This window comes from Lampetra fluviatilis, chromosome 46, assembly GCF_964198595.1.
Source record: "Lampetra fluviatilis chromosome 46, kcLamFluv1.1, whole genome shotgun sequence".
NCBI lineage: Eukaryota > Metazoa > Chordata > Hyperoartia > Petromyzontiformes > Petromyzontidae > Lampetra > Lampetra fluviatilis.
The window spans coordinates 9,202,023-9,490,380 of record NC_136320.1 but is presented as its reverse complement, the minus strand read 5'-3'; the positions used below and the strand labels follow the sequence as shown (position 1 = coordinate 9,490,380).

The 288,358-nt window shown below is 48.8% G+C and overlaps 5 protein-coding genes across 18 annotated transcripts in view; 3 read left to right on the top strand and 2 right to left on the bottom strand.

The window, feature by feature from the left end:
* Positions 1-40,786, bottom strand: part of LOC144947759 (uncharacterized) — a 44,586-nt gene extending 3,800 nt beyond the window's left edge. The window contains exons 1-19 of one of the 3 annotated variants that reach the window (XM_078877109.1): positions 40,560-40,786; positions 30,729-30,817; positions 28,333-30,117; positions 26,594-27,120; positions 22,405-22,504; positions 18,789-19,019; positions 17,409-17,599; positions 14,018-14,243; positions 13,196-13,342; positions 12,145-12,300; positions 11,198-11,422; positions 10,347-10,429; positions 9,445-9,549; positions 8,593-8,743; positions 8,235-8,315; positions 7,171-7,333; positions 6,426-6,531; positions 5,229-5,435; positions 1-4,427 (exon numbers count right to left, since the gene is read on the bottom strand). The exon at positions 1-4,427 is cut by the window's left edge and continues 3,800 nt beyond it. In XM_078877109.1, coding sequence (XP_078733235.1) covers positions 4,260-4,427; positions 5,229-5,435; positions 6,426-6,531; positions 7,171-7,333; positions 8,235-8,315; positions 8,593-8,743; positions 9,445-9,549; positions 10,347-10,429; positions 11,198-11,422; positions 12,145-12,300; positions 13,196-13,342; positions 14,018-14,243; positions 17,409-17,599; positions 18,789-19,019; positions 22,405-22,504; positions 26,594-27,120; positions 28,333-30,117; positions 30,729-30,798 — 4,722 coding nt within the window. In that variant the 5' untranslated portion in view covers positions 30,799-30,817; positions 40,560-40,786 and the 3' untranslated portion in view covers positions 1-4,259. The remainder of the gene's footprint in view (positions 4,428-5,228; positions 5,436-6,425; positions 6,532-7,170; positions 7,334-8,234; positions 8,316-8,592; positions 8,744-9,444; positions 9,550-10,346; positions 10,430-11,197; positions 11,423-12,144; positions 12,301-13,195; positions 13,343-14,017; positions 14,244-17,408; positions 17,600-18,788; positions 19,020-22,404; positions 22,505-26,593; positions 27,121-28,332; positions 30,118-30,728; positions 30,818-40,559) is intronic. The other 2 variants (XM_078877110.1, XM_078877111.1) reach the window with 2 other exon arrangements.
* Positions 40,787-55,463: 14,677 nt separating this feature from the next.
* On the top strand, positions 55,464-85,076 carry KHK (ketohexokinase). 5 transcript variants are annotated; one of them, XM_078877104.1, is made up of 9 exons: positions 55,464-56,060; positions 59,594-59,710; positions 66,868-67,005; positions 70,947-71,081; positions 78,444-78,516; positions 78,995-79,144; positions 79,662-79,750; positions 81,610-81,767; positions 83,436-85,076. In XM_078877104.1, exons 1-9 carry the CDS (start codon positions 55,966-55,968, stop codon positions 83,528-83,530), a joined length of 1,050 nt encoding a protein of 349 aa, XP_078733230.1. In that variant the 5' UTR covers positions 55,464-55,965; the 3' UTR covers positions 83,531-85,076. The 5 variants fall into 5 exon arrangements, with proteins under 5 accessions (XP_078733230.1, XP_078733232.1, XP_078733231.1 ...); XM_078877107.1 differs by having other exon boundaries at positions 55,975-56,060; positions 58,262-59,710; XM_078877106.1 differs by lacking the exon at positions 66,868-67,005 and having other exon boundaries at positions 55,469-56,060.
* A 1,042-nt stretch (positions 85,077-86,118) lies between these two features.
* Positions 86,119-115,833, bottom strand: ZYG11B (zyg-11 family member B, cell cycle regulator). Its single transcript, XM_078877103.1, has 17 exons — positions 115,484-115,833; positions 106,104-106,269; positions 104,218-104,453; positions 103,327-103,602; positions 100,432-100,698; positions 99,597-99,737; positions 96,346-96,522; positions 95,788-95,852; positions 95,518-95,617; positions 92,926-92,976; positions 91,721-91,882; positions 90,905-90,952; positions 89,973-90,040; positions 89,528-89,657; positions 88,797-88,849; positions 87,902-87,999; positions 86,119-87,614 (listed from the first exon to the last, which is right to left on the bottom strand). The coding sequence occupies exons 1-17, from the start codon at positions 115,484-115,486 to the stop codon at positions 87,454-87,456; spliced, it is 2,202 nt and encodes a 733-aa protein (XP_078733229.1). The 5' UTR covers positions 115,487-115,833; the 3' UTR covers positions 86,119-87,453.
* A 48,782-nt stretch (positions 115,834-164,615) lies between these two features.
* MED28 (mediator complex subunit 28) lies at positions 164,616-168,069 on the top strand. Its single transcript, XM_078876817.1, has 4 exons — positions 164,616-164,866; positions 165,682-165,748; positions 166,433-166,545; positions 167,166-168,069. Exons 1-4 carry the CDS (start codon positions 164,651-164,653, stop codon positions 167,370-167,372), a joined length of 603 nt encoding a protein of 200 aa, XP_078732943.1. The 5' UTR covers positions 164,616-164,650; the 3' UTR covers positions 167,373-168,069.
* A 3,954-nt stretch (positions 168,070-172,023) lies between these two features.
* On the top strand, positions 172,024-282,197 carry STK11 (serine/threonine kinase 11). 8 transcript variants are annotated; one of them, XM_078877098.1, is made up of 12 exons: positions 172,024-172,439; positions 195,203-195,286; positions 200,887-200,976; positions 202,525-202,657; positions 203,862-203,998; positions 210,858-210,985; positions 221,479-221,536; positions 244,116-244,315; positions 254,174-254,251; positions 261,984-262,011; positions 262,115-262,502; positions 265,117-274,490. In XM_078877098.1, the coding sequence occupies exons 1-11, from the start codon at positions 172,177-172,179 to the stop codon at positions 262,455-262,457; spliced, it is 1,542 nt and encodes a 513-aa protein (XP_078733224.1). In that variant the 5' UTR covers positions 172,024-172,176; the 3' UTR covers positions 262,458-262,502; positions 265,117-274,490. The 8 variants fall into 8 exon arrangements, with proteins under 8 accessions (XP_078733224.1, XP_078733223.1, XP_078733226.1 ...); XM_078877097.1 differs by lacking the exons at positions 261,984-262,011; positions 265,117-274,490 and adding an exon at positions 281,274-281,393 and having other exon boundaries at positions 262,084-262,502; XM_078877100.1 differs by lacking the exon at positions 254,174-254,251.
* The last annotated feature ends 6,161 nt before the right edge of the window (positions 282,198-288,358 follow it).

Here is a 288,358-nt window from a genome sequence, read left to right as displayed (position 1 = left end):
CATTTCACGCATTCCCTGCCCAAAGAGGGTGCAGGAAGATGAGATCGTGCAAAAACCACATCGTCAACACAGTATTGATTTGTATACATTATTCGTCGGCACTTGCAAATCCTTCACATCGTCGTCGGTAATGGAAGACTGCGCAGTGATAAAATGGTTTTCGGTCGTCGTCACATCACGCCCTGCGCCTCACAGTCCCTGCGTCACAACTCTGCGGCCCTGCGCCGCTTTGCCCTGGGTTTGAATCCTGGACTCCCACCAACCAACGATAACAAAAAAACCAACATCTCAATCAAGCCACAAGTAACTGGGCATGCCACCATCGGGCTTTTGGTGTTTACACTCAGGTAACCAGATCCTCTTAAGGGCTTCTTCATGAAGTTGGACACGTGAACTGCTCTGCATACAAAGCCAAAACAAAAGCGACGGAGCGACTGTGTAAAAGCTCGACCCTGAAAGAACACCGAATGAAAAGTGATGTCGTTTGAGGGGTAATATGGAATTGATCGTTTGGATGCCCGTGCCTAGGCGCCAACAGAGCAACTGGGTTTTCATTTCTCCAGAATGCAAAAGCCGAAATTGACATTTGGGGTTGCCGCTGGAGTGGAGGGTTATAAAACAGTGGATTGTTTATTTGGTTCGTGTCCCTTTAAAAAAAAAAGCAATCGCGCAAGTCTGAGCTGAAGTAAAGCCCAATACACGTGCACATAATTCGTCTTCCCGGATGCAGGCGCTGATGACAATGCAGAGACCACGGCCTCATTGAAGGCGTAACCCAAAAATACTGAAGCTGTTGTTTGGTGGTGGCCACCGAGGAAGGAGGCGGATCTAGAAACTCCCCTGGAGAGGCAGCGGTCCCAACATGTTAAGCTGTTTAATAAATAGAGTTCTACGTAAACTACAAATATCCAATGTGTTTCCTGTGGTAAATGTTAATAAAATACCAATTTCTCTGGGTGTCAACGAGGGGGGGGGAGCGATTTCCCACATTGCCTCCTTCCTTGGAGCCACCACGAACCCAGGGCTCTCTGGGCTTTGTATGTACGGAGAGAGCTTCTTTCGCACCGTACGTGGTCAACCGGCAAATCCGCGGTGGACTTGTGAGCGTCGTTACCGAGGAACGATAATCGAAAGCCACAGCGACACGACTACCTGGCGCACAGCGGCAGCGTTCTCGGGCGCCGTCACAGCCAAGGCAGTCTCGCTTCCCATCGGGAGGTGCGAGGAGCCCATGAGGCCCGGTTGACACGACGACGCACGGTGCATGCCGGGAGCTGCTGCGTTACTCGATGGGACACCAGCGCAGAGGTGAACGTGAAACACCTCATGGCGGCTCACTGTCGCGTCGATGGGTGCCACGATTTGAGGTAAATAAGCAATTCTTTTTTTTTAACAGCTTTCAACAGATAGTTTTGATAACGAAATTAAATAAAAACCCAGGTATATTTTGTTTTGCGTGTTCATTTACGGGTACAGACTACCAACAATATCTGTATGGTCGACATTATACACATTTATTTACATCTGTGCCACTGGTTATAGTAATGGGCAGCCCTAATTCTAACACCAATCCATCCGAGCACATGGCAGTGCCCTCCTTCATAAAGAGCTACGGCAAATACAGAGCCACCTCCCACTTCACAAGATGGAGCCCCGACGTTCTTTATGTTGAACCTCTTTCTCGCCGTACGTAGGCAACCGTGCAAATCGGAGGTGCGGGGGAAGGACAAGAAACTGAACACAAAAAGCTGTTCTGAAGAAATGAGTTTTCAATCAAGATTTAAAAGTGCATAGCTCCACGGTGTCATCAACCTGCACGAGACACTAGCACCGGATATTGCGAGCATATCAAAAGCTTCATCCGAAGAACCACATGCGGTGGGAGGGGACTTTCATCTCGCGACGTGGGAGGTGGGGTTGGTGGTTGCCGCAGCGATGGGAGTTTGCGCGAGGCATCCACGAAGGTCAGATGAGGTGCCGGAAGGACGTCCGTTGGGGTTTGAGCGCTCTTCTCTTTGCGCTCGGGTTTTCTCCAGGCACTCTGGTTTCTTCCCACGAATTTGGCCAAACATTACGACGCCCGTTAGAACTAGCGACTCAGCGAGACTTTCCTGAGTAAACATACGAAACGAGAGATCAATGACAGTAGCAAGGCATCGGGGGGGGGCGGGTGGTGGAGGGGCTGCACGCCAACATTGCTCGTCAAGACTTCGCGCGGCTGCCACAGCGCCGGTGACAACCTGCAACCTGTTGCCGAGCGACGCTGCCAACTGGAAAGCACCTGCCAATGGGGCAGCCGCCTCAATGCTGCGACTCACGATGAAAAGCGGGTCACGTGCGAGCGAATCACGTTCTGGCTAAAAATTCACATCAACGCTTTTTAAAGCAAGCCCCAGTGTTTTTAACGTGCACTTTTTAGTTTTTTTACAATTCATACAACAGGATTTAGTGTTTTGACGCTCAGGTCGACAGTGCTTAGGCCTCTCCCTCCGGACCCTCCGCTTGCTCGTCAACCTGGATGACAACGGCGCCACGCTCATCGCACGCGATCGCGAGTCGCGTTCGATGATGCGAGTCTAGCAATGGCTGCCGCATTGAGAGGGTCGTGGTTCTGTTGAATAAAGTCTGCGAATGAGAACGAGCAGCAGCAGCATTCCGACTGGTGGCTTTTCAGGCGTGGTCCACACACTAACATTGTGAACAAGAAAGCCCCGCTGATTATAACACAAAATTAGTTGGTGTCAGCGTAATGCATTTTATGTGGTATGCAGAATGCTCACTTTCACTGGATTCCTGCGCAAATTGAGGCCGGGACACCGCTCAAAGTATCGACGAGGAAGGCAGGGAGCCCGTGTCCGCGAACAGCCCGAGTGGCCAGCACGCTCGCCACCGAGCCACTTTGCGTGGACACAATGGTTTTATTCCCACGGCAATCTCCCGGTAACTTTAGCATCAAATTATCATGATTCTTATTAAAGTGCTCTGAGTAAAGAGGGCGTTAAATACTGCGGAATAAACCCCAAACTTTTGAGTAACCTGCCAATTATAAATATTTTTTAAAAGCTGGTAGTGCGCAACTAGTCAAGACAGCTGTTGGCTTCACTGGGCTCACAGCCGATACAATTTCAGACGTATTGTTTCCAGGTCTCCTTTGCAAGATAAATATCAATTTAGCTTGTCAGCCAGCCTCGTTGGGCTCTTGCCCAGATAAATAAAGGAGAGCGACTGGGCTTCAATGACAGCACAAGGCACTGCCGAGGGGCGGCTGCGTGGCTAAGGGGATTCGTAATGGCCATATCGGTCGATGAGCCTGCACCGATTAAACACGGGTGCAAATCTAGGTGGCCGGTCCTGATGAAACTAAACGTTTGAGTGTAGTGAGCTGATCGTCTTAACCCAGGTCGCTAATACGCGTACGCAAATATATCTCGTAATAAACTAGACTCTTCTCAATTCCGAGGGCTGAAATAAAATATGGTGAGCGACGTGTGGACCACTCTTTACAAGAGTATCCAGGCGAGACGCCCCACGTTGGGAAACGGCGACGCTTCGAGTGACGAGGTGGAGCTCTGCGGACCATTTGTGAAGACATTTTTTCCATATCAGAACGCGATTCCAATAGCGCCGACTGGGTATCATCAGTGCCGAGACCTTTTAAATGGTTTTGCTGTTAATGCATTTCATCAGTGAGAGGAGGCTGAACCGCGGGAGAAAGGATGTGCTATGGGTGCGTTGCATGTGTCAGTTGAAGCCTGGTATGTTTTGTACGACCGTCTCGGTGCGTCTGCTGTCGACTGGCGCTGGCGGGAGTGGTGCGGTGCCCATGCCAAGCGGGCGGGGCTGCCGTTGTCCCAAGTTCTGGTGAGCGGCGCTCTCCTCGCGTCCCGAGCGTCCGCGTGTCCACGTGCGTGCGCACGTTCCGAAGTCCCCACCGTAAAATTACACTCATGCGTACAAAGTGAAAATGCACAGTTCACTCTCGGACAGTTCTTCCCGGCACAATCGGCAACTGGACGTCGAGACGTTTTTTTTTGGTAGAAATCAAAGCGGCTTGAAAAGTAACGAAACAGAGAAAGACACGGGCCGCTAACGAGCATGGCTCGTTCTAAAATATATGACATCCGTTCAATTCGCAAGGACCCTCGCAGCATCAAAATGGACGGAGGCGCCGTGGCAGCAACTCGGTTTTCGCGGAGCGCCGCTTCGTCGCCGTCGCCACAGCAACAGCAGCCGCGTGCCGGCGACGGTCCGCTGCGTCGCTAGGAGACGTTCTCCATGATGGAGAAGACGAGCTCCATGCGCACGGCGCCATCGCCCGGGCCGCCCCCTCCTCCACCGCCGTGCATTATGGGTATGAGTGCGCAGTCCAGCTCGTTCATGTACTGCACAGGGAGCGGCTGCCCATTTCCTCCGGCCTGGTAACCGACCTGGTCACAGAACGCGCACGCAGAGGGCAACGATCCCCAAGTTAGCTTGAGATAGGGTTAGCGGCGTCTGCCGTCAGCGGTGGCTGCCTTATGGAGAGGCATTCAAGAGCGTGGGGAATTTCTCAATGCTGGTTCGGGGCTGTCAACAGAAATGAGCACTCCCAGCCACTCCTTCGAGCAGGAAGCTCACCGATTCTCTTGACTAGCCTTGTCCGACGTGTGTCCTCAAAGTCCCGGGCTAATTCAGGGCTGGGATGCCCCGGAAAATCTGTTTTCTTCAACCCCGTTATTTCCACGAGACCAATGTTATCCCATTAACGACATGCGTTTGTTATTTATATTGCTTTTCTATAATATAAAGCATCAAATGCATTTAAAATTCTGATAATAATTATAACGATTAATAATGCGAGCTTATTAGCTGTGAAGTACAGGACTCAACCAGCCCTGCCACGTGATGTTGCCGCGCAGCGTGAAGATGCATCACACAACAAGTTAGCACCGCTTTGCTCGCCGTTCAAACTTTCGAGCTTTGGGAGCGCCTCCGATGAGCACTGTTGGCTACATACGGTGCGAAAGAAGTTGACCATACACAGGTACAGCGCGGTTTTATATCTATGACCAAATTTGTTTTTTAATTAAATGCATCTCTTTAAAATCCCCGTGACACGAGGGCCGCAGTGGCGAATCCACCCGCTGTTCTCTGCCGAAACCGCCCGCGATTCCGCCGTCAGCAACTGTCACCGCGAGTGCAGGGCGGGGGGGGGGGGGGCGACGGGAGGAGTAGCTCCCGTGCAGCACCTGCTCAGAGTGCAGGGTGAGGCGTAGCCCCAGCTGCGTGAGTCCATCCTCGCGCAGCTCCTTGAGGCGAGGCGCCAGCGCCACGCAAAACGCGCGCGCCACCGCCTCCGCCACGCGGCTGTGGTCCGCGGGGTCGAAGGTCGACGTGCCGCCCTCCCGACTCCCACCCTCACCGACGCCTTCCTCCTCCTTCTGAAGGAAGAACACCTGCGCTCGCAGACCGCAATGAACGCACACGCACACACTTCAATAAACACACACTCACGTAAACTCCCCATCAAGACTGAACACGTAGATTTATGAAGACAATATAACTGTTCAGAATAGATTTTTTTTCGGTTAGGCCACGTAATGATCTGGGCAGATTTGCGTGCAATGACCCTCCACCACTCGACTCAACCAAACCAATTTAACTGTCACATTTACAAGCATTCTAATGCACTGGATTTTATTCGAAATTCCTGGACGATTTTGTACCAGTGTTCGAAATCTGAGTGAGCGTAAACGATAATGATTGGCGTGTCTGGTGGTGGAGGGTTTTTCAACACAAATCTGGTCAGATCATTACGTGGCCTTACTGAAATAAATGAATTAGAAACCCCTATTAAGATAACTATGGACACAACTGCGATGAAAAAGGGTCTGATACAGACAAAATTTAAATTGCACACGCACATCTAGATATTCACACATGCTTGTCAAGGCCGTCACAGTACTTAAATGGGTCTCATGTTTATATTTCTGTTGACATAGTTTACTTATCAACACCGGGTGCGGCTTGTAGGCTGGGCCAGCCACGCAGAGGGACGAGACAGGCTCAGACATCACGTGCATGGCTGGCAACCACTTCACCACTGCTCCCCACATGTACACGTACACGTGTGCACACAGAGACATAAATCCCCCGTGCAGCCAGAACAGACTTGGGCAAGTGCTGTTAGTGCCAGCATCACGCCCGACTGCCTTTGCCTTCCTTTGTGGCGATGTTTAAACACTGCACCAGGTACTTATTTGAAGCCGAGTCGACCGAGAGAAGGCCCAGGACAGGGTCAGATAATCATTACGGGTGTTGGCCATGATTAGGAATCGAACTCGGGTCGCCGGGTTTGGAGTGCAGTGCGCTAAACACTAAGCCACCGCTCCCCAACTGTGCACGCACACACACACACACGTGCACATCACTTGGTGTATACGGACCTCCGTCCACCTGATGATCTTCCCGCTGCCTTTGAACTCTGACCCCTGGAAGATCTTCACGCTGGGAACTCCCTCCATGGAGCGCCCATCGATGGGGCTCGTTACCCTGGAAACCACAGGGAAGAGGGTGGCGGAACGGAAGTCGTTGGAGGCGGCGTTCAGCCACAGCACGTTTCTTACATTTTGCGTCAAATCCGAGTTTTATAAACGTTTTACAGCATTCCCTGTGACGGAGACTCCCTCCCACGAGGAGCGGGTTCCAGGGCACGCCCGCGTCGCTCCGCTGCAAGAGTGAACGTGAGATGATGGGCCAGCCCTGCCTCCTGGGCCTCTCTCTGCGAGCAATGCTTCGTTGCCTCTCTTGCATCTCGCGCCGATACCGCTGTGGTCGGTGCTCCTCGTTACTGAACCTGTCTGACTGTGTCGGGCCCTCTCGTAGCGCTCATCTCACAGTGCCGTTCGTCACTGCTCGCCGACGCTGTCGCACATGTGTGCGCGCGCATGCGGCAGTATGCATGCAAGTGTGTGTGCATCAGAGTGCATACGCACGTGCGTCAGTATGCGTGCGTGCGTGCTTACGGGCGTGTCAGTATGCGTACACGTGTCGTTACGCGTGTATGTGTGTGTCAGTACGCGAGTACGTGTGTACATACGTGTTAGTACGCGTGTGTCCATACATGCATGCGTACGCGTGTCGGTACATGCAAATCTGCACGTGTGCGTGCGTGTGTGCGTGCGTGCCCACCCGCGGTTGAAGGCGGCGTCGTCGGCGACCCAGCGTGCGTGCACGTGCTCGCGAGGGGGCTCCCCGTCGGCACGGCCGCACACCAGCGTGTGGTCGCGCATCTCACGCAGCGCCGAGCGCAGCGCCTCCATCCCCTCCGCCGTGATCTGCACCATGAGCCCGTCTGCACAACAAAGACAAAGATCCCCCGTGTATAGCCTTTAACAGGCTGTTGGGGAAAGTGCTGTTACTGAGCACCTATGAAAGCCAGCACGGCACACGAGGGGGTGGGTGGACAGGACCACGCCCGGCCGTCTTTGTCTCCCCAGTGGCGATGTCTACACACCGCACCAGGTACTCAATGAGGCTGAGTCGACCTAGGGGATGCCCAGGATAGGTTCAGATCATCATTACTGGTGATGGCGGCGAGCGGGAATCGAACCCGGGTCGCCAGGCTCTTAGCGCAGCACGCTGAACGCTACATCACTGCTCCATACATGTACGCACACACACAGACACCTGCCTGAATTCTACCGCTAATCCTAACCCATTAGCCAACCAACCAGCTGCTAGCACTGGCCCTAACCAGCTAGCCGACCGGACACTAGCACTGACTCAACCCCTAACTCGAAGCAAACAGCTGCTAGGACTGCCTCTATCCCTAACCCTAAACAAATAGCCAATCTGGTGTTAGCACCACCACTACCCCTAACTCTAACTCGCCAACTAGAGAATAGCACTCCAACCCTACCCTAACCCCACTCTTCCGTTGCCTTTGTACACGGGGACGCTCACTTTGTCAATTTACCACTGATGCAGCACACCATCGCCAGCGGGCACATGGCCGGGGGGGCGGGGGCTGGGGGGGCTTTAATGGGGGTGCCCTGCAGGAGGGGAAGGCACTTCAATGGGGGGCCCCCCTATGGATGGACACGGCATGTAAACTTAACTTAAATTTTTTTCGACCGTTTTGTAAGTTTCATCATCATCGCTGTTATCAGCCATGTGACACGCGCTTGGACACTGCATCTCCTGAGAGCAAATCCTCGCGTTGTCATTTCACATAAGCCGGCTTGGGCAAGTACCCTCCACGATGCTCGACTTGGCCAGGAACCCCGAGGAAGACTTCAGGGCACCGTTAAACACCACGAAGCTGGCTCCCGTCACTGTGGGCACAACGCAAAGCCAACAGACGGCCATCTTAAATAGACGATTTACACACACAGGCAGACAGAGAAACGAGCACTGGGGAGAGAGATACAATAAGCGTCGGGGTCGGGATCAAACTCGCAACCTCCTGTATACCAGGCGAGGTAGTTAACATCTCCTCGCCACCGTGGCGTTATACTCCCTCCTTGCCCCCCCCATACCCCTACTGAGCATGGGGGGGGGGGGGGATGCTCGGAGTGTAAAGCACGACGAGTCGGAGGTGCCGCCAAGCACCTTTTCGCGGCGTCGCGTGGATGTTGATGGCCTGCGTCTGGTAGTTGCCGTCGTCGTTCTGGACGCACACCAAGTGCGAGTCGGCGGCGGAGTTGAAGACGGCACCGAACGCCAGCACGTGCTCGTTGGCGCCGTTCAGCACTTTCACCATCTGCGGCGCACGGCGGCGGTAGATGGGTTCGATGTGGGGACCGGGGCCAGAGGGCGGGCGTGGAAAGATGGTAACGAGAATTTTCAAATGTAATCCGAAATCCTAAAATGCTTATTTCTTTGGTTCTTTCAGTAAAGTCACATCGATAGAAAAATAATAATAAAACAATGCTACTTCCAGAAGCGTAGAGAGTGTAATGTTTCCTTGAGCTAGGTATGGGCCCTCCCAACATAATTTACTTCTGCCATGTGTTTAAATGGCATTTAAAGTGCCATATGTGGTCGTTTATTAGCCATATTATATCAAATATCCCTGCATTTGTTCTAACCAACCCCTGTAAACCCTCCATTCCCATGTAACGATCTTGCTACCACATCTTAGCTCTGTGGGATCTTTTCCCAAAACAAATCGACTGACTTCCCACTCTCAAAAAGGTTCCCGCTTTGAAAGGGATCTCAGGTGATGCATCACCAACACAAGTGCCAACGTTGCATCGATTCTTCAACAAACGTTTGACTCTTAAGCTCAGGATTACCAGCTTCAGAGGCAAATCGTCTCAGGCTCTCATTGTCGTGTCACGAACTAAGAGTCCCCCCGTCGTCACAAGTCCCCCGTTCACATGGTCTGCAGAGATCCCCCTTCCCCCCCAACCTGCGTCTCGCGTCTCTCGCATTGGGCCGCGATGATGTGAGCTCCCCCACCTGGTTGTAGCGGTTGCTGGGGATGTCGATCCAGGTGTGGCCCATCTCCATGCTCACGACGAGGCCCGGCACGGTGGGCAGGCTGTACTGATAGTTTCTGAAGTCCTACCACACGAAAACCACAAGGCAAGGCTCCGCGTGCAGAAACGTACGTCTGCATTTCGCTTCACGGCGCCAGCGGCGTTGCAGCCAGCGGCGCCACAGCGCGCCTAAGAGTAAACGCTTCAAATGTTTCATTATTATTATGAACAGAACTCTGGATGCCAGTATCGCATTGCGATACTTAAATATTTTTTTTCTAATTTTTTTTATTCTACCAGGTAAGCAGTAAACTGCTCGCCACCGCTTTACCACATCCAACAGAAAACATCAGACCCTAGTTTTGCTTTATAGTAAGTGGAGATGATCACTGTTTGGGAGAGCCCATCAAGGGCAGCACAGCACATCACAGTGGCATAAGCTCCACAGGTTGCACCTCATGCTTCTCCATTGCAGATGTCCACACACCACAGCGGGTACTCAGTGCTACCGAGTTGACTACGGAGAGGGCCAGGATAGTACACTTGCTGCTGATGTTGCACATGACCATTGCATTTCTACATAGACACTTCATTTATTTTTCATTGAGTTACTTGCTTAACTTTAACTTTGCACTCTGATCTGTTTTATTTGTTTGTTCTAACTTTTTGACATCTGTGAAAAAGAGCTTCCATAGCTCATCGGATTTTTCCAGTATAAACCAAGATTCTGATTCTGAAGTCGCTGGAATATAATGTTCATCATAGTAACAAATACAATGATCCCACATATAGCCTTGAACAGACTGGTTGGGGCAAGTGATGTGAGCGAGCATGTGTCATAATAAGACGCGCTCACATGTGCGCAGGGACCGGGCGACTCACCGCCAGTAGGTTCATGATGGTGTGCCCGGTTTCTCCGAACAGCGGCTTCCGGAACCGCACGCTGAACAAGGGGCAGGGGTAGACTGCGGTGGCGTGGGCGACAGAGGGGAGTGTGGAATGGAGGAGAGCGCACATTGTTTATATACTACTTCTCCCGTTACAGCTGCAGTATATTCAACTCCGCATTATCCCTCAATAGATAATACATTGGTACCATTTGCAGGAGGTCCACAGTGGTTGTCCCCTGCCATGGGAATGAGGAATTGCAGCAGTGCTCAGGGATGCTAAGATGGAGGAGGGCTGCTCAACAGGGAGACACCGTGACTACTTTGTTAAACTCAACAACTACAGAACCCCACCCTCAACACCAACCCTGGCCGTGTGTGCGTGCATCCATGATCTTGCCCTTGTGCAAATGTGTGTGTGGACCTGGCCTGGCACAAGTACCGTGGTGACGTAACCGCTACTTAGTGGTGAATGGCGGCTGTGTTTGAGTATGTAGGCATTTGTGTGTGGGTAAGAAAATTAATGGGAGTGAGTGTGTGTGTGCATGTTTGAACAGGTGTGTTTGCATGTTTGAACAGGTGTGTGTGGGCATGTGCGAGCATGTGTGGCGTCAAGGTGCACCGTGCCTGGCACATGCGCTATTGTGATGTTACCGCCACTTAGTGGCGAATGGCAGTTATTGTTGGATGAGTGAGAGCGTCAGCCTAAATATGTGCAAGAATGTGTGTGTGTGCACGTGCGAGTGCGTCAGTGTAAGCGCATGTGTGGGTGCGTGCGAGAGTGTTCACGTGTACGCATGTGTGATAGCGCGAGCGTGAGCACGCCCCCCCAACTCCCTCCCTCACATCTGAACTCTGCCCCGAGCCGTAGCATCAGACGGATGGGGAAGACCTTGGCCCAGGGAGCCTCCCACTTCTGGATGAGCAGCGCGAAGAGCAGCGGCTGCGGGGGCAGCTCGCACGCGGGCAGCGCCTGCATGGCCGGCGACACGAACAAGAAGCCTCCATGCTCGCGGCTGCCCAGGAAGCCGCGGCCCAGGAATGAGTGGCCCAGGTGTCCCACCGGCTTGCCTGCTCGGTGACGCGCACGGAAACGCACGTGCGTACAAGGTCAAGCATCCCCCGTGTCGCATTAACAGACTGTTGGGGCAAGTGCGGTTAGCGAACACCTATGAAGGCTGGCACAGCACATGAGGGGGTGGAGTGGCCATGTCGACTTTGTCTCCCCTTAGTGGTGACGTTTACACATCACACCAAATATTAAACTGAGGCCGAGTCGACCTAGGGGAGGACTAGGACCAGTTCATTGTGCTAACTACTGCGAGATGGTAATAAAGCAAGCGGGTTAGTGACCTCTTCTGCATCGACATTTTGAGTGTCATCCCTTCATATGCATGGGCTTCCTCTGGTTTACTCCAAATTAACAAAACACTGTTAAAAAGTATTGTGACACTTATCAACTCGTTCCATGTTCTTTGAACCATCTACGATGACCTGCTCCCCGATCCACGTGAACACTCCCTACTCGTGTACTTGCGCCATCTCACACTGACGACACAGGTTGTGTGAATACGTGCCTCTGTTTTTGTTTGCGTCTTAAGCTCCGCTTGCGCATTTGGCGAGTGGCTGTGCGTATTAATGCTGAATAAAAGAATGTATTTGACAAAAATACATTATCCGAATATTGCAATGCACAACCCTCACTGCAAAAGTCGGTGGTGAATTTGCGTGATCGTTAGGAGTTATTTAAATGGCCACACAAGAGTGGGTTTTGTGCACGCGCACGCACGCACCCTTGTAGGCGTCCGTGTAGACATGCAGCAGCGAGTGGAAGACATCCTTGGGGACGGTCTTCTCGTCGGGCAGACACTGCAGCAGCACCACCACCTCGGCCTGCCCCACCGCGTGCATGCCCCGCGTCGCAAACACCCAGCACCGCCGGTTCACATCTGCAAGTGCGCACAAAGACAAAGATCCCCCGTGTAGCCTTAACAGACTGCTGGGGCAAGTACTGTGAGTGAATTTTTTCGATTTAAAGCTTTCGTGACTGCAGGGATTCATCTTCTTGGTTCTTTCGGTAAAGTCACGTAGAAGGGAAATAATAAAATAATAAAAATAACATATAATAAAATCAAATTCTCACGACGTTTCGGCCACAACACAAGCAGCCTCAGGTGAAGACAAAGCTGTCTAATAGACAGTGCTCTGTGAGTGAGTAGCACCTCTGAGGGCTGGCACGGCGCACGAGGGGGTGGGTGGCCAACACCACACCCGGCCGCATTTGTCTAGATTATGACTGAAACTATTCCTGCCTCAAACACCCATCTCTTAACACCAGAGTAGATGTCTCTACTCCGACAAAGAGATTGACATTGTAAATTCAATCAAGAGCCAAGTATCTTCATGATCTTGTCCTGAAGATACCTGTCGCCATTTCAAGTGAAAAGCCAGATCGTCTTGTGAGAATTGTTCTTCATCTCACCTGATGAGCAAGCCAAAACAATAATTGGCTTGTCCTTAAACACTTCTACACACGACAATTGAATGTGTGTCACCATGTCGCATGGTGGAAGGTCTTAAGGACACACATTTGGCCAGGTCAATGCGTGACCTAACCCAGAAATCAATTATGAATCAATCAAGGGGTAGAAGTCTTGAATATGAAGCGAGAGACGTCACAGGACAGACGCAGGTGATATGAATTCTACGGTTGGAGCAGTGCAGAAGCACCGACAAACCAGGTGTTGTGGGTGGAGTAGTGCGGGCCGCAACCGCAAGCGGCCACAAGGAGTGTCAGCTGCGATGAGTGGGTGGCGGGGGTTGGGTGGCTGTGACGTCACTCACAGTTGATGATCCTCAGGGAGACCAGCAGGTTAGCGTTGAGCACAAACACGACGGGAGCGACGTCCGCCCCTCCTCCTCCTCGGGTCTCCGCCTCTTCCAGCACGGCGACGAGGAGGCCCGGCGATGGCCTCTCCTCCACCGAGTAGTCTACGGGACCCGCACGGCACGCACGTCAAACACACAGACACGGCTACGGCTCGCTCACCAACTGCTGCTAACAGCTCAACGAAACACAGCGTGAGACTATTCTAGACATCTAACAATTGGCCCTTCTTGCATTGCGATTGGACTTTCGTGATTTTATTCAAGAATAAATTCCTTTTTGAACAATGAGGTGAATCGAGCAGATCTATTGGCCGCAGAGGTCACTTGAACCCATTACATACAATGTACGTACATCGAAAAAATTTGATTTCCACATGTACAATTTTTATGTATTTACCATAATACATTTTTTCTATTTTAAATCAATGAATCGATGCACCATTACATGTGCAGCATCCATTACAGACACAACTGCCACAATTATTACAACTACCACCACTTCCACTTCTACAGCCCATACAACGTATAACGACGCAATACCCGATGCACAAATACAACGGAGATTACATAGCGATACAGTCCGCTGCTCCTGACGCGTTTGTCTGGCTTCACCACCGACATGTGAAATTGTAGTTGTTGCTCTCCAGTTATTGCCATACAAAAGAAGAAGACTTACATGTGCAGCATCTATTACAGCCACCAATGCCACCGTTACCACCACTGCCATCACGCTCAGCAGCTCTCAGTGCCAAGGGCTGGGCCAAGGAGACGACGCACCTCCTTTGACGCCGGATGAGATGAGGATGGGGGGCAGTCCCTCGTCGTCGTCCGGGATGAGGTTCAGACCCTTTCCCACGGGGCTGCCGGTGGGTGCCGGGAGGACACGGTGACCTCCTCCGGGAGCTGCCGGAGGGCCCAACGAGGCCGCAAGAGCCGCGGGGACCATGGGGACCACGGCGGTCACGGGGACCGCAGGGGCCACCGTTGGCGGGAGCGGCTCCGGCTGGGAGAAACACCCACATGTGGTGACGATGAGTGAGGACGCGTGCATGCGTGTCAAAAACACAACTCACGGTGACATCCTGCTGCTGCTGCTCAATGAGCATTGAGGCTTGGGCGCATTGGTGGCGAGATGTTAACTACCTTGCCTGGTATGCAGGAGGTCGTGGGTCCGACCCCGACCCTGACGCCGATGTAAAGACAGTGCGGAGCAATAGCGGGACAGTATGGTTCTCCGGTTACTTGTTGAGTTGTCAGTTGACTTCATTCATAATAGATATACTCAAGACAAGACGGTGTCTCCAAGAGCTACATTACACCTGGATAATTGGGAGTTTGCATGTCTGACCCTGCGGTTGTGTGGATTTTTCTCCGGGGCCTCCGGTTTTTCCCTTCACATTTAGAACCATACATTTAAATTATCTGGCTGCTATAAATGTACACATTATAAGCCACTTCGTTGAGCTATCATTTGTGGCCAGGTCGCTTAAGAAAATGAGCTATGTAGCTCAGCGGACCTTCACTGTTAAAATAAAAATAATTGTTTAGTTCACAGTTTAGTTTCCTGTTTACAGCCCTGAGCCAGTAGTCGAAATTACATTTTCCTATGACACTCATAAAAGTCGATCCATTGGGCAACCACTTTTGACTTCCCTATAAAGTGGTCCTGATTTTATTGACACCCAACCAAGATTTTAACTTTCAAGCCTCCGACTGCGAGCCGCTCAATCTACCAGTGAGGCACCTGGACAGATTTGTTTAAACAAAAGACTAATTTCTTGAATCTAAGGATGGCGCCGTGCCGTCTAAGTCAGGAGCATACTATAAATGAAAGAGTACAGGATTCCCTGGCTATACACATTGCTGTATTATGGCGTTGCTTTACCTATACGGTGCCGATTACTTCAGGAACATATTTCATTATACAATTATTTTACTAGGAACATACACAGTGAAAACGGACTATTTTGCAATGTAATACCATACAGCACACAAAACTTAACTATAAACTAAACTGTTTTATTTACCAGATAAGGCCCACTGAACTATATAGTTATTTTTCAGAAGCAACCTGGCCACAAATATAGCTCAACGAAGTGGATTGTCGTGTGGAAATTTATAGCAGCCAAATATTCTAACCGCACGTTTATAAATGTGGAGGTAAAAATCTGAGGACCTGGAGAAAAATCCACGTGCAAACTCCAAATATACAGTAGGCATCAAGGTCGGGATCGTACCCCCGACCTCCTGTATACCAGGTGAGGTAGTTAACTGCTCACCACCGTTTTACCACATCCAACGGAAAACGTCAGACCCTGTTATTGCTGTCCAATAAGTGGAGATGATAACCGTTTTGGAGAGCTCATCAAGGGCAGCGCAACACATCACAGCGGCATGCAGCTTATTTTTCCCCTTTGCAGAAAAATCCACGCGACCACAGGGAGAATATGCAAACCCCAATTATACAGGCGTCAGGGTCAGAATCAAACCCACGACCTCCTGCATACGTGACGAGGGAGTTAACATCTCGCCACCGTGGCGCCCCTCTCGCCACTGCGGCATGTACCACCAAAAACCCCTCCGCCACGTGGAGAGGTTCCTCTGCGTGGCGGAGGGAAGCTGACTCGACAATGCAGATAAAGTACGAGGAGCTGTACCCGCAGAAGAAGAGAAATGCTGTCCAGCTGTCTTTGGAATGATTTTTTGTTTAATGTTCTGCAACCAAGCCGAAAAATCCAGAGGAGAGCCCGGAAGAAGACAGCCAGCTTCTTCTGGTGAGCAATCCCATGGCTGCAACTTCATCGTCAGATGAAGAGGCAGGTGATCATGCCCTTCATCTGCATAACCCCATCACTGCTCACCCCAAGAGACCTCAATCGGCAAGCTCTTCAAACATCTCTCGTGATATGTATATCTAATTGTACCTATTTATTATTAGTTGAAATGTATGTTACCTTATAATAATACGTATTTTTGTACACTTCATGGCATTTCGTCACGCATTTTTTTTTCTTCCAAAAATGTCGGCTTGGAACGCAACCCCCGATTTTAACATGATGTATGTGGGAAATTAGAGTTAGCTTCAAGTAATTTAGAGTTAAGTAGCATTTCCCAAGAACACATCCTATATGCATAGTGGGGGATTCTTGCATAACAGCGCACAGTGCGCTGAAAGTGGTACACAAGCACAACTATTTAAAAAATATCGTCAAATAAATAATTTACATGCTATGAAGGGCCATTACTCAAAATGTCACCTATTATAATGTTTTTTTCTCAAGGCCATCATTACCGAAGATCTTGAGCTTTTTGTTGTTAATGAAGAACAGCTCAGTTCTGGAAATTAGAAAATTACTCAATAAGCCACATTTTGTTTCCCTCCTGCTTCCTACTGGAAACCACACAGCATGGTGTGTGAAGGTATGTACATTCATTGTATTTCATAACTTATTAACAATCAGGAAATAAACAGATGTTCTACTGTAGGTTGATTATAAAAAGGCATAAATTGCAAATGTTGGTTATTCTGAAGCAGCGTTTGGCTAACGGTGGAGTCGGTTACTCAAATTAATTGTGACGAGTGAATTTGGTTTTGCGCATAATTTGGAATTTTCCTGTTTAAAGGTTTATTTGGCCTAAAATACGGGGTGAACAAGGCAGACCATACTCTTTGGTTCTTTTGATAAAGTCACATAGGTATAAAATAAAATAAATCACGACGTTTCGGGCGCAACACAAGCATTCGTCATCAGGTGGGAAAGCATGGTCTGCTGCTGAGGCAGACTGTTTTAAAAGGTTTGAAATGGGTGTAGCCCAAGGGTTATAGAGAAGTGGCCGGGGCGAGTGATGTTAATGTGAGAAATTAGCATGTAACTGTAAGATAGAAGAGTGGCCTCCTAAACGAGGGCACAGAAGTGGCTATGTTAATGTGAGGGATTAGCATGATGTTAATGTGAGAAATTAGAGGGCACGGAAGTTGCTATGTTAATGCGAGAGATTAGCAAGTAACTGATAAGTTCAAGGTTAATTTAACATGAATTGCAATTCAATACACAAAGTGATCATGAGCAGAGTCGGAAAGAATCAACAACAGCATTACGTAAACTTAAACTAAGCGGCAACTAAGCGTCATTACAAGTTTACGATAAAAGGAATTAATTGCAGGCACCTCACTGAGCGATACGGGCAATCCAGGGTCCTGGGCTGCTGCAGCAGCAGCAGCAGGTGGAGGGGTGGGTGGCGGTGAGGACCCCGGCACGGGCGTCCCCGGTGTGCCCGACAGGATCGCGGCGTCTGCCACCTCTCCGTTGGGCAGGATTCCATCGGCAAACCACACGCGTCTCGGCTCCCGCTGGGACCCTGCGTCAAGCACAGCCACACACTACTGAGATGGCTACGCGTGCTCCGTGAACGATAATAATTGGCGTGTTAAACGTTTGTACATGCGACAATGCGTTTGGCAATGTCGGGTGGTGGAGGGCCTTTAGTAGGAAATTTGGCCAGATCATTAAGTGACTGAACCCAAAAACAAAAATAAAACAAACTCAGCATTATCAACCACAACCACACCAGACAGTATTAACAATCGAACACGCACTACTTCCACCACTAAACGCTATCAATCACCATCATCTTATTTTGTAAGGCCTATGACGAGTAACTATTAAGAGATTCGGATCAAACTCACCCCATCACTCACCTAGCCAACCACTGCCTTCACACGTATAGCTGGGGCAGAGTGAGGTTATATGCTCCATGGTTTAGAATTTGTAAACAGTCACATACAGGAAGGTGTCTCATTTTCAGGTGTCCACATCTCCCGTAGTTAGTGCGAATCCGATGAAGCTACATACTATTAACATTCCTTTCCTTTGTTAATGCTACTCCCTGCACCCACCCTTGGTGCTGCTGATCCTGCATAATGCATGGGCATAATATGACTTTGAAACCCCCCGCCCACCTCCTACGCATTTCCCATGAATATGCTAAATTCCTCTTCATATGCACATTCTTTTTGTTAAGGCGCTCTTCCACCTCCAACCCAGCTTATATATAAGCTCCTAGCTTGGTAGTGTCTCATTCTTCACCTAAAGACGGCTGCTTGCGTTGTAGCCGAAACGTCGTGAGAATTATTTTATTATGTTTTATTTTTATTATTTTATTACTTCCCTTCTACGTGACTTTACCGAAAGAACCAAGAAGATGAAGCAATGACCGTTGTTTCCATGGAAGACTGAAGCTAGGCAGTGGTGCTGGTCATGGTGTGCTCACTTATCAGGTGATTACCACTCCCAACCGCCACCACCAACACCACCACACTACCCACGATTACCACATGACACACATTCACGAATCTGGTGAAACAATAACCATTTTGCCTTGGAAGACCGAAACCGGGCAGTAGTGGTGGTGTGCTTGCTAATCAGGTGATTACCACTCCCAACCACCACCACGACCGTACACGACGCTCATTCACCACTGCAAGGTGAAACGGTGCAAACGGTGCAAACGGTGCGGCGTGTGCGGCGTGCATGGTGCGTGCGCCCACCGTCCTGTCCCGGGTGCTTGAGCGCCGACACGGGCACCATGACGGTGGGTGGCGGCGAGGCCAGGGTGCCGGCGGCGCGGGCCTGCTGCAGGGGCGGCAGCGTGGAGCAGTACTCGGCCGGGTTGTTGGGGTTGGGGCTCCCGCTGGGCGGCGCCGACATCGATGTCGGTGACGGCGGCGCCGGCGGCGGAGATGGCGCCAGGGCAACCATTCTGTCCACCGCCTCGGCTGCTACAGACGAAGAGGAGACACGGAGGCGATCGCGCAAACCACATCAACGTTTGATGGAAGAATGCGAGTGAACAAGCGGGCAGGCGGGCGGGAGGGAGGGCGGACGGTGCTAGCGCTGGGCCACGCCGCCTCCCCGACCGCCCTCATTGCCTGGACACCGGATTTGAGAGGAGTACGTGCGGCTTTCTTTATTTAACTGCCATGGATCAATATCGTGTTGATAACCGAGTAAAGTAACAACCATTTAGCTCTTTGTGTTGCATCGTGCTTTAAGCTGTGCTGACAGAAAACTTGTCACAAACAGGATTTGCCTCGTCTCGACAGCTCAATGTTGTCGATTGGCAATACGTGTACGCTATGCAGGAAAGTCTTACCTCGTCCCAAAATTATTTTCTAGGAAGGTGCCGCTTGGAATGCAACTTGAATCTTTGTTTTATGACATTAAGCACACATTGGCCTCGACCTTGGCAATTAAGTCACAAAGTCTTTCCACTCTACAGCACACGCCTCAGAGGTTTGGCAATCACACCGAATGTATTCAACAAACATCTTTAATGGGAATTGAGCAGTCGATTCATGCAACCAGTGCTTGATGTTGATCATTCAATGCCATGACATATCAAGGCAATGTAATAATCTAGCATCAAATATAATTTACAGCCCTTTAAATTTAATTTAAAAAAAACAAAATGCCACGAGAATATTCCATGTTGGTTAGGGTGGACTGCTGTAGGGCTACCAAATGAACGGTGCAAAGTGCACTTAAAAAGTTCCTTATCTTGGCTCAAAGCTGCACAGCAAAGTGCATAAAAAGCACAACATATATTTCAGAATGAAGCAAGATCTCGCTGCTGTGAAAACGTCCTTGGAATTAGATTTTTTTTTAATAAGACGAGGGCATAGCACTGATGATGATAATCAGGCCGCTCTCGCGTGCACTCATCGGCGAGCGTCGCGTTTTGGTGCAATGAGCTCGCAAGTCTAGGCGCGGGTGCGCGTACGTCTGCACGTGTGTGCCTGCCACAGTGCACGCACACACACGCACACTTAAGAAGCACTGCTCTTTTGCTGGTACGGGCTGTTCTCTTCAAATGAATTCCACCAACGGGGCCAGACTACATCATCTCATGCTAACCGGCACAGTCAGGTAATGGAGGGCAAGGAAACAAGCTTGAAGGTGATTCGTTTGCGATTTTTTTTTTTACATAACCATGCGCATGCATCTGGGCAGACAAGGTAGCCTCTTTGTCCATTCCAGATCCGCGTACAGTGGAACGACACGGACATTATCAATCCTTCAAGGGTGGATCTTTGAGAAAAGGACTCGAGCCCACTGCTTTGCGCTGCGGGGGTACGAGCGCAGGTGGCGTTCGCATGTCCCCTGGTGGCCTCCAGCCCGTGGTAGAAGTTCACAATCCAGTCTCTCCAAATGTACGACCACTGTTAACATCCCACAAAGCAGTGCCCGTTGTTCTCATTTCCCAAGGGTTAAGGGGCTGCGATGACCACCCGACTGGAATATTAAGTTGTAAACTTTCGGAGTGCTCTAACACAGCACCTGGATGCTATCCTGACGTTTTTACTTCCTCCACATTTTGAACACCTACGAACCCTCGGAATTATTTTTTTACCCTTGCACTTATCCAGATGTCGATTACAGCAACAAAAAGGACAACAAGGGACTGTTTTTAGTTTTCGGCATTCATTCTTTGTGCAATCCCCAGTGACCGAGCGAGCGGTGACCGTCAAGCACGCTGGGTTTGAGAGGGCACGATGTTATCTCAAGTGGGAGGTTGGCGTGCGGTTGCACTGCAGCACTTCAGCAGTGCTGGCTCCGTGCCACCGCAAAGACCAACGAGCCCCCCCCCCCGAAGCCACCTCGACTGAGAAAACATTCCTGACATTCTCTTCCTGCGACATGCACGTTGAACTTCTGTGGCACCCGCACGTAGCCAACCGTGCTAATCGGAGGTGCGAGATCAATATTTCTCACCTGATACAGCCAGACCAGGGCGGTCCTCGCACACCACCCAAACATTTCAACAACACTGCTACAAGACGTTTTATGTGTACATGCGCACAATTGTGTAAATGGCTCACACACATGCAGAGGCACTCATAAAGTTAATATACGTGCACGGCAGGGGTGGCATGCCAGTAACGCGGCACTGTGGCAGTAAGCGGTTGGTGGAATGCACAAATGTTGTGAAACTCTCTTCCTGTGGGCGTAGAGGAGGAGCCATACCCTGGCTTGCCAGAAGGTGGTTCAGAAGAATGCAGACTCATATCATCAGCCCCTTGTGCACTGGATACAGTGTTGCTCCCTTGCAACCGGGGGCTTTGCCCGGGTGCTCCGGTTTCCTCCCACGTGTATAAACACTCATTCGTTGGCTGAAAATATCTTCATACACAGAGGGCTGCAGAGCTTGAGCAATTGTTGGCGCCGGTTCACCGCCTGCCTGCCTGCCTTCCAGCTAGACCTGCGGTTCTCCAGCTAGGTCAGCTTTCACTTCCCAACGTGCCACTGTGCGGTGCCCATGCCGAGTGGTGGTGGCTGCGCACACACCGAGAATCCGGCACTGTGGAGGCGAGGGTTGGTGGATCGCACAAATGTTGTCAAATTCCCTTCCCGTGGGCGTCGAGGAGGTTCCGTAACTTCGGCTCGCCAGAAGAAGGCAATACGCGGACTCTTGCTTGTTCCGTTTAAATGGTAAAGAGTGTTTTCCCCGAGCACACGTGGGTTTTCTCTGGGTGCTTCCATAGGTCAACACTCATTTCACATTATATAAAGAGGACCACAGAGCTTGGGAAATTGCAGCCACCAGCTAACCGACTGGCTGCCTTCCCGCGCTGCCTGGAATTCCCCATGCCCCCCGCGTTGTTCTCTCTCGGAGAGCGAGCAAATCCTGTACGGCTAGTGTTTTTAATTGCAGTGACTTTTGTAAACATTCTTCACGGTCTTGCCCCTGCCTGCCTCTCCTCTCTCGTCTCGCTTTACTCTCCAGCTCAGCACCTCCGGATCCTTGTCACAAAGCCTTCGTTTGACGGGAGGTCGCTCCTTCTCGGCTTGTGTTCCCGATGTCTGGGATTCTCTTCTACGTGAACCGCTAAGCGCAGTTGAGACCTTGTGCGAGCCAAATACTTGAGGCACGTCTGTTTGCATGCGCACGTGGCTAAAATTGATTTTATTTTTAAAAATGTTTTATTTCATTTGTCGTCTCCATCAGCCTGGTTTTTTTTTACCCAACTATGAATAGTTTGTTTCCTGCGAAGCGCCTGGAGATGGCAATTGCGTTTCGCCCCTGCGTTCACGTAAATTGCGCCGCAATCGCATTGGTGTACGCGTGCGTGTGGTCCGTGTGGCATGCGTCCGTCATTCCCTCACCTTTGTCGATGTGAGTGTGGCAGCGAATGCACACGCGAGCCTCCTTGTTCTCCATGTACCTCAGCCGGCTCTTCTGCGAGCAGCAGGGGGCACAGAACACCTGCGCGCGGGGCATGTGGAACGGACACCAAACACAACCGAGGCCTGTTAAGGGATTTATGTATTGAGGGACACCGACCAGCATTTTTTTTAAAATAGCAACGTCCATGTTCACATCCAACAGCACGATTCGTGATTCATGTTTGGGTAAAGACCACGTGATGATCTCACCAATTCTTACAACCAAATTTAGCAATTAAGAAACTAATTTTGGCTGTGAGAATTTCCCATCACCTCACCATTGAGTGAGCTAAAATGATAATAAATGGCGCATTGTTAAACCCTTGCATACAGGACTCTGTTTAACACACACATTTAAAACCTACGCATATATATTTTGGGTCTTAACATACACTGAAGTTGTATCCATTTGTCTTCTATTATATCGCAATATTTTACACCACTCCTTTAATTCAACATGTGCATTATCGTGTTTTGATAACTAGAGCTGCGTTTTTTTACTTGCTTTCTACTTTCAGTTCCCCTTAAGGCATCATTTTAGTGACTTCATTATTTAAATCAATAACATAAAATTAATCAGTTTGCGGAATTCTCCAGCCTCCTGGACAACATTTTCTAAGTAAACCGTATTGTTTTTGTCCTGTTATTAACTGGGTGTCCTCGTTGGCTATGCTAAGTGCAACCTGCATGGCATGAGCCCGTGACAACTTCATGTGTTGAATTTGCTGAAGACGGAGACCTACGTAACAATATTGTGGTGCATGTTCACCATGAGTACGTGTGGCTAATGCAGACTTGATTCCTTGCAAAAGGTATTTTGTGTTTCAACATCTCAACACTTGCTGTATTGGAAGAAAGGGTAATACCTATTATTATTTCTCATACTTTGATTCTGGCAAATAAGGTCCCATGATATAGCTGCTTACCCTGAGCGATAAATGCGCTAATACGTGCACTGTCTTTGTACTGTCCGCCTCTTGGCACTCTTTGTCTGACACTGGTGAGACAAGGCCATGAAGGATATTTCTCGGGTTCGATAATCAGCTTCAAAGACAATGCATATATTATCTATATATATAAAAGGGAAATTTGTGAATGTGTGTCTGTCTGAAATGTTTAGCATACTTCTCGAAATGCAACAAACTTGAAATTTGGCATGTGGCTAGCTTCCATACTGTACACAATGTGAATTTGGCGGGGGGGGGGGCGCACTAATGGATATATTTTGCACGACAAGTGAGCGGTGACGTCACATCTGTGATGTCATCCGCATGCGGCAGCGTCACGCAGTGTGCCTGCTGACATCACGCATCCCCCCCCCACCCTCCGCGTAGGCCGTGTATTAATCCAAGACAAGAATCCAAGTCCCGGGCGAGGCCGGGTAGTAAAGCTAGTTATAATATATAATATACTGTATAATATATGCATAATTATCAGAGAATGTGTGTTCATGACAAGTGTGTGTGGTTAATGCAGACTTGATTCCTTGAAGAAGGGATCTGTTTGGTGTTTGAACATCTTAACGCCTCCTGTTGTATTGCCAAAAAGGGTAAAACCGATTATTATTTCTCAAAATTGGGGTGGGGGGGGGTCGGTGAGAATCAAGTCTGTGACCTTTCTAATATCTCCATGCAAAAGGCCACAAATCATTTTGACATGTGGTTCACGTAGCTTAAGGCAGAGAGCCGAGGACTTCAAGTCGTTAACTCATTGCTCGCGGCTGTGTTACCAAGCCACTGTCCAAGTTTAAAATAAACTTCACACATCTGAAACAAACCTCAGCATCAATGGATAACCCGATCACATAAGCACAATGCTAACAATGGTAGACATGTGGAACTTACACAGTTTATAATTAAATGGGGCACCCAGTAGCAGATATATTTAAAAAATGCCCCCTTTATCCTCAAATCTCATCGGGCTGCAAACTCCAAAAAAACTCTCCTCTTCTGTTACTAATTCCTCAGCCAAATGTACCACCCACCCGATCACCCCTGCACCTTTTACCCCGATTAATTAGAAACAGAAGCAGTTAGCCATGCTGTCACCAACTCAAAACCTTGATAAAGAAGAATAATATAAGAGACTAATCAAAACCATTTATGATGGAACAGTTGCACAAGATAACCTGGAGAAAACAACACTATACAAATAATAAGGGGACGTCAGACACCGAGAGACACTGAGAGACACTCTCTCTCACCAAGGCTACTCATAGCAATGCTAGAAGACAATCTCTGGGATTCATGGTTGGAAACATAACAGCGCAAATGTGCGTGAAGTGTAAACCATTTAATATTTGCCAACGACGGTCGTCTTATCAACCAATAGAAAATGATCGACAGGAAACGATTGAGGATCTAGAAAAAGAAGGTGCACACATGGACGACAGATACACGAGCCGGAAACCTAAGTTGCGGACAGCAAGTTCACTGAACAAACAACAACAATAATAGCTATTACTGAAGCAATGCTACTGGACATCCCAAGAATACACAAACCTAGCAAAAAGCCTTTTGTGAATCCTGAGTACATAAACCTCGGGTAATTACACTATGTAACACGATTTTAGTTCCTAGATAGTGAGTGTTATTTTCTAATTGCTTATGCCTCAAAAGTAAAGAAAATGGATATTCCCCACAAACTTTGCTTTTGTGACTGGGACTTTATGTGATGGAATGACACATATGCACACGCTTTCTCATTGAAAATAGGTACATTTCAAAATATCACTATCCTGGTCACAAAAGCAAAGTTTGTGGGGAATAATAGCCACTTTCTGTACTTTTGAGGCATAAGCAATTAGAAAATAACACTAACTACCCAGGAACAATTTTTTTTGTTACATATTGTTATTGAATGCAGACTGGGATCCAAATGTTGAAATAAAGAGAGGAGTGCGAGCAGGATAGAGCGATTTCAGGAAATTACATTCGGTGCCGAGTAGCTAGCGACGCATCGACGGGTAAGCAACAGAACGTTTTCCAACATCGCTTATTGCCCGCTACGACCGAGATCAGAAACGTGATGACCGGCAAAGAAAGTGCAGGAGGAACTGCCAAGTACACAAAAGAAAAATGGAGGGGAGATGTACATGCTGGAAGTTACACCAACGCAAAGTACAGGCATCACATCGACTGTTAATCCTTTCCGATTCCGAGACATCTGCAACTTATAGGGTGGGTCCCGTTCACCGTTGAATCTTGGACAGCACAAGCGGACAGCGTAAATTTAATTTAGAAAGGTGTAGCGCCACTGTTTTTAAAGATATTGTACTCACCGCAGAGAACCGTCGCAACATGACTGCACTCTACGATATCTAGCGCCAAAATGTGCCACACGCCCTCCCCCATGGCCCCTTACTTTTGATTCTGTTACGATGACGTGTGTCTTGTGGAGGTACGTCAGCCCGAGAGGACGACAAAACATTACCTGCAAATGACCAAATTGGGATCCCCGCACAGAAACGATGGCCCCCAACTGCGAAACAAAAAGCTCGGCAGGACCCTCCTGAAAAAGGGTCACGAGAATCACGATGCTTTCCTCGCTAAACGAGCAGAATAATAATAATAATGTCTCTCGTCTCCCGCAAGCAACGAATCTCAGAGGTCAGACACCTCTTTGCTTTGTGAGGGTACAAAATATCTGCTTCAAACACCTGTCACTAAACACTAAATCCTATGTTTTGAATGAATGGGTCTATGTAATACAGCAGTAAAAGAACTGATTACTCAGGGTACGAGGGCAGCATGCTATGTGTCAGCGGAAAATGTTTTTGCATATTTGCAACTCGCCCTTTCTTCTCTGTGGGATATGTCTTGCAAGCTTTTGTGAAGCCCTGTGATGAACGTGGACGGTTGTAAATGGAACAAGTCTCTAAGGGCAGCAGCAAGACTACACCACAGGTTGGTTTATTTTGGATCGTCGTCATGAGAGTGAGCTTGCAATGCCCACCCGTTACGGACAGGTCGACGGACCTAATGCACAAACGCTTTCATCTTCAGCTGGAAAGCATTGAAAAGATAACACCCAACCGTTCTCTCTTCTGTCCCGCCTTCCGTTAAAACGACGCAAACCAAAAATTCACAAACGGCAGCGCAGAAAGGCAAGAACGCGTCCGTCCCCTCACCTTGCCACACGCGCGGCAGTGGTGTCGTCGGCGCGTGAAGGTGAACCGTGTCGTGCACCGCATGCAGTTGGGCGCCTCGGCGTCGGGCACCCACATGGGAGCGCTCATCCCGGGGCCCTCCCTTCCCTGGGTGCCCCCTGCCGGGCGCTCCCCTCCCGCCCGGGCCCTGCTGGCGCCACCGGGGCCGTGCGACCACGCCCGCTCCTCTTCCTCCTCCTCTTCCTGCGTCGTCTCCTCGTCCTCATCGTCCTCCCCCTCCTCGGCCGGCGCCATTGCCGTCACGTGGTTCTCCGTGGCGGAGGAGGGCGACGCGTGGGCCTCGGGTGGCTCGCGCCCGTCGGCCTCCTCGCGGCTGCCCAGGAGGTTGCTCGCCGGCCGCGGCAGCTGCAGGCGGAGCGGCTGCTTGGGGCGAGCACCGCCCGGCGGGGGCCGTGCAGCCCCCGGCGTATCGGTGCCGTTGTGCGCTGGCGCCGCGTGACGAGGCAGCAGAGGCGCCATGGCAGGGGAGCCGGAGTCAGCTCCGCCGCCTTCAAAATACACGACCACCCCGAGGACGTGGATAAGAGTACAGAAGCAGCACTTGCTCTCGACATCTGAATAACGGTCGAGCTGCGAGTTTTATTACTTTTCAGTCTTTGTATTATGTGGATTTCATCACCCGACATCAGAGTCATCGCGCAACGTAAAGAAACGTCCTTTCAGAACCGCCACCGTCAGCAGAACCTCGCGTCACTTCAGGGAGTGGCCCTGCATGATGACACCACAGAACTACACTCGAGTGAATTCAATAGACGTCTCTACCCAGCACTGGGCATGGCTCAGTTCAGTGATAAACTCAATTAGCTGGTAAGCCAAATACATAGAACACTGTTTAGTGCAGCCTGTGGTGGCTGGGCTACTGGAGCGACTCCAATCGATGTTTCTGTGGTGTGGTCCCTTTAGGCTGTTCTCCGTCAGCTATGAACGCCAAAAGAACATTCCTCAAATGTGGTGACCAGATCAAACGGCACAGATGGCAAGACGAAACTGGTTAATCTGAAATTACAGGCCTTTATTTAACACTAGTTCATGAAGCCTGTCTTCGCTAGGCAAAAGTTTTCAATATATAATAATTCACCTGTGGCTTTTTTGTTAGCTAAGATTTGAATTTTTAGTTAAGATCAGACACTAACTACTCCAAAAATTTGTATTTTTCCACAAACGACTTCATTCTACTTTTTATATTTTAAGACGTACCCATCGGACACCGCTCAATTTAAAGATTCCATCATTTTTTTATGAGAAATAACAAAAATGTATTAACTTAATACTCTATGAGAGGAAGCTCCTATCTCTACAGTTGTTAAATAATTCGGATTTGAACATCATAAAATGCGTATTTTTTCGTTCAAAACCGCTTGAATCTAAAATATCTCACAAACAATAAAGGAACAATGGGAAGTACCGTAGAGGTTTTTGAGACACACAGATTAAGGTATTTTTTTATAACGATTCCTTTACATCGTGGTGTGGTGCTGTGGTTAGAAGCAACAATCGGGGGTTGACTAAATCCACCATCCCTCTTTGGTAATACAACTTTGTGGTGAGCTCACGGTGGTTGTTCTACGGAGACAACTGGTCCCTGACATGGGAATGTAGTACGTGTACGTTGGTTCGTGGTTACGGTGGTGAAGACTTGTTTGCCTTTGAATGAAAAAACAAAGCGGCGACAGAGAGAGAGAGAAAGGAGGAGGACTGACCGCGCAGCGGGGAAACGCTGTCGCCGCTCGTGTCTGACTTGCTGTCCTCCACCTCCTTCTCCTCGGTCACGCGGTCCTCCTTGAGGGAGGGGGCCGGGGAAGCCGGGGGGGAGTCGGCGCTGGCCTCGAGCGAGCTCAGGAAGGCCTCCAGCTCGGCATCGCTCTCCGACACGTCCGCAGCTCCATTAGTTCGCGGGGCAGTGCCCTCCTCCTCCTCCTTCACCGTGACGCTTGCTCCCGGCTCCTCCTCTCGCTCCTCCAACTCCTCCAGAAACTCCTCCCGCGCCTTCTTCGGCTCCTCGGTGCCGAGGGTGGGCATGGCGACTTCCTCTTCGTTGACGAGCGAGGGCAGCGCCTCCCGCTCGGCGCCGCGATAGAGCTGCGGTCGAACGACATCGGCGCCGTCTCCGGGGATGGGCGGCCAGTGCCGCAGGGAGTCCCCGGCGGGCGGCTCGCTTGGGGGTTCGCTCGCCTCCGAGTCCACCCCCCGACGGCAATCGTCCAGCGCCGTTGGCTGATCGATGGCAACACCGCCACCGCTATTCTCGCCCTCGCCGCAACTCCTATCAGCGTCGTCAAACTCACCGCCCTCTGCGAACATCTCCACTCCGGTTGCAGCAAGAGCCTCTACGGAGAGGGGAGGCTCCGGAGAGTCGTCCCGGGACGCGTCGGCTCGCACGCTTTCCGCCTCGAACATCGCGCTCGCGTCGTTTTCCGACGACATTTCAGCCGCCGAGCCCGAGTTCCGCCACGTCTCGTCCGAGAGGTCCCGGTCAGGTGACCGTGGTTCATCCGCCACGCACACCACAGCGAGCCGCTCGCCTCCCACGCTCGTCGAGCAGCTTCCGTCCCCGTTCGTTTCCCCGCCCTCCGCCCGGCCTCCTCTGAACGGCGTTCGGTCCACGTCGCTCGCAAGAGACGTATCCGCCGCGATGGCGTCGCGCGGCCGCTGCTCATCGTTGCGTGGCCGCTGCTCGTTGTCGTGCGTCCCCGAAAGCAGGTCGCAGAGCGGCGGCCCGCGCTGCGGGGCCAGCGTCTCGGCACCAGGGCCCGCCGACAGGAGGTCGAACGTCACCAGCGGTGGCCGACACGCATTGCGCGCCGCACTTTCATCTTCTCCGCCGCCGGCAGCCAAACAATCTTGCAGCCGCGCCGCCTCAAAATGTCGCGTGAACTGCGGCTGTTGCGACGAGCGCGGGGGCGACGGCGTCACGGTCTCGTCCGACGAGGTCACGGCCGGGGAGACGAGGCCCACGTCGAGAGCGTCGGCAAGGTCCGAGCGACGCGTTGTCGCAAATGGATCGATCGGCGCGGTACCGCGAGCATCGTCGGTGGGTAGGGAGGCCCACGGAGATGCCACCCGCGATGGCGGCGACGTTGAAGGCAGATTTTCCGGTGGCGACGCCGGCGAACCGGGGGCGGCGGCGGGCGGGTGCACGGGGAAAGACGGCGAAGGAAGAGGCGATTCCACCGAAGACGCCGACGACGAAAACGATTGGGAAGGCGGCGACCCCGGTTTCTCCGCAATGAAGTTCGAGGGCAAGCTCAGGAAGGGGCGATCGCGCTCACCGCCCTGCCCATCCACCAACGGCGCCAACGGAGGCGAGATCAGCGCGGGCAGGGAGGAGCGCTTCTCCGAGAGCGCGTCCGTGCCAACGGGCGGCGGGCGTGGTGGCGGTGGCAGCGGCTCTGGGGCAGCGAGTCCGGCACGCCGGGTGCCGTCCTGGCTCGAGAACATCTCGGAGCCGCGGGCGGCGGGCACGAGCCCAAAATAATCCACGTCATCTGCGACAAGCAAACGCAACAGCGGTTAATTTCATACCCGCCCTGCGCCCAGATTTTCCGTGTGGTAACTGCCGCTATGTATACACGGCATTGGAGGATGCTCGTGTTGTGCGTTTGTCGGTTTCGTTTCTGGTTGTATTGTTGGTGGTTTGTGTTCCTGGTTGATTTATGTTGGTGGTTGTACTGTGTTGGTGGTTTTATTGCCTATTGGTCTGGTTGTGTTTCAGGTTTGTTTGTGTTGCTGGTTGGTTTGTCAGTCCTTGTACTGTGTTGATGGTTGTGTTTCCAGTTATTTATATAGTGATATTGCTGGTTGTGGTTGTGTTGGTGGTTGGTTTGTGTTGCTGTTTGGTTTGTGTTGGTGGTTGGTTTGTGTTGCTGTTTGCTTTGTGTTGCTGTTTGGTTTGTGTTGGTGGTTGGGGTTGTGTTGGTGGTTGGTTTGTGTTGGTGGTTGGTTTGTGTTGCTGGTGGGGGTTGTGTTGCTGGTTGGTTTGTGTGGTTCGTTTCTGTTGCTGGTTAGTTTGTGTTGCTGGTTTGTTTGTGTTGCTTGTTAGTTTGTGTTGCTCATGGCGGTTGTGTTGGTGGCTGTGTGCCACGTGCGCTCCGCTCACCCTCTGTCTGCTCAAAGTCGTCGAGGACTTTGTCCAGAGCACACGCAGCCGCCTGGAAAAAACTCTCCATCCTCACGAGTGGCGACCGCCTGCCACAACCACCAGTCACAGCCAGACAACGCAACACCACACAACAACCGCTCCGTTAGCAAGGCCCACACGTGCCAATGTAAACACGCGTTGGCGTGCTCTCAGCACCACCGCACTACCCACAACCGCACAAGTTGGTATTACCGTGGAACATAACAACACAGGGTGTTGCACTGCCATTGGAAAAAGTTGTGAATGGACGTCCTTCTTCCCTGGACACGACGCCGATTAGCATGCTCAGCATAAAAAGAGACAAACAGAAGTACTGACAAAAGACAGTTCGGAGTGCGCCTCCCTATCCATCTCCCTGTCAGACAGGCAGTGAGGGAAGACTGTCAGCTTGTAATGTGTTGGTCCGCATCTATAGATTGCTTGAAACTTGTCAATTCTAGTGTCTTCATCGACCCGTCCATGTAATAGGGAAGTAAGCAGAGAAGTGGTAATAAGTGATGACAATGATATGCTTCCGGCCGCATACAATGCCGGTGACATCAGGTATCAATCTGCATCAGGACGGTGAACCCGTTTAGCTTGATTCTGCGTAAAACGCGTGGTATGTTGCATTGTCAATGGACAAAGGTGGCTGCGCATGGCCTGCACACGACTGCTCGTACCAACTGTTTTACATGCCGACATTAAAGTGTGCTTACTAACAGCACTTATCCCATCAGTCGGTGAGGCCACACCGGGAAGGAGTTTGCCCGAGTGTAAAGGTCTAAAAAAGCCGCGTGTTGCACGTACAGTGCCAGAGAGCCGTTACAGACGTAAGTTTTAACAACATCGCAGTTCCGTCCGGTATCAGCAATAATAAAAAATCAGAAAGTAAAAGAAACGCCCCGACATGAACACAGCGGTGCAGGAGGGAAAGGAGGGGAGGGCCGCGAGTGGGGGGGGGGCAACGGAAGGCTGGGAGACTGTCACCGCCGCGTGAAGCTGCACTTGGCTTGGGCCTTCACTCGGTGCGATAAACATCAAAGTGGCAGAAGCTGCGCGACTCGGCCGGGAAGCCTGGAAGTGGCCGACGGCCCTTGCCACTGACCCAACTTGTTTCCTTCAAGACAATTTTGCCCTGAAGAGACCGGTTTTCCAGTACCGGTTCTATTGCTGTATACCCGAGACATACGAGTAATTTCACCGTGACAGCGGCAGAAAGATTTAGACAAACAACAATGTGCACAAGAGTAAATTCCACGCTGTGGATATGCAAGCTAATATGTGGCACGGCAAGCGGCCACGGCATGGCCCGCGTGTTGCGATGTGTCACCCGCTTCTCGTCGTTGCAAGCGAGCGTGCAACGACGAGTAGCGGGTGACACACTCGTTTGAGCAGGAAGTCACACTGTGACTTTCGACTTGACAATCGTGGGTGCTCGCAGCACAAGTCTCCCATATTGCTTGTGAAAGTTTGCCAAAAGTTATCAGCTGTGGTGAGAGGTGTATTTTGTTGTGAGTGGAAGCTTTTATGATTTCTGCAAACTATAGCGGGTAAATCAATATTAGTTTCGGAGCTAATCTCAAACGTGAAGTTGACCCGTAACTTTATTTTTTTTTTATGTATCGCTGCCTCAAAGTGACTGAAGTTTTTTTGCAATTAAAAAACAGACAATCTGATTGGGTACTCAACTGCTTTAAAAAAGCACACGAATGGAATCAACAAGTATCCGAATGTTTTTAGCTTAATGATCTCCCAATATTTACCGGCCGCTCGACTGAGTTGAGGAATGCATTACAGTCAATACACAGAATCACAGTGTAGAGGCACAGATGCAGAGAAGAGGAGGGGATCGTGAGCACTTGGAAATATTAAAAGGCTAGAACGACACTCAGATGTTGACTTTCAAACCAAATGTAACAAATTGAGAGGGTGTGATTTGAGAAAACTGAAAATTAACTGTTCCCGTATAAACTAAACCTATAAACGAAACTATTTTTATTTTACCATGTAAGGCCCACCGAGCTATGTAGCTCTTTTTCAGAAGCGACCTGGCCACAAATGATAGCTCAACAAAGTGGCTTATCACGTGGAAATGTATTGCAACCAAATACTGTACTCTAAACGCATGTTTCTAAATGTAGAGGGAAAAATCAAAGGACCCGTAGAAATATCCACGTGATCACGGGGAGGGTTTTCTTCAGGTTGCTCTGGATATACCCTGAATATGCTCTGCTCTGTGCCTAGACGCTGGCCAAACAATTTGGATGCCACTGGTAAAAACTAAATGCAAAATAAACATAAACATCCCCCAGTAAAGAAATAATAATGGTTTATTTTCAAATAAATCACACCAATCGTTAACCCTGATCCAAACTGTTCCGTCATTACCATGTTCAAGTGTGACTGCCACCGTGAAAGCTTTGAAAACTTCCATCTCAGCAACCAACTCAATATCCACAAGGATACGTGTTGAAAGGAGGATAATGAAAGCAAATATCACAAACCATAAACCATCAGCTGACTCAGGGAAAAAAACTAACGCTTTACCAAACTCATACTGCCGCGTTAAAGTAAAAAAGTCGAAAATTTACGGATGGCTAGAGCACTAACGACAACAACGTGACCCCGTTTTTTTTCAAGCCCTTGAATGTTTCAAACAAATTACTTAAGCAAAGTCTTTTCAAGCTGGCCACATGCCAACTGAAGAAACGGACAAGCAAAACACAACAAGGCAGTTCCATTAAGTGAGAACACAGTTTAACTTTCATGAGTTCAATCTTGATTTGAAGCTTTCGTGACTGCAGGAATCCACTCTTTGGTTCTGTCGGTAAAGTCACGTAGGTAGAAAAAAAAATCACGCCGTTTCGGGCACAACACAAGCGTCCGTCATCAGGTGGGAAAGCATGGTCTGCTGCTGCTGAGGCAGACTGTTTTCAAAGGTTTGAAATGGGTGTAGCCCAAGGGTTATAAAGAAGTGGCCGGGGCTAGTGATGTTAATGTGTGGAAATTAGCATGTAACTGGAAGATTGGAGAGCCGCCTCCTCGACGAGGTCACAGAATTCTAGATTTGAAGCTTTCGTGACTGCAAGGATTCATATTCTTAGGTTTTTTCGGTAAAGTCACGTAGGTAAAACATTAAGTGGCTATGTTAATGTGAGAGATTAGCATGTTAGTGTAAAATCTAAGAGTGGTGCAATCCAAAAGCATGAGTGCAACCCAAAGGGTGCAATCCAAAGGACATGTGAGCATGAAAGTGCAATCCAAAGGCATGAGAGTGCAATGCAAAGGACATGTGAGCATGAGAGATCTAAGAGAGAGGCATAGAGAGAGACACGGAGAGTCGGAAATAACAGCTGACATAGGCAGGTAGGATGGAAACATCACCATCAGTTAAGACTTTACCTGGTTAATAATGTCCTTCCAATGATTGCTCAGTTGGTACCCCATCCTCTCGTTTGAAGTTGTGTCTGTTTTTATATATCTGGATGCCTTCATGAACAAATCTCTGAAGGTTTTCAGAGTACCTCCGTCTTAGAAAAAGCTATTTCGTGTGAGCCCACAGCGTTAAAACAATGATCGGCAACGGCAGAAGTATTGGTCCTACCGTGTTTCAAATCCGCCTTGTGTTCATGAATGCGGTCCGAGACATGTTGTTTCGTTTCCCCAATGTAACTGCTGCCACAACCACAACTCAGTTTGTAGATACCAGGGTATTGCATGTCAGGAATCACATCCTTTACAGATGGGATTAAATAACGGATTTTGTGTACTGTGTTGAAACGAACCTGGATCTTGTGTTTGTTTAAGAGTTTGGAAATATTTTTGGTAAGCCCTGCTATGTACGGTAAAGTGATAGTTTTGGTTGGATCCTCAGAAGGCTGTCTCCGCATGGCTGGGGAGACAGCTTTGCGGATTGTATGGTCCAAGTATCCCTTCATCCTGAGGGCTTGGTGTATGTACTCCAAGTCACTGGCTAAGTGGTGCTGGTCGGAGATGCAACGGGCCCTATGGTGTAGTGTTTTGATGAGGGAATTCTTCTGGGCTGGATGGTGGTGGGAGTCAGGCTTTTTAGATAGGCATCCGTGTGGGTGGCTTTCCTGTAGACCGAATGTCCGCCGTACAATCCGCAAAGCTGTCTACCCAGCCATGCGGAGACAACCTTCTGAGGATCTGAAACACAGTAGGACCAATTTCTCTGCCGTTGCTGGTCATTGTTTTAACACTGTGGGCTCACACGAAATAGATTTTTCCAAGACGGAGGTACTCTGCAAACCTACCGGCTACCTTCAGAGATTTGTTCATGAAGCCATCCAGATATATAAACACAGACACAACTTCAACCGAGATGATGAGTACAAACTGAGTAATCATTGGAAGGACGTTATTAACCAGGTAAAGTCTTAACTGACAGTGATGTTTCCATCCTACCTGCCTATGTCAGCTGTTATTTCTGACTCTCTGTGTCTCTCTCTCTATGCCTCTCTCTTAGATCTCTCATGCTCACGTGTCCTTTGCATTGCACTCTCATGCCTTTGGATTGCACTCTCATGCTCACATGTCCTTTGGATTTCACTCTCATACTCACATGCCCTTTGGATTGCACCCTTTGGGTTGCAATCATGCCTTTGGATTGCACCACTCTTCGATTTTACGTTAACATGCTAATCTCTCACATTAACATGCTAATCTCTCACATCAACATAGCCACTTCCGTGCCCTCGTCGAGGAGGCCGCTCTCCTATCTTACTTTTACATGCTAATTTCTCACATTGACATCACTAGCCCCAGCCACTTCTTCATGACCCTTGGGCTACACCCATTTCAAACCTTTTAAAACAGTCTGCCTCAGCAGCAGACCATGCTTTCCCACCTGATGACGGACGCTTGTGTTGCGCCTGAAACGTCGTGATTTATTTTATTTTATACCTCCGTGACTTACCGAAATAAACTTTCATGAGCTTAATGTTGAACCATGCTATCTCCAACAACTGCAAACGTCACCAGTTCACAAGTCACAAAACATTAACATTTGAATTTGCAGTAACTCAGTCATACCCGCGTGTCTTAATATTATTTTAATGTGACCTTGTAATGCACTGCCGCCGCTATTAAGAAACCACTGGAGCTATGCATTTTTAAATCTAGATTGAAAACTCATTTCTTTAGAACTGCTTTTTGTGCTTAGATTGTTGTCCTTTCCCCCGCACCTCAAAATAGCACGGTTGGCTACGTACGGTGCGAAACACGTTCAACATACATATACAACATTCACTCCTCACTTTGGAAAGAGAGGACAACTCAGAGGCGCGAGGAGGAACCACAGACGGGTGGGAAAGCAGCCACGCGGGGAGCCGACACCAAATTGCCTCAAAAGCTTTGTGGTCCTCTCTATACTTGAAGGTGTCATTGGCCAATGAATAACTGTTTACATGCAGGAGGTAACTAGAGTACTCAGAGAAAACCCACATGTGCGAGAGAGCAACACTCTATCCCGTACAACTCTAAAAGGTTGGGTGCAGATATGCTGGGCATGGCACCCCGATGCCCACGGGAAGGGTGTTGCACACTGCGTGATCCACTAACCCTCGCCTCTACAGTGCTAAATGATAGGCATGTGCCGCTACCACCACCGCCCTGCTAAACATTACCAATCTTAGAACATGAGATGTTTATTGTATATTCAAATATGAGTAATAACTGTCTTCTCTCCAAGAAAATCCATACAGGAAGTCCCTTGTTCTCCCATGCTGTGCCTTACAATGTGATATGGCTTCTAAACTTGTCTGTGCATTTCTGACTCCCACTGTTTTAATCCAGGCTACAGATGTCAGCCATCTCTGTTGTTTGCGTGGGAAAATTACACAATTCCATTTACCCTGGCACCTTGCATTTTTCCTTCCTCATCCATTGTGTTGTTGCCCTGTCTCTGTATTTTGAGAATACATGAATGTACAGCCTTTGTCAAGCCACACATGGATTTGGGGCATCCCCATGCCAAACAGGTCGTAAGGGTTATTTGACCATACTTCACGACGTGGGGGGTTGGTGAAGACGCGGAGCAAAAACGTGGGAACAAAGTACAATAAAACAATCCATTTTGCTGCACTGCTTCCCACCACAGAGGCCTACAAAGCACTATGGCGACCTGTTTGTGCATGGTGGTGGTCACTCATCAAAGCACCATCTAGACTCAAATCTACTTAGCTTCCGAGATCCAATGAGAGCGGGCTTAGGTGCTGGAATAAAATATAAAGAAAGTGTGGCTGCACCAGGCCGTGATGTTCGCACACCGGGAAACTAGGAAATGCATGCGCACGTGAGCCTGGGTGGACTGGTTGCGCATAATTGCCCCCAAGGCATAAGCTCTATAACCGACACGTTTACCTGCACAGCCTGTTTGCAGCAGCAGCTCGCCACTCACACACTGAAACCATGTGCAGCACCACTGCACTGTGGTGCAGCACCACTGCACTGTGGTGCAGCATGCACGAAACGCTCACCTTTAATGTGCACTCGCCGTGTTTCTACTGTGGAGCCAAGTCTGCCCGTTCACGAGCAGTCCAGCCGCACCAAGTGATGTTCGTTATACCAACGTATCGTTGTTAGCCAAACATCCCATTGCAGGACCATCCTTAAAAATTGTCTCTGGACTCAGTCTGGCTTGGCCAGGTAAATAAGTAATTATTGTTATACACCAGCCTGGTCATATTGGTGAGTCTGGACCGAGTAGACCATGACTTGGGGTTGAATTTGGGACATTACAATCAGGAGCCCAGTGGCTAAAAGACACGGAATTTAAAGCACAGACAAGTGAGAGGAAACATCACTTCAGGTGTTTTATACAAATGACCAAAGCACTCTAAGGAAGTAACTATTTTTACAGCACATACATTGAAGCCAAGTACTTCATCAGGCATTAACTCTACTTATACACTTTAGGTTAATGGTTCACAACCTTTGAATGCGGAACTTTGACAGCCGCAGTAAAAATCTAAAGCACCCACCATAAGTCGAGGAGCTCTTTCGCTATACCACTGGCTGCAGGCAGCCCAGTGTTGGGATTACGAATTAGCATTCCGAAGAACTTTACACAGCCATGTGTGTCCTACAGCCGACTGCACACACCTCAAATGCTCATGCAGCCACCCAGAGGTATACTCACCCACCCTTAACAATTCCGACTACGGACAGTCAAGCACGATGCTACTTGGCTCATCATACGAGCTCACAAAGCGAACCGCGTCACACCCACATATCATCCTTCAACGCGTGTGCTTCAGCTCGACAATGTTTCATTATCCCCTTCAAAAAAGTTTGTGACCTTTCTCCTGCTTTCCTATCTGATCTCACTTCCACCAACGTTTTTCATTGTCTCACCACTCCTCCTGCCTTTCATTGCCACTAATGTCCGTATTAAGGGGATATTACGCCTCCTCTTATGCTGTTCCTCGGGTCTATCTGTTATCTTATTCATGTTTCTTACTTAAAATGTCCGTAAGTCTAAAAGCAGTACACGTGCACTTGTGTTGACAGTTCTGTTCCGGCATACATTATTCTGGTAATTTGTAACAAAAAATACCCATGTGAGAAATGTACTCTGGAGAAAACAAAGGCCCTTTGCAATAATTTACAAATGTGGACCATCACGTGCCAGTGTCAAAGAAAACATTTAATATTACTCCAACGAGATGACAGTGGCAGTCCCTACGTGGCAATACCGTCGTTACACAGCTTGCCTCGCAAATGAGATAATGGATCTCAATGGACTGCCATACGCACTAATTACATAATTATCTGGCAATGCGTGAATGGTTTAGTTTAGCACTAAGCTGTTCAGATTAATCAAAGCAAAAAATGTACTACAGCTAGTGTTGCAAAATGTGCTAAAAATATTCCCTGCGCTTTAAAAAGAAAATCCACCAATTAACGAAATCATGTTAACAAACAAATCATAACAACAAAATCAGCACGCTGCAGCAGGGAACGAATTGGACATTAACGGCAGCGCTGAGGGAAAGCGAATGAATTGTGCTGCTTTGTCTAAAGTTTACGCGCTATAAACCACAAGAATGTAGTGGGAACACGGACAAGGGCTGGGTGTCGCATGTTTTGTAAATGAGGATGCCATACGGCACGGAGTCAGACACCACCAGCCACGTGAGCGGATTAAGCGAGGTAACTGGGCGTACTAAGTACGATCATTTCGGACCCAGTCTGTGACACATTTATTTAGTTTTTTGCACATGCAGCATCCACGTCTGTCCGAGCACTGGGAAGTTATTAAACTGGACATTGGTTTAGAGAAGCATGCAATCACTGACCCACACACTTCAGAGTATACAGAAGGTCTGGCTTGTACACAGTGCTGTGCTTGTATTGACAAGAGGCCTATCACGTGTACAACTAAACTGCACTACGTGATTTCTCCTCCGTCTCTTACAGGGACATTCCCCAAAGTGACAACGGGAGGCTCTATTTGTTGCGGGTTACCTGAAAGGACACTTAGCCTCATATAACAGATGTCTTCTGAATCGTAAACATTGTATTTTCATCTTCTGAATCGTAAACATTGTATTTTCAAGGTGCTGACAGAATACACATATAGCTTATATTCGCTAAGTGTTGTGTTAATCAATACTGTGGAGTTGTAAATATATACCATGCTAAGTACAGCGTTAACCAATGCAATGGTGTATATCTTATCGGCAGAAATCTTGGACACCGGCCGTGCCTTACAATGGGATCAGAAGATTAGTGCAGCTCAGAATAAGCAGGTCTCTACTATCATAGACAATGACGACCCAACGCAACACGCCAGAGTTCACCACGGTGAGAGCGCTCGCAACTCAATGCACTTATGGTATGGCTGGGATAATGGAAGCGATGCAAACACTGGCATGTGTAGCAAAGCCTGTCTAATTTAGACACTAAATTGTACAAAAACAACCATACACAGATGGAGGTAAAAGGTCAAAGGTCACTTTGATGTTGATGAGGCATTGTACACACCATACACATTTACTTCGTCGTGCGATTCTACAAAGCGGCATGAGCCGCTTTAAATCTTCACGGGCAACACAACACGGAAGATGAGAGAATGAGAGTAAGACCACATTGAGCACTGCAACAGGAATACTGTATTAGCGTTAACATCAGTGTTCGGCATGTTAAGAACCTCAGTGTTATCCATGTTGGCACGAGTGATTTGTTAACCTTAGTATTATCATTGCTATCAGCAGTGTTATCCGCGTTAATCAGATATCAGTGTTAAGTGTAACCCCACCGTGTTGGTAAGTTACCCCTGTTAAACTCACCGTTACCCCTGATAAGCGGTAACCTCACTGCTACCCATGGTAAGTGGTAACCTCACTATAATCCCTGGTAAGTGGTAACCCCAAAGTGGTAACTTCGTCGTTTCTAAGGTTAGTGGTGGCCTCTTATCCATGGTAAATGATAACCCGTTATAACTGGTACGTGTTAAACTCACTGTTCCCACTGGTCAGTTACCCTTGGTAACAATTAACCTCACCGTCACCACTGGTCGGTGATAACCTCACCGCTACCACTGATGAGTACGAACGTCACTGTTACCCCTGTTAAGCGTTGACCTCACCGTCACCACCGGTAGGTGGTAACCTCACCGTTACCACTGGTAGGTGGTAACCTCACCAATTTCCGTGTAAACTCCACTCGGGCCTTGCTCAGGAACGCAGCCCCCCCGCCTCGCCTGCGAGCTCTGCCGTTGATCGGGCGCCAAAGCCCGCAGGCAACGCGGGGTGCGTGCGGCGACAAGCAGCGAGCGCTCACCTGCGCTCATCCTAGGCGCGCCGTCCCCGCAGGTGTCACGGGTGCGGGAGAGGCCCCGCGACTCGCGAACGAGAAATCACCCCGAGTGCGGTGTCGGGATAGGGGGGTAACGGGGGGGGAGCAAGAGAGAGCCGCCTTCTCAAAAGCCTCCACTCGGGGCCGCCTCTCGAAGGCCTCCACTCGGGGCCGCCTCTACGGCAACGCAGGTAGCCCCTCCTCCTCACACGGGCTCCATAGGAGGCTCCCCATTGGCTGGCCGGCGGCACAGCCCCGCCCCCTCTAGCCCACGTGACGGAAGAACGACGCGTCCCATTTGTCGAGGTTTGGGCGGCATCCAATCGCGCAGAAGGTGATTCCTCGTCGATTCCTCGTCGATTCCGGTCGCGCGAACGAGGAATCGATTCTCGAGGGTTCTCTGTGAATATGATCCTTGGACCTTTAAATCAAATTCTAAGGTACCGCAGAGAGGTGACTTCGGTTTTTATAAATATTGTTGATGGGATAAGTACGGTGCGAAAGAAGTTCAGTATACATACACAAGCGAACCTAGGATGAGCGCAGGTAATTCAATACAGCGCTTCCGAAGAGAAACGCACGAGGTAACGTGCTGAGTAGGAGGAATCCATGCGTGTGCATGATTATTTTCCCAGGTCGTTCTTTTGGTGTAGCGAGACACAGCAAAAGCACACATACGCGATCTAACACCCCAAAAAACCTGTATTGTGGATGATATTGGTCCACGTGTCAGACAGCGCGACATCAGCGGCTTAGTCACGGCATCAAGAGCTCAGGGGGTGCGGCAAGCGACGTCGATGCGCTCACGGTCTCCAACATTTAGCGGTGCAGGGGCGAACAAAAAACACAACTCTGATCATGGATATGCACTGTCCTTGAAATTGATTGATCCACACCCGAGACAGCTTTCCTTAGAGCATAGTCTCACATGGTGTTGGACCAGATGACGCCAAAAGGCGTTCCAACTGCAGGTGTAGAGGAGTAGAGAAGAGTGGTGGCATCGTGTGCGCTGTCCGGTGCGGTGACATCACGGGACGTGGGGTCGCACGCGCTGGGCAGTGCACGTGACGTCACCCCTCCTAGGGTATTTAAGGGAGACCCCATGACGTAAGCGGGGTCACTGGAGGAACGGGGATAGTAGAAGGGGTAAAGAGGGAACCAGGGATAGTGATATGTGTTAATAAACCCTGGCGGAAGCCCCAAACTCACCTCCGTCTCCGAGTACCTCCGTCTACTACTCAACAACTGGCGTCAAAAGTTTACACCGTCGCCAACATGTATAAAGCGGGCGCACGGCGTAAGAACCCACCGGCACATGACTTGGAGGGTGCCGAAGGCGGAGAGGAGGCTCCAGCAGTGACCCCGGAGCCCGGGACCCCGGTGACGGTCCCCATGGAGTTGAGCGGACCGGAGCGGGAGGAGTCGGCTGCAGGGAGTGCCAGCTCACCGCCGCCGCCAGAGACGGAGAGCGTCCCCGCAGCTCTGCTGCAGCAGCTCCTGCAGGCGGTGGGGCAGCTGACCGTCAGGTTGGCCGAGGTGGAGGCACGGACGCAGCCAACCGGCTCGCACTCGGGACGGGAGCAACTGTCAACTGCCAACGTTGAAAGCGCCGCCGTTTTCCCAGCGACCGCTCCACCGGAAATGGCCGCCATGTTGGCTGCGACGCAATCCGCGGCGGCCATGTTGGCTCGGGAGCCGTATGCGGCCGCTGCTACGGCTGCGACGCGGCGGCCGGCGGACATTGTTGCTGCGACACCGCAAGTCGGCGCCATGGCTGCCATGGCGACCGCGACGCCGCGTCTCTCCACCGACGCGGCCGGGGTTTCTCGGCACGCCGCTCCTGCGGGACCAGCCGCCGGCGACGACGCGGCTCTACATCAAGCTGCGCCCGCCGGGGGGGCCCCGGGTAAGTATGCGCGTGCCGTCCTCGCCGGGCCGCCGGGGTGGGCAGCGGCGGCTGCCGCTGCCCCGTACATCGCCGTGCCGCCGGAATGGGCCGCGGGTGCTGCCGCGGCTCAACCTGTCGCCACGCTCACGGGGCCGGCCACCGGCGATGCCGCGGCTCTGCACCTCGCCGTGCCTGCGTCCCTTGTCATGGATGACGCCGCGGCTCCGTGTTATACCGCCGCGTCTTCGGTGTGGCCCATGGAGGCTGCAACGCCGTGGTGCCTCGCCGCGTCGCGAGAGGTTGCCGCGGCTGCGGCCGCTGTCCCGCACCTCGCTGCGCCGGCGGGGTGGGCCGCGGGGGCCGCCGTGGCTCCATGTTATACCGCCGCGTCTTCGGCGTGGCCCGGGGAGGCCGCAACGCCGTGGTGCCTCGCCGCGTCGCGAGAGGTTGCCGCGGCTACGGCCGCTGTCCCGCACCTCGCTGCGCCGGCGGGGTGGGCCGCGGGGGCCGCTGCAGGCCCGAATTATACCGCCGCGTCTTCGGCGTGGCCCGTTGAGGCTGCAACGCCGTGGTCCCTCGCCGCATCGCGGGACGACGCCGTGGCTTTGTACGCCGCCGCTGACAGGTGGGTCGCGAAAGCGCAGGCGCCTTCACACCTCGCTGCATTTACGGCGTGGCCCATGGGGGCCGCAACTCAGCCACAATTCGCTGCGCCTACGGCGTGGCCCATGGGGGCCGCAGCACCACCGCACCTTTCCGCGTCTTCGGCGTGGCCCGCGGGAGCCGCAATGCTGCCACCGCCGCACCACGTCGCGTCCGCCGGGTGGCCCGCAGGTGCCGCTTGGCTTCCACACCTCGCGGCGCCGTGCGGCCAATGGCAGCGCCGGTTACCCGACGTTGCGCCGTTTGTCGCGCAAGGGGGCGACTGGTCGGCCTTCCAGGACCGGTTCGACGCGGCATACATGTCGGTCGGCTGGTCCATGGAGGAGGCCTTGCCGGCGCTTCCGACCTGCTTGAACGAAAGGGCTCTGCAGGCCTTCAAGTCCATCCATCCGGCCAATCGGGCTACACTCCCGGCCGCCTATATCCAAATGGCCAACGTTTTTGAGCAGCCGTCCACCGCGCAGCTAAAGTTTTCATTGCGGCGGCGGGAGGAGGGGGAACTGCCGCTGGCCTTCCGCTGCTCGCTCCTGGCCCTGGCGCAGGCTGCATACCCTGACTTGTACGGCAGGGCACTTGATTCTATGGCCTTGGGGAAGCTGCTTGACCTGGCAAGGGAGCTAGGAATTGCTCTGTCGATCAACAATGATCGGTAGATCACATCCTTGGCGGTCGCCGAAAACATTCAGGCGCACCTCTCCCTCCGCCAACGGCCTCAGATGGCGGCGTGTGCGGGGGTCCCGGCGCCGGACGGGGGGGCCACCTCTCAGGGGGTGGACACCCTCGCGGCCCTGGCGATGCCCGATCGTCGAGGAAGGGGGGCGGGTGGTCGCCGTCCGGAGCAGCGGGGGCGGCCGAGACCTTCCCGTTCACAGGAGGCGGACACGGTGGCCTGCTTCCGCTGTGGTCAGCGGGGCCACATTGAGCGGGGCTGACAGAATGCCCCGGGGGCCTTTGGAAAAGGGACTCCACCTTCTCCCAGACCCTCCTTGGCATCGGGTCCGGGCCCCCAGGCGAGTCGCGACGCATCATCTCCGCGGCCGCTCCCTTCACCTCATGCATCTAGCGGGGCTAGGGCCCATCGTCATGGGGTTGTCCTCGAAGGGTCGGGTGCACCATCGTCATCACCCCCTCAATGGCCCAGACAGACCCGCCACTGGGATGCGCTTGCGCATAGGATGGTGGCGGCAGCTGCCGGCTCCTCAGCGGTGGCAGGATATGTGCAAGGGGTGCACGTTCGCCTCCTGGTGGATACGGGGGCGTCAGCCACCATTATTTCTGGGGCCATTTTTGGGCTGCTACCCCGCAGCGTGGGTCCGTTAAGGCCGGTTCGCGGGGCTTGTGTCGCCGCGAACGGCGGCAGTTTGGGCATCTTGGGCCACGTTGTAGCGTCGGTTCGGGTTGACGAGATTGAGTTGGCCGGGCCGATTTTGGTCTCCAGGACCTTGGCAGTGCCATGCCTCTTGGGGACCGACTTTTTGTCTAGGATGCCCATCCGAATTCTCGTTGACCAGGGCTGTGTGGAAATGCCGTCAGGGAGGCGGCTGCAATTCCTACAATCGCCTACCGTCCTGTCTCCCTTGGTCGCCGGTGTACGGCCCTTGAATAAAGTGCCGGTGACCGTACCACCGGCGTCACAAATCCTGATACCCCTTAGGTTGCGCAAACCGCTCGAAATGGGCTCCACGGAGACGGGTATCCTCCTGTCCCCGTCAAGCTACTTTTCAAGGACGAAGGGGTTGGTGGGCGCCTTGACAGCCGTGTCGGGGGGCCAGGACCTTTTTTTGCAGGTCCTCAATTCGGGACCCTTGCCGGTCGTAGTCCCGGCCGGCGCCGTCCTGGCACACGCGACTCCGGCTCCTCCACCCGAGAGCGCTGCCCCGGATGGAGGGGTCGTGGCGGGCGTGATGCGCACGGGGGACCCCGACGCATCATGGATCGCCACGTTGTGCGACGAGAATGCCTCGTTGTCCTCCGGGGAACGTTGGCAACTCCGCGACCTCATCGAGCGGTTCACCGATGTGTTCAGCCAAAGTAAGTTTGATCTGGGTCGCACTACTCTTTTGGACCACCACATAGACACGGGCGACGCGGCCCCTATTCGACTTAATTCCCACCGCTTTAGCCCAGCGGAAAAAGATCATGTCCGCTCGGCTGTCGAGGAAATGTTGGCGGCGGACATCATCTCCTCATCTACTAGCCCTTGGGGTGCCCCCATTGTGCTAGTCAAGAAACGGGACGGGAGTCTCCGGTTCTGCGTCGATTTTCGTAGATTGAACAAGATCTCGGTGGCTGATGCATATCCATTGCCTCGCATGGATGATTCCCTGGACGCCCTCTCGGGCGCGCAGTTCTTTTCGACTTTAGATTTGCTCTCCGGCTTCTGGCAATTGCCACTGGATGAGGCCTCTAGACCCAAAACAGCGTTCCGCACGCCCCAGGGTTTGTTCGAGTTCAATCGGCTTCCTATGGGTCTCCATTCGGCCCCGGCCACCTTCCAGCGTCTCATGGAGATGGTCTTGGCGGGGCTGCAGTGGGAGTCTTGTCTAATCTACTTGGATGACGTTATTGTTTTGGCCGTACGTTTGGTGAGCACTTGCAACGCCTTGAGGCGGTGTTCGTCAAAGTGCGTGCTGCTGACTTAAAATTCAAACCCCAGAAATGCCACTTGCTACAACCATCGGTGAGGTATTTGGGACACATTGTTAGCACGTCAGGTGTCGCCACGGACCCGGATAAAACGGCTTGTGTCCGGACGTGGCCGACTCCCACATCTGTCGCGGAGGTGCGTAGCTTTGTTGGCTTCGCATCGTACTATCGCCGGTTTGTCCGCGATTTTGCGACAATTGCGAAGCCACTGCACGCCCTTTCCGCCAAAGGCCAAAGGTTTCACTGGGGCGCGGAGGAGGAGGCGGCTTTTGCGGCGCTTCGCACGGCCTTGGCGGATGCGCCGCCCTTGGGGTACCCGGATTTTACGAAACCCTTCCTGCTCGATACCGATGCCAGCGACACGGGAATTGGGGCTGTCCTGGCCCAGGTGGTCGACGGGGTTGAGAGGGTGGTAGCCTATGGCAGTCGCGTTCTGTCCTCGACGGAACAGCGATATTGTGTGACCCGGAGGGAGCTTTTGGCCATAGTTTATTTTGTTCAGTTGTATAGACCATATTTGTACGGTAGGCTGTTTACGGTCCGAACCGACCACGCGGCCCTAGAATATTCGCTGAAGATTAGTCAGCCCTCGGGTCAGCTGTCTCGCTGGCTCGAAGTGCTCCAGGGTTACCCCTTTGATGTAATCCACAGGAAGGGGACACAGCATGGAAATGCGGACGGTTTATCCCGATTGCCGGCAGGCGGCGGGTGTGCTTGCGCCCTGGGCTCTAGCCGTTGCAAGGCCCCAGGGGACGCCGCGGCCCAGTTGGTCGCGTCGGCCGAGACGGACACCCCTCCAGGTGCGGCGTCGCCCGCGGATTTCGGCCTTGGACTTCCCCGGGAGGTATGGTCCGGCTTGCAGATGGAGGATTCCTCTCTGCTGAAGCTACGGCGCCGTGTCGGACATAAGGCCCGGAGCTCAGCTTCGTCGGCTGCCCCGGCGATCGCCGTGCATGACGGACTACTCATGCGTTGGGATGCCCAATTGGAACGCTATTGTGTGGTTGTGCCCACTAGCCTGCGTGGTAAATTAACCCGAGCCATTCACGAGAAGCTTATGCACCTTGGCTACCACAAGACCTTATTAACCCTTAAGTGGGACTATTACTGGCCGGGTGTTGAGGGTGACGTGGCACTGATTTTGAAGGGTTGCCACGACTGTGCGCGGAGGAAGGCCCCAGTTGTCCGGGACTGGGCCCCGCTGCAGTCCATCCGGGTTTCTCGCGTTAATGAGCTCGTGGCGCTCGACATTTTGGGGCCATTCCCTGCATCCCAACGGGGCCACAAATACCTCTTGGTGGGCGTTGAGTACCTCACACGTTGGCTCATGGCATGGCCTTTGGTCGATCAGTTGGCCTCTTCTATCACCGAGGCCTTCGTCCAGGGGTACGTGTTTGACAAGGGCGCGCCGGAACAATTGTAGACTGACCAGGGGCGGAATTTCTCGTCTAGGTTGCTCAAGGAGGTGTGTGACCTCCTTGGCACCAAGAAAATCCACACCTCGCCCTACCACCCCCAGTCAGACGGGATGGTAGAGCGCTTGAACCGCACCCTTACGTCCATGCTGTGCCACCAGGTGAACACGTCCCAGTCAGACTGGGACCTGTTCGTCCCGGGGGTCTTGGCGGCGTATCGGTTGGCCCCTCATGCCTCCACGGGATTTTCGCCTTTTTATTTGATGTACGGTAGGGAACCGGAGCCCCCTGTGCACGTCCAGATGGACGTTGGCTCCTCCAAGAAGGGGTCGGCGGTGCCGACCCCTTTGAAGGTCGCGCTTGACCGGCTGCGCGAGGCGCGACAGGCCGTTGACGAGAATTCCGCAAGCCGGCAGGCGGCTAATGAGCGGCTGCCCAAACACCAGGCAGCTGGCCTCCCGTGGGTAGCGGGTCAAAAAGCGTGGCTGCATTGTCCCCAGGTCCCCGTTGGCACATCGGCCAAATTGCATCGCCCTTGGCAGGGACCCGTGGAGGTTGTGGAGGTCCGCCGGCCGCAATGCGTCCGGATTCGGTTCGGTCGCCGGCAGTGGATAGTGCACCCGTCCCGGCTGGGTCTCGTTGACGGAGGTGACGTCCGACCTGTGTGTGTGCCCCCAGGCCCCTCCCGAGTGAGGCCGACAGAGACCCCCCGGTCACCGGAGGCCACGGCGGTGGGCCTGTTGCCCGCTGACGGGCCACCTGCACGGGTGGCGGACACCGTACGGGGGAGCGGGCCAGCAGCGCATACCCGCTCGAGGGGGATGCGGCTCCGGTGACGGCCCTGATGGCCGTTCAGCGGGCCCAGCCCCTGGCGCCCGTTCGGCGCTATCCGGCGGATGAGGCCTTCGGGCTCTTTGTTTTGTTTTTTTGTTGTTGTGGTTGTTGTTGCTGTTGTAGGGGTGTTAGAGAGAGAGCCGTTATGCATGGCAGCTTATGGGAAACAAACACAGTGGACGGGGCTACGTGAGTGCACGGGGGGGGTGCTCTCAACGACGTCCGCACCAGGCAGCCCGGGGCCCCACCCCTCAGCGGGGGTTGAGTATAAAGGGGGATGTGTCAGAGGGCTCGGGGCAGAATGTTAAAGCTAAACCAGTGAAGACCGAAGATCGTCTAGCTAGAGCCCTGGACTCCCCTGGGACGCCGCCCTTGTCAGGGCCGCGCAGGACCGAGCCAGCGGCGTGGTTCCGAGAACCAGAGCTAGTGCTCTGGGACTCCGGGTACCGTAGCGCGACTTACCAGTGTCGGGCCAGACAGCCTCCCCTAGCCCGTTAGTGGAGGACTAGGAGGTAGGTCAGAGATAGCTAGCAGTGTATTCCCAGCTAGCCGGGTGAGGGGGCCGACCCCCTCCAGTATTGTATGTCCGCGGTTGTGACAACTGTTGCGGAATAAATACGTGTGCCTCAACCCCGGGTGTCCAAGAGTCCTCAACGGTATTACATCTGGTGTCAGAAGTAAAAATCTATGAACATGGACACGCGCCGGTCAGCTCGGGTCAGGATACCGGGGGCGGAGGACACCGCTGCAGTCGGAGAGCCCGGGACGGGTGAAGAGAGCACGGAGCAGTCGGGGCCAGATACGGCTACGCCGCAGCAACAGGAGGGTGGAGAGGTGTCGGCAGAGGGGCTGAGGCAGGCGCACGCCAAGCTGATGGAGCTGCTGCACGCCGCTGCCAGCATGCTGGACCACATCACTCAGCTGGGGGCTGCTGGACCGCCACGGGGCAACGAAAGCCGACGACCACAGCGCCTTCCCGCCATTTCGGCGGAACACCAATTTGAAAATCCCGCCATCACCGCAGCTGCAGTTGAGGGCGTGGCCGGCCTGAGCATCGCGTCCAACGGCGGGCATACAGTACCTGCCGCGTCATCGCCAACGGACGGGACGTCACCACGGGTGCGACCGGCGATGCCATTGGTCGTGCGCGCCGAAGCAGAGCCGGGTGAGGGGGACGAGGAAGGGCGACCTTCTGCGGCAGCCGCTGCGCTACATCAGCGACTGCCTCCACTCAAAGAATTTGTGGGCGAGGAAGGCGACTGGGGCGGCTTCCAGCGGCGCTTCCTCGCTCACCAGGAGATGGCGAAGTGGACGGACGCCGAGGCTCTCTGCGCGCTGCCAGCACTCCTCGACAGCGACGCCCTCGCCACTTTAACATCGGCACCGAAGGAGAGGCGCTCTACGCTGCAGACGGCGATGCAGGTGCTGGCTGCAGTTTACGGTCCGCCGTCAGACTGTCGCCAACTCTTCTACGATCGCCAGCGGGGGGCAAAAGAGTCGCCTCTGGCGTACCGCACAAGCCTCCTGGCACTGGCAAAGGCGGCCTTTCCACGGATGGACAACGAAGGTGTCGACGCCATGGTTACAGAGAAGATACTCCTGCTGGCGGACGACTTGGAGATCGTCATCGTCGCACAGGATGACGCGGAGATGTGCTCCCTCCAAGCAGCACGACTCCTCCACGCAAACCTGCTCGCGCAACGACGCAAGGCCAGCAAGGCGGCGAGCGGGCGTACCGTGGCCGCAGCCACCCTCCCGGCGGAGGAGATCTGCGCCATCGACCATCATCCGTCGTCGTCACCAGCGCTCCCGCGCTGCTACAACTGCGGCATCCGGGGCCATGTCGCCTCGGGGTGCCGCTCTCCTCGGCAGCGCGGGACGACACCTCGACGGGACGCCGGCCCTCTTCCCAAGCTCCATCATCATAACCCGGCGAGTCGCGGCACCTCACATGTTTGGCCCACGCACACACCCGCCACACACTCATACACCGCACCGATTGGGGGGCCAATATCGCGCACCATCGCACCAACACGCACCGCTCTGGGTACTCAGATTGAACCCAGCCAGTGGTCCGTGTTGGCCCATCGTGTTGTAGCCGCGTCGTCGGGGTCGTCGGCCGTTGTGGGGCACATCGACGGGGTCGAGGTGCGCATCCTGGTCGATACGGGAGCATCAGCGACCATTATTTCGGAGTTAATTTAAACAATATTCTCCCTGCCCAGAGCCGTCCTTTGATGCCTGTTAACGTGCCATTCTTTGCTGCTAACGGGGGCTCACTTGGCATCATCGGACAGATTCGAGCCCTAATTTGTATCGGGGATATTAAATTGTCTGGGCCGATTTTTGTTTCCTCCTCGCTGGCGGTTCCGTGCCTGCTGGGGACGGACTTCCTGGCCAAAATGCCGATTAGGATATTAATCGACCAGGGATGCATTGAGCTCCCGTCGGGCCGACGCATGGCGTTTCTGCCATCCCCCGGTACGAGTCGGACGGCGTTCGCAACGGTGCCGGCGTTTGTAGATAGAACGGTGCGCGTTCCTCCGGGGGCACAAATGTTGGTTCCTTTGAAACTTCAGCGGCCCTTCGCTAAGGGCATTGGGGCCCAAGGGGTTCTGCTGGGGCCATCTAGGGCCAGGGTTAGTGGACCTCATTTACTTCCGGCCCAGACCATAGTAAGAGGGGACGGAGACCCCTTCATCGCGGTTCTCAATGTGGGCTCGCAGACGGTGGTGGTCCCGCAGGGGACCGTGCTTGCTCACGCGACGCCGGTGCCCTGTGAGGAACCCGTCGCGAATCACGTGAGTGCTGTCCCTGCGCCGCGACCACATTCGGACAGCGATGAAGGGTGGCTCGAGGCGCTTTGTGCGGGATCGACGGACCTGTCAAATTCAGAGCGTCAACAGCTTAAAACGCTACTGCGGGAATTTTCCGACGTTTTCAGTCGGGACAAATACGATTTGGGTTGCACTCATCTGCTGCGTCACCATATTGATACGGGTGACAGCGCGCCAATACGCCAGAATCCGTTTCGGTTAAGTCCCGCCGAAAAGGACCATGTCAAATCGGCTATTGATGACATGTTAGCCGCCGACATCATTTCTCCTTCCACCAGCCCTTGGGGAGCGCTGATCGTCCTGGTTAAAAAGCAGGATGGCTCGTTGCGGTTTTGCGTTGATTTTCGGTGCCTTAACAAAATTTCGGTTGCCGACGCATACCCGCTCCCACGGATGGACGAATCGCTGGACGCCTTGGCGGGAGCGCGATTCTTCTCCACATTGGATTTACTTTCGGGATTCTGGCAGCTTCCTCTGGACAATGATTCAAAGCCTAAAACTGCTTTCCGTACACCGCACGGCCTGTTCCAATTCAACCGGTTGCCGATGGGACTCCACTCAGCGCCGGCAACCTTCCAGCGGTTGATGGAATTGGTTTTGGCTGGATTGCAATGGGATTCGTGCCTGATTTATTTGGATGACGTTATCGTCTTTAGTAAAACTTTTGACGAACATCTCCAGAGGTTGCGGGCGGTTTTCCTAAAGATGCGGGCTGCTAATTTGAAATTCAAACCCCAAAAATGTCATTTGTTACGCGATTCGGTGCGTTATTTGGGACACATCGTGGGGCGCTCAGGTATTGCTACCCATCCCGCCAAAACGCAGTGCGTCAGCTCCTGGCCGACTCCCACCTCGGTGGGAGAGGTCAGGAGTTTTATTGGCTTCGCGTTGTATTATCAACGTTTCGTCGCAGATTTTGCGACGATTGCGAAACCCCTACATGCTTTAACATCAAAAGGGGTTCGGTTCCACTGGGGTCAAGAGGAGGAGGCTGCTTTCTGCTCCCTTCGGGACGCCCTGGTAAAAGCTCTTCCCTTGAGTTACCCCGATTTTTCTAAGCCTTTTTTGCTCGACACCGATGCGAGCAACACAGGTATTGGGGGCGTGCTTTCCCAGGTGGTTGACGGCGTGGAACGGGTGGTTGCGTACGGCAGTCGGGTGTTGTCTCCGGCGGAGCAAAGATATTGTGTCACCCGTCGGGAACTGTTGGCAATTGTTTATTTCATCCAACAGTATCGCCCATATCTGTACGGTCGGCATTTCACCGTCCGCACAGATCATGCGGCACTGCAGTACGCCCTGCGAGTTCAACAGCCATCGGGACAATTGTCCCGATGGTTGGAGTTCCTCCAGGATTTTGATTTTGAAACCACCTACCGTAAGGGCGTTCGCCACACAAATGCTGACGCTCTGTCGCGCATGCCAACCACCTCCGAATGTGCATGCCTCCTGGGGTCGGGACGTTGCAGGCCAGCAGGGGACATACCGGTTCCGGTCCTGGCGGCCGCCGGCCACGACGAAACATTGGTTCCAAATTCAATCGCACAACAGGGAAAAGATTCCCTGTTGGGGATGCCCGTCAATGAATGGGGGCGCCTCCAGATGGAGGATACCTCTCTCCTCGGGTTGCGTCGTCGCGTCGGCTGTGCTGGGCAGGGCAGGGGTGATGCCGACGCATGGGAATTGGTGCATGGTCTGCTGATGCACTGGGACGGAAAATCCCATCGACATCGGCTGGTGGTCCCTTCGGGGTTGCGGGGCAAGGCGGTGTGGGCCGCACATGAGCGCCTCCTACACCTGGGGACCCAAAAGACCCTCGCCTTACTCCAACTCGATTATTTTTGGCCAGGCATGACGAAGGATGTCGGGGATTTACTGGGGTCATGCCCTCGGTGCGCGCAACGAAAACCGCCAGCACGTGTGTCTAACCCACCCTTGCAGTCAATCAAAGTGTCCAGAGTTAACGAACTCGTCGCGCTGGATATTTTGGGCCCATTCCCCGCCACATTCAGGGGCAATAGATATTTGTTAACTGGTGTGGAGTATTTTACACGCTGGCCTATGGCCTGGCCCCTTGCCAACCAGTCGGCAGCAGCCATCGTGGAGGCCTTTGTTCAGGGTTATGTCCTGGACAAAGGTGCTCGGGAGCGGCTGCTGACCGACCAGGGCAAAAATTTTTCCGGTAAATTGCTCAAAGAAGTCTGTGAGCTCCTGGGCACGAAGAAAATTCGTACCTCCCCGTATCACCCGCAGACTGACGGGATGGTCGAGCGTCTGCATCGGACCATCGCGTCAATGTTGTCACAGCAGGTGTCGGACTCACAGACCGATTGGGACTTGCAAATTCAAGGGGTATTGGCGGCATACCGGATGGTCCCCCACGCAGCTACGGGATTTTCACCCTTCTACCTCATGTACGGCCGCGAACCTGACCCGCCTGTTCGTGCCCAGCTGCAGATCCCCGCGCCTCAGGGAAAAACTAAATTGGCTGACCATGTAAAATTTAATTTGGCCAAATTGACAGAGGCACGGGATGCTGCCATGCAAAACTCTGACCTCCGTCAGAAAGCGAATGAGCGGCTCAGACTGGGTCGGGCGCACATGCTGCAGTGGAAGCCGGGGGACAAGGCATGGCTGCACTGTCCCCAGGTGCCACTCGCAACCTCCTCTAAGCTGGTGCGGCCGTGGTGGGGCCCTGTGGAGGTGGTCGAGGTTTTGCGACCGCAGTGCGTGCGCATCAAATGGGGGAAGCGGCGGTGGTTCGTCCACCCCTCTAGATTAAAACCCTTCGTTGCGGTACACATCCCCACTTCACACACGCGTGGCCAAACATGTGGGGGGTCGACCGACTCACTGGGTCCGTCTCCGTCGCGCTCACCTAATGCCTTGCCGGCTGTGCCACCTCCAGGTGCATCAGGAATGACGGGCTCACGCCCGATCACCCCTCCTGGGGATGCCAAGGGTCACGCGGCGTCGGATGAGGACTCACTCCGAGACGGACAGTTGCCACCTGACGGTCCACCACCCGGGGTTACCCCGTGTGAGGGGCCCGCTGCACGGACACGCGCTAAAATGCGCAGACTGTTGTGAGGCCGGAAGATGTGTACATAGGTTGTGTTCATTGCGTGTTGTGTGTGTGGTGGGTTCCCTGCAAATTGTGTATAGACTGTTTTTACGGAATTCGTATTTAATCAGGGGGGTGCGTCGGGTTGTTTTCTCTTCTTGCTGTTGCGTTCTTGTTGTGTTGTTCTTGTTATTGTTGAAAAATAGTGAGGCACACGCGCGGTCAGGGGGTAAATGCGCTTTTATTGTCGTTTTTTTTGTATGTTGGCAGCCGGGACGGCTGCAAGCTATGCGGGGGGGGGGGGGGGTGATGTAGGGGTGTTAGAGAGAGAGCCGTTATGCATGGCTGCTTATGGGAAACAAACACAGTGGGCGGGGCTACGTGAGTGCACGGGGGGGGGTGCTCTCAACGACGTCCGCACCAGGCAGCCCGGGGCCCCACCCCTCAGCGGGGGTTGAGTATAAAGGGGGATGTGTCAGAGGGCTCGGGGCAGAATGTTAAAGCTAAACCAGTGAAGACCGAAGATCGTCTAGCTAGAGCCCTGGACTCCCCTGGGACGCCGCCCTTGTCAGGGCCGCGCAGGACCGAGCCAGCGGCGTGGTCCCGAGAACCAGAGCTAGTGCTCTGGGACTCCGGGTACCGTAGCCCGACTTACCAGTGTCGGGCCAGACAGCCTCCCCTAGCCCGTTAGTGGAGGACTAGGAGGTAGGTCAGAGATAGCTAGCAGTGTATTCCCAGCTAGCCGGGTGAGGGGGCCGATACCCCCTCCAGTATTGTATGTCCGCGGTTGTGACAACTGTTGCGGAATAAATACGTGTGCCTCAACCCCGGGTGTTCAAGAGTCCTCAATGGTATGACACTGTTCTGCTTGAGGGGCCGTGCTGCCCTAAGGTTTAGTTTTCTAGCAGCCGGTTATACCTTCAGGCACACGAACTCGTAAATATTCGGCAGTGCACGTGACGTCACCCCTCCTAGGGTATTTAAGGGAGACCCCGTGACGTAAGCGGGGTCACTGGAGGAACGGGGATAGTAGAAGGGGTAAAGAGGGAACCAGGGATAGTGATGTGTTAATAAACCCTGGCGGAAGCCCCTAACTCACCTCCGTCTCCGAGTACCTCCGTCTACTACTCAACACAGGTATTGTAGGCAATGCAAACATGACTCCTTGTTTAAAAAAAAGGTGTCAGTTTTGTTTCCAGATGAAAGGGTAAAAAAAACAATTATCAGATTTTGCTGCTGGCAAATGAGGTTCCCATGGTGGTGCAGGGGCGCTCCGTCATCGCTAAGATGCGACCTCTACCGCTCCGTGCTACCCCTCTGCGCTGTTCCTTTACTGCTCTCGCTAAATAAAAATGAAACGTGGAACGTAAATTAAAACAAATTTATGAAAATATAAACTTAAACCGCGTTTTAAATCAGTTTTTGTTGTTTTACACTTTTGTTGAAAACAAATCTCGTGGTGGTTGTCAAGGGGGGCCCAACTCGTAGCTTTGACCACCAGGGATGGGGGGGGGTTTACGTTCCTCTCGTCGAGGAGCACAACCATCGTCATGTCAGCTCCCTGCATCCTCACAGTAACAGCAGCAGCAGCGACTTCTGGCTGTCGCCATCGAACAAAGGCGGTGGTGGTCACCGCTTTCAGATGCGCTCCTGCGGCCGTCTGGAACGCTCTTCCCTTCCGATATTGGGAAGCCACTGAAGGCGATGCGCTTTTAAATCACCTGGATTAACAAACTTGTTTCTTTAGAACTGCTGTTCGTCTTGAGTTTGTTGTCCTTCCCCCGCACCTCCGATCGGCACGTACGGTGCGAAAGAAGTTCAACACATACATACAGTGCGTACACACGTACAGTGCGTGCATACGTACAGTGCACACACATACAGTGCACACTCGTACAGTACATACACATACAGTACGTGCACACGTACAGTGCGTGCAAGGCGCCCCCTGCCCCCCAGCGCTCGCCACGCGGCTGGCTGCACGCAGCCTTCGACCCCGGCCGCAGTGACCACGAGCGGCGTCGTCGGCGTTGGGAGGAGGAGGATGTCTCCTCGCGGCCGGGTGCTGTGCGTGGGACTCGTGTGCCTGGACATCATCAGCGTGGTCGACTCGTACCCCGAGGAGGACACGGACACGAGGTGCTCACCGCTCCCACGCCATCTCGCTCGCCCCGTCACCCCGAGCGCGTCGTGTCAGCAGCAGGGGTCGGCAACATCAGCAACGGGAGACGTTATTATTATTCGGCTAAAATAAACAACCAATATGTCCAGCGCCGCGAAGCACGTGAGTCGAGACGGTGGTGCTGGACAAAGAACGTCACGAAGCGATACTTGATGAGCCGCGTGGCGCACCGGGCCGTGTGGTGGTGGTGCTGGTGGTGCCGTAGTGGGGGGTGCGCGGCCCTTAATAGGTGCTCGCTGACAACAATTGCCCCGACAGCTGCGTGGACTGCGCGTGATGGTCGCCTTGTGGCTCGCTCGCTCATGGCGACGTCTTTGCTTGGACCAGGACCCCCCACCCCCCCGCGTGCAAGTTTACATCGCTTCAGACGACCACGTCTGTTGGTGTGACCGTGCCTCTTTCTTGAGTCAATTATATACCAGTGGACAAGAACCGCCGTTGACTTCCCCGCACAAATGTGATGCTTGTGTGCACTTGTGCTGCAATGGTTATAACTTCATACAAGAGAATGGGGTAACTCGTTTTTACACTTGTCAGCATTGAATTGAGCAACAGCACTGTACATATTCTTTGGGTCTTTCGATAAAGTCACGGATATAGGTTCAAACAAAAAAACTACGACGTTTCGATCGCAACACAAGCGGTCATCAGGCAATTTGACCCCCACTTCCCACCCTCGAGGACGTAAACAACACGTGACGTCATCGCATCAAGTAAACGTTGCTACATGACGTCATTGCCGCGCCCCCCCACGTTCGAGACGATTACATGACGTCACCCACGCGCCTGGCGAGTGGGTGTGGTGACGTCATCGCCGGCCACGCGTTTCGCGTCTTCGGGCCTGTGACGTCGACCCGTGCTCGTGTGCTGCCAGTGATTGCCTCGGCACAATTACCATAACAGCCTGGGCGTTCTTCAGTAGCACCGCGTGTGCGTGTGGCCTTCAAAGGAAGGGAAAATCATAAGTCGACGTTTCGGGCAATGGCCCTTCATAGCACGTAAGATTATTTAAAACGTGTTTCATTACCATACCTGTCAACCCCTTATCAGTGCCCCCTACCTTATTACAGACCAGTCCAGACCTTATTGGTCACCCCGTACCCTTATAAATCTCAACGTTCTCCTACAAAGTCCCATCACAAGGGAGAAACACAAACAAATGGACAAACGAAAACATTGTTAGCCCGTATTGAAACGGCTGTACGCCGTATGGACCTGAAAACTCAATTACCCTGTACAACAATACGGGTAAACCGCATGGGTTGACAGCTATGGATTACTCTAACGCAGTGGTTCTTAAACCTTTACTGCAGCCCTGCATCCCCGTTGGTTCTCAATCATTAAAAAAATGTATAATCTTAATACATGCAGAGGGTTTGATGAAACAAAGTAGTTGTACCGACGTGCCCGTGCTTAATTTGTGTTTCGATTATTGATTTTCGAAAGACATCTGGCCATGTCTCGCACCCCCAGAACGGTCATCTCGCACCCCCAGAGGGTGCGTGCACCCCGGGTTAGGAAGAAGAGTCACTGCTCTCACGTATCCCTTTGATGTTCAAAGAGTTTCCTCCGTGACCCCGATTATTATTTGTGTTGTATTAATATTTACCAGGAACAATGCATTGAATGGGTTTTTTTGTATTAATGTGGCTCCTTGGGGAGTTTTCCGCTCCGCCTCTGACCGGTTCACGCGGCATGCCCCAGCGCGTGCAGCCACGCGTTGCAAAGGTTTGGAGTTCGAATCCGGCAGGACGCCCTGGTTATTACTGCACGGTGAATTAACCGTATAATTCTTAGCATAGTGTTGCTGCTTAGCGGACGTTGTAGGTCCACTGATGTAATCCTAAAAAGTAGGCCATTGTGTGCGAGTGTATTGGTAAACATTTGTCTATTTATTTTTACACCTCAAATGACTCAGTTGGGATTATACAGCAATATCGCTGCTTACTTTGAAACTGCTACAAACTGAAACACTGTGCCTCCCCTCATGATAGCCTTGCGCTGTAAGGATGGCGTAAATACCACGAGCACTAAGTAATTATTTTGTCTAAATTGGTGAGAATGGACGTAATGATGTGGAGGAATGTGCGTTTTACTGAAGTGATAACTGAAGCGACCACGACCGTGTTTCTGATCTCATATCTTCCCTCCACTGCAGAGCACGCTGCTGCGCCCTCCCCTCCTCCTCTCCATCTCCAGGCACCTCGACACGAGGAGGAGAAGTTACTCCTTCTGCTGTGCAGCCTCTTCTGCTGTCTGCAGCCACCTGTGGCTCTCCGTGTCTCAGCTTTCCTCTCACTCTCAATGCATGACGAGGAACTCTTTACTGCTGCACAATCCATCTTGTCAATTTACTCATTGCTCCTGTTATATTTTCAAGTCTCGCCACTGGTGTTATTAAATATTTATTTCGTCTGGAGGAATTCGATGAGCTATAAAGCTCCTTTTCACAGATAACCAGTCAGGGCAGATCAGAACATTACAACAACAAAAGGCTTCCTGTGGCCAGGAATCGGACTCGGGTCACCGGGTTCATAGAGCACTGCACTAACCACTGCGCTACCGCTCTCTCTCATTCGTGTTTGCTTGTCGCAATGCATGTTGCACTGTTTTTTGCGCGGCGACTTCAGACGAGATTGCATTTAGACGCTCACGAGAGGATTTCCTCGCTCCATCTACCCTCTTCATTCCTCCTCCTTCCCCTTAAAGAGATATTCTCAACGTCCATCGAAGCATCTTCATCTCCGCCCTTTCAAGCCACACTTCTTTATTTCCCTTTTGACAAAAGATTTTGCGCAGCAATTATCGCCCCCCGACTGGAAAGTCTCGTGGACACTTGCAGGCCAGACGTTGCTGCAAGGGACAGCTGTCACTGGGGGTGCCCTTTGAGCGGTTAAGATGAGATTGCGATGTGAAGGGAATAGGGATGCTGTGGTATTTAAATAAATTAAAACTAAAATATCTTTTTTATTTTACCACCAGGTAATGCCCACTGAACTGTCCACAAATGATAGCTCACCGAAGTGGCTTATCATGTGAAATTTTTAGTAGACAAATACTCTAAACGCATGTTTCTAAATGTGGAGGGAAAAACCGGAGGATCCAGAGAAAAATCCAAGCGACCACAAGGAGAACATGCAAACTCCAAATATACAACAGGCATCAGGGTCGGGATCGAACCCACGGCCTCCTGTATACCAGGCGAGCTAGCTCACATCTGGCCACCGCGGCAACCTTAAATAGCGCGGATTATATTTTTGTGGTTATCGTATGGTAGTGCGTGCGTTGGTTTAAAAGGGTTAAAAAGGGGTAGGGTCGTTAAGGATTAAAGTGTCATTCCAATTTCAAGGCCTCGATAGAGTTCTGTACAAGTATTGTTATTTTTTTTCGTCACTTCCTCCCCGAATCGGGGGTGGGTAATTTGCCGGCCCCGCTGGCCTTCCTCGGATGCGGCAGCCGAATCCCGCTCTCTTTTTCCGCGTGCCCACAGATGCGTGTCCCAGCGCTGGCAGCGAGGGGGGAATGCGTCCAACACCTGCACGGTTCTGTCCCAGCTCGGGGTGCCGTGCGCCTTCATGGGGACGCTGGCTGCAGGCAGAGTCGCAGAGTAAGACACCGCCACACCTCACCACCGCCACCACCAACCACTCCCTCAGCTCCCCGAAGCCTCGGAGCATTAGGGCACACGACAGCTGCTTTTGCTGCCTGGGGCGAGTTCGCCGACGTGCGGGAGGACGCGGCCGCTGAGAGGAGGTTGCATGGCGGCCTGCAGATGCATCTTCGGAGCGGCCCAGTGAGCGGAATGCTCGGTAGGCCGCCGTGAGGTCATTTTAATAATATTTATATCCGTAAAGCCAAATAATTGATAATCATTTACATCCCTTTTGCCAGCCACTGCTGCATGAGGGCCTCCCGACACCATCGTGGCTGTGAGGGTTCATTGACTATAATTCACCAAGCTGGTCGGTGTTACCGTATTTTTCCGCATATAGCCTGCATACGCATATAGCCTGCATACGCATATAGCCTGCATACGCATATAGCCTGCATACGCATATAGCCTGCATACGCATATAACCCGCATACGCATATAGCCCGCATACGCATATAACCCGCATACGCATATAGCCCGCATACGCATATAGCCCGCATACGCATATAGCCCGCATACGCATATAGCCCGCATACGCATATAGCCCGCATACGCATATAGCCTGCATACGCATATAACCCGCATACGCATATAGCCCGCATACGCATATAATACGCATATAGCCCGCATACGCATATAGCCCGCATACGCATATAGCCCGCATACGCATATAGCCTGCATACGCATATAACCCGCATACGCATATAGCCCGCATACGCATATAACCCGCATACGCATATAACCCGCATACGCATATAGCCCGCATACGCATATAGCCCGCATACGCATATAACCCGCATACGCATATAGCCCGCATACGCATATAGCCCGCATACGCATATAACCCGCATACGCATATAGCCCGCATACGCATATAACCCGCATACGCATATAACCCGCATACGCATATAACCCGCATACGCATATAACCCGCATACGCATATAGCCCGCATACGCATATAGCCCGCATACGCATATAGCCCGCATACGCATATAACCCGCATACGCATATAGCCCGCATACGCATATAGCCCGCATACGCATATAACCCGCATACGCATATAGCCCGCATACGCATATAGCCCGCATACGCATATAGCCCGCATACGCATATAACCCGCATACGCATATAGCCCGCATACGCATATAGCCCGCATACGCATATAGCCCGCATACGCATATAGCCCGCATACGCATATAACCCGCAAAAATAGCGTTTTGTGTAAAATTAATTTCAGATAGCCCGCACCTCCATATACCCCGCATGCATTCATATCTTTAACGTCGTTACCGCAGCTGAATTACATCATATTAATACGAAGTTTACATTTGTAATACATTCCACTATCAATTGTTAACATTAAAATCACAACGTGCACAAAGAAAACAAACTAACCGGAAACAAGTGAACTTAAAACAGTAAATAAGTAACAAGAGTAAATATCAAATAATTAAGTAACATAACTGGTAGATAAGTAAGTACAGTTTTAGCACTGTGAGATTGCGCACTGGGCAGACAATAGCGGCACTACGGTAACGCCGTTGCCTCGCCCCCAACTTCCCACCTCTCTCTCCCCCCAGCTCTCCCGTCGCCGGTAAACAAAGTGCGCCCACTTCAAACATTGTAGTTTCATTGTACAAACAATTCGAATCATTTAAAACGTGGTAACGTGTGCAATCTTAGTGCGAGTGGTTTATTCAGCAGTGTTTTAGTCAAAGGTAAGTGTTGCATAGTGGATAGTCCTACCATGAAAAATGTTTACGAGTTATGACATGTCACACGTGTAAAATATTTTTGGGATAGCTCGCACCTCCATATACCCCGCAGGGTCTTGTTTTGTTTGTAAAAAGTGGTCTACCCCACGGGTTATATGCGGGAAAATCCGGTAGTTGGGGAGGCGGGGAGCATAAAAGTTGTAGCGTGGTACAGTACAACAATTAATTCTACTGCACTGCCCTCTGCTGACAACGTGCACCTGTGTAATGCACGGTGGTCACCCATGCAAGCGATATCCAGGCTCAGGCCTGCTTAGGTTCTTACGTCTGACGGTTGTTTGGTCATACGCCATTAATCCGAACATTTTAGCAAAATTAGCGATTTCTGTAGACAACTAAAGAAAATAACACTCTCACTACAATTAAGCGATTGTGAAATTGCCATGAGACCTGGACACTGAGCAAGAAATGACAGCAGCAGGGCACAGAGTGAAGTAGTTTTAAACAATTCCACGTCCCCTGACAGACAACGCAGCACCTCCGATTAGCACGGTTGGTTACGTACGTTGCGAAAGAAGTTCAACATGCATACATACATGTGATGGTGTAGATTTACCCACACCATCAAACATTACCTAAACAGATTTCGATCTAAAGCTTTCGTGACTGCAGGGATTCATCTTCTTGGTTCTTTCGGTAAAGTCACGTAGAAGGGAAGTAATAAAATAATAAAAAATAAAACAATTCTCACGTCGTTTCGGCCACAACGCAAGCAGCCGTCCTCAGGTGAAAACCAGGTCTGTCGAGGCGACAGCGTCTGAATGAAACAGCACACGTGCTTGGAGCATATATATAAGCTGGGTTGGAAGGGGGGAAAAGAGCGCCTTGACAAAATAATATGCATATCAAGAGGCATTTAGCATATTTATGGGAAATGTAGGTATGTGATTAGTACTACTCATGCCCGTGCATTATGCAGGATTAGCAGCATCAAAGGGAAGGGATATGGGAAATGCAGGTATGTGATTAGTACTACTTATGCCCGTGCATTATGCAGGATTAGCAACATCAAAGGGAGGGGATATGGGAAATGCAGGTATGTGAATAGTACTACTTATGCCCGTGCATTATGCAGGATTAGCAGCATCAAAGGGAGGGGATAGGGGTAGCATTAATAAAGGGAAGGAGTGTTAATAGTATGTAGCTGCAGTAACTAAAATCACCACGTAAACAACTAAAGTATAAACTACATAGTATCATCAGTATACTAAATATACTCTACAATAAGCTGAGTTACTAACAGTAAGTAATACATTACAATTCTACGTCGTAAAAAATATATAATATGCTTCCATCTAAACTTTATTCTCTTACATCACACGAGTCTACACCGTACTATATACTGCCATAGACAAACCCAACATTAAATAATATACTGTATTGCTATTAACCACCTTATACATTGTAATATTGCACTATGTATTATTCTACCCACCCTATGTATTATTCTACCCACCCTAGGGTGGGTAGAAACGTCGTGAGAATTGTTTTATTATGTTTTATTTTTATTATTTTATTACTTCCCTTCTACGTGACTTTACCGAAAGAACCAAGAAGATGTACCTAAACAGAGTGAACATTAGGAGGTCAGGAGATGGGTTGAGTTTTTGTGTAAATAGTTGTTTTCTGCTTTGGTCAGCTGACGCCACTGCCGACCGTCTTGGACTGTGGTCGTCCTTGTAACAGCGGCTTAGCTCAATGAGACCTTACCAGCTGAATTAAACCTGAGTCTATGGATCTCTGTGTAACTCTATGTAACTGCGACGTCCTGTAACTGCCGCCACTGCCGATGGTGCTTGGCTGTGGCTGTACTTGGAACAGAGTTGCTCAATGGGACCTTACCAGCTCGAATAATAAAGTCTTGAGGGTTCATGATCCACTGCGGCAGAGTAGGGATGTCAACTTTAGTGCCAACAGCTAACCATACGATAAATGTGCTTGAACGAGTTTATATTTATGAATCTAAACAGACATGATGGTTTCCTGGAGAAATAAATGTACATTATTATTATCATCATCATCATTCGCATAATTATCCACCAAGCTGCATCTTGGTGAGAATTTGCGTTTGGGTAGCGCTATAGGGATCAAGTTAACCCTTTCCCATTCCGACGACGTACGCGCACGTCATTAATACTCGTACGTCGTCGGAACTGAATCAGAAGAAAAAAACTATTTATTGGTACGTCTTCTGACCTGAAGACGTACCGAGGCTCCCACAAGGCCATGCGAGAGGGCGTGTGGCACAGTTTTGCACCGGCTATTATAGTGTGCGATCGTGTCGCTACAGTTCTCTGCGGTGAGTGCAATGGCGCTACGCCTCTCAATAAAATTAACGCCAGCCGCTTGCGCGTTCCGGGATTCAGCGGTTAACAGGACCCACTCTGCGGAATGGGAAAGGGTTAAGTCAAGTTTATTCTGTTAACCAGGTGAGAGTTGAAGAGGGCAGGATGAGCGCATTTGCTAGAGTGAGTTAGTGAGAGAATGGGTGCGTGGGTGAATGAGTAGGTAAATGAATCTGTGGTGATGGAGTGGGTGAGTGAGATGGTGGGTGAGTGGATGAGGGATTTAGTAAGTGGGTAAGTTAATTTTGTTTAACCAGGGGAGAGCTCAAGAGGCCAGGATAGTCTGAGTTCCAAACGTGGCGTGGGGCATCAGTCTGCCAGTACGAGGCTATGCTTGATCGCTGTGTATAATCCCAGTTGAGTAATCCCTCATGGGATCTCAGCTCAAACATGGTTCAAATCCTAGTCAGCGTTGCCTCCACTCTTCCACTCTTCACCAGTTAATGAGTTCATGAGCACCACCAGCTAAACTCCACTGTGCGTTGAGTCACCGGCAGTTGGCTCGAGTCCCCGCGGGGACGTGGAATTTGAACACCACCGGCTCAGGACGGGCAATTGCGATGGGAACCACCCAGTGTGCTTGTTTGCGCATGAGAAGACCTACGGAGATCATTAACTCCGATTGGCAATTTATTTTTGGCGCCAGATTTCTACTTGAGTGAAATGCCAATGTGTGTCGTACACCCTCCTCCACTCGATGACACGGCCAAATAAATGAAGTTGTAGCATGAACAGACGTGCTGATTTACTCATGTAATCTGACCCCTATTGTGAATTGTGACATTGGTCATGAAAGACTATGCAAAGTAATTGTTACTATTTTGCTAATTTAAAACATGCCGTGTATACTAAACTAAACTTTTTCTAATTAAACTAAGCTATTTTTATTTTACCAGGTAAGGCCCACTGAGCTATTTAACTCTTTTTCAGATGCGACCTGGCCACAAATGATAGCTCAACGAAGTTGTTTATCACGTGAACATTTATAGCAGCCAAATGCTCTAAACGCATGGAAGGAAAAACCGGAAGGCCTGGAGAAAAATACACGCAACTACGGGGAGAGAGACATACAAACTCCAAATATACAGGTGTCAGGGTGCGGATTGAACCCACGACTTCCTGCACACCAGGCTGAAGAAATAATCGTTTGTACTATCGTCATTATTATTATTTATCCAGTGCCAGTGATTGCTGTGATGTTAGTCAAGACACCCGCAAAGTTAGACTCAAAAAAACAAACACTACTCTAGCGAATACCGAAGGTTCCGATGCCTACAAGATGCCCGACTTGTGATAAACCAATCATTGCACAGTGAGGAGCGCCGGGTAGTGATGGGTAACAGACTGGCTGAAGTGATTTCAGAAGCAGTATTGTGGAGTCAACTTCCATGATGCAACGCTATGCTGACTAAGGAAGTTCCTGGAGGACATTTGACTGAATGATGAAAGCCCTGTGCTGTATTGATTTTACAGGTCCTTTATTTTAAGACCAGGTAAGAGCCGATTAGAACTAGAATTATTAATCTTAACGGGACGTGAATCAGACCAATCGATCTGAACACCAGACATGGTCCAGTGCAGCAAATTCAGATTCAGACTTCGTGGGCAGCAAACATAATAAGTGCCACCCAGCTTGTCGTGCCGCCAGTCACTCCTCGGCAGGTAACATCATGCACGGGCACACATTGTAACATTAAACAAACCAACTTGTCACGTCCGTCATTGACACCGTGAGTGCCTTTAGAACAATAAACATCGCCAATGGGTGACGTTATAGGCAGCGCCCTTCTTCATGGCACACATTGAGGCCGGTAGCGAGACGGAGGAGACGAGAGTTGGAGACTGCAATTGTTTGAGAATGGCATTGTAAAACGTTTTCCGATTAACGCATTTTGTTTTATAATGGCAAGTGATTATTTACCTGAATAGTAGCTTTCGGGTAACAGATAAACCCTTCAATCATCACAAAGTAGGTAGTGTTGTTCACGATTTTATTGAGTTGTTTTGTTTGTTAACTCTGCTTGTGCACCAACTGCCAATTCAGCAGCAGCACCGCCAAATACATCGTCAAAGAAAGCAGGCCATTTTAGTGCAACGAATTTAACAGCAGAGTTAAACAAAGAAAACAGCATGAATATAATGTAAACAACGTCAATAAATTATTGAAAGCGTGGAGATAGTTATCGAAGGCGCAGCTCTGCTATCGTCAAGCTATGATTGCCCAGCTCGTGACGCACGCCTTGTTCCCACTGCCGCTCCGAAGGGCACTGAAGCTCAGCCGGGGCGGCGCTGCCCTGGGGTCCCGCGTATCACCACGCCGGCCCACGGTGGCAAGTCCATGCCATGGTCACGCCGGCCCACGGTGGCACGCCTGTGCCGTAGTCACGCTATGTGTGTGTCCACGAGGGCATGCTCGGTGAAGGGTGAAGAGTGCCAACCAAGAGCTTGGGACCATGCTGACAGCAGTCGTGATGTCAGTAGGTCACCGCAGGACGTAAAACTTACCAAACATGTCGATTTTATATCTAATTGGTCGATTCGAAGTTCAGTCAAGACGGTCTAATGTTTGTCTCAATCATGACATTCTGACCACACAATTCTGGCTGAGCGTAGATTCCTGCTGAGCACCCCTCGGCTCACTCAGCAGGCCGGAGGGGTTTGGGTGAAGAAAAGGGTGGGCATGTGGAGAGACGGGGCAGTTAAAAAGCCTGAGAGCTCGCGTACCGCACCCGTTACAGCCTTCCCGGACTCGCGTCACCAACAACGCTTTCCTGCCACGTTCCATTCCAAACTTTCTTCAATGACGAGCGACAGACATCACGTTGGTATCCACGATTCAGCAAACACGACGGTGCGGAACGCATCTCGACACCCGGGGTCGGCATCGTTTACACGTGGGACGTGCGCGAGCTCCCGTCGAGCTCCCGTCGCTCGCGGCCGTTGTCGCGGACGAAACAATCGAATCCCCACGAGCGCCGCCGTTTGTTGCAGCTTCGTGCGGGAGGAGCTGCAGGTGAGCGGCGTGGACGCGGGGCTCGTGGTCGTGCACGCGAACTGTCGCGCCCCGCCCTCCTCCGTGGTCATCGCGAACCGGCGCACGGGCAGCCGCACCATCCTGCACAGCAACCGGTCGGCACCGACTGCCGCAAACACCCACGCAACCCCCCCCACCCCAGCTCTCCCTGTCGCCCACGGCCTTCCTGCCTGCCCCCGCCGAGCAGATCGGTGGGCAGGCGACGGCCAATTCTGGCTGTCGGCTGGTGAGGCTGGTTGTTGTTGTAATGACCAGCGAAACGTACTCGAATTTTAAATGTTATGGGTTTACTCTTCAGCACATGGTATGCTGAACTAGTTACTAATTGGCATATTTTGTTCACAAACCTTACTGATTGGCTGTGTTGGGGGGTGGCAGGTTTAACGACTCATTTATAAATACGCAATCTAACTCAAAAAGCCTCTATTTTGGAGTGTTACCCTGGCTGGAGACTTAGAGGTCATGTCAAGAGGTCATCTCAGTGAGTGCCGTTTGCCACCTTTTCCAGTGGCACAATCACACCTCTGATTAGCACGGTTGGCTACGTACGGTGCAAAAGAAGTTCAACGTACATATAGACAGTGTGTGGAACCCCACACTACTGGTGGCTTTCCACTGGCTATTTGCTGAGTTGAGTAAATAATTGCCAGTGGATATGCTGACCTCGCATGAAGGTGTCTAATGCCGCGTTGTGACTTCAGTCAGTACGGCATCACCACGTCATCCACACGCGTCACCACTCTCCGTGTGACATCAACGGCACGGCTCAGCTTGTGCAGTGGAAAAACAACCTGGCACCTCCTGAGCCTTGCCGAGCCGGCTCGGCTGCACAGTGGTAAAGAGGAGGAATTGGACTCCTCTCTGCCAGCTGTTGCAAAGTCGACACCGGGACTCCATACCCCAACGTCTCCCACCATCTGGCTTTCGACCTTCCCCTTGGTTGCCCACCTCCGTGTTCCCTTCTCACGAGGCCACGCTCCCGTTCCTCCACCCTGCTCACGCGCCCCACTCATCACGACCTCCTTCACCCTGCTCACGGGCCCCACTCAGGAGCCTAACTAACGTGACGGCACGGGGCGCCTTGGCTTCCCGTGGTGGCCAAAGCTGCGAGTTGTGGCCCCCTTAACAACCATCCTGAGATATGTTTTCAAAAGTATTAAAGAACAAAAACCTTTTTACATTTTTTTTCATGAAAATGCTATCATTTACGTTCCACATTTTGTTTTTAGTTTAATTAGAGCAGTAACATTTGGTGACCATGCGAGACAAATCAAATATTGGGGCCCCACCTCACCGATTGCTGCACCGCCTGAGTGGGTAATGTCGTCATGCCACGTGCCCCACTCATCACAACCTCCTTTAACTCACGGCACCTGCACCAGCGCTCTGCTGCCACATTCTGTTACAGCCCTCTTGCTGTGATTATCGATAGGCTCCATATTTTTATACTGTAGATACAATTCAGCATAAGAACCAGAAGTATTGTTGCTTAAATGAGGTTGTGTTTATAGGTCGACTCAGCCTCAAAACGAGTACCTGGTGCGGTGTGTAAATATCGCCACTGGGGAGACAGACTGGACGTGGTGCTGGCCACCCACGTGTGCCTTGCCGGCCTTCACAGGTGCTACTCGCTAACAGCACTTGCCCCAACAGTCTGTTGACGGCTGTACGGGGGGTCTTTGTCTTTGTTCATCGGTTAAAACTCAGCTCGGACACTGTAATCGTATTTATTACGTGTATTTAATTGTGCTATATTAATAGCGATGTTACTGTTTCATGTTACTGTGTTATATGTGTTGTTATCGTTGTTGTTGTTACATTTATTTATCCAGGGAAGCCGCAGTGAACGTCATGACCCATCATGTTGCCATTACCTTCATTACGTTGCTATGACTACGCTCCTGTTCTTGCGCGTTATTTTGTTCTTCTTCTTTCGTACGGCTGATGTAGATGCAGAGCAAGAACTACAATTTCACATTCAGGTGGTCAGGCAGATAACCACGTGAGGAGCAGCGGTGTAGTGTATCGCTGCGATCTCGCCGCATTTGTGGATCGGGGCATTGCGTCGTTACGTTCTGTTCTGGATGACCACAGTCGCACGCTGCTGGAGAGGTTTTTATTTTCCATTTGTGCATCATCAGGTACCCGCATCCACTGCCATGGTTTGTGCAGTGGATGCGGTTTAGGGTGGACCACCTCACGGTATTAAGAATGTTTGTACAACTGTCACTTTGACCGTACTCCAACAACCAATACCACTCCTAAATCTGTAAGAACGAAACGTGAACAATGTAATACCGAATGGAAGTTACACGACAAAAACACCGGGCAACAGCAAATGCACCGTCTGTATGAAGCAGAACCTTGAGATAGGGCTATCAGCAAGACTAGATCAGAGCATCTCTAGGCAATAGCAGGGCAACACCAGAGCAGGGGCACCAGTTTTTGTAAGAGGGGGTGATGCTGCTGCTGCGTCATCCCAATGGTGTCATTTGCGGGAAATGTTTCAGCATTGGGATGTTGTGGCCGACAGTGGCCACATTGGATGTTTTATTTGCTGTGGGAGGAGACTGGGGAACGTGGGGAAAACCCCTTTGCAGAACAGGGGGAGAGCATACAAACTCCACAAAGACAAAGATCCCCCGTATAGCCTTAGCATACTGTTGGGGAAAGTGCTGTTAGCGAGCACCTATGAAGTCCAGAATGGCCTTTGTCTCCCCAGTGTTGATGTTTACACACCGCACTAGGTACTCATTTGAGGCTGAGTCGACCTAGGGGAGGCCCAGGACCGGTTCAGATAATCGTCACTGGTCTTGGCCGTGAGCGAGAATCGAACTTGGGTCGCCGGGTCCGTAGCGCATCATTCTAATCACTGCACTCCCGCTCACACTCTGCAGAGCAGGGGGAAACATACAGACCCCACGCAGAGAGGCACCCGGCTGTGAGCCGCGAGTGGTACCACTGTGTTACTACTGCGCCAATTTGTCTGTTGCATGCATGTTTACTGCACTGTGAGTCCAGGCAATTACGTGGTGCATGGAGGGAACAGTAAAAACGGAGCGTTCCGGCACGGCTATCTGTGTGCAGTTTGTGCGTTCCCTTCTCTATTTTCTTTTCTTGGGCCACTCCTTCTGCCTCCTGCAGGCAACTCCCAACATTCGTCAATTACGCTGTGGCCTTAAAAGGGAAACAATATATCCACTCAGCAACGTTTCGGGCATTAGCCTTGAAGAGGGGCCATTGTCAGACACGTTACCCGTAATACATTGTAAGACTTTTTTTATTACCATAACTTAAGCCTTGAAAACTAGAATAGGATCAGTTGAGTGAAAAATCAAAAGCATTGCGCAGTCATTGGTGACTGGGCCGAGACGGCCGACTCACTGCACTTGAGGGTCTGGTTTCACCACCAGTGGCTGAAACCCAGATTGTACCCAGGGGCTCAGCACGACTGGTTCTGCGCTGTGACATGGACAACATGTGAATCACGCGTCCGCATCTGTCGTGGGTGTTTAAGACATTGCCTCAAAGGTTTTTTTTTTGGCCTTGGCATTATTCAGCAACTGCGGTATCGTTATGTTTGTTGGTGTCCAAACAGAGGGCGAAGCATTTTTTTGTTTACTTTTGAGAGCAAAGTGAGTACCTCGATCCGCCGGTTGGATGGCGAAGCCTTCAAAGGCACGCTCCATCTGTCCTCCACTCAACGTTCCAGCTGGGTTCGTCGTCTGGGTCACCATGGTGAACGGGCCTGGACTGCCAACCGCGCTGTATACTGAGCAGCTGGTTCCACCGTGGGCGAGTGGAAATCCTGTCCGGGGCCAACGCTCGGACCCGGCCATTATGAGCCGCTGATCCACGCAACCGGCGGTCAATTTTTGTGTTCAGTTTGTTTTCCTTCCAGCGCACCTCCGATTAGCACGGTTGGCTTTGTACGGTGTGAAAGAAGTCTAACATACGTACACACAGACGTAAACACAGATGTACGTTTCCACCATTAATGGCCATGCCCCGATCCCTCCCCCCCCCCCCCCCCAAGTTTCATCACGGACGATTTCTCTCGCTGCGGGGTGGACGCCTCGCTCGTGGTTCGGCACGCGGCCGGCGTCACGCCATGTGCCTGCTGCTCGCTCAGCCTCGCCTCGGGCTCGCGAACCGTCCTCCTGTGGGATCTGTGAGGCTCCTCGTCTGCTCCCTCCCTCGCCCGCCCCCCACCGGCACCTGGCACCCCCCTCGGCTCGCTCGTCCACCCTCGCCCGCTCGCCCCCTCCCCGCTCAGCTGCTCGCTCGCCCTCGGTGTGCTCGCTCGCCGCCGCCCACTCGCTCGTTCACCTCTCACTGGCCCGGCTCGCCGGTGCGCTCGCTCACCCTCTTGCACGTCCGCTCGACTACAGAGCTCGCTCGATTGTCCACCCCCTCTGCTAATCTCCTTGCTTACTCACCGGCTCGTGCGCTCACTCCCCAGACTGTGCATTCACCTGCTGACCAGCCCACCGTCGCGCTCACTCTACACACTTGTCCACTCACTCTCGTCCACTCACTCTTACACTCGTCCACTCACTCTTACACTTGTCCACCAGCTCTCGTCCACTCACTCTCGTCCACTCACTCTTACACTTATCCACTCTCGTCCACTCACTAGCTCTGCTTGCTTACTTGGATTCTCATTCACCCATTTGCTCAACGTATTAGCCGGCTGTGTCGCTTGCTATCCCGCTGCCTCACTCGCTCGCGAGATTCCTCACCAGTCGCTCTCTCACCGATATACCTCCGGATAGTTTCCCACTCGCCAACTAACTCACCCGATTTAATCACTCACTTTCACACTGGTCTACCCCGTATCCACCACCCCCCCCCTTCCCTTCTACTCACTCGTTCACTCACGTGCTTACCAGCCCACTCACACTCACTCCCTCACTCACTCACGTGCTTACCAGCCCACTCGCCCTCACTCCCTCACTCACGTCCTTACCAGCCCACTCACTCACGTGCTTACCAGCCCACTCACTCTCACTCCCTCACTCACTCACGTGCTTACCAGCCCACCCCCACTCTCACGTCCTTACCAGCCCACTCTCACTCACTCACTCACACCCACCCTCACTCACACTCACTCTCACACACGCACTCACCCACTCACCCACACGTTCCCTCACACATATCATTCCGCCGCGCACTCTCACGCGACGCCGCTCGGCGTCGGCTTTACGCCTTTCCCTGACCGAGGTTGTGTTGTGAATGCCAAGGGGCGGACATTGTGAGGGCTGAGAGCGGACGCGCAAAGGTGAGGAGACCGGCGAGAAGGGCTCGTCGGTGTGAGGGGGGCCCTGGTCACGTGGAAGCTGTGGCCTGGTCTCGGCCTGCCTCCACGTACACGACCCGCAGCGCTCTCCGTGTCAGCTCAGTGGGGCGGCGGCGGTAGTGTAGCGGGTAGCACCGCTGCAATACGAAACCTGGCGACCCGAGTTTGATTCCCGCTCACGGCCACCAGCACCGGTGACGATTACTTGAACCGGTCATGGGCCTCCCCTAGGTCCACTCAGCCTCAAATTAGTATCTGCTGTGATGTGTAAACATCACCACTGTGGTCTCATCTAGGTCGGCTTACATGAGTACCTGGTGCGGTGTGTAAACATCGCCATGTGGGAGACAAAGGCGGCTGGGCGTGGTGCTGGCCACCCACCCCCTTGCGTGCCGTGCCGTCCTTCATAGGTGCTCGCCAACAGCACTTGCCCCAATAGTCTGTGGAAGGCTACACGGGGGATCTTTGTCTCGTCTCTGCCTTGCAAAGTGGGGTTCATCACCTCTTGCCATGGAGACCCTGGAATAAAACTTTTGCGTAGCAATAGTTGTTAACTTTAAACGAATCAAAACAATTTCGGGTTCCAATTATGGGAGAATATTCTCAAGCATGCACACGCATTGGCTTCGTTTTTGCCAATGTCATCATAATCGCAATTTAATTACCCAGGAAAGCCACGCTTAGTACAAAGACTCGTTTTCAGGAGGGCCCTGCTACATTGGGAATGTTTGGCCAACACCGATGACATTGTGGGTGATTGTTTCGCTTTCGGAAAAGGAGCAAACCACAGAACCCAGAGGAACCCCATGCAGAACGGGGGTGGGGGAGAGACAGCCTACAACCAACTCAAGACAGGAATACGCCCGAGTCGGTGAATGGAACCCAGGCGCTTCTTGCTGTGAGGAGGCACAAGTGTCACCACTCCACTGCCCTTCCTGGCACCCAAATGAAAAAGGTTATTTAGTGTAGGTTTCGTAGCAGCCCGGGGCACTTTGGTAATTTCTCTGCAGGAATCACCGGCTGACTGCAGCGGGAATGGAACCTGTGGCTGCATAGCAGGCCGGCTGAGCGGCCGCGCGTGCGCAGCCCGCCGAGCCGCAGGCGGCTTCAGCAGCGGCCACGCCGACGAGAGCCTGGCCGCTGGTGGCCCGAGGAAGGCAGAGCGAGGCCCTGGTCACGCGGCTTCGGCCAGGTCTACGAACAGAACGTATTTGTGAAATAAACCACACCTCTTGGCCCCAAGGCCGTCACCAAGGGGATGTGTAGCCTTTAGCACAGGAGACTAGGACGAGTTTCGGCTTCACGGGGCTCATCAGCTGTTCCACGCTGCCATCAAAGTTGGGGATGAGGGAACCGCAGCTAAGCGAAGGGGCCAGGGTCAGCACTGGGGGGGCTCTGCTGGGGTGCACCCCCCATCCCCAAACGTCGCCTTTGGCACGACCGCGATTCCCTCTCCTCCTTAGCGGTGTGGATCATTGTTGTGGACTCCCCGCCCCACACAATGACTCTGCTGCCTCCCCTCCGCCCCCCTCTCCCCCATCCGAGGGAAGCTGGCGCCAGGGGTTGCCTTGCACCCCTGAGACGCGCCGACTCGGCCCATCAGACGCACATTGCCGTGGCTTGCAATGCCGCCCTACGCAGGCGTTTGCTCAACCGATACTGGGCGACTGAAGTGATCATTGTAAGGTCGCACTCGTTACACACAAAGTGGTTGCGCCAAATCAACCACAAAACCTTGCTGATCTCGTAAAGCAGGGGAAGGGAACGTCCGGCCCACGGGCCGTATAAGGCCCGCGAAATCATTTGGTCTGGCCCTGCCAAGGCAACCGCAGGCGGGACTTGAAATTCAATACATGTAGGAGCAAACCTGGAAAAGCAGTTGCGAGTAGCAACATCATCAACTCCAGCTGACATCACACGCCTCACCAAAGAGAAGCAGTTCCAGCCATCGCGTTAGGGGTAAGTTAATTAAATGTTTGATCAAATATAACAGGATAATTTTTAAGTTGATAATTTTGTATGGCCCGCGAATGATGTTATAAATATCCAAATGGCCCTTGGCATAAAAAAGGTTCCCCACCCCTGCCGTAAAGGAACATCAACCACGATCACGTGAACTCCGGTCATCTTCACAGCAGCGGCTTCTGGCTAACCATCAATAAAAGATGGTCACAGCATCGCGTGGCGCTTTCAGATGCGCTTTTACGGCCGTCTGAAACGCTCTTCCCTTCCGATATTAGGAAGGCACTGGAGCTATGCACTTTTAAATGTAGATTGAAAACTCATTTATTTGGAACTGCTTTTTATGTTTAGTTTGTTGGCCTTCCCCCGCACTTCCGATTAGCGTGGTTGGCTACCTCTGGTGCGAAAGAAGTTCAACTTACATCTTTGTATTTATTTCTGCATATGTTTATGTATTTGTGTTTATTTCTACATATGTGTGTATATATTGCTGTACGTGTACGCACGTGTGTTGCACTTACGTGTTTGTGGGCACAGTACCCGTGTGTGTGTGTGTGGAGTAGTGGTGGAGTGGTCTCCTCTCCGCTCCAAAGAGCTGACTGCGATCAGCGCGGCGCGCTCACGACGCACTGCACTCATGCTCGCGCGCGATTACAAACCTTCAGATTTATTCCATGGCTGGTGCAGATCACCGCCAGTAGCGAAGCAGCAAGTCGAGTCAATTGATTCTTGGTGAACACCTGGCGCCTTATTGGCACAAATCTGACACCCAAAGCGTCATAGAATCATTAAACGTAAAAATAATTCTATACAATTTTTTAAAATTAAAACCACCGGCGATTTGATTGTCACGATTATCTTCTCATTTTTACTGTCTCGTTCGTATTGTTTATTTTTCTCATGGTAAGTTTGTTCCATGAGTCTAAATGTAGCTGTACACAAGGCATGTCCAAAGTCCGGGCCGCGGGCCAAACACGGCCCGCGGTCAGATTTCATACGGCCCGCAGCTTTGGTCTTATAATGTGTTATTTATGGCTCGCTAGCTCTGTCAGAATAAATAAATCATAACAGTTCCTCATTTCACCACGCGGTGGCAGCACCATTCTAATGCTATCTGGCTCTGGATCCGTGCCGCGAACCCTTCTCGAGTAATTTCTGCCATGGCGACTGCAAAAAAAGAGAAAAGTTGACAGTGAGGGCCGCCGCTTTCAGGAGCGGTGGGAATTACAATACTTCTTCACTGAAAATCGAGGCAATTGTGTTTGTCTAATTTGTAAAAAGACGGTTGCCTTGTTTAAGGATTTCAACGTAAAGAGACACTACGAGACTAAACATGCTACAACATACGACAAGCTAACAGGGAGTGACCGCGCTGAAAAAGTGAAGCAACTCCAGGCTGCTCTGGCATTGCAACATCGATTCTTCACGCGGGCCTGTGAGACAAAGGAAAACATCACCAAAGCCAGCTATGAAGTGGCCATGTTAATAGCTAAACATGGCAAACCTTTTACTGAAGGTGCGTTTATCAAAGACTGTGTCATGAAAATGGTGGAGAACATTTGCCCCGAGAAGTAGCAAGAATTTATGAATGTTTGCCTGGCACGCAACACTGTGGCACGGAGAGTTGAGGACATATCGTCAGATATTCAGAGACAACTGGGGGACAGGGGAGTGGCTTTTGATTATTTCTCATTAGCCTGCGATGAAAGCACCGATGCATCTGACACTGCACAACTACTTATTTTTTTAAGAGGAGTTGATGACAACATGAACGTGACAGAGGAGCTGCTTGACCTCAAAAGCCTTAAAGGGCAAACCAGAGGAACAGATTTATTCGTTTCTGTTTGTGAAGCTGTTGATGATATGAAACTTCCATGGAGTAAAGTTTCTGGGATCATTACCGATGGTGCGCCTGCCATGGCTGGTGAGCGAAGTGGATTGTCCACACTGATCTGCAATAAAGTCAGTGAAGAAGCAGGTAACGCTATTAAACTTCACTGTATCATTCACCAGCAGGCTCTCTGCGCCAAACATCTCAAATTTGACGATGTTATGAAACCAGTGGCAAAGGCAATCAATTCTATTCGCTCTAAAGCTCTATACCACCGACAGTTTCAGCAGTTCTTGCGTGACATCCAGGCTGAATACGGTGACGTAATATATCACAACGATGTGAGGTGGCTATGTTGGGGGTCCGCACTGCAGCGATTTTTCTCTCTCAAAGAGGAAATTGAAAATTTTTTGGGTGAGAAGGGACAACCAATGGAAGAACTGTCCGATCCTGTATGGCTGGCAAATCTGGCTTTTTTGGTTGACATAACGAAGCATCTGAATGCGCTGAATGTTAATCTTCAAGGGAAAGATGCAGTGGTGAGCCAGCTATACGCTCACATCAAGGCCTTTGGAACCAAACTGCAACTTTTCCAAAGACACTTGTCCCAAACAGAGCCCTGCACCGCGCACTTCCCAGCTTTTGAAAGAGGTCATTGACAGTTTCCCACAGGACAACATCGGTACGCAAATGAAGAGTTATGCAACAGCTATCACATCTCTTTCTGTGGAATTTAACAAACGCTTTCGGGACGTTGCAGTTATTGAAAAGGACATGTTGCTTTTCTCTTCTCCCTTCTGCGTGGACCCTGATGATGCTCCTCCACAGCTGCAGCTGGAGCATACAGAGCTGCAGTGTGACGATGAGTGCCGCGGAAAACACCAGCAGTGTTCTTTTGTTGACTTTTACCGGCAGCTGGACAAAAGCAGGTTTCCAGAAATGCGGTCATTCGCTAAGAAAATGCTGAGCTTATTTGGCTCCACATATTTGTGTGAGCAAACATTCTCAGTCATGAACTTAAACAAGAACCGATTGAGGTCAAGGATGAGTGACTCCCACTTGCGTGACAAATTAACGCATCTCAACCACTGCCCTCAAGCCAGACCTGGTCTCTTTACTGAAATCTAGATCTCAGTATCACCCTTCTCATTAGTGTCAGCAAGTTATCTGTTCCTTGATCAATCTGAAATTGAGTGTTTTGAACGGTAACATCTGTCACTATTAACAGTGAAAATCCTAAAGCACACTAATGCACTTGGACTTATGGCACTTGTTTTTATTAAACTCTTGAATAAGATTTGGTTATAACTGTTGATGTTATGTACCTGTAGATGTGACACAAACTATTGCTTTCTGAAAGATCTTGTAAAAGACAAGGGCAAAATTCACTTGTTTTAAAGTTGAATGATAACAGACCACTTTGCATTACTTATAACTCCTGTTTAAAATGTTCATGAGGCAAAGATATTTAACTCATGGAAATTTAAGGTATTCTATACAGTTTGTTCAATGTTATCTGACTGAAGAGTTGTTCACGTCTGCCTGAGTGCCTTATATTTTGTTACATTGTCATTTTAAAAACAAAGGTAATTGTGACAATGAAAATAGTTTTTATAACAGTGTGTATTTTCATGTAACTTTTGTGGTTAAAAAAATGTCAGAAGGAACTATTGACCCCCGGGCATCTTCACTTGATCAAATTTGGCCCTCTTTGCAAAAAGTTTGGACACCCCTGCTGTACACGATGTGATTTCCCCTCTCCCATCTCTTGAGTGACCGTCCTTTCAGATGAATTCCATCCCTTGGCTGCTACTCTCACGCTGGTCTCCATTCATCACCATCGGTCATCAATCCCTGACGACCAATCCCACTTCCTTCACTGAGCAGTCTCACCGATGTCTAAACCTGCGCATGTTTGTGTTTGTACGTGTACACGTGTACATGTTTATGTACACGGACATGTACGTATATGTGCGTGCGTGTATGTGGCGAGCGGCGGCGCAGGAGTCGGCGCATTGCGCTTACGAACCTGGCGACTTGAGTTAAATTCCCGGCGCCGCGAGCGTCAATGGCGAGTGGTTTCTAAACCGGTCCCTTGTTCTGCCCAAGATCGACTTTAATGAGCAGCTGGTGCGGTGTGTAAACATCGCCATTAGGGAGACAAAGGCGGCCGAGCGTGGTGCTGACCATCCACCCCCTCGTGTGCCACAGTACCGACTTTCATAGGGTGCTACTCGCTAACAGCACTTGCCCCAACAGTCTGTTAAGGCTACACGGGGGATCTTTGTGTTTGGCTGTATGTGTCACCGTGTTTGTGTCTCTGTACGTGTGTGTGTGCGCGCGTGCGTGTGTTTGTGTGTGTGTGTGCGCGTGTATGTGTGTACATGTGTGCGTGTGTGTGCGTGTGTGTGTGTGTGTGCGTGTGTGTCGGGCACTAAAAGGGATCTACCCGAGATCTCGGCGGACGATTTCAGCAAAGTCGACCTCGGCCCTTTCAGGTGGATTCACTGGGAGGTGAGTCCACCCTCCGGCAATGTTGTCACCCATTCACTGGGAGGTGAGTCCACCCTCTGGCGATGTTTTCACGATGGGTATCATTTTGGTTGCGTTTCACGTCGGCGTGCGCTGCCCAGTCCCCAGCGAGCGGTACGAAACGCGAGCGAGGGAGGGAGTGATCGAGGGAGTGAGCGAGGGAGAGAGCGAGGGAGAGAGCGTTTCATATGGCAGTGGCCCAGCAGTCGTGGCGTTCGCCCCGGTGGTGGGCCTCCTAAAGGTCGTCTTGGCCTTAAATAATTACCTGCTGTGGCTTGTAAACATTAGTGCTGGGGAGACAAAGACGGCCGAGCGTGGTGGTGGCTACCCCTCCCCCTCGTGTGCCCGCGCCGGCCTTCATCGGCGCTCGCTAACGGCACTTGCCCCAACAGTCTGTTAAAAAGTCGGTGTCTATTCGGGGATGTAATCTTTTCCCATTTGTGTGCACGCGCGAGCGTAGGGCAGGAACGGCGACGAGCAGGTGCGCATGATCGCGCGTGTCAACGAGATGAACGGACGCCGAGACCCCGGGGAAGTCATCACGGTGTCGGTGGAGATAGAGAAGCCCGAGAAACTCGACACGCATCAGCTGATGGGCCACGGCGACGTGGTGAGCGCGTTCGTGTCAATTGGTGGGGGACGTGGGCAAGGTGTATGGCCTATGGCTACACCGCACCGATGATCCATAGTTCACGTGAAAACGACCGATGTACCCCGTGACAAAGCGTGCGACGGACGTCACGAGTTAACGTCAAATCTTAAGCTCTGGATATGTGCATTGAAGTTTACGTGTGAGAATGGATGATTTACAATCTATGCAAATTTTGATATAATGCATTGTGACCAAGTAAGCGAGATAATCCTGGAGCTCATCACATATGGGGAGCGGAGCGGGGTTGAGCTTGGGCATTTCTTCCATCGGTGACCACACGGTATTCGCCCACATGCAGATGTACACTGCTACCATGATAGATCTGTTTTCAGTAACTAAGAATGTAAAACCTGTTAATATTGTGATCATCCTATGGAGAATCTGAAACCTGGGACGGAATTATGGAATTTCCACCAGTCATTCAGACCCACCAACGGCGATGAACAATGTTGTATTGCTCGCTGTTGTGTTCCAGGTTTTCATCAGTAAGGACTTTGCAAAGCACGCTGGGTACGATTCAGCTGAAGCGGCAGTGCGAGGGCTCTACGGCAGAGTGAAGCGAGGGTACTCACCCACCCGCACACAGCGCGTGTACAGCGACAAAGACGCCCACATAGCCTACGTGCGATGTTGAGACGGGGTCTGGCCATCACCACCATTCTCTCCCCAGCACTGGAGTTTACACACAGCACCAGGTATCACGTGCCGTTAACCTGAGCCAATGCTGGCAGTGCGGTCACCGCCTCACCACCACTCCCCCATTTACAGAAGACAAAGATCCCCCAGATAGCCTTCAACAGACTGTTGGGGCAAGTGCTGTTAGCGAGCACCTATGAAGGCTGGCACAGCACACAAGGGGGTGAGTGGCCAGCCTTTGTTTCCCTGAGGCTGAGTCGTCCTAGGGGAGGCCCAGGACCGGTTCAGACAGTCGTCACTGATGTTGGGCGTGAGCGGGAATCTAACTCTGGTTGCCAGCTTCGTAGCACAGCATGCTAACCGCTACACTACCGCTTCCCCATTTACACACACACAACAACAACCTCCATTCGCCACGAAGTGGCGGTGATGTCACCACAGCACTTGTGCCAGGCTATGTGCACGTTGAGGCCACGTGAAGTGTCGAACGCCCGCTGGCAGGAGGTCACAGGGCAGACCCAGGTGCTATGGGTCGACTGACTAAGATGACTGGCTGATGCACCACCTGCCGACACACACATACACTCACACGGCCTCAAGGTCAAGATGCCACCTCATTTGCACAAGCAAACAGGGATGTGCCGATGTGTGTTGTGCCTCTGAATACGTAGGGCACCTTGACTTTGATTTCCATCCAGGGCCGAAATTCAGCTGGAGCTGCCCTGGGCTGAGTAGTTGATGGGGTGGGGTGGGGCAGTGCCGGATGATCCTAGTAGCACAAGTAGCTACATATATAACTACGGGCCCCGCACTTTCAAGGGGCCCGCGCTAAATGCTTTCAAGCTATCAATTCCGGTTCAGTGATTCTGCACTTATACTATAGTACTATACTGCCTTCAACTTTTATGAACGACTGGGTGTTTAAGGTTAGTGATTTGTCATATTATCTGGCTGTATAGCAAATGAAAAAATCCAATTACTTTACTATGCAAGTAAAAATTTTGTCTTTTAATATTTATGTTTTTTTTATTTAGGGCCCCTTTATAACATATGCTACAGGCCCCGTACTAGCTTCATCCGGCACTGGGGGGGGGGGTGGTCCAGGGGATAGGAGGTCGAGGGGTTAGCGGTGAGGGTGGCCTTGGGAAATATTCCACGAGGAGCTGAGCCCGAGTGACGTGGCCGCTGCACAATGTCCCCACGACTGCAAGTTCGGGGCGTCGTGGTGGCTTGGACATGTTAACTCGCTCACCTGGTACGCAGGAGGTTGTCGATTCGATCCCGACCCTGATGCCTGTATATTTAGAGTTCGTGGTGTCTCTCTCTCCCCGTGGTCGTGTGGATTTTTATTTGGGTCCTCTGGTTTTTCCTCCACATTTCGAATCAACGTGCATTTTATAATATTTGGCTGCTATACATTTCTACATGATGATAAAGCCACTTCATTGGGCCATTATTTGTGGCTAGGCTGCTTCTTAAAAAGAGCTTCATAGCTCAGTGAGCCTTGCCTGCTAAAATAAAAAGAATGGTTTTAGTTTACCAACACTTGGTCCCTGGGGCAGTGAGTCCAACTTCCCCCCCCCCTGGCGTACGGTCCGGTCTCGCCAAATTCGAATTCTCGCAAAGTTTCTTTCTCCTCCAATGTCGATCATCGTATTGTACCGGGCTCGCGTTTTGTCGCAACCATAAACACATTTTAAAAACTAGTTTGGTTCAGTAGCGCGTTGCCGCAGCAGCGTAGGGTTCACCGAGCGTTCTCCCTGCCCCTGCAACGCGCGCCGTGGCAGCGCCGTCCTGGTGTGTGCGTGGGGGGAGCAGGGGGCGGCGGCGACGGGCCCGGGCGGGGAGGTGGCGCGCTCCCCTGCGTTCCCGCCGCCCACCTTGGTGGACACGCTCGGCGCGGGGGACACCTTCATCGCCGGCGTCATCGCGGCGCTGTCGCGGGGTGCGTCACCGCACGCACGCACGGGCACACGCGCGCGTGTGCATACACGCAAATGCGCGCACACACGCGCCACTATTTTATTTATTATTACGTTTTATCAGGTAAGTCCCCACTGAGCTATGTAGCGATTTTCACAAGCGCCCTGGCTGTTACAAATGATAGCTCGACGAAATGGCTTATCGTGTGGAAATTTATAGCAGCCAAATATTGTAAACGCATGATTCTAAATGTGGAGGGGAAAACCGGAAGACCCGGAGAAAAATCCACACAACCACGGGGAGAACTTTCAAACTCCGAATATACAGCAGGCGTCAAGGGTTGGCATCGAATCCACAACCTCCTGTATACCAGGCGAGGTTGTTAACATCGACACACGCATGGCATGGCTCCACTCGTAGATACACGCGTACATAAACGGTCATATGCGTGTCTGTGTGTCTATGCACAGATACATCTGTACATCCACACACGGTTACACGCGTGTGTCTACAGATGCACACACACAGTCGTTCACGCAGATACCCATGTGGAACCAAAGAACCCCCATATAGCCTTTAACAGACTGTTGGGGCAAGAGCTGTCAGTGAACACCTATAAAGGCCAGCGTGACACACGATGGGGTGGTGTGCTTAGCACCACACTAGGCTCCCTAGTGTGTTTCCCCAGTGGTAACGTTTACACACCATTCAGATATTCATCACTGATGTTGGAAGTGAGCGAACTCGGGTCGGCAGGTTCGTACCGCAATTCGCTAACCACTGCGCCACACACACCCAACACTCACGGGGACATTCATACACGCAGATGCCGATGTACACACAAGCAGTTATCCGCGGACATACGTTCACACATTCATTCCCATAAATACCCACGCGCACACATACATGGTCGTACACGCACAAAGTTATTCATAAAGATACCCACTCACACCCACGTGCACAAACACACATTAACGAACAGTAAGTGCGTTGTGTGTGTATGTGTGTGAAAGGGAGTCCAATAGAAGGAATCGTCTGGTAGGGATTTTATTCAGATCTTCACACCACGTACACCATGACACGTGCACACCCACACCATGCCTTCTCTCCTGGAGCCCCGAGCACACGACACAAACCCCTGATCCACATTCTCTCTTCTCGAACTCTCTAGAAGTTCCTCTCAGGCCCTGCTTCTTTACCACCAAATATTCCCCCTTTCAGTCTCCTCCAATCCCGTATCCTTTTACGCGGCTTCGTTATCTTCTGCCTTTGTCTATCTTGGGTGCGGTCCCCACCTGACTTCAGCATGTCTCCACGCGACCCCTACATCAGATACACAACGTGCACGTGGTGCGAGTGATTTGTGTTGGGGAGTGATAGTGTAAGAGTGGTTACGAATCCGGTGACCTGAGTTCAATTGCCGCTCACGACTACCATCGGTGTCGAATGTCTGAACCGGTCTTGGGCCTCCGCTAGGTTGGCTCGACCTGAACGAGTGCCCCGTGCAGTGTGTATATATTACCACTGGGGAGACAAAGGTGGTCGGGCATGGCGATAGCCACACCATCCCGTCGCGTATCAGATTGCCCTTCATAGGTGCTCGCCCTAGCAATCTGTCAAGGCTACACGGGGTAATCTTTGTTGTGTACGTGCATGTTCACGTAGAGTGTGTTTGTCTCCGTGTGGCCAGGCCAGTCCCTGCAGGAGGCGCTCACGTTCGGGTGCCGTGTCGCCGGCAAGAAGTGCGGGGTTCAGGGCTACGAGGGCCTGGGGGAGCTGTGCTGATCGCTCAGGGCCACGGTGGCACCTCCGCTTAGCACGGTTGGCTACGTACGGTGCGAAGGAAGTTCAACGTACATGCAAGTCAGTGCCATGTCGAGTGCTTATAGTGGGTCGTGGGCTAGACGAGGTGTTAGGTGAAGACTTCACACCAGAGACTGGGCGAGGTGGGGGCTAGAGTTAGTGGCCAGGGTTAGGATAGAGACCATGGCTTGCACCAGTGTTGAGCCAAGTTAAATGTCACAATTTTCCTGCACGTTAAATTGTTGCACGGCATCCCACGAGAGGCAATTCAGCTGCCTTGCTTCTGCAAACGTCGGCAACCGATTGAGCCGTTCAATTCAGCCACAGCCAATGTGTTGAGTTCTCGCCCTGGTTAAGCAATATTCACCCGAGCTCGTTTATAATAATTATACACGAGGCCGGGAGTGCTGACCACCACCCCCCCCCTCTCTCCAGCCTGGACGATCCAGCCCAGCAAGATTCATAGGGGATCTAGGCAAGCAACTGCATCAGCTTGACCTATGAATAAACCATATTTATTGAAGTTACAATTGATACAATGGGTGTGAAATAATCAGGGTGTTGTATTTACCTTCGTAAGGATTGTTGAATCCCAGTTGCTGATTTAACACTCGAAATACAGCGTGACAATGAAGGCACGATGGACGAGGCAGACATGAGGTCATAACGTGATCCCAGAGTGCCTTCTTTGTATCTGCAACAACCACAGAATTTGGTTCAAACAAGCCTCGACTCTACAAGTCGAACCGTTCCAGAGTTTTGATTGTACTGAATTCGTGTTGCTGAAATTAAGCACTCTCAGAAGGCCATGGAGTTGTGTAAAAAAATCCGTTTCATGTGGAGAGAGGGATATGTTAATATTGACAACATTTATACATTCTTGCAATAAAATTGCATCATTTGACTTGGCTTTAGGGTTGATAATTAATCATAGAACAAGCCCAGTGTTAGGCTTTAAGTGAGTGAGCAAGGATTAGTATTTGGCGATTGGTCAGGTCTGTTACATTCAGTGTTAACATTCAGGTTATGGTTACATTCTTCATTAACACGACAATTCAGATTAGCTGGATGAGTTACAAGTTTGGTACTTTCATTGATGTGACCAGGACTATTTAGGGCTATGGACTAGGCAGGCAGTGGTCTTCATGAAAAGTTGCTCTTGAATGATTCAACCGTGCTGAATCAAGCTGCCTAATCTGCTTTTTGGTCTGAAGAGGCCATACCCAAGTAGCATGAAGATAAACCCACAAGGTTTGTCGCGAACACGTATGCTAAAAACATCACCCATCGCTATCAACCAACTGCCCTTCATGGTGATAAAAGAACTGTGATGATTCTGATGATTGTAAAGTATTTAAAATACATTTGTAATTAAATGTGTTAAGGTGGAATGTGATTTTTTTAATTGCCAATGATTGTGATTGTTTTTTCTAATCAAATAAAATTAACTGTGATTCCAGTGGTGATTAAGTAAATGTTGTATGAGAATTGCATTGTAAAAATAAACGCATAGCAGAAAAAGAATTAACGACCACTGGTTATGTGGTCATTATAATGATCGATGGGAATTTACAGGAAAAATAACGAAGAACTTCACAAAGAGGGCAAAAAAGTTGGGCTCAGAACAAACGAGCAAAACAAGACTCAGGTTATAAGGCGGAACACGTGCCATTGTCACACGGTTTCTGCGCGGCTAAGCGGTAAAAGGCAGTGTATGTGGAATGATACAGTGATGCGGTGGAGTACCCTTATCTCAGTTCTTCTTCCTACCATGGGATGACTGCAGGATGATCTTTATAGTGCAAACGTGATTCAGTAACTCGGCAATGGCTCGCTTCACGCCACTTGAACCGGAAGCGGCCTCTGGCGTGAAGGTGATCGATTCAAATGTAGGAAGGAGAAACAACACGGCGCACAAGGGTGGCTACAGCGAGCAGGTAGTCACTTCCATCCTGATCGGTGGCTCCACTTGACTCGAACCTCCCACACGAGCCTGGAGCCTCTCCTTGCCCAGAGACCTTCATCAACACCGTCGTTATCCTCGTGAAAGGAAGAAATTGCAGCCACCCCAAATGGTGGGGCTGCGAATGATCGGTCTCTCCCACACTCTGCCACCTTCAATATGGAGGAAAAACGGCACCCGCCGCGTGATTGAGCCCCGATCCCCAGGCCCGATGCAGAGCTTGGGAGAATTTCACGCAAGAGCTACCGGTAAGCTTTCCAAATCAGAGGGGTTTTCGTAGGCCTCGGCTCCTGAAACTCACCAACAGACCCATCCCTCGGAATCCTCAAGACTGCGGGGGCAAAACCCATCTCAGCAGTGGTGCTGTGGTTGAAAGTGCGTGGTGCAGACGTAGGTTTGTTGCAAAATCTATTTTACATTGCAAGAGGTCAACTCGGTCAATTATCCCTCCGGTTGATAAAAAGAGTTCAACTTCGTGAAAAGTAAACAGTGGTTGTCCTTTGGGGAATACAAGACCCTGCTATAAAAATGTGCAATTTTTTGTTACCACCGACTCAAGATAAACAAAAAAGATGACCACTGTGTAAAGTGCGTTTGAGAACAGCAATACTTTTTAACTTTTTTTTTATTCAAAGCAGAAGTCTTTTGATACAATGCAGTATGGAACAGATTCATATAAAGCACCTTTTTAAAATGTTTTTTTTTATCATCTTATCAATCCATCCACTTTGTAATCTGGTGCAAAAAAGGGAAGAGAACAAAAACCCCACAAGATCCGTGATGCAGTGGGGCTGAGATCGTAGAGCGCGAGGGAGGAAGGGATGTATGTAGCGTTTTCGCTGGCTCGCTGGACAGAGTGGTCATCATTCGTGTGGGCAGCAACGCTGCACAAAGAACCAGCTCGTGTGTAGTCAATTATTCACCATATTCACATGTACAATAGACAACGGGTTCTTTTAAAATCGCCCTTGTTTTTAATCCGTCAGGATACGAGTGTGGCACCTTCACAAATTACATTAATATTTAATACTAATAGTGTTTTTTGCGGTGCTACAGTCGGTGTAAGGATGACACCATTTCTCCCGAGTCACGTTGAGCATTGTTTTCGGTGCCGCCGCCACCACCGCCGCCTCCTCAGGTGCTTCCGTGCGTCGGTATCTTGCAAATTACTCCTCTTTCTTGCAAAATCCATGTAAACCAGTCTTTTGCGTAGGGCAGCAGAGGTGTGTAACAGTCTAGAGTGCATTAGCGCACTTATTAATGCACGTGGGGGGGGCATGTTAATTTGCAAGACATGCTGGGATTTGCTATCATCATCTGTTAGGGGCCAGAGTTAAATATATCTATATTTTACAAAGTAAGATTGGGTACACGTAGCGACAAGTACCGTGAGTTGGGGAGGAGCCCATTTTCCTGGCCACGTGACTTTGGGGAAATGTGCACACTGCCCCGACGGGATGAGCCGATGGCACCAATTGCATGCTGGGTAGTAAATGTGCCAAGCAGGCCTCCGGTGCATGCTAGGAAGTGCTACCAGCAAGTCCCAGTGCCCTCCCGGGTGTTACCGCTTCCCATGCCCCATTGCAGGCTGTAAAGCGGGCACATGTTGGCACCGGTGCAGAATGGGAGACTTGTTGCCAACAGGTAAAGTATTCGCAGAACCCAGTGCATGTTGGGTCCACCGTTCAGAGCCCAGAGCATTCTGGGAAAAGTGTCTGCTATCATAGCCCAGAGCATGCTGGGAAACGTTCCTAGGACTGCACTCACCCTGCGGAGAGGGCGGCTTTGGCTAGCCCCAGGGCATGCTGGGAGCAGCAAGGTACTGGGGTGGGGGGGGCACGGCTGTGCCGTGCTGCGCTTGGCCATCAGGTGGCCTCCTGCGGAGCACCCCGTGCCTTCACGTAAATTTAGGCCGAGCGGACCTAGCGGATGGCCGGGGAGGCTACGAGTCGGGGGCGGCGCAAGCGGTGGCGTGTGCGTCGAGGCGCTGGAGCACGCTGGCGGCGATGGCGCGGACGTGGCGTGCGGTGCGGAGGCAGCGCTGCAGCCTCACGAGGTGCGGGCGGCCCCCCTCCTCCAGCAGCATGCTGCAGTAGCGGCCCGCTGCTCCACACGGACACAGTACACACACAGAGGGAGCAATGTGACACAAAGACAAAGATCCTGCCCGTGTAGCCTCAACAGACTGTTGGGGCAAGTGCTCTTGGCGAGCACCTATTAAGGCCAGCACAGTCTGGCTCGCACCTTCAGCTCGGCGTGTGAATGCTCACCCCGCATCAGTTAAGGCCGAGTCAACCCAGGGGATGTCCAGGACCGGTTAAAATAAAGTGCAGCAGTGAGTGTAGTGTGCAGCAGGGTGAAGTGTAGCAGCGAGTCGTGCAAAGCCGTACGGTTCTTGCTGCACACGTGCTGCATGGCCCACACGGCCCACAGCTGCACGGCCGAGGCGTCGGCGCACTTGAGCAGCGGGAAGAACGGAGAGAATGACCTGTGAACACGCGCACACAAACACACACCACTAGAGATACAGATTCCCCATGTAGCCTTCAACGGACGATTGGAGCAAGGGCGTATAGGGAGCACCTATCAATGTGTCAATGTTAGCCATGGTCGGGAATCGAACTCGGGTCGCACGGTTCGTAGCGCGCGGGCACACGTACGCGCGCACACGCAAGCGCGCACGCGCGCACGCGCGCGCGCACGCGCGCACGCGCGCACACGTACGCGCGCACACGTACGCGCGCACGCGCGCACACGTACGTACACGTACGCACGTACGCGCGCACACGTACGTACGCGTGCACGCGGACAGAGGGGTGACTGAGCAGCAGCAGAAGCCACACTTGGCCGCCTCGCAGAAGCGACAGCGCTACAGCTGAGATTACAAAAGCCAAACAACACACGAGCACATCATAATCATCATCGTCGTTGAAATAATAAAGCAATCTAACGCGCGCAATATTTCACAGTCATCATAAATGAGCGTAACCTTGAGGCGCGGAGCCGAGCTCGGTGTCGCTTGAGAGCCAGGGGAGAGAGGTGGAGCCTTTAAGCGTGCATTAAAAGTCGGTGTAGTAGATTGAATGTTCAGTGGGATAGCGTAGCTGCAGCATCAATGCCCAGGGTATGCACGTCAGGTGGGACTCTGTTCAAATGAAGCTGGACTGAGAGTAAACAAATGGCACTGGGAACCGGCCAACTCGTGGCAGGAGGAACCGCCACAGGGCCCTGGGGTTATTTCCCATCGGCGATGAAATACGTTCATGAGCAGCATGGAAGACTCACCTGTACGCAACCATCTCGCAGTCTGGGGAAGTCCAGCCAAGGATGGCGCTTTGCTAAGAGGGGGGAGGGGGGGGAGGAGAGAGTTGAGCGGGCGAGGGAGAGCGCGAGTTGGCATCGGTTGGCGTAGCGTCCATGCAAATCTGCGCATCATCATGTGAATGAGTGAGTGAGTGCGAGTCGGTGAGGGGAGTGGTGGAGCAGCGGTTAGCATGCTGCGCTACGAACCCGGCAACCCAAGTTCCATTCCCGCTCACGGCCAACACCAGTAACGATTATCTGAACCGGTCCTGGGCCTCCTCTAGGTCGACTCAGCCTCAATTGAGTACCAAGTGCGATGTGTAAAAACGTTGCCACTAGGGAGACAAAGGCAGCCAGGCATGGTGCTGGCCACCCACCCCCTCGTGTGCCGTGCGGGCCTTCATAGGTCATGTTGGTGAGCGTGGGGTAATGTTGGCGAAAGAAGTTCAACATACATACCTACATTGTGTGAGTTGGTGAGGGAGTGTGGGCTGAGTGAGTGAATTTGAGTGTACGTGTGGGGTAAGCGTCCGAGTTAATGAGTAGGTGGGTATTGAGTGAATGAGTGGGTGAGTGAATGGGTAAGTGAATGGGCGAGTGCGGGATAGGGGAGTGGGTGCGTGAGTAGGGCGAGTGCGGGGTGAGTAAGCGAGTGCACGCGTGAGTGTGGGGTGAGAGTGCATATGGGGTGAGAAGTATGGGGTTAGCGGTACCAGCTGCTGGAGCAGCGTGGCGCGTAGTCGCGGCTCCAGTCTCCACGCCGCCTCCCCGCGGTACGTGAGGTGAGCGATGATGCCGGCCGCAAAGTAGCTCACCTCCACCTCACCACTCGACAGCAGGGAGCTGCACGCAGCACGCAGCACAGAGCACGCACGTACAGCACACCCACCACACCCAGCACACAGCACACGGTACATACAGCACACGGCACGTACAGCCCGTACAGCCCGTACAGCACGTACAGCACGTACAGCACGTACAGCACGTACAGCACGTACAGCACGTACAGCACGCACACGGTATGTTCCACACACCGCACAGCACTGCCACAGTTTTCAACGCACCGTGCGGCACGCCCGCTGCACAGCCGTTCTCGGCGTGGCGGAGGGTGCCGTGGTGTGCCGCGGTGTCGTGGGGTGCCTGCGTGCTGCGTGTTACCCGATGTGCTCGATGAAGCCCTTCCTCATGAGCTGCGGGTGAAGCTCCGTCACCTCCGCGATGTTGTTCTGCGAGACACGGCACGGCGCGCACGTACGTCGTGTGTGTGTTTGTGCAATGGTTGTGCCGTGCCGGCCTTCATCAGTGCTCGCTAACGGCACTTGCCCCAACAGTCTTGACAAGGCTACAGGGGGGATATTTGTTGGCTGTGTATGCGAGCCTCCAGCCGGCAAACCTTCGACACCTTACGTCGCCTCAAGGTGCACCTAGCCTGGCACGAGCGCCGTCGTGACATCACCGCCACTTGGTGAACGACAGTTGGCTGTTGTAAGGCCTCACCAGACTGAGCTGTCACGTGGCCAGCAGGGGACCGCACGGTGGACGCCGCGTATAAGCACAGCACAGAGGAGCCACTCGACCTCTCTGGCCTCTCCATGTGCTGTGAAGAACGGCCATTGTCCACAAGCACACGTGGCCTCGCTCCCACAGGGTGTGCTTGTGTATGTACGCATCTTGAACTTTTCGCGCCGTACGGAGCGAACCGTGCTCATCGGTTGGCTCCGCACGGTATCCAGCTCACATAGCTAACGGGCAGCTGGCACCGTCTACGCTGATGTTCGAGTGTCGTCCCCTCCTCGTAGGTGTGGGCTTTCTCCACGAACGAGCGAGTTGAAAAACAATGACATTTGTGCAGGGTATGCTCATACTTTTAAATGTACCATCTCATAAGTGCTTTGACTGCGAGTATCCCATTCTATTTTTATTTTACGAGGTAAAGCCGCTCGCTCTCCCACCGGGCCGCCCGGGGTCTGCTTGCATCCTCTCGGCTTGTGTTCCCTACGAGACGCAATATAAATCCACGCCGTGGCGTGCTGCTGCATCTCACTCCATGCACGTGCGCGTCATATGAAATGTGTGGTTGTGTAGCTTACCAGCAGCCCCAGCACCTTCTGTTGTACTGACGGATCAGTGGGGAAAGTCTGTGGAAACATTCAGCCAGCATCGTCAATTCAAGGGTCTGTTGTTTAACCAACCGATTGACATATTCACACTATCTCTTGCAATTGAGGTAATGTTTCGCCTACATGGCAGTGATGCACGCGAAGACATCATCACCGTCGTTAGCATTTCAATAGAACAGAACACAATATGGAAGGATTAAAAATTCAGGCAATGGCCCCTTCAGCACAGACACAGTGTGGGATTGAAAGACTGATAGTTGCAGATGGCCCTTTAAATTCCGACGCTTGAAAACACTGGGGAATTTGAAGGAAGTTTACACTGACAATTTTTTATTGACAAAAGAAAAGTTTTCTATGAGCAGATACTGAGTAGCAAATAAACCCCTCCACAAGGACAAAATGTAAACACGCAGTGGTTTAATTGCAACATCATTCAGTTTGGCATGGCAGAAGTGTTGCACGGCAGTGCTATTGATGAAGGTGGTCAGATTTTAATGTGGAACAACAGTTTGTGTTTGTGCGTGTGTGTGAAGGAGGCTCGTGAAGGACGCTACTGGGCAGTTGGAGGCAGTCGCCCTCCAGCAACAGCAAAGGGCAGAGAAGTGGCGTACCTGGTGCGGTGTGGAGTAAACATCGCCACTAGGGAGACAAAGGTGGCCGGCGTGGTGTTGGCCACCCACACCCTCGTGTGTCCTGCCGGCCTTCATAGGTGCTCGCTAACAGCACTTGCCCCAACAGTCAATGTTTAAGGCTATATGGGGGATCTTTGTCTTTGTGGCTTCTCACCTCCAGCACGCGCATAAACAGCTCCAGGCCCTGGTTGTCGATGAAGTGCCGGCACGTGGTGGGAGATTCGTCCGTGAGGTTCCACAGCGCGCTCAGCGTGAACTTGAGCGTCGTGTCGATAGCAGACGCCGCCGTCTTCTGCTCCACGATGTGCAGCAGTTTCTGTGCGAGATGCACGGAGTGGTCGTTACGCAGCCGCCCCGCGACACCCACCCCCCCCTCGCCCACCCCCCCCCCCTCGCCCACTCCCCCCGCAGTCCCACGTGCAACGTGTACACGCTGAACGCTGAGCATGTGAACGTTCCCTTTGCTGCGATTTCGTGAATCTTTAGATTCACGAGTCGACTTAAAATGAGTTTCCATCAAGTCTCGTGTTTATCGTCTCGTTTGTCTCGTGTCCCGCTTTGTTTTTATGATGGCGAGTCGAGTACTCTACTGTGGCGAGTCGGATGATGAGGTATAAACCCAACTCAGACGAAGACTTGATCATTTCATCCGGTAAGGCCCCAATTAACTAAGCAGCTCTGTTACAAGGACGGCCACAGCCTAAGACTGTTAGCAGTGGTGGCAGTTACAGGACATTGCAGGGAGGGGATGCTCAAAATAACCGAGAGCAAAACCAAAAATGTATTCACACGCAAAACTGATATAATCATTACATGAACTATGATCATATTTGAGGCTCCATATTTACTCGAGCTAAACAAAAGCGATCAAGTTCTCAACATGTATCGTTTATAAATACAATATAATATTTAATAATGTGCAGCCATTCCCTTTGTTAATCCACTGCTCCACCGTGTGTCGCTTAAGGGGAATGTGACGATGCTGGTCAAGGCCAATTTGGTGAAGGGGGAGGGGGGAGGGGGGCAGGTTCAGCTCACACTCGCCACCGACGTGAGTCGTGGCCAGAATGGGAGCGAGTTTGCTAGGTGCACAGTGCAGTGCACACAGTGCTGCGCCACCACTCCCATCCTGCTTAATGAAACTCAACCCAACGGAGTCCAATTGAAACCTGGAGTGCTGCGAGGAAGTTGTATTACTCCGAACAACCACTGCTAGATTAACGAGTCCAGGGTGTCAGAAGAGCCGGCTCGGCTCTCTCTGGCGAGAACAGAAGCATGAACAATAAGAGACTGTGTGACCTTTTCAAAGCGTGTATCCCTTTCAGGACGGTGGCTACATCAGGCTGCTGAGATTGTCACCTTGACGATGAGCAGCTCAGACCCCAGCTGTGCTGTCTGTTCTGTGGATAGCTGCAACACAAAGACACAAAAACACACAAGACAAAGATCCCCCATTGAGTGTGAAAGGCGACGTGGGCCCAGCGGTGTTAGGGAACACCGAATCAATCAAGCATGGCCCACGAGGGGAGGGTGGTGTGGCCAACACCATGCCCAACCACAGTTTCTAATCCACAGGGACCGATATCATCTACAGGAGGCTTATGACGGGTTCAAATACCAATTGCTGCAGGTTTTAATGTTTTTTTACTTTTACCAGGTAAGGCCCACTGAGCTATATTGCTCTTTTTCAGAAGCATGTGCTTACACCTACGGAATCTTTTTGGCTGCCGTCTGCTTCCTGCTCAACCCTGCATGCCCACTCCTCAGTGTCGACTGCAGCTGCATTTCACTGCCGGGACTCCAGTGGGGTCTCCCCCCCCCCCTCCGCTTGTGGCTTCGCACTGCGGTGTCGATAGACGTGACGTTGGCGAGGCTAAGGTGCCGCACCCTGAACAACTCTGGACTGCCTTGCAGACACTCAGACTTCTTGGACTTGATATCTGTTATTGTTATGGTGATTGTGTTTTTGCTTGATTGTATTATTGGAATTTACTTTTAATGCCCTGGCACTGGAGATATGGTTATTCTTGTCGGACCTAAAATATGACAGTCGTGTTTTAAAAATAACTCTTTTGTATCACTCGTTATTATTAATTTCCAACGTGTTTCCTCATTGCACGGCAAAATTACTAAAGTGCAAAGATCCTATTTCTTGCATGTTTGTGGATATCTGCTATAGATTGGCCCTAAGTGCCCCTTTCATTCTGGATCCTGAAAGTTTGGAGCTGCTTTGGCAGCTTTTGTGGGTTGGTGAAACTTCCAATATGATGAATTTACAAATGTAAATGAATCTCCCTGTAGCAGACCGGGCGATTAAAACGGAGCCGTGTTACAAACACATTTGCCCAACGGATTACATTTCGGCCGACTGAATATTTGCAGTTTGCCCAAGAAAATATCAAGGATTCATGAGAAACAAACATATTGGGTCTGGTGGACTGTGGACCAATTGAGCATAGATCCATTTCTAGTTTGAACAATTCAGACTGCACGGATAGTTCTTCTCTACAGTTTTAATACCTCCTAAATAAGCAACTCATGATGTTGCAAATTTAGAAACCATTCTTTTAAGCCTTAAGCAAGTTTCTAGGAACAGCAAAGCTGAATTATTAGTCCTGGGGGATCTAAATTACCAGGGAGAAAACCCCTTCATAAAATGCTTAAAATAATTATCAATGACTTAGATGGGAAGTCACTTTATATGCCCAAAAGTATCCTGTCAAACACTCTTGACATGATAGTGTCAGCAGTGTCGGTGATCCTGGTATTCGTGATCACTGTTTTGTGTTAAGCACTAGACGTGCCATATTTAGAAGACCCACACACACACATACACGACCTTTTGACAGGAACTAGGTCTACTCAGAATTTCAAAGTGTTCTGCCAGAAATTTAAAGAAGTGCAGTGGGATTCTTGCAATGATATTTTAAGTGTTTAAATATTGTATTTGAATAAAACAATTATTGTATGTATATATATATGTTGGTTGTCTCTTAACTGCAACTCTTAAATATGCTTTTGTTAATATATAATGCAAGGTTAGAAACACTTGGTCTGTTCTCTGCAGTTTCCCCGAGTGAAAAGTGGGCTAGGTTTTGGACAATCCTAGCCAGCTTGCTCGAAAACGTAAAGAAGCAAAGACGACAACACAAACGTCGTGGCTTACATCTACGCGGCTTTCCACGTGAATGTTTCCCGGTGACGGAGGCTGTTATCATGCCATTCGAGACCTTTTATAAATCTATAGACTCGACAAACAACACAACGTACAATGGATTTGCAACTTGTTTCCAGCACTTGTAAATGTTGCATCTTGCTTGAAAGCCGTTCACGTAGACATTTATCAATTTGGGTCTCAGCGAATCTAGCACCACGGTGTACATTCACGTCTCCTACCCACATTTTGGGGTAGCCCGTGAAGTCAGTAAAAGGAGGCTTCAGCTTGTCGATGAGACTCGGTGAAGTTAAACCAGTCCAAGGTTGCCTTGTTTGAGGTAGCATCAGCATGGGCTCACGGATTAAACGTTGCTCTTTTTCATAGATATAACTAACACACTGGAACTGTGTGTTTGTGTTGAATGGAGTAATTTGTTAAGCGAGCTATTCATCGCGCACGTTCACGTCTGTGTGTACAGCTGGGGTTACATACACGTGCACAACGGGGCACACTCATTGGCCCAATCGTGCAGGTGCTTTCATATGCCTGCGCGTGGTTGCAAGTGCTTGCGTGTGCTTGCGTGTGCTTGCGTGTGCTTGCGTGTGCAGGCGGGTGGTTGCACGTGCTTGCATCTGGTTGCACGTGCTTGCATCTGGTTGCACGCGATTGCAGGAAGTTTCGGGTGCGAACGTGTGGTTGCGAGCAATTACGTGTGCTTTGCGTGTAGTTACAATTGCTTGAAAGTGCTTGCATGGCGTGCGGATGCATTTGGCTGCGTAGTTGCACGGAGGTACCTTCGCAGCCAGGATGGATATAATGGCGACCGCCATGCGTTGCATGTTCTGGTCATCGTGGTTACACAGCCACTGCATCACCAACTTTGCTGCCTGAAACCTGTGTCACATCCCGCACACACACGCACAGCGCACACAAAACATACCATCAACGTGTTCGTATTTGAGACATGATAACACACGCCGTCTATGTGTGCGACGTAAGACCGTGAACAAGTCACGTGGTGGCGACGCGAGTGTGTGCGTGCGCACATGTGTGAGCGTCCCCACCGATCAAAGGGCACGTCCTGAAGGATGCGGTCGCTGCACAGCGAGAGAAGACAATTTTTCTGCAGCTGCACACACGCGCACACAAAGCAAAAGACAGATATTCCCTGTGTAGCCCTTGAACATACTCTTGGGGTAAGTGCTGTCAGAGCACCTATGAAGGCCGGCACGGCGCATGGGGGGAGGTGGGTGTTGATGTTAACACACCGCACCAGGTATTAATTTAAGGCAGAGTCAACCAAGGCGAGGCCCAGGATCGAACTCAGGTCGCTGGGTTCAAAGCGCAGCGCGCTAACCACTACACTACCGCTCCCACAAAGACAAAGATCCCCCTTATAGCCTTTAAGAGACTGTTGGAGCAAGTGCTGTTAAGCGAGCACCTATGAAGGCCGGCATGGCACAAGAGGAGGTGGGTGGCCAACATCACGCCCAGCCACCTTTGTCACCCGAGTGGCAATGTTTACACACCACACCAGGTACTCATTTTGAGGCCGAGCCGACCATGGGGAGGCCCAGGACCGGTTAAAATAATCGTCACACACATACCACCCGTAGCCCTACCTGCTGGTGGTTGGGGAACTGCGTCATGGCGGCGAGCGTGTGAGCGACCACGCGGGACAGCAGGCGCACGGGCATGGCGGCCGCCAGCTCCTGCTTGCTCAGGTTGAAGACGCAGGCGCTCGCCGCGATCTGCACCGCCAGGTTCTTGCTGTGGCTCTGCATCCCGTCCGCCACCAGCTGTACGTACGCACACACAGAGAGGTGCGTACACACACGCGGGGGCAAACAGAGAACCACCCCCCCCCCCGTGCAGCGTTAAATACCACCGCTGTGAACGCAGTTGCTAGTAAGGAGTGCCAGCACCCACTCAAGCTAGCGCAGCAGCACATCATGAGGTGGTATGGCTGGAACCACTACACTCTTACTCTGAGCAGACTTCTGGGGCCAGTGCTTTTAGCGAGCACCTATGAAAGCCAACACACGAGAGGGTGGTTGGCCATCACCACTCCCGAGTGGCAATGTTTACACACTGTACCGGGTAGTCATTTGAGGCCGACTCGAACTAGGGGATTCCCAGGACCGGTTCAGATCATCGTCACTGGTGTTGGCCGTGAGCAGGAATCAAACTCGTGTCGCCAGGTAAGAAGCGTAGCGCGCTAACCACGACACAAATGCTCCCCCTCCACATGCACACACGCAAATACGCACACAATATACAACATCTATCAGTGCATGTGAGAGAGCACATAGTGATGGATGGCACTAAAATCGCCACGTGTGCCAGTGTCACAGCGCAGCTTCTGAATTGTTGCGACAACTCGGAATTTGTCGCTCATTGTCCCCATTGACAACAGTACCGGAAGCAACATTGATGCGCAGGACAAGAATGGGGGACATTAATGTTGACGTCTCCGCAACTTTCATACAACTGCATAGCAACTTTTTATTCCCCCTTAAATGCCTCAGCTGAGTCTCAAGAATCTTTTTTTTCCAGCAAGAGTCCATAATTTTGCACGTGCGAGAAAGCGGCATCCGCAGGGTATCCTAATGTGGGTAGGCAGGCCGTTAAAATCCCGACAGAGGAGAAGTCAGAACTCTCGTCGCTTCAAGGTGATAAACTGAACCTGTAAGGATTCATATTCTTGGGTTTTTTCGGTAAAGTCACGTAGGTAAAAAAATTAAAATTAATAAAAGTAAAATAAAAATAAAATTAATATCACAACGTTTCGGAGGCAACACAAGCTTCCGTCTTCAGGTGGAACCGTCACAGCATGCTTGCTGTATCAAGTAAATGAGAAATTCCAAGAGATCCAACCCTGTATATATACTGGTTGAGGGGGGAGGAGCCAGGACAGGCCCCCTTTTTAAATCCTTTATATTAAGTTCGCTTGCTTGCTTGCGTGCTTGCGACCGTGCAAATCTTTCGGTCGTTTTTTAACACACTTCCCGTGATCCAATCGAGCTGACATTTTCCACACAGACTCGTTGTGCGTGACAATTAATTTTCGTGAAAAAATTTTTCCTAAATTTTATACTGTTTAGGGAAAAATGTTTTAATATTTAATTACCAATTGCTTAATGCTGGCAGACAATCATCTGACCCATAGGTGGCAGCCATCTCAAGCCAGAGGACGAGAGGACTCTAGCCGCCACGCATATAAAGGATTTAGAGTGAAAAACTTTGTTTTTACGGGTTAGATTTGTATTATTATGGTAAGGTTAGTGCGGCTGAAACTACGGCTAGTCTACATAACAAAGGACTGAACCTTTGTTATGTAGACTGGCTGAGATGGAGGGGTGCCAGAGTTGTTAAAGTGCAACTGCTGCTAATGGGACCGAGCCCCTGCCATGTAGATGGTAAAAGCAAAAAAGCAGGTCAGGAAGAAACAGCCTCCTGCTATGTTGCTTGGTGGATAAAACTTAAAGCAGGAAACCAGCGTGTGAAAAAATATATATATATTTTTATTTTACTTTTATTAATTTTAATTTTTTACCTACGTGACTTTACCGAAAAAACCCAAGAATATGAATCCTTGCAGTCACGAAAGCTTCAAATCTAGAATGATCCTGTAAGGCTCAAGCACATGGTGAGCTCGTCCTGATCCACCGACGGTGCCGGCGAGACGGTGGCTAATGGACGAGCACCACCGTGCCCGGCTACGCCGTCGGCCCCCCGAGTTTGTATTGACACCGACACCCGTGAGAAGGAGCTGCAAAGCACCAATTCAAAATGCCACAAGTCATGACTGATTTTTGTGTTAGGCCATGTACAGATCTGGCTACATTTTTTGTCGCAAAACCCTCCACCACCAAACATAGCCAACTTAAAACGTACTGTCACGTGTACAAGCGTTTAATGCGGAAATTTTTACTGTGCCGATTTTATTTGTTTGGCTGTGTCAGGTGGTGGAGGGTCTTACAACAGAAGCTTGACCAGAATCATCACGTGGCCCAACCTAAAAATATGTTATTTTTAATAACATTGGTTTGTAAAAACTGACCGTCGTTATTGTAATGAAGACCCAAAGCCTGAAATGTTAACCTAGGCATGAAGTTTTAGCCTTGGGTGTGCGCGACATATGCGGAGCACTGCACAGGCGCGGCTCAGGCTGGAGAAGAAATGGGCTGATGTGGTACACGAGGATGTACAGATGAGTGGACTTGCCGATGACTGGAACCAGGGGTGTCCAGATCGGCCTCTATGGAGGAGGCTCATGAAGGACGCTACTGGGCAGTTGGAGGCAGTCGCCCTCCAACAACAGTGGAGGGCGGAGGAGCGACACTCACAATGACGAGCGGAGCGCCGGGAGGCTAAAACAGTGAGGTGTGACAGTGGAGAGCGCAATTGGTGTATCTGTCGGTCATCTCAGTCAGTCAACCCGCGGAACCTGGATCTGTCCTCTGAACTCCTGCTGGTGAGCTTTCAACACTTCACGTGGCCTCAATGTGCACCTAGCCTGGAACAAGCACTATTGTGACGTAACCAGCACTAAGTGGTGTATGGTAGCTGTTGTTCTTATATGGGGAGCAGTAGTGCACTGGTTAGGGCACTGCACTACGAAGCTGGCAACTTGAGTTCAATCTCCGCTCACGACTAATAACAGGGGCGAATATGTGAACCCATCCTGGGTCTCCTCAGAGTCGACTTAACCTCAAATGAGTACCAGGTGACGTATGTCAACATCAGCATTGAGGAGACAAAGGTGGTCGGGCCACGTGCTGTGCTGGCCCTCATTAGATGCTCGCTAAAAATGTCTGCCCCAATAGTATGCTAAAGGCTATACGGGGGATCTTTGTCTTTGTGCGGTCACCTTGAGCAGGTCTGGGCGAGGTTGGTTGAGGTTTGGCGTGCGACTGAAGAGGTGGTAAAGCGCTTCCCTGATGAAGAATGCGCGGTCCCCGTAGCGGCGTAGAGCTTCCGTTATCTGGTTTTCATTGGCTTCTCCCGTCACCTGAAAGCGAAACAAAACCAATCACTCCCATCATTGAAAAAACCAGCCAGCCGGGGACAGAGAAAAACTCTGGACAGGCAGACCACGACCCTGAAACACAACTGAGAGAAACAATGATAAGCTCAGCCCGATGACTGACACACAGCATGAGATATGCAGAAACAGACACAAACATGCAGACACCGAAAGACAGTAAGAGACACAGGTAGACAGTGAAACAGATAGCGGAACAAAATACTCAAATAGAATTGCACATTACAAATTACTCAATTCTGATTGCACATGGCAATCATCTGGCTGATTATTGCCCACTTGCGGGTCGGTGCAAGTGAACCTTGTTCCGCACAGGGATAGCTGCCACTGGGGGTGCTACACACACAGACAGACAGAGAAACACACAAAGAGAGAAACAGACACCCAGACAAAGAGACACAGAGAAACAAAGGCAGACAGAAAAAACACAGAAACAGATGGCGAAATTGACACGCATATATACAGAGTACAAGATGCAGGCAGAGAAAGAACCAGACACAGGCAGAGAGAGAACCAGACAGACAGAGAAAGAACCAGACACAGGCAGACAGAGAAACGGTCTAACACACACACACAGCCAGACAGACAAAGAACCAGACAGGTAAACGGGCACACTAGAGCGAGAGGGGAGAGCGAATCACAACGCGTGAGCATGGCACACCTTGAGCGTGCCATCCCCAGACAGGAAGGGCGCGTATCCGGCGTCGGTGGCGAGCAGCCCCAGGAAGTGCATGCCGGGGTGCGCATTGCGGAACGCGAGCAGCGCGTCGTCCGTGATGCCGGCGCGGCCCGACATGTCCAGCGAGACGAGGTGCGGCAGCGCGTGCGTGCGCGTCAGCAGGCGCGACGCCACGTCCGACGTGAACTGCTTGTCGTCCGAGATGTCCAGGTGCCTCAGCTCTGCCAGTTCCTCCAGCACCTCCAACACCTGCAGTATTCACAAATTGGAATCTTTCATTAAATCCTGGAGAAATCCGATGGGCTGTGAAGCTGTATGTCCGCATATGTCGGGTAGTTTCACGATTGTCCAAACTCCTGGAAAGCCACCCTCACGGTGAACTCCCGTCACTCGCTCAAAATCGCTCTTTAAAAAAACCCGCAACTTAAATAAACACGCAGGTTTCCGCAGACGATATGGCAAACCCCGAATGTTCGCGGGTTTTAAATAAATTGCGGTTTTGTGTATTCGTGATAAATTTAATGGAGTGCTGTGCCAGATTGGCGGGGCTGCGTTTGGAAGATTGGCCGCCGTAGCACACCGCGACCCGACAAGGAGCACCGTCCCAGGTGCACGGGAGCGGCGTGGATCGCGAGCGCGCGAAAGTCGCCCCCTCGCGCTGCTGTCGCCCTCCCTCTCAGCCTGCCTTTGTCTGCCGCACTTCCTCTCAGCCTGCCTTTGTCTGCCGCCCTCCCTCTCAGCCTGCCTTTGTCTGCCGCCCTCCCTCTCAGCCTGCCTTTGTCTGCCGCCCTCCCTCTCAGCCTGCCTTTGTCTGCCGCCCTCCCTCTCAGCCTGCCTTTGTCTGCCGCTCTCCCTCTCAGCCTGCCTTTGTCTGCCGCTCTCCCTCTCAGCCTGCCTTTGTCTGCCGCCCTCCCTCTCAGCCTGCCTTTGTCTGCCGCCCTCCCTCTCAGCCTGCCTTTGTCTGCCGCTCTCCCTCTCAGCCTGCCTTTGTCTGCCGCTCTCCCTCTCAGCCTGCCTTTGTCTGCCGCCCTCCCTCTCAGCCTGCCTTTGTCTGCCGCCCTCCCTCTCAGCCTGCCTTTGTCTGCCGCCCTCCCTCTCAGCCCGCTTTGTCTGCCGCTCTCCCTCTCAGCCTGCCTTTGTCTGCCGCCCTCCCTCTCAGCCTGCCTTTGTCTGCCGCCCTCCCTCTCAGCCTGCCTTTGTCTGCCGCTCTCCCTCTCAGCCTGCCTTTGTCTGCCGCTCTCCCTCTCAGCCTGCCTTTGTCTGCCGCCCTCCCTCTCAGCCTGCCTTTGTCTGCCGCCCTCCCTCTCAGCCTGCCTTTGTCTGCCGCCCTCCCTCTCAGCCTGCCTTTGTCTGCCGCTCTCCCTCTCAGCCTGCCTTTGTCTGCCGCCCTCCCTCTCAGCCCGCTTTGTCTGCCGCTCTCCCTCTCAGCCTGCCTTTGTCTGCCGCCCTCCCTCTCAGCCTGCCTTTGTCTGCCGCCCTCCCTCTCAGCCTGCCTTTGTCTGCCGCTCTCCCTCTCAGCCTGCCTTTGTCTGCCGCCCTCCCTCTCAGCCTGCCTTTGTCTGCCGCCCTCCCTCTCAGCCTGCCTTTGTCTGCCGCCCTCCCTCTCAGCCTGCCTTTGTCTGCCGCCCTCCCTCTCAGCCTGCCTTTGTCTGCCGCTCTCCCTCTCAGCCTGCCTTTGTCTGCCGCCCTCCCTCTCAGCCTGCCTTTGTCTGCGCTCTCCCTCTCAGCCTGCCTTTGTCTGCCGCTCTCCCTCTCAGCCTGCCTTTGTCTGCCGCTCTCCCTCTCAGCCTACCTTTGTCTGCCGCTCTCCCTCTCAGCCTGCCTTTGTCTGCCGCTCTCCCTCTCAGCCTGCCTTTGTCTGCCGCCCTCCCTCTCAGCCCGCTTTGTCTGCCGCTCTCCCTCTCAGCCTGCCTTTGTCTGCCGCCCTCCCTCTGAGCCCGCTTTGTCTGCCGCACTGTGCACACGCGAGTGAGTTGCCTGCCTTTACAGTTGTGTGGAAATGCGCACCGTATAATATAAATTTATTGACAGAAATTTGCATTTTAAAATGTTCACCATTTTTAAAGGCAAGTTAAATTACAATACCATACAATGTATGTACTCATCAATATATAAATATAGTTTAAGTGTAAAAGTAAGATACGCGTGTGCCCCCTAACCCTACTTTCCTCAAGCCTTAAGTATTAATAATCGCGGATTTAATGTTAGTGCCGTAATCCAGCGAATATTAAGGGGACTGTATTACGATTCAATGGATTGGATTCCAACTTGTTGGATATTCCTGAAGATGCCTCTTGTAATTTCAAGCAAAATGTCATATCCAACTGCATCATCTTCCTTGTGAGGATTGTTCTAGCGGTGAGCTGAAGCAATGATCATTAAAAGCTTGCACAAAACTGACCAGATCATTACTTGGCCAGATGCAAAATGAATCATCTATGAATAGCAATTTAAAATGTAACAATGTAGAGTGAAACATCAATCTCTTGCTCTTCAAGCACCACGGTGATGCAACTGCCTTGGTAGAGTACGGCCACTGCTGTTGTTCTATGGCCATGTTTGTGCGTGCAAATGCCTGGGCAGGTTAAAGCGTGCGTGTGCGTGCATGCGCACATAAGAGTATTCTCACTTGTGTGCACGTGAGTGTGCACGCATGCACGAGTGTGCTTGCGTGCTCATGTGTGCTCAAGTGCCTGCTCACATACTCATGTTGCTCGGATGTACTCGCTTGTGCCATCGTGATTTGACTGTGCGAGTGTCTTTGCACGCTCATGTGTGCTCGCGTGCTCGATAGCGTGCATCTGCACGCTCGTGCCTGATAGCGTGGTCGAGCGCGTGCACACATGCGTGTGTACTCGTACGTGCTCGCGCCCGCACCTGCGACGTGGTCATGCGCAACCGCTTGAGGTGGTACATGGAGAGGGAGCGCAGGCGCGGGGCGCAGGCGCTCAGCGGCCACAGCTCCGTGACGCACGTGTTGGAGATGTCGAGCGACTCGAGGCAGGGCAGTTGTGCCACCTCGCGCAAGTCCTCCGTGAAGAAGAGCACGTTGCGCACGCTGAGGCAGCGCAGCGCGCGCAGTGAGCCCAGGCACAGCTCGTAGGGCTCCTCCAGCGACAGCGTCATGCCGTCCACAGCCAGGCGCTCCAGCGTCTGAGTATGGAAAGCGGGGGGGGGGGGGGGGGCACGGGGATGCAGAGCACGGCGGGTCTTCGCTCAATGTGTTTTCACACAACGCGTTTTCGCTATGAAACTGCGGCTCTTCCATTCGGGAACACTTGCAAAATGCGAAAATGCGCACCGTTAAAACGCGGTTTCCAAGCGGTCGATGACGAATGTTACAGTTCGCGGAAGGATACAGTGCGCGGCGGTGCAACCTCATCTCAGTTCTTTGTCCTGCCATGGAATGACTGCAGGCTGATTTTAGAGTGCAAATGTGATTCAGTACAGTAATTCCTCGCTTAACACAAATTTTCAGGAACGCATCTACCACGTTAAATGAGGAATTACTGTAATATCATACTGGCCATCATACCTGCTTGTACGCTGGAGTCTGGGTGTATGTGAGTGATATCACACTGATCGCCGTACCTGGCTGTATATGAAAGGCTGGATGTATGCGAGTGATATCACACTCTTGATTTGAAGCTTTCGTGACTGCAGGAATCCTTACTCAAAAAATAATATTTTATTTTTTGTTTTATTTTTATACCTACGTGCCTTTACCGAAAGAACCAAAGAGTAATGATATCACACTGATCGTCGTACCTGGTTGTACGCCGGAGGCTGGGTGTAGCCGCGGCGGGCGCCCGTAAGTGCGCGCACCACGTCCATGACGGTAATGTCGGCGTTGACGCCGCGAGCGTCCAGCTCCACGAGCGGGTGCCGTGCCAGCGACCGCTCGAACGCCTGCGCCGAGAGGCGCGCCGAGCGCACGCACGCACGTCGCACGCGCAGGGCACGCGTGTTCCGGAACACCGCCACCGTGTGGTCCGTCAGCTGGTCTGCATCGGGAAAGACCATAAACGGTTAAAATATTCACCACTGAGAGCCGAGAATGAAAATTGTTCACACACACACATATACGAACTTATACATACACAATATTACAGCAGGGGGTCACCTACACAAACTGGAGAAGACACACTTGTGTGGACAGCCCATGATTTGTGGTAAATATAACACGCCATTACAAATCAAATTGTCCTTGGAGCACAGGGGAGACGGCTCGAGGGACGGTGGGGAGAAAGAGGCGCATGCCCAGGCTGGGATCGTGCCAGATGGTTTCAGAGCACGATTCAAAAATAGCCCCACTGGCAGGGGTGCAGAGAAATAGATAACAAATTAACACCCTCCGCACTGACACTGCCAAGTGACAGAGACACACACAGCAAGCTAACATTTCATGCAAATGCAGAAGAGAGCAGCAGAGAGGGGGCGGGGCGACACCGCCCTACAATCCTGATGTTAGCTCTTTCATTCCGCTGTCATCATGCCGTGTTAATAAAGGCGGTAATGATGCGTAGTTCATCTGTACTTGCACATTGCTCGCTGTGAACACAGCTCCTCACGTGTGGCCCAATGAGCCGTAGTAAGGAGTGCCATTAACCAGCACCCCCACTCGGCAGCAGCAGGACACCGGGAGGTGGTGTGGTCAAGCACCACGGCCCGACTACCTTTGTCTCTCAAGTGCTGACGTTTGTGAATGATACGTGTGGCTCATGGAAGTCCCAGAATAGGACCAGACCACAAAAGCCACTCATTGTGTATGGCCAGGAATTTAGCCTAGGTCACTGGGATCATAATTTAACGATAACCACTACATCACTTCTCCCCAGGTAGTCACGAGACCTGGAAAACAAGGACCTCACTACTACCCCCACACAACAGTTCCCCGGTTTCAACCTCACCAGGATGAAGTGGTCCACCCTCAACAGGTTCAGGACTGGTCACGGCCCATGCCTCACTACCCTCCACCGATGGGATATCAGAGCGAGCCCCCGATGCACCATATCCTAGAAGTCTGCCCAATCCACAAACTTAGTGGAGGCCTACTCACCCTCAACACAGCAGGACCAGAAGCAACCGCTTGGCTTCGGGACATTGCATTCGCTAAATAAATAATGACCAGAAAATCAAAGATCCCCCACGTAGCTTTACACACTGCTGGGTCAGGTGCTGTTAGCGAGCACCTATAAAGGGCAACACGGTGCACGAGGGTGTGGCGTGGTCAGCACCACAGCTGGCCATCTTTGTCTCCCCAATGCTGATGTATACACACTGCACCAAATACTAATTTAAGCATGAGCTGACCGAAGGGAGGTCCAGGACCTGTTCAAATATTCACCACTATTCTTAGTCATGAGCGGGAATCAAACTCGAGTCGTCAGGTTTGTAGCGTAGAGTGCCAACCACTTCACTGCTGCTCCAAAGACAAAGATAAAATCCCCTGCATAGCCTTAACAGACAGTTGGGGTAAGTGCTGTTAATGAGCAACTATGAAGGCCAGCATGGCACACGAGGGGGTGGGTGGCCAACACCACGCCCGTACATACTTACACACACGTGCACACGAGGGCACACACACACAAACTCAATGGCAGTCTCTGTGTGGGAGAGGGGCAGGGGCGGCCGAGTAAATGTGCTGCGACTACCGGCCAGGGCGAGCTTCTTCAGCAGCCGGTCGGCGAGCTCCTGCGGGAACACGACATGCTCCCGCAGGCACAGCAAGCCGTCGGGAGCCGTGGTGCACATGCTCTCAAGGTTCCAGCACAAGGAGCCGAGGCACAGGTCCAGCAGTGACTCTGGGCTGCCCTCATCCTGCAGACACGCACACAAACAATAGCACGTAAGAGTAGTACACAAAGATCCCCCATGTAGCTTTAGAGCAAGAATGTTGTTAGCGCCCGGCCGCCTTTGCCGGCAGAGTGCCGATGCTTACACACCGCACCAGGTACTCATTTAAGGACGAGTCGACCTAGAGGAGGCCCAGGACCGATTAAGATAGTCGTCACTGGTGTTAGCCGTGAGCGGGAATTGAACTCGGTTTGCCGATGAAACCCAATTGAAGAGCTACTTGGCTCAAAGGATAGTTAAAAATAAACTGAACTGTAGAGCGGTGCGCTAGCCACTGCACGAAAGCGCCCAACTCATGCACACACGTACAAAATAACATAAAATAAGTGCCTTTCTTTTAAGCAGGAAAGCTTCGTTGTGTCTTAGTAAAGTACTTTACTTTCAGCATGGTCTTGTAATGGCATGTTCTGACAGTTGCATTCATGAGTGTTTGGCATGTAGGAGGAATCTGGAGTGCCCTAAGAATCCTGACATACATTCAAAGCTCCACACAGATGGATTCAAGAATTCCTTGTTGTATTTCCATTTCCTGGTCACTTTGCTAATTTACAACACATGGGATTTCCAAGTCTCCCCCCATCCAAGTATTATCCAAGTGGAACTCCACTTAGTTTCGACGATCTAATTAAATTTGACGCACGCAGGGAGATTTTGTCAAAAGGCAAGAGTACATACATATATATAACACACAAAACAGAATATGCACACACAGAACATGCACACCATACACAATAGAATATATAAGCACACAATATAATACATACACACTAGTACACACACACAACAGAACACACGAAAACACAACAGAATTCATACACAATAAAATACACAATCACACGATATAATGCATAAACGTACAATAGTACACACACCAGTCTGGACACATACATATATAGATAAATACATTATGCTAGGAGTGTGAAGGTAGATTTAGGAATCTATTAATTGATTCATCAGACTACGATACTGCCCAGACTACGATACTGCCCAGCCACAAGAGGCTGCTACATTCACCACAATTAACCCAAAGACCACCTCGAGTCGTGACATTTCAGCGATTCACGAGGGCAGAAAACTGTTGCACCCCAAACATAAAGACGCAACAGTACAAGGTCAAAGATCACCCGTGTAGCCTCAACAGACTATTGGGGCAAGTGCTGTTAGCGAGCACCGATGAAGGCCGGTACAGTCCACGAGGGGATGGGTGGCCAGCACCACGACCGCCTTTGTCTTCCTAGTGGCAATGTTTACACACTATACCAGGTACTCATATGAGGCTGAGTTGACCTAGCGGAGGGCCAGGACCGGTGAAAATCATCGCCATTGGTGTTGGCCGTGAGCAGGAATCAAACTCGGGTCGCCGGGTTCGTAGCTCAGCATGCTAACCATTATACTATGTAACAGTACACACATTCTCACATACAAACTAAGAAAACATATCCTCTGTATAGCCCTATAGTGTGGACAGTGCCGTTCGCATGACGACACGAACATATTAATTTTCAGCAAGACGCAAACAATGTAAAGTGAAACCCCCTCATGGATGATATACCATTATAGTATGAAACAGATTCCATTCCTTGTAAAGGTTAACAATTAAATAAAATATTTTACATTTTAATTCAAAAGCTTATGGTCAGACAAAGTAAAACAACTTTGCAATTCCAGCCACTGGTAATGTGTACATTACATCGGACAAACATTGTTATCAATCACAACAATCTTCCACAAATTTGCTCTTTCATGATCTCTTTCACACAAGTTAATTAATCAGCCACCCGAGACACACACACAAACCTCCTGGCTTGAACCTAAACCCACACAGATGCTGACTCAGTGTCCCCATATGCTATCGGCCATTTGAGACACACACACCCCTGGGTTTGAACCCAAGAAATTCAGTAGCATTCAGTGCCCTGACATAGCCAGCCAGCCGACACCCTCCTGAGAGACACATGGCCAGGGGCTTGAATGCAGACCAGGACAAAATACTGGCCTGATGCCCTGACACGATAGTCAGCCCCAGAAAGTAATGCGTTTAACTGATGTTACTCAGGTTCAGGGGAATCAAAGGCTGCTGTCACCTGAAGCGGCCCGATTAAGTTGCTGTTCCTTGGGATCAGGATTCTCCCAAAGCTAAACACTTGATAGAAGGCGGGTTACTGCGCGACTGAGGGAGCTCCGTCAGTGAAACTAAGCGGAGTACGTAAATCCCGCTCTCATCTTACGAGCTGGCTTCGATTTCAGTTACTTCTCAACTTCGTGCTGCGTGCAGTGCAAGCACGTATGAACGGAGACTTAGTAGAGTAAGCAATGACTGAGATATGACAGCAGAAGGCCGAAAGGCCACGCGAGTTTGTTATTGAGCTCTGCTATTAAATAATCCAGAATTCAGAATGATATTAATAATGAATATAGGGTGTCTATAATCGTGCCATATTTTATTAAACAACTAGGCAGCAGTTTGAGCCATGTCGGTAACACACACGATAGTACGAAGATTTTACCACGCGAGTTACAATCCCTCTAAACCATTGCAACATGGTGATTGCCAAAATCTTGGGTGTGATTATTTCCAAAGCTTCGGCTATGTTGCTGTTGAAGGTCACCCAAGATTTTTGCTTTAAAACAACGTAAGTATGTAAGAAATAGGTTCCCAACATTTGAACCACACTTTTCAAACGGATGTCTAATTCCGCACCTCCGATTAGCACGGTTGGCTACGTACGGTGTGAAAGAAGTTCAACATACATGCATACATTAGTTATTTAATAATGCACGAGACCTTCATTAAAACCTCGCATAGTAAATATTCCAAAGGTTAGATCACCCAACTTGCTTGACCTACAGTCAGACATTTCAAGATAAAATATCAGTTCAGTGGTCAACAAAGCCATCATCTCTCTGGAGCCGATAAAATAAGTGCCAGATTACGTGAATCAAAAGCAGTCTTCCTCAGGAGCCACAGACCCCCTACAGTGGCAATCTGGAACTTCCACCATGGCCCATTAACAGAAGACACCAACAACGTTGCTTGATTAAGCAGGGAAACACTTTGCATGTTGAATAATTAACATGGGATCATTATTTGGAACGATAACATAAGAAATAAAAATTATATATTATATATATATATATAATTGAAGTATGTCACTCGAACACTGCTGTGCATGTTGCACATTTTCATGGTTTCTTTCAATAATGTTACATCCCAATTGGGTTGCTATTATGTATAACTATTGTTCACACAGCAAAGCCTCACTCTTAAGATTATTTTTCAGGAGGATGCAGTCAAGATTGTGAAGTACAGGATTGATGGTTCTATGTTCAATCCTAATTGGGTAATTTGCAAGTAATGCAACAACAATTACATTGCGTTCAGAGTATTTGGCTGATAAATATTTCCACAGGATAAGCCACATCATTGGCATATCATTTGTGGCCAGATTACTTCTGAAAAAGAGTTATAAAGGTCAGTCGGCCTTACCTGGTAAAATGAAAAAAATGTTTTGTTGAGTGGGTTTTTTTTTCTATGGGAGGAAACCTATGCAGAACAAGGGGTGAACATACACACTCTACAGAGAAAAGCACCCAAGTCGGGAATTGCACCCATGGTCTTCTTATTGTGGGGCACAAGTGCTCCCACCGTGCCAACAGCCTGCCGCCCAGGTGTGAACACACAAGACGAAGCAATGCCCATTACAGTTGCCGCTTCAGTCTCGCATTATCACCCTCGGGGTACAGCCCTCGGAGTGATGCCACTTCAATCGGTGTTCACAATACGAACGCATTCCTATAGGCCAGGGGTGGGGAACCTTTTTTCTGCCAAGGGCCATTTGGATATTCATAACATCATTCACGGGCCATACAAAATTATCAACTTAAAAATTTGCCTGTTATATTTTGTCAAACATTTAATTAACTCACCCCTAATGTGATGGGCTGGAACTGCTTCTCTTTGGTGAGGCGTGTGATGTTAGCTGGTATTGATGATGCTGCTACTTCGCAACTGCTTTTCCAGGTTTGCTCCTAGATTTATTGAATTTCGAGTCCTGCCTGCGGTTGCCTTGGCAGGGCCAGACTAAATTATTCTGCGGGCCTTATACGGCCCACGGGCCAGACCTTCCCCACCCCTGCTGTAGGCAGTACAGAGTGGTTTCATTTCTTACCACGAGGCATATAACTAAGCAACAATTCACTAATAAAAAATATTCTTAAGACTCACAATACATGCATTAAATTGCGCATGTAAGATGCGACTAACGTTTACGCGAATTTTTTAGAAATGAAAAAACATTTGTACGTTTAGGCTACTAAAACTGTATAAACGAGCCTTGATAAATGACCAATGGTGCAATTAAGTTGGCAAAAACTGGTGTGAAAAAAATACAATTCGTCAATGAAATCGTGACCCTAAAACATGAATGATTGAATCTATGATGGAGTGAGTGTTGCAAGCAAAGTGCCAATTCACCTGACATTTAGAACACACATATTCGAGGCATGTCAGGGCAGGCCTATGATTCAGTACTTTGAATAAATGTAATGGATGACAATGACTTAATCTTAAATGCAGTCAATTACAGCAAGTGGGTTTCTGCCATTATATCAGGATATTTGAGGTTATGCCCTCATGAGTTAACTTTCCATTTACTTGAGCATCCTCCCAGATCAGTTTAACACGTAGGCTTTCTCGACCGGTACTTTCATGATGTAAAACTCATTAAATTGGGCAAACATCCCAATTTGTAAGCCAAAAAAGGGAGCCTTGAGACTTGGAACGCTCGGTGAAGCTCGCATCTCGCCACTCAGCTAGATTTCACGTGAAGACCCAATGACATGTTACCGTCGCGGAGCAAACACAGGGACAACAATCAATGACTCGAGTTCTCACTTCTGACAGAGTTAGTTTCTTGGCATCTATCACCGAGAGAAATTTTAAACAATTTAAGGTAGTTTATGCATACCAGGAACTGCCCTGTTGCAGCGTCTGTGTTGTTTGTTGATGCAAATTTAAAGAGTTTGGGGTTTTCACCGTCACGAAAAGGAAATAAGCATCTTGACCTTTCACAACAAGCTGGCCTTCTGTATTTCCTGGAGGCCCATCGATCAAAACACGATACATTTGTTTTCTGTCAGTGACACTTTTAAGCCCTCGTTATTTTTAAACTCATCGGCTATGCATTGTACAAGTTTACTGCCAGAGAAATGTTATGCGGCACACCTACATATCGTTCAGTTCTCCGAGCCTCAATCATGTCCACAGCGAATGAAGAGTACAAACTACATTTTTCTTCAGTTTCATGAGTAATATGTTAGATGTTTGAAGATTTTTGGGTGGTACTCAAAGTTACTATTAGTGTCACTATTCATATGGAAATCTAAAAACTGGTCATTAGACGTGTTTGGATGTCATTCTCATCGGGCCCCATTGTGTTTATTGCACGCTTATAAACTCCATCTCTGGCCCCTCTGTTTAAGGTCATTGCCCGAAACGTCGCCGCTTATAAAAATGTTTCTTGTAAGGCCATAGTATTATTAATGATAGAATTGAGGGTCTTTATTGCGATTAGTGCTGCATTGTGTTTGTGCGTTACGTAAATACATTATTTGTACGTGTAATTAAATAAAAAATAGTTGGTTTATTTGTCGGTAACTGTTTCATGATATCAGTGTGTTGAATGTCTGTGATATGTTTTGCGTGTGTATGTGGTACTAGTGTGTGTTCTACATGTATACGTAGAATATTGCTGTGATGTATGCATGTCTGTGTTCATGTAGCATTAGCGTGTGTTGTGCGAGTGTGTACGAATTCGTTTTTGTATTGTGTGTAGCGATCGTGTGTGCTGTTTCAGTGTGTGACGAGTTGGTGAATGTGTTTTATATGAGTGTGTGCTGTGTCAGTGTGCGACAAAGTTGGTGAATGTGTTTTATATGAGTGTGTGCTGTGTCAGTGTGTGACAAAGTTGGTGAATGTGTCTTATATGAGTGTGTGCTGTGTCAGTGTGTGACAAAGTTGGTGAATGTGTTTTATATGAGTGTGTGCTGTGTCAGTGTGTGACAAAGTTGGTGAATGTGTTTTATATGAGTGTGTGCTGTGTCAGTGTGTGACAAAGTTGGTGAATGTGTTTTATATGAGTGTGTGCTGTGTCAGTGTGACGAGTTGGTGAATGTGTTTTATATGAGTGTGTGCTGTGTCAATGTGACGAGTTGGTGAATGTGTTTTATATGAGTGTGTGCTGTGTCAGTGTGTGACAAAGTTGGTGAATGTGTTTTATATGAGTGTGTGCTGTGTCAGTGTGTGACAAAGTTGGTGAATGTGTTTTATATGAGTGTGTGCTGTGTCAGTGTGACGAGTTGGTGAATGTGTTTTATATGAGTGTGTGCTGTGTCAGTGTGACGAGTTGGTGAATGTGTTTTATATGAGTGTGTGCTGTGTCAGTGTGTGACAAAGTTGGTGAATGTGTTTATATGAGTCTGTGCTGTGTCAGTGTGTGACAAAGTTGGTGAATGTGTTTTATATGAGTGTGTGCTGTGTCAGTGTGACGAGTCGGTGAATGTGTTTTATATGAGTGTGTGCTGTGTCAGTGTGACGAGTTGGTGAATGTGTTTTATATGAGTGTGTGCTGTGTCAATGTGACGAGTTGGTGAATGTGTTTTATATGAGTGTGTGCTGTGTCAGTGTGTGACAAAGTTGGTGAATGTGTTTTATATGAGTGTGTGCTGTGTCAGTGTGTGACAAAGTTGGTGAATGTGTTTTATATGAGTGTGTGCTGTGTCAGTGTGACGAGTTGGTGAATGTGTTTTATATGAGTGTGTGCTGTGTCAGTGTGACGAGTTGGTGAATGTGTTTTATATGAGTGTGTGCTGTGTCAGTGTGTGACAAAGTTGGTGAATGTGTTTATATGAGTGTGTGCTGTGTCAGTGTGTGACAAAGTTGGTGAATGTGTTTTATATGAGTGTGTGCTGTGTCAGTGTGACGAGTTGGTGAATGTGTTTTATATGAGTGTGTGCTGTGTCAGTGTGTGACAAAGTTGGTGAATGTGTTTTATATGAGTGTGTACTGTGTGACGAGTTGGTGAATGTGTTTTATATGAGTGTGTACTGTGGCAGTGTGTGACAAAGTTGGTGAATGTGTTTTATATTAGTGTGTGCTGTGTCAGTGTGAAGAGTTGGTGAATGTGTTTTATACGAGTGTGTACTGTGGCAGTGTGTGACAAAGTTGGTGAATGTGTTTTATATTAGTGTGTGCTGTGTCAGTGTGAAGAGTTGGTGAATGTGTTTTATATGAGTGTGTGCTGTGTCAGTGTGTGATGAGTTGGTGAATGTGTTTTATATGAGTGTGTACTGTGTCAGTGTGTGATGAGTTGGTGAATGTGTTTTATATGAGCGTGTACTGTGTCAGTGTGTGATGAGTTGGTGAATGTGTTTTATATGAGTGTGTACTGTGTCTGTGTGTGATAAGTTGGTGAATGTGTTTTATATGAGTGTGTGCTGTGTCAGTGTGTGATGAGTTGGTGAATGTGTTTTATATGAATGTGTGCTGTGTCAGTGTGTGACAAAGTTGGTGAATGTGTTTTATATGAGTGTGTACTGTGTGACGAGTTGGTGAATGTGTTTTATATTAGTGTGTGCTGTGTCAGTGTGACGAGTTGGTGAATGTGTTTTATGAGTGTGTGCTGTGTCAGTGTGTGACAAAGTTGGTGAATGTGTTTTATGAGTGTGTGCTGTGTCTGTGTGTGACAAAGTTGGTGAATGTGTTTTATATTAGTGTGTGCTGTGTCAGTGTGTGACAAAGTTGGTGAATGTGTTTTATATGAGTGTGTGCTGTGTCTGTGTGTGACAAAGTTGGTGAATGTGTTTTATACGAGTGTGTACTCAGAATAGGTTTTCCCCTTTATATCATTATTACACGCCTTTATTTAACTCACTGTCTGTTGTTGTTGTCGTATCCTCAAATCTTGTAACTCAATTTTAACCCACTTCCCAATGTGGTATCGACTGCAAACTTGGTATACTTATGTCATACTGATGACAATACTATATTCTATCAAAAAACTATTTTTAAACATTATTTTTATATGTTGTGTTTCGAATTGGGTCCAATTGTCCACGCTCAACTGACGTTGGCTGTAAATCACCACGGTCCCTTACGTTATGGCAAGCCTCGGGGCCACTTCCTGGAATCGTGGAGTTTTGCCATTACTCTCGTACGGTACATTTCATTAAAGCGTATTTTTTTTTAATATTACTTATTTTATTTGGCAACAAAACAGGTGTTAAGATGTTAAAACACCAAACTGAAACCTTTTACAAGGAATCATGTCTGCATTAACCACAATACTTGTGGTCAGAATGCAACAAAAAGTGTGTACTGTGTCAGTGTTTGACGAGTTGGTCCGTGCATGTGTCAGTGTGATGAATTCGTTCACGTGATGTACGTCTAGTACTGTATTCGTGCGTGTTGTATGGATGTGTTCTCGTGTGTACATGTGGCTTCTATTACGACTGCGTTGCGAAACAGTGCTATGCATTAGTCCCGGTGTGTCGCAATAGTGTGCATGTCGTACCCAAGTAGCAGTAGTTCGTGTGTCACATATGCCAGGCGATAAGAAAACGCGTTGACACGCGTATCAACAAAGCGCGTTGCATATCCATTGTATGTTACACTCGTGTGCGCGAGGCAGCGCGAGTACACACGTGTCGCTGCATGTCACAATCGTCTTGTGTCAGTGCGTGTGCTGTATTTCTCCGTGTCCGCGTGTGTATGAATACAGTACTACGCGTACGTGTGTTCTACGCTCGAGCCGGTTGTGTTTACACCAATCCATGGCCTCATATGTGTTCACATTTGGGTCAGTGTGTGTGTGTCAGTGTGTGTGTGTGTTCATCAGTGCTGTCAGTGGCCGTGTATCAGCATTGTGTCAGTGCCTGTGAGTGTGAATCAGTGTTGCGTCAAAGTTGTTTTTGTGGCGTCAGTGTGCCTGTGTGTCCGTATTGGCATTGCCTGTGCGTGTACCGTTGGCTCTGTGTGCATCAACGTTCTGTCAGTGTATGTGCGAATCAGTGGCGTGTCAGTGACCCTCCGTGCGTCTGCCGGTGTTGTGTCACCACTGCCTGTGTGCGTACGTAACACACAAGTCCAAGTGTAGGTGCTCGTGCGGCTCGACGCCCTCACCATGGTCTCCTCCTCGTCGTCGTCTCCGCCTTCAGCTCTCCTCGCCCCGAATAGGCCCAAGCCTCGGTCTCGCCTAGTGGGCCTGCGACGAACGGAGCGCCCGGGTCGGCGGGCTGCTCGGCTTGAAACGGTGCCGGGGCGCTCGCAGCGGGGTTCGAGGTGCGAGACGAATCGAGCGGCCGCGCCACGAGTGAAATGAAACGGCGTCCGCACACGACAAGCCCGCAGCAGCAGCAGTCACCGCCACAACTACAGACACAACTACAGTAACTGGAGCAGCAGCAGCGCCACCGCCGCCGCCACTCAACTCAATGAACTCCACTGGCAGCCCGCGACCCCTGACCCGCGAGCGGAAGCGCTGCCCTTATAAGCCAATCGGCTCGATTCCGCTGGAATCGTCGCCAAGAAGAGTTCACTCGACTTCGAGTAATCGATTATTGCTCGAGCCGGACCCAACGTGCATTGAGCGATGATTATTTCACGAATGGGAATCTTCATTTATCCCTGGACAAAAGGTCGCCTATTGATAGCGAATGGCCTTCTGAAAAAATCAAAGTGGTTTAACAAACATTCCGGTTTTCAGAAGGTGTTCACCTAACTTCATATTCAGGCTCTTGTCATCCTTTTACTATTATTATTGCAAAATGTAATAGATACACGTTTTTATGCTTACTTTTTTATGAATACTGTGTACAGCTCTGTGTAAGTCTAATGCATTATTATTTATATGTCTCATTTTTTTTTTTATAAAAAAACGTCTGGGTCTGGGTTTTAGCATCTCTCAAGATCCGTTGTGCTCCACAATTTAATTGACTCGAAGTAGAATCGGCATCGTCGCCCAATCACAACGCGGGAAAACAACGGCTCCCTCTAACCGTCTCCCCACTCTTCCTATAATCAGCGAATATTCCCACTATCCGTACGGGGTCCCAGAGCTTTTGTCGAGGGCTTTTGCCAATAACGTCTGCGTACAATGTTGTGCCACGGTGGCGAGATGTTAACTACATCGCCTGGTATACAAGGAGGTAGTGGGTTCGATCCCCACCCCGATACCTGTAAAATTGGAGTCTGCATATCTCGCTTCCTGTGGTCGTGTGGATTTTTTTATCCTGGTCCTCCGGTTATTCCCTCCGCATTTAAAATCAACGTGCGTTTTAGAGTATTTGGCTGCTATGCATTACCACGTGATAAGCCACTTGGTTGAGCTACCATCTGTGGCCAGGTCGCTTCTGAAAAATAGCTATGAAGCTCAGTGGGCCTTACCTGGTAAAATACAAAGTTGTTTTAAACAAGGCGCCATAGTTTATATGGAGGGCTCTTGCCAATATCAACAGCAGGTAATACAGCAACTTCAACAAGCCTGATTCTTCTGATGAGATCAATAAAGTCGAAACTGGGGCAACGTTTGCTTGCTTAAGCAAATCCTTGATAATGAATATTGGTCTGGAAAACTCGATGGGCGAGTTCACGTATTTATGTGAAGTATTGGAAAATGACGGCAGGAAACTCCTTGACGGGAACACACTTCTTTTATTAAATCTTGACTTGTAACAATACAACGCGTGGCCTCTCTTCTTCACAATGCGGTCACCATACAACGGTACAACTCGTGACCTCTTCTTCTTCACCCTACGCTTCTCTTGACTCTCTGGATTCTGTGCTGCTGGCTCTCTGTGCCTCGTGTAGACTCCGCGCCTCGGCTACACTCTTCTCTCGCCTCGTGTAGACTCTGCGCCTCTGCTACACTCTCCACTCGCCTCGTGTAGACTTTGCATCTCTCTCTCTGGCTACACCGTATGCATACTCGGCTCGTGTAGACCTTCCTCTCTCTCTGGCTACACCGTATGCATACTCGGCTCGTGTAGACCGTTCTCTCTCGCTGGCTACACACTATACATTACTCAGCTCGTGTAGACCGTTCTCTCTCGCTGGCTACACACTATACATTACTCAGCTCGTGTAGACCGTTCTCTCTCGCTGGCTACACACTATACATTACTCAGCTCGTGTAGACCGTTCTCTCTCGCTGGCTACACACTATACATTACTCAGCTCGTGTAGACCGTTCTCTCTCGCTGGCTACACACTATACATTACTCAGCTCGTGTAGACCGTTCTCTCTCGCTGGCTACACACTATACATTACTCAGCTCGTGTAGACCGTTCTCTCTCGCTGGCTACACACTATACATTACTCAGCTCGTGTAGACCGTTCTCTCTCGCTGGCTACACACTTATACCTTACTCTCCTCTACTCTCCATTACTCTCCTCTACTCTCCCTTACTCTCCTCTCCGGGCTCTATCTCTGCACCTTCGTCTTCATTCTTAGATGGTTCCACTTCTGCCCCCTGCTCCTCTGTGCATCACCTTATATACCTCTTCTTCCCGGGAGACGGAGCGGATGCGGACCTCAACGTCGGCACCGCTCCTCAGTTACCCAATCCCCACGCGCTATCCCTACGATCCGGTTCCGCTCAGCGCGTGTTTCCACTCCCCGACCAATCACACCGCGCTGCTACCCGATCACTCCCTCTGGGCGCGTCACCGGCACACAGCCAATCAGCAGCACTACCCCCACCCGCGCACTGATGCCTGCTCCTCCCCGTCAGCGCGCGTCACCACACACACACCCGTACATACGCGCTGGCACACGACATATACACCCAGCGCGTATCACCACTACATCACCCCCTCCCACATAGCTCGCAGCCGGCCCGGCTGCTAACAACAACCAACCACGATGATAAAACGACAACCAACAAAAAAAAACCCCGTAACCCCCCGAGTGTGCCCCGTAACATAACACAACAACAACAACAACAAGAATAACTATGTACAGATTGACAATGAACACGAAAAGTCAACAATAACACGATACGAGCAAATTTGAAAGCGAACGCGCCCCACGTCCCTGCGACTACACGCAGTGACGAGGCGCTCCAACTGCCCCGACTCCTCACGAGGCAGGTCATGCAAAGTAGCACGACCTGGCGCGAGTCCGTCTGGCTGGTCCATCGTATGGGGCGGGACACTGACGACCGTCCGGCGGTTCCGGCTGCTCCAGACGGCGCGGAACGGGCCTGAAAGGGCCGGCCCCGCCGCGGAGATCCGCCGCCGGTGATCGGCAGCTGTCAGTTCCGAGACACCTGGGAGCAGATCAGGCGAAAATACGTGTGGATCAGGCAGAGACATTTCCCCCTCTGGGTCGCCGGTCACGTCACACGCCCGGCCATCACGACACAAGGGGAGGCCATATGGAGGCGAGAACGGTTTCAGTCGGGAGGGGTGAACGTACCAACGGCGCTTTCCCCACTTTATCTGAACGCACTGGGGCCGTGCAACGCGCACGACCTCCACGGGTCCCCTCCACGGTCTCAACAATTTAGGCGACGTAGCCAAGGGTGCCTGAGGGCAATGCAGCCAGGCCCTGTCACCTGGTTTCCATTCGTGCATGGACACCTTCCGTGCCCGCAACCGTTCATTAGCAATTTGGCGAGCCCGCGAATTAAGCCGTGCGGCCTCCCTCGCCTCTGTCAGCTTGTGAATATTAAACTTAATATGTTCTGCCAAATTAGAATTAGTTCGTGGAGCGGACAGGCCAAGTTGCGTTTCCATTGGCGGGTCAGCTTCCCGACCGTACATCAAATAGAATGGGGAAAACCCCGTAGCTGCATGGGGGGCCATTCTATACGCGGCAAGGACTCCCGGGACCTGCAGGTCCCAATCTACATGTGCCTCGCACACCTGCTGGCACAGCATGGAAGTCAAAGTTTTGTGGAGTCTCTCCACCATCCCGTCAGTCTGCGGGTGGTACGGGGAGGTACGCACCTTCTTGGTACCCAACAGATCGCACACCTCTTGCAACAATTTACTCGAAAAATTTTTACCTTGGTCGGTCAGCAGGCGTTCGGGAGCCCCCTTGTCCAGGACATAGCCCTGGACGAAGGCATCCGTCACAGCCGCTGCCGACTGGTTAGCGAGAGGCCACGCCATAGGCCATCGGGTAAAGTATTCGACCCCCACTAACAAATATTTATTCCCTCTCGGCGTGACTGGGAAGGGCCCCAAAATATCGAGTGCAACGAGCTCGTTGGTACGCGAGACCTGAATAGATTGCAGCGGTGGATTAGCTGCCACGGCCGGTGGTTTACGCCTGGCGCACTCAACGCACCCCTTCAGAATATGTACCACATCACTTCCCATTCCCGGCCAGTAATAGTCACGCTGAAGCAGGGCAAGCGTCTTGTTAACTCCCAAGTGCAAGAGGCGTTCGTGTGCCGCCAAGACAACCCTCCCCCTCACAGCGGAAGGCACCACGAGTGCGTTCCGCCGGGACAAACTGTCCCATCTCAATAACACGCCCTGCTCAAGTACATAGGAGCCGGTACGCTCCTGGTCCCCCTCGGGACCCCCAACCTTGCGGCGCAATGCTAGCAGCGAGCTGTCCGCCATCTGGAGACGGCCCCATTCGCTGAGCGACAACGAGAGCAGCGAGTCCCGACCCTGAGAGGCAGTGGAATCATCCACGATCGGTGCGCCCGCTGTCGCAGCCAGTGCCCCCATCTCCCCCGCAAGCGTCGGTTTACAGCGCGCCGATCCCGACAAACACGCGCATTCATCACAAGGCAACAACCGCGACAAGCAATCGGCATTTGTGTGTCGCAACCCCTTACGGTACGTAGTCGTAAACTGATAGTCCTGGAGGACTTCCAACCAACGCGACAACTGGCCCGAGGGTTGGGCGACCCTCAATGAATACTGTAGCGCCGCGTGGTCCGTTCGGACCGTAAAGTGACGACCATAGAGATATGGCCTAAACTGCTGCACAAAAAAGACAATGGCAAGCAGCTCGCGACGGGTGACGCAGTAGCGCTGCTCCGCCGGAGACAACACCCTACTACCGTAGGCGACAACTCTTTCGACACCCCCAACGACTTGGGATAGCACCCCCCCAATGCCGTGTTGCTAGCATCCGTGTCCAGCAAAAAGGGACTCGCAAAATCGGGATAACACAAGGGTGGGGCACCCACCAAGGCGTCCCGGAGGGAGCGAAACGCGGCCTCCTCCTCCGGTCCCCATTTGAACTTCACTCCCTTCGCCGTTAGAGCGTGCAAGGGTTTTGCAATAGTGGCGAAGTGCTCAACGAACCGCCGATAATAAGAAGCAAACCCGATGAAACTACGCACGTCGGAAATGGACGTAGGTGTCGGCCACGAACCGACACAATCCGTCTTCGCGGGATCGGTGGAGATCCCCGAAGAATCGACAATGTGACCCAAGTATCTAACCGACTTCCGAAGGAGGTGACATTTGGCCGGTTTAAATTTCAGCTTAGCCGATCGCATTCGCAAGAACACCCCTCTCAATCGCTGGAGGTGTTCTTCAACCGTTTTACTGAAAACAATGACATCGTCCATATAAATCAAGCATGTATCCCACTGCAAGCCCGACAAAACCAACTCCATAAGTCGCTGAAACGTCGCTGGAGAGGAGTGAAGTCCCATGGGTAACCGGTTAAACTGGAACAGCCCCCCTGGAGTCCGAAATGCTGTCTTAGGTTTCGACTCTTCGTCGAGCGGCAACTGCCAAAACCCCGATAACAAATCAAGAGTCGAAAAATATCGCGCACCAGACAATGCATCGAGGGACTCATCCATCCTGGGGAGCGGATACGCGTCAGCCACAGAGATCTTATTCAGGCGACGGAAATCAACGCAGAATCGCAGGGACCCGTCCTGCTTCTTAACCAGCACAATAGGCGCTCCCCACGGGCTAGAGGAGGGCGAAATAATATCGGCTTCTAGCATTTCGTTAACAGCCGACTGAACATGTTCCTTCTCCACGGGACTCAGTCGGAAGGGATTTAGCTTGACCGGCGCCGCATCGCCCGTTTCAATGTGGTGGTGCAACAAATCCGTGCACCCAATGTCATACTCATGTTTACTGAACACATCAGAGAATTCTATGAGCAACTCGCGCAGCGCACCCAACTGCGCCGCCGACAAATCGTCCGAGGCGGCGCATAGCGAATGGACCCACTCAAGGTCTTCCCTTGGCTCAACGTTCCGCGCGGGGCTCGAGCCCACCTGCGCAACCAACCCATCATCCACAGGGACCCGCGCCGCGTGAGCCAGCACGGTGCCCTGTGGAATGACAGCTGGCCGCGACCCCGCGTTCAAAACCATCACAAACGGATCCCTGTCAGCCCGCACCAAAGTGTGAGCCACCGATAAATCAAGACCCCCGACAGCCTTGTTAGAAGGACCCAAAAGCATACTTTGTTCCGAAGCCTCCCTCACCCATGGTTTCCGCAACCGGAGGGGAATCAACATCTGTGAACCCGGGGGCACATGCACGGTCTGTGTCGCCACCGCTTGTATCGTAGCGCACGCCGTCCGAATGTCCGTAGGGCTCGTCAAAAATGCAATCCGGCGACCCGATGGCAGTTCAATGCATCGTTGATCGATAAGAATTTTAATGGGCATTTTAGCCAAAAAATCAGTGCCCAAAAGACACGGAACCGCCAAAGAAGACGAAACGAAAACGGGACCCGACAATTTGATATTTCCAATGCAAATGGACGCCCTAATCTGACCGATAATGCCCAACGATCCCCCATTAGCGGCGTAAAATGGCACATCCACTGGAAGCAGCGGACGACATTGGACTGGGAGAATATCATAAATGAGGTCCGATATAATAGTTGCCGATGCCCCCGTGTCCACTAACACCCTAATCTCGACCCCATCAATAGATCCCGTAACAACGGACGAACCCGCCGAAGCAGCCACAATTCTATGCCCCAATTCCGCCCATTCAATGTCTCCCTGGTCCCGGCTGAACCCCCCTCGCCGAACCGAATCCCCGAACCTTAACCGGCCCTCCTCCGCCGCAACGCGGCGTCCCATGTGTGCCGAATAAACAGGCCGAGCGTGTGAGGTGCCGCGACTTGCCGGGGATTGTAGAGATGACTTGGGATCTCGGTCGTCGTCCAGCCGAGCACCCATGGCGCGCTGACGCGGAGCGCGGCACCCGGACGCCACGTGGCCCCGGAGGCCGCAGTTATAGCACGTGACGAGGGTCGGAGTAGATCTTGGTTGCTCCGACTTTCGGCCCGATCGCAGAGGCGACCGAGCCCCCGGCCTCCAGTCCCCTGGTCGTCCCGTGGCGAACGCCTCCTCTCGTGGGCTGACGACTTGGGGTTCGGTGACCACCGAACCCGGAGCTGCGACGACAGCAGCGTTGCAACCAACTCCTTGTTTCCGTTGTAGAGCCTCGTGCGCTTGAATACTCGTGGCGACTCTCAAAGAAGAAATATCAATCTCGTCAGCTGTGTTGATAGGGACCCCCAGGTCCTGCGCCAACTTAAGCAGCTGCTCCAAAACCATCGCGTCTTGGCCCTCCTCGTCCATCCGAGGGAACGCAGCATCAGCAAGAGCCAGCAACGCCGTGCGATAGGCCAGCGCGGTCTCCGTGGCCGCTTTCCGTCTTGCGTAGAAATGATGGCGGCACGCCGAGGGAGGTCCGTAGACCCTGGCCAACAAACCCAGCGCATCCTTCAGCGTGGAGCGGTCCGACTTCCGTGCAGACCTGAAGGCCGCGAGCGCATCGTCGTCCAGCAGGGCAGGCAACGCCCGCAGCGCCGTAGCATCGGACCACGCTGACATCTCTTGATGCGCCAAAAACCTTCGCTGAAATTTGCCCCAGTCTCCGCCTTCCGCCTTGAAGGCTGACAACGTGGGCAGACGCTGCTGAAAAATGAAGTCATCCGCCTCGTGGTTCCTCTCCGCCTCTCCGTCGGTGTGTAAGATGGCGGCTCCAGCGGCAGACGTAAAATGGCGGACCCCCTCGCGCGCTGATGACGTCGATGCGCGCGCTTGGGAACCCACCACCACGTGGCGCTCGCCGTTCCCGCCAAAAGTAGGCCCAGGCGCAATGGCGGGAATCCCCCATTCGTTTTGGCGGGAATCTGCGGGGCGACCTTGTAAAATGTCCCCCACCGTCCCCGCTCCTCCCGACGAGCTGATCTCCGCCAAGATGGACGCGGCGGCGAGCAGCAGCTCCGCCAGTCGGGAGTGCGCCTCACGAAGCACGGCCTCGGTCCCCGGTCGCTCGGCCGGCGCCGTCGACGGATCCTGTAGCGTGGGCAAGTCCTCCTCCTCACCCCCCGCCACCAGCGGCCCCGAGTCGTCCAGGTTTTCCTCGCGGTCAATCCCGTGGGTCCTACGGGTCTTCCTTGTCTCCATGCTTGGAAGCCCGTTTCACTTCTGACGCCAGATGAAGTATTGGAAAATGACGGCAGGAAACTCCTTGACGGGAACACACTTCTTTTATTAAATCTTGACTTGTAACAATACAACGCGTGGCCTCTCTTCTTCACAATGCGGTCACCATACAACGGTACAACTCGTGACCTCTTCTTCTTCACCCTACGCTTCTCTTGACTCTCTGGATTCTGTGCTGCTGGCTCTCTGTGCCTCGTGTAGACTCCACGCCTCGGCTACACTCTTCTCTCGCCTCGTGTAGACTCTGCGCCTCTGCTACACTCTCCACTCGCCTCGTGTAGACTTTGCATCTCTCTCTCTGGCTACACCGTATGCATACTCGGCTCGTGTAGACCTTCCTCTCTCTCTGGCTACACCGTATGCATACTCGGCTCGTGTAGACCGTTCTCTCTCGCTGGCTACACACTATACATTACTCAGCTCGTGTAGACCGTTCTCTCTCGCTGGCTACACACTATACATTACTCAGCTCGTGTAGACCGTTCTCTCTCGCTGGCTACACACTATACATTACTCAGCTCGTGTAGACCGTTCTCTCTCGCTGGCTACACACTATACATTACTCAGCTCGTGTAGACCGTTCTCTCTCGCTGGCTACACACTATACATTACTCAGCTCGTGTAGACCGTTCTCTCTCGCTGGCTACACACTTATACCTTACTCTCCTCTACTCTCCATTACTCTCCTCTACTCTCCCTTACTCTCCTCTCCGGGCTCTATCTCTGCACCTTCGTCTTCATTCTTAGATGGTTCCACTTCTGCCCCCTGCTCCTCTGTGCATCACCTTATATACCTCTTCTTCCCGGGAGACGGAGCGGATGCGGACCTCAACGTCGGCACCGCTCCTCAGTTACCCAATCCCCACGCGCTATCCCTACGATCCGGTTCCGCTCAGCGCGTGTTTCCACTCCCCGACCAATCACACCGCGCTGCTACCCGATCACTCCCTCTGGGCGCGTCACCGGCACACAGCCAATCAGCAGCACTACCCCCACCCGCGCACTGACGCCTGCTCCTCCCCGTCAGCGCGCGTCACCACACACACACCCGTACATACGCGCTGGCACACGACATATACACCCAGCGCGTATCACCACTACATATGTGGAAGGTTGTTTATATTTCCTTGAATCCAGAATGCTCCACAGCCACGCATAGTGAGTGTGTGTATTTTCTCAAATTGGCATTTTAACACCTTTATATATAGAGGACCGCAGAGCTTGTGGCTGCCTTCGCGCTTGGCTGTGGTTATTCCTCACTGTGCACCACGTTACAAGTCGACATGAAATTATTATCTGCATTTCGAAACTGAGGGTGAAGGAACAAAAGTGATTACAAGTGAAGATGTGGTTAAGTGTGTGGATGGGTGAGTGAGTAGGTGATTGGATTAATGAGTGCAAGTGGGTGAAGGAGTGGGTGGGTTAGTGTGTACCTTTAATGGGTGAGTAGATTAATGAGTGAGCCACTGAGTGAGGTAGTGAGTTATGAATGGATAGGTGGGTGAGTGAGGGTGTGGGTGGGCGGGTGAGTGAGTGAGTGAGGGTTTGAGTGGACGGGTGAGTAAGCGAGTTGGGTGGTTGGATGAGTGGTTACAGCAGCAACTGGAGCTTCATCTGTAGCGTAGGTATCTTTTAGCAGAACAAATGTAATTATTCTCAGGCCCTTTGGTATAATGTGTAGTCTCCAACTCTTATCCATTCTGTGTTTATGGCCTCTATGTATGTGCTATGAAGAAGGCTCAATGCCCGAAACGTCACCTATTATATATTTTCTCTCATTTAAAGCCCCGATATTATGTGTTGAGTTTTTTATGTCAACTGCGATTGTGTATCACTGCCAACGCAGCAGCAGCAGCATCACTCAATAATCTCATGAACTTGGGGTGCAACATTGGCTGCACCGAGACAGCCTGGAGCCGCTTGAGTGTTTATAGTGCGGCCGTGACTCACATCGTCAATGAGACGAACCAACAACTTGGACTGCACATCGCAAACACGAGGAGAGGAGTCTCTCATTAACGGGCGGACGCACCCCCCCCCCCCCCCCCAAAAACACACAAACAAAGATCGAGATCTTAACTCGTAGGCACAAGCTGAGTGGGTGAGTTTGTGTGCCCCCCATGATGCAACCAGGCTCTCACCTTGCGTCGAAAATAGATCCGGAACAAAATCCGAGCGACCGTGGGCTCCACCGCCCGAGGGGGGACACCCACGCTCATGCTGCTCTCGGATCATCATGTATGTTGTATGTATGTTGTATGTTTCGTGCCGTACATAGTCAACCGTAATCATCGGAGGTGCTCGATGATGCGGACCGTGCCAGATGTTATCTCCCTCGCGAGTTATACAGAAGTCGTGAGTTCGATCCCGACCATGCCACCTGTATATTTGGAGTTTGTGTGTTCTCCCCGTGGTCGTGTGGATTTTCTCTGGGTCATCCGGTTTTTTCCTTCACATTTATAAACACGCGTTTAGAGTATTCGGCTGCTATAAATTTCCACGCGATAAGCCACTTCGTTTAGCTATCATTTGTGACGGCCAGGTCGCTTCTGAAATAGAGCTATATAGCTCAGTGGGCCATACCTGGTAAAATAAAAATAGTTAGTGCCTATCATCGAGAAGGTCTGGCTACAGGCGATGGATCGTGGCGACACTTGGAGGAACTTGAGAAACGACCCCACTGATGGCTTAGCGACTGCTACTACTACTACCACTAAGACCAATTCTCTCCAGTTGGTGGTGGAAATTACACATTCCAATGACAGGTAACAAGTCTATACGTGAGATGCTCACTGTCAGAAGCGGTTCTCAAAACTTATCAAGGTGGGGAACAGTTCCGAAATGTTCAAGCTTTTTAAACAGAGCCCTACATTCATACAAACACAAACATTCATTTAATTTTCTCTGCCAAATTTCAATATATCTAAAAACAATCTGGGGGCATGTCGATGGGGGTTGGGGGGAGGAGGGAAATCACCCCCATGGCCTCCCCCCCAGCCTTGGATCCACCAACTTGCCACAAAAGTGGAACTCATCATTATCAAAGCTTGAGCGACTGACGGGAGTGTTGACCGCTGATCCCGGATCTCCGATTAGCACGGTTAGTTAAGCATCGTGCAAAAAGAAGTTCAACATACATACGTGATCAAGAGGTCAACACACACCGGTGAGTGAAGTGCTTTGCCCAGTCCCGCACAGAGAAGCCATGTGAAAGAGACGAGGGGGTTGGTCTCATGTGGTTGGCAACTTCTGCCAACATTGGGTGGCAAAACAGCTAAAGTTAAAATCAGATTTTGCATTCACGGAGTGAATACTGATGCTGCATCTCGGAGTGTGTGTCCCTATCGTATTGCCAATATTTGTCGATATTTCACGAACATTTTTCATAAAAGTACTCTTCACCAATGAAGTGCAGATATATTTCTAATGCATATGTTTTCGCGGTTGGCCGGTATAACTATCTGATGTCTTTTTGGCTAGTCGCGCGAGTTGTCTGGCATATCTATGGGACCTTTTCACCAGTATCCAAAATGATGAAAAATAATAAAGGCATTAAAAAGCTCTCCAAACACGGGGAGCGAAACGTCGGACGTCATTCCGGACAAATATGCGGTACGACCCGAATACACATCGAAGAGGTAATCGGAGGGAGGAGTGTGGAGGGGGTGTTCGGAGAGATTTGCGGTGGGATCTCTAGCATCGCGTCAGGGCCACCAGAAACGGCCTCTGCTCCGTTGTTCATTTAGGCCACAAATTGAGCAGTTTCAAGATTATTTGATGTACATAAAGACAAAGATTCCCCATAAAGCCTTTAACAGACTGGTGGGGCAAGTGCTGTTAGTGAGCATATTAAGGCCAGCATGGCACACAAAGTGTTAGTGTGACCAACACAACACCCGACCACCTTTGTCTCCCCAGTGCTGATATTTACACACTGCACCAGGTACTCGGCTGAGTCGACCTAGGGGTGGCCCAGGAAGGGTATAAATATTGGTCACTGTTATTGATCGTGAGCGATAATCGAACTCGGGTGGTCAGGTTCGTAGCGCAGTGTGCTAACTATTACACTGCCCTTGACCATTTTGGCACTTCAGAGCAAAACTGTATTCAGCGTCATGAGTTTATATCTGGGGGGGAGGGGGGTGTAATTTAACAATAACATTTTCGTCATGTCATTGGCCGAGGAATGTTTTGTCTCGGAGCGTAGAAAACAAGAATTGATGCCATTGGCCTAAAAAGGGGCCTCACCAATGTCATCGCCACCTGAAGTAATTACATCAACAAGTTTCTTCTGCAGGCCTGCTTAGCCTGACATGAGGAAGTGGACGAGGGCCTCCCTACGCAGAAAGCATCCGACGTTGGGCCAACGTTACATGTTCACTGGCTGCCAACGTAAACTCATGATGAATTGCATAAATTGAAACCATGGGAACAAGAAAGCAGTGGCATTTTTTGCGGAATGCCTCCAATATGTGTGCGTGTCCCACAGCCAGAGCGGGCAGTGGATGCTGTGCCGGGAGGGGGGGGGTGGCACAGCTGTGGTGAGAGAACGCGATCACACCATCACGCGTGGTGGTGGTGGTGATGATGGCGCTGTGCCAGAATCCTGCTGAGTGAAGCCAGAGAGCGAGTGTCACTGTCCACAGCGATCGTGCCCGGCGTGTGAGCCGGAGACTCCGGTTGAAGGTGCACTCCATCATTATGAATGCCACATTTCTATAAATGTTTCCTCCTGGCCTCTTCCGTATCGCCACCATCGGTGAGTGATCTCATGAGATGAACGTCTTGCTTCCACCTCCAGTTTATAGAATGCCGTCCCACATCCCAGTAAACATGAAAGTTGGCCCAACGTTGGCCCCAACGGTTCCAGCCACATGCCAATGCTGGCTCGCTAGAAGACGGCACAACAATTGTGGACTCCATTTTAATGGGATAGAGTGTTGCCCCCTCGCATGCGTGGGTTTGCTCCGGGTTCTCCGGTTTCTTCCCACATGTATGTACTCATTAATTGGCTGAAAATATCTTAATGTACAGAGAACCGCAGAGCTTGGGCAACTATTGCTGGTGATGGCTCATCGCATGGCTGATGCCTTTCAATCTGACGCGGGTTCCTCCTCGCGCCTCCGAGTTGTTCCGTCTCTCTGCCAGAGCGAGCGAATACTGTGCGTTCCAAATTGACATTGCCGTTATTATTGTGGTGAGCTGGCAACCCCTCCTGTAGACAGAGGTGTAACTGTGATTGGGGGTATGTGGCAGCGTTATGCGACGCATACGATATGTAAAGTAAATGTGTAGTGATGTATATTGGGTCACTACGGCGTTTAGCGTCAGCTACTGATAGAAGAGTGGAACTGTGAGTGTTAAAGCCTCTCTCTGACACCAGATTATGTTATGGCATGGAAAGGGGCCCTAGGGGGCATGGTTCTGGGGACTGTCAGAGAGAGGGCAGTTGAGGACGTGACAGTCTGGTTGAACCCGAGAGGGCACGTGACCAGGACAGGGTAGCGAGGGGGACACGTCGTGTATGGCCAAGAACCTTTTGGGAGGATCCAGAAGGGGGCGTGGCCGAGGGCAGAGCCAGGCCACGCTCAGGGGCATAAAAGGGAGGTCCCAAGAGCCGATCAGGGCTGTCTTCTGGAATGGAACCCGCCGTGCTACGTCTCTTCGGTCTCCGATCTTCACACTCAGCATCGTGGGTCAGGCAGTGTGTTAACTGACCTGACCCGGTTATATAGTTATCCTGTGGTGGTTACCACTATATAATTATCCCGTTGTACGTTTATAGAGTTACCCCGTTGTGGTCAAAGAATAAACGTGTTGCCTCTTAAGTCAAGTGTGTCTCTGAAATGAACCCACTAAATCTGGCATCAGAAGTGTTAAAAATATCTAGGTGATAGCCCTAGTGTAGCGTGATGTTTACAAGAAGAAGACATCTTACCAAGGCGTCTAAGGATGAAAAGGACGATGAGGGGGTGATTCCCCAGACAGCCCCGGGGATTGCAGCCCCGGAGAGAGGCGGCTCTACCGGCGGAGCAGCGATATGGACCCGATCTCACCTCATCGCCGTCGTCAGGGAGACAGTGCTGGTCGCGCAATGCCCGCCTCGCCGATTTGCTGTCCGCCGCGGCAGCGTTGGTCGCCGAGCTTGAGCTGGAGGAGCCGGTGAGGAAGGTTGGAGCATCAGGGCCGCAAGGAGACGACTCTGCCACTGCTGTTTCCCGCACGTGGGAAACTGAAGAGATGCAGCCCGCGTGCGCGTCGGCCATTTTATTGGATGGGCGGGACGAGGTTCCCGCCAAATTGGACCTCCTGCCAAAATTGCGACCCGAAGTCCCAGTGCTCAAGAAGCAACTTCCCTTTGTGAGGGAATTTACAGCTGCGGGTGGTGACTGGATGGCATTTCGGCGGCGCTTCACTGCCACCTGTGATCTCACGGGATGGACCAAGGTGGAGGCGCTGCGGGCGCTCCCGACCACCTTAGATGACAACGCCTTGGCGGCATTCTACGCCATCCCGCCGGAGGACAGGGTGACGCTGCCACAAGCCTTCTCCCAGATGGCGGCAATATTCGATCCGCCATCTAACGTGCGACACAAGTTTGCCACGGGAAGGTGGGGGAAGATCGACATGCCCTTCGCCTTCTGCAGCGCGCTGATGCCGCTGGCGCAGGCTGCGTATCCCAAGATGGAGCAAGCTGGGCTGGACTCCGTGGTGCTCGAACGCATGCTGGCGCTGGCTCGAGAACTGAACGTTGCCCTGCCAGCTATGGAAGAAGACGACTTGTCGTCGCTCAAGGTAGCGCGGGGTGGCTGCATGCGCCGGACCCTCCGAGGGCGCGGAGCTCCCCCAAGTCTGCGCTTCGGTCGACGGCGACAGGCGGAGGAAGGACGATGCAGTGCGACAAGGGGGGCGAGACCTGCAGAAGGGGACCTTTTCTCGCCCAAGGAGTGCCCCTATTATCTGCTTAAAGTGCAGCCTGCCGGGACACGTCTCAAGGGGATGCTGTGCCGACCAAGGGAGATCCTCCACCCGGCCGTCCTCCACTTTTGGGTCCTCAGGCGAGTCGCGATACACCACACACCCAGCCCTTGCAGTCACCTCATGCATCATGTTCGTGCGCCAGGCCGGATTCGTGTTGTTGCTTCTCGCCGGGTTGCGGAGCGTGAGAATCGGGTTTTGGCGGATGGTGGGTGGCCGCAGCGGCTGTGGAGCAAGGAGAAAGGTGTGACGAGTCATGGATGAACGCACTCTGCTCTGAGAGCTCCGATTTGTCCGATGCACAGAGGGCAGAGTTGCGCGCACTTCTAAAATAATTTTCCAACGTTTTCAGTAAAGGAAAATATGATAATGGCCGCACATCCCTGTTGCATCACCACATTGATACGGAGAGCGCCGCCCCCATTCACCAGAACCCGTATAGATTGAGCCCCACAGAGGACTTGCGTTGTGGCCGAAACGTCGTGAGAATTATTTTATTATGTTTTATTTTTATTATTTTATTATTTCCATTCTACGTGACTTTACCGAAAGAACCAAGAAGAAGGACCATGTTCGTCAGGCAGTCGACGAGATGTTGGCTGCAGACATAATTTCCCCATCTAATCTCATCCTTTACAGATATGATTAAATCACGGATTTTGTGTATTGTGTTCAAACGAACCTGGATCCTGTGTTTGTTTAAGATTTTTGAAATATTTTGGTAACCCCTGCTATATATGGAAAAGTGATGATTTTCGTTGGATCCTCAGAAGGTTGTCTCCCCATGCCTGGGGAGACAGCTTTGCGGATTGTACAGTCAGAGTATCCTATCCGTTCATTCTGAGGGCTTGGTGAACGTGCTCCAACTCACTGGCTAGGTGGTGCTGATCGGAGATGCAACGAGCCCTATGGTGTAGTGTTTTGATGAGGGAATTATTCTGGGCTGGATGGTGGTGGGAGTCAGGCTTTAGATAGGCATCCGTGTGGGTGGCTTTCCTGTAGACCGAATGTCCCAACGAGCCATCAGGTCTCTTCTAAATCAAAAGATCCAGGAATGGTAGCTTGCCATCCTTTTCCACTACATATACATTTAACATGTATGTTTAGTTATTTAAGCACATGTTACATTTATTTGTAATATATAAAGGTGACAATTATACAAACAGGAATAAAACGTGGCGATAAATATCATACCATAGGCAATGGGTTGTGATGTATCGAGAGGCAATATTTACAATACAGTGCATTGCAAAGTCTTTATTTTGAACATAAAATAAAAAAAACTGTTGAATACGAACAAATTCCCCATTTGCAAATAGATACCAAATGTAAACATTTAAATAACAACATTTGCGAATATATGACGGATCAACGTCAATCAAGTAAGAAGTCTTATTAGACTATATACCGCGGAGCTCCTGTAGCCTGCTTGGATGAGTGATATTTGCACACCCTATAGACAGTGTTCTTCATTGCAAGGCCCGCGGGCAACTGGCAGCTCCTGATGGCCTTTAGTGCGCCCCTTGTGGCAATACACAAACACTGAAAACACTCCCCATCATCGTCAACGTGCTGCTGTCAAACCCAACAATGGTTCAAAATGTGTGGCAGCCCCTCGCACTGTGGTGCCTTATCGGCGAAAGTGGCCCCCCTCCTTTGAAAGTTAGCGAAGAACACCGCAATAAAACATGGCACACCGCGATAAAGGGTCTCTCTCAGTGGCAGTTGTATTATGTTTTTTTTATTATCTTGTTATTCTGTGTTGATTTTATGTACGACTTTTTCTGAAGAAACACAGTAATGCCTCGTACCATTCCACATTTGTTGACGATTATCATTATCCAAACTGTTTGTGATACACGTAAGTAAAATTGTCGTTTGATTATAAAAAAAAATTCCTGAACTCTTTCTTGAAAGCAACGCATGAACAGTCAGAAGAAGTAAATTTCCCCAGCCGAAGCCTCGTGAGCGACGCAGCTCCGAAATACCAAGGGTGGCTTCGCCAGCAGACAACAGCGGCAGCCGAGTGTTACATATTACAAGTTACACGTGCTTTTAAAAAATACATGTGAAATGACAGGGTGGCACCTGCTGGCCTGTAAAGGTAATTACGGTTATAGCTGAATTACAAAATGCCGTATGATGAAGGGGCGTATCTGGGGTAAAGGTATAGGGCGGAGTCAGTCGAGAAGCTCCGGAAACCATCCTGAAGGGTCTAGAAGATGCTAGAAAGGGGGCGTGGCCAGAGGTGGAGCTTGGCCACGCCAAGCAGATATAAGGAGCACCGAACCAGAGCTTCGGGGCTGTTACGTCACTGCCGTTGTCATCGCTTCGTCTCCGACCACGTGGCTTTTCTTTTGCAAGAGCAGCTCCATCGCCACCGCTACGCTCGTCAAACAGCCAGCGTAGCGCAAGACGGAGATGGGCTGCCTGTTTGGACAGCCTGGGGCGTAGCCTGTGTGCTCTTAATAAATAAAAAACCTTCTACTTAGACGTGTGTCGGAAGTCGCTCACTGGAAAATGTATAACAGGCGGCGTTGCAGGCAATTACCCTTCTTCATTGCGCGTAGAAATGTGTCTCTGTGTGCTGGGAAGAAGGGCGATTGCACAAAACGTCGCCTGTTATGCATTTACTGTGCGTAAGGCCACGCGGTGTTGTTGACGAATGCGTGGGGTTTTATTTGTTACGACTCGCAGTTGACTTTTTTCATCAGATCCCCGTGCGAGTAAAATGCCAATGTTTGTCGTATACCTCCTCCTCCACCCGACGACACAGCCAGATTCAATAAGTTGTCACGTGGACAACAGAGGCAATGTTGGTTGCGGAAGCATACGTGTTAAACTCATTTTTTTGTTGAAAAAGTAAAAATAGCCTTTAACCGTTCAAACACCAAATAGAAAACTTTTGCAAGGAATCGAGTCTGCATTAACCACACAGCTTTCAATTTAGTGTTTGAACGTCTTAACAACTCCTATTGTATTGCCAGACAAAGAAAAAACTATTCTTATTTTTTATATGAGAATAGGTTTTCCCCTTTTATCTGGCAACAAAACAGTTGTGTTAAGATGTTAAAATACCAAACTGAAACCTTTTACAAGGAATCATGTCTGCATTAACCACAATAATAGTGGTCAGAATGCAAAAAAAAACACTGATAATATATGCATTGTCTTTGGAACTGATTGGTCCACACCAGATACAGCTTTCTTTGGAGCCTAGTCTCAAAACGGTGTTAGACTTCAATACTGGCTAAAAAGGTCCCATGTTATTTTTTTTGTTATTCGTTAATTCTGCTCGTGTACCACTGCCAACGCAACAACATCACCAGTTATTCCTCTCATTCTTCACGAACTTGCTATCCGCGATTTTGGCTATCCGCGAATCGCAACTGCAACTCTCCACGACTAAAATGAGATAAAGTGATGAGAATCATAATTTATTTATTTTATCTTTTGACTTAAAGCTTTCGTGACTGCAGGAATTCATACTCTTTGGGTCTTTTTTTAACCGAAATTTGTTGTTCACGAGCATCTCTGGAACGTGTCCCTCGTGAATAACGAGGGAATTCTTGCATTCGGTCTAAACAGCCGAAGTAACGACCGCGCCCCGTGATGGCTGTGGGCCGTGTGTCATGATTTGTTTTTGCCACAGTCCCCGCGTTAACTCACTCTGCAGACACGGTCGTTGACCACGTTAAATCATTTTTGGGGGTAAAAAATGTTCAAGTAAATACATAATAATCATACAACCATAATTAACCGATACATCGAAGGAAATTGTAATCTTGATTGCACATTCATAATGATAAGGAGTTACAGTTACTTCCACTTGGTAATCCGACTACAGTCACGTGTAACTTGTACGTGATCGCCCCACAGCGATATTGTTCAGGGGTACTGCAAGGCGGAAACAAATTAAGTTAATGGGTGGAATATTTGGCCTAGATCAGTGGTTCGCAGTCTTTCCTGGAGAAATAAAGCTGGTGCTTTGTGAAAGAATGCATGTATGCATTTACGCTGAACTTCTTTCGCGCCGTACATAGCCAACCGTGCTAATCGGAGGTGCGGGGAAAGGACAACAAACTAAATAGAAAAATTAAATCATCTGCAACGAGTTTCCGTGGACCACAGAATCACCGCCTTGCGGACCAACCGTGATCCGTGGAGTGCAGGCTGGGCACCTCTGACCCCCTGGGTGTTCTGCAGCTACGGGAATTCAACAAATCTGAGAGAGTGAAAGATGCCGATGTTAAACCGGAGCGCCAGTCAGGTGACCGACGTGGCAGAGCACCGACTCGGTGTTTGTCCCCGCACCCCCGTGTCTTGTGGCTGCGAGGCTTCCCCATGCGGTCAAATCGTCCGTTGCAGGTGGACGAGAGAGCCGGTTGTCTGCCACTGGAGCACCGGAGGCAGCTCCAGCGGCATTTGGAGAGGACGTTGCTTGGCCTGGGAGACACGAGACAACAAGGGGGGGGGGGGGGGGTCACTCGCCGAGAGGCAACAGCTGGAGACACGAGCAAGTAGCATTGGCCACGAGGGACCATTTTTATCAAGGCTTGCTCAGTCTCAGACTTTATTCTATCACAGAGTGGGAATGTGCACAGCAACGAGAGCAAATACAACAAACCATCTCTGAAATAGCACCGGGGAGAAATGATGGGGAAGATCACGCTGCCTGGCAGAAGGTGAGGGACCCAACTCGTGAGTTTCAATAAGACATAGGTCCTGTCAATGTTTAGTGAAAGAAAATGTATATTTTTTGCCAACTTGGCCTATTTCTACTTCCGACGACACTCTAACGAAATTCAAATTTCCACCGAAACACAAATCAAACCCTTGCACTGTTTATCTCTCAGCTGTAACACAGGTCACGGTTAAGCCTCGCGGCATTGTAAAGCCTGCCTCGGCATGACTCTGTTTGGAGCAATCCACTCAATCAAAACAGTGCAAATTCCAATACCAACCGGGGGCCAACTCTGCCCATCATACCCCCGAGGTAGATCAAATCAGTATCACAGAGTGGAAAGTCTAAACTAAACTATTTATTATTTTACCGGGAAAGGTCCACCGAGCTAGGTAGCTCTTTTCCTGAAGTGACCTGGCCACAAATGATAGCTCAACGAAGTGGCTCATCACGTGAAAATGTATAGCAACCAAATACTCTACACGCGTGTTTCTAGATGTGCAGGGAGGACACACAGAGAAAAATCCTTTCGACTTCGGGGAGAACACGCAAATTCCCGATATACAGGCATCAGGCTCGAGAACAAAGCCACCATCTCCTCCATACCAGTCGAAGGAGATAACATCTCGCCACAGCCAGACTGTGATTTATGTGGACACAGTTGGTGAGCACGAGGCCCAAGGGTGTTTAAACGTCCAGCAGCCAGCAGCACTACCGAGGTTGTAATTGGTAAGAGTTGAGTAGGAGTTGAGTAATTGAGCGAGGTTATTGTTGTAAGAGCTTGGGGGGGGGGGGGGAGATAATGGGAGGAGGAAATTCCAGAGTGGAGCAGTGCGAGGGAAGAAGCATAAAGAGAAGTGAGGTGACCTGCGGTATGGTGGGTGGTTGCGTGGGTGAGTGGGTGGGTGGGTGAGCATCAAATGGGCAGGTAGTTGTGTGAGTAGGTGGGGTGGGTGGGGTGGATAATTGTGTGACCGAGCAGATGAGTGATTGGGTGTTATGCTGAGGCTTTCATTCAACAGTGGATAGATCATGGTTGATCATGAAAATTGCGGGAGGAAAAATTGTGAACTTATTTGTCTTTGAAGCTAGGTCTACACAAGTGTGTATCAGCATGCTTTTAATGGTGTTCCATCTACAACCCAATTTTGCTTAAATATATATTTTGGAGTGTGATGCTAAAGCTCACAGGAATTGGACAAAGGCTGCTTACAGGTTACGAACACAGTACAACACAACATCCGGCCACATCATCGAGCCCCTCTCTGGCTGGAACTGGTCCGTCACCTCAGCTGCCTGGGCCTGCGTGCGACCCTCTGCAAACGGAGCCTCGCCAGGAGCGCTCACCACCTGCTGGTTCCCACCGTCGCCACCGCCGCGCTCCTTCCTGCCCCGACACGCCGCGGGCGTTTCCCTCCACGTGGCGGAGGGCTGCGCGCGCCTAAGCGCCTCCACGGCCTTCTCCTCCGAGGGGCCGCCGGCTCGGCCGCCGTCGCCTCTCGACGCGTACTTGAGTGTCCCTCGACGGCCGGCGGGAGCCCCGGGCGCGGCCGCCTTGCCGTCGTGTAGACGCAGGTGCGGGCCATGCTCGTGCGGAGGAGAGGCTACGGAGGAGATGTCTGGGAGGCTGCGGCATTGCTGCTGAGTGGAGTTTCTGCCGTGAAGCGGCTGATGGTGGAACGTAGGCACGGGCGCCGGGGGGAGGCGAGGGCTGCCACAGCCGGGCCGCTCCTCGGCTGGCCGCGACCCGCCGGAGCTCCTGTCCCAACCGGTGAGCGTGGCCAGGTTGATTGCCATCGCCACGCTGCTGCAGGCCTGGCTCCTGGCCTTCACGACGTGGCTGGCCCTCATCAGCTCTCCCGCGGTCACCCTGAGCGCCGCCACGTCGCGGTGGCCTCCACGGAAGCTGTCATCTTTGAGAAGCGATGTCAGCCCCAGGGCCTCCAGGCTGAGCGGGGGGCTGCTGGATGGCTGGGTCAAGTCCTCGCGTTTAGGGCCCTGTTCTGTGGGAGTGGTTCGGTGCGATAGGTTGAGGAGCCTCTTTGTCCTCCGGAGGTCAGGGGACAACACCTGGTGGGCCACAGGTGAAAGCCCCTTTGATGATCTGATGTTGACGAGATCCTCAACGTTGGCTCCTTTGTTCTTGGATGTGGGAAGGCAGCACTGGTCCTCCTCGGGGGACGAGTCAGGGGTGGCGTGCTCAGTCGTGCCAGGTGAGTCGTTACTGTCGCCAAACCGCACATCAGAGCATTCGCTCCATCCGGAAGCTTCTGGTTGCTTGGCCAGGCCACTGCGCTGGCCAGCGCTGGTCTTAGTCAGGAGGCTGCATCGCACCTCTTGCACGTGCAGGTACGTTCCGCACGCGAACGGCAAACCTTTCTTACCTATTCAAACACAAAACAAGAAGAAATCACCCACATTCTGCTTGCATCGAGCGCAGTACAATTAGCCGGGCGGCGGTGGCTACGCACGCGGCCTGTGATACAGCAGTGTGGAGGCGGCAGCGAGGGTTGGTGGATCACACAGATCTTGTGAAACTCCCTTCCCAGGCGAGTCGAGTAGCAGCCCTATACTGGCTCACCAAGCAATGGCGGTACAGCAACAACAAATGTGGACTCCACCTGTTCCGTCTGTATGGGATAGAGTGTTGCCCCCTCGCACGCGTGGATTTTCTCTGGGTGCACTGGTTTCCTCTCACATGTAAGCACTCATTAATTGGCTAAAACATATTAATATGTAGAGGACTGAAGAGCTTGGCCTATTGTTGGCACCAGCTCACTGCCTGGCTGCCTTCCTGCGTGTCAATGGATATTAAATCATCAATGATAGTGGCAACGACGAATATATCCAAACGACTGAGAGGCGACGGATGAAGCTGTCAGCGACGTAAGTGTGGGGTTTGAGGCGATGCAAATCGGGTAGCGGTGTTAACGAAGCGATGAAGTATAAACGGCGCAAAAGGGGGAGACATAAATCGGGGTGTTGCTGTACCTATGGAAAATAAAACAGCGGATGATGTCCTCGAGTCTTGGACTGTAAAGGGGTGGTGTGAGGCCATCAATTGTTTCACGTGTATGTGAGGGGGCAACGCGAGTGTTTCATCAAGCACGCGTTACTTTCTTGATAATCCCTCGGGCGCTGTGCGAAACTTAGCGAAATAAAAAAGCGTCCTCACCAATGTACGTACATAGCGTATGTTGAACTTCTCTCGCATCACTGCACGTAGCCCACCCGTGCTGATCGGAGGTGCGGGACGTATTTGTACAGGGACTCCTCTATTTATGAACGAGTTAGGTTCCAGAGGTCTGTTCGTAAGCGATTTGTTTGCAAGTCCAACTTTACTCCTGTCGATTCCAAACGTGTTGTATGGCGTGTATACTAAACACAGGGAATGGCTTTAAAAATTGTATAATCTCCTGTTAGATGTAGATGCCACTGGTTCTTCATTTTCTGCAGATGTAGATGCCACCACCGCCATCTATTTGCGCGGTGGTTGAACTTACGACTCTCGGTCCGAACGGGCAACTGGACATATGGACAGGTTTGTTTGTATCTCTTAAAGTTCGTATGTCAAATATTCTTAAGTCGAGGAGTGCATGTACAGCAGTCCTCTGTGGTCATGCTTAGCCCAGCAGGCTCACTGCACGCGAGACCCCGGCGTGATTTCCGCTTGTTCAGAGAAGCCTTCTCATGCAGGAATTAGATCGACCCTGTTTTTTTGTATTAAACTGACCCTATCACTTTCTTGTTGGAGTGGAATTGTATCCACGCTTAGGGGGCAACACTTCCCTACCCACCGTTAAAGTGCACAGGGTAATGCCCATTGCATTGCATTATGGTTGTATGTTGAACTTCTTTCGCACCGTACATCGCTAACCATGCTAATCGGAGGTGGGGGGGGGAAGGACAACAAACTAATCACGATAATTTCAGTATGAGGGCGGTGGCCAGATGTTAACTCCCTCGCCTGGTATGCAGGAGATCCTAGGTTCGATCCCGACCCTGATGCCCGCCATATATTTGGAGTTTGCGTCTTCTCCCCCGTGGTCACGTGGATTTTTTCCAGGTCCTCCGGTTTTTCCCTCCACATTTAGAAACACGCGTTTAGAGTGTTTGGCTGCTATACATTTCCACATGATAACCCACTTCATTGAGCTATCATTTGTGGCCAGATCGCTTCTGAAAAGGAGCTACATAGCTCAGTGGGCCTAACCTGCGAATATAAAATGCTGTAATAGTTTTCGTGGAGCATGATATCTGTTGCCGTGCCATATCCGCCATCGACTCTAACTCTGTTTTAAATCTCTGCGAGTGACGCGCGAAACGAAAAGCACTTACCCAGCGATCTTCTTTCACTACGACAGTGCCAACTCCACTGTTCAATCCCTGCACAAAGACAACAACAACAGAATCACATCGTGCCAGGTGCTCGCCCTGAATCCAGCTACAGCCTCACTAAGGCCATCTCAGCCAGAATAAATTCTCTGCACTTCCCATTTACCTGGGTGTCGTTTGAGTGCGCATGTGACTGATGGGTTATCCGCATTGCTCTTTCTCTAAGTGTCGGTGGTGAAAATTCCACATTCCAATGGTGAGGCCAGTTATTCCACGGAACAGCCACTGCAGACTTGCTTTGTTGGCCCCAGTGGGATGATGGGCTGAGTCGATGCCTTCCAACTCAGGGTTTATTATGAACTCGCAACTTTGCGATTGCGAGCCGCTCGCTTGGAGGGAGAGGCGACGGCGTGAGACGTTGGTTTGCGGTGCTCTTTCCACTTGGGCGGGGGGCTGTTAAGGCTGTTGAACTAAATGGTGGCATCGGATTTTGAATAACCACCTTGGACAAGGATTTGGAACTCACGCCCCCCCCTCAACCATTGTATGTTTAACTTCTTTCGCACCGTACATAACCAACCGTGGTAATCATAGGTGCGGGGGAAGGACAACAACTAAATATAAAAAAAACCGTTCTAAATAAATGGGTATCTTTGTGAGTCTATGGGTCTGTGTGAATCTATCGGACTCTGTGTGAGTCTATGTGTGTATGTATGTTGAACTTCTTTCGCACCGTACGTAGCCAACCGTGATAATCGGAGGTGCGGGGGAAGGAAGACAAACCAATCAAGTGAAGCGGCAGCCAGGCGGTCGAACCGCACCTGCGCAGTGGTGAGTCGATCTGCTAAGGCAAGGGCGGCCATCGCGTCATCGTCAATTCGCAAGAGAGAACACGGACCGTAGTTAAAAAAATGTGTTTATTTATTCTGGAAAGTCATTCTTGACTATTGCCATTTTCGTTTTGTGTTTTGCGAGCGGCCGTTTGCGTCCCGCGGAAACATTGCCCAGTATGTCCGTGTGCACCCATTGGCTGTCGCCCCACGCGGCTCCCCCGTGCCATGCGCCGCGTTCGTTTTGTGTCTCCGTGGCGTGGCTCACGACGTTCTTTTACGTTCATGTGGTTTGCGGTATTCAGCGTTTTGAGATACGACGCTGTATGTAGAATACAGTGATAATTATTATTGTTACAGTTACCTGGCCTAGCAACGTGACTTCACCACATTTAGCGCTATCGGCAGGTCACGTGCGCTGGGGTAAAGCGTCTGGCCGGCGTGGGAGAGTCGACTGCTAGAGGGAGCTCGCGAGCGATCCCTCCAGTGGAGGCCCTTTTGCCAACAGCGGCAAGAGCGAGTTGCTGCCCCTTCGTCACAACTCCCGAGGGCATTGATTGTACCTCACCTGCGTCATCGGTGTCTTGAGTCTTCCAGCCACACAGTGCGGAGTCGGCGCCTTGCCGTCTGCACCACCGTGGACAACAGAAGAACGGCGACTGACAACGCTGACACGGCTGCTTGCTCGTTTGTTCACAAGCTCCTTAGACCGATACAGCTGACACGACGGCAGGGAGCGTGGATCCATCTGCACCGCTAGAGCCGTGACCACCTCGCAGAGAGCGACAGCAGCCTCCCAAGGTGGTGACGGTTATCGTCCGTCCGAGGATGTTACCACATGAAGCTCGGTAAATAAAATGTATTCACAAATAGATCACTCGTGATGACTACGACGATGATGGTCAAGATGGGGAAACCTCCGATTGGCCTCACGAGGCCTCCTCCCCGTCGAGCCCCGAGTCTCTTGAACCAAACGAGGTGAACGTCGTTTCTCTGTCGCTGCTCCCATCGTCTGGAAGTCACTCCACAGACTAATGCCCAATTACTCACACAGAGACTCGTAGACTCACATATAGATTAATAGACTCACATAGAGATTAATAGACTCACATAGAGACCCATAGACTCACACAGAGACCCATAGACTCACACAGAGACCCACAGACTCACACAGACACCCTGTCGCAGTTGCTGCCGCCTGAAACTCACTCCTTCCTCCTGTCTCACTGTGCCGCTCATCGGCATCGCCACTTCTGTCCGACTTTCAAGACTGCCCCTCCCTCTCTTGTTAATTTATTCTCCTATGATTCTAAATGTTCTTTGAAGTTAAATTCATTCGCGTTGTGAATGTAGTTATGAAATAAAATTATGACTGGAAAGTATTTAATGTCACTGCCACATGCCTGGGAGCCCTGTGGCTCTACGGAGCGAGCGAGCGATGCGGTTTGGGATTCGGCGAGAACTCCACGTACGCATGGAGCAGCTGCCACAGCAGATGTAGCGGTTAGCAGTGCGCTGGACTTGCCATCCAGAGGCGATGCGTTCTATTGAACTATTTTAGCATATTCATTTTACCAGGTAAGGCCCACAGAGCTACATAGCTATTTTTCAGAAGCGACCTGGCCACAAACGATAGCTCAACAAAGTGGATGATCATGTGGAAATGTATAGCAGCCAAATACTCTGAAGGAGTGATATTGATTCTAAATGTGGAGGGAAAAGCCGGAGGACCCAGGGAAACATCCATGCGACCACGGGGAGAGATAAATGAAAACTCCAAATATACAGCAGGTGTCATGGTCGGCGTCGAATCCACAACCTCCTGAATACCAGGCGAGGGTATGCATTCGATTCCATCTCCTGGCCCGGCAGTTGAAACGATGGAGCAAGTTTTTCAAATCGCCCCTCCCGCCTCTGCCCACCCAGCCACAGTGATTGATCGACAGGTCGCGTGTGGTGGGGGAAAGGTGTGGGCACGTCCACCTATTACAACACGTCTGGTCAACGCGATGGAGGAGGCAAAACATTCCGTCAAGCCCGGTCTAGTGGAGGAGGCACCTCTGGCAGCAGTGGAATGGGCGAGCAGTTGCAGGGCTGCGCCTTTACCGCGTGCGCTGTGGCCGCTGAGTGGCTGCATGGCCACGCGTGTTCAGAATCACAACGCAGTCGTCAAGGCCGAGCGCGCCAGTGCACGACGTTCCGCTCGCAATGTCTCGGCCTGAGATCGACCAAATAACCACTGATGTTGGGAGGTTTAACCATGTGTAGGGGTGTTAGAGAGAGAGCCCGTTATGCATGGCAGCCTATGGTAAACAAACACAGTAGGCGGGGCTACATGTGTGCACGGGCAGGTGCCCTCTGCGACGTCCGCGCCAGACACCCTGGGGGGTCGATTCGGTCATTATGATCCCCCGGGGCCCCACCCCTCAGGGAGGGGTTGGGTATAAAAGGGGAATGTATCGAGGGGCTCGGGAGTGTTGTGTTAGCTAAGAAGAGGAGACGGAAGACGTCCTAGATAGAGCCCTGGTCTCCCCCTGGCACGCCGTCCTTATCAGGACCGCGCAGGCTCGAGCCAGTGGCGTGGTACCAGAGCCAGAGCCAGTGCTGGTCTGGACTCTGGGTACCGGGCCCGACTGACCAGTGTCGGGCCAAGATAGCCTCCCCTAGCCCATTAGAGGAGGACTCAGAGGCAGGCTAGGGTTAGCCTAGAGGTGTGTCCTCAGATAGACGGGTGAGGGGGCCGATACCCCCTCAGTGTGTATGTCACAACGTGTGGTGTTAAATAAACAAGTGTGCCTCCAACTCCGGTGTGAACGAGTCATAAGCGTTACTACATCTGGCGTCAGAAGTGAAACAAAGTACGAACATGGATACACGCCGGACGACTCGAGTCGGGGTACCAGAGGCAGAAGACACCACTGCAGTCGGAGGGCCCGAGACGGCTGAAGATGCCATCGACCAGCCGGGGCTGGGTGCATCCACGCCACAGCAGCTGGAGGAAGGGGAGCCGTCGATGGAGGGGCTGAGGGAGGCGCACGCGAAGCTGACCGAGCTGCTGTACGCCGCAGCCGCCATGCTCGACACCATCACGCAGCTGGGGGCTGCGGGACCGCCACGGGGCAACGGCAGCCGACGATCACAGCGCCTTCCCGCCATTTCCACGGAGCAACATTTTGAAACTCCCGCCATCGCCGCAGCTGCTGTTGAGGGCGTGGCCGCTCTAAGCATCGCGTCCAACGGCGGGAGTACAGTACCTGCCGCGTCACCACCAACGGGCGGAACGTCACCACGGGTGCGACCGGCGATGCCATCGCTGGTTCGTGCCGACGCTGACTTGAGTGAGGCGGACGAGGGAGTGCGTTCTTCCTCTGCAGCCGCTGCCTTACATCAGCGGCTACCTCCACTCAAGGAATTTGTGGGCGAGGATGGCGACTGGGGCGGCTTCCAGCGGCGCTTCCTCGCTCACCAGGAGATGGCACAGTGGACAGACGCCGAGGCTCTCCGCGCGCTGCCAGCACTTCTCGACAGCGACGCCCTCGCCACTCTAACATCGGCTTCGAAGGAGAGGCGCTCCACGCTGCAGAAGGCGATGCAGGTGCTGTCGGCGGTATATGGTCCACCATCGGACTGTCGCCAACTCTTTTACGATCGCCAGCGAGGGACGAAGGAGTCGCCCCTGGCGTACCGCACAAGCCTCCTGGCACTGGCGAAGGAGGCCTTTCCACGAATGGATGACGAGGGTGTCGACGCCATGGTGACAGAGAAGATACTTTTGCTGGCGGACGACTTAGACATCGTCATTGTCGCACAGGACGATGCAGAGATGTGCTCCCTCCAAGCGGCCCGTCTTCTCCACGCAAACCTGTCCTCTCAACGACGGAAGGCCAGCAAGGCGGCGAGCGGGCGTGCCGTCGCTGCAGCCACCCTCCCGGCGGAAGAGGTTTGCGCCATCGACCATCAACGGCAGCATGGAGCGGGAGTACGGGAGGACCGGGCCGGTTCAAGCCGTCTACAACATCCATCGTCGTCACCAGCGCTTCCACGCTGTTACAACTGCGGCATCCGGGGCCACGTCGCCTCGGGGTGCCGCTCTCCTGGGCAGCGCAGGACGACACCTCAACGGGACGCTGGCCCTCGTCACAAGCTCCACCATCATAATCCGGCGAGTCGCGGCACCCCTCATGCTTGGCCCACGCACACGCCCGTCACACACTCAAACACCGCAGCGAAGGGGGGGCCAATATCGCGTACCATGGCACCAACACGCACCGCTCTGGGTACTCAGATTGAACCCAGCCAGTGGTCCGTGTTGGCCCATCGGGTTGTAGCCGCGTCGTCAGGGTCGTCGGCCGTTGTGGGCCACATCGATGGGGTCGAGGTGCGCATCCTGGTCGATACGGGAGCATCGGCGACCATTATTTCGGAGTTGATTTATAACATTCTCCCTGCCCAAAGCCGTCCTTTGATGCCTGTTAACGTGCCATTCTTTGCTGCTAACGGGGGTTCACTTGGCATCATCGGACAAATTCGTGCCCAAATTTGTGTCGGGGATATTAAATTGTCTGGGCCGATTTTTGTTTCCTCCTCGCTGGCGGTTCCGTGCCTGCTGGGGACGGACTTCCTGGCCAAAATGCCGATTAGGATATTAATCGACCAGGGATGCATTGAGCTCCCATCGGGCCGACGCATGGCGTTTCTGCCATCCCCCGCTACGAGCCGGACGGCGTTCGCGACGGTGCCGGCGTTCGTAGATAGAACGGTGCGCGTTCCTCCGGGGGCGCAAATGTTGATTCCCTTGAAACTTCGGCGGCCCTTCGCTAAGGGCATTGGGGCTCAAGGGGTTCTGTTGGGACCGTCTAGGGCCGGGGTCAGTGGACCTGATTTACTCCCGGCCCAGACCATAGTGAGAGGGGAAGGAGAACCCTTCATCGCGGTCCTCAATGTGGGCTCGCAGACGGTGGTGGTCCCACAGGGGACCGTGCTTGCTCACGCAACGCCGGTGCCCTGTGAGGAACCCGTCGCGAGTCATGTCGGCGCTGTCCCTGCACCGCGACCACATTCGGACAGCGATGAAGGGTGGCTCGAGGCGCTTTGTGCGGGATCGACGGACCTGTCAAATTTAGAGCGTCAACGTCTTAAGACACTACTAAGGGAATTTTCCGACGTTTTCAGTCGGGATAAATACGATTTGGGCTGCACTAATCTGCTGCGTCACCATATTGATACGGGTGACAGCGCGCCAATACGCCAGAATCCTTTTCGGTTGAGTCCCGCCGAAAAGGACCATGTCAAATCGGCTGTTGATGACATGCTAGCCGCCGACATCATTTCTCCCTCCAACAGCCCTTGGGGAGCGCCGATCGTCCTGGTTAAGAAGCAGGACGGTTCGTTGCGGTTTTGCGTTGACTTTCGGCGCCTTAACAAAATTACGGTTGCCGACGCATACCCGCTCCCACGGATGGACGAATCGCTTGACGCCTTGGCGGGAGCGCGATTCTTCTCCACATTGGACTTACTTTCGGGATTCTGGCAGCTTCCTCTGGACGATGATTCAAAGCCTAAAACTGCTTTCCGTACTCCGCACGGCCTGTTTCAATTCAACCGGTTGCCGATGGGCTTACACTCAGCGCCGGCAACTTTCCAGCGGTTGATGGAATTGGTTTTGGCTGGATTGCAATGGGAGTCGTGCCTGATTTATTTGGATGACGTTATTGTCTTTGGCAAAACTTTTGATGAACATCTCCAGAGGTTGCGGGCGGTTTTCCTAAAGATGCGGGCTGCTAATTTGAAATTTAAGCCCCAAAAATGCCATTTGTTACGCGAGTCGGTGCGTTATTTGGGGCACATCGTGGGACGCTCAGGTATTTCTACCGATCCCGCCAAAACGCAGTGTGTAAGCTCCTGGGCGACTCCCACCTCAGTGGGAGAGGTTAGGAGTTTTATTGGGTTTGCGTCGTACTATAGACGCTTCGTCGCTAATTTTGCGACTATAGCAAAACCCCTACACGCTTTAACATCAAAAGGGGTTCGGTTCTGCTGGGGTCAGGAGGAGGAAGCTGCTTTTTGCTCCCTTCGGGACGCTTTGGTAAACGCTCCTCCCCTGATTTACCCTGATTTTTCAAAACCATTCTTGCTCGACACCGATGCGAGCAACACGGGTATTGGGGGCGTGCTCTCCCAGGTGGTTGACGGCGTGGAACGTGTGGTTGCGTACGGCAGTCGGGTGTTGTCTCCAGCGGAGCAACGATATTGTGTCACCCGTAGGGAACTGTTGGCAATTGTCCATTTCATCCAACAGTATCGCCCATATCTGTACGGTCGGCATTTCACCGTCCGCACAGATCATGCGGCACTGCAGTACGCCCTGAGGGTTCAACAGCCATCGGGACAATTGTCCCGATGGTTGGAGGTCCTCCAGGATTACGATTTCCAAACCACATACCGTAAGGGCGTTCGCCACACCAACGCGGACGCTCTGTCGCGCTTGCCAACCACCTCCGAGTGTGCATGCCTCCTGGGGTCTGGACGTTGCAGACCTCCAGGGGACACATCGGTTCCTGTCTTGGCGGCCGCCAACGACGACGATACAGTAGTTACTAATTCGATCGAACAACAGGGCAAAGATTCCCTGTTGGGGTTGCCCGTCATTGACTGGGGGCGCCTCCAGATGGAGGATGTGTCCCTCCTCGGGTGGCGACGTCGCGTTGGCGGTGCGGCGGGGGGAAAAAGAGGTGGTTCCGACGCATGGGAAATGTGCCAAGGCCTGCTGATGCATTGGGACGGGAAGTCGCATCGACATCGGCTGGTGGTCCCTACTGGGTTGCGGGGCAGGGTGGTATGGGCCGCTCATGAGCGCCTCCTACACCTGGGGACCCAAAAGACTCTCGCCTTGCTGCAACTTGATTTTTATTGGCCTGGCATGACGAGGGATGTTGGGGATTTGTTGGGATCATGCCCTCGATGTGCACAACGCAAACCGCCGGCACGGGAGTCTAACCCGCCCTTGCAATCGATCAAAGTGTCCAGGATAAACGAGCTGGTCGCTCTGGACATTTTGGGACCATTCCCCGCCACCCCCAGGGGGAATAGATATTTGTTGACTGGTGTCGAGTATTTTACACGCTGGCCTATGGCCTGGCCTCTGGCCAACCAGTCGGCAGCAGCCATCGTGGAGGCCTTTGTTCAGGGTTATGTCCTGGACAAAGGTGCTCCGGAGAGGCTGCTGACCGACCAGGGCAGAAATTTTTCCGGTAAACTACTCAGACAAGTCTGTGATCTCCTGGGCACAAAGAAAATTCGGACCTCCCCATATCACCCACAAACTGACGGGATGGTCGAACGGTTGCATCGCACCATCACGTCCATGTTATCACAACAAGTTTCGGACTCGCAAACGGATTGGGACCTACAAATTCAGGGGGTCTTGGCGGCGTACCGGATGGCACCCCATGCAGCTACGGGGTTTTCTCCCTTTTACCTCATGTACGGCCGAGAACCAGACCCGCCTGTTCGTGCCCAGTTGCAGATCCCCGTGCCGCAGGGAAAAACTAATCTGGCTGACCACGTTAAATTTAATCTGGACAAATTGACCGAGGCACGGGATGCTGCAATGCAAAACTCTGACCTCCGTCAGAAGGCGAATGAGCGCCTCAGATTGAGTCGAGCGCACATGCTGCAGTGGAAGCCGGGGGACAAGGCATGGCTGCACTGCCCCCAGGTGCCACTGGCAACCTCCTCTAAACTGGTGCGGCCGTGGCGGGGCCCTGTGGAAGTGGTGGAGGTGTTACGACCGCAGTGCGTGCGCATCAAGTGGGGGAAGCGGCGATGGTTCGTGCACCCCTCTAGGTTAAAACCCTTCTCTGCGGTACACAATCACACTTCACACGCGCGTGGCCAAGCATGTGGGGGGTCGGCCGACTCGCTGGGTCCGTCTCCGTCGCTCTCACCTAATGCCTTGCCGGCTGTGCCACCTTCAGGTGCATCAGGAGTGACGGGCTCACGCCCAATCACCCCTCCTGCGGATACCGAGGGTCACGCGGAGTCGGATGAATGCTCACCCCAAGACGGACAATTGCCACCTGATGGTCCGCCACACGCGGTTACCCCGTGTGAGGGGCCCGCTGCAAGGACGCGCGCTAAAATGCGCAAACTGTTGTGAGGCCGGAAAATGTGTACATAGCTGTTGTGTTCATTGGATGTTGTGTGGGTGGTGTGTTCCCCACTCCTCGGATGTACATATGTTGGCTTCACCGTGTGTTGTGTGTGCGTGGTGGGTTCCCTGCTGATTGTATATAGGCTGTTTTTTTTACGGAATTCGTATTTATTCGGGGGGGGTGCGACGGGTTGTTTTCTCATCTTGCTGTTGCGTTCTTGTTCTGGTTCCTGTTATTGTTCAAAAATAGTGAGGCACACGCGCGGTCAGGGGGTGAAGGCACCTTTATTGTCAAATTTTTGTATGTTGGCAGCCGGGACGGCTGCATGCTATGCGGGGGGGAGTGATGTAGGGGTGTTAGAGAGAGAGCCCGTTATGCATGGCAGCCTATGGTAAACAAACACAGTAGGCGGGGCTACATGTGTGCACGGGCAGGTGCCCTCTGCGACGTCCGCGCCAGACACCCTGGGGGGTCGATTCGGTCATTATGATCCCCCGGGGCCCCACCCCTCAGGGAGGGGTTGGGTATAAAAGGGGAATGTATCGAGGGGCTCGGGAGTGTTGTGTTAGCTAAGAAGAGGAGACGGAAGACGTCCTAGATAGAGCCCTGGTCTCCCCCTGGCACGCCGTCCTTATCAGGACCGCGCAGGCTCGAGCCAGTGGCGTGGTACCAGAGCCAGAGCCAGTGCTGGTCTGGACTCTGGGTACCGGGCCCGACTGACCAGTGTCGGGCCAAGATAGCCTCCCCTAGCCCATTAGAGGAGGACTCAGAGGCAGGCTAGGGTTAGCCTAGAGGTGTGTCCTCAGATAGACGGGTGAGGGGGCCGATACCCCCTCAGTGTGTATGTCACAACGTGTGGTGTTAAATAAACAAGTGTGCCTCCAACTCCGGTGTGAACGAGTCATAAGCGTTACTACACATGGATAAACTGGCCCTGCCATAGGAATTCACTCGGTGATTCGCAAGCGGCGGCTTGGGCAAAGGACGCGTCGCGGCTCAAAGGGACGGCGATGGCGACGGTCAAGTGGAAGAACAACAGCAGAGCGGCAATGACGGAGAGGACCGACACCCAGGAGATGGAGCGGCAATGACGGAGAGGACCGACACCCAGGAGACGGAGCGGCAATGAAATTGGATTGCTTCGCAAGTGCTGCGCGGATCCAGCAGCGGATTGACCACAACTGGTGAAGATGTTTCACGTGATGCAGCTGCAAATTGAGTGAAGTTAGTTTCGCGTGGACTTATGTCGCATTCCAACAAATGTGGGCTCCATGGAATAAAATCATGAAAGTGCCCCTATTCTAAATGAGCTAGTGATGGAAATTCCACATTCCTGTGGTGAGGCCCAATCCATCCAGAGGAGACCCACCTTGATTTTTCTCAAAACGGAACACGACGACTATTATCCGCGCTTCCTATTCTGCGCCAGTTATCTGCAAAGTTTTACCCCGCGGATAAAAGAAAAAAAATCAAAGATAACCCCGCGGATAATAGGATCCCCGATATTGACCCCAGTGTATCACCGCGGGGGATAAGAGATGTTCTGTAGTGATTTCATTGGACCCTGTTGGATAATCTTTGACCGAGTCGATCACTGTATCTCGAGGCACCCAATCCGCTTCTGTATGTTACAGAGCAATATTAAAATAACAAACACATTAATTCTAACATTGCCTTGATTTTGACTTAAAACTTTCGTGACTGCAGGAATTCATATTCTATGGTTCTTTCTGTATAGTCGCGTAGATAGAAAAAATAATAACATTAAAATAATATATATTATGACGACCGCTTGTGTTGCAATCGAAACGTCGTGATATTTTTAGTATTTTTATTCACTTCATTAAAATTTTTAATATTATTATTTTATTTATAGTTTTTTTTTTCTATCTACGTGACTTTACCGAAAGAACCATAGAATATGACTGCCTTGATTCATAATAGATTGTTTGGGTGAAGCCATGCGATGATCAATGAGCAGATCCTAATGATGAGTGGTTAGACACGACGTTTCCACCCCCAAGACAAACATCGCATCTGATTGTGAGATTCACTCACCCGCTCACCCACCCGCTCACTCACCCGCTCACCCACCCGCTCACCCACCCGCTCACGGGCGAGTGAGTTGACGATAACAATTGGCACGCTGTTGGATACCCGGGCAACACGAGCGTCAGTTTAACGTGTTTGGGAAGGCTAAACCCTGCAAATGAGAATGAGAAATTGACCCCAATAGCCCGGTGGGGGTGGGAGGGTGGCATCAGCTGCAGATGAGTGCCACCCATAACCACTCATCATGTGCAGGCAGTCACTGAACTGCGCAATAGTCGCCTGTGAATGCTACATGGCTCTCACGAGCCACACGTTTAGTCAGTGGTGCCTCGAGACAATGAAAGTCGCTCAAAGAGAACTTAGTTGACCGCCTAGACACGCGACAATTTGTTTGGCTGTGTCGGGCGCACAAACCTAAGTGTTAAGTAAAAGGAAGGCCAGTGGTTCGGGCAGTGCTCCTTTTTCAGAACAAAGCGTCAAGGACACATTGACGGTCGAGAAATAAGCGCTACACGAGGGTTCACGGAGTTGACAACAATTCAAGTTGAAAGCAACGGCCTCGTCACGCCCAGGATCACACAGCCTGGACAGGAACTGGGTTCGCCTTCCTCGCCTATCAAACGCCTCCTCCCCGCCACAGAGCGGAGTGATCGCGGGCTTGGCTCGCTGCGCGGCGCTCCCCCACGCCGCCTCGTCAACGCCGCGCGGTTCAAGCACCGCGCTGCCTCCACCCCACGCGCCGCGTCTCCACGACCCCTCTGCCACCCGGTCTCTACTGGAATGTAGATCGCTACTCCCTTGTACTTACACAGACGCTTCGTCTATCCGAAACCAGCGGCACGTTTGACAGGTCGGTATCACTCATTAATATCCGTGTCTCTTGCATCTCTCCGTCTCTGTGCTTGCGTCTTTTTCTCAACCCGAGCCTCTGTTTCCCTGCCCCTGACTGCGGCTCTGAGTCTCGCTGTCCGCGTTCTCCCTCTTCTGTTTGTATCTCTCCCAAATCGCCTTCGTACCCTACAATCACCGACTTCCCCACCCTCTCCACCTCTCCTCCCCAGCCGCTCCCCGCTCTTTCTCCTTACCTGGCCGCCTTGGGATGTAGGCGCATTGTCTGGAGTCGAGAGAAGGTGTTCCCTCCGCCAGTTGAGTCTCCGAGATTCAGGAAGCATAGGTGACTATACACCTGTGGCTCTGTCTCGCCTGCGCGAGGGGGGGGGTCGTGGGGGTGGTCGTGGGGGGGGGGTCGTGGGGGTGGCTCTCCGACCAATCGCGCCCCCACGTTGAGTTGCCACATTCACGCCCTCCACCTCCCCACGCACTCAGCCTCCTCGACACACCTGAGATCGGTTAGAGGCAGAGCCAAGCCACTCGGCGGGGGTGAGTGTGCGTGGAGAGCGTCGCGTGGCTTGGCGCGCGCCTCTTCATAGTAACAGCAGCGACAGCAACAGCAGCAACAGCAGCGGCAGCAACAGCAGCGGCAGCAGCAGCAACAGCAGCAACAGCAGTAACAGCAACGGCAGCAACAGCAACGGCATTAACAGCAGCGGCAGCAACAGCAGCAATAGCAACAACAGCAACAGCAGCAACAGCAACAGCAGCGCTAGTCTCTGAGAGTGACGCTCGCCACGACGCTGGGCAGTTCACGCATGGGACGCTGCGCCGAGCGCAGCCTCGTGTGGTTTTAAACTATTACTGGTTTAACTTGTTTTACATTCATCAGGTAAGGCCCACTGAGATCTATAGCTCCTTTTCAGAAGCGACCTGGACACAAATGACAGCTCAACAAGGTGGCTTAAAATGTGCAAATTTAGAGCAGACAATTACTCAAGGCGCATGTTTATTCTAAATGTGGAGGGAAACCCGGAGGACCCGGAGACAAATCCACGCGACCACGAAGAGAACACGCAAATTCCAAATCTATATCGTCGTCAGGGTCGGTATCGAATCTACGATCTCCTGTACACAAGGCGAAAGGGTTCACATTTCGCAACCGTGGCGCCCCGTCAGAGCTGCCATCTGGCAGAGACTCGGTAATCATGCCAACGTTGGGCCAACGTTGGGCCAAAGTTGGTATGTGGCTGGAACTGTTGCTCCAAACTTTGGCCCAAAGTTCCATGGGGATCAACTGACGTTACAATTGGAGGTTGCGATTAACACTAAATACAATTATTCGTTTTTTAGTTGTAGTTTTTTGAAGAAGGGCCATTTGTCAAAACACGAGCCTCCTGCATATCGTCTGGAGTGTGGCAGTCATGGTGCCGAATGTGGTGGCTCCTTTACATATATACACAGTTCAAACACTCCAGTATGTACATAACATCGAACAAGGACCACAGCCAGCCGTGGCATTAGCCGGCCTGGCGACTCGCTGGTGCAGCAAGTGGCTCGCAATCGCTCTGCGCCGTGGAGGCAGCAGCGAGGGTTGGTGGATCGCGCGCACAAATTTCTTGAAACTCCCTTCGCGTCGGCGTCGAGGAGCATCCGTGACCCTGGCTATGGCAGGCGAAGGCGGTACAGCAAAAAGTGGACTCCATCTGTTCCATCTGTACAGGATAGAGTGTTGCCTCCTCGCACACGTGGGTTTTCTGTGGGTGCTCCGGTTTCTTCCCACATATATACAACTCATTAATTGGCAGAACACATCTTAATATTTACATATAGAGGACCACAGAGCTCGGGCAATCGTTGGTAGTGCCAGCTCACCGCGTGGCTACTTTCCCGGCTTGCCTGTGGTTCCTCCTCACGCCTCCGAGTCACTGTCTCACATTCTTTTTGTTAATCGAAAGGTCGTGAGTTCAAATCCTAGTTGGTGGTTGGACTCAGCCCATCATCCCTCCGGGGTCGATACATGAGTAGAGTACCACGTTGTGGGGGAAGTTAGCAGCGGTTGTTTTGCAGGTACGACTCAGCTGCTGAACATCGGTATGTGGAATATTCCACCTGCGGCCCTAGCTCGCTAGTTGCGAGGCTGTACACGGGAGGTGAGCAGCAATGCTTCAATGTTCACTTGAGCAAGGAGGTCGCTGTGTCTGCAGCAGTAAAAACGTGGGAGAGAATACCCCGAGTGGCAGCCAGCGCGCGTGTGTGCAGACACCACACGGGGGGGGGGGGGGGGGTGTTGCCTCTTGTCGTAGAGACGCGGGGTAAGGTGCGTCTCCACGCACAGGGGACTGCCGACAGATCTCGCTCTGATCACCGCGTGTTTGTTTTGGCTTGGAAGCTCGGCGCGCAGACCCAGCTTAGTGCCGCCCTGGCACGAGAAGCTAGCCCACTCCGAGACACACAGTGAGAGAGATGGAGAGAGGCGTGTGCGGGGTGGGCGAGAGAGGGAGAGAGAGCCCCCCCACCCCGTGCCGTGGTGTGGGGCCAGGCGGTCGACGCGCATGACGGCGCCTTGGACAGCCCTCGCGGCCCACGGAGAGTGCCTCTCGCGCCACTGCGAGCGCGCGCGTCGGCTCATTCTCTCCGAGTCCACATTCCACGAGCATGAGGCTAAGTCAACATTTGCGTGTTGCTTTTTGGTTTTCGGGTATTCACTTTTTGTTTCGTAGCCACCGGTTAAATAGTTGCCCCGAGCAATCAATAGGGGGGCTGCTCCCAGCTTTGAGTTCAAGCAAGTCTCGACTTCGCCGATTGAACAAATGGCTTGGTGACTGCTGCTGCTACTACTGCCTTGGTAGCCTTCTTCTTTTTCTTCTTACGTACGGCTCCTGCTGATGTAGATGCGGAGCAGCGACTGCAATTTCACATGCAGGTGGTCGATCCCGGATAACCGCGTTAGGAGTAGCGGGGTGTTTAATCGCTGCGATGTCCCCTTCGCATTTGTGGATAGGGGCATTGCGTCGTTCCACGTTGTATGGTCTGTTCTGGATGACCACAGTCACACGCTGCTGGAGAGTTTTTTTATTTTTCTATTTGTGCATCATCAGGTATCCGCAACCACTGCCATGGTTTGTGCAGTGGATGCGGTTTAGGGTGGACCATGAGCTTGGTGGAAGATCAAACTCATCCAAATATATGGATGAAGAGCGTTACATGTCGAATTTATTCTTCTTCTTCAAACAATGTGGCTCCCTGGGTTTGAGCATCTCTCAGGATCCGTTGCGCTCCACAGTTTAATTGACTCGAAGTTGAATCGGCATCGTCGCCCAATCACAACGCGAGAGAACAACGCCCCTCTTGAACCGCGATCCACCTCCCCACTCTTCCTATAATCCGCGAATCTTCCCACTATCCGAGATTTTTACGTATAGATTTGTGCATCAGGTATCCGCATCTGCTACTGCAGTGGATAGTGCGGTTTAAGGGTGGACCCACGAGCAGCTTCGCAGAAAATCAAACCCCCGGGAGATCTCCTGCTTTGGGTCGCTGGCTTGGAAGATGGCAGCGGCCTTCACGCGGCCCACTCTGTTGTGAAATATTCTGATTCTACAAATACGAAGTTTGATTCTGTTGTTAAGTGAGAAATCACAACGAATGCCATCAATGCGGCGACCGAACATCAATCGTCGATCTTCGATCTCCCCCGGTCTCCAGAGCAACAACAACAACACATTTCGATTTAAAGCTTTCGTGACTGCAGGGATTCATCTTCTTGGTTCTTTCGGTAAAGTCACGTAGAAGGGAAGTAATAAAATAATAAAAATAAAACATAATAAAATGAAATAATTCTCACGACGTTTCGGCTACAACGCAAGCAGCCGTCCTCAGGTGAAGAATGAGACACTACCAAGCTAGGAGCTTATATATAAACTGGGTTGGAGGTGGAAGAGCGCCTTAACAAAAAGAATGTGCATATGAAGAGGAATTTAGCATATTCATGGCAAAATGCGTAGGAGGTGGGCGGGGGGGTTTCAAAGTCATATTATGCCCATGCATTATGCAGGATCAGCAGCACCAAGGGGGGGGGTGCAGGGAGTAGCATTAACAAAGGAAAGGAATGTTATTGATATGTAGCTGCAGTTACTAAACAACCACGTAGAAAACTAAAGTATGAACTACATAAAAAAACTAAAGTATAAACTGCATAGCACCATCAGTATACTTACTATACTCTACAATAAGCTGAGTTACTAACAGCAAGTAATACATTACAATTCTACGTCGTAAAAATTATATAATATGCTTCCATCTAAACTTTATTCTCTTACATCACACGAGCATATACCGTACTATATACTGCCATAGATAAACCCAACATTAAATTATATACTGTATTACTATAAACCACCCTATACTTTATACATTTCAACATAACACTATGTATTATTCTACCCACCTTAATGTGTATCGAAATGGTTTATTACGTCCTTCCAATGATTGCTAAGCCAGAATCCATCTTCTCGGTTAAAATTGTCTCTGTGTTTGTATATGTGGATCGCCTCATGAACGAATCTCTCATGATAGCCAGATGGCTTGCAGAGAACCTCTGTCTTGGAGAAGTCAATGTCATGTGAGCCCACTGAGTTGTAACAGTGATCTGCCACGGCTGAGGTGTTTGTCCTACCGTGTTTCAGGTCAGCTTTATGTTCACGGATGCGGTCCGAGACATGTCGTTTGGTTTCCCCAATGTTACTGCTACCACAGAGGCAACTTAGTTTGTAGTTGCCTCTGTGGTAGCAGTTACGACATGTCTCGGACCGCATCCGTGAACATAAAGCTGACCTGAAACACGGTAGGACAAACACCTCAGCCGTGGCAGATCACTGTTACAACTCAGTGGGCTCACATGACATTGACTTCTCCAAGACAGAGGTTCTCTGCAAGCCATCTGGCTATCATGAGAGATTCGTTCATGAGGCGATCCACATATACAAACACAGAGACAATTTTAACCGAGAAGATGGATTCTGGCTTAGCAATCATTGGAAGGACGTAATAAACCATTTCGATACACATTAGGGTGGGTAGAATAATACATAGTGTTATGTTGAAATGTATAAGGTATAGGGTGGTTTGTAGTAATACAGTATATAATTTAATGTTGGGTTTATCTATGGCAGTATATAGTACGGTATATGCTCGTGTGATGTAAGAGAATAAAGTTTAGATGGAAGCATATTATATAATTTTTACGACGTAGAATTGTAATGTATTACTTGCTGTTAGTAACTCAGCTTATTGTATAGTATAGTAAGTATACTGATGGTGCTATGCAGTTTATACTTTAGTTTTTTATGTAGTTTATACTTTAGTTTTCTACGTGGTTGTTTAGTAACTGCAGCTACATGTCAATAACATTCCTTTCCTTTGTTAATGCTACTCCCTGCACCCCCCCTTGGTGCTGCTGATCCTGCATAATGCATGGGCATAATATTACTTTGAAACCCCCCCCCGCCCACCTCCTACGCATTTTGCCATGAATATGCTAAATTCCTCTTCATATGCACATTCTTTTTGTTAAGGCGCTCTTCCACCTCCAACCCAGTTTATATATAAGCTCCTAGCTTGGTAGTGTCTCATTCTTCACCTGAGGACGGCTGCTTGCGTTGTAGCCGAAACGTCGTGAGAATTATTTCATTTTATTATGTTTTATTTTTATTATTTTATTACTTCCCTTCTACGTGACTTTACCGAAAGAACCAAGAAAACAACAACACAACAACACAGCAACAAGGAAACCCGCGATGCAGAACAAGGACAGAACCTACAAACTCAAAAACGCCACGCAGGAAAGCGCCCGAGTCGGGAGTCGAAATCAGTAGAGTCACACCCCGATTTACGTCTCCCCCTTTTACGTCGTTTCGCAATTCCGTCGTCACTGTATTAGCACCGCGACTGCCCCGATTTGCGTCGCCTCAACCCCACACTTACTTCTCTGACGGCGTCGTCCATCTCTCTCGTATCCGTCGGCCCTCTCAGCCTTCGCCTCCACCTACTATCTTGTAAATCGGTTCGCTTGACGTGTCGATATGGGTCGTCGTACATTTCGGGAACGCATCCCCGACGTAAACCGGGGGCATTTATTACTGCTACCTTATTTGCTGTGAGGTGCGCGTGTTCCCACCTCGCCACCCTGCAACTCAACAAAGGATGTTGCCGCCCTGCCCTCTGCTGTCCACAGCGTAACTCCACAGCCATTTGCAAGGCCCGTCCCATGCGTGCTGGTTGACCATGCAGGCGCTATCCAGTGTCAACTCTGTCAAACTGGCTGATTTGGCACATTCGGGGTTATTTGGCCATAGGTTAAGCTACGAGTACCGCGTCGTCTCTATCTCAGCAGGCATACAACGCAACACTACGACTGTCCACTTGGCCCATCGTTCCCGTGGGGGTGGCGATAAAATATAACTTTTCATCAAGGCGAAAGTGGTCGCCAAGTCGAGATTAGTGGTTACCCATCATTAAAAAATGTGGAATTTCCATCTGTGCTTCAGGGTTAGCAGTGGAGATACTAAACTAAAACTTTATTTTTTATCTTCTTGGTTCTTTCGGTAAAGTCACGTAGAAGGGAAATAATAAAATAATACAAAATAAACATAATTAAATAATTCTCAATGATAATGAGACTTATTTAATGTTTTATTTTTAATACAAAATAAAACATAATTAAATAATTCTCATAATTCTCAATGATAATGATAATTATTTAATAATGTTTTATTTTTATTATTTTATTATTTCCCTTCTACGTGACTTTACCGAAAGAACCAAGAAGATGAATCCCTGCAGTCACGAAAGCTTTAAATCGAAATTTATTTTTTATTTTACCAGGTAAGGCCCACTGAGCTATATAGTTCTTCTTCAGAAGCGATCTGGCCACAAATGCTAGCTCAACGAAGTGGCTTATCACGTGGAAATGGATAGCAGCCATATATTCTAAACGCATGTTTCTAAACGTGGCGGTAAAACCAGGAGGACCTGGAGAAAAATACACGCGACCACGGGGCGAGAGAACATGCAAACTCCAAAATATACATGTTTCAGGGTCGGTATCGAACCCACGACATCCTCCACACCAGGCGAGGAATGTATCAGCTTGCCATCAAGGCGCCGCTGCAGCAGGTAGATGATTCATGGAGGGGCCATTGCCATCTCACCTACGGCTTCGAGGCTCTGTTTCCATCAAATGTCTCGAAAGCCAGGCCCAAAGGGGCCGTCCATAAATGACGTCACGCGATTTTGGACGATTTAACCCCCCCCCTCGTCACACGGCGTCACAAAAAGTAAGACCCCCCCCCCCTCAAATATAACGTCACAAAGCTCTGCCCCCCCCCCCAAACTATATTTCCATTTTGAAAATAAAACATGCTTCAAATCGCTTTAAACTATTGTCATTGTAGTGCGTATTTAATGAGGCGCTGCACTCTGATCTTGTAGGAAAAACATTTATTAAAACATCTATTTTATTAAGTAGAACGTGTTGTCTATATTTATTTAAAGTTGCGCATTTTGATGTGACGTCACATTTCCCAAACCCCCCCACCCCTCGTCACACATCGTCACAAATGTCTGACCCCCCCCAGGTGCGTGACGTCATTTATGGACGGCCTTAAACTTGAGCGAGCATTGTGTAACTCGGTCGCATGCAACTGGATCGCTTGTGTGGGCACGTCTCTGCAATCAGTTGCACTAGAGACGAGACTGCACTGTCAAGCGGCGATCTGCTCGGCGATTTGCAGCGACGCGTTTCACTGCATGCGGACCATGTGTGGACCGTGGGTGGTTTGTACCGTACAGAATGCGTCGTTTGATCTCCGTTTTGCGCAATGACTCGCTCAGATGTGGACAAAGCAGTTCGTTGGTTTTTTTTCGCAATTTCTAGATTGGTGATGTGGTTGCGCAACTAATCGCTGGGGCGTGGACCCGGCGAATGAGTAAAACACTCATTAATTGGCGGATAACACGTTCATATATGTAGAGGACCGCAAACCTTGGGGTGGGAATTTGGAGGCGGGTCACCGCGTGGCTGCTTCTCTTCTTGCTTCGATGTGGCTCCTCCTCGCGCCCCATTAGTCAGAATCAGAATCTTTATACTGGAGGAATCTGATGATCTATAAAGCTCTTTTGCACAGATGTCCAGTTTCATTCTCTCTCTCGCTTCAAGAGCGAGCGAATGTACAGCGCGCGTAACACAGTTGACGTCGTTAACAAAGAGTGGGGAAACGAAGTGGTGGTTAGGAAATCAAGATTGCACCCCCCACGGACACACGGCGCTCGCAGCGCTCCGGTGGCTGCCGTGTTGCTTAGGGCGGCCCATTCATTGTCCTGGAGGCGCCCGCCGAGTAACACGAGCAAAGTGGTTCTCAACCCTTGTGTTTGGCTATTGTCCCCCCCTCCCCCCCCCCCTTGTTGAATTTTGTTTCAACCGAATACCCCCCCCCCCCCCGTGCTTGACCCAACATGGTTATCTGAGAAATCAAAGTATGAATAATGAACATCAATATTTTAAACAATTGTCCATTTTGTGAGGTATCCTAACGAGCTTAGTAACTGCAAGCGAATACAACAACGAGCAGATGCTCTGCGTGCGCTCGCTGGTTACTCTGGTGGGAAACCACGTTGTTTACAATCACTGAGTTTAGAAATGTCTTTCATATCGTACTAGATTAGCATATAGATTCAAACTGCATCGTGGTAATTTAATATTTCCCGATTCGTACGTGATTATTCACCGATGACTCTCACGTACATTGCCGCAAAACCCCAGAGGTCCGCGTACCCCCCGGGGTGAGAACCCAACGCATGAGCACATCGCAGCTTTAGCAACATTGTGTGAGCAGGCGATGCCGTCACAGCGTGTCCGGTCTCCCTCCCGCGTGGTGTTTAGTTTGGGTCCTCCCGGCCACCGTTTTTCTCTCTCCTCTCTCTCGTGTTGATTTGTGTGCGGTGGTTTTGTTTTTTGCACTACTCACTTTTCTGCATTGAAAGATATTCGGGCTCCCCCGTGTTGTTTGCACTCCAGGTCGCCATTACAAAAAGAAAACGTAACGAGCTAAAACTTGATTTTCATACAGTGTCCATACACGCAAGGCCACACAGCACATGACGTAAAATAACCAACCCCTTTTAATAAACTCAGGACGAGTAAAACTGAATAATAACCCTGGACAAATAAAATTTTAATAAAACACAATGTGAAAGAGACATCGTCTACACACAAGGATATGCAAGTGAAAACAGATATAGTTAAGACTACTTTGTCTCAATGGGATCGTGTCTGGTTATTTCATGAATCAGAATATTTATTTGTACTGGAGAAATTCGATGAGCTATAAAGCTCTTTTTTTTACAGATGTCCAATAGGGGCAGGTAAAGATGTCCAATACAGGGCGTGCACTTTACACCTGAGCACAATTACCGAGTATTATGAAATAATATGGATGAGAACAAGATACGCAGGTGAATGACATCTTCCACAACAGTAAGCAGAGCGGGGCAGGAAACATCGCCAGAAGCGATGATGGACGATCATAGTAACGGAGCGGCAGCCAAGGATGGAACGTGTTCAGGAAGACGTGCACCCAGGAGATGGAGCGATGAGATCAGTTGGTGTACAGTGCTAGGTGGATCGTAGCATCCAAGATCGTAAGAGGTGGGCAGCGGGCGGGCAAGGATTTCATCCAGAAGTTCCAGTTTCACGTTGATTCTGGGTAACCAGCTGAGACATGTAAAAACACAGCTTCAAAGCTACATCATGGGACCTCCTTTTCCAGTAGCAAAATATGAGAATAGGTTTTCCCATTTTTTCTGGCAACAAAACAGGTGTTAAGATGTTAAAACACCAAACTGAAACCTTTAACAAGGAATCATGTCTACATTAAACACAATACTTGTGGTCAGAATGCAAACAAAAAACATACTCTGATAATATGTGTAGTGGGTAAAGATGGAGACTCAGTCTTCTCTGGAGGCAACACGTTTATTTATAACAATAATACTGTAACGGTAACACAAGGTCCCGAACACAAGGGGGTAACGGCCCCCTTCACCCTGGGGAGGTATAGCCTCCGGGCTAGCGTGCCCTCATCACTGGGACCACTTTCTATATTACAGCCCTCCGGCTAGGGGGGACCGAGGGGAGGCTAGCCTCACCCGACCCAGCCAAAATCCTCGGGTCCCGACCACTGGCCCACTCGGTCCCGGTCCTGACAAGGACTTCGGGTCCAGGGGTTCCCAGGGTCCTATTTTGGGCTGGCTTTTCGGTCTTCTGCTTGACGACGACTGGCAAACCCGTTCAGAGGTCCGACTCATTTACGGTGCCCAGGGTCACTCCGCCCCTGGCCACGCCTACTCTCTAGAACCTTCTGGAGGCACCTGGATTATTGCGTAATCCTCCAGCCCCCACTGGGGGCCTGGGGTGTGTACCTCCGGTTGCCAACCACCCTCTGGGTTCCCTGGCCGAACGGCGTTACTTGATACAGGCCGGACTCGCTGTTGCCCCCTGTTGACCCATGGCTGGCGCTACACCAGGTCAGGAGTGGTGACGGCGTATTACGCTAACAATACCCACTCCATATGTGTAGTGACCGTGAATGTCACTGTGTGGTGCCGGCCTTGCGAGGCCATGGCGGATAATATGTTGTCATTGTGTGCAGCCCAGTTACTGGGCGTAGTACCAGCCCTAGCGGGGCTTGGGTGAGCGCTGGTTAGCGCAGAGGCATCACGTACAGTGTGCGGTGCGGGTTCCCGGTGAGGGAGCGAGACAGTGTCAGCCAGCCAGGGTTACTTTGGGGCATGATACGTTGGTTGACCTGCCGACATGTGACCGGATGATATTGGAGGGGGGGCACCAGTGGACGGGGGCCGCTGGGTGGTCACGTGGTATAGAAGAGCTCTCGGGAGCCTTCGGGAAAGGGCTCGAGAGATCGAGAAGGTGGGCGGGGAGAGAGGCGGAGCCAGCCCCAGCCCAGGCAGATATAACTGGGGCCCCGTGTGGGGCTTGGGGTTCTTGACTGTTGGTGAGTGAAGATCCACGTCGGGTTGAAGAAGCCTCGAGCCACGCGGTCCGGGACCCAGCTCATGGTCCGGACCGGGATAGCGGGACCGTGTCTAGTTCTGCCGTAGCGTGGTTAGATGGGCATTCAACACCCAAGTGTAGGTTACGTTATGTTATGTTGAGTTGATGTAATAAATAGTGTTGCTCCCATGACAACGTCTGCGACTCAGTTGGACTCACTACATATGCATTTGTCTTTGAAACTGATTGGTCCACACCAGAGACCGCTTTCTTTTGAGCCTAGTCTCAAACGGTGTTAGACCAGAGGACGCCAAAAAGCATACAGCACAAAGACAAGCACTATCAGAGTAATGAGAGCTCGGGGGTGAGCAGCTACATCATGGGACCTCCTTTGCCAGTACCAAAATATGATTGTGCTTAATGTAGACATGATTCCTTGTAAAAGGTTTCAGTTTGGTGTTTTAACATCTTAACACCTGTTTTGTTGCCAGAAAAAAATGGAAAACCTATACTCAGCTTCAGAGCTCATCAGATTCCTTCCAGTCTAAATAAAAATTCTGATTCTGAGAATTCAAGGCACCAGGAGGAGCCTCATTTGCCACAGTAAGTGAGTGGGTGAATGAGTGTGTGGCTGAGCGAGTGAGTGAGCTGGCCGGTGAGTGATTGAGAAAGTGAGTGAGTAAATGGGCGAGTCATTTAGTTGAAGTTGATTTTGTGTGACCAGCTGAGATCTCAAGAGACCTGCAGGAGTCTCATTTGCAACGGTGAACTGGGTCACAGAAATGGCAACAATCAAATTAAAGTACATCGATGAAGCAAACAGAAATCAGTATAAAAACAAGTTTTTTCATCAAATGATTATTAAGATGGGAGAGTAACAATGACTATTTGAAGCGATGGAATTCCAGGAGTTTGGGGCATCCACAGAGAACGAGTGGGAACCACGTGGGGTACACAAGTCCACGGCAGAGTGCACTTCTTATTGACGTGGAGCGCCTACGATGTTGAGGCTGAATAAATAGTGCCTCGGTAAGGGACTGAGTTACGTGGTTGTGTGTATGCATTTAATATAAACTTGGCCCAATGAGTCCCTCTCTGAGTTGAAAGAGGAGCTGATAACCAGTCTCTGAGTAAACATCACGGTGATGAAAGGCAGAATGAAAGAGAGGATTTAGCAACTTCAAGTTGGTTTCAGAGGTTTATTTGTATATGTCAGCATACTTTAGGATCTGCCTTAATGTAACAGCTATGAAATGTGGAGCTTTTTCCCTCCACATTTAGAATCAACATGCGTTTAGAATATTTGGCTGCTATAAATGTATACATGATAAGCCACTTCGTTAAGCTAAACATCGGTCTACCTGGCACCGACTCCAGTGCATGCAATTATCACCTTCCACCATACATTTTTTTGGGTTAGATCACGTAAAATATGAATGTGTCGTCAAACCCGCCACCACCCGACACAGCCAATCAATAAGGGTTGTCACGTCAACACAAACGTGCCGATTAGTTAACTACTTCAGCACACCTGTGTGTTGGAGGAGTAAACCCACAACGGTTACAATTCGAGTACGACGTTTGGCTGGCGATGACAACAACAACCACCAGCGTCATCGGGCGACTTGCCAGAACTGTGAAAGTGTTCATCTTGGCAGACCGAAAGCGACAACAGCGCAGCAGCAGCACCGCGATCCACCGTTCCGGCGCGCTCCCACCCTGACCACCCACAACGTAACCCCAACGCACCAAAACCGGTGCACGGGCCACCCCCCACCCCTCCCACCCAGCCCACCCCTCCCACCCAGCCCACCCCTCCCACCCCTCCCACCCAGCCCACCCCCACCCCTCCCTCCCTCCCACCCAGCCCACCCCCCCCAGCCCTATATAACGCCAATGTGGACCCCGCCACTCTGGCGGCACGGAGTGCACCGAGCGTCGGTGCCGATGGACTCTCCCAAAGAAACGCGCCCCCCTGCGCCGGGTGCGGTGCCAGACGCTGCAGAGGCGGACATGGCCACTCCGGGCTCCTCAGCGATGTTCGCTCCTCCACCGCCGCCACCGCCGCCTCCGCAGCAGCAGCAACAACAACAGTCTCAGCAGCAGCAGGGAGCTCCGCGTGCCACCACCAACCTCGTGGACGACTTCGAGGCGGCTTTCGAGGTACCCGTTAAAGCCGTCGTCGCGATTGCGTAGGCCTCTACGTAGATCGCGCCGCTTTCCTGGTTCCTCTGCCGGTGCAGCGACGACTTTGGCCGGCGGGCGCGGGGCCCCGAGGTGGGTGGCGGTGGCCCCGGGGTGGATGGATCGTGTACGGCTTAGAGACCGAATGGTAAATTTAGACTTAAAACTTTCGTGACTGCAGCAATTCATATTCTTGGTTCTTTCAGTATTAGACTAGAGGTATAACACCATTTGAGACTAGGCTCCAAAGAAAGCTGTCTCTGGTGTGGACCAATCGGTTCCAAAGACAATGCATATATTATCAGAGTATGTTTTTTGCATTCTGACCACTATTGTTGTGGTTAATGCAGACTGATTCCTTGTAAAAAGGTTTCAGTTTGGTGTTTTAACATCTTAACACCTGTTTTGTTGCCAGAAATAAGGGGAAACCCTATTCTCATATTTTGGTACTGGCAAAGGAGATCCCATGATATTGCATTCAAGCGTTTAGAATATACAAATACTGTACTGTATAAGTTTGTTATCAATTAAAACTTACTCTGTGGTCGAGTGAGTTGGAAATCGCTGCCCGCTACTGTGTGGAACAGAAGTCACTTGAAGGGATGTCTGAGGTAGCGGGGTGTTATCTTGCACAGAGGCAGAGATCCAAACGGATTGTCTCATAACATGACGCCGATGTTATATTTCAGGATAAAAAAAATTGGGGGGAAATTTGGAAAAGAATACACAGCAGATAATTTGGTGAATAATTCATGAAACAAATCCAGCCCTGTGTAATGTTCTCGTTATATCAGGCTTGCTGTGCCTCCCTCGTTTCTCAAGAATATGTCAACAGCACGGACCAGGATGAAATCAGAACGGGTAAGCACACACGCAAAAAGGCAAAATTCATGAATCCTACATGTGCTGATACTGAGTGTCTATTAAGGCTAGCATGGTACACGAGGCTGATGTTGTGAACGCCACAATGGACAAAAACATGATGAGTCTGGTCGCCTTTGTATACAGGCCTAATATTCCACTATCCATCCTCAGGCCTCCACATGTATTGGTCTCATTGTTTCTAATCTACAGTAGTCATCCTCTCAGGAGAATTATCTTCTGTCAGCCATCATCCCTTTAGCCATGGTGTCCTGCCCAAGCCCACTTAATTCAACAGTCAAGGCGACTTATGCATTTACGTCTCGTTGCCATGGATTCATGGTATATTTCAAATTATTACGTTATTATGAATCACTACATTGGTACAGTGGTTAGTACACTGTGCTATAAACCAGACAACCTGAATTTTATTCCCAGCTACAGCTTATATCAGTCGCGAGTGTCATCAAAATGATTCCTGGGCAACCAAGTAAAGGAGGATGCTTGAAAAGAAGTCCAATGATTGGATAATAAGTGATGCATTTTGCTTGATCCAGGTGCTCGGTGGATGAGTCCATGGCAAGACCATGATTCACGGCTTGCCTTTATCCGGCATTGGATTGATAATGGTTAATAATGATAAAAATGGATCCCCGTGGTGGTCATGGTGATCTGTGTGTGCAGGCGTTGACCAGAGCATACACAGGTTCCTGGACGTGGCTCGTCAATGCGAAAGTTTTTTCCTGCAAAAGCGACTTCAGCTTTCGGTGCAGAAGCCGGAGCAAGTTATACGAGAGGTTTGTTCACTTTTCAGTATGCTTGCTCGCACACAATGCACACAATCGCATGCAACGCACAATGCAAGTGATACACAGTTGCGTGCAATAAGCGATGTATGATCACGTAGGACTTGCACATTCGCACGGTAATTCGTTGCATGCTCAACAGGTATGTATGTTGAACTTCTTTCCCACCGTACGTTGCCAACCATGCTAATCATGTGGCGAATGTAAGCAGTTTAATCGTTGTAAATGGAGTTCACTTGTGGATAATTTTTCGTATAATTTGTGGAGTAGCTCAAAACCATTCCAATGAATAGGCAATGCACCATAATGAGATAGGGTTTTGTTTTGGTTGAAATTAATGTTCTGTTCTGAAAAATATAAGGTTTTCTATTTAAATATGATGTTGATTTAAATTAATTTAACACGAGGTTTTATAATGGTATGTGACGAGGGTTCTGTATCAGATGAGACTAATATGTTTTTGGATGAGACGGGGTTTATGGAGCCAATAACACGACTGCTTTGTACTGATCGAGGCAACATTATCCCTCTGAACTGCATTCTGAAATTCACCCGTCTCGAGCCTTTTCATCGCTAGCCTTTACCACCCTTACACCTGCGTTTATCCACAGGACATCACCGACCTCAAAGCCGAACTTCAACGCAAGGAATCTCTCATTCAGCGGCACCTGGGCAAGCTACGACACTGGCAGGCAGTGCTTGAGGACATCCACGGACAACCCCGCAAGGGTCCTTCTGGAGAGGCTCCAACACAGGGGCCCCTCGCCTTCCTGGAGCAGGCGTCCGCCAACCTGCCCGCTGCGCCGTCCAAAAACTAAAATGCGTACTCGTGCGTAGCAGCCATTTTTGTCAATGCACTGCTGGATGAAGACCTTCCAATGCCGTGTGGGTCGTGTGGCTGAATTTTACCATGGTGCACCATGCTTGTGAGTGTGGGTTGGTGAAAGGGGTCACAAGCACTCGTGATAACCTGGGTTATAAGAGTTGTGCCGCACTGCCCTCTGCTACCTATAACGTAGCCCCACATAGCTTATAACAGCTGTTTTATGCATGGTGGCTGCTCCTTCAAACACCGCCCAGGCTCAAGCTTGCTTAGATTTTGAGATCTGACGACATCAGGTATGTTGCGGGCAATTTGGTCGTAGATACACCTATTAACTTTCCACAAATCCATGCGGTGCTCTCACCAGGTGTTTCACTTTTGTGTTTAGTTGTCTGACACCTCTGATTAGCACGGTTGGTTACGTACGGTGCGAAAGTCGTTTAACATACATACTTATCGACGCCTCCTAAAGTGAAACTCATTTCTGCTCTGGGCCATGGACTAAAGTGATTGTCTGTTTATTCGCCCCAAAGACATGATTATGAAGAAAGGATCTTCAAACCTCATCCACATGATTTATACTAAGCCTGAGACTGTCTCAGGATGCCAATAATTTGTTGCAAATCCTTGGGACTCGTAGACCCAGACTAAGGCAATGCAATTTATTTACTATTGTGTTAACGTCTAGTTTTGTACAAATAAAGGTTGCTTTGATAAAGTTGCCTCGGTATTTTTTTTATTGCTGATTTGATTGTCACTATGGTATCACTATTTCATTGAAGTAATTTTGCATTGTGATTTGTTGAAGCCACCATTCGTGGCTGTTATCGTCGGGTGGACTAATTACAGTACAATACATTCAACATGTGAGTCCATCTATTTTTGCACTCAATACAACATGACTTGAGTATAGGAAGGACTTTCCAAGCCCGAGAGAGGTGCGTGCAATTACACTGAGATTGGAAGTCATGGATTAGAGAATATACATTGGTAATAAGAGTAAACGGCGTTGTCGTGAAATGTCAATTGATTCATGAGCACAGCACACTTGAAACTTTTAAGAAGTATGCATGCACACTGCAGTGAAAATCAATTTAAAGTTTCTTCAAAGTACAGAGTTGTCCAGGTGTCTTGTAAACCACAATTGACCCCTTTGCATATTCATTTCTGTTTTAAATAAACCTTACTTTAAAAAAAGTTGATAGATAATTAAATGGGGATCACAAGACATCTGGACCAACATCTATCAGCTCACTGTTGGGTGAGGGCCTCCCCACACCATATGCGGGTTATTTTAGCCCGACTTCACGCCTTTTCGTGAGGGTTGGCGGTATGGGGCATCGATCCAGGAGCATAACGACAATGGATTTCGCTGTGCTGCCCATCAACGAGTTAAATCCATGTCTAGCTACACGGTATGTAGCTACATATGAGCATGTGTGTGTAGCTCCACGTATTGATGACACTTGAGAAGTCATTGCTTAATTAGTTCAATTGGTTTGAAGTAATTTCATGTTATGCAGTCCAAGATTTAAGAGATGATTGCCATCGTGTAACTTGCCATACTCATTTAAATTTACAAAGCATTTGTAAAGCAAATTGGCAGTAATTGTCCAAAACTTACATTAATTTAAAGTCCGTGGACAAAACAGTGATGACCCAAATGATTTAATATTTTTTGGATTAAATCAAGGATCTCAACTGAGTTTCAATAGGGTGTCAGTTTAAAAACAACTAATCAGCAGCCATGGTCAATCCACCGCTAGATTAAAGCCTCAACCACCACCAGCCTTGCAACAACAGTCGCCATTCGCCACTAAGTGGTGGTGACGTCACCACGGCGCTTGTACCAGGCTAGGTGCATTTTGAGGCCACGTGAAGTGTCGAACGCTCGCTGGCACGAGGTCACAGAAGTTGACCCCAGGCTGCCATTGGTAGACTGAGATGACCGGCAGATGCACCAGCTGTGCCCCCCACTGTGCCAACTTCGCTGTGTTTTAGCCACCCGGCGCTATGCTAGTTGTGATGCAACAATACACCCAGCGCAATGCATTGCAGCCCGTGGCTGCCACTCAATCACTATTCTTGACCAGCGGTCCTTCAAATGGCATTGTTCTGCCCAAGCGCACTCTGTTATTCACCTGATTACGTTAACATTAGCTGCCCCGCCGATCCTGCTACACCTGAGTTATGCCCATGTTAAACCTTTACCTGGCAGCCCTTTAATTGGTGGAAACCCACCACCAGTGCCGTCGTTGCCGACTACAGTACTTCCATCACTCATATTAACATTAGCTGCCCCGCGCATGCTGCTGACACTTGGGCTACGCCCATTTTTAATCTTTATAAACAGTTTGCCTTTAGAGGCTAACCCCCTTTTCCTGATGACGCCCGCTTGTGTTGCGATCGAAACGTCGTAGTTTTTTGTTATTTTCTTTGAACCTATCTACGTGACTTTACCGAAAGACCCATAGAATATGAATTCCTGCAGTCACGAAAGCTTTAAGTCAAGATAACAAATGTGTTGAGTTTTTCTTTCTCATGTACTATACCTGTCAACCCCTTATCAGTGCCCTACCTTATTACAGACCAATTCAGATCTTATTGGTCACCCCGTGCCCTTATACATCTCAACGTTCATCCTATAAAGTCACAAGGGAGAAACACAAATAGACAAAAAAGATGTTGCTTCGATTGAAACGGCTGTACGCCGTATGGACCTGAAAACTCAATTTCCCTTACAAGAATACAGGTAAACTGTATGGGTTGACAGGTATGAAGTACAGTATGTGGAAGGCCTTCTTCATATGCGGTCGCTAACGGTACTTGTCCCAAAAGCATGTGAAGCCTATATTATTGGGTCTTTCGGTGAAGGCACGTAGATAGGTTCAAAGAAAATAACAAAAAACTACGACGTTTCGATCGCAACACAAGCAGTCGTCTTCAGGAAAAGGGGGGTCAACTTCCAAGGAAAACTGTTCATCAGGGTTTGAAATGGGCGTAGGCCAAATGTCAGCAGCCAATGATAATGTGAGTGGTGGACAGCCAACCCGAGGGTGGTTGGTTTTCCACCATTCAAAGGCTCCCAGGTGAAACCTATGAGGTGGATCTTTGAAAAAGTAAGAATAGGTTTTACCCTTTCTGGCAATAAAACAGGTGTTAAGTTATATATTCTTGGTTCTTTCGGTTGACACAACTGTGGTGGGTGCCATCAAAAACAGGGATGAGACAAACTACAGGAGTGAGGTGAGCAGGCTGGCCACGTGGTGCAAGGACAACAATCTCCACTTGAATGTTGAGAAGACGAAGGAGATTGTTGTGGACTTCAGGAGAGTGCACACCCAGCATACTCCGCTAACCATCAACGGTGCTGCAGTGGAGAGGGTGAGATGCACCAAGTTCCTGGGTGTGCACATCTCTGAAGACCTGTCGTGGAGTCACAACACTGCATCACTGGCCAAAAAAGCCCAACAGCGCCTGTACTTTCTCCGCAAACTGAGAAGAGCAGGAGCCCCGCCCCCCATCATGCACACCTTCTACAGAGGCACCGTTGAGAGCATCTTGACGAGCTGCATCACCGTGTGGTACGGCACCTGCACCGTGTCCTGCCGCAAGACTCTGCAGCGCATAGTGAGAGCAGCTGAGAGGATCATTGGTGTCTCTCTCCCCCCTCTTCTGGACATTTATAACACCCGCATCACCAGCAAAGCAATCAAGATTGCAGGTGATCCCACCCACCCATCTCACAGCCTCTTCAGCCTGCTGCCGTCAGGGAGGAGATTGCGGAGTCTTCGGGCCAAGACCAGCAGGCTCAAAGACAGTTTCTTTCACCAGGCTGTCAGGAGACTCAACTCCCTCCCTGCTCTACCATCACTCCCCCCCTCTGCCCACCCTCCCCCCTTTGCCCCCTGACCCCAATCCCCACACACACATTCACTCGTACATCCTGATCTCTGGACTGCACATTGCACTACATCGCACTACCACACCGGTTTAAATATCTTATTTCTTTAAATATTTTATTTAAATAATATTTTACATTTTATAATTCTTGACTGTTGTTTATTTTAAGTCTATTACATTTTTGATTATTTATCTTGTGTTGATCGCCGATTGTTTATTGTTTATTTATGTCTGTTAATTGTGATTAATTTTTTTAATTGCTTGGTTGCACCGTGGGACCAAGAGAGAGGACTGTAATTTCATCTGTGTTGTATGTCATGCATGTAACACACTTGACAATAAAGTGACTTTTGACTTTTGACTAGAAGGGAAATAATTAAATACAAATATAAAACAATACAAATTCTCACGACGTTTCGACTGCAACATAAGCAATCATCAGGTGTTAAGATGTTTAAACAACAAATAGAAGCCTTTTGCAAGGAATCATGTCTGCATCAACCACACGTACTTGTGGTGAACATACCAAAAAATCATGCTCTGATAATATATGCATTGTCTTTCACACTGATTGGTCTACACCAGAGACAGCCTTCTTTACGGCCCGGCCTCACCAGTGTCAGATCAGAGAACGTGAATCTTCGTCTGCGTTGAATATCAAATCGCGTTCTGGATGTCGCCCCTCTCGGGCCACCGTCGTCGCGGTGGGGGGCGGGGCGGATGGGGGGAGGGGCGTAGCCGCCACTCTTCCCCCGTCATGGCCGCTCCTCACAGCAGCAGTAACAGCGGCGGCGGCGACTGCGGCTGAGGGGGAAGACCACTCCACAACAACAAACAACACAGCAACAACGACCGAGACGGCGGCCACGGCGGCCTCGGCGACAAGCGACGGCGCCATGGAGATGTCCCAGATGGAGTGGATTAACGACGTGGACGACATGTTTATCCACCGTATCGACTCGGCGGAGATCGTGTACGAGCCGCGCAGGAAGCGCGCTAAGATGGTGGGGCGCTACCTGATGGGAGACCTGCTGGGCGAGGGCTCCTACGGCAAGGTCAAGGAGATGCTCGACTCGCACACGCTGTGCCGCCGCGCCGTCAAGATCCTCAAGAAGAAGAAGCTGCGCAAGATCCCCAACGGCGAGGCGAACGTCAAGAAGTGAGCGGCGGCGGTGGCGGGCGGGCGTGATGGGACGAGGCACTGCCGCATCGCACGCACCCCCCTCCCCACTATCACCTTAGCAGGACAGTCTGAGGAGGTGGTGATGAGGTGCAGAGTGGGACAGTCCTAGGAGGTGGTGATGAGGTGGATATTGGGTCAGTCCTAAGAGGTGGTGATGAGGTGGATATTGGGTCAGTCTGAGGAGGTGGTGATGAGGTGGATATTGGGACAGTCCTAGGAGGTGGTGATGAGGTGGATATTGGGACAGTCCTAGGAGGTGGTGATGAGGTGGATATTGGGTCAGTCTGAGGAGGTGGTGATGAGGTGGATATTGGGACAGTCTGAGGAGGTGGTGATGAGGTGGACATTGGGTCAGTCTGAGGAGGTGGTGATGAGGTGGATATTGGGTCAGTCTGAGGAGGTGGTGATGAGGTGGATATTGGGTCAGTCTGAGGAGGTGGTGATGAGGTGGATATTGGGTCAGTCTGAGGAGGTGGTGATGAGGTGGATATTGAGTCAGTCTGAGGAGGTGGTGATGAGGTGGACATTGGGCCAGTCCTAGGAGGTGGTGATGAGGTGCAGAGTCGGACGGTCCGAGTAGGATTTGGATCAGTGCGTCCCCCTCTGATAGAGGTGGTGTTGTAGAGGTGATTATGGTGTTGTTATTGTAGGTGGTGGTGGTGCAATTGGTTCTGTTAGTCGGGTTGGAGGTAGTGTTTGAGGTGGCGTGAATTCTTTAGGTGGTTGTGTTGGTGATAGAGGTTGTGATGATTAGAGGACGTGGTAGTGGTATTGTTTGTTTTGCTCGTGAGCAGAGACGGTTAAGAACTCCGAATGGTTGAAGGATATCCCTGGCGTCTTGTTGGTAACGTAGGCATTTACCACGTATGTCCTCCAAAGATGTCCTACACGTCTGTCGTAGCAGGCAGAAAATTATCACCCTCAGCCGAAACCCACGTTGGGGCTCAGCGTGTGTTGAATAATCCCTGGCTAGGAACGTTCCACCAGGTGTCAAACACTTCACATCAGTAATGGGGTGTTTTTTGTAGAAAGTGGAGAAGTTTCCATTCCTGGGGAGTTGTGTTCGTGATTAGCTCTGGCTTGACAGCACTTCGATCGAACGGATGGAGCGGCGTTATCTTATCAGCTGTGTAACTTTGTGTTTAAGCTGCGTGTACTTTTGCTCAATATTAACTTCCGGGTCTTGTCAGCCACAGTGGTGATGCCCTTTCTGTGCTTGAGCAACGTCGATCCCCTGTCGAGAATCACCTGTGCTGGCTGCATACATTCAGCCTGGCCTGCCTACGCGCTATCCTGAGTTTAACCAGACTGGATTGTGTGAGGAGCTCATACATCTTAGAACTATCTGTACACAGTCCCATCTGTGCGCTCCTCTGGTAAGCAAGGTTGTGTTGGCCAAGTTATGTCGCCCGTAAAGCCCAACTGCCACGTGCCCAAATAACTTCTGTTTGGCCGGGTAGAAGGGGCTAAATGGGCACGGCATGTTCAGTACCAGCGGTGTCAAAATCGGCCTTTGTGGAGGAGGCTTGTGAAGGACGTTAGTGGGCAGGGGGAAGTTGCCCTCCAACAACAATGAAGGGTGGAGGAGGGACGCTTATAACGATCTGAGCACCGGTACGGCTAAAACACAGTGGGGATCACAGGTCGTGCATTTGCCATCTCAGTCGGTGAATCCATAACACCTGGGTTTGTCTATGACCTGCCAGCTAGCCTTCCACACTTCACATTGCCTCAAAGTGCACCTAGCCTGGGACAGGCAATGTGGCGCTGTCACCGTCACTTCGGGGCGATTGGTGGCTTTTGAGTTTGGTGTTGGTGGTGGTGCTGTAGGTGGTGGTGTTGACAATTGAAACGGTGGTGCTATCAGTGTTGGTAGTGCTGCTAATAGATGTCGTTGGCGTTTATCTTGTGTGATGTTGGTAGTGTTTGTGATGGTATGCTGGATAGATGGGGCTTAATGGGCACGGCATTGGCTAGATAATAGATTTTCTGATGTGGTACTCAATGCTATGGAGCTGATTGGACTTACCGATGATGAGTACCACCAGTGTCAAAATCAGCTTCTGTGAAGGAGGTTCGTGAAGGACGCTGCTACGGAGCTGGAGGCAGTAGACCTCTAGAAAAAACGATGCGGCTAAAACGCAGAAAGTTGGCAGAGTGGGGAGCACGGTTGGTGCATCTGCCACTCATCTCAGTCAGTCAACCCATGGCACCTGCTGGGTCTGTTAGTGACCTGCCAGCGGGCCTTCGAAATTTCACGTGGCCTCAAAGTGCACCCAGCATGGCACAACTGCCGTGGTGACGTGACCACCACTTTGTGGTAAACAGCAGTTTTATTTTATTTTTGTTGTGCTATTGATGGGAAGCGGTAGTCTATTTGTTAGCGTACTACACTTACGGCCAACATCAGTGGCGGATATCTGAACTCGAATGAGTACCTGGTGTGATTTGTGAACATCACCACTCAGGAGACAAAGGCGGTTGGGCATGGTACTGTCGACACCACCTCCACATGTGCCGTGCCGGCCTTCTTAGGTGCTCGCCAACAGCACTTGCCCCCAAAGTCTGTGAAGGCTATAAACGGTATACTTCTCTTTGTTATTCATAGAGGTGGTCCTGTGGGTGGTAGTGTGGATGGTGGTGGTGTTGCTTGTAGATGTTGACCAGGGTCACCTCTTGTCAACCACTGCTCGAGTCGATCACTGCAGGCCTAGTACAATGTCATGCCCCTTGCTTATCTTATTCGTAATGCACATAGTTAATAGTATGCCTTCGTAATATATTTATGATGAATCTGCAGTACGTCAAATTGTACTTAATTCATTCTTACTGAGCCCAAATTAAGTACACTCTAATACTCAGCATTATCATTTACCTATAACCAATTTAATGCACAGTTACATTCAAAACCATCCATAAAGGTTAAGTGAATAATTATTAGCAGTGTAATGTGGTTCATAATAAGCACGTTGCTGATATGTTAGTAATGTCATATTTGTATAATTTTCTTTGAATGGGACGGAGCCATTGGCACATTGCTTTATGAACCCAGTGTACTGAGTTCAATTCTCAGCCATAGCTAATAGCAAGTTGCATATAATCCAGTCCTGCACCACTCCCTTCGGCAACCGGTGAAGTATTGACAAACATTGCCCATGGCTGACACAGTATGGGCAGGCCTCTATTCAGCACCGGATTGATACAAGGACTGCACACATGCACGCAATTTTCTTAAACGTACAATATGTAACTTGTATACTGGTGTTTATCTTATGATAGTTTTTCCATTCATTGCTCTTGTCTATAGTTATTTGTCAGTGGTTCCAGTATTAGAATGGAGGATTGTTGTCACATTGACCTCAACTTGTTTATTTTGAACAATGGTGGTAAATACATTCCTTAAATATCACAATACCAGTTGTCACCAGGCAATGCTATTGTATTGGCATTACCGATATATTAACACTTTGATCTTGATTTGAAGCTTTCGTGACTGTAGGAATCCATACTCTTTGGTTATTTCGGTAAAGTCACGTAGGTAGAAAAAATAATAGATCACGACGTTTCGACGCAAGCAATCGTCATCAGGCGGAAGAAAGGGGAGGGAAGCTGCTGGTGCAGGCTGCTTTTAAAGGTTAGAGATGGGCGTAGCCTCAGAGTTATAAACGAAGTGGGGGGGGGGGCTAGTGATGTTAAAGTGATACATTTGCATGTAAATGTACTATGTAAATGTGATTAGCATGTCAATGTAAGCTCGCAGCGCGCCGTCACATCGAGGACTGCATATCAATGTAAGATCGGAGAAATTTGCATGCAAATGTACTTTGTAAATGTGATTGGAATGACTTTACGGAAAGAGTATTCACACTTTGGTGGTGATCATGATACTGGTATCTCAATCCCTGTAGCTTATCGCCAACCTTGGCATTTTGGATATTGCATACATTTCCTCCGTATGGTAGTCGCCATCCCACGAATCACACAAGAGTCTTCTTCGCCTGCAGGGCGACTAGCTTGTCAGGCAGCTTATATTCTTGTCAACAATGCCAATATGTTCCTGAGCTAAATGCCAATGTCGAGGTCTGCTTGCCACGAGAGTGCTTCAGGCGAGAGTCCAGGCACTGCAGCAGGCAGTCTAGCAAATGTGCTATTTTCCTGTCTAGATTGTGTACATTTGGAACTCGGAGCAGTTATAACCTCGTGTGACGGAGATATCATGGGGGTGCCTCTGACATCTCTTCAAGTGATCTATTTTATCCGCACGAGCAGGGGGGTGTTGCACATTCCCACCTGCCCAGCATATTCTCATAGCTGCATATTTTTCTCCAAATTGAGTAAAACACTTAATGGATGGTGTTTTTGTTTTGTACAGTCATTGTTGACAAGCCTGAGATGATCGACTAGCTGCACTAGAGACCATGATTTAATCATGGGTGTCTATCTGGATTGGAACCTCCGTCATACCTGCTCAGGGCTCTTATCCTTAGTACAACCTAGGCAATCCTGCCCCCCCCCTCCAGGATGTTTGAGTGTAATTTCTTAATATGCTTGGGTTTCTCTGGACATTCTTCATTGCATCCCATATGAAAAATACATCACCTATTACATTATTAGCCTCACATTCTAAAAAGGACAATTCTGAAAAAGTCTTAAGCTAATGACACTTTTCAGAATAGGGGACTTATTAATTTGAGCTGCAAACATGCCACTGCCTTTTAGAAGTAGGTATGCATTCACCAAACAGACAGTTTAGTGCGTAGGTGGTGTTGAGATTCAGTTTGTTACACACAATGCTAAATATCTCGGTATAAGTTACAAAAACATTCAAGCGATTGTTTCATGGCCTTGATTGAGTTGAACACCATTGGGGTTTGTAATTTTATTTTGCCTTGGTAAGTTTTCACTTCGTGGATTTGCTAGTCACAGTCTAGTTGATGGTCGACATATTTTAAGGGGCTTTAATGTGCATTTTGTAGAAGGTGGGGCAATCTTTGCAAACTAGTACAGTTAAAACAATGGTTGCTCAGCAGAGGCCCAACATGCTAAGCATGCAAAAACAAACAGCACTATTAAAGTTGTAATATCTAAGAATCATATGCTTTTTGAATCGGTAAGGTTATTATTATAAGAGCTCAGCAAAAGAGACGGTGGGAGGGAATTACAAAGTGGTGCAATGGGAGGGAAGAAGTAGAAAGAAGTGTTGTGACCAGCAGTGTGGTGGTGGAACAGTGTAGTGGATGTGACGCAGTAGTCAGTGTCTGGTAGACCCAGTCCTCAATATGGGTGGAGGACTCAGTGAATCAAGTTCACGGGAACGGTAATCACGGAAGTGGTGATAGAAGAGTGTGAGGAGATGACTGAACGCTGTTGAGCGAGTGACTGGATTGAATCGGTGACTGCCGCATCATCAATTTTGTTCAGGGTTATAAAGATACGTAGATTTACATTGATTGTATCGTTCATAATATAAACGTCATACATGCATCCAATCGTGTGTGTGAGATTCATTGGTTTAAAATTCAAATATGGATTTTTGTGACCTCCCCAGCCACTGAAGGCCTCGGCATTCACCACAATGGTTAATGCCCAAGTTCACTCATTGACCATTAGGCTGCACCAAGCCTAGCACATTGCTTAAAAAGTTTTCTCATATCCCTTAATAAAAACAAACACTTTAAATGAAAATGCAATACAGCACTTTCAAGGAAAGCCACATCAATTGAACCTATCAAATTCAGTTCCTGGAATACCACGACCTTATTGAACACTCCACTATCTGATTGCATTTGGTTTCCAAAAATAAACGTTAACCATGTTGCCGTGTAAAGGAGCTGTGTAAGGCCATCCTATTTGTGTCAGCTAGAGTGTGTGCCTGCATAAATGTTACTAAAGGTTTGTGTTCATGGTCACTGAGCTAGGGCCAGCAGAGCTTGCATGGCTGGTTCCCATGATTTGGTTTGTGCTGCATGGAGACAATGGGGATAAATCTTGTCCCAGTGTACCGTGTTGGGGAGCAAATGTGTAGTGGTCAGCATGCTGCGCTATGAACACGGCAACCCGAGTTTGATTCCCGCTCGTAGCCAACACCAGTGATGATTATTTGAACCGCTCCTGTGGCCTTCCCTAGGTTGACTCAGCCTCAAATGAGTAGCTGGTGCGGTGTTTAAACAACCCCACTGGGGAGACAAAGGCGGTCGGGCATGGTAATGGCCACCCACCTCATGTACAATGCTGGCCTTCATATATACTGTACTTGCTAACAGCACCTGCTCCAACAGTTTGTTAAGGCAATACAGGGGATTTTTGTATTTGTCTAAAATATGGCCTCATTACCCTGCATCCCACTCCTCTATTCCTCACTCTACACTTGACTCTCTTTCTCTACCCCCACAGCCTCGTGTCTAATTGGGAGGGGGCAGCTTCACATGGCAGGGGTATAGGTGAGATTGGGCAGTGGTGCTAAGAAAGCAACATTTATAATTGTTTAATAGAACGGTAGTTTAGGTTCGGCCGGGGTTTTCCAAACTCCAGTAGTCATGACCCACCATGGTTTCTGTCTTTCCACATTAAGAAATAATCTGGAAGCAAATATATTCAAATAAAAAATGTAGAGGTTTTCAGCTGATATCATGAATCATAATTGATATTTGGCTGGATCATTATCCAGACAAATTTTGAGAATTCTCACATTCTGGATTTTATTCTCACTTTATGGATATTGTCCTCAATATGCTTGATGTAGTTTCAAGTGAAACATTGCATCTAGTTTCTAACATTGGCGGTTGTGAGAATTGTTCTTGAAGTCACCGGTGAGCTGAAATAATGATTTGTGCATTAAACACTTACACATGTGACGTTTTTATTTGTTTTGCTGTCGGGTGGTGGAGGGTCTTTTGTTACAAATTTAGCCGGATCATTATGTGACCTAACTAAAATCTACTCCAAATCATATATTTCAAGTTGGTACATGCAGCACATGCTTGATGATTGATAAACACATCCCAAGTGATGCATGTTCAACATACTATCCAAGTATGTATGCCGATTCAGATAAAGATCAAAATCTTGTTTTTGTGTGTGTGGAACATAGCAAACCTGATTATAGTTGATGGGAGGTCCTGTAGGTCCGTTTTTACGAGTGTCGAGCATTCGTCACTTTTGACAAAAATAAAAATATCACTTGTGTTCAGTTAATTTACTTTTCACGAGCTCCCCATGACATCAGTGTACTGTAAAACTTATCAAAGTTGGACTTTTTAGTGGGTGGAGGGGTGGACTTTTTATTGTTATGGGGGATGTCTGACATACTGCAAGTAATTATATCATATTAAAATTAATACATTTTACATATAATAACCTAACGTATTAAATGAACACTCATAAAATGAGGAAACTTAACAAAAACATAATACTGTAGTTTTTAATTTATAAAAGAACACTTCAACATTCACTCCTGTAAAGTTTAATCCAAATTACTTGGCTTCTTTGTGAAGCAGAAGAAGGCTGAGCTTCATGTGATGTGCAAGGTTACAGAGATTTACTGAACGCCTTGAAGAATGTATTTTGTTTGTAAAATTATTGTAAAATAATTAAAATTGTGACCACTCCAGAACACTTAACAGAGGATGTGGAAGTCCGAGATGTCAAAGGACACAAGTTCGCCAAATTTTATACAACAGATATGTGTCTGGCTTTAGAATTTCGCGAACGCAAATAGATTGTATTTATTTCATTGTTCCGGGGATAGTGTCTTACATTTAATAGGAAACACAAAAATTCGTGAATTAACATTGCCTTAAAATTAAATATATAATAGGCAATGGGTTGGGAAACGTTCAATGGTCATTCTTCATAGCACATAAAGTGTGCTTTAAAGTAGGGATATTTCCCAAAATGTTTAATTGTAAGGCCAAAGTGTTATTGACGGATGTTACGTTTTTTTTTATTAACTGTGCACCACTGCCAATGCAGCAGCATCACCAAATAATTTCTTACATTTCATGGTATTGATGAGCCTCATGCTACCCCGTGCATAGTGTTTTAGGCACTTTGTTTATTTTTTATTTCAGCCAGCCTTTCCTCTTTCCCCTAAATTCTGGCCTAATCAGGGCTGGCTACAAAAGCTTTTACTGTACTTGGTCCAGCATGCAACAGCTTGGCTATGCCAATCTTGTGGAAGTCTTTGTCCTGCATATCTAGAAACTCCTAGATTGCTCCAATCACTTCATCATAAAACATTTTCTCTTGAAGCTCTTCCATCAACTTCTTTATGAAGCAGAAGGCACCTCCAATTAGTACGGTTGGCTAGGTATGGTGCAAAGAAGTTCAACATACATACGTATAACTTAGTCCTTGGGTCAGTGCGGTCACTGCAACCTGGGTGACCTGAGGTGGTGCATTGGTCTACAGAAGCTTTAATCCTCCACTCAACTTTGCCCACCACCCTGTTCTTTATGGCTTCTCTCAACCGCCAGTTAATCATTATAGCACTTACCATTGTCTGTCTCACCTTTTGGAGGTAGTCAGTATTAATAACCCCTTCACTGTTCCAGAAACCTGTCTGTGAACTTTTTCACTGGTTCTTCTTGGACCTATTGGGAGGCAGAGATTGTGCGTGCTTCCTCGGCACGCTCTGCTGTTTGGTTTCAGGATCAAAGTGGGGGAATACATGTCTCATCCCGAGTCACGATCATGCTCGTGAAATTGTCTGGGTCTTCTCGAAAGTTCTCTTGAAATTTAAGTTCGTGCTCTCGTGATCAACGCTGGATATTTTGGGTCACCCATATTGCTGACACCTTTTTCATAGCCAAGGCCTCGGTGAGGATGGAGTGTACTGACCCATTCCTGATGCTCACTGTCTCAGCTATGTTCCCGTCTCTTGATCTTCCGTCATCAATCACCTTTTTGTGAACACATCACTTTTTTCTGATGTGTGATCTTTTTGGGTCAGCCTGACCTTGGGGCATCCTCCGTGCTTGTTCTCTTTCACTTAAATTGAGCTGCCTAGTTTGTCTTTACTGTGGCCCATGAAGGGGCATCTTCCCCTAGCATTACCATCATGTCCCCATGGATCCTTTGGGCTCAATCCTTCCTTACAGGGGTACTTAGTCACCATTCTAACATCAAACTGAAATGAAAATAAACTTTTTATTTTACCGGTTAAGGCCCACTGAGCGAGCTAGCTCTTTTCCATAAGCGACCTGGCCACAAATGATAGCTAACAAAGTGGCTTATCACGTGGACATTTATAGCGGCAGCCAAATACTTGAAGCACATGTTTCTAAATGTGGAGGGAAAAACTGGAGGACCCAAAGAAAAATCAATGTGACTACCGGGAGAACATACAAACTCCAAATGATAGCTCAACAAATCTTTGCTGAACAATACATTTTCCTACAAGATATGCTGGTGTAAATTAAAAAAAACACGTCTGATCCATTGGCAAACTTATTTTTTCTGTCTTTATTTAGATTTGAAATAGTTTTTGACCGAGTATATCATTAACCTGGCTAGAGAATTTCTGAACACCTCCTGCCACTGGTGGAGCCAGTGGGGGGGGTGGGGTGGCACGTGCCCCCCAATTATCCGATCGAAATCCCTAATTTAGATCGGATCATTGGGGTTTATTAGTAATACATCGGCATTTTGCGACCCCTACTGCCACTGTGTAGCATATTATTACGTGCCAGGGACTCTATGAGATGATAGGACAATAGTCTGAGTCCATAATTGGCAATAAGTAACGGCAAAGCAGTTATAAGTGACTCACAGAATGGTGCGCAGTTGCATATATAGTACACGACTTCCCTGAAGGCATTCACCTTCAGCGAGCGCGATGCCGATCACACATGGTTTGAATTCGACCCTCGATCGATGGCTGCGCCATCGCCGCACGCGTTGAATAAAAAGCAAGGGACAAGTTCTTACTAACAACTCCTATCATTTTTCATTGCTGGAGGGGTTGCCCCCCCTACCTGAAAATCCTGGCTCCGCCATTGCAGGCTTTTGCATTTGTGTACATGTCCCTTCTAAATGTAATTGGAATTGCGTATCTTCACATCACTGTGGGATAAATGTACTAATTGTCAGTTAAATACTAATTACGTTATGCACACAACGTCACACAACGTTATTAGTATTTGAACGGGGAGTGTTGGCTCGTGTGGAAACGCGAATTTGGTGGGTGGCAAGAGCAGACATTCGGGAGACGCTGCTTTGAGCTGCGTCCCGTTAAAATATGTGAGTGGACTGGCAGAGGGCCTGTAATATTTCAGAATCAGAATATGTATTTATACTGGAGGAATCCGATGAGCTATAAATCTCTTTCATCACAGATGTGCAGTAGGGGCGAGTATGAACGTTACAATAACAAACAGTACAAAACACGATAGTAGCGCAAATACTATGAAGGTAAACAAATCACCAAAACACATACAAAAAAACTGAACCACATCCATATCTTAATCGGCAAAGCCCACTGAGGTATTCACTGATTCTTACTCTGAGCCAAAAACAGGTTCCCACGTGCAACACATTTTATGGGCATTTTTGTTTTTAAAAACCCCCCACAGTTTGGAGAGTTTGTTCTTTGCAACAGCCACTGATGTAAAACTTGAAATACAGTAATACATCGCCTGATATATGCCAATATTTGATGTACTCAGTTTCAGTATAACGATCTTTGGATTTATTACCTTTATTTTAATTGGAAAAAGAAGTAAAATAATAAATGAACACTGAAATCACTAAATAATACATTTATCGATCTCTGTTACTATATAAATAAGAATACAATAACTTTTATTCAATATGTTTATTTAATGGAAGCCAATTTTAATTATTTATTTTAATATTGTACATTATAACGTGTAATATTATCTTCAATATTACAATATAAACGGTCAGTTTTGAAGCGCTTATATGAAATAGAAAGTTACGAATGCTGGGAATGCATCGTCATCGTCCTAATGTTATAATGTAGTCAATGTACGAAGTTTCAACATACGAACGAGTCCCCAGGAATGAACCTGCTTCGTATATTGCGGTATTACTGTAAAATAAAAATCATCTGATCTGTGTTGTGGGTGTGACCGGGCTACAGATGAGAGAATGTGCGTATTATAGTAATAATAACATACCTGTCTACCCATATGGTTTACCCGTATTGTTGTACAGGGAAATTGACTTCTCAGGTCCATACGGCATACAGCCGTTTCAATACGGGCACATTTTTTTGTCCATTTGTTTATGTTTCTCTCTTGTGATGGGACTTTGTAGGATGAACGTTGAGATGTATAAGGGCATGTGGTGACCAGTAAGGTCTGATTTGGTCTGTAATAAGGTAGGCACTGGTAAGCGGTTGACAGGTATGTAAGAATAATATTGCATTCCCATGGATAATCAGAAGTTTAATATGGGTGGTGTTTATGGACCTCTAATCCGTGCGATACTCGTTAAGTTTTCACAAATACTCTTAGCATTGGCCAACATTCCGAAAAGGCCTTTCCTGAAAAAGCCTTGAGACGCGTTGAGGCTTTCCTGGATTAAGCGACTCGTTATATTGCTCTACTGCCACAAAGTCTGTTGTTTTAGGCTCGCGCGATATAATGTGAAATTGTTAGAATAGTTTTTTATTTAAACAAGATATTTACGTGATGATGGTTATTATTATATTGGCAAATTATTGCAACTCTTAATTTCTGGGATTGACCTGTTTTTAGGGAGTTGTTTGCTCTTGCCCATAACATCGGAGTGTCCATTGGTACTAGTTTATGAGGACATACCCTGCTGATGTATGTATAGTGAACTTCTTTCGCATCACGCGTCGCCAACCGTGCTAATCAGAGGTGCTGGGTGAAGGACAACAAAATAAACACAAAAAAAACTGTTCTAAAGAAATTCGTTTTAATCTCGATTTGAAATTGCATAGCTCCAGTGGCTTGTTAAGTTAACAATTGCTACTGAGAAACATTAATCAGGCTCAAGGCCCCTGGCCAGAGTGTTTTGTTTCATTATCACAATGATGGAAGTTAAACCTTTTCGGTATTTTCTTACATGTGCTCAAAGGTAATTGTGAACAGGCACTGTGGGTATTTCCCATGGCACAATCTAGTCTAATCTTCTTCCACCATGGCAGGCGTTATTGACCTCTCTTTTCCTGGTTTAGATAGTAATACAAGCGTGCTTCAGTTCACGCTTCTGTGCGCATTTCATATTTTTGTTTATGATCGTGTATCCGAACCATATCATAGCAGGCAGTATCACTGTTTCAACATTTTGTTCTTTTGACACGTTGCTGTGTTCAGATTCAGAATATTGATACTGGAGGAATCCGATGAGCTATAAAGCTCTTTTTCACAAATGTCCAGTAGGGGCGGGTCGGAGAGTCACAACAACAAATAATACAACAACAAGACAGGAGTACAAAGGTATAGGAAATACTTGACATTGCTGTGTTACTTTTTATGATTAAGTTCCGCTTTCCAAACGCTGGAGGAAAAAGGAGCAATAAATCTGGTAAAGAATGAAAATGTAATTTAATGATAACACAAGGGGCGGGGACGGAAAGTTACAACAACAAATTCCTAAAGCAACAAGAAAACCCTGTCGTAATAAAAATCACATGCATGTGCACACCGGTTTGAGTGGCGGTGCAACGTTTAGAGCACTGCGCTACGAACCGGTGACCTGAATTTGATTCCTGGCCAGTTTGACATCGGCAGCGAGCGGTGATATCTGAAACGGTCCTCGGTCCCCTTCAACAACCCGCTCTGATCATTGTGATGAAGAATGGTCAAACAGCTCCCATAACCAGCGAAGTGAGGGGATGCCTTCATCCAGCAGTAGATTGACAAAGGGCTGTAAATTATTGCTTGCCAATCATCTGAGAGACAGGAAGATAAAGTTATGGATTAGAGAACATATGCACGTTATTTACCTCATTCAAACTTAATAAAAGTAAGTGTGGCTTGGGTAGGACACATCACTAGAAGAGATGGACAATGTTAAATAATAAGTAAGTGGTAACCAAAGAATGGAATGTGTCTAAGCGGACGTCCATCAAGGAGATGGAGGAATTAAATGAATTCAAGTGCAGGTGTTCTTTGGAATATTAAATCGCAGGATCGTGAGAGGTGGTGGTGGCGGCTTGGGGAGGCCTTCATCCTGCAGTGGATTGACCTTGGCTGAGTGAAACATTGAGGTAGACAGTGCAGTTATGAAATGGATGGTGTTATCCAGACTTGTTTAAGCACCATTCATGGAAATGGGCCAACAAACATTGCTGTGACATGGTACGCAGCTTGTAAAAATGTTCTGTGTGGTGCCAACAGCTGTAAAGCACAGGCATACATACCCATTGTGCTGCTTCTGTCTTTCAACAGAAGGAAACATTATCTGGTTTAACTCCATGGAGCAGTGATGCCACATCAAGTTAAAACATCACGTGGTGCTCATCTCCCGCCGAGGCCCTGAATCAGCAGTTACTATTTTTTAAGCTATGTTTTATTTTACCAGATAAGGCCCACTGAGCTATATAGCTCTTTTCAGAAACGACATGTGCACAAATGAAAGCTCAACAAAGTGGCCTATCGCGTGGAAATTACTCTGTAGAGTCATCACTGTATTCCAGGAGAGCCTTAATAGAGTTTGAAGACTTTTCAGAAGAGCATAGCTCTCCGATTTGTTTTAGGGTTATGCCACGCATTGTTCAGGATGATGTCCGACGTTTTGCTCCATGTGCAGGGAGCTTCTTCAGGAACCGAATGACGGAAGCATAATTTCCTGAGCCAGCTTTCAGCACGCGGAGTAAGAATCTGACATAGTGCCGAACAACACACTATACAACCTTGAAAACACGCCGGAAAGCTATACAGCACAACCGTGAAAAACGAGACAGTTTTCAGAAAGTCTATTACATTTCTTATACTTTTCCTTGGATAGAAAGTGGAGTGCATCCGGAAGGTGTTCAATGTGTGGAAGAACTTATATGTTTTACCTTGATTTGGCCTCAATGCTTCATGGAGCTTTCTGTGAGACAGTAACCAGATAAAGATGATGGGATAACATTAAAACAATCTGCACAAACAGGTCTGGAAATTGCTTATGCTGCCTTCTACAGACACCTCGGTGGGATAACACACCACCAACTGTCCTAAAGATCTGAGTATTACAGCAGTGTGTTCCCACACTTGGTGAATGGCTAATAATTGATTTTGTCGGGGGATGATCTGAAAAAGGAAATAGCTTGGGCACGCTGGCCAGGCTGAAAGCGGATGGGACGGGGCAAGGCCACAGGGTTGGCGGAGACACAACTTGGCCTGGCTTGGCTCCACTGCTGGTGCATCCAAACACTACCACTCACAGAGACATGGGACATGTGCTTTGGGTTTAATTGGTTAAAGCTGGTGCTAGTTGTAATAAAAACAGTGAATTTATGCCAAGGGTTACCGTCCGTTAACAACACGGCGAAGACTGTGCGAGTTTGTTACGCTGTTTGCAAAACGTTGTGAAACACGGTCTCATGGAGCTGGGGTTCAAGCCACTAATTGTGAAAAATTGGCCATGTGGTCTCAGAGCCTTACCCGACTTGGCTCACAGCCAGGCTACACGATCGTACATGGGCGATGGGTTGTTGTGTTTAGCAATTGGGTGACTTTGTACAAGGGTGAATAATATGCGGTCGCTTGAAAAATATTTACAGCAGAAATGTAAAGGTCCAGTGTTCAGATTTGGACAAGCGTTGTATTTATGTGCAGCACCGGGCTAAGTTGCGATTTTTTTTACTTACAAAGTACATGTTCCTGTAGTGGTGTTGTTATAGCCTAGGCTGTAGGGTGGCAGTGCAGTAGTAATACTTGTACATGTTCCTTTAGTGGTGTTGTTATAGCCTCGGCTGTAGGGTGGCAGTGCAGTGGAAAACCACTTGTACCTCAGCAAGAAGGGGCCTGGTTTAAATTTCCGAATCCGCCACCTATCTGTGTCAAGTTTGTATGCTCTCCCTCTGTTCTGCATCGGTTTATTTCAGGTTCACTAGTTTCCTCACATGGCAAAAAAAACGTTAAATATAACTGGTATTTATATTCTTTGGGTCTTTCGGTGAAGCCACGTAGATAAAACAAATAATACAAATTTGAAAAGTAATAACAATATCACGACATTTCGATCGCAACGCAAGCAATCGTCATCAGGTGGACAATATAGCGGGAGAGCTGCTGAGAATATATGGTGGGAGCGCTGCTGAGGCGGGGAGTTATAAAGGTTTGAGATGGGTGTAGCCCAAGGGTCAGTGACGGGGCTAGAGATGAAATTTGCATGTAAATGTAAGATCGAAGAAATCTTAATAAACGAAGCTGTGGGGGTGGCCATTGTATTGTGAGAGAGTAGCATGTCAATGTAAGAAATATGCTTGGAAATGTAAGCTCGGAGAGAGCTCGGAAAGGAACATCGTCACATGGAGGTGGAAAAGGATGGCAAGCCGCCATTTACTAACATAGCTAACGGTGGCTGTGTTAGTGAATGTAACTCAGAGAGTCGAAAATAACTGCTAATATCGGTAGGTAGGGAGGGAACATCACAGCCAGTTATGACCTAAAGGTTAATACCGTCCTTCCAATGATTGCTCAGTTTGTACCCATCTTCTCGGTTGAAATTGTGTCTGTGTTTATATATCTGGATGGCTTCATGAATACCAATAACTGGTATTGCTCAAACATCCCAATGCAGGATGCTTCTTGAAAAAGTCATTGGACTTTGGCTGGATAAATAAGTAAAAGTAAATAAAATAATCAACAAAACTTACATCCAAATCAACTTTAATGGCACTAGATGTGTAGATAGTGCTGTTGTAAAGCACTTGATTTCCAATTAATTGGTTTCAGAAATTCAATGCATCCCAAGTATATGAATGCCTGAATGCAGCTCCCCTCATCCACATCATTTGTAGACGGTAGGGATCAGTTTGGGATTAAACTTTTTGGATTTTCAAATCATTTTTACTTTGTTAATTTAAAGTGTCTTCTTTTTGACAAGTCATGCCACCCAATGCCACGTGATGCCACTTTTGGTGGAAAAAGCAGGGAAGTGACGAATTTTAAGTAATGTAAATTCCTGTGACATAAAACTGGCAGGTCAATCCAAAATGTCATATCTAGCTCCAGCATTCAGATTTTTTTGTATCAATCCTAAATTCAAGAATGCACCCTGAGGTGTTGTGTGAAAGGTCTTGCTATCTCTCTCTGACAGGCAGATGAGGAACCATTTGTTGGCCAGTGCCATCCATTGACACTGAGAGAGGAGCAGTTACTGTCACCATGTCGTGGCCTGATGTGTGATCGGAGGAAACGATGGCGAGGTGTGGGGACATCAACAGCAATGCCTTTGATCGCTTGACCGTTATGGAATGTTGTGATTTTTTTAGAAGTTTAGTAATCAGGTTGGGAAATGCCCTTTAAACAGCAGGTGCTCACATCGTCACATCAAGGACCCCAAAAGAGAGATATTACGTGTTTTTTTCTCGCAACCACAGGACATTGCAATTTCATGATGTGTTTTGAGGGGTTTCATACATGTCTTTTAAATGCTGTGTATTAAATAACTAACACACTTAGATAAAAATCATCTTTCTACATAACATTTTGTCCATCATCCTCAGTACCTTCCGGACCATTGTCCCATAGTATTATTTGTATGAGTAGGAAAACCAGGAACTTTTTTACTTACTGAATCTCATCCGCAGAGCTAGGTTTCTTGAACATTAGATGAAGCCGGATTAGTTGACTCCGAATCCGGCTTTGAGCTCACTACCTTTCTATTGGAGTTAGGTACTAACCACAGCACTGCCTGTTAAGATGACAACACTCACTTACGATTGAGAACCTGGTTAAAGTATCTCCGGTAGAAGCCAGTCTAAATTATCGTTTAACATTGTCAAAATATCCACGAGTATACAAACCCAGTGATGGGATGGTGGACAAGCCTAATGAGGTATTTTAGAGGGTGGAGGGAGTTTAAATGGAAAAGTGAACCCTGTGTGTATAGGCCTACGACTGTGCTGGTAATATTTAAGATGCGTAAGCAGCGTTGTCTGTTGTGACTTGCATGTACGCATCAAGACCTCAAAGCCACCGAGCCACCTGGTCTGTTGTGTTCGAGTTGCGACGGCGTATCGCAAGCGGGCACACGTTGCCTGTGTGCGCAATTCCCGTGGCCGGTATCCACCACATGAAGGTCGCGTTTGCAACGGCGCTGACCTCTCGTTAGCCCTGTGCCCTTATGGGGAGCACAGCTGTGCATCCTGACGCTGCGCTTGAAAGGCGCTGTATATTTTTGGCGACTGACCTTTCTTGGATCTGAAGTAGCACATGTAGAAGTGCTGGTTGGGAGCAACCCCCAACCCCTGCGGTGATATTGACATTGTCATGTACCATGTACCAAGGCTTGGTCCAACAGCAGGGGGGTGCTAAAAAAAAATATTCTCACAATACTCTTTGGTTCTTTCGGTGAAGTCACATAGGTATAAAATAAATCACGACGTTTCGGGCGCAACACAAGTGTCCGTCATCAGGTGGGAAAGCATGGTCTGCTGCTGAGGCAGACTGTTTTAAAATATTGGAAATGGGTGTAGCCCAAGGGTCATAAAGAAGTGGCCGGGGCTAGTGATGTCAATGTGAGAAATTAGCATGTAACTGCAGAAAAGGAGGAGAGCGGCCTCGTCGACGAGGGAGTGCAACCCAACGAGTGCAATCCAAAGGGCATGTGAGTATGAGAGTGCAATCCAAAGGATATGAGAGCATGAGAGTGCACTGCAAAGGACATGTGAGCATGATCTAAGAGAGAGGCATAGAGAGAGAGAGACAGAGAGTCGGAAATAACAGCTGACATAGGCAGGTAGGATGGAAACATCATAGTCAGTTAAGACTTTACCTGGTTAATAACGTCCTTCCAATGATTGCTCAGTTTGACCCATCTTCTCGGTTGAAGTTGTTTCTGTGTTTATATATCTGTATGGCTTCATGAACAAATCTCTGAAGGTAGCCGGTAGGTTTGCAGAGTACCTCCGTGTGAGCCCACAGCGCTAAAACAATGATCGGCAATGGCAAAGGTATTTGTCCTACTGTGTTTCAGATCCGCCTTGTGTTCACGAACGCGGTCCGAGACATGTCGTTTCGTTTCTCCAATGTAACTGCTGCCGCAGCCACAACTTAGTTTGTAGACACCAGGGTATTGCATGTCAGGAATCACATCCTTTACAGATGGGATTAAATCACGGATTTTGTGTACTGTGTTGAAACGAACCTGGATCTTGTGTTTGTTGAAGATTTTGGAAATATTTTTGGTAACCCCTGCCATGTATGGAAAAGTGATGGTTTTGGTTGGATCCTTAGAAGAAGGTTGTCTCCCCATGGCTGGGGAGGCAGCTTTGCGGATTGTACGGTCCGAGTATCCGTTCATCCTGAGGGCTTGGTATACGTGCTCCAACTCACTAGCTAGGTGGTGCTGGTCGGAGATGCAACGGTGTAGTGTTTTGATGAGGGAATTCTTCTGGGCTGGATGGTGGTGGGAGTCAGGCTTTAGATAGGCATGCGTGTGGGTGGCTTTCCTGTAGACCGAATGTCCCAACAAGCCATCAGGTCTCTTCTCGATCAAAACATCCAGGAATGGAAGCTTGCCATCCTTTTCCACTTCCATGGTGAAATTGATAGACGGGTGTATGGAATTGATGTTGTTGAGAAATTGGTTCAGTGCTGGCAGGCCATGTGGCCAGATGACGAGCGTGTCATCTACGTATCTCTTCCACAAGGAAGGACGTAGGGTGGATGTCTGGATGGTATTTCTCCATGAAAACATTCGCTACCACTGGCGATAAGGGAGAACCCATTGGGGTACCCTCATTTTGATTGTAGAATGTACCATTCCAGGTGAAGTATGTGTTGGTAAGACAGTGCCTTACCAAAGTTGCTACATCTGGATTCAGTCCTTGTTGGACCAAGTCTTCAATGATTGCAATGGTGTCAAGTACAGGTACATTGGTGAACAGAGAGATTACATCGAAACTGACAAGCAAATCATTCAAAGACAGTGAGATGTCCTTGATTAGAGAAACCAAGTGAGCTGAGTTAAGTGCAGCCGAGGTGGACTTGCCCGTGAAAGGAAGCAGGGTCTCAGACAGAAATCGGGCCAGTTTGTAGGTGGGTGAGTTAATGGTGGAGATGATAGGACGGAGCGGGGTACCTACTTTGTGGATTTTAGGTAGCTCTGCTTGGTCTGATCGATTAGAGAAGTCGATTTAGTGATGTAACTGGTATTGGCCAAACATCCTAATGTGGAAAAGTTATCTGCAAATTACTAAATTGGGATCACAGCAATATTGCCCCCTACTGCGAAAACTTGAAAGGACCCTCCTGGCAAAAAGTCTTCAGCCGCCGTGAGGCTTTGCTGGGTAAACAGAAATAATAATAAATTATAAACATTCGTAGGTGGATGAGTGTTCAGTGTAACTCAGGTGAAATAGCATTTTGCATTCAAAGTAAATTGATTTTAGAATCGAGTGTTCAACTAGGTATAAAATTCGTTAAATGTTCAAACATGGTTATAAAACTTAAACGCTGTTGCATTCACTTGCATTCATAACAGATAATGGTTTTTAATTAAAATCAGCTTTAGAGAGAATGGCTTCAAGGTGCGATTTTGGAAAAGTTAGTTGGAGTCGCGTGGATTTTTCTCCGGGTCCTCCAGTTTTTCTCTCCACATGTAGAAACATGCGCTTTGAGTATTTGGCTTCCGCTATATATTTCCACGTGATAAGCCACTCCATTGACCTATCATTTGTGGCCAGGTCGCTTCTGTAAAAGAGCTATATAGCTCAGTGACCCTTACCTGGTAAAATAAAAAAACAGTGTATAGTGTAGTTTAATATAATATAAGTTAACTACAAAATTATGACATTCAGACTTAGGATGTGTGTTGCTGTACTGCATGCCAGGGAAACAGAATCGGTGTTATGCAGAACGTGTGGCTACAGCACACGACGGGTGCAGCTACAACAAGGGGCAGCCAGTGCAGGCTGGTTCTGTTATTCAGATGCAATCAGCGTCCCCGTTTGATCTGTTCACAGAGCTGACAAACAAGATGGTAAGACCGCAAACAGCCAGATATTACTGTTCATAGGAATGAGCTTCAAATAAGGCAAATTCAGCTTTCGGATTTCAAAGGACAAATTTGAAATTGTTTTCAAATGTTTTGATATTTCACAATATGTAAATAGTTTAGCTTGTGTTCGTGCAAACGACAGGGACATTCCCTCATACAATGGGGCACTACTTTTGCCAGAAAATCACGGAAGTGACGAAATGTACGTCATTTCCCGCACCTCCGATTAGCACGGTTGGTTATATACGGTGTGAAAGAAGTTCAACATACATACATAAAATCCGAAATAAACTAAATTTGGATCACGAAATTTCACATCCAGGCATGATTAAATTTTTTGAAATATATAACCTCTCCCCATCTTTCAGCAAACGGCTGGCAGGAAAGCAATAATAATATTGTTTTGGAGTTCGCGCCCTTAACTGCGGAGCATTTCCCAGCGCATTACACGCGCTGAGCCGCTTACAGCCCAGCAGTCCATGGACAAAGTTGTGCTGAGATTGTGTTATTAATAACAGCGTGATAGAGTTGCTTTTGATAAATCTACCCCCGCCTATATGCCGAGCCATTTCAGAGCACTTTGCACGCGACAAGTGACTTGCAAAAGATCTCTTCAACACGTTTAAAAGGGCACCACTAGTGGCAGCTCTCCCTGTGTGGCACAGGGTGCCTCAGCACCCGACCTGCAAGCGGGCATTAGTCTGCCAGTCTGGGCCGACGGAATTACGTGTAATTTCAATCAAGTAACTTGCTGGTCATTTTGTAATGTGGCAAATGTTGACGATGACGCAGGCACTCGATGTCCCTCTCGCTTTGAAAGGCATCAGGAGGGGGGCGGGGTGGATCTTTAACGTTCCACTCAGCAGCAGGTTAATACATCTGCAGTAATAACCAGGGTCGCCTGCTGGATTGGACCTCAAACCTTTAAAACAAGCGTACGGACGTGCAGCCTCCAGACAATGTCACTGCCACATTCTGCATCACCAAGATGCAGAATGGTGTTTGGTAACCACAACTGTGACTCTTTTCATCGTCAAGCACTGAACCAGATTCTCCCCCCCCCTCCCCACGTCTGGTGCCATTACCACAGGTGGCATGTAATTTGTTGAGGGTTGTTTTAAAAGGCAAATGAATTAACATTGTTGAAATTAAAAGTTACCAGGTGGCTTTGAGATCAGAGAACTAAGCGGACATCGTTGAGATCCCGAATCCGAATCTGGGTAGTGACCCTTATTTAAACTGGCTTCACAAGTGCTGTAAGTTGTTGGTATCGCCACCAATGATTGCAAAAAAAATCATATCACTTTGGTTAGGTTGTCTCCTAATAATAATACTTTAGAACGCTTAGTACTTCCACTGTTTAATTAAAAACGAGCTTTGAAATAGCATGGATTTATCAAATTGAATACAACAGATTAGTGTATAGTTTTTAAATTGCTCGAGTACAGTATATACAGACACTTCCTCCTGCCTTGCACAGCTTAATCACCACGTGAAAATAGTTTTGGCCGGAGATTTTGCCGTTTTCTTTCTTCGATGTATTTTGAGTAGCTTTGCGGCTGCTCAGCGTAACCCACATGGCTATACCCACGTGACTGCCGGCATTGCGTGATTGGTCTTTCTTTCCCCTAGAGACGTCACGCGTACCCCCCCCCCCCCAGGTTGGGGACCGTTGAAAAACTGCATGGATATTGCATGGATATTCACTGCATGGATAACACTGCACGGATATTCGACCACACACTATGTTCCTGCGGTCAGTAGAGGGCAGATTAGCTCTACCTTCCAGTGAGCAGCGTAGGTGCTGGATTGTTGCCTGCTGTTATTTTTTCCTCTATTTCTGTGGGTAATAAAACTGCAGAATTAATGAAGACATTCAAGTGAGGTCCCTACGAACTGTTATTCAACTTTAATGACATGCATATGCAAAACAGGCATTGCAGCCTTAATATCCTTACGCTAGTATTCATTACTTTCTATGGCTGTATTTTAATAAACTCACATTATAATAATTCTTAAATAAATCCGTTATAGCATGAGATGAATGAAGAATAATTGCACCACTTGATTACATGATAATTTATCCTCGTTTATGCTGAGGGCTGGTTCTGTGATCTGAGCGCTTGACGAGCAATTGAACCCTGAACTCTAAGAATTCTAAAGGGGCCTTTGTGTGATTCTATTACCATTAACATTGAGTACTGAGAGTCCCAAAGGTGCCTTAGTCTGCCTCTGAGCCTGTGGCATTTGATGTTCAACTCTAAGGATGCGTGTTGAATGCGTGTTGAATGCATGTTGTTGGACGTCGGAGCTGGTTGTTTGTATGTAATGACTGACCCCTGTCATGGCAATGTGGAGTGTTTACCTCTTTTTCAGGGTCACCAGATTTATTTGAGCAGGGACACACATTTGACTTATTGACGGTGTTGTTTATTCGGCAACAGGTTGTTTAAAATGTTGGTCAACTCAACAAATTGTTTGATGACGCTGCGTTGACGGTGGTGCACAGCCACAATCATCGGGCATGATTCCCTGTATTTTTTTTACGTGATATAATTAACTCTGTTGTGCGTTTGTTTGTTTCCTTCTAGGGAGATTCAGCTACTCAAGAGGTTGAAGCATAAAAACGTCATCTCGCTCGTTGACGTCCTCTACAACGAAGAGAAACAAAAGATATATCCTTTCTCTCGCCGGCCCGAGCGGCACGCGCTATCGCTACGGCGTCATGGCTTCACGATTCATGCCCCAGTGTCATTCCCCAGATGATAGCGTGGACCAGCGGCCCATGAGGCAGGCTGCCCTGATTATTACTATGTTGGTGTGTACAGTCAGTTCTACTATAACGCGTTTTCATAACGCGAATTGGATGTGTAACGTGATGAATATATTATGGAACACAGTTTTTTTTTTTTACGCGATCGAGTGAACGGAACTATGTCGCGTCAGTAGGAATAAGCAGCTGTACGGCAGCCTCGGCGTATCACACAAGGCACTAGGATGCTGCTGGATGCTTTGAGATGTTACTTAGGCGCCTCAGTCTTTGTTCAGCCTGTGTATTCTTCTCACGTGTTATCGCGGAATTTACCCTATATTATAGATTTATTATAACACGATTTCTTGCAAAATGCAGTGTTCTTCAGGAATGCAAATACTGAGTTGTAGGAGAACAGTCTGTTGACCATGAAATACTACTTCTGCTACGATGCGCCGTCTACCTCAAAGTGGACTTTAATAATCCCGCGACATCAAACGTAATGAGAAGGCCATTGTGTCCCGGTCCAAATAATACAAATTCGAAATTTGCCTGCAAATGACTCGATTGGGATTACACGCAGCAGTAATCATCGCTCCCGACTGGCAGACTTACGCCCGCCTTGCAGGCTAGGCTCTGAACCACCTTGTGCCACACACGGGCAGCTGCCACTGGGGGTGGCCTTTTAAATGTGTTGAAGAGATGTTTTGCAAGTCACTTGTCACGTGCAAAGTGCTCTGAGATGGCTCGGCATATAGGCGGGGGTAGATTTATCAAAAGCAACTTTATCACGCTGTTATTAATAACACAATCTCAGCACAACTTTGTCCATGGACTGCTGCACCGTGCACCGGTGCAGCAGTCCGTGTTTGATGAGACATTGCCATTCATAATAAACTACTGTTGTGTAGGCTTCTGTCGGACCTTGGTCTTGGCATCAGAGGGCAATTCACAAACATCGTTTGTACAGTCATTCCTCGTTTAACACGGTAGACGTGTATCTAAAAAGTAGCGCATTAAAGGAAATACATTAAACGGGGAATTACTTGTATGTATTCGTGACAAGGCATAAATAAAAACAATGCAGATTTGAATCGAAGTTGCTCTATAAAAACAGCCTGCAGTAATCCCATGGCAGACAAAAGAACTGGGATGAGGGTATGCGTACTCTGGTTGTCGACCGCTCAGACAGACACTGCATTACAACAGTGCGCAGTCCGCATTGTACGAAAAGTCTTCCCTGGTAGAGGAACTGCATGCAAGTGAACATGCTTCATGTGAGCACGCGTTAAGTGAGGTCTTGCCGTTCTATACTGCGTTCCCCATGTCTGTGCTTCCCACTTTCTGCAACCCACACTGACCACCTCCGATTAGCATGGTTGGCTATGTACCGTGCGAAAGAAGTTCAATAAACATACATACATGACCGGCGTGCTGAAGTACAGCATGGCCAAATATCTTCCACGATCCACACCGCATGCACAGGCCCTCGTGCAGCATTGGATGGATAAAGGACAATAGACGCCCATGTAGTTCACTATATCAACACGCTCGTCAATAGCAATGCCGTAAAAGGACATATTGGTGTATATAATATTATATAAATATATTAATTGACGTCTATGGCACCGGGCCCCCTTGATAGCAGAGATAGGCTATGGTATCTCTGCTACGAAGAAAGGCCATTATCCAATCATCAGAAGAATGTTATGGACGAATGTGCGGAGTCTTAGTTATTTGTGCTTATGTAGCACTGCCAACGCAGTGTGAACACTTTTTCTTGTTGGTTCACTTCACCGTATGAGATGACTGACATGACGGTTCAGAGCATGAAGGTATGCTCCTCACTAGGGCTATGGTTTATATTTCATAGCCATTCCCTACCACATCGTGAGATTTCTGGATTTTTAATTGTAAAAAAAATTATGCATTTGATGATTTTATTCACATATAATTTCTAAAATACGTCTTCATCTCCCCAGTGTTTCTGATCATTTTGAACGAACGCCCATGTTAATTTCAGCAAAAGTGTACTGCCAAAGAAGGGAGCCGCCTCTTGGTGTATGGCCTGGGGTGTCTCCGCAGCATGCGCAAAGGGCTGAGACTGACGTACAGTTTCTCACAACCACGATCCCTTCGCGCTCTCCCCTCACCTTGCGCCCGGTGTCCATTTTTAGCCGTGCATTGCGTGTGTTTTTTTCCCCCTTCACAAACACCACTTGCAAGGTTGTACTCGCAACGTCCTTTCATCGTTCCCCATGCTCGTCGTCTGTTTAATATATTGTTTAATGCGTGCTCTGAGGAAGGGCCATTTTCTGAAACATTGCCTTTCACATACTACTTTTTAGTGCAGTGTTATTGATGACTGCCAGTTTTTGTTGCTGTTATGTGTGCTTGTGCACCACTGCCAACGCAGCAGCATCACCATCCCCTATGCCAGGCACCCAGGAAGTTAATATGGGAAAACCAGGTTTCATGTCAGGACCAAAACCCAGTATTGTTTAGACTTGTTCATGCATTGAAATGTGTTCTTTTTGCATTAGAATTTACGTGTAAGTTCCATACAAACATTATTAAAAAAGCACTTTCAATAATTTTGTGCATATCAGTATTTAACAGGCTTTACATGAATGTAAATACACGTTTTGCTTTAATATTATGCATGTGCTGCTTTGGCAGAGCACTTGACTGGTCCCAGATATAGAGATGTGGAATTCCCATCACTGTCTCAATGATACCAATAAGTGATGCAACATTTCAATATTTTATTTAAGAAGCGTGCCAACACTTGCTCACCATCCTGACTCGAGATGTCCCTAGCCGGCTGTTTTTGTGTGAGAGGCACGGTTTAAAGTAGGCCATAACAGAACAAGGAGCGAAGCGGTCTTCTCAGCCTACGCACACTCACGTATAGCCTGTGTGTCCTGGGCCAGCCGACATAAGTTTGAAGCTTTGCTAAATGAGAAAAAAAAGTATTTAAAGGCAAGGTTAGGCATGCCGTCATAGTGTCATAGCGATGTCGCTGCAGCCAATCCGGCACTGCGGATCCCACTTCCACCTGGGACCGCGTGGTGCCCACAATGCCCAAAGATTTGCGGATCCAGGATTGGACTCCTCAGCCACCGCCAAACCTGATGGACGTCATCCTCAAACCCTGAGGAACTGCCGACAACGATGACGCTGCAGTGACGTGCTCAAACGAATGGCGGTGACAGCATGAAAATGACTTGTGACTTTGAATTTAAATGTTGCTTTTCTCACTGACAAAGGTTGAAATCGGTGTCAGACAGCCTGGCATACGTACACTTAAGTGGAGCCAGTTTACCTATCCATGAGATAACAGCCGTTTGGGTTGCCTCCTCTAAAAACAGGAATAGTGTAGAACTGCATTCAGCTTGGGTGGAGAAGAGCGCACCAGCGGTCAGTGCTCTGGCCACTGAAATTGTTTGCGACAGTTTGGTTTCTGTCGCAATCGACAAACTAATAAGTGCTACAAGAAATTACCACAGTAGCACACTGCTTGTAAAGTGGACAAGATCTTGATATATTTTTAAACAATAGGCCATTTGATCCCATAATTTATCCAAAACTAAATCTTGAAACGTGTCCTATTTTAATTATTTATTTGAGGTCTCTTCTGAAAAATTGATTATTATTATTGTTCTGAAAGTGCTCACAATTGTCTTTCCAGGAGGAGATGTAGTATTATTGTTGATTGTATTCTGTCTGTTGAGAGGTTCATTGTAATAAGGGTTTAAAGGATGATAACAGGGGACGTTCTATTCATGTCACTACAAAGGGAATTGAGGAAAAGGTCTTTATGTTAAGTTAATCCAACCTCCGTTTCCTGTTCCTAAGTAGCTGTGCCCTTTAGAATACTGCCTCCCTCCCATACACCCTGTCTCCTGTCACTGCTCCCTCCTATCCTCCCATCCTCTCTGTCTCTTGCCACTGGCTCCTTCCTATCCTATCAGCAGCGATGCGTGGGCACTACAAACTTTCCCTCTGCTACAATCTTGGTCACAGCTGGTTCCCCTTAAAGTTCTACCTTCAGGAAGTGAAAGCACCACAACCACCCTACTTTAGATTGTAGAATCAAGTCATCACAAAATGCTACTTACACAGTCATACATTGCCATCGCTTTAGTTTTTGAATGCCTGTTATGCAAACCACTGGACTTCTTTATTCTTAAATAGTTAGGAAACTCCTTTGTCCACGGAACGTGTATGCATTTACTACACATTCAACAGTCCCTCCAGAAAAACGCGGAGTTTTTTGGTGATTGTTGCGGGCAAAAATCGTTGATTATGCGGCACGTTTTCTTAAAAAATGCGATGGAATATTCGGGATATTTATGCAATTTTATGCGATTAAATTGCGGGAACTTGCAAAAATTGCGGGAACTTGCAAAAACTGCGGGAACTTGCAAAAACTGCGGTTTGATGAAAAAGAGAAAAAAAATTGATTCCCCCAACACCCTATTCACTAGGCTACTACTTTAATGTAAAGAGTCATTTCTTATTACTTCCTATGATAAGCAAGCATACTACATCACAGAAAGTGCTGGGAATATTTAAGTTCTCATCTTGTTTTATTTCAGACCTTAACAAACAGATGGCTCAAACTTACAAAACATTGAGTCGAACAAGTTCTGTAGCTTTACAAAATGAATATGCTACAAATTCTGTAAAAATGAATAAATAAAATATTAAAAAATAAAATGTGTGCTTCCTGTTTTACAGAGGTAGCTATACAAAACAGACATCTTCTGTTAAAATAAGTGTTTTCAGTGCACAGTAACGTAAGCAATACAGTAACAGTACAGTCTTACAGTAATGTAAATTTACATACTACTAACAAAAAAGTGCAATCTTACAACTGCTTTGCGCGGTCTTTTGCGCTTATGTTTGTTGGCAAATGAGAAAGATTTGCGGGCTTCATCATGGTTTCATTGGCATCGCGGGGTTTGCAGCTTTTCAATGATGTCGCGTAATGAGTGACGTCACTTCATAACGTTCCCATGGCAACAGGGGAAATGGCTGCGCTTGTGTGAAGTAAACGCAACATTTTTCAACTTTCTGCTAAGATATATGTGACTTTTTGCAACGAAAATGCGGGGATTATGAAATCATGCAAGCCTGCATATTTTGCGCGCGGAAATCTGCAATTTATGCGGCGAAAGTGCGGCGTATTTGAAAAAACGCGTCCCCCGCATAAATATGCGGACTTTGGCTGATTTTGCGTGGAATCATGCGATCGCATAATCGCGTTTTTCTGGAGGGACTGATTCAATATCGCCCACGTTAAAAAAGTTTAACGATTATAAATATGCTTAGAGAGCGTTTATTTTTCATGGTAGATCCTGTAGCTGCCCTACCAAGTCTTGATCTTGCAGTATCCCACCGTCTGTCTTCCCATTCATTGCTGGCCCCTGGGGCGCCGCTCCGATGCTCGACTCTGTAACCTGTAAAGGCGCGGCGACTGGATTCTGGATTGCATTGCTCCCTTGACGGCTCGTGCACGTATATGGTCATGGAGTACTGCGTGTGCGGCATGCAAGAAATGCTGGACAGCGTTACCGGAAAGAAGTTTCCCATCTTCCAAGCTCACGGGTAAGCCCATGGATTTTAAGAAGTTGAACCGTAAGCCCTGTCCTTGCCGCCCATTCACACTGGTAGAGGGGGGGAGGGGGGCTTACACAGTGGTAGGTTGAGTGGTTCAAAGGTTTCATTATGGCGGTAGCACAGCTGTCTTTAGCATGAGACCAAACCATCAGTGATTCAACATGCAATCACTGCATATGCAGTGATTGAATGTTAAGTTTGTTTTGATGTTGAGTTTTACCAAGCATCGTATGTGGAAATTGCATCTCTCAATCGCTGAGGGACCATGGATCTAGGAGGCAGCCAGATTGTCGGCCGGTGCCAACAATTCCCCAAGATCTGCAGTCTTTTTATATTAATATGTTTTAAACCAAATCATGGGTGTTTATTCTTTTAACGACCCACAACGCATCCTTAAATCTGGACAGCAGCCACCTCAGCCATCCAGCCACCTCTGGTAATGTTTTCTCAAGTGACCGCATCGTTTGAGAAGCAAACTATTAAATAAGTTAATACCTCGGTGAACTTTTGCTGGTAGGATGGGGATGGTTTAGTTTTATTTGTATGTGTTTGGGTGATTTGTTTACATTTCTTGTTCTTTGCACTACTGTCATGTTGTTATGCTGTTTGTTGTTATGTTCTTACCCACCCCGACTGGACGTCTGTGAAAAATAACTTTATAGCTCATCAGATTCCTCCAGGCAAAATTCATATTCTAATTATAATTTTCATATGCGTAACGAATAGGGGGCAAAAATTAGCCTGCTGTGATGAATTTAGTTTAATCTGTCTTCTGATGATATTTGCATGTCTTTGGACCACAGGTTAGCTTGGGATATTCATATATTTATAAAACTTATTTAGCCTTATTTGTGGTGCCATGCACGTGGATCATGTGTTTGGCAGAATGTACGTGTTAGTGGCATAGCTGTTGTACTTGGCTGCCATCCTGACAACATGGGTTCTATTTCATTCAGATCCTAAGATCCACTCAGCCTGATATGGTTACCAGCTACATCTCTGTGGCTGTCATCATTCCTGGGTGTATATGTGTGGCAACTGCCCACACCACTCCTTCGTGTGTTCCAGTCGTAATTCGTGCTCACTTATGGAATATACATCTTACAGTTTTTATAAGCCAGGGGTCGGCAACCAAAATAACAATGAGCCATTTTTTTCGAATTCGGTACAAAACTCAATATTTTCAAGAGCCGCAATGCATGTGAATACATATATACATTACGTCATGAATCAGTCCGTACAAAGCCACATGCGGCTCCGGAGCCGCAGGGTGCCGACCCCCGGTATTGGCTAAGAGAGGAATCTTGTCCACATGATTATATCAGATGATAGACATGAAAACCACTCTGTACACAGCATAAATGAAACCGCATTGTGGTTTTGGTTAGAGATGTGGGACATCTATTGAGGTGCCTATGTGTTATCGTCGTGGGTCATTCTGCGATGCGAGGCTACTAGTTGCTTGCCAACAGTACCTACACCCCTCTACGGCTAGAAGAAGGGGATCTTCACCTTGTCTCTGTGTTTTGGTGGCAGGTATTTTAGTCAGCTGGTGGACGGCCTGGAGTATCTCCACAGCCAGGGCATTGTCCACAAAGACATCAAGCCTGGGAACCTGCTGCTCACCACGGAGGGGACCCTCAAGATCTCCGACCTGGGTGTTGCAGAGGTGCGCATGTGCGCACCTGTGACCTCTCGCATGACCGCACTCGGCACAGTGTGAGGTGCAGTCTGGCGTAGTAGCGCAGTAAATGGCAAGATCGCCACTGTGCCCACTTTTAAATCACCGATTCATAATATAGATTTTTTTTGCTTAGGCCACGTAATGGTCTTGCCAAATTTGTGTCATTAAGACCGTCTGTCACCCGACACTGCCAAGCCTATAAAATTGTCGTGTGTGCAAGAGTTTGATGCGCCAATTATAGAGACGGCAAGAAAGGTATGTTACATACAGTTTGTTGCTTGTCTGAAGACTCTTTAAGTCCGTAAACATTTTTATTTTAGCTGTGGCTAAAACATTGAGGTTCATGGGTAGCGGTGAGAGAAATAACTCACGGGAATTGCTAATTGTTAAAATTAACTAAGCGACCGAGTTTAACAATGCTCACAAAATATAAAATGAGATACGACATTGCAATTGAAACTATGTCAAACAAGACAATATCCTTCTGTATTTTATTCTGACTTCCTGTAAAAAACCCATAATGGGGATCAGTTTATTGATTGGAAGACAGGTGACATCCCACAATACTCTTTGTGTTGATCCTGGAGGGATGACGTGCCAAGCTGACCATCCAGCAGGATTTGAACTTTGTCATGTCTGGGTATATCTGCCACTCAGCAGATATAGCCATATATACCCTCATGTCAATAAACTGAGTACCGCTTTCTGGGAAGTTACTACTGCTTGTTATACGGAAAGACTGTTCTCAGTGATGGGAATGTGAAATTTACACTTCAGGCTCAGGAATACCAACATAAATAAATGCTACTCTAAGGATCGTTTGAGTTTGGAAACACGATGATTGTGAACTGGATTTTGATAATTAATGAATGATATTAGGTCTTTCTTGCATGCATTGCTAGGCTTAGACCATCAACTGGCTAACCTAGGAAATATGGTTTAATCGCGCAAGTGAGTGAGTGTATGCATGGGTGTGCTCTTGAGCGAGTCGGGGGTGGGCAGGTGCGCTTGTGGACAGGCGGCCGGGCAAGTGGGGTGGGTGAGTGGGTGAGCAGGCAGGGTGGGTTGACGGTGGGGTTACTGGGTGGGTGAGCGGGTGAGTAAGCAAATTAGTTGGTGGCTAAGTGAATGGGTGAGTCGGTCAACTAATAATTGGATGAACGTACGTTCTATGTATGTATGCACACAGGCACTGGACGTGTTTGCGCTGGACGACACGTGCAGGACGAGCCAGGGCTCACCCGCCTTCCAGCCCCCAGAAATTGCCAATGGCCTGGAGACGTTCTCCGGCTTCAAGGTGGACATCTGGTCGTCGGGCGTCACCCTGTGAGTTGGTCCCGTCCATGGCAGCTGTCGCCATTCAACACGAGATGTGCATTTGCTCTTGCAGTCTCTTACTGGCCTGGTAGTCTATTGCCTTAAAGATCCCATCACCAGCTTGTTTATTGGTGTATTCTCGAAGCTCGAGACCTCACCAGAGACTGACCTATCGTTCGGAATTCTGCGGAATTAATGCCGCAGAATCCCGTTCTTAGATTTAGGCCTCGGGCGAGGGGAATCTGCCATGGCATCATGACATTATGACACGATGCCTGCCCATGGACGGAGCCCACAAATTAGACTTTGATTTGTCTGCAACAAAGACAAAGCCACACGCATGTGTGTTTGTGTGGGGAGCGGTAGCATAGCAGTTAGCCACTGCACTACTAACCTGGCGACACGAGTTCGATTCCCGCTAACGGCCAACACCAGTGACAATTGTCTGAACCAGTCCTGGGCCTCCCCTAGGTCAACTTAACCTTAAATCAGTACCTGGTGTGGTGTGTAAACATCGTCACGAAGGGAGACAAAGGTAGTCGTGCGTGGTGTTGACCAACCACCCCCTCGTGTACTGTGCCGGCCTTCATAGGTGCTCACTAACAGTGCTTGTCCCAACAATCTGTTCAGGCTATTCAGGGGATCGATGTCTTTGTTGCGCTGTTGGTGAGGCAGGCATTCAAAGCAGTGAACAATGTCGTTGAGGATGGGTTGAGCCCCTGTCACGCATCTCCATCGATGCCCCTGAGCCATTGTTGGAAAGGCCACATTCTCATGGTGGGGGCTGGTTTCTTCTTAACATGAACACTTGACTTGCCAAAATGTGGTAATGTTTACTGGGATGATAGTGATGGTGGTGATGATGAAAACAAAGGGGAAGATTGCAGTTAAAGTGTTTGTGATGTCGCTGCAGCTGCTTATAATTATAAATCATGATTATTATAATACTCAAGCACGTGTGCACTTGCATGAATCCGAGTGCGTGTGTGTGCACGCATATGAATGTGTGTATGTGTTGTGTGTAATATATGCATGTTATGCTGTTTGTGTATTTATGTCTGTTTATGTTTGCTTGTACGAGTGTGTATCTTGTGCGGCTGTATGAGTGCATGAGTGTGTGTGCATGATGGGGCAGTTGTGGAGAGAGTGGACAAGTTTCCTTCCTTGGCTAGTGTGTTTATTGACCAGCTCTGGTTTGGCAGCCGAGGTCTCACTCTGAATCAGTCGAGCGGCATTATCTTTTCATCAGCTGCGGAACGCTGTGTGAAAGCTACCTGGTCTGTTGCTCCACACAAAAGGTTTAGGTCTTCTCGGCCAAAGTTATGCCCTCCCTTCTCTATGCTTGCGAAACGTAGAGCCCTCTACAGGAACATCTGCGCTGGTTTGAAACATTTAGGCTTGCCTGCCTGTGATCCATCCTGGGTTTAACCAGACTGGATTGTGTGAGGAGTTCACAGATCCTGAAAAGAGATAGATGTTCCCCCATTAGTGAGCTACTCCATTATTCGGTAAGCGAGGCCCATGCAGTTTCTGTTTGGCCAGATAGAGGGGGATAAACATGTTCCGCATGGGCGAGAGAAGAGATGGGCTGATGTGGAGGTGATTGGACTTGCCGATGACTGGTATCAGTGGTGTCAAGATCCGCCGCTGTGGAGGAGGTTCTTGAAGAATTCTGCGGAGGAGTTGGAGGCACTCGCCCTCCAACGACAGCGGAGGGCAGAGGAGCGATGCACATGGCAAATGGAGCGCCGGGCAGCTAAAGTGTAAAGAGTTGGCACAGCGGGGAGCACAGTTGGTGCATCTACCAGTCATCTCAGCCAACCCATGGCACCTGGGTCTATTCTGACCTTCTGCCAGCCCAGTTCCCTAAGTTCGATTCATGCTCACAGACAACATCAGCAGTGAATATCTGAAATGGTCCCAGGCCTCTTATGTCGACTCAGCCTAAAATTAGTACCTGGTGAAGTGTGTAAACAACAGCACTGGGGAGATGAAGACGGTCGGACGTGGTGCTGACCACACCTCCCCCTTGTCCACTACGCTGGCCTTCATACTGTTTCCCATTGTCTTTGTGGCTACATGGGGGATCTTTTGTGTGTGTATATATTTATCAGTTGTACAGATTGGAATGGTCTGTAATGGGACGGATCCACCAGTAATGAGATGGGATGGCTCTGCCAGAGAGAACTGATTAATTTGTCGCAGGAGGAGGCCTAGGCAGCTGCAGTTTGGACGTAGCGGACACTGCTCACGTTTGGCGCGGAATGCAGCGTCAGGCTCGCGCTCTGTCCCTGCTGGTGCTGCTGCTACACCCTGTCCCCACCCGCTCTGGGTCCCGCTGCCAGGCTGACTGAGCCACCCTAGAATAACCGGACTCCACGCGGCCGGGTCTTTAACAGCCAATAACATTGACTCGTGAAACACCCCTTGTGTGATATTTTTTTCTAGAGTCCACGAGGACCACACAGGCCATCATCGCCATTACATATATCAACAGCAATTTCCATATCCTCAAAGGGCATATTGTAGGCATGATGAATGTCAAAGGGGTCTGTCTGACTACAGCCTGTAACTTTAACTTATTGTAAGCAGATGGTTGGAGTCAAATTCACGCGAAACGTCATGGATACGGTGATTTTTGGTGAAGGGGGGGTGGCCTGATTTGTGCTGTCTTATGTATGTATGTGTAATGGTTCGACAGAGGCGCACACACTCGTATGGAGGCAACACTATGTATTTAACACAACTGCAATTCAACTATAACACACACACTATATATAAGGTGGTGACCACCGTCCTAATCTCGCTAACACTTGACCACTCGGGTACTACTCAACGTGGCCAAGCCAGGAGGGCTTCTGCTTGGCCACGACGACTTGAGGCTTCTCTCTGCAGTCTTCACGAGGCGTCTTCATCCCGGACACGAACAGCCCTGCGCTGCGTGCGGAGCCCGCTTATATGCGCCTCGGCTTGGCCGGCCACACCCAGGCCACGCCCACCTTCTCGAACCCTCGAGAAGGCTCTGCTCCTCATCCACGTGACCCCCAAGGTCCCCCTGGGGCCCCTGGCCCCCACCTTGATCCGGTCACGTGTCCGGTCGGGTTCACTCAGAGTGCCACAGCCTGACACGACCCCCGTAGCACTCGTCAACAGCCTCCACACTGCTCGACCCGGCAGTGACGTCATTCGTACCGACCCGACATAGCAGTGGCGTCATGTGTGTACAGACCCAACATGGTAGTGACGTCATATGTCACTACACATGTATGTATGCATGTATTTACGTACGTTCAACTTCTTTAGCACCGTACGTAGCCAACCGTGCTAATCTGGCCCGAGACTTAAATTTCTTTGAAGTACTGCCCAGATTTGCAACGAGGGTCTTCGTATTGCTGACGTAGTAAGAATCAACGTCACGCCTTCAGAGTATGTGGCTGCAATACATTTCCACATGATAAGCCACTTCGCTGAGTTATCATTTGTGGCCAGCTCACTTCTGAAAAGGAGCGACATAGCTCAGTGTGCCTTACCTGCCACTTGTGAATCTCAGGCTTTTATTGGTTACTCTCAAGCCACACTTTTCCGTCACGGTGAAATCAGACCTTTAAAGGGAATAGTGCACCGAATGGTGTACATTTTCTGTTTGGTCAATTGCCTTCAAATTATACGTAATTTGGTCTTCGCTTTGTTTTTGCCTTGTAGTTAAATTGTAGCCATGTCGACTCAATTAGTGGAGCCAGGTGGTCTTGTGTTGACTCGCATTTGGAAGGATGCGAGTTCAAATTCTAGTCATGGGTCAACTCAGTCTACACTCCACTGAGAGTCAGCAGAAGTCTTTATATGAATAGACTGGGCTCTGTCATGAGAATGTGGAATTTACACTACTGGCTTGGGGGCCACTGATTGAGATGGGTGGGATTCTGCCTTTCACTGAAGTCATCCTGATTAGTTGTAGTTTTTAGTTAATTCTTACTCCAAATGATGAATATTTTCACTTGGCTTGTCTTGCAGCAAGACGAGATTTGAGTAAATTCGTAGTTTTATTTTGTACTAACTTTACTACCCGGCTTCGCCCGGGACTTGGATTCACCACGCCTGGCCGCCTTTGTCTCCCCAGTGGCGATGTTCACACACCACACCAGTTGCTCATTTGAGGCTGAGTCGACCTAGGAGAGGCCCAGGACCAGTTCATATAATCGTCACAGGTGGTGGCCGTGAGCGGGAATCGAACTCAGGTGGCCAGGTTCGTAGTGCAGCGCGCTGACCACTACACTACAATGTGTTATGCTTCCACATGCGCGGGTCACATGACATATTTTACGTCACAGCTCACTTGCCGTGCAAAAAAAATAAATGCATTATTGAGCTCCCCCCCAAAAAAAAAAACACACAAAAGTGTATTTTAATAATGTTTGCATGGTGTACAGTCTGGAAAGTACCCACATGGCAAATTTCAAGTTTTTTGCATGTCGGGAAGTACGCTAAACATTTTGAACAGACACACATTTTCACAACTTTGCCTTTTATATATATGGAGATTAACTCCATCCCTTAAATTTATTTGATAATGGAAATTGTCATCGTGGCCGTTTAAGTCCAACTGATATCATAGCTGTGTGTATTGCATCTCGATCTAATCCTAATTATGGCTGAAGGGATAGCTTTTCTAAATTATGTTCTATCATATGGTTGACCTGTTATGAACCACATTTTAGAGAGCTTATAGTGTTAGCTAACAGAAGTCTGTTGCATTCACTCCAAATTTACTTTCATAGCATCGTGATAAGATGCCCTCCCAACTGGCGGCATTCCAAGATGTTATATTTTAACGTCTTGGCAGGGTAGTCCTGTACAGATAACCCTTTTAATGAAATCAAGAGGATGTCATAACCACTGCTTTGAAACGTAGGTTTCCGAAGCCAATACAATGATCCATATTTGTTTTTGGGTGAGGTCACATCGTAGTTTTATGCGAAATGTCTTGTCATTAACCCTCCTACACCTGACTAGATTATCACTTTTATACAACGATATTATGTATACATGCCAATATGTTAATCAAATTCTGACCAAGAAAGCTCTTCAACCAGTGCCTTCAAAGCACTCAATTCCCAAGTTTACCACCTGATTTAGCTAAAAGCAGTTGGAGAGAAGCATCGCCGTCCCACGTTGATGTTGAACTCAGTCTTGAGAAGTCTCAAGCCACCGGTGAGGAGGATTATCGCTCAGAATCTGATGGGCACATTGGCCATGTGTAAATAATAATTGTGTGAACATGACAACCGTGTCGGAGGGTGAGGGCTAAAGATGAAAATGTTGAAATAAAACTATCACGTGGCCAAACCCAGAAACAAATATGGATCGGAGCCAATGCTGTTAGTGCCACTACACCTTGCCATTGCTTTCTTCTATCCACCAGATCCCTCAGCTGCTGCACAGTATGTACCTGACCTTCGTCGCTTGTGTTTATAGTATCGCACCACCTGGCTTGAGGGCTTCTCTTTGGTCGCTATCTCATGGGTGGCCACCCCAATGCCTTTTGGGTGCCATGCCTTTGCCAGCCTCAGTAACATGCCTTCCTACATGCTGCACATTTGCATCAGCCATCACAACCTGCTCTTACTTATCAAGTCCACAATGCTTTGTTGCCACGTTGTCTTCCATACTTCCAAGTGGATGACCGATGAAATCTGTAGCATCCCTCACATGGAAGATCCTTATCGTAGGAGATGGGCACTGTCATGGGTAAGAGATTAAAGTTGGTGGCTATAGGAGCTCTAAGCCTATGGTCGTGGGATCACGAATGTAAATCTCCCAAAACAGATGAGCGTTGAGCAGCCCAAAGACACCCTTGACAGGTTAGTGGCACCCTGGGTAATTCTAGTATTACCAGAGACAGGTGACCTCCGAGATGACACTAACATCCACAGAGACTGGAAGAGAAGTACCTCCTGTTCATTATCTGACCACCACAGCGAAAGACCACTTCATTGAGATGCGCAATCCGTGACAGTATAATTGGGCATACAGTCTAAACAAGAGCTCACTGCCTTCTTGAGCAATGAAGATATGGAAAGTGGCAGGGAAGCAAGTAAAATCCATCCCGCTGCATGGGAAATGTGATTCTGACTGCAGATGCAGCCAGTTCGTTTCCCGGTGTTTTGCGACCACCACCCTCCCACCTTGGTGCTGGAATTCTTGTTGCTAGATGATGTCCGAGATGTGGTGTACGTGTGACATGTGTGCAGTGACTCACTGGTGCTTGCGTTACCGGCTATTTGCGGAATTTCACTGACGCACCTGGTGCTCCTGCTGTGAAGCAGCCTCCTCTCCCTTCCCCCTCACCCCCCCACCCCACGGCTGAGATCTCTTTGCAAAGCCTTCATAGCACCATAGCGTGGGCAGGTGGAACTGCGTGTGAAAAATGTGAAGAATGTTCATGCATTTCAGAGTTACTATGAAAATCATGTGCTGGGCTGCAGCTGGCATTCATGTACGCACGAACATTGCGCGCTCATTGTGCAAGCGGCAAGGTCTGCACTCTGCTGCGTTTCACCGAGTTTCTGTTTGACTCCTGTTGGGGTTTGACTTTCATGTCAAAGTTAACCTATTGCCTCTTAACTGAACCTTCATCCTTTACTGTGCCATGACTCCTGCTAGATCTTGGCCATTTTCAATCACCTCTGATGACAACTATTTTGTCTGCATAAAGCAATGTTACCGAACAAGGTAGGTTGCTGAAGCAGCGCGTGTCACTGGGTCTGGAAGCCCGGCGTCCCTTGTGGGCGTTGCACATGCCGTTTGTGTGCGGTGTAAATGTGACCCCCCGTATCCACTCTTGTCCCGTGTGGTGGGCGCTCTCTTCCAGGTATAACATAACGACGGGGGTATATCCCTTTGAAGGGGACAACATCTACAAGCTCTTTGAGAACATCGGCAAGGGCGAGTACACAGTCCCTGAGGAGTGCGGCACTTTATTAACAGAGCTTCTGAAAGGTGAGACGATGCATTTACTTGTAAAAAACGATAACACACACGCACGCTCTTGCTTGCACCAGGAGTGTGCACACTCAGCAACGCGCATATCCAGACGCTACTGCACACCTGACCGCTGAGTTAAGAAAATTCAGTTGCTTGCAACTGAATCGCGTATGTGTCGACTTTCATGCAACCGGTTGCGGGGAGCAGTCGAGCAACCGGTGGCTGCTCACAGTCGAAATAGACTTGGATTTAAAGCGGTGATCCGTTCAGCGATTTGCAGCGACGTATCACATTGCGTGCTGCACGTTTTTGAACACATTGGTCATTACAATCCTGATGTGGGTGGGGAGGTGGAGCTAATCAGGAGATGGGCTATGCTTTAAAGTGCATGGCCAGACATGTTCTTGTGGCCTAACTACTCGCCCAGATGTGGACAAAGCAGTTGCAGACGATGATCTAAGTTGTGTAATTTTGAGAGCAACTTGGTTGCACAACCGATAGCTCGGGTGTGGAGCTGGCGTGAGAGCAACTGCACGAGCGCCGCTCTGCGCTCTGAAACAGTGGTCACGTCACCTCGCTTTCAGAGCCAAGCTAGGTGCTCATCGAGACACGGGCTAGGCTTAATGACGGTTCATCTGATTGATCAAGTTATAAGTTACCGTAGGATAGCTGATCCTTGCAGTAAATGCACTCCCCACCGTGCTGGTTCATTGCAGTTTTTGAGCCGCCGCTGTCATCATTTGCGTGGTTAATTTAATAATTAAATTCTGCTTGTGTGGCTGCCTGCATGCTCATTATTCTGCATCATGCTGCCACCCTATTGGTCTCTTAGTTAATCTTAACAATTAGCAATCCCGTTAGGGCCACGCAGCATGATGCAGAGATAATTTTGGGGCTGGTTCTATGTTAAGATTAACTAAGTGACCAGATGAGGTTGACATGGACCGAGAAAAAATTATGCTTTGTGCCGCCACCACCGGACACGGCCAATGCGTAAGATGTGCCACGTAAACAAAACGTGCCAATTAGTTACTACTTTAGCACACCGGTGTGTTGAAGAGTAAACCTACCACATTTACAATTAGATTACAATAGAACTCTTCTTAACGACGAATCGATTAACGACAGCCTCAATAGAGCCCAATGTGTTCAATTAGCGACCATTCCCCTGTTAAAGACGGGCTGTTGTTCTAGGTACAGTAAATATTAATTAAGGCATTGATTAACCACGTTTCTTTTTAATATTATGTGTTTATAATATTGTTAGTATCTTTATGTATTGATATCCGTTGTTTAAATATGATAAAGTACGTTTTTTGGGTGAAACAAGGTAACTTGGGATGCTTTCGTAACGAATTAGGCCTTTGACATGTATTTCCTATACTCCCTGAATGACCAAATCACGTAACGACCAATTTCGTGGAACCTATTACCGTAGTGGAGAGGGGTTCTACTGTACGACATTTTGCTGGTGATTACAACCAGTTTCATTAAGCACTTGGCCAGAATTGTGAAGAAGTCTTCCTGTTTTTAAGGTCTGAAATCAAGTAAGGTGATGTCATCACCGTGAGCCCATCAGGTGCGAAGACCGCAGGGGGGTTAATTTAGTCACATACATTACAATGGTTAATCTGTGAATATTCAGTCCCTTTCCATCGGTATGCTCGTCAGGCTATTCCTCTAATCATGAGCAGAGTTGTATCAGGGTGCATCAAGTTGAGAATAGGGCATGTTCGTTTCATGCCTTCACCACTGTTTCCATTGTTAATGACACTTGTGTTTTTAGGATCTGCGCTGATCCTTATCGGTGTCTGACCTCACTCTTCCCCTCCGCTGCTGCATGTGGTTCCTCGTTTATGGAGCGAGGGAGTAACAACTTCTGTTTTTTTCCTCTACCCTAAAAATCGGCTTTGCTAATAAGTAGTGAGGCTCATGGAAAGTGGGTGCTGGAAGTAAGGTGGCAAGGGGGGGGCACTAAAACGATCTACATCACATTCCTCGGTCCTCATGGGAATTGTTAATGTTAAGATGTAATAGGTGACCAGTAGCCGGTGGCATGGACGCAGAGAAACAAGTTTTACTAAAATACGAAACCTTATTTATACGCATTTTACGTTGTAAAACTGCAATTATTAAAATACTACTTTTTAGCCTTGACACACCACGGGAAGAGCAGTTGTGTCAATGATATGTTGATGTTGGGGATGAACGAGTGATGATGAAAGAGGAGGGAAGAGAGGAATAGAGATAGGAGTGAGAAGTGAGCTGCGTGGAGTGGCGTCTGTTCCCACGGGGCGGTGGGAAGAGGGGGCAGGGATTCAGAGTGAGGGTGACCACACAGGAGTCACGTGATTTATGGGATGGTTGAGATGATTTATATATGCAGGCTTACGTTCAGCAATAGCAGAACTTTAAAATATGATCTACTTTTATTGTCAGTACAGCATTGAACAAAACAATACAACTATAATGCCAAAATTCATTGCCAAACTAAACTAAGCTTTTTTTGGTAAAGTCACGTAGAAGGGAAGTAATAAAATAATAAAAATAAAACATAATAAAATAAAATAATTCTCACGACGTTTCGGCTACAACGCAAGCAGCCTTCTTCAGGTGAAGAATGAGACACTACCAAGCTAGGAGCTTATATATAAGCTGGGTTGGAGGTGGAAGAGCGCCTTAACAAAAAGAATGTGCATATGAAGAGGAATTTAGCATATTCATGGGAAATGCGTAGGAGGTGGGTGGGGGGGTTTCATAGTCATATTATGCCCATGCATTATGCAGGATCAACAGCACCAAGGGGGGGTGCAGGGAGTAGCATTAACAAAGGAAAGGAATGTTAATAGTATGTAGCTGCAGTTACTAAACAACCACGTAGAAAACTAAAGTATAAACTACGTAAAAAACTAAAGTATAAACTGCATAGCACCATCAGTATACTTACTATACTCTACAATAAGCTGAGTTACTAACAGAAAGTAATACATTACAATTCTACGTCGTAAAAATTATATAATATGCTTCCATCTAAACTTTATTCTCTTACATCACACGAGCATATACCGTACTATATACTGCCATAGATAAACCCAACATTAAATTATATACTGTATTGCTATAAACCAACCTTATACATTTTAATATAACACTATGTATTATTCTACTCACCCTAATGTGTATCACACTGCTATATGTTTACTATACAATTACGATACTATATATTACTTTGTACATTGTATTAAGCATATAAATGTTATACTATTTGTTATTATACGCTGTACCATTGACCGTCGTGTCAATGGGTGAGTCGTGGGGGGAAAACTTGCAGCGGAGCAAAGAATCCATTCCCTGCGGAGAATACAATGCCAGTGAGTGGAACGCGGTCTGAAAGTCACCGTAAACGTGAACACTATCAGTTAAGATCCGAAATGGTTTATTACATCCTTCCAATGATCGCTAAGCCAGAATCCATCTTCTCGGTTAAAATTGTCTCTGTGTTTGTATATGTGGATCGCCTCATGAACGAATCTCTCATGATAGCCAGATGGCTTGCAGAGAACCTCTGTCTTGGAGAAGTCAATGTCATGTGAGCCCACTGAGTTGTAACAGTGATCTGCCACGGCTGAGGTGTTTGTCCTACCGTGTTTCAGGTCTGCTTTATGTTCACGGATGCGGTCCGAGACATGTCGTTTGGTTTCCCCAATGTAACTGCTACCACAGAGGCAACTTAGTTTGTAGACGCCAGGGTACTGTATGTCTGGAACCACATCTTTTACAGACGGTACCAGATCACGGATTTTATGTACTGTGTTGAATCAGACCTGGATCTTGTGTTTAATCAGGATTTTGGAGATCTTTTTTTTTTTTTGACCCCAGCAATGTAGGGTAAGGTGATGGTCTTGAAAGGCTCCTCAACAGGATCCTTCTTGATGGTTGGAGTGATGGCTTTGCGGATTGTGTAGTCGGAGTAACCATTAGCCTTAAGAGCTTGGCGTACGTGTTTGAGTTCACTGGCAATGTGTTCCTGGTCGGAGATCCATTGGGCTCTATGATATAGAGTCTTGATGAGGGAATTCTTCTGGGATGGATGGTGGTGGGAATCCGGTTTTAGGTAAGCATCCGTATGGGTGGCTTTCCTGTAGACAGAGTGGCTCATTGAACCATCCGGTCTCCTTTTGATTAGGACATCCAAAAAGGGTAGCTTGCCATCTTTTTCGACTTCCATGGTGAATCTGATGGCTGGGTGTATGGAATTGATGTGGTCGAGAAACTGGTCTAGAGTAGGCCTGCCATGTGGCCAGATGACAAAAGTGTCGTCTACGTACCTCTTCCATAAGGTCGGGCGTAGAGTGGCAGTCTGGATGGCGTCAGTCTCAAATTTCTACATGAAGATGTTGGCTACAACCGAAGATAGGGGGGAGCCCATTGGGGTGCCCTCAGTTTGCTTGTAAAAAGTTCCATTCCAGGTGAAGTATGTATTGGTTAAGCAGTGTCTCACCAGGGGGGGGTACCCCAGCATTCAGTCCTTGATGAACCAAGTCTTCAATGATTGCGATGGTGTCAGGTACAGGAACCTTGGTGAATAAGGAAACCACATCAAAACTATGGCAGTATATAGTACGGTGTATGCTCGTGTGATGTAAGAGAATAAAGTTTAGATGGAAGCATATTATATAATTTTTACGACGTAGAATTGTAATGTATTACTTTCTGTTAGTAACTCAGCTTATTGTAGAGTATAGTAAGTATACTGATGGTGCTATGCAGTTTATACTTTAGTTTTTTATGTAGTTTATACTTTAGTTTTCTACGTGGTTGTTTAGTAACTGCAGCTACATACTATTAACATTCCTTTCCTTTGTTAATGCTACTCCCTGCACCCCCCCTTGGTGCTGTTGATCCTGCATAATGCATGGGCATAATATGACTATGAAACCCCCCCACCCACCTCCTACGCATTTCCCATGAATATGCTAAATTCCTCTTCATATGCACATTCTTTTTGTTAAGGCGCTCTTCCACCTCCAACCCAGCTTATATATAAGCTCCTAGCTTGGTAGTGTCTCATTCTTCACCTGAAGACTGCTGCTTGCGTTGTAGCCGAAACGTCGTGAGAATTATTTTATTTTATTATGTTTTATTTTTATTATTTTATTACTTCCCTTCTACGTGACTTTACCGAAAGAACCAAGAAGATGAATCCCTGCAGTCACGAAAGCTTTAAATCGAAATTTAAGCTATTTTTATTTTACCAGGTAAGGCCAACTGAGTTATATAGCTCGTTTTTAGAAGCCAAATACACTAAATGTCTGTTATAAATGTGGAGGGAAAAACCGAACGCCCTGCAAAAAAATTCACACGACCACGGGGAGGACACGCAAACTCCAAATATACAGCATGCATCAGGGTCGGGATTGAACCCACGACCTCCTGTATACCAGGCGAGGTAGTTAATATCTTGCCACTGTTGTGCCCCAGTTACCAATTACAAAATTATTGGTAACATATCTTGCTGATTGTCACGTCATGAAAATTTATATTGTATTGTGAAAATTAATGTCATGGCAACCATAAAGGATTCCTTTTCCTGGCTTCATAGTTTTTCCGTTTTTATTGGCTGGCTTGCAAGGCTGTTCTGCGCCGACACAGCATTCAGAATTAAAATTTAATTCCCCCTCGAATTGCGGTGCAAATGGAATAGGGTGAAAGTACCTGCCGTTGGTGACAAATAATAATAATGATGTCGCAATTAAGAAATAAATGAACCCCTGTGTTGATGCAAACGCTGCGGGGTTGCTGGCAGAACGCGGCGAGCGCTCAGCAGACAGCGGACATTGGCGGCTGCAGATCCTGGCGGTTGCGCACGAGACGACGCTGCCTTTTTTTGCCCTGTCCCCCGTGTGCCGCGTGTGCTTCAGCACGCCCATTGCCGTCATCGCTTAATCGGACAAAACGCCTCTTCACACACAAAAAAAACCCTCGCTCGCACGTCACTGCTGCGGCATTGCAGCAGGCGTTCTTTGAATGAAAGTGCTTTCAAATGAACCTTGAACAGCTCCGGGGTTTGTTTCCTAATTTTGGTTATTCTAGGCATCGGCACCCCATGCGCCCTGTTTGGTTTTCTCCTGCAGGGAGGTAAAGTGTCGGATTTATTTCTTTAGTTTTGCGTTTAATTCTCGGCACCCCCGATGGCCCGCACAACCACAAGACCCAGGGCGATAATCTTAGTTGTAAAATGGAAAGCTTATGGACTACTGCCCAGGACCACCAACATTTGAAATACAACTCATTATTTTGTGATGCTGCTGCTGCGCTGGCAGTGGTGCACAAGTACAATTACCACGACAATGCAACACTTTCGTCAATAACACTGTAGCCTTAAAAAATATATATATACATATGATTTGCGACATTTTGGACAATGTATTAATGGTTCTTACGGTAAAGTCACGTAGAATGGTGTAGACCTACTACATTAACATTAGCTGCCCAGCCCATCTCTAAACCTTTATAAACAGCTTGCCTTCGGAGGCTAACCTCCCTGTTGCTGATGACGACCTCTTGTGTTGAAATCAAAACGTCGTGATATTTTTAATCACTTTATCATTATTATGTTTCTATCTATGTGACTTTACCGAAAGAACCATCGAATATTAATTCCTGCAGTCACAAAAGTTTTAAGTACAAATTTTGGATAATTGTGGTCGCAGACTCGCTGGCGCGCGTTTGAAGCTTCGATAAAAAATTCGGAAGAATTAAAAGTCACAGCTAAATCACTTTGCCCCACACTGCCATTGGGCCCTCTTGTGACGTCACAGCCGAGCCTTCATTCGCCAGGTGTGAGCCCAGCATCCTAGGCTTGGTTACGACGTGCGGTGCATGCTGTGAGCTGCTGCAGCTTTAGTCGATGGAGCCCCGGCACAAGGAGGGGGAAGTTGAAACCAGGAATGGTATCACTCCATTGTATAACTCAGGGCTGAGATCTGAGAGATGAATCGGAGTCAGGTTTAACACATCGGTTTTCACATTATTGTGATCGATAGTTGATTTTTGGGTTGTGTCAAATATATGTCGTTAAGACCTTCCACCGCCCAAAACACAGCCACAATATGATTTGAGCTCACTCAGTGGTAAGTTAAAGGACAATTCTCTGAATATAATTTGGAAGTTAGATATCATGCCTCTCTTGTAACTACATCAAGCATAATCAGGACAAGATTCACAATGTAAGAATAATATTCAGGAAGTTATTCTGACTTCCTGGATTTCCTGATCTTGTTTTGAAGGTACTTGGCTTGGTTTCAAGTGAAACGTCGCATCTAATTGCTAAAGTTGGCTGTGAGATTTGATCAATTTACCGATGAGCTGACACAACAATAACTGGCGCATTGTTCATGCTAAGATGAGTGACGATTTAATTTGTCTGGTTATTTTGGGTGGTGAAGGGTCTTAATGGCACAAATTTGGCCGGATCATTGTGGCCTAACCCAGAAAATAATAACGAGTCAGATTTATTGGTTCTATCATAATGTATGTATGCTGAACTTCTTTTGCACCATACATCACCAACCGTGCTAATCAGAGGTGAAAAAGCAATTTCGCAGGCGGTAGTTTTTTTATGGTTGCATCTTACTTTAGGCCACAGAGAGCCTAGCAGGAGGGCTAACAACGTAGGCCTGTCTATACTGACACACGCTTGTGTGTATTTTTGGTAAACATAAATTTGTGTCTTTAAAGCTTGGCTGAAGGGATGATGGCTTTTTAAAGCATCATTAGTCATCGCCGTCCACTTTGGAGAACTTGAGACTGTAACTGATGAACCGCGTTCTTTTAAGCTCTTTGAAAATGAATATTTAGCTTGATGGATTTAAAGTTTATAAAACATGTTTATCTCAAACAAAAACGTGGGTGCACTACATCATAAAAAAAAATCGTAGGTTTTTGTTCATGCATACAAAAGCAGTTTGTAAAAAAAAAATATTCAAGTAATGTTATGAGTATATCAAGATGAAGGGCTGTTGATAAAAATGATTTATGAAAGGTGTTCGGCATATTATTTACTTGATACACTTCAAAGTAAAAGGTAATCTTTGTCATAGGACTTCTGGGATAATGGAAATGTGATCACTAAAGCACAGGTTCTGGCATTTAAATTAGAGAAATAAATGCCTCAGGTGCCAGTCCCTAAGTGCAGTTGTAGTTTATGAATAAATAAATAAATAATGCTCTTTCCAGAAAGCCCTGGAACGGGCAGTCAGAGACAGCAGAGGAGAGAATCGTTTGCCTGGGTGGCTTAGGGAGTTCGTAATGCATTTGTTTTGGCACTGAGCCAGCACTGCTGAGTTCCTGGAATCCAAAGCAGTGTGCGACCAGGCCGGCACATGGCCAGAGCTGCGCCCTAGGCTCAGGCCGATGCGTGACCAGGCCGGTGTGTGACCAGGCCGGTGTGTGACCAGGCCGGTGTGTGACCAGGCCGGTGTGTGACCAGGCCGGTGTGTGACCAGGCCGGTGTGTGACCAGGCCGGTGTGTGACCAGGCCGTTGTGTGACCAGGCCGGTGTGTGACCAGGCCGGTGTGTGACCAGGCCGGTGTGTGACCAGGCCGGTGTGTGACCAGGCCGTTGCGTGACCAGGCCGTTGCGTGACCAAGCCGGTATGTGACCCGGCCGTTGCGTGACCAGGCCGGTGCGTGACCAGGCCGTTGTGTGACCAGGCCGTTGTGTGACCAGGCCGTTGTGTGACCAGGCCGTTGTGTGACCAGGCCGTTGCGTGACCAGGCCGGTGCATGACCAGGCCGTTGCGTGACCAGGCCGTTGCGTGACCAGGCCGTTGCGTGACCAGGCCGGTGCGTGACCAGGCCGTTGTGTGACCAGGCCGTTGTGTGACCAGGCCGGTGTGTGATCAGGCCGTTGCGTGACCAGGCCGGTGCGTGACCAGGCCGGTGCGTGACCAGGCCGTTGTGTGACCAGGCCGTTGCGTGACCAGGCCGGTGCGTGACCAGGCCGGTGCGTGACCAGGCCGGTGCGTGACCAGGCCGGTGCGTGACCAGGCCGTTGTGTGACCAGGCCGGTGTGTGACCAGGCCGTTGCGTGACCAGGCCGGTGCGTGACCAGGCCGTTGCGTGACCAGGCCGTTGTGTGACCAGGCCGGTGCGTGACCAGGCCGGTGCGTGACCAGGCCGTTGTGTGACCAGGCCGGTGTGTGACTAGGCCGGTGCGTGACCAGGCCGGTGCGTGACCAGGCTGGCACGCAACCTCAGGTCGGTCCGCAGGCTCAGGCCGGCGCAGAAGCTCAGGCCTGCGCACAGGCCCAGACCGGCATGCGACAAGGCCAACGAGCAACTAAAGCAGGCTCCCAAGTGTAGCAAATTGATGATCTCATTTGGGTCACCGGTGACAGTATAACATAAATGTAACTTTGATGGAAAAATAAATCTCAATCGGATTTTTTTTTCCATTGCCATGAAGACGAATTATACAGACCTACATTGATCCATTTACGCTGGGTGTGTCTGGAGTTTAAAGGTTGTGGCAAGAAATGCTGAAAGTTCTTGGGGCAAATGAGGAGGTAGTATATGGGAAGCTCTTGAGAGGAATAAAATCTTAGCGCTCAGCTGTTATTCATGTAATTTGGATGGAATTATCATTTGGGTGGCAAGACGGCACAGTGTTAACACTTGAGCTTCATAGGAATAGGTGCTTGGATTCGATGCCTGACTCGGGCACCTTTGTGACGTTTGTATGTTCTCCCCTGCTCTGCATGGGGTTTCCCCTGGGTTTTACGGTTTCCTCACATAGCTAAAAACAAGCACACACTCGTTTTGGATAAATATTCCAATTTGAATTTGTAAAAAATGGTAGTATATACCGCAGTTTCCACTTGAATGTTGGACATATACAGCCGCAGGGTCTTGCAGATGGACAAAAGGGAGCGATGGATTGGGGTGATGGCATCAGTTGGCATTATTCGCGATTATCTTGTGACCTCTTTTTTATAGTTGGTATTTCAACTTAACGTGAGCCCGCCCGTTACAAAGCTCCAATCACAGAACAAGAAGGGGTGGAGGAGTGGGAGGCATAAATCCCGCCAGCAAAAGGCCCGAAATCGGGCGCGGCAGGGTTTGGTGAAGAGAGGTCGGATTGGGGCTCACTGCCCCACCCAGGTGGGGAGCCTCGAGCATGGAAGTGAACGTTTATATGGGGTGGGCAGGGTGGAAATAAGGGGGAAGATAACTGATATAAAATGGAAGGAGGGTGGGGAAGGGGATAGGATGGGGGGTTGGAGGGGGATTGTGACCTCTTGTTACAATGACAAATTGGTTTACCGCACTGAGTCTTCACAGCTCGTGTTCAGGACAGTCCCGCTTGTTGGGATTGTTTGGCCACATGCTACTGGAGTAGTTCGTGGAGTAGTTTCACCTTGGCAATCGGAAATAACCCAACACTTACGACGCTCGTACTCCCTGTGTGCAGCACGTTGACTGCTCTTGCTGTGCCTGTCTTTCAGGGTTGCTGGAGTACGACCCTGTCAAGAGGTTTTCAATACAGCAAATCCGACAGCACCAGTAAGTTATTTGTGCTCCCTGAACACACATGCACCGTGCACAGATTAGCAGTAATCGTCTGCTGCGTTCATAATGATCAACTCTCATGCATACCACGTTTAATCCCTAACTCGCTCTGTGTGGCACTGAGACGAGGTGCCTGGAATCAAGTTCAAGTTTATTTTGTTTAATCAGGTAAGGGCTCAAGAGGCCAGGATGAGTGATCTGCGGTATAAGTCTGCGGCGATGATTGCTATGTATAGTCCCAATTGAATAATGAGAAGCTCGGTTTTATAATAAGATGATTTCAAAATTTGGGTGGGGGTTGAATCAGTTTGATGAAATTACTGGAAAATAAACAGGGATTGCTCTGTGTATAGATTAGTGACTGCCATAAGAATGTGGAATTGCCAGATTAGCCTAGAACCACCAACAGAGAAAAAAATGCTTGTTGAAATATTTGACAGATTGATTTTTCCTTTGAGAGAAAGTCCGAGAATACATTTAACATAAAGGTCTGGGCAATGACCATCCAGAGCTGAGCAGGACTGCAAACAATTGTGTTGCAGGACTGAAAACATTGTTTGATTGGTAGATTTTTGTGTATATTTTTTAAATAAATGTTATTTTATATTCGTGACGTGCCGACTTGCCCCGAGAGTGCTGCACCATTTGCATTGATGCGGCAGATTTTCATTCCCCCTTCATTCGTCAAAAGAGTCTGTTGCCCTTTAACGCCTCATGTTTTCATAACGCGAATTGGATGTAATGCGATGAATGTATTGAGGAACACATTTTTTCAAGCGGGGATGCGAATTTAATATAACGTGGTTGAGTGAGCGTGACTATGTCGCGCGAGTAGGAATAAGCGGCTGTCCGGATGCCTTGGCCTAGCATCACACAAGAGGCACTGGGATGCTGCTGGATGATTCTAGATGTTAACGATTGCATTGCAAAGCACCCTGGAAAGGTCACTATATACATCCGAAATAGAATAGAATCACGGATTGTGCTTTTCCCTAGATTATATGTTTATGATAACGCGATTTTTCCATAACACTATGTTCTTCAGGAACATACCTACCGCGTTATAGGAGAACAGGAAGTAGAATAAATGCAATATGCCAACGTTTTTGGTAATGTCCCTTCATATTAGTAACATCATGTCTGCTTATCTCTGTGATGAACAAGGTCTGTTGCCCGAAACGTCACCGGTCACATTTTTATTTCCTTTTAGAGCAGCGAGTTGTTATTTGTGTTTGTGTACCACTGCCAACACAGTCACGATTTTAGTTTTTCTTCATTCCCCTGACATGCCTGAAGACATCGCATGCCGCTGTGTTTGCGGAGACCACATGCAATCCCGCACCCCCATCGTAATTCATTCAAAAAGTATCGGCCACCGCTCGGCAGCACGACGTCTTTTCCGGCGAGCGCGCGTTGCTAAATAAATGAGTAGTTGATGGCTCCAAGTGAAAGCAGGAGCTCCAGGTCAGTGGTACGTTTTAAAATTGTATCGCCTCTCTCTCTCGAGGGGAGGGAGGAGGGGGTCAGATGTTGCGTGTTTTTGCCAGGTTTATGAAAGTGATTGCGTTCCGCTTTGAGCTGCCGTGATCGGCGCTCGCCAGCCGCTCTTCTTCCTTGTATATCCAACAGTTGGCGCAAGCACCCAGGATATTTAAACTACGACGTTTCGACCGCTTGCGTTGCGATCGAAACGTAGTTTTTTTTGTTATGTTTTGTTATTTTCTTTGAACCTATCTACGTGACTTTACCGAAAGACCAAAGAATATTGGTGAGGAATATTTGACCTGGTCCTGGGCCTTCCCTAGGTCGACTCAGCTTTAAATGAATACCTGGCGTGGTGTTGTAATCATCTGCATTGGGGAGACAATTTGACTGAGCGTGGTGTTGGCCACCCACCCTCTCGTGTCCCGTGCCGGCCTTAATAGGCGTTCGCTTGCAGCACTTGTCCTATCAGTCTGTTCAAAGGCTATGCTGGGGATCTTGATCTTTTTTGTGCATCAATGGTTGTTGTAGAGTGGACCCAGCGTCATGATGTACAACACCAGTAGAAATTACGACTACTACTTTTTTTTCTGACCAGATAAGGCCCACTGAGCTATATAGCTCTTTTTCAGAAGCAACCTGGCCTCAAATGATAACTCAACAAAGTGGCGTATCCATGTGGAAATTTATAGCAGCCAAATACACGAAACTTTTTATAGTCTTGGTTCTTTCAGTTAAGTTACGTAGATAGAAAACTAAAATCTAAATTAAAAGCAAAAAACCCACGACGTTTCGATCGCAACACAAGCCTTCTTCAGTATTGCGATTGAAACGTCGTGGATTTTTTGCTTAAAATTTTGCTTTTTGTTTTCTATCTACGTAGCTTTACCGAAAGAAGAAAGAATATGAATTCCTGCAGTCACGAAAGTTTTAAGTCTAAATTTTACTCTAAACTTTGCTTTATGAACATGGCTTGGGCTTTTCCATAGGTTCATTCAGCCTAAAATTAGCACCTTAGCCAATGTTTTTGCTTCAGCAGTTAGAAGACAGACTGGTGGGCATACATGACGCTGGCCCCACTCCTCGGGTTCTGTGCCAAACTAAACACACGCTTCATGATAGCAATGCCACCAACTCTCTGTTCGGCTCAGCTAAGATCTCCGTGTGTGTGTGTGTGCGCGTGCGTGCACAGTGTGTCCTCTCAGGTGTATGAGCCTGCATGCTTGAGTGGCTTAATCCCAAGCAGTGGTGGCACATGGTTTAAAGGCTGTACCGGTTTCAGCAGTGCTTAGAAAGCAATATAAACATTGAGATTCATGATCCCTTTCACTACTGAGCAAGCATTTACAGTCAAAGATTCGATTCCCAGAGCAGTTTCTCTGGGGCATTGCAAACGCACGCCTTCGGGAATTATCAAAGCGTACCATCTAGTGTAAAGTGGACTTTAAGGCCACTGACATTGTCATTCACAGGCATAGATAAAATGTGTGCAGTGATTGCAGCCTCCGTAGCAAATGTTCCATCTAAACCAAACATAAAATCACTGCCAGTGCTCATTCAAGGTTTTCCCCGTTTTTCTTTTGAATGCACCATGAAGGCCGTTGCTGTATTCAACATAGGACCTTGCATTGATGGGAGGCGAGTGGGTGTAGGTGGGAGATGGAAAAAAATATACTATTTTTATTTCCCTGTTAATTTTAGCAGTGAGAAAGCCTTCCTCCTCATTGACAGCCCCGAGACGCAAGCAGAAATTATGCATTGCCACAGTAGGACGACCACTTTGTTGACTTCCAGCAAAGTGAAGCTCATGTCGTGATGGGGCAGAGACGACCATCGTCTCGAACCGCAACACTGCCCCAGGTGGATTATCTTGAAATCTAGGGTACCAATCTTGATTTGAAGCATTTGTGACTGCAGTGATCCATACTCTTTGGTTCTTTCGGTAACGTCACGTAGGTATAAAATGAAATAAATCACGCCGTTTCGGGCGCAACACAAGCACCCCGGCCACTTCTTTATAACCCTTGAGCTACACCCATTTCAAACCTTTTAAAACAGTCTGCCTCAGCAGCAGACCATGCTTTCCCACCTGATGATGGACATGTGTGTTGTGCTCGAAACGTCGTGATTTATTTTATTTTATACCTACGTGACTTTACCGAAAGAACCAAAGAATATCTATCGGACCTTTTTGCCAGTATCAAAATTCTGAAAAATTTGAATAGATTTTAGCCTTTCTTGGAATCAAACAGAGGAGGTGTTAAAGTGTTCACACACCAAACAGATACTTTTTGCAAGGCATAACGTCTGCATTAACCGCACGTACTTGTGGCAAAGCACCTGTTTTATTGCCAGAAAGGGTAAAACCTATTATTTTTCATAATTTTAGATACTGGCAAAAAGTCACGTGGATATAACTGCTCAACCCGAGCTATAAATATTTTGATAGTTGCATTGTTAATGTACTGTTCGCCTTTTGGCGTTCTCTGGTCTACTAACACTGGTGGGGAGACAAGGCCATAAAGAAGGCTGCTGTCTCTGGTGTAGGCCAATCAGTTTCAAAGACGATGCTTACCTTATCAGAGTATGTTTGTTTACATGTTTTGCCACAAGTATGTGTGGTTAATGCAGACTTGATGCTTTGCAAAAGGTATCGATTTGGATTATCTTGAGTCCTAAGTTCATAATCTTGTAACATCTTTTTTTTTTACATTCTGATTGGAGGCCTTCGAGTTTGACGTTCGAACCTGAGCGTTTGTCTTGAGCATGGCATAAAAGCATCTCAAATTGATTTGCGTGGAAGCAATTTATATTGTTTATAATGGCAGATTGCGGGACTGAAATTAAATAAGTACATTCTGTTCATTCAGTTCTGTTTCTGTTTATGGATAAAAGCGATGAGAGGAGCCCATTAATTCATGTTCCGATAATGCGATTATAGTTTTTGTGTTCATAATTACCGTGCATTATGAATGAACGTTTAGTTTGTTTCCTGTGTTTAACCATTTGTTTACAAACACTGACTCCCCTCCATTCGTTTAACTTTGTCTCGCAATTCAGGAATAACAAGCAGGCTTGTCTGTGGAATCTTCGATCAGTGACCTTCATTTAGAGCAAGGAGAGAGCTCTTTGAACATAAAATCCTAATTTGCAATGGAGACCTTCAAGCTGAAACTCAAATACATAATTGGTTTATTTTGGGTGTTAGATCGTGCAAGTAGGAAGTCAATCAGAGTGATAACCCTCCACCACCCGACAGAGCCAGACAAATCGAGTTGTCACATGGGGAAAATGTGCCAATTGATTCAGTTTTTGAGCAAAGCGGTTACGGTGAAAGCAAGCAATATGTTGACAATTTTACACAACGTGTCATCAGGTGTCGGCAAGAGCTCAGATCTCGCGTGAATGCGCTCCCTACATTTCCTTTATTTTTTATTGCACGATCTCACCCAAAAGGAGCAAATTATGGGTCAAAACATCGGTCGTGAATGCCTACGTCTGAAAATAATGTGAAACTTGCTTGAATCTTGCTGCAATCCACTGACTCCCAGCAAGGGGGCACCCTTCGTTCAGTCTTCGCTTGCAAATGCCATGATCCTTTATTTCCAGTGGGCTCTGGTGTTGCATTGTGGCCATGTCAACACGGGGCGAGCACTCACTGCTGATGTCTTGGGTTTTGATCCAAGCAGCTACCTGCAACTTTAGAGGGTTCTCGTTCACATAAACACTCATTGCTGGAAAACATTTGAATAATATGTCGTACTACAGAGCTGGGGCACTCGTTGGTAGCGTGGGCTCACTGTCTGGCTACCTTCCAGCTCGTCTGTGGTTGCTCTGCCATTGTGAGATGCAGTTTACATGAACATTATTAATCTCAAGTGTAAAGAGTTTCTTTTATTCAGCCTGGTCACCAATGATTACACAACCCCACCACTCCCCATCAGATACCACTTAAATCGACATATCTGAACTCCGAGTCATACCATTGTAATTATAGCAGGTTATTGACAAATAAAAATAGCAAAACACTAATTACTGAGCTTGAAGGTGCAGCAAACAGTATTTGATAATAGGGGCCTCTTGCAATGTTTCCAGAAGTAGTTCTATAGTGTCATCATATTCGCTGACATGTCATGCCCTGCTCGAGGAATGTCGTCGTGCATTTCTTCATCTCAAGATGACATGATGCAGCTCATTCACAAATGTGATTCGAATGTGAATGAGCTGCCTCGCCCAGGCTGTGGGGCAGCAGTAAGGAAGGGGAGGCGCATCCCATTGAGTGGAGGATGACTAACACTGTCGACAGAGAAAAAAAAATAATCTTAAACTCAAAATCGATGGCACTCGAATTTAAATGTAAAGTGTATTAACAGCAAAGGAAACACAAGCATGGATATGGACTTGAGAAATAATCATAAGAAGTATACTCGTGGCCAAATGAGCAGATGAGTCACCGTATAAATTCAGAGTAATAAATATGCATTCTCGACGGCTTTAAAGGGCTGCTGCTCCACTTAGTCTCTTTGGTGAAATTGGAAGTCCTCATAGCTGAATAGGGGCTGAGAAGACCGGAATGGAAAAAAAATGTAAGGTTTTAAAAATAAAAATAAATGACGTGGAGAGAGGGGTAGGGGGACAAATCCGGAATGAGACTCCCAGCCTACGCACGCGATTGCCTTTCGAGACACGTCGCTTGGTGGTAATTTAACCGTCTCGTGTGCAATTCAGCCACACCGTCTCTGTGCACGCAGCCTACACCGAGTCTTGAGTGACTCCGTCCCTAACGTCGTTTAGGGGTATTGTCGTCTGTGGTCGAGAGTTCAAGCGGGCCTGCGTGGTTAAAAAGGAGCCTCTCTTGAGTTGAGCTTTGCTAAATGAGGATCGGTAACTCTCATCCGATGTTTGCTTTGGTTGTGTCAATTGTGAAATTAGTGTATTACCCATAGGTCTGTGCATCCACACGTGAGTCTTAACTCATTTGCTGTGCGTATTATTGCTTGTATTTAATATCAGACTACAGTCATTGGGGTAAGCTAACAGTGAAGCCAGTATAATGAAACAGTGTTGACATAGCTTGTGACTAGCCATTTTTTCCCGAATTAACCTTGGTGCAGAGTAACATTTATTAATTCATAGGTGTTTTGATGAATAATGTGTATTCATGACAATAATTATACTTGAAAAATAAATACACCATAAGTGCACTTTCCACATGGAAGGAAGTGTGTGTGTGTGCGCACTTGGCATTTGGCACGTGGAGGTGTGCAACTTTTATTTATGTGTGCGTGTAAGGGTTAGTGAGCTCGCAAGTCTGGGGGGTTTTCCTGCATTGACGTCATTCGCGTCTCGCGGGAATTGAACGTTGGCCGAGCGTGGGCGTGCGATTGATGCTCTCCGAGCCTCGCTCTTTCTATCCCTCCCACCACCACCACCCCATCTCATTTTTACCATTATTATTCCCTCTCTCCTCTCTCGTACTCTTAACTCTTGTTTTTGAAATTAATGAGATGTTTTCCCGGGGAGAGGAAGTGAATTTTTATGGCCGCCCTTCGTCACGCCACCAAAGAATGCATCACATATTCGCCTCCCTTGCCCTTGGCTCGTCGTGGAAAGGACTTTCCTTACCTCTGTCTCCCAAATGCCATATTTTATTCTTGTAGCTTTTCTGCTTATTAAACAATAATAGTGCCGTGTTCCTTCTCCGAAATCCCATTGCTTCTGCAGCAGCATCATCAGTGGCAGCCCCGCGGAGAGACTGGCCCCGCTGTCAGTGAGAGATGACCGCTGTTTGACTGGGGAGATATTTTAACTGCCAATTGTTATTATTATATTGGACATTTGGCCACATCCTACGACAATAAGCCAAAGTCAATACACCATTAGGCTTCCCTAATTTTCCCATGAACAAATTAATAGATAACATTAATACATTGTTGTTACCCGGGCAGGTGGTGTGGTCTGTTAAAACTCAATTTCCATTTGAATAAGGTTGTGAGGTCAAATTCAGTTCAGGGGTTGGTGAATAAAATGGGTACCACTTTAGTAAAAGTCAATACTGGGAATCCTATGTGACTTGAGGTTATTGAGGTATGACAATAATGTTCTCGGCCACCTGTCAGAAATGCCTGCACAACAACACCGTCAAATAATGTTTGGTCTGTCAGGTCTACATACTCCATCAACATCGCTCGACAGCATTTGTTTGATTGGCATGCAGTGAAGACTCTTGTGCTAAGGATGGCACGGCAATGTTTGAAACGTGCACATCTACCCCGTGATAAAATATGAAGCATAGTTTTTTTAATAATTATTTTTCACAATTGTATTTCATTTGAGATATGATTGTTGTGTCCCACGACGGTGACGTTGCCGCATTGACTCTTGCAATGAGCAACGTAATATCACCCCACGTTTGAACAAATTATATCACGGGATATCTGAAGTCTCGATGGATTTCTTCACCACATCTGCCCTCCAAAGAGTATCCATGGGAAGGCAATCAAACAGATGTTTGTTTCGTCCTCAGAGCTGGAATAAACCAATTTACTGTAATTGAAAAATCTAAATTAGTATGATGGATATGTATGCAGTCATTGATGAACCGGGGTGAGACCATCCATTTGCGACAATTTGGAGAATTGTGATGAATCAGAATACTTATTCTGGAGGATCAGAAAGTTTCAACAAATAATACAAAAACACGATCGGAGTGCAAAATATAGGAAGGGAAACAAATCACTTAAGAAAAATGTACAAATAAAACAAAACACTTTTCTAATTTTTTAGAAGCAACCAGGCCACAAACGACAGCTCAACAAAGTGGCTTAACATGTGGACATTTAAAGCAGCCAAATACTCTAAATAATCTAATTGCACGTGTATAAATGTGGAGGGGTAAACTGGAGGACCAGGAGGAAAAAATCCACCCGACCAAGGGGAGAACATGCAAACTCAAAATATAGAGCAGCAGGCGTCAGGGTCGGGATCGAACTCCCGACTTCCTTCATACCAGCAGATGGAAGACAACATCTCGCCACAAAGTGCGGTTGCCCAGATATGAACCCCAGATCGCAGCGGTGCCCAGCGCTGCTCTGACACGCTACGAGCCCCCTGAGGCTGCCCGGCTGCCTCAGAGTAACATTTTTTTCAGAACTCACAGCCATCAGTGAGTCAGCAGGTCAATGTTTTTGTGGGAGAAGGCCCATTGAGCCAAGAAGCTCGATTTGAATGGCGACCGGGCCTAAATGGCTGAGCACATTACGTGGGAAGAGAGGGAGGGTTTACAGGGGTTGCAGTGAACAAGCGAGGGACATTTTTTAAAACATGGTCAATAAACAACCAGACCTATGTACAATGGAAATCTAGTTGGCAATCCAAAATAACATGAAACGTGACACTCTTGAATTAACTGTCTTTCCAAAAATGGAATGATCAAGTTCTAGTAACACTTTGGATTTACTAATGATTTCAAAAGTGTGGCAGGAGTTACTTGAGCAATCCTAAAACTAAACTATTTTTATTTTACCAGGTAGGGCCCATTGACCTATATAGCTCTTTTTAGAAGCGACCTGGCCACAAATGATAGCTCAACGAAGTGGCTTATTACGTGGCAATATATAGTAGCCAAATACTCTTAATGCATATTTTAATGTGGAGGGAATAACCAGAGGACCCGAAGGAAAATCCACGCGACCACCAGGAGAACAAGCAAACTTCAAATATGCAGGTGTCAGGGTCGGGATAGAATCCACGACCTCCTGTATACCAGGCAAGGTGGTTAACATCTCGCCACCATAGCACCCCTTTCCATTAACAATGCATCATCTGACAATGCATTGTTGTTTGCAGTCCTACTCAGTCATCTTATTGTGGCTCATTGGTGGCGATTTTCTGCGAGTTCCTTATAAAAGCATGTCTTCTACTGTTCAGCTCTCTGCTACCTTATTACAGCTACCACTGATGAGTAGAACACGAGATACTAGCAGAATCTTGACTCAAAGCTTTCGTGACTGCAGGAATTCATACTCTTTGTGTCTTTTGGTAAAGTCACGTAGATAGAAAAATAGTAAAAAATCATGACGTTTCGATCGCAACACAACCATCACCTTGCCATACATAGCTGGGGTTACCAAAAAGATTTCCAAACACAAGATCCAGGTTCGATTCAACACAGTACATAACATTTGTGATCTGATCCCATCTGTAAAGGATGTGATCCCTGACATGCAATACCCCGGCATCTACAAACTAAGCTGTGTCTGCGGCAGTAGTTACATTGGGGAAACTAAGTGACATGTCTCGGACCGTGTTTGTGAACACAAGGCAGATCTGAAACACGGTAAGACCAACACCTCTTCCGTGGCTGATCATTGTTTTAACGCTGTGGACACACGAAATAGATTTTTCCAAGACGAAGGTTCTCTACAAACCTACTGACTATCAACAAAGATTCGTTCATGAAGCCATCCAGATATTTCAACACAGACAACATTTCAACCGAGAAGATGGGTACAAACTGAGCAATCATTGGAAGGACGTTATTAACCAATTTAAGTCATAACTGACTGTGATGTTTCCATCCTACCTGCCGATGTCAGCAGTTATTTCCGACTCGTGAGTTGCATTCCTCGATGTGGCGGTGGCTACATTGACCTGCTAATCTCTCACCAATACAATGGGCAGCCCAACAGCTTTGGGGTGCCCGCGATCTTCCTTCTCTAACCCCGCCCACTCACCCTTGGGCTGCACCCATCTCAGGCCTATATAACACCCTGCTGCTTCAGCAGCTCTCTTGCTATATTTTTCACCTGAGGACGATTGCTTGTGTTGCGATCGAAACGTGATTTTTTTTTATTATTTTACTATCTACGTGAGTCCTAGCAGAATATTTTGTAACATCTGTCTTGTAGTTTTGTTTAAAAAAAAATCTACATTGTCTTTCTGACCAAAGTGGGGCTGTTCTTCTATTTAGGTGGCCCTGAACCAGTGGTGAGAAATACACGACTCAGTGGCAGGGGCTAGTCTGTCCGATTTACTGCTTGTCTTTTTACAAAGTAGTCCTAAATTTATAATCAGTCCCAAAGGGGCCCTCACAGGGATTAGAACCCGCAGCCTTCTCTCCCTGTATTAATCTATCTGGCTCGCTAAATGTCAAGGCTCTCTTTCAAGAGATCTTGCAGTGGGAGGTTTTGGACAATTCCTTTTGAGGGGGTGGGTTTTTTTTTTTTAACGAGCGACGACTACCTGCTCTGCCATACGTTTCGGAAACAGTCATGAACATACAAAAAAAATGTAAACGCATTTTCCAAAGTGCGCAAATGAAGATAGAGAGATGCATGCTTGGAATCACATTGCGGGACTGAAAGAAGAAGACATGGAATAGTGTACATTTCCACGTTAATGTCATCATGCTAACTATGAAGAAAATAAAGTGGGCTTGTGCAGGACAGTTTGATAGAGAAGGGTTGATGGACGGTCGTCCAGACTAATAATGGAGTGGTAGCTGAGGAATAGAATACATTTGGATGATGGCCTCCAATGAGATGGAACAGTGAAATTAGTTTGTGTGCAGGCGCTAAATGGATTATTATATCGCAGGAAGAGTGAGAGGTGGTGGTAGCTTGGGGTGACCATCCAGCAGTGGATTAACCATGGCTAATGATGACAAGGGGATAACTCAAATGTCTGCAGAGACAGATTCACAAACTAATTTCCTGTATTTCTTTCTCATATCTAGTTGATTCAACCTTTACCTTGTAAGGGCCAGGTTACAAGGCCTGTGATCGTGTATGTAAGTCAAGGAGGTTAACCTCCGTGCCATATTGGCAGTAATGCTTACATGTTCCCAAGAAGTAGGTATTTTACAGGCACGTAACATTTTATTTTTACAAACGTGGTAAGGTGCCTCATCAGTTCTGTTCAGCTAATCCCTGTGCCATGGTTGCCTGTGCTGCACGGCGGAGAGGGAGACAGCACAGCGTTTTATTTATGACCAATGTCGACACTTGTACGGATTAATGTCGGTCACCATGATGGGGATTCAAGCTGCTGCCCTACCTTTTACTGTCGTGTGGAGGAGGGAGAGGCTCCACTTTTGTCTTTTGAGATGGAGAGAGATGGAATTCAGCAACATCATTCTTCCTACATTAGCATATAGGTGTGTGTGTGTGGTGGGGAGGGTGAAAGCGTTGCTGTAGCAGTGTTTATATCTACCACAACCGATTCTAATCTTACGCTGCTGCTGTGACCGCAGAGCCCGACGTAAACACTTGGTGCAGTGAGGAGATTTGTTATCGTCGGTGTCGCCACCCGCTGGAGCATGTTGGTATTTACCAACATTCGCAGTATCTCCGCAGGGCTCTTTGAGAATGCAGAGAGGATATTGTTGGGGTTGGGGGGGGCATCACCTGGCACTGTAGCACTTTTTGCCCGGCATTGCTGCTTACCTTTCCCCTGAACAATACCCAGCATGCCTCTCTTCATCGTCGCACCTCCTTCAGGCTGCAGCGACATTTTAAAGCCACTGGCTAAAAGTTTAAAGTAACGGAGTTCAGTGGGCCACCTCGGAGGGGCCTTCTATGTATGTATTAATGTTTAACTTCTTTCCCACCTTGCGTAGCCTAAACAGTGGTCTGTCCACCTCTCTCTCGACTAAAGTGGTTTCTATTTTGTGGGTAACGTTTTACCGAGTGCGTTAAAATAGATTATTAATCCCCCGCATGGTTCTAAAACACTCTCTATTAAGTGCTGTCCATGTGAGGTTGACATGTTACACGCTGGGGAGTCCAACATGGGTCACCATGCAATAGTAAAGCTATGGTTTGAGTGAAGGTGAGGCGTTCATTCAGTCGTGCTGGCTGAACTGTGTCCAGATTGACTACGAGGCAGCCGCTCTGTCCTTATTTTGGTCTAATTCCCATCAGAAATTAAGACGAGGCCACGCACTGACAAGTCATCAGGGCTACGGTCCCCATTGTTGAAGCGACGAGCCACTGGTTTTTTGGCCATCTGCATGGCGAGCTGACAGAAGACGTGAGAAAAATCCATCGGCAAGGCATTTACCGGAATCCCCAATGTGGCGTGAAGGCCACAGAGTTTGCACGCCGTGCAATAAACCAGATTGGTGGTGGTGCGAGGAAGGCTGTCCGCTTCACCATTGACGCACACTGTCACTTGTTGGCCCGTTGCCTGCTTAGGGGACCATCATAGCAGTCATAGGAAGATGAATAATTATAATCTGGCAAAAGGGTTCCAAGTGCTCAGGAGGTCCCGGGGCAGTGCTGGATGCCCCCCCCCCCCCCCATTTAAAAGTCACATCTTGTTCAGCAGCAAAGACCTTCCTGAGTACCTCAAAGAGGTGGTTGAAGCAAGAAATAACAGTCGGCTGTGTTTGTCTTGACTGCGTGGATGTTGAAAGGCTAAGTTTTTCACACGAGGGACATTTGAGCTTAAGTGCAGTCCCTTACCTGCACTTCTTCAGGTCCAGACGCTTTCATGAGGTTAATGAGGATTGCCAATTACAGGAGAGGATGTAAGCACACCTGCTGTTGCCAGAGTAACCTTTAAATCCAAACACTTTTGTAATATTTACACTGAATTTCTGTTTTGCATGGTAAATTGCCACCCACATCCAAATGGAGGTATTTTTTTTAATGTACCGTGCTCATTGTAATGAAAGTTTGACTCTGCGTTGAACTCGATGGCTCGCACAATCAACAAGCTCGTCAGTTGTCGTTCCTATTTTTGATTTTTTCTCTCATCCCGCCCGCTGCCAGCGACTGCGTCATGCATAAATTGGTTTGCGTTATCTCCCGCGAACACCTGGGGAGATTTAGGAGAGCGGCGGCCGTGGACGGCGCTCGCCAGGCACACGGCGTCCGGGAGATTCTCGCACAACGCTTAACTCCTTCCCCACCCCCCTCGTGCAAGTTGTCAGCCCAAAAACCACAACGTGATTGCAATACTGGGTGATTTACCTGCCACGGTGGTGAGATGTCAACTTACCTCGCCTGGTATATTGGAGGCTCTGGGTTCGATACCAACCCTGACGATATCTGTATATTTGGAGTTTGCATGTTCTCTTCCCATGGTGGCGTGGTTTTTTCTCCGGGTCCTGCCGGTGTTCCCCTCCATATTTACAATCAACATGCGTTCAGAGCAGGGGTCGACAACCTGCGGCTCCTGAGCCGCATGCGGCTCTTTAAGGACCACTTTGTGACGTTATTTATTAAGGATCACCATCTGGTATTCACGTGGCATCGCGGCTCTTGAAATATTGAGGGTTTTTTTGCGAATTAAAAAAAAATGGTCCTTGTTATTTTGGCTGCCGACCTCTGGTTTAGACGATTTGGCTACTGTTATAAATTTCTACATGATAAGCCTTCGTTGAGCTTATCATTTGTGGCCAGGTCACTTCTGAATAAGAGCTGTATAGCTCAGTGGCCCTTACCTGGTAAAATAAATATTGTTTAGTTAAACCTGGCTCTCAGCACCTCCAGCTTTAACAGTAAAGCCTCAGAATGTATAAGGAGCTTTTGTCTGGCTCCCTTAGCCTTGGGCCGTAATTTTGAACTCTTGGTATTCTAAATGTGCATTGTTCTAGCTTTAGGCACATCGGACTGTAAGGGTGAACCCTAAGCATATTTAAGGTGCCTTTTTCAGTGTAGCAGTTTGTACCCATCTGCTACAAATGTGGGTTGTCTTTCTGGCTGAAACAGTATATTTAGAGATCTGCACCACCGCTGCCACTGTGATGTAGTGCTTTGACAGTGCGGTTTCACATATCACGTGTTTTGATATGTCCATGATGCTCCCAACAATATGCCATCTTCCCATACCCGTTTGTATCTAAAAAACGTGAGTATTCTTTACACAGCCCATCAGCCACACAGCCCTCTCCAGGAGGGCATAATTTGAGTAGTGTTGGTTCAACACAAGTAAACGCTGGACTGGTTTTGACATTCAGTGTCTCATTACCATATTTCGGGCGTGCTTGAAGCAATGCAGAGTCAGGCTTCCTTGAACCAACCCAGTATGTACTTGCTCACCTATTTGGTGATTTTTGCACTTTATTGCTCCATGCGTATGGATTTCCTCTGGCTTAATCCAGTTGTGTCCCTCGTGCGAAACACTCGCTCTTGATACTTACCGAGAAATGACTGGATGCATAGCAAACATTATTATAACTTGGCAAAGATGGTATCAAAGTGCAGTGTTGCAGACAGGCCGTTAACACAAGTTGCTTTTGCAGCAGACGCAATAATGGATAAGACACACAGGGGATTGTGGAATTCCAACATCAATCTCGTACTGAGTCGGCACGTGGCCTCTTCAGGTCAGATATCTGTTTGTGGCAGGGCAAGGGTGATTGCTGACCGACACTGTTCGTTGCAGACAGTGGTGGTGATGATGCTGTTGTTGCTGCTACTAATATTGCTTTAAATGTTTACGATGCTGCAGCCGCCGCTGCTGATGATAACTCTCGAGACAAGAGTGATGCTGACGCTGATTCTGCTGCTGTTGCTGCTGTTGCTGCTGTTGCAGTGATGGTGCTGGCTTTGCGGAAAGGCTCACTGGTTAATTTGACGGCCTCTGACATTTTTCAGAAGTGTATACGCACACACATGCAAGTGGGGTGCGTGTGCGTGGATGTGTGTGTGCACGCGCGTACTACATTGGGGGCGGAGGGGGTGGGCGGTCGTGATTGAGTGTAGCTGTGGGGGCGGAATGTGGACTGCAAGTAAGGGGGGGGGTGAGGTGGGAGGGGAAGCGGAAGTGAGGGGCGGGGTTGTTTTCAGGCCGGAGATGGGCTGCTTGTTGTGTGGTCACATTGGAGGTTTCACCTCCGTGTCTGCATGGCCTAACATTCACTGCCGAGACACATCTATGTGATTTGTAAAACAAATTAGTTTTTGATGATTAATAACTTAGTAATTGATTTTTTTTAATAGTTGGCATCCTCTACAGATATAAAGTGTGATGTAAAAAAAGGCCCTTTGTTGACTTGCAATTGAAAGCCAACGTTTTGAGTGTTGCGTCTCATGCTTTAATAGTCCGACTGATTAAATTGAGAAAAATAAAGCCTGTGCTTATAAAGCCACAGACTGCTGCTCGCTTCTTTTTACGAGAGAGATAACGAACCGTAATACATTGCGCTCGGCTTGCTGTGGAGAAAACATTGAATTTAAAAATAGAAATGTGTCTCTCGTGGAGACAGACACTTTATAATGACTAGGCAGCGCGTACTGGCTGGGTGAGGAATATGCATCCATGAACGTGAACGATACAAATTTGGTAAATAAGGCGGCGGGATGGGCTGTCTGAAATAAATCCGCCGTAAGCGATGAGGGAGAGGTGGACGTTTAGCCCAGTGTCAAACAGAGTGGGTGTGGACGGAAAGATGAAAACCTTTCATACAATGGGAGAAGCGGGGAGAGGAGCGACCTCCCATCGTGTACGGAGTGATGTGCAGCAGAGAGAGGTGACGTTGCGGCTGTTGGGATCGCAGGGATGGGCAGGGAAAGGCAGAGTGAGTTGTGATTCATCTTGTGGTGATATATCTAGGCCAAGCAGCATCATGGGAAAAAAAAAACCTAAGTCCAATTTTAGAATAATCTCCCTGCAAAAATCTACGAGTGTCAGTCGTGACATACAGCATATAAGATGTGTGTACAAGTGAAGTAATGTGGCAGTTGTTTACTGGGTTTGTCTGTATCAGGGCTCAGCACTGCCTAAAAACTACTGGTACAATTGTGTCTGTGGCTAATATATAAACCAACAATCATACCTGTTTGCTGGAAACAAGCTTGTTTATTTGCAATCTGGGTTGTGATGTCATTGACCCCAGGGCATTGGCTGTGGGGACCCCTCGACCCTTTCCTGTTGACGTCACGCCCTATGGTTATTATCTTGCAACCGATTATAAACTATAAACACATTTTTATTTTTTACCAGGTAAGGCCCACTGAGCTATATAGCTCTTTTCAGGAGCAACCTGGCCACAAATGATAGCTCAACGATGTGGCTTATCACATGAAAACCTTCAGCCAAATATTCTAAACACGTTGATTCTAAATGTTGAGGGAAAATCCACGCGACCATGGGAAGAGAGAGACACAAATGCCAAATATATAGGCGTTAGGGGCAGGATCGAACCCATGACCTGCATACCATGCAAGGTAGTTAACATCTCGCCACTGCGGCGATGAAGAGAGCTGCAGCACTGCCCGTGTTGTTGGAAAGTGGGGGGCCCTGGTGGGGACCGTTAGTAGCACGAGCAAGGGTGGGTGGGGGGGCGCCTCCGAGGTGTGCCGGCACCAGAGGGAATTGAGAAGCTGCCTCCTGACTGCGCGCCGCCCCACGCACAGCGCCCCGCTCTCTCATCCAGCCACCCAGCATGCTGCTAACAGCCTTCGCGTGTCTCCCGTACAGGCAATTAATGGGCAACAAAAGGCCGTGCTGCCAGACGGGGCAGGACGTGCACTTGCATTATTCAGTAGCGGACACGCGGGACGGCTGCGGGGGAAAGCGGATTTTGGGGAAACTGCATTAATTTTTTTTATTAAACCCGAATTGTCCATGGCAGTTGACCATGCAGCGAAAACAAAGCGCGATTAATAGGCATCCAGAAACGCTTTCCTTTAAAGGTCTCTGTATTTAATGCCAGTGACTCATCGGACAAGCTGGCCGTTCCATTAAGCGAGCCCGCAGCTCTGCTTCGGCGTCAATACTTGTAATGGTGCAATAATGGGTGCTGCTTTTCGGTAACGCTGCACTTGAGTCAATCGGCTACTGGGGGAATTGCACATCTCGTCGTTGCTTTTTCCGCATCGCACAAATGCTGCCGCGGTACGGAAACGCCGTCATCTCCAGGCGTTGGTACTTGGTGTGCCGCACCTACATGCGTTTACAATACAGTTCTTGCTATTACTGTCAAGTGATAGCAGTTTCCTTGGCATTGCTTTGCGATCATGGGATCATGATATGGGATTGTCTGTGTAATATCGTTGAGGACTCTTGGACGCCGGGGTTGAGGCACACGTATTTATTCGCAACAGTTGTCACAACCGCGGACATACAACACTGGAGGGGGTATCGGCCCCCTCACCCGGCTAGCTGGGAATACACTGCTAGCTATCTCTGACCTACCTCCTAGTCCTCCACTAACGGGCTAGGGGAGGCTGTCTGGCCCGACACTGGTAAGTCGGGCTACGGTACCTGGAGTCCCAGAGCACTAGCTCTGGTTCTCGGGACCACGCCGCTGGCTCGGTCCTGCGCGGCCCTGACAAGGGCGGCGACCCAGGGGAGTCCAGGGCTCTAGCTAGACGATCTTCGGTCTTCACTGGTTTAGCTTTAACATTGTACCCCGAGCTCTCCGGCTCATCCCCTTTTATACCAAAACCCCCCGCTGAGGGGTGGGGCCAGCCCCCCCAGGCTGCCCTGTGCGGACGTCGTTGAGAGCACCTCCCCGTGCATTCACGAAGCCCTGCCCACTGTGTTTGTTTCCCGTGTGATCCTATGTATACAGCCCCTCCGTAACACCCCTACATCTGTATGACAAAGCACTTCTCAGTACAGGCATTTGCCTAATTGTGCAGTTGCCTTGCCGAATTTGATGGATCTCCATATATGTTGCCACTGATTTGAACAGGCATGTATGTGCAGGATCCTACGTTATGAACCAGCAAACTGCGTTTGATCCCCCGACCATGGCTAACATCACCAGCAAATGATAACCGAGTCGGTCCATGAGCTCCCTCTCCCTGTACCAGTGGACACTGGCTAGCATGATGAAGTGTAGACAACCTCGAAGACTGGTTTGGTGTGGGGCATGTCTTCATTCAGCAATAAATTGACAAAGGGCTATAATCTATTATTGTTATGCAGGATTGCATACATTCCTGCCAATAAGTATTGCAACGGCAGTGTGGTATTGCAGGCACCTATGTCACCCAAACGCTTGTAACGGTTCACACTCCAAAGATTTAAAGAATTCCCACAATTTGTATATAAACAATTATTTGTTATCATCTAATTTTCACCACCCCACCTCTATTGTTTTCTTTTGTCCTGTTTCAATATCTCAGAATCGTTCACACCACCAGCCGATACGTTACAGTGACCTACAGTTGGCATTGATCGTAATTAAATAATCGATCAATTAATCAACGAATGTGACACGTTGCCCGGCACCAGGGGCCAGTGGTCGCGTCTGGAGAACAGTGCAAATGATGGCAAGTGGCACGCGCAGTCATCGGGAGAGCCGGTCGGACAGCCGCGACGAAATGGAAGGTGCAACGCAAACACCCATGTGGCTAATGCTGTGGGGAGTGCTGCTTGATCGTGCGTTCTGGACCTCCTTCATCACGGGGCAGGGGGGGCAGTGCGACTCCCGACTGTATCACCATGTGTGGTGCATGCTGGGAGCTGCGGCATATTAACTTAACCCTTTCCCGTTCCGGTACGTCATCAGTTTTTCTTCCGATGCTTTTGCCGATGACGTATGTGTACATCAAGAAAACGAAACCGTGAGAAAAATTGAAATAAAATAACTTTATCGGTTCCGACGCTCCCACAAGGCGATTGGGGAGAGAGTGTGGCACAGTTTGGCGTCAGCTATTGTAGAGTGCGGTCGTGTCGGTTCAGTTCTCTGCGATGAGTACAATGTAATTAAAAACACCGACACTATGCCTCTCTAAATAAAATTAAGGCAGAGCCGCTTGCGCGTTCCGAGATTCAGCGGTGAATGGAATTCACCCTGCATCTTGCAGACGTATCGGAACGGGAAAGGGTTAGGACCTGGGATTACGCGCGCCATTCTAATGATTCATGATTGATATTTGGGTTAGACCACGTCACGATCTGGCCTTATTTGTGTCGTTAAGACCCTCCACCACCCGATGCATTCAAGTAAATTAAATTATCGCATGTGACAAGTGTTTAACACACTAATCATTATAGTTCCAACTCACTGGTAGCTCAAATAACAATTCTCACAGACATATTTTGCATCTAGGTACAATGTTTCATTTGAAACTGCATCTCATGTCATTAGGACAATATCCAGGAAGTGGGAATTATAATCCATGAGTTAGAATGATTTTGTCTTTGAAGCCCAACGCACAGCGAGGAATTTGAAGACACTCGTGGTGGATGCACTTTTCTGTAGCTCTCGGCTGGATTTGAGATGGGATCAGCAGGTTTCATTTCCACAGAATTAGATTTTCCATGGATCGATTTTCTTGGATAATGGTGGAAAAGAGGACCCAATTCTTTGTTCGGTTGCATTTTCTGATAGCCCTGAACCGATTAGCACGGTTGGCTATGTACAGTGTGAAAGAAGGTCAAAATGCATACAGAATATGAATATTTACATACATATGTCCTCAGTCTGCTACCTACAGTCATATGATATCAAACGGCCTCACATGATTGGCTGCACATATTCCCCAGTGGCATTTGGATAATGGCCCGAAAAATTGCATCGAGGTTAATTTGTCTTTTCTCGACACAATTTACCCATTTCTCTGCATATATATTGTATCTGAGCACCAGTTACATCCAATTTGTGCCACGAGATGTCACCAGAGAAGAAAGGTGAGATAATAAACCTGAGAGAAGAAAGATGATGCCAACAAAATACTCCCAGGTCGCTGTAAGAGTCCTCTTAGATCCGCACTAAACAGATTCGCTTGCTCTGTGATGAGTGGTTAACTTCAAGCCAATACATCGACTCAGTGTGAGCAGATGAAATCCCAAAATAGATTTTAATGAGGATGTTTGTTCTGTCATTGGTAATTTGGCTGCGAAACATCAACTCGGCACTCTTGAGAACTCTGTTGAGCCACGGGTGCTCTCTGTATTCGAACCCAAGGTCTTCAGCGGTATTGGTTCCGTTTTCAAGACAGCCGTTATGAACTTTATTAGCCACACGTTGAACGTTTTACGTAGTCAACTGTGCCAATCGGAGGTGCCGGGGAAGGACAACAAACTAAACAAAAAACTTTTTGTAAGGCACAGAAGTGTGAACTCAAACCCAGGAGACTTTCTGAACCAGTCGTCTTGCCTTAAACATCGGGCTGAAATTTTAGTTCCCACTACAGCTGTGTGTGAACTACAGCACGGAGCAAATGTTATCCACCTTCACGGCATCATAATTTACAAGTACAGGGTGTTAATGCTTGGTCCCACTCCAAAATTGTTAGGTTATCCACAACCAACATTTTTCACAATGAGTAATTTGTAATTGCACTGACACTGGTCTCAATGTGATTGCATTCATATTATTGTGAAACAATGTACCTGGTGATGTGCGCGTCATACATTTAGCACCGTAAGAACCCAACTCCACAGCAAAGGTACAACGGTGTAATGGGCTTAATCCGTGGGTTTTGGGATAGAATGTGTTGCTGATATTTGATAGAAAAGTGTCAAAATCACTGTTATTTTTGGCCGATTGGTTGTTTTCCTGCGAATGGCCGTACTGTTGAATTGGGTCCTCATTGTAGCTGTGAGCTCGTACGCAGGGCTCTGTTATTGAGCCCACCTTTGTCATCGTTTCGCTTTCTGTGACTTCTGTTCAGCCACTCACTTCAACGAGCAATCTCGTTTTTTTGTACCCATAATGCTCCACAATAAAACATAACAATTCTATACAATATTGCTTTATGCGTTTAATGAGGCTCTGTAATTTAGATGGAGTGCTCTTGCCAATAGCATCTGGTAACACAGCAGCAAGTATCTGCATTTTGTTTAAAACATGACTGCTGATGAGGCCCAGAAGGTTGAAACTAGTCGGTGGTTTGCTGGCGTAAATGAATGCTGCTGAATAATATTGGTCTGGAAAGGCCAATGGCTCATGACCTATAAAGTAGTTTTATTTTATATGCAGAGATATAGAACTGGAGTTTTGCTCGTATCTGTTTTTTTATATGATTTTGTCGTGTGATTGGGATGTCTGTAATACTGTTTGTGGGCCGTTCACTACAAGAGAGGTGGAGAGCTCGGTGCAGGCTGGTGTATTTTAAGAATGATTATAAATGGGCCTTAGACAGCCGCGTCATGCTGTTTTTAGAGCTTTCTCCTCGCAATCAGGAGGGTTGTGAGTAACAGGTGCCAGCCGGGGGTCAACTCGATTCTTCATCCCTCCGTGATCGATAGCGTGAGTCTAACTTCCTGAGAAGTCAATAGAAGGGCCCTCGGCTACACGAGTGGGACATTTGTGTTGCTGGCTCTCCGGGGATCATCAGCAAACGTATGTGTCATCCATGCACAGAAGGTGGACTTTTATTTATGTGGGTCCTCATCATCGGTCATGATTAATCCACTGCTTGATATGCACATACCCAATGGATTATAAAATTATTATAAATCTAAAACTAACAAATATAAATGTATTTATTTTTTTACCATGTAAGGCCCAATGAGCTTATATAGCTCTTTCTCAGCCCAATGAAGTGGTTCATCACGTGGACATTTATAGCAGCCAAATACTCTAAACGCGTGATGTTGATATAAATGTGGAGGGAAAAACCGGAGGACCCAGAGAAAAATCCACACGACCACGGGGAGAACGTGCAGTCTCCAAATATACAGGCGTCAGGGTCGGGATCGAATCCACGACCTCCTGTATACCAGACGAGGTAGTTAACATCTCGCCATTGTGGCGCCCCTTTAATTTATGAAACTGATATACTCCCATTGCATCACATTGCCTTTCTGCATAAACGAGCAATGGGGCGGTGCTTTTCGTCATGGACAGCTGTCATCCGCTTGTGGACATTACATATTCATGTGTCGTGGGCCAATAATGATTCTTCCATTAGTGTTTAACGGACGAGAGCACTTGGGCAATGTAATAATGTCCTTACTTTGTTCAGGAAAGCCTCTTTGAAGGCCCTACTTGGATTCGACAATCAAGTTGCAACAATTCCCTCCGGTGCAACTGTCAAGCAGGGGTAGTCCACGGCATAATGCTTGACTCTCGTTCCCGTGTAGTGCTCACCCTCGCGTCCTCGCCCACGGACCCGCGCTCGCCCTGGCTCCGATCGCGGCTCTGGGGGTTGATTTGGTTATTTGGTCGATTCCCTCACAGCTGGTTCCGCAAAAAGCCAGCGCGCCTGGAGGTGAGCGTGCCGATCCCGCCAAGCGCCAGCGTCCCGGATCGCTGGCGGAGCATGACTGTGATGCCCTACCTGGAGGACCTGCACGGTTACCACGGCGACGAGGAAGACAACGAATACTACGAGGACGAGGAGGACGACATCGTCTACAGCATGGAGTTCAACGGCCCAGGTGCACGCACGCACGCGGATACACCAGTATAGATCCCCCATGTGGCTTTTAACAGACTGTTGGGGCAAGTGCTGTTAGCGAGCACCCTATGCGGGCTGGCACGGGACACAATGGGGGACTGGCACGGGACACGACGGGGTTGGTGGCCAGCACCACGCCCGGCCACCTTTGTCTCCCCAGTGGCAATGTTTACACATCATACTAGGTACTCATTTAAGGCTGAGTCGACCTAGGGCAGGCCCACGACTAGTTCATATATTCGTCACCGGTGTTGGGCATGAGTGGGAATCTAACTCGGGTCGTCAGGTTTTTAGCGCAGTGCGCAAACCACTAAACTATCTCTACGCACACATGCACATACCCACCACCCACCTACGCCTATCCACTCACACACACGCTCAGGTGTTTCCTTAGGCAAATAAGCTCAGGTGTTTCCTTAGGCAAATAAGGAATGGGAAGGGGAGGAGTGTGAGTCTGAAAAGGTTGATGGAGCACCGGGGGAGGGGCACGTGGAATTGTGTGGGACTGAACTGTGACATTTCTTGGGAAAGGTTTTTAAGGCTTAACAGTCAAAGCCAAAACAATGATTGAAGTGGCTGTGATCAGTGTGTTTCACCATGAGGCTTATTCAGCTGCTGCCCAACAATGTTGATCAGAGTTCCTTGAGGCAGCATTCTGATCCGTTGGTGGGGAAATTACACATTCCCAGGGCAAAAACCCACTTCACTGGTGACCTCTCACATAGTGATAGTTATTTTCTGTGCCCCGTTGGGATGATGCGCTGGGATTTGAACTAAAGCAGATCGGGAGGAGAGCACTGCAAGCACTGGCACCACAGTGGCACTCAGGTGGATACATTTAACATTCATAAGAGTTTTTTTAGGTTAGATCGCGTAAATATATAAATGTGTCGTTAAAACCCGCCACCACCCGACACAGCCAACTAGTAAGGGTTGTCACGTAAACAGAACATGCCAATTCGTCACTAGTACAGCACACCGGTGTTGGAGAGCCAAGCCACAACATTTACAATCTGAGTACGACGTTTCGCCAGTAATTACAACTAGCTTCATCAGGCGACAGCCAGATTTGTGGAGAAGTCTAACTGTTTCGTTCCTTATATAGAGGCATAGATGTGGTGACCACACTTCTGCGCTCTTGCGCAAAGTGGGGGGGGATTACTAAGGCAACGTATATTATGCATGTTCATTATGCGAGTCCTTTGAACTTGTCCTTGCTGTCTATTGTGTTTATTAAAATAGCCGTACCAACGCTGCCCTTTGTAGGCATGCATTTAAATAATGTATTATTTAATGATTCGCTTCCACGCAGCACTAAGGCGGTAGCTATCCAAACGGTTAAAATTATTTGTATTTCTTTCAATTTCGATGGATTCTCTAATTAGTCTTGGCCAGTAGTAGCTAGTTTTGCACAGAACTACAACATTATCAAAATCAATTGAGTGTCCTTGTTGGCACACGTGTTCTGCTGCTGTTGACAGTTGTATTTGAGAGAATTTAATATTTCTCTGATGTTCTTTTAGTCTCGTGCTGATCATTCGTCCTGTTTGCCCAACATAACATTTCCACACGTGCAGTTAATCCTATACACACCTTCTGTTGATAGCTTTGTTAATACATCTTTTGTACCAGACATGCATTTTTGTATTTTATGTACTGTGACAAGAGCATTATCTTTTTTTGTCTTATACAATAGGGTCAATGACTTAAGATTACGAAAATCAACAAATACATATTCACACATTTAATAATATCTGGTTATATTTGTTGCGGTCTCTATTCATGTACTAATTGTTAACTGGGCTAAGATCTTCTCGATGTACACAGGAACCAGGTTACATCTTAGGAGGGTGGGAGCGCAGAATTTTAATCCAGGACCTTGGTGCTGCTGGCTCAGTGGTATGGAGTGGGGGCGACAGCCTTAATTTCTTAATGAGCCACCCAGCCACCTCTTGGAGTGAACACTTATCTTGAACATGCTCAGACCTACACGCGCATGCGCGTGTGCAGCGTGCCTCACCCCCAAGTGAATGAAACGAGCCTTTTATGAAATGGACCTTATTGAGATAAAAGCATTCATCACAATAAACTCCATTCATCAAAGCAACAAGTGGCTCACTGTGACCCTCGCAATTACGAACTCGAATCGCAGCGGGGCTGGTCAAGAACATCTATTTTTGGTCCCATTCACAGAGGCAGTGGAATTCCGGACAAAGGGACAATTCAGGATATGTGCTATGGATTTACTCTCTCCGCTAGATCCATGTGACGCCAGCAAGCCGCCGTTGCGTGAAACATTTCCTTGTCAAATGAGAATGCCACAGTGGATGGCATTAAAGTCGCGCATAGTCTGATGGGAGAGACACCCAATTATTCCTGGCATTCTGAAATCTACAGGCTAGGAGTTTTACTTCTCCATTGAAATGGAATAACCTGTACTTCCTCAATGGGCCATTAGGCTGGTTTTAGAATTCGCTCAGTCTCATTATTGCAGGGTGTATAGAAACCTGGTGTAGCCACCAAGCTAAGCAGTTGAAATTACCAAAGTGTACGTTTCAAACAGGCAGTTTGGCAGCGCTCATCGCCATCGGCAACTCCAAGCTGGTGCTGTGAATGACACATGCCGATTGCAGGGGCCATTCTATCCATAGGATGACAACTCTTGGGTGAGTGCTACAGATTGGTACCACGGACTGGTACTCATTGCGATGTTCCTGAACAGATGCTAAGCTGAGTTGACCCTCTGCCAGCATTTGATCGTGCAATTTCTGTTCAGGTTGCAAGCCGAGCGTAAAAAAAAGATTAAAAAGTTTATTTTAAATATATGTTAAGGTGAATTATAATATCCGATATTTGGCCCAAATTTAAAGTGAATACGATCTTGATTTGACGCTTTCGTGACTGCAGGAATTACTCTTTGGTTCTTTCGGTAAAGTCACGTAGAAAGAAAATAATTTAAATAATAGAATACGACGTTTCGATTGCAACACAAGCAATCGTCATCAGGTAGAAAACAACCTAGTAAACTTAGAAATACAATGCAATACAATACAGAGAGTTGGCTAACACAACAGTCAGCACCTTACCTGGTTGATTACGTTCTTCCAAAGATTGCTAAATTTGAGAGACAAAGCACAGACACGGGGACACACATACAGACACACAAGCAGAGAGAGACAACACAGAGACACATAGAGAAAGACACATAACATAGACACACAGTGACCTCTGTGACGAGGCCTTAAATAGAGTGGGGCAGAGAGAGAGGTGGGTCTGCTGGAGCAGAGAAATTAGCATGTCAATGAGAGAGCTGTGTGGAAATCCACCTCATGGCGAAAGAACCAAAGAGTGAAACAATGTTTAATGCCACCACCCTATGCCTAACCACATGGCTATAAAGCTCTATTGCAAGTGCGACATAGCTCTGGCACCTTGTCGCAGTATAGCCCTGCACAGTTAAGTGCACTGTTGTGGGCTTGTGAAGTATTGTGGGCTCCTCATGTTGACGCCATGCACCTTACCAATCTTTCACCCGAGCGAGTTTTTAACTGACAATTAGGCCTTGGCTCACATACTTTTTTGTAAGTCGGATGGCCCATAGGCTGGAGACATTGTTAACCAAGGGCAGTCGAGATCCCCTTGTCTGCAATGATGCATGGCAATGGGTCCACGCGCAATATGTTTTTCTGGATAAGAGGCGTTTCCCTCACATTGTTGAGCACGGATAATTTCTGCCACGTGCTCGGAGGTACTAATAGATACTGAGCACTGCCCCCGATTGGCTGTTTGAATTTAGAGAAGCGTTGGATGTGATGTCCCTCTTATACCGGTCATGCTCTTGGAGGCAGGCCACTGCCATTGTTCGAACGGATGAGTTTTCAGCCATTGTTGGCCTGAATTCTGGTTTTATTTGATCGCTTCTAGCATGAGAGACGAAGTCCAATTCTAGACTTTCAAATGCGGTTACATTTCTTGCAAGTGCAGTCGTTGTTGTGCGGAGGGTTTAAATCACTTGCCTTATGACTTTCTCTATTCTCAAAGACAAATAACCCCCATTTAGCCTTAACAGACCCGTTTGGGCAAGTGTTGTTAGCATGCACCTATCAAGCCCAGCACGGAACACAGGATGGGTGGCCAACACCACACCTGGTCGCCTTTTTATCCCAAAGTGGTGATGTGTACATATTGCACGAGGTATTCATTTGAGGCTGAGTCGACTTAGGGGAGGCCCCTCATTGGTTCAGATAATTGTCACTAGTGTTGGTCGTGAGCAGGAATCGAACGTGGGTCGCCGGGTTCATAGCGCAACGTAATCAACATTGAGATGAAGAATCATCATTCAACATTCTTCCAGAATTCGTATAAACTTAAACTAAACTATTTTTTATCATGTTACCAGGTAAGGCCCACTGAGCTGTATAGTTATTTTTCAGAAACGACCTGGCTACAAATGATAGCTCAACGAAGCGACTTATCACGTGGAAATTTATCGCAGCCAAATACTCTAAGCACATGTTTCTAAATGCGGAGGGAAAAACTGGACGACCCAGAGAAAAATCCATGTGACCATGGGGAGCATATGCTGCTCCAAATATACAGGCGTCTAAGTTTGGATTGAACCAACGATCTACTGTATACCAGACGAAGCAATTAACATTTCGCCATCACGGCACCCACCGTAGAGACAGAAAGCCTCCCCTGCATGTCAGGGGATGGTTCTGGAAGATTAAAACACATCACTACTTTCTAGGTACACTGCAGTAGGCCTCTCTGATCCACCACTGCGTGTTCCGTAAACGGTGGCCACCACAAATCAGTCATCTCTAGAGCAAAGAGGCTGAATAAATAGAAAATATATTTTTTAATTATTGTTACTTTCTGTATCCATAGGTGGAATGCTGAGACCATCGACTTGGCTACAATTACGATTGGTTCAGTCATGGATTGCCAGGGGCTGAGATTCAAAGACGTGGCCTCATTGCTCTGACGTAGCCAATATGATCTCTCGGGTCCCGGGCTGCCTCTGTTGTGTGCTTATTGATAGGCCGATTGATATCACCCGTGAAAAATAATGAGCGTCAGGCAAAAAAAAACAGACGTTGAAGCTCGCAATTATAAATGTAACGCATTCGTATGCACCCGTACGCACGCATCGACGGGTGAAATGTATTAATATACAATGAAGGTTCCACCACATATTAACAAGCGAAACCAATCTGATGAATACGCGATGGCGTGATTCGCCGTCTGGGCGTTGTGTGGAGAACCCGAGATCCCTCCTGTGAGGTCAACTCCTCCCGCTGATTTGGCGTGTATTATTTTTTTCGCTTAACTTTAGTTGTGCTCGAATACTTTGTAACAGTGATATTCTTTCCGGTTGTTAACAGATTGTAATTTTTCTTAATATACTGCGAGTGGTGTTACAGGGCTCATTGTGGAGATGCAATGATTCACCTCTCCGGCAATTCCATTAATTGTCGCCAGGACTGCTTTTTGTGTTTGAGTTTGTTGTCCTTCCCTGAACCTCCGATTAGCACAGTTGGCTACATACGGTGAGAAAGAAGTTCAACATACATACATTCATTCACGGTCATTATGAAATTTTACATTTCGTTCTTTTGCAATGCTGGTGAATGCAGCGGCCACTAGTGGCCGCAAGAGTCATTCAACCCTATTATATTTCAACATATAATATAAATAATCACTTCCGGCCTTTGGTCATTTCACTGCTGGATGAAAGTTTTTCCATACCGTGACGGTCGTCGTGGTTGTTTGACCATACTTCACCACGCTGGCCAGTGCGGGTTGGTCAAAGGGCAGCCCCAGGAACAGTTCAGATATTATTCGTCAAGTGACGTTAGCCGTGGCTGGGAATCGAACTCGGTGGATTCAAACAGAAGTGGCGTAACCACTACGCCACTTCTCCCCCACATACATGTACATCCTGTTTGTGAATCGACTGCTGGATGAAGACATCCTCATGCTATGCGGGTCCAGGGGGTTAGTTAAGGATACTTCACCGTGCTGGTCAGTGTGGCTACACTCTGCCCAGCTCGCAAATGGCAGCGCAGTGATAGAACGTGCCTGAGGTGTCTACCGCAAAGATGGAGTGACGAAATTGGTTCGCGTGCAGGCGCTAGATGGGTTGTTGAATCGCAGCACTGTGGTATATGGAGAACAGCTTGCTGGTGGAGGCCTTCATCCAGCTATGGATTGACCATGACCGATGTCGATGATGATGATGACGTTTTCAATAGGCAGCTGTGTGGCTCTGTGGGGTCTTCTCTTGCAACATCCTCACCACTGTTCCTGTTCAATAGATACCACTGCCAGTCAATAATTTCTCCCATCACATCATTACCATTGCACTCTCTTGTCTCCAGAGAAGTGCACGTTCAAAATCCAATGACGTCATGTGCAGCAAGCGACCTTTCTGTGATATATTGCGCTTAGACTATTACTGCGAGCTTTACAAAGCGAAAAAAAGCCATGAAATGATGTATATTTGTTTGTATTCACTGACAAGTGCTGCTCAATCTTTTGGCTAAAAGGCCATTAAAAAGGTATTTAGACATCTACAGGAGGGATACGGACCCGTTTTGCCCTGATAAGGGCTCGTCAGCAAATCACACCGAGCTACAGACTCCCAAATAAAGCACGTGCGATTCATTGCGAAAATCCCAAATGTTTTTCAATTAAAAGATTTGTTTTCATCGCATAGCCCTGCATGACTAGCGAGTCTTTTTTTGTTGCGACGCAGGTCAGGAACACGGATGCGTTCTCACCTGGCTTGGATAGAGAACGCACATCGGCGTTGCTCACGCTGGCTCCCTTTGCGTTCAAACGGGACGTGTCTGAAATCCTGAAATGGTGAAGGTGGCTTTTGCGCACGGCACAGAAGGGAAGCTGCTTTATGAATGGAGGAGGGAGAAAAAAAAATCGAAGCCAGTTGAGGTTTTTTTTTCTGTTCCGCTCTTCCTACGGTAATGTTATTTATTTATCTTCTCTCTCTCTCCTCTCAATCTGCTTGCGTAACGGCTTAGGCAGAGGCCCTTCTTGCGATTTTCATTGACTCCGCGCGCGCACGCGCACTCACAGAATGAGACGCGCGATGATGGAGGCTGCATTTTAATGGCCCCGTTGTCTGGGTCGCCCTTGCCTGTTCCGCTCGTAGCCTCGAGTGCCGCGCGTGTGCTCAGTCGCTCGCTCGCGTGCACGCACACGTGGGTGGCGCTAGAATGAGACGGAGGCTTTTTTCTCTCCCCCCCCCCCCCCATCGTTAACCCATTGCCTGCCTGAATAAGGCCTGCGAGCGAACGCGTTTGATTTAGAACTATATTTCTGTTTGATAATTTTTTCGTCTCGTTCAAATAAAATAACTAATACATCAACCACTGGAGCGCCGCATTGCCGGGTGCTTGTCTCGCAAGCGGAAATCTGCGACTTAAAATACCAGTTGGTGGTCGAATAAGCCGATCATCTCTCTGGTGTCAATAAAATAAGTACCAGTTTGTCGTTAAGTCAACAGTGGCCTTGTAATGAGACTGACCCAAGGCATAGGAATCGGGGAATTTCCACTACTGGCTCAGCGTTTTTCATGACGTTTTTAACGTGCCTTCTGGATCCCTTTCTCTCCGTAATATTTGTTTCAACAAGAAAATCCAAGAATAGTGTTTGCTTTTCCGAGTATCCCGTTCACGTAGACTCCCTAACGTGTGTATCTCACACTAAATTTATCTCCATTTGAGCAGATCTTTGCGTCCTTTTACATTTTTGTCCACCCATTAGATTTTTATATCCATATCATTCCCTGAAAAATCCCATTCCACTCATTGTTTATTAACTGCATCGATAGAACACTGCTGGAGCATATTGCGAGAAATCTGAAGATTGTGAGTTTAAATCCCAGTTTGCCGCGGTGGCGAGATAATTCCCTCGCCTGGTATACATGAGGTCGTGGTTTCGATCCCGACCCTAACGCCTGTATATTTGGAGTTTGTATGTTCTTTCCATGGTCGTGTGGATTTTTATCCTCGTCCCGCATTTTTCCCTCCAAATTTATTTGGCTGCTGTTAATTTCCACATTATTTGAGGCCTGGTCGCTTCTGAAAAAGAGCTACATAGGTCAGTGGACCTTACCAGGTAAACTAAAAATAGTTTTTAGTTTTAGGTGGTCATCTCGCCCGTGCTTGGTAAAACAAGTAGAGACATGGGTCGTTCAGCAGAGGGGGAACCACACTGACTCAGGGCTACCAGCAGATGTCATTACTATTCTCCTGCTCAATTGAGCAAAAAAACAAACTGTTTCTTGTAAGATACTAATATGTAAGAATAGGTCTTTTTTAAACTCATGGTATTAATAGTGTTACTGTATGATTATAGATTTTATTATATTCGGTCAGGTGATGCGGTGGTCACGGCAATTGGCTGACTTCAGGGTTAGAGATGCGAGTCAGATGCCGGCTCGGTGCATCAGTCCTCTTCGTGAGTAGTCAACAGTTCCCGTCCCGGAGACGATCGGGCCCTGCCATGAGAACTTGGAATTTCTATCACAGTCAGGGCCACCGTCATAAATGAGTTACTGTCCTGTTGCTCCTTTGAACAAGGGGGGGTTAGAGCGAGTGAACAGTTACCATCATTGGGGAGTGTGTGTTGACGATTGTTGGGTTGTTGAACCATCGGCGGCTAGTTTGTTCTTCACTTTGTCACGTCACCAAGGGGGAGTTCTTTTGTTAAACTATGCACGTGACGTACTCCCGATGTTACGAGCAAGTCAGCAAGTTGTATTTTGCGGAGGCTTTTCTTAATTAAATTATTGACTTCATCAACTGTCTCCTTCGCCAATATTCATTGATATTTGTTAGAGAGGCTTTGAAAAGCGTTGCAGCGATGGGAACACGAGGTCATTTTTAAATGATCACTGACGTGAAGCTCATTGCAAACAGACCAGCTGTTTAACCTGCATGTAATTAATTTAGATTTAAAAAAATATATTAGTGCTGTCACTACAAAACTCATGTAGTGTTTTTTTTTATCAGAAAATAAATCAAGAGACCAGGATGGTCGCATATGCAAGCGTGACCTGGAGCATTAGTCTGCCAGTAGAGTGCGATGATTGTCACTTATAGTTCCCATTGAGTAATTTGCAGTGTAATTTTGGATCAGCCAGTGACACTCCAGGTTGTAATGCTTCTATGGCCAGTTAAATAAAACGGCGTCTCGGGTGTGATTTTGACAACGTAATGTTACGGAGGCTTTATGTAAAATCCGCCTCGGTTTACGTTTCACCAATTATAGGACATGTTTGTTATTTTCCTTTTGTCTTGACCACGTTTCAGCGAACCTCGACTCCATGCATAAATACCAGGGGGCTGCCCTGTGTCCTCCCTACAGTAGCCCTTCACCCTCTATCTACTTCTAACACTTGGGATCGGTCAACTGACCTAACGACGAGCTTCTACCACGCCACTCGGCCTTCTCAATGCCCCCTTTCTCACCCCCTTGTTCTGTCCGTGACATCTCTCGTGCCCCTCTCCTATCACCCACCCTTCTCCACTCCTCGGGACCTCGGGGCAAATCAGGTTTGGCATGGGTGCCACCTGACACCTGCAAAGCCTGACCAATTTCGATTCACTATTGACATCGTTATAATGGTTACGGTTGTCATTGACGTTTGTAGTTAGAGGCTGCACAGCCACATGGTCCCAAATATCCTTCAACTTTGTTTGTGTGTGGCCCATTTTGTGGCACGTATGTGTCTGTCTGTGTGTGAAGGAACCGTGAACAGTAAATGAATTTGTTTAATTGTTGTTCCGTTCTCCGCATCTTCGATTTTCAGCCAAGCAATCACGCCGCGCCCCCTCCACACCCAAGCGCTCTCTCCTCTGGGGTCTCCTCCCGAGGGTTCTGAGATTCTGTAAGCTCTCTCCGCAATGCCCTCCACTGCAAGCACAATCATTTTCACGAGCATATGCTAAAGGGCAGAGCATGGTTTTGTCGTGCGGTTGAAGCTGATGGAACCCTTTGTGGTGCTAACGCCATCCGGGAGTAGCGTTATCGGAGGCAGGGTTGGGCGATTCTACGAAGGATGTCGATTCCATGAGAAACTCAAGCCACTAGGCTAGAAGGTGGCCCATAGCAGTAGAGCAAGCTGGCCACCGCCATATATTCATTCCATCCTCTACTTGTGTTATTCTCTTGTATACGTTGTGTGGGTTTTATTCAGGTAGAACAGTCGTCTCACACTAAATAGTCATTGTGGAAGTGGGCAAACATCAAAATACAGGAACATCCGAGGTTTTCCCTTTGATAAATAATTTACTCGGTGAGATAATGCTGATAATAAAAATGCCTTTTTGTTAGTTGCATACGTAACTTACGACTGACGTCGAAATGCATGGTACAACGGTGTGCGTATGCCGAAGTGGTCAGTGTTTTTATGTTGCTGAGATTGCACGGGTGTCTCGGCTTAAATCCAACATTGTCACAGTGACAGGACCCTTCTACTCGCATGTTCGCTCTGTTTTGTGAGTACAGACCCACGCAGCGTTAGTTGCATGAGAGCTATGATAATTTGGTGACACGTCATCACTCTGCTCCATTGTGTTGCTACGACCATTGGGAAAGTTGCACACTGCTGTGGGTGGGTAGCAGCCTCTAGCACAACCAGATGCACAGAGCTTTCTGCACCATGTGACGAATCCCCACATTGTGGTGCTCATTGTACCAACCCTGGCCTGGATTTGAACTCATAAACCATTATTTTATGGTAACTAACCGATCGGTAAACTTTTGAGTCTGAATTTGTCAGCGACACTTTTGGTAATAATCATTGAATGCACAAGGATGATGTGATTTGGAGCAGAATTGTTGTTGTGATCAGATTCAGAATCTTTATTTATTCTTCTGGGGGAAACCGATGAGCTATGAAGCTCTTTTTCACAGATGTCCAATATGGGCGGTGGGTCAGCAAGTTACAGCAGCAAACAATACAACAAAATGATTGGCCGTGCAAAATAGAGAAAATGATAAGCAGGTCACTAAATATAAATACATAATACATCAATCTAACTGCAGTAATTACCGCAGTTAGGGAATAGAGATTTGAACGCTGACGAGGGGATGCCTTGTGCGTACGCTGCTCGTGGAAATGATTGTGATGCAGACAGGTCCGTCCACGCCTCCCGTGTTCCGCTAACCGATTTGCCGTGTCCCTCCTGTGCAGTGCCACTAACACAGTTCAGCACGGCTCTGTTATGCACACACGCAACAGCCACGGCATGCTCCATCCGCAATTCCTCTATCCCGTCCTGTTAAGTAACCCTGAACATTATGGAATAACCGTGCAAGTTGTGGAAGAGAAGGGATTCCTCAGCTCTCTTTGCTCCAGTGGCGTCATCCTCGTCAACTCAATGAGGTGCAATTCACAACGACGCGCAACTCAATGCCCGTCCTTCAGAAGCACGTTTGCAGGTGTGTGCATGTGTGCATGATAATCCAGGCAGTTACATTGCCACAAATCTCATTGCCTGTAAAGCCACTGAAAATCAATGCTGTAAAACTCACAAATGCAAAAGTTTCAGGGTATTATCGTACACAGCACATCTCAAACTAAAAGATGCCGCCCGTCGAACGAGCAGGGCATGGCATGACAATTTTGTCGCCAACGTATAACGCCTTTCAGCACAAACGTAACATTCACTAATGTCTCCTGTGGTTCGTTCACCTTGTCTTCTGATCAAAATGAGGATTTTTAATGGAACATAATAACCTGATGGTTGTGTTGGTGTGTCTTTTTGTCTCGTTTTTTAGTGAAGGCGTGATGATGTCGGTACACATGGAGTAATTGCCGCCGTGATGTTTGTAATATTAACCGGCCCACGTGGTCCAGCTGTCAAGCGACCAGCTCGCATGTACAAGGTTGCGAGTTCAAATCCTGGTTGGGGGCTTTGGCTCGGTCCATCATCCCTCTGGGGACGGTAAAACGAGTACTACTTTGTGGGGAAGTCGACAGTGGATGTCCTTTGGAGAGGCTCGCCCCTATCATAGCAAAGGGTAATTTCCAACACTGCCTCTTAAGCTGTGAACAGGACATGAGCACCATTGCCTCAGTGCTGATATATGAGCAGCAGGAAATTACTTTCATGTGTTTCAATTGTTTGGTCAGGGTGAGAATTCGGCTCTACGTGTTCGCCGTTTCAACAATTACTCTGTCTATGGGCAAATTTGGACCCGAACTCTGGCATGCACGTCCCCGACTGTCGACTAACATCACCGGATTTTTTAAAGTCCCCTGTGACGCAGGCGGCACGTAGTATTTACGGTTAATTTACCAGCAGTATTCACCAGGGCAGCCACGGGACTCGAACAGCGAACCACTGCAGCGCGCAGTGAACGTGCAACCGTTTGCGTCCACTTCCCCGTTACATTGCAAATGGGAAGCGTGGAGTTCTTCGAAAGCAGAGAAATTTGTGATCCATGGGTCACTGCAAAGCAGCCAGATAACTAACAATTTGTGAAATGCAAGTTATGCTGCCTCACCAGAGCACCAGAAGTCTAAATAAATAGTCATGGAACGTGGTGGCTTCATTGACAAAAGTCATTCATAGCTCTGTTGATGAAGGCTGATTCTTAATTAGTTTATTTTGGGTTTAATTGCATAGATTAAATGTCAGTTTTTTCTATAACTCTTCACCACCTGACAGCCAATCAAATTCTGTAAATATGCTGAATCCTACAACATTGTCAAAATGTTTCTTGCATTTCAACATTCTGGTTTGCTGAAAAACCTAATCATTCGGCATATTTGCGCATTTGGCAGCTTGAATTGATTGTCTGCCGGGTGATCTAACCCAAAATAAACTAATTATGAATCACATTAGTCATGAAACCTTCACATACAATTTGTTCAATGCTCTTTCTATGCCAATGTTTTGCAGAGGTATATGTCTCCCAGTTGTTCCCTGTTCAGTGATGAGCAGTGCTCATTTATTGTTGTCTGGCTGTGATTCAGGTCACCCATTTCTGTTTATAACTTGGCCCAATCCAGTGAATCAAAACTGGGTCAGGGTTTTAAAAATATATACGAGTGGGAAACATTGATTGAGAGTCCATGTGGATCCGTGCATTTAATTGCTTTTTTATTTTTAATTGAACGTGCTTTCCTGCTGCCTTATTTTATATCAGGGCAGAGCTATATATATATCAATATTTAGATTCATACCATTCAGTGGTAGCACCAAAGACTGAAATGGAAATAATTCTGCGATCCATACTCTTTGGTTCTTTCGGTAAAGTCACGTAGATAGAAAATTAATAGATCACGACGTTTCGATCGCAACACAAGCGACCGTCTTGAGGTGAGAGAGAGAAAGCTACTGAAACAAGGTCTTATATAGGCCTGAGATAGCCCTGTGCGAAATTCTGAGAGCGGTACCTTGAGGAGTGTTCCAGGGCATGGCTGCCTGGGTTTTTTTTCTTCTTGTTTTTGCATGGCCGTCTTGATGTTTTAACTGTTGTTGCATCCTCTGCGCACACACACAAGTGCGGGGTCCACGCGTGTTTGTTTGACACGGTCCCTTGCGTGGTGGCACTGCGGTGTGATGTGGCGAGGTGAGACTTTCCTCCCAAACATGTCAGCTCCTTGTGATGGGCCCCTCAAACGGGGGGGGGGGGCGGGGGGGGAAGGTGCCGAGAGAGGGTGGGTGGCAAAAGGTCAGGTCGCGTGTCCGTGCGTGCATTCTCGCTGAGGCTTCACTGCAGTTCATAGCACGGTTAATGCCACAATTTAATAATTTTTAAATACCTCCCTTCCCAGTCCCCCTCCCCAGTTCCCCACCCCTGCCTTGGTTAGAAAAGGAACCCGTATGATAGACCTTAACTAGCCCCTGTTTGAGGAGAAAGAACTACACAGAGGGCACAACTCCTGGATACACAAGCCTTTTACATAATAATGCAATTAATAACACGTGCAAATTTGCGGACCTAACAGCCGCAACTCAGAGGCGCGGAGCCAAGCTCAGAGTCACTCGAAAGCGTGGTTGTAGAGGTGAGTTTTTAAGTGTCTCTTGAAGGAGACGATTGAGGTAATGCGATCTTGTATGTGACCCTGCTGGCAATGGGTAGCCAGTGGAGGGCACGGAGACAGGCAAGTGAGTCAAGATGGGGATGAGTGTGGCCAATGTCGACGCGTGCCAGATTGTTTTGTAGTCTTTGAAGTTTATTGAGGTTGCCAGAGGATGACCGGACTAGGACGGAGTTGCGATAGTCGAGGCGAGACCCAACTATGCAACATGCCAATGTGGTGGCAGTTTCAGTGGAGATAAGAGGACGTATGTGTCTGAGAGCCTTCAGGTTAAACTTACATGAACTGATGATATGATTGGTTTGACGATCAAAGGATAAAGTTGAATCTAGGATGACACCAAGGTAGCTGAAGTGATGGGTGAACCTGATGCTGTGACCAAAGATGTGTATGTGTGTTGGGAGCGCGGATGAGTTGAGACGGTTGCCTGGTACCTAACATGATGGCCACTGACTTTGATGGATTAAGGGCAAGGTTGTGTGCGGAGAACCACTGTTGCAGGGCAGTGGTGCATTCCGAGAGCCTCTTAAATCCAGACACATTTGTAGAATTGATGGCGGTGAACAGAATAGTGTCGTCCACATATGAATGGTGCTTGACACCGAAGCTTGCGATGAGGCGGCCGATCGGGGAAGTGGAGGCTGTGAACAGCAGGGGACCGAGGACTGAGCCCTGGGGGACACCACATAATGCTTTTGTTTCGGGAGATGTGGACGAGCCCAACCTGACTGAGGATCGCCGATCAGAACGGTACAACAGTATCCACTTGAGTGGTGAGCCACATATACTTTAGTCGGATTTCAGGAGGGAAGTAAGGAGCGAGTGGTTGACGGTGTCAAAGGCTGATGAAATATCCAGACTTACAAGAGCAACGATGGAGTCGGAGTTAATAATCATTAAAATGTGATCGAGCACTCTGGTGAGTGCTGTTTCTGTGGAGTAGTTTTGACGGTAAGCTGACTGGAAGGAGCAGTAGTTTGGGGAGGAGGTGATGTGGGGTTTTAACTTGGTGAGGGCGAGTCTTTCGAGGAGTTTAGAGAGGTTCGAGAGATTAGTGATGGGACGATAGCTAGACGGGTCATCAGGTTCGAGACTTGGTCTCTACCGGTGGTTTTGAGCCGATGGTGGAAATTTTGCCTTCGTTTGGCAGGGCCCAGGTTAACACCATCGCAGCCACTGCTGACTCCTCACAAATCGGTACTTATTTTATTGACTTGGGAGGGATGATGGCCTGAGTTGATTCCCGGCCAGGATTTGGCCGGGAGTCAACTCCTCCGCCATCGCTCCACCTCAGCTGGATTTAAGAACGCCGAGCGTAGATTCCAACGTAATATACTCAACCACTCGTGCACAAAATTAGATTTGCATCACACTTGACGTGTTTTTTTGTAACATTATTAACAGCCCTTTCGTAAATGATGCTGCTGGAACACGGTCTCCCCCATGCCATGTCTATCCGAGGGGGTTATACGACCATACTTTACCACGCTGGGTCAGTGCAAGTTGGTGAAGGGTCGCCGAGGATCGCGTCAGATGTCACCCGCCGCTGATGCCTCGGCCCGGGACTTGGGTTGTTTATTCCTGCGTGCAATGCGCAGACGACTGCAGCGCCGCTCCTATAGATGTTTAATAAATGTCATCCCTCGGCAGAATGCCGCGTGTGCGTGCAGAGCGAGCCGTGATAATGGGGAGAGGCAGCGTGCACCTCCAATCCTTCGGGACTCGTGTGGAACAGATGCACTTATGTAACAATTCCATCGTAATGTGTCTATCAGAGGCGTGTTCTAAATATTACGAGGATGGGCTTTCCAGCATACATACGTACGTACATACTCATGCTCGCATATGCATCTTACATCATCTGTGAAGCTGGGTGAGCGTCCCATGAGACATAGGTTCTCTTCATCTGGGGGAAACTTTCACTGACCTTGCGTGAGCAAGGGATGTCCTGTTTTTTTTTTATGTCGATAGGTCCAATGCCTTGGGCATGAAGATGATGCTAATAATAATTTCAACGCCGTATTCGCTCCTCGCTGTCAATGAGTGAGAACGACTCCAGAGGCGTGAGGAGGAACCACAGACAAGTGGGAAGGGCAGCCACGCTGTGAACCATGCTCCCAACGATCATGCGAGCTCTGCTGTCCTCTATATATATGAGGATGTCAGCCAATTAAGAGTGTTTTATATGTGTGCGAGGGGGGCGTATCGTTACACGATCTGCTAGGGTCACTAATGTCCACTGTGCAACAACAGTGCTCTCTGGTCATTCCTTTCCGTAATTTTTTTGCCAGATTAATGGAAACAAAAGTCGGTCTCCCAGAGCAAATGATTACGAGGTGGCACTCGGGAGCTTGGGGCGTTGCTCCCTCCGTATTTGTGGAATTCCCTCGGGCCTTCTTGTGTCCTCGCACATGAAACCAAACACTTGTTGTGGAATCGGCCAAACATCCTGATGTAGAACCCTCTTCAGAAACAATTTTGAGACTTGGGGAGGCTTTCCAGGGTACATGAGCATTACTATTGTTATTCACCTGTATGGAGAGCCAGTATCGTTGTGTTCATGAGAGCTACCGATGTGATGTGAGGTGTCCTGTAGAAAGCAGTACAGCAAGTAGGTTCATGACAAACTGGATTTTTTATTGTTTATCCCCTTCTGTGTCATTTTCTCTGAGCACTCAAGTTCCTTCTACACGTAATATTTGTCTTGAGCAACTGGCCAAACAACACAAGTAGGACTTTCTTGATGATAGCTGCAGACTCATTCCGGCTTTCCTGAGTAAATAAAAGATTACTGTTATCGTTAATAAACTCGAATTTCCTTTCATGAGAGTGAGAACACTTATCCTAAGGCCAAGTCGAGCTCCCCAGCTGTCTCACCATTTCAGTAGCCACCATGCATCGCTGGCTATGCATCCCCGACTTGAAATCTGTCTAGATGCTGTAGGGCTCTCGTGAGAAAATGGCTGTCGGCAGCGCAGATCGTCCACGAGGCCTGTGCGACAGCATGTAACAATCGTGCGCGAGGACGGATGTGGGCAGCGGAAGGTGTGATCGTGCTTCGGGCTGGAGCACCGCAGGAAAATGTAGTTCAAATTTAAAGCAGCCAAATACTCTAAATGCAAGTTTCTGAATGTAGAGTGAAAAACCGGAGGACCCAGAGAAAAATACACGTGACCACGGAGAGCGAGACACGCAAGCTCCAAATATACAGGTGTTAGGGTCTGGATTGAACCCACTACATTCTGTACACCAAGGTGAGGTAGTTAACATCTCGCCATCGTGGCACGAGCAGGCTTGTAAACGACTTGGGCAGAACGCTGAACAAGGACGCACCAGGTACCAGTTGAAGAATCAAACTGAGGCGACGGCGACGATGATGTGGTATGGTAAGGAAGGTGGATGGTGTTGGATTCCCCGAAAGGTGAAGAAAGCTACACATTGCTGTTTGAGTCTTTGTTTATTCTCCCCCGGTGGGAAGGGGGTCTTTTGCAAATGAAACTTGGATCTCAGCGGAGGTCTTAAATGCTGAAATAAAGTTATCCATCCCGACCCATGAATCCCGCAGGCCGGGCGGACGTGGAGGAGGAGGAGGAGGAAACTTGGATCTCAGCGGAGGTCTTAAATGCTGAAATAAAGTTATCCATCCCGACCCATGAATCCCGCAGGCCGGGCGGACGTGGAGGAGGAGGAGGAGGAAGAGGAGGAGATTGGGGCTGAAGAGACGCTTGACACGGAACGCAACGGCCATGCGGCAGCCATGTGCGTTAATGGCGCGGGCGGTGCCGGCGTTGGTGCCAGTGGTGGCGCCGGCGCCAGTGGCGGGGGTGGCGGCGGCGTGGCCGGTGCGGGTGGGGCAGGCGCAGCTGGCGTCGGAGCGGCGGCGGCAGTGGCGGAGAGGGAGACGGAGAGGTCGGCGCCGGCGGCGAGTGGGAGGCAGCGAGCTGATCGGCGAGCGAGCAACACGTCGAACCCCTCGCGCAAGTCCTCCTCGGGCCACGTGAGCAAAGTGCGGAGGATCACGACGTGCAAGCAGCAGTGACCGGCGGCGCCGCGCATGGACTCCTGCCCCCTCCGCCCCTCCACGGTTCGTCCCGCAATCGTGGTGCTCGTCGTAAGCAGCTGCGACCGTGGCGGCGGTCGCAGCTGTGTGTCGTCATCGGCAGCGCTGCTGTCGTTTCGACCGTGCGGTGTTCGTTGTACCGAGCGTCGTTTATAAAAAAAAAAGTCATCACGGGAGCAAAGAGGTCACCACAGCCAATTTCTTGGTGCCATCCACACATCGCCACCACTTTCTTATGCCAGATACCACAGGTGCACAGTTAACACCGCTTTATAATATTAACAATAATAATTTCAAGTTGTAACGCGCTCGCACGGTATTTGCTCACTCTCGAAGAGAGAGACTGACGCAGAGGTGTGAGGAGCTACAGAGAAGTGGGAATGGCAGTGAGGTGGTGAGCCGGCACCAACCACCCCCCCTCCAGGTTTTGCGACACTCTATATATGAAGCGGTATGATCGGCATCATTGTCGGCTTCATCGACCACTGACTTGAACAGTCAGTGCAGGTTGATGACGGGAGGCCCCAGAACCAGTTAATATATGACTTGCTATTGATTTTTTTGTTGCCAGGAATCAAACTCGGATCGCCGGGTTCGATGGTGCAATGCGCAATCCACTACAGTGGGGGAAAAAAGGAACTGGTTACTTAATCAAATGGCCACCACCAAATCATGCATCTTCCATCGATTCGCTAGCGCAGCAGATTACAAGAAGCCCAATTATCTTGCTCTAACTCAACCCCATTATTTAAATCGTGGTTGTTTTTGTAATGGATCTCCAAAAAAAAAACAGGAGTAAACATGGTGTGTGCCATTGCGGCATTGTAACTTTTTTAAATGCACTGCAATTAAATTAAATGTAAAATAAGGAAGCATTGCAATTGCCAAGTACCGCTATCATTGTCCATCTTGCAAGAGACAAAATAACATCCTGTTTGAATAACACAGTGCCCTTTGCTCGTTATGTAAAGATTCTACTTGGAAGCACATTGCACAGAGATTCTCGTCATCATCATCATCATTCGTGTATTATTATTTTTGGTATGAGGTTTGATGTGTGGCTGCTGTCACCAAATTCAGCGGCTTGACCCATTTGCCTACCTAATTGCAATTTCTATTAAGCGTGGCCTCGTTTCGCAGTCCATTGCGCAGGGGAAAGAAAATCTCCTCTGGTTTTCCTGCGAAGCAATACGCACTTTGCGCACCGGGGCTGCTCATTGCCACGTCCACCAACTACAAAGAGATTGAGCCACCAGCACGCGTAGCCCTACTACAAGCGCATGTGATGCGCCATTCATGAAAGCCATCGATTCACCGCAGTTTTCTAACCGTCGGAACAACGTTGCGCATACACTGGGGAGGGAGTGGCGGTGGGGACGGGGGGCGGAAGAGTGGAGGTGATGTGTGTGCACATCTTAAAGAGCTGCCCCATAAGTGATGTCGGGGGCAAAGGTTCCGTGGGGCTAAAGTGCTGACTCGTGGCGTTGCTGGGGGTTGCTTGCCTGCCCAGCTGCTACGGGACGCTGCGCCAGCCGGCCTTGCGGCAGGCTGTCTGCACCCACGTCGCCAGTAATTATAGCCACAGTTTGGGTTTGTGGAGCATCCGAACTCGGCTCAAAATGGGCCGCACCTCGGCACAGATGCAAACTATCCCTGTCAAACAAAAGTAATGACTTCGCTACTCGATGTGAGCCAGGTTAGAGCCCACTGCGATGGGTACGTGCTGTTATTCATAGAGGCCAGTATTTGAGTAAAATGTTATAGATTCCACCCCCCCCAAACCCACTTGAACGAGCAATGTGTTGACGCCTGCCTTCGTTGGGAGGGGTGCTGAGCCACTGGTTGAATGTCGCATGCCTGTGGTGGGGGCCAGCTCATGTGGGGCAACCGTTGACTCCTTTCATTGATAACAGAAGGCATGAGAGGCTGAGCCAACCCCCAATCAGTATTTTAAATAAGGGGACATTGTTCGTATCGATTGTGCTTGTCCTAGGTAGAATAATGAACACCCATGATACATTTAGCTTTTGCCATTTAGGTGCTTGTTAAGTCCAGTGGTGATTTACTGTTCCGAGGACTGCTCTGCCATCGCCTGGCACCTGAATCTGGTCCGTGCCTGCTCTTGTTTGACTTGGCTTGAAGTGACCATCAGATTGCCGTGGAATGGTCGTCTGCATCAACACGAAGGAGGCACACGCATCGCTTGCATGGTGTGTTAGCTTACCACATTCTCTTACCAGTTCCTTGCCTGCTCTGTATTGATGCTGCTGAACAGCATTGGCTCTGTTTTTAATCATAATGGAAGTGGAATAGTTAGTAACATATATTCTATTGACCTGATGGGCCTTCTGAACAAATGTATCTGTGTAGCATTTTGTTAACCAAGTCAAACCCTGGACCATGTTGTCAATGTATCCATTGACATCTCTTGCCTATAACATCAGGTTACCTACAACATTGTTTTAACACACTCTGCTGATGTGACCCGGTGAAGTTGAAACCCATCCCGGGTTTGCCTAATTGAGATTCTTCACAGATGCATCAGTCCAGAAGGCCAATTAGTGGATGTATGTGCATACGCAGGCATTTATTTTAACATTGCCCACAATTGATCGGGGCATCTCTGTGTCTTCCACAGCGCTTTTACGGACCTTTCGCCATTTCGTTCCCGGACAAAAAGGAGAGAGGCGCTAAGACTTTACGGTTTTACCGTCACACTTCACAGTTTTTCCACCACGACCCCGCGACCTCCGGGTGTCCCTCCAGCTCCACCCATCTCCACCGTGCTCGGAAGGGGTGCCTGTGGATCCGCTCTCCGCTGTCCCGTGCCGTGCCACACCGCTCGACCAATCAGCAGCATCCCCCACGGGTCCGGCCGACTTGAAACAGAAGTGTTTCCTCTCTCTCTTATCTACTGTGACGACCTCCTGTAATGCTGCAGTCTTGTTTGCAGTTGGCTTCTTGCGCATATGCTATCACTTGCGCCATTTTAAAAGTAAATCGAGCTTGAGTTTTCACTTCCGATTCTTTTTTGTGCCCATTCAAAAACATCTTTCATGTTATGCCAAATGCAAAGGTAACGGTAGAGAAAGCTGGGGATTGGTTTGGAGAGACGCATGCTGGGCATGTGTCAAGAGGACCGAGTCAGTGCTGTTGAGATCCTAGCTTTTCGCACCTGGGGGAAGCAACCCGTGATTAAAAAATCAGGTTTCCAAGTTGAGTGAGTTTTGCTGATCTTTGCCTGGTCAACATTTATGGCACAAAACACCTCCACGATTTCAGAAGCCCGACTCAGCTTGGAGAGGGGAATTGCTTAGCTGCCATATATCATAGAGGTTGCTTGTAAGACCCTTGAAGAATGTTGAACGAAGGCGCATTATGCGGACTATGATATCATTACACAACGCAGCACGTGGCTGCTGTCTGTGGAAGTTATTTAGATTGGCTTTACTGTCCCCCTGGATACAGATAACACAAGTTGGATGTGGTTGTTAGTGAACAAAATTTTTGGGTCTTGAAAATTATTCCTCACCTGAAATCTGTTTTAGCACAGTCCACCGCTGTGTTCATAGTGCTCTTCCTGACACCCCTGTGATGTAAGAATTGACTACAATCCAAAACATTCTACGTGGCTCAACAAACAAACAACTTGCCAAATAGACTCTCCGTTTTTTTTACGTTAGCATAAGTATCTGCAATAAAATAACCTTTGTAACTTTCACGCCATGCTGCATCTGATGGAGTTCCGTCCGCAGCACGTGCAGACGCAGCTCCGTGAATACAGCACGTCCGACCCTCTCCTGGGCTTACTCGCTGCAATCACTTCATCAGATATTCTTCGCATCGTGTCCTCTATGAAGCCGAAGTGGAAGCTGGCCTAATCCTAATTGACTAATGACCGGCTTCTGATTCAGAAACTATTAGTGCGTCTCGACGAGACTAATGAGCATTGGGGTAGATTTCATCTCCGTTTGTAGGCCCCCGGGCCGGTGGTGTACCGCAGACATTTCTGTTGCCTGGCTCGTCGTCGTGTCCGTGGGATGGCCACCGTTGCCTTGAACAGGTTGGTCCTCGTTGACCCCAATGGGAAAGACGCGTCTTGCGGCGTAACCCCCAGCCGCGATTTGAACTCGCAACCCTCCGCATTGTGATGCGTCCGCTCTGACCGCAGTGTCATCGGGCGAAGGGAAAAGTGGCCGGCCAGATGGCGGTGGTAGTTTTTTTATTTGTATTAAAAAAAACAAAATCTGGAGGTATCTTAGTGTTGTTTTTTATCGGCATAGATATTTCTCCACCATATTTTATTCCCTTTTTAAAAAAAATAGGGCATAACAAATAAGCACTTGCGATGCTTGGTAAATTAACAACAAATGTAACACTGTTCTGGCATCAAAATGTATCGGAACAAATGTCATAGCAGTGCGCCGTGGGCAGTTCCTATAAGGTTCTGCACCCGCGGGGCCCTGCGTGTGGCAGCGATTGCTGTCGCGTTGAACCTCATTGCAGTTGGAACTGCATATAGGCACATCCCTGTGCTTATATGTAGAGTGTGCCAGAAATTCCCATTTGACCCCTCTTCCCACCACCACTACCAGTGTAATGTTAGTAAGCGTTGCATCTATCAGAACTGAGCTCATTTTTTCACACGTGCTTATTTCCAGCTTCTGCTGGAGTATAAGGAGCGTGTCGAGGGTTACACGGTGAGACCGCACGCAGCCTTGGACTGCCCAGCCTCCCAGGCTCGCTTCGCCGGGCGGCACGGTCGCCACAAAAGCCCCTGGGCCAGGCGGCACGGTACCGGCACGTCAGTTCTCACAGCCGCACTTCTCGGCAATCTGCTCGTAAAGTTGCCTGCCACAGCTCGCCACCAACCCCTCTGCCCTCTTTAGGACGGGCAACTAAAGATCTCGTGGCGTCATTCCCCGGAGTGGGGTCACCGTGCGCCGGTGCCGCAGCCTTAATACCACGATTTGACTCGCTTTTAAAAAGCAACGTTGAGTGTTGCAGTCTCTCTCAATGCAACAGGGACGGCGGACGAGCCTCGCTCAGTTCTCACCCAGTTCAGTGACGAACTTGAAGGTGAAATCCACATGCCAGGCTGCAATGTGTCGCGACTGCTCATTTTGTGGCGGTAACGTTCACGAGCTGTGCATGCATTGTTTCTCGTAATCTGGCGATAGTATTTTTTCACACGGGAGACGGCGACGAGGCTTTGAGAATAAGGCAGTGAAAAGGTCTCAGTCGGTCACCTCTCATAACAAATAGCCTCTTGTGCGATAGAACACGAAAAATGGGCTCCGGATTAAGCAACGTGTTTGCTTCAGGGTGACCAGCACCATCTCGTTCTCGCAAATGTACGCGCGTCTCTCCATCACTCATTTGCCACAAAAACGCTGTGCGCTTCCATGATAATAGCGAGACGGAAGTTGGATGTACAGGTGTATGTTTTGCGTTTTCGCAGAACCTGGGAACATGGCTAACAGTGAGGTCTAATGCTTGGGGGGTGATGTGGGGGGGGGAGTTTTAGAAGTGTTGTAAATTAAAAACATATATAAAGTTAGAAAAAATTACTTCTAAAGGTGTTGCAGACTTTTACAGGGTTTCATAGCAGAGTTTGATTACTGTTTCTGATGAAAGCAATGTTTCCTGTAAGATATTGCATCTAATTGAGCTTTGTAAATGTGCCTTGAACCCCTGTTTAAGTCTAAGGCTGCAGCAAACCTGGAGGCAAGTGGTCTGCATTTACAGTAAAAAAAAACGTATTTATCCTCTGCGCTCAGTTTTTAAGCTCCTGTTCATTGCACGGAAGCTATATTTTCTCCAACCTTATTACTTTTAAATTCAGGATGCATTTGCAGTAGAATCGGAGCAGCCTGCAGATTAAGCTGCCTGTGGTCACGTAAGATGGTAAAAACTGCTTTTCAAAATATTTGACCTTTTTGCAGAGACCGGCCCTTTCCTCTTGTGGGCTGCTCTGCAATGTGTTTGTACCACGCCGTTGAATGTTCTGCAAATTTTTTTTTTTCCCCATCTGTACAACACTTCTGGCTTCAATTTACAGACCATTTTCATCCAGGTGTTCCAAGGTCCCTAACGGAACTTTATTTTAGTTGAGTTAGTTAAGCATGTTCAAACTGCGGCTTAGTTGCTAGGCTTTAAAATCCGCGAGCGCATAACTTGAATGTTAAATAGTATATTATACGTCGATACTTGTTGGTATTTTTTTTGTAAAATATGCGTACAGTTATATATCTTCGCTTCACTGCAACGAGAGTATGAGGAGAGTTTTTTATTTTTTAAATTCTAAGAACTCATTAAAAGTTGTGAAGGCTCTTCAGATCGTTAAAACAAATGATTTTTTTAAAGTTTCCACACTGGCTCGTTAATGCGCGTTTCCCCATCTTATTTTTTTTTTATTATCGTTCATAATATGAAAGTGCTGCAGCGCAACACACAAAAGTGTGAGTGTTAGAGGGTAGAGTGGAAGAACCAAGCCTGAGCAGGTTTAATGAGAGCTTGTCCGTCGTGTCGGTGATTGAATACAGCGTACACACGCGGTAGCTTTGAAAGAAGGTTCATCGCAATTTGCAGAACCAAATGACAAAATGTAGCAACCCGAAACTTGAAGCAAAAGGATTTTTTTTTACCATGAACACAACTTTTTCCGTTGCCACTGTAAATGACATCAAACGTATGCCCTGAAGGAAATTCAAGAATTGCAAGGAGCGCTTATTTGCGAGTTTTTTTCTTTTAAAGTTTTCAAGAATTATTTTGTTATTTCCTTTGTTTGTGTAGTCATGACCTATGTTTGAATTTGTTGGGTCTCTTATTTGTGCTTGATGCTGAACGTTGCCCAAAGGTTTTGAAGACCTGATATGCAAGCGACACGGTTTTGATTGAGACCATGCCCTGTCTCCGCTCTCGACACGCGCGCGCACACACACACACATTAACAACTCCCTCGCTTACCCGCATGGCCACGCACACATGCGTGCGCGCGCGCAGATCCACCGGTCAGCTTCTTAGGCCCTGTGTTAGTGAATACCTGCTAAGGCCAACATGGCAAGAGAGAATGTTGATTTGGCCAGTACCACACATGGAGCCCCCCATTTCCCCCCAGTGATTGATGATCACACGCGGTACCAGGTACTGGATTGAGGGTGATTTGACGTAGACCTAGTCAGAGATCGGTTCTGTTAACAGTTCCCGCTATTGCGTACGGCCAAGAGTCAAAGCCATGTCGCGAGAATCACGGTGCAATGTTGAGTCGAGGCGCCGCCGCCACGAATTCTGCCGATGCCACCACCACAAACGTGTTACATTCTCCGCCACCGTCCTAACGTTTGGTCCTTCCCTCGGTCGCCGACCTCCGGATTGCCACCCAATGCCCATCTCGGTACCGGCCCTCCTCCACCGCGCACACGCGCCCCACTCCCCACGAAGCGCCTCTTCTTGGTGACACACATACAGTGTTGCTTATCTAGTGCGCTGACCACTACCCTGCAGCGTACACTGACGTACACACGCACACTCACGTTCAAGTGCTGTTATTGAACAACTATTAAGGCCTTGAGCCTAGCAATCTACATTCACGTCTTGGTCATAACACCGGTGCCACTTGCTCTTCGAGCCTAGGCTTGGCATTTCTTACGTCACCTCGACCGAAAGTGAGAGACTCAATCAACTTCAGATCTTGGAAAATAAGTGGCAGACCCGATGTGGTGTTGGTGTTTTAACAGGTGCTCACGAAGAGCGCTCGCTCGTACAAGTGTACGCACGCTCACTGACCGAACCTGGCGAACTGTGTAACTGTCAGGAGGGACGGCGATGGAAATGTCTCCCACATGCTTGCATTTGCATATTCACATCCCACCCAGCCTAACAAATTTCAAAGCGTGAAAATGCTCCGCTCCCCCCCCTCTCGCTCGCTCGCTCTAACCACGAGGCACCAAGAGCCACACTGGACGGCGGGGACGGGAGTCGCGGGGTCCCCCTACACTGGACGCACACCCGGTTGTTGGTCAGCGCTGATAGCCTTCGCTGCATTACCCTTTTGCACTGTGCTTTGCGCGCGAATGCTTCGAGCGGTCGCGAAAACATTGTGGCTGCGTTTTGCGTCTGGAAGCACGTTTCCCTACCACAGCACACTTCCCGGGGGGCTATTTCGAGACCGCTTGCGTACAAAAAAAACCTGGCGTCATGTTGCGTCTCGAAACTACAGCCTAATGATTGGTTACTCGTGGTCTCACGTGAAACTTGTCACATTCCTGAAAGAAGTTACCTTTAATTTAGTTGATACATTTTAAATAATTAACTTCCTCACCTCGATTAAATTGGGCAATTTCTCCACCACGTGCTGGTTTTCTTTTTCTGTCGTGCACTGAGGGGAAACTCACTTCTGGACGCAAACGCAGCCAGTTTTCCTCCTTGTGTTCCGAGGTCTACTGCTGGTGGGTTCCAGCGTGGTAGGCGTAGCTGGGAATGTCACGCAAAGTGTGAACTCAGCTCTCGTCATTTGCGATGTTTCTGTGTGCTTATACCAATTTTTATTTGTGCACGAGTTAATGCAGTTCTTTTTACAGTGTAGCCTTGACATACACACGCCAGAGTTTGTCATATTTGCTTGCAAAAGGAATTGATTTTTAATTGAGAATTAATAACTTATAATTAGACTAATAATAATGAATCCATGATGTCTATGTATCCTTGCGGAGGGTCGTTGATGAGCGATATCACTCTTTGTCAAGTCACTCAAGTGACTATCATGAGTACTTAGGAAGAGCTGTGCACGATTTGAAGATATTTTTTTTTCAAATTTTCGTTGTGGTTACTCTTTTAGGATGGGAGTTTTGGCCGTGACGCTGGAACACACAAGCCCGACTTGCGTCGAGCATTGCGGTGGGCCTGTTAAGTTCCACGTGACAGCTGATTGCGTGTTTTGGATGACCAGAATTACCTGAAGGCACTTTGCGCGCTGCTGCATGGAGAGCTGAAGCCTCCGCGCTGTGTAAACCAGCTCGGGGCCACGCACGCCACCCGCCAAAAACCAACAGCCATTCAATAAGATAATAGCCATAAGGTGAAATGGCTTCTTTAAACAAGCAATGCCTAAATGAGCCCTAGTCAGCCAGTGGTAGAAGTTGCGCATTTGCCACAGTGCGGACCAACTGGTATCGACTGGGCCACTGTTGACTCCCCACAGAGTGGTGACTAATTTTACCCATCCCAGGGAGACGATGGAGTGTAATGGGCTCGCGATTTAATTACGATCTGAAGATCGCAACAGAGCTGTTTGTACACCCGTGCTTGGCAGTAATCCCGCTGGTGTGCGTGTGTGTGCATGTCACACCAGTGGCCTTACCATCTCCTACATCAACTCGGCCTAAACATGAGTAGCCGGCTGTGGTGGCGGTGTGTCCAGTATTGTCGCCCCCCCCCCCCCATTCCACATTGTTGACCCTGGCGAAGGTTTCAAGGGCTGTGTCGAGGTACTGAGCTGCGGCCTCTTGCTACCATGATTACGCACCGACCTACCCGTTGCCTGTCCACACCGTACGTTAACCCCACTCCTACACTTGGGGTGTTCGTAATTTTATGATCTCGACAAGGGCACAGGTGTGCGTACATATTTAACCAAGGTGGCGGACAGGTGAGTTATTCCATAATTAAATCATTACGTGGGTAACTAAGTATGCAGGTGCTATTTGGATGGGGTTTTCCTGAAAAGTGATTGCGTAAACAGGAGAATTAAAAGATTCCTAATTAAAAGTCAATTCTAGCTGTCATGCAGAAGTTGCGGTGGTTGCTATTTGTTCTGCTGGAACGTTTCCAAAAGCAGACACTAAAAAGTAAATCCGAGGAAGCCGTTAATTAACTTAATGGGCTTTTAGATATTTAAAATGAGCTTGTACTTATACGTTGTTATGGACCGGTGTCATTTTGTTGTTTTTAAATAAATTGTGGTTGCTCCAAACAGTGCACCAAACGCACAGCAAAATGCGAGCGCTTCCTCAGATTTCTTTTTCACCCTGTGGGCTGAATTCCTGTTGGTTGCACGAAAGTTGTCAAATGTCACAGCACTGGGATGTCTCGAAGCGAGAGTTACTGGGGAGGACTGTTTTGCGTTGTTTCTTTTTATTGGGAGAGCGCTGTTTGTTGCCAGGTCCCACGGTCGGTCGGTCCGGTTTGCGATGAAGGGAGCCGCAGTCGGTGAGTCGCTCGTACGCGGCGCGCTTGGCACCGCGCTCGCCGTTCCGCAGCTCAAGAGGCAGATGAGGGCGAAATGTTTAATTGGCCACGCCGTCCGTGACTGTGACGGCAGCGGTGACTGACGGATGGTGCCGCAGCTCGCAGCTGTCGTGGCTTGTGGACGATTGGCGCCGTGCAGGGATCTTAAATTGAGATGGTGGGGCGTGGGGGGGGTGGTCGTGCCGAGTTTTTACCTCTGACTTTGTCTCCGTTCCGTAGTGCTGCAGCTAACACTTCCCAGCGCCGTTCGGCTCCCAACTGGTGCCCACACGGCTGCAGTGGTACGCACCTGGCACCGGGCAACTTACAGGTTGGGTTTGTAGATCATGCAAAGATTATCTGAGGAAAGCACCCACGTTTAGAACAGAAATATCGCGCTAATAGTCAGCAAAGTAAGGCTTTCTTTTGAGCCAACTTTGTAGTGGAGCTTTCAATGCTTTGTGTGGGTTTACCATGATCTTCAACTGAAAAATAATAATCACAATTTGCCGAACAACCTCAGCAGGACGGTGCTGAAGGATCTGTAGAAGCATTGGGATTCGGTAAGGCTTTCAATTGAGAAATACATTTATTGTTATGGTTAAAGTTTAATAGACCCGCAGTATTAACCAGAGCAGGCGCTGGATTTGAGCCATGAACCTCTGGAACAAGTGGGGAATGTTGTTACCGCTGGACCGCGTCACCACCTCCACCACTCCACCTCGTGAGCAGTGGCGTTAGTTCCATCCTCAAGGCGTCTAAACATTCACTCCGCTTGTGATCCAAGAGTTGTCACAAATTGGGGTTTGCGATTCGATTACAGAATCTTTTCATTGTGAATGTCGTGCCTCAAGTGGCTGCGGGAGTCACGTGAAAGGTGTACGAATTAAATATTAGATCACATGAAAGGTGTACGAATTAAATATTAGATCACATGAAAGGTGTACGAATTAAATATTAGATTCTCACTAAGGAGAATGTGATGCATTTATCGCAAATGTCGAATTTGATTCCAAAGCACAGGCCTGACACGTTAACAGCGCATATCCCATAAACATGTACACTTTGGTTCTTTCAATGGAACAATATACGCAGGTTTGTGCACATGCATAAAAAACTACATTTCAAACAATTGCCGATGGGGTCTCTACCGGTTCGATTTGCATACGCGTGGCGTGGCCAGTGCGGCTCGTATGCATTCTGTGTCTTAGTCTGTAATTAAAATATTCACACGCAAGGGCAGAATCGTTCACGCGTTGACTTTTTTGAAAAACTTAAGCCGATGTGCACGTTGCTTTTTCACATTGAGCTGGATTGGGTTCGGAATCAATGTCCGACGTTTCGCTCCGTGTGGATTGAAGCTCGGCACACGGAGCGAAACGTCGGGCTTGGTGCGAAACGACACACGGCACGATCTGAAAAGCACGTCGGGAGATCTGTACAGCACGAGCACAAAACCCTACGCAGTCCAACATCAAACAACAAGTCGATGCCGACCAGAAAGTCGCATTGCATAGAAATCCATTCTGTCTTCCTCACGAATCAGTCCATCGTGTAGGTCACACACTTGACGTTGTTTTTAAAATTTCCTTTCCCCCACCGTTGCCGAGCCGAATCGTCGAAGGGCTCAAGACTCCCAAGTGGCCAACCACAAACAGCACCGTGAAAGTTGTCGAAGGCGAGTTATCAGGCGGATGCGCTGGGCCGGCGCGCGTGCGCGCGACTCGTCGCCAACTGCGCTGATGGGAAGTGCGGCGTGTGGCGCGTCGGGTTGTGGCGCTCGGGGGCAGGGAAGGGGGAGCGGGGAAGGGGGAGCAGGGAAGGGGGGGGTCTGCGCCGTGCGGCGGCCGCTTCACAAACGGCGCGTGGCGCTCCGTGTGCTGCCATCGCCTCGAGTGCGGGCCCAGCCCGGCCCGGCCCGGCCCAGCCCAGCTGTTAGGTAACTCGCGCAGAAGCACGCTCCTCGCACTTTCATTTCAACCTTTATAACGTCATTGGTTTTAGTATCCGCCTGTAGATCCCTTCTGGGTTGTTTTCTCTTCGAATATCCTGATGGGGGGGGGAATAAACCTTTTAGTCTACAATGAGAACTGATTGAATCGATTGGCTTTTTAAAGCAGATTTACCAAAGCAATCTTTTATTTTGTATGTGCAGAATGGCATTCAAGCCAGCAATTGTCCACTGCCAAAATCTGACGTGGATTTCATTCATGCGGGACGGGCTTCGGTGTTCAGAACACTAATGGGTTGAAGGAGACATTGCACTGAAGGCCACAATGAGCCAAAGCAAGCAGATGTTTTCAAATGAAGCTGTTGGAAAGACGTGCTTTGTGTACCCCGATAGACCATCGGATCAAATCTCTTCATTCTAGAGCCGAGCTATAGTTTAGTGTCTTAGTTTATACAACCCCTTTGCCATTTCATTGCTGGGTGAAGGCTGCATTTGTCATGGGGGGTGGTTTGGCCATACTTCACCGGCGTTGATGGGTACGGGTTGTGAAGGGAGACACCTCAGGGTCTGTTCAGTGATGTCACCAATCCGCTTGTTGTTGTCCGCGGCCTGGACTCAAACTCTGTTTTACTCCACGAACTGTCCCCCCCCCCACCCGATGCGCTCACGCGCGAGAGACGCCGGCCCTGTCGGTTTTGGCAGCAAAACGTTTGTCGTGCTTCGGTGTCGTCGCCACCGGGGCCCGAGGGGTTTTTTTTTTAAATCGAGGCCTGCGTTCCATTGTGAGAAACAACCTGGAAAGTTTGTAGTTGAGCGCCCTGGTGTAGGATTGCGATCAACACAACGCCGAATGGAAGTTGAGCCAGTGGGGGTGTTATTAAGTCACTGGCAGCACGGCCTAATTGTAATGCTTCTGAGGCTCGGCGCTAGATTCGAGCTGTGCGTGACGCAGTGGCTTGGCAAAATCACCTTTGCCACTCGTGAATGGCAAACGGGGGCAGGGGGTTCAGTGAACGTACGAACTGAGACGAGCGACGTACGGCTCAGACCAGGATACCCTAAGAGCCGTGTCTCGTCGCTGAGGGCACCAGCGATACGGATTGCTGCCTACAGAGCACGCCAAAGCGTGGGTGATGCCAACAGAGCACGTCAACGCGTGGGTGCCCTCGAAGACGCGGGAATATGTATTCGCTCGCGCGCGCAAATTTCATCAAACAGAAACCTGCGCGTGCTTGCGTGCTGCCCACGCTCCGGTAACTGCGCGCAGGACTAATCATGCATTTGTTGGCGACTGTCGACAAATCTGTGCAGCGGCATTCGGACGTTGGATATTGGGACTAACGTTTGTTTAAATTGTTGGTGATGTTTCAGTTGTTTTTTTGTTGTTGACAATATTGTCTGGGCGTGCATTGAGCATGGGCTATATAATTACGGGCCATCGAGGATGGGATGCAAATTTCATGGATTTTGCTGACCTATGCATTGTGTGCTACCTTGACAAGGGGGTGGGGGAAGAGGTTTAAAGGCGCTCGCCCAAATGTGTCTCTCGTGTGCGGACATTTGATATAATGGCATTCAAAACACGATTTATACTTGTGTTTTATTTCCCGTATTCAGACTTGTTTGCCAAATTACATGCACAATGCAGTATATATTACAGCTGTAACGATCTCTGTCAGTTGGTTGAAATTGATGATTAAATGGCGAGCTGATGTTTCTGTGCACTGAAAGGCGTTTGACAGTGAATGTGAAGATATTAACGCCTGCCAAGAGATTTGTCATCTGAAACAACTCGTACATTATCCCCTTCCTGGTCCATTCAATACAGAAGCCTTTTCTTCGTCTAGATAAATAGCGGTGACTCATTCTCCCCAAGTATGCACAATAAACATTACTACGCAGCACAGAGGCTGCTGCTAATGCTGCATGACGCGGTGGGCAGCATCGGGCAGTGCAGTAGAAATCCGCTGTTGTGCTGTACTTTGATGCCTATGCTCGGGCATATTTGCTCCCTGGCTGCACCAAATCCGCACTGACCAGCACGGCGAAGTGCAGTCACTTAACCTACTCCCACCCCACGGCTAATTAGTATAGGGAGGCCTTCATCCAGCAGTGGATTGACAAGAGGACCGTGTACGTGTATAGTCACAATATAGCCCTGAGAGTTGTTTTGCAAATTCACGGTGCATTCGGCAGCGATTGGCAACAACGAAGCTTTAGCCGATGGCAACGCTGAGCCCACCGTTGCTGCTGCTGCCGCTGCAGCAGCTACAGGAGCAGCAGCAGCACGACACGAAGCCCGCGCTGAGCCGTTGCAGCTGTTGTAGATGCGAGCTACGCGCCCCGTTTTGTGGGTAATGCGTCCGGTCCACAGGAACGGCCGCTCCGTTGAGCCCTCGCTCCGAGCCCAGCCCGAGAACTCCGCGGCAGTAATCGACGCACGGGAATGGATCTTGTGTTATCATCTGCGCAATGCACTGTAATACAACGAAATCTTGTATTGAAATGTGTTGCTTTTTTATGTTGAGAAAAAAAATACATAATTTATCAAGAAAAATGTCCCGTTTGCTTTGCGTTTTATTGTTCTGAGAACCGCCTATTTTAGGGCGATGACTTCGTGTGGGTAATGGAAAGGGCATGGTAATGTCTCATCCCGTCGCCTTCAGTGACAACGGTCGTCTCGAGGAATCGCCATCCCTTACGGAAATGTATTTATAAAAAATAATAACGCCAACCTGTACTGCGTCACTCGCCCCCGGAGGGAGAGGGGAAGCCTCAGAGGTGCGAGGAGGAGCCAGAAGAATGGGAAGGTAGCCAGGCGATGAGCCGGTGCTAGATCGCCCCCCCCCTCCCCCGCAAGGTCTGTGGTCCTCTATGTATTAATATTGTTCAGCCAATTATTGAGTATTTACATGTGGGACGTATTTGTAACCGTGATCTGTCTCGAACCGACGCACATCATGAGCCAATCTCATAATTCCATCTCCATGGTGGTCGACCCGGGACGTGCTGCCACTCCGCCGTTAGTCTCGACCACCGGTCGTCGTTCCTTCTAGCGGTGTCCTACCAAAGCCACTTCGAACGTTTCTTAATAGGCAACGTGATGTCTTCCACATCATGAAATACTCCATAAAAGGTTTGCCGATATGCCTTGAAATATAAAATAAACAATTCCGTACATATTTTCCAGTTTTAGTTGACGTGTCGTAGACTAAACAAGTTTACGGAAATCAGTGTTAAGTAATGGAATAAGTAAATAAGGAAAGCAAAGGTGGCCATTGCTGGTGCTTTTGAAGCAACGACAAGTGGAAACGGGAAATACGCACCACGGGCATGGCTTGGTGGGTAGACAACATCAACGAGCGAGTAGAGACTGAGAGACAGCGAGAGAAGCGGAGGAAGACAGCAGAAGAGATGGCGACATGAAATCAAAGAGTTTGGAGGCCACGACTGAAAAGAAGCAAGTGGGGTGATAATTATTTTGAGTTACGTATCATTTACAGATGGAACAGAAAACACAATTCTGGCAAGCCACCTAATGAAGTCTGCTGTTGTAATAACCGATAGTGGGTTTACTCTCCAACACAGCGGTGTGCTGAAGTCACTAATTGGTATGTCTTGCTTACGTGACAACCCTTCCTAATTGGCTGTTTCGGGTGGCGACGGGTGTAACGACACATTTATATTCATGAGATCTAACCTGAAAAAAACCTCTTATGGAGAAAATACTGGGTTCACAACTTGACAAATCCCAGATAACCATCGTTAATCCAAGATCCCCACCAAAAATCCACCGTCACATTTTTAGTTTCTTCACAACATCCGCAACCTCGTCACGGTTTTCATGTTGTGCACAAGATGCGTTGTTCATCGCCGCAATGTGGAGCCGACCATTCCGGATTGTGTGTGGTAGGGCAGGACGACCCCCCCAGCTCGAGCGCCGTGCCCTCACGGCCCTGCCACTGGGATTTGGTTCCTGGTTGTGACGCACAAACCCAGGTGGCCAGGGTTCTCGCTGACGTCGACCGAGTTTCAAGTGGCGACCTGGTGCACAGTGGTCAATGTTGGCAAACAAAAGTGTGAACGTTTGGTTGGCGCGCACCGTTAATGAGGCCAGTCCGCCACGAATGCGCTGCGATTATCACAAATGGTAAGCTCTTTGGAACACTACTGTAATTGCAAAACTGGCTCAGACTCACGGATGGATCCTGAACATTGACATTGGGGAGATAATGGTTATGCTCTCGACTGCCAGTTTTCTGCTCATGTGTAATGAGCGACTTTGGCGACACGTTGTGTAGAGGGTACTTATTTTATTTCTCACTGGGCACAACACAGGCCAACACTTGTTCTTCCTCACTCTGAGTACAACAATTAGATATTAACGTCTCTACTGGCTACACAGCTGATCACTCGGCGTGGTCCCACCGCCCTCACTCGGCTATGCCGCTGGCTGGCGGCGTGTGGATGACGGCAATGGAAACCACGCAAGGAGATCTTCCACGTGGCCGGACGCCGGAGAGAGATGTCGGCGAACAGCGACGCAGCCAGGACCCAAGACTCCACACACGAACCTCGGGCCCCGGGTCCACTCCCCCTTATATCCCCTTAGGCGTGGCTAAGCCCCGCCTCCGGCCACGCCCTCTCGTGGAACCTTCGAGCAGGTTCCCGGAGCATCTTGGCTAACCCCACCTGTTACCTTTGCCCCAGATACACCTCCTTCTCTGATTGGTTGTTACTTTAACCGTGCCCGTACCCGTGATTCCCTTTCCCGGCCAGCAGGTGTCACCATGTCATTATACTTGTATAGATACTCACCACATCCTCGCACATTCCCTACGAATGGCACTTCAATTCCAGAAACGTTAGATTTTAGTTTTTATAAATGTCTTCAAGACGTCCTTCTCTTATCGTACATTTAGAGAGCACCTTTGATGAAGGTGCTTCACGTAAATTTTTTTTTTTTAAATACAGAGAAATGTCCCCGCTAGTGAACGAGCGAATACGGCGTTCGACCGTTGCGATTTCATTGGAACCTGGACCCGAGCCGTGCCGCGACGTGCCGGGCAAACACCCCCAGCACGGCGCCTTTGTTTGGTGGCCCAAGCTTCAAAGAGCCATGCAACACCCCCTTCCCCTCAGCCGGAGGGAACGTGATCTTATCGATTGGGTTCGGTTGCGCTTTCCAATAACCGTAATGTTGTGCTTAATTATATGTTTACGAAACGCAGACATTGAGCTACGCAAGAGGTGTTGTGGATAACAACAACGACAACAACAACGCTCTTGCTCGTCCCGGGCCCGGCTGGGACTCCGCTGCTGCACTGTGTGGACGTTGCGGACATCGTCGGCGGTGCGGGGGGACTCGCTCGCAGTGCCCCCCCCCCCCCCCAAAGAGGGGCGGCGAGCCCCTCGCCGCCCCTCTTTGTCTTCCCAATGCAACGATGCCTCATTACTTTTCAGCCCCGCAGCTTTCTGCTGCCCCCCCCCCCGCTACGAGCAGGCCTGTCCCCAACCCCTCATCAATCCCTCTTGTTCTACCGCAGCATCAGAACCACACCACCACTTACAATCACCCTACTCTTCATTAAAAATCATGCTATGTACAATTGTTTAATTGATGTAAAGCGCCTTGGTAAAGGTGCTATATGAATCTCATTAAATACGATCTAAGATAGGGTTTGTAAATTAGTGCCTCACATAAAGCCTGAGTGATGAAAGCTGTCGGCTGCGCTTTCTGAGGAGTAACATCCTAGGGCAGGCTTGGAACACTTCCTTGGGCATCTTGTTCAGGATTGACTGCAAATTAGATGGAATGTTGTCTTCGTACACTGCAGTCATTTAATGTTGAAGCGAGGGAATTAAACAAGGCGTGTAGTATCATAAAAAAAACATCTATATTAACTTTCATGAATTCTAGATTTGAAGTTTTCGTGACTGCTCTTAGGTTTTTTTCGGTAAAGTCACGTAGGTAAAAAATAATAAAAATAAATAATAAATCACGACGTTTCGGAGGCAACACAAGTCTCCGTCTTCAGGTGGGACCGTCATAGCCAAATTTACTGTATCAAGTGAGAAATCCAAAAGACAAGATCTTAAATACTGATTAAGGGGAGGGGGGAGGGGCTTATCCAAATGTGGCAGCCAGAGACTGGGAGGGTGGGGGGGCTAGAAGGGAAGGTACAAATGAGGCACCTCACACGGGGTACGGCCGATGTTGGCTGCCAAAACCAAAACCAAAATAGAAGCACTGTTAAACGCTGGGGATGTCAGAAACTAGGTAAAATAGACTAGTACCTGTCAAATAAGACTGTACAAATATGCGGAGTAAAATATTTTTTACATTGTTAATAACATCTTTCCAATGATTGCTCAATTTTTACCCATCATCACGGTTGAAGTTATGTGACTTTCATGAGTCTGGTGGCAGGAAACCATCGAGAGGGTCCGGGGGTTAAGAGACCGTGCGGGGAGATGAGGGCGAGACGCCGTTGCGTGACCAGTCCGTGGTGCATCGTGCGACTGTAAAACTGTTAACAGTAGGAGACCAGTCATTGAATGACCTGGTCTATGCTGACGATGCTACTTTGTATGTGAACACGCCCATGACTCCACAGGTGTACTCACGATTGTCACGGGCAGCACTGCTGGACTCGTCTCGCGGCAGAAGGCCAAGGTGCGGAACTTGGGAGTTGGTCCCCCCGAGACCGACACCACAGTCAGCACCGACATGGCGGAGCGTGTCAAGGACTTTACATACCTCGGCTGCGAGCGGTCATAGGACGGCCACTGGCACGGCTGACTCTCTTCGCAGGATCGGCCTGGCTGCGGCCGTTACGCGGTCGTTGCACAAGACGTGGCCACCTCAACGTCGTCGCGGCGAATATACCGAGAAGTTGCGTGACGCCAAGCCGAACTGTGCGGTGGTCGAGACGTGGCCTCTCCTGCGGTGAAGACTCAATCAGGCTGCAAGGCTTTCAATATACGGCGTCGGTGACAGCTTTTGTCATCTGTTGGTACAATTTTTTTTCCGCGACACCGATGTCTCGTCAAGGAACAGCTCTTCTTGCCGTCGATGACATCGTCATCATCTCAAAACATAGAATCCAAATCGGGAGTGCGTTTTCCGAGTGCAGCCCGTTGAGCTAAGAGGTGATTTTTCAAAGGGCGACCCACCCGGCAGGCATCGTATTCGTCTGTTTGGCCACGTCTCACACGGAGCCCTCTACTCCTGGACAAACATCCTCGGCCGCTTCTGTCCGATCGGCCGTCCGAGAGACTCGTGGGTTCGTCAGATCCGTCGCGACGCCAGCCTAACCTTGCAGGAGGCCCACAATGCACTGGTTGACGCAACGGGGCTTTCTCGCTTCACGTGTTTTTCATGATGATGAAGATGATGTAAAACTGAGATAGTGGTGGGGAAAAATATACTCTCTGTGTATGGATGTTGAGATGGTTAGAAATGCCCCCTGCCAATTAAAAAAACCACTGGCTATATGTTGGATATCTTTCTGTAAACGCCTGCATGAAACGTTATTCCTCTGGTATAAAAATATATATTCTTCGAATCCCAATTGATTTGTGCTTGTTACGAATATTTTTGCTTTCTGTGTTGCTTATTCACAACTCTCGGTGGCAGCATGATGGGTAATTGTCTTGGTGGATGGATGTCGTTGGGGTTGGGGTGATCCAACTCCCTCTGTGTGTGGCCACACCAAAAGTACTTATATCGACTACAATCACTTCAAACATTCATTCCGTCTGTGAGATTTCTTGGGGAGCTCGGTATATTCGAGCTACAGTTTGATAATTTGGAAATTATGATTGGTGGTTGTGTAACTGGTCTGATGGAGTGATCTGGTACTGCACCGAAAATAAGATCCTAACATGGATAAAAACGAGATGTGGAGGGGAGGGGTTTTTTTTCTATGTATGTATGTCAAACTTATTTCGCACCATGCATAGCCAACCCAGCAACAGAAGAGAGGGCACAGGGGGAAACACAAGAGAGGGGAGAGATAAGAAAAGGCCACGCAGAAGGAAATAAAGAGGACAGAGCAAAGGAGGAGGATAAGGAGAGGGAAGAGAGAACAGAAGGGAAGAGATAAATGGGAGAGGAGGGAGCACAAAAGGGAAAGACACAGATCTAGAGATATTAGAATCAAAGACAAGTTGAACCTTAAAAATGAGAGATTGGCTCGTGCAGGCAAAAGCCGGATACTGAAATTACACAATTGGAGTCGGCAGTAAAACTTTCAAGGAATGCCCTCACATGTTACGAATGCAGCGCTTCCAATTGAACAATATAGAATAACATTCCAGGAAGCTTTAGCCGCAGGATTTGGGAGAAAAATGTTCTCGACATGTGATTCGAACTGATAATTATTCGACGATGCTGGATTGAACTCGGCCTTGAACTCAACACAGGAACGTCCGATTTAGCTGTTCAAAAGGGAACAAACACTTAAATCCTATTCTTAGGTTTTTTTCGGTAAAGTCACGTAGGTAAAAAATTAAAATTAATAAAAGTAAAATAAAAATCACGACGTTTCGGAGGCAACATAAGCTTCCGTCTTCAGGTGGAACCGTTACAGCCACGACAGCTGTATCACGTAAATGAGAGATTACAAGAGCTACCACTCCGTATATATAATGGTTGAAGAGTGGAAGGGCCAAGTATGCACACTTTTTATTGATATGGTAAAGTAAGGCTTAAGACTAAGAATAGACTGCATAACAAAAGACTGAGCCTTTGTTATGGAGAGGTGCGGTTTGTGACTACACCTAGCCTACATAACAAAAGTGTGAGAAAAGAAAGAAAAAACTAAACCTGGTAAAACAAAACTGGCTGTCTATCAATAACCTGTAATAGTTGTCTGTCAAATAAGATGGTCCAAATAAGTGTAGTTAAATCTTTTTTGCATGGTTAATCACATCTTTCCAATGATTACTCAGTTTGTAACCATCATCACAGTTGAAATTATGTCTGTGTTTGTATATTTGTATGGCTTCGTGTACAAACCTTTGATGGTAGCCAGGAGGTTTGCAGAGCACCTTGGTCTCGGAAAAGACAATTTCATGAGAGCCCACAGAGTTGTAGCAATGATCGGCAACGGCCGAAGAATCAGTTCTGCCGTGTTTCAGATCTGACTTGTGCTCGCGGACACGATCAGAAACATGACGTTTCGTTTCTCCAATGTAGCAATCACCACAACTGCAACTCAGTTTGTAGACACCAGGATACTATAAATAAGGAACGACATCCTTCACAGATGGAATCAGATCACGGATTTTATGCACTGTACTGAATCGGACTTGGATCTTATGTTTGTTTAGAATTTTGGAGATCTTTTTGGTCACGCCTGCTATGTATGGTAACGTGATAGTTTTGGTCGGAGTTTCATGTGGCTGTTTCTGTATGGTAAATCCTGCCTCCCAAAGATGTCGCAACATTCCTGAAAGAGAACATTTCTTGAGAATTGTCCAAGATACGGTTAAGACTGTGGACCATTGTCTCAGTGCGCGTGGTCCGGCATATTCCATAGCAGGGAAGGAGCGAGGCTCTATCTCGCAGGAGTGTAGGAAACACTTTAATGCACCTCCTAAAAAATCTGCCCAATTTACTCGTCGGAATTACGCAGCAGAGTGTTATATGCCAGGTGTGCGGGAAAAGGGACATTTTGTTACAGGCAAGTACCCACATGGACACAGGAAGGGCAAGTCAAGCTGGTGTGGGTGAGACCGGAAAAGGTTTCGTAAAATCGGGAGGCCCTCACACCCAAAAGTGAGATTTGTGGATTGATGGCGTGTCAGGCTAATGGTCCCAAGGGAGGTTAATTATTGCCTATCTAAGGAACAAGGTGTCATTTAAATGCCTGATAGGCCACGTGCAGTGAGATAAGGAGATGTAACCAGTTAAACAACACCGTACAACCCAAAATGCAATGGTTTAGTGGCAAGGTTCAACAGGGCAAGAAGGAAAGGGATGCTCAGAGAGATGATGTATATGGCACCAGTGATGTCTGCATGCATAGATGTATCCAAGAGAGTGGGATGTTTAAACTTTTGAGTTGCTCCATGTGGGAGAAGCAACCACGAGACGGCCCACGACCAGGGCTTCGTGACGTTATCACGCAGGAGCGTGCTGGCAAGGGGATACAAACCGTGTACCCAGTGCACGTTTCCTTTGAGAAGTCGGTCGGAGAGGAACTTTACAAGTTGGCCCAACAAAAATTATCCGACAAGCATCAGCAAAAACAGAAAAGTATATATCCTGACCACCAAAAACCAAAAGCCAGACGAATGTCTGTGGGTGACGAGAGCGTTGATTTCACTGGCAACAGAGCACTCTTAAGTTGCTTTTGCAGTGGAAGGGCCTTTTTTATTTTCCGTGACAAAAAATGGTAGGATTATCGGATTACGGGGTTGATGCGAATGGAACCCGAGGGGGTTTATCACCCTAATCTGCTGAAAAAAATATGCACGTGAAGCAATCACCGCTCAGGGAAAACCTGAATATTTTAACTCTGGCTGGCCTGGGAGCTGTTCGGTAAAACACGGCGGTAAAAACGGCGCGGCCACGTGGGAAGACGAGCTGTCGAGAGTGGCTCAAACCTCAGGTGACTTTCATGCCGGATGTCGCGCAAGGGAGTGTGCACGTGTGTAGAACTTATTTCGCACCGTGTGCACGTGTGTAGAACTTCTTTCGCACCGTGTGCGTAAGCAACCGTGCTCATCGGAGACAATTATTACAAAATGGTCTCACAATGTGATACAAAGGGGCGAGAGGATGGAAGCTAATTTCCATTGCGAGTTCGGGTCACGACATCGGCGCGTTACATTCTACGCGGGTGACCAAGGGAGCCGGTGGCTGCAGGGAAGGAACATGCCACGACAGGCTGACATCACGTGTCTTGCCACATTGCACTTGCATTTAATGTTGCAGCGAGTGAATAGACCTGTAGGATATAAGATGGAAATATCTACGCGTGACTTTAGCCTCCGGGAGTTTGGGCAGCAGGACACCGTCGAGAGAGGAGGGTCCAGACGCTGGCGTCGAGCGTTGGCAGTCTGCGGTGTAACGTGCGGCTGTGTGAAGCTGATGAGGTGGTAGTGGTGGTAGCGGTGGTTGTGGTGGTTAGTGGTGGTTGTGGTGGTAGAGGTGGTAGTGGTGGTAGTTGTGGTGGTAGAGGTGGTAGTAGTGGTGGTTGTGGTGGTGGTAGTGGTGGTAGAGGTGGTAGTGGTGGTAGAGGTGCTAGTGGTGGTTGTGGTGGTTTGCGTGGTAGAGGTGGTAGTGGTGGTTGCGGTGGTAGAGGTGGTAGTGGTGGTTGTGGTGGTAGTGGTGGTAGAGGTGGCAGTGGTGGTAGAGGTGGTAGTGGTGGTAGCGGTGGTTGTGGTGGTTGCGGTGGTAGAGGTGGTAGTGGTGGTTGCGGTGGTAGTGGTGGTAGAGGTGGTAGTGGTGGTAGCGGTGGTTGTTGTGGTTGCGGTGGTAGAGGTGGTAGTGGTGGTTGCGGTGGTAGTGGTGGTTGCGGTGGTAGTGGGGGTCAGGCCAACAACGCCTTTGGGCGATGAATGGGGGGGGCCTCCCTCCTGCTTCCCGATCCATTCCAGAAATAATCTGAAAAGTAATCAATGTTGGATATCTTCCTGTGAGCGCCTGTGTGTCACGTTATTCCTCCAAGTAAAAAACACACACGGGTGTCATTGTGACCCTTTGCATTTACGCGATTGACCACGTATTTTTGCGATATCTTGTTGGGGTTTTAACTGCAAGTGTGAGTGGCGTATTGGTTAATTGTTATGGTTGCAGGTTATTGTTGGGGCGGGGCGAATTATTAAACTACGTCAATTTATTTTTGTAACCGACCGGTGCGTGTGAGACCAACCACTCTCTCACCTCGCCCCGCAGTGAAGTCAACCAACAGCAGCAGCTCAAACAGCAGCTCACAGCATTCGCTCCGTTTTTTGACGGAAGCTCTGCATTGAAATTCACAGCCTCGTTCGGAGCAAAATGCACGCAGCCTTGTTGTGTTTGTGTGCTTGTGCAGGCGAGCGCCTTTGAATCATTGCCAGGTGTTTCTAAAGCAAATCCCATCAGGGTTGGTTTATGCCTCTTAAGCCTTGATAATTGCCACGGACTTGTTAAAATCCAAAATTTACTTGAATCATTTACAGCCCTTTGTCAATCCATCCCTGAACGAAGGCCATGCACCCACACTGTCGGTATTGAGGCGGGGGGGGGGGTTAACCATACTTCACCACACTGGTCCGTATGGGTAAATGAGGTCATTACTGTTCGTGCATTTGCGTTGAAGCGATCGCAGTCACTCGCACAGTTGCATTGCCAGATCACGCGTTCCTCAACGTCAAATTCGGATATTTTATTTTTGGAATCTCCGCAGGTACATCCCCTTTGAGATAGCGAGCTCTCTCCTTCAAGGGCAAACCCGGAGGTAGGGCCGGAGGGGTATAAGTTAGTTCCCCTCTGCTTGGCACTTTTAACTCAATCCGTCCCGTGTGCTCATGGCCCGCGAACAAATACCAACGCCTAATCTTAATTTGGAGCTTTTATGACTGCAGGAATAACTTTTTGGTTCTTTCGGTAAAGTCACGTATAAATAACCAAAGAGTAACCCCAACGCCTGTTATGATGGTCGCGAACCGACACCGACTCACGATGCTAGCAGTCCCATGGGCTAAGGCTCAACATTTCGGATTCGACTACCAAATTAAGGGACTGAAAAAGCCACATTGGTGTTCAGCTAGCCCGAGGTCTGAACTGTCTGTAACCATTTGATGGGCATTCCACATTCCCAGCTGACTGATATTTTGGAGTCCATCTTTAAAGCTAAGTCTGTTAATGTAATCTTAATTTTAGAACTTTCGTGACTGCAGGAATTATTATTTGGTTCTTTCGGTTAAGTCACGTCTAAAGATAAAATAATAAATTAAATTAAATAATAGAATACGACGTTTCGATTGCAACACAAGCAATCATCATCAGGTATAATGAAATAGCGACATAAAATCTAACCAGAAAACTATAGACAGACATATTAGCAGACAGATATTACCAAGATACATAGCGAGAGTAACACAGGTAACAGAGAGGGGTGATCGTCTCTGTGTGGTGGCCTTAAATAGACAGAGGGGGGGCGGAGGCAGAGAGAGGGAGGGGTTTTAGAGAAAAAATTAGCATATCAATTGGTGCTGCAAGAACGATTACACGGCAAGCAAGCCTGAAAATCAGGAGAAAGACACACTAAAATTAAATAACCTAGTAAAATATCGAAATGTAATGTAATACAACACAGAGGGTCGGTCAACACACAATTAACGCATAGCCTGGTTGATGACGTATTTCAAAGATTGCTAAGTTAGAATTTGAGTGTGAACATTCTAAAGAGGGCACAGGCAGAGAAAACAAGTCGCCAGAGAGAGAGAAAAAATATAAGCTTAAAACTTCCCCGTAGAAGTGGTTCAATCTTAATTTTAGAACTTTCGTGACTGCAGGAATTATTATTTGGTTCTTTCGGTTAAGTCACGTCTAAAGATAAAATAATAAATTAAATTAAATAATAGAATCTGTCTATTTAAGGCCACCACACAGAGGCGATCACCCCTCTCTGTTACCTGTGTTACTCTCGCTATGTATCTTGGTAATATCTGTCTGCTAATATGTCTGTCTATAGTTTTCTGGTTA

Excerpts from the sequence above, each read along its gene's own strand:
- KHK (XM_078877104.1), top strand. The coding sequence starts at position 55,966 with ATGTCTCCTCGCGGCCGGGTGCTGTGCGTGGGACTCGTGTGCCTGGAC. Across the intron at positions 67,006-70,946 it reads ACCATCCTGCACAGCAACCG|TTTCATCACGGACGATTTCT; the intron begins GTCGGCACCGAC and ends CCCCCCCCCAAG. Across the intron at positions 78,517-78,994 it reads TCAGGTGGATTCACTGGGAG|GGCAGGAACGGCGACGAGCA; the intron begins GTGAGTCCACCC and ends GCGCGAGCGTAG.
- ZYG11B (XM_078877103.1), bottom strand. Across the intron at positions 96,523-99,596 it reads CTCGCCCAGACCTGCTCAAG|CTGGTGGCGGACGGGATGCA; the intron begins GTGACCGCACAA and ends GCGTACGTACAG. Across the intron at positions 92,977-95,517 it reads TATCCATCCTGGCTGCGAAG|CTATCCACAGAACAGACAGC; the intron begins GTACCTCCGTGC and ends TTTGTGTTGCAG.
- MED28 (XM_078876817.1), top strand. The coding sequence starts at position 164,651 with ATGGACTCTCCCAAAGAAACGCGCCCCCCTGCGCCGGGTGCGGTGCCA. Across the intron at positions 164,867-165,681 it reads ACTTCGAGGCGGCTTTCGAG|GCTTGCTGTGCCTCCCTCGT; the intron begins GTACCCGTTAAA and ends TCGTTATATCAG. Across the intron at positions 166,546-167,165 it reads CGGAGCAAGTTATACGAGAG|GACATCACCGACCTCAAAGC; the intron begins GTTTGTTCACTT and ends GTTTATCCACAG.
- STK11 (XM_078877097.1), top strand. The coding sequence starts at position 172,177 with ATGGAGATGTCCCAGATGGAGTGGATTAACGACGTGGACGACATGTTT. Across the intron at positions 172,440-195,202 it reads GGCGAGGCGAACGTCAAGAA|GGAGATTCAGCTACTCAAGA; the intron begins GTGAGCGGCGGC and ends GTTTCCTTCTAG. Across the intron at positions 195,287-200,886 it reads AACGAAGAGAAACAAAAGAT|GTATATGGTCATGGAGTACT; the intron begins ATATCCTTTCTC and ends CGGCTCGTGCAC.